This window comes from Heteronotia binoei, chromosome 2 (assembly GCF_032191835.1).
Source record: "Heteronotia binoei isolate CCM8104 ecotype False Entrance Well chromosome 2, APGP_CSIRO_Hbin_v1, whole genome shotgun sequence".
NCBI classification, from domain to species: domain Eukaryota; kingdom Metazoa; phylum Chordata; class Lepidosauria; order Squamata; family Gekkonidae; genus Heteronotia; species Heteronotia binoei.
The window spans coordinates 182,605,503-182,893,860 of NC_083224.1; the positions used below are offsets into that span (position 1 = coordinate 182,605,503).

General features: G+C 44.3%; 2 protein-coding genes across 3 annotated transcripts; one reads left to right on the forward strand and one right to left on the reverse strand.

The window, feature by feature from the left end:
• Positions 1 to 942: 942 nt before the first annotated feature.
• ACBD6 (acyl-CoA binding domain containing 6) lies at positions 943 to 171,381 on the forward strand. Of its 2 annotated transcripts, XM_060232606.1 has the most exons (8): positions 943 to 1,373; positions 29,684 to 29,748; positions 31,184 to 31,280; positions 58,347 to 58,429; positions 81,358 to 81,463; positions 101,869 to 101,958; positions 158,352 to 158,382; positions 170,291 to 171,381. In XM_060232606.1, the coding sequence occupies exons 1-8, from the start codon at positions 1,113 to 1,115 to the stop codon at positions 170,443 to 170,445; spliced, it is 888 nt and encodes a 295-aa protein (XP_060088589.1). In that variant the 5' UTR covers positions 943 to 1,112; the 3' UTR covers positions 170,446 to 171,381. The 2 variants fall into 2 exon arrangements, with proteins under 2 accessions (XP_060088589.1, XP_060088591.1); XM_060232608.1 differs by lacking the exon at positions 101,869 to 101,958 and having other exon boundaries at positions 1,030 to 1,373.
• A 20,758-nt stretch (positions 171,382 to 192,139) lies between these two features.
• Positions 192,140 to 287,578, reverse strand: LHX4 (LIM homeobox 4). Its single transcript, XM_060233386.1, has 6 exons — positions 287,455 to 287,578; positions 235,603 to 235,774; positions 204,203 to 204,405; positions 199,380 to 199,534; positions 196,473 to 196,644; positions 192,140 to 192,907 (listed from the first exon to the last, which is right to left on the reverse strand). The coding sequence occupies exons 1-6, from the start codon at positions 287,528 to 287,530 to the stop codon at positions 192,513 to 192,515; spliced, it is 1,173 nt and encodes a 390-aa protein (XP_060089369.1). The 5' UTR covers positions 287,531 to 287,578; the 3' UTR covers positions 192,140 to 192,512.
• Between the last annotated feature and the right edge of the window lie 780 nt (positions 287,579 to 288,358).

Genomic DNA, 288,358 nt, shown 5'->3' on the forward strand with positions numbered 1-288,358 from the left:
CTGAATAAAACTTTGTTGGTCTTAAAAGTGCTACTAGACTTTGTTCTACTGCTTCAGACCAACACGGATCTATCTACATGGAATACACTTTTTTAAACAGTAAGAGTAGTTCAGCAGCAGAATCGGCTGCCTAGGGAGGTGACAATCTCCCCCTCAATGGCAGTTTTCAAGCGGACCATTTTCATTTTATGTATTCTTTTTTTCTAATAGCAAACTAGAATGATGTTTATAATGGATAGAATGACGTTAAAAAGTAAATTAGGTGGACAAGAACTAGGAAACACATGTCCTTTTGTTTTACCTAGACATTCAGCAACAGCAATTAACAGGCAACTTTTATTACCATTTATTTCCATCCAGACCAAATGGTCTTCCAATTTATTTCACTATATTTTGCCATTTGATCCTTTGTATCAGTTTAACCCACCAACTGCATGTACTTCAGCCCACTGTACCCTATCCCCTCGTCTGAAGAAGTATGCCTGCATACGAAAGCTTACATTCTGAATAAAACTTTGCTGGTCTCAAAGGTGCTAGTGGACTCCGCTTTGTTCTCTGAACCAGGACTTTAAACACAGAGACAGAGATACGGAAAGATAAAGCGACAGCCCCTCTGAATCCTTAGACCATCGGCGGGTCAATCCCGGAAGCTCTGTGGCTCTCTCTATGGCGCCGCTCTTTAAACCTTAAAGCTCCACCAATAACGAGCCGGCGAGAGGAAAAAGGGTCCACCCCTTCCTCTCCCCCTTACGGAACTTCCGGCGTAATCGCTTTCCCGCGCCAATATGTAGAACCTTCTTTTACCATAGAGACTGCACGGGGTAGAGCGGCTCCATGGTGGCGGGGGGGTGGAACTGAACAGAGGAAGTTGCCGAGAGTTGTTCCTGTCTGTCTCCATGGTTCCCTGTGCTCGTTCTCCTTCCCGCCCTCTTTGCTCGCGGGTGTTGTGGGTGTCCGCGTGGGGCTGGGGGCGTGGCTTCGGCGTTGGGCGGGAGCGGCGCGCCTCCGGCTGAACCGTCTGCAGCTGAGGCGGCGATGAGGCCGTGAGGGAAGGGAGGCAGGCGGGCGGGCGGCGGCTTTTGAGGGAAGGACGGAGGGAGGGGGGCTCGGCCATGGCTTCCTCGCTCCCCCCGCAAGGGGCAGCCGCGGGGGACGGCGGAGTCGGCGAGCCCAGTTCCGGCGAGGAGAACGGAGCCGCGGCGGCCGCGCTGGGAGAGTCTCCGGGCCCCGGTTCCGATTCGGGGAGCCGCTCGTCGCCGCAGCTCCTGCTGAGCCTGGCCGAGCAGTTCGAGAGGGCGGCGCAGCGGGTGCCGGCCTTGGCCGCGGTGGCCCCCAAGGAACAGCTTCTTTACCTGTACGCCAGGTACAAGCAGGTGAGGAGCCCAAGGACTGCGGCGCTGCCAGGCTGCCTCCGGAGCTGGAGGCTCCACTGCGCTCTCTCATCTCTCTCCTGTCCATCTATCTCATCTCCCTATCCATCCTCTATCTCATCTATCTATTTTTTTTATTACCTTAGATTTTTATCCCGCCCTTTCCGCAAGCGAACTCAGGGCGGCTAACAATTAGTTCAGACATCCGCAATCATAATTTCAAACTGGGGTGTCGGACTCATTTGTTATGGGGGCTGGATCTGACATAATTGAGACCTGACTGGGCCATGTGTGTACCTATTTAAGATTAGGTAGCAGAGATATAAACTTTACAAAGGACGCAAACACAATTAAATATATTTGCTTTAAAAATTAAAACATGCTTAAAACGTTAGTACTCGTTGGTCTTAAAGGTGCTTTCTTTGTATTTCTCCCATGGGACCAAGGGAAGTGGGCAAAGGAAGCTGTGGCTCTTTCCTTCCTTCCCCAAGAGGCCGGGAAGGGGAGGAGCCTCAGCCAATAGAGGGAAGAGAGGCTTGGCTCAGTAGCTCTCCTGTGGGATTATGAGGGTGGAAAAACAAGCTCTGCCTCCCCCTCTTCCTCCCCAAGAGAGGAGCCTCAGCCAATGGGGAAAATAGAGGCTTTGCTCTGAAGCGCCTGTGTAATTGAGCAAATCTTGCAAAGCAAGCTGTGATGCAGAAGGAAGCAAGATATAGGGAGAAGGAAACTGATGACAGCCAATTGCTTGGGAACCTGTAGGAGCAGTCTGGGGGCCTGATTTGGCCCCCGGGCTGCATGTTTGACACCCCTGCTCTATGAGTTGGGGTTTCCCCTCAGAAATAGCCTGGCATGGGGAGTACCTGCCGAATGGTTTATTTATTCATTTTATTTGTATCTTGGGCTCAGGGCAGCTCAGAACACATAATAAAACAAAACTTGTAACCAACGCACCCTCTAAGCTGTGGGGCCTTGTGAGCAAAAACCCCGCTTTGTGAGCTACTGCTGTTAAAGTTGTGAGCGGCTGCATAAATTAGTTTGCTCTGGGGCCATTTTTCCGGAGCGAAGGCAAAAAATATGTGAGCCAGAGGCTAAAAAACCTGTGAGCTAGCTCACACTGATTCAGCTTAGAGGGAACACTGCTCGTAACAAATATCAATCGCTTAATCTAATGAATATTTCAATATATAAGTTAATACGTAATAGGTTTAGTTCTGCTATCCAAGAGATTTGCACTCCCCCAATCCCCTTTTCCGGATACAAAGTCCTAACATCAGTTGGCTCTTGCAACAATCTCACCGCACCTTCTTCTTCTCAGTCCTCCCCCTCTTTTTATCTTTCATCAGTGCCATAAACCACGTCACCTATGCTGCTGATTCCGGTTGATGTGCAGGGGGTGCTGTTTTTTTGGAGTTGCTAACAACAAAGCAGGTGTCTGCCTTGAGGAGCTGGCAAGAGATAAAATCAACAGCATAGAGGAAATCATTATCAGCATTATTCATTGCTTTATAATCTTCCTTTATTCCTGAGACAGAGCCAGCTTGTCAGAGGCACACATGGAGGGTGTGCGCCTGAAAGTTTTTATTTTGTCGCAGGGTTCCGTGAACTGGAACCCACCACCGCATGTGGTGAGGCCTCATTTGCAGAGTGAAGTGCCGCTTCGTGCATCTGATGAATCAGGCTCTAATCCACAAAAAAAGTTGTGCTTGCCGCTGGAATAAAATTGTGTGAGTCTTTAGGATGCTGCTGTACTGTTGGTTTTGGTGCTATGCACTAAGAAGGGTAATCCTCTGAAATCTAAAGTTTGACACTGGAGAGACTAGACAGGAGAGTAAAACAGGAAGAAGGCTTTGTATCAGTAGGGGATCGGGAATGTGGGCTTGGAAGAACACAGCTGCCAACTTCTTTAGTGATGTTCATCTCATCTGAAGCAGCAGTTATGCCCTCCCTAGCATATCTGCTGTCCATGTTATCACATCTAGTTAATTTACTATGTTTGGTGGAAAGTGCCATCAAGTCAAACTGTATAGACTAACAGCAAAGACTAAAAAAGGAGATTAACAGAGGAGGTTTATCATTGCCTGCCTCTGTGTAGCAATCCATGACTTCCTGCTGGGGGGGGTGTGTCTCATCCAAGTACTAACCAGGGCCAACCTTGCTTAGCTTCTAAGATATGATGAGATCAGGTTAGCCTGGGGCAGGGGTGGTCAAACTGTGGCTCAGGAGCCACATGTGACTCTTTCGCTGAAGCCCCCACTGTCCTGTTGGCTGGCAGCTTGGAGAATGCATTTAAACTTGCTTTTTCAATTTCCGCCTCTCCCTCCTTCCCCCATTTCCTTCCTTCCTTCCTTCCTTCCTTCCTTCCTTCCTTCCTTCCTTCCTTGATTTGAAGGTAAAAAAGTTTAAATATGAGACTGAAACTTCTGCATTGAGCATTTTGTTTAGAATTTCAGTTTAATTTTAAGTGTTAGTGTTTTCTAGTTTTGTATTCCATTATTATTGCATTGTTTTGTATTTTTATTGCACTGTTTTTAAGGTTTGTATTCTGAGTCTGGGTGAGGCGACTGTAAAGTAAATAAATAATCTTTAATTGGAAATAATAGAAAGAGCTGCAGTTAGATTAAATACTGTAGCCTCAGTGTTGTATAGAAGACAAAAATTCCTTATCTAGTGGATAGGAGAGGACACTTGTATTTTAGAAAGTGTGATTTCAGTAGGAAAGAAAAACTTTGAAAGTTGTGAATAAATCTGCTCCAATGTGGAGTCATCTCTGTGCAAATAAACAGTTGTTGCTAGATATGTCCACTTCATGAAGCAGCATCTTAGAAGGAACACAGTATATTCAGTGGTGCTCACTCTGTGGCTCGTAGATAGAGATATACCATTATCAACCAAAGGAGCATTTCTGCCTTGTGGCTTACAGCTTCCTTGTTCCTGTGGCAGTAGCTGTTTCAAGGTGGGGACCACCTACCAACCACAAGTCCCACAAGGTTATGGTCTTGCCCTCTTTAATGAAGGTGGGGCATATTGAGGAACAACGATCAGAAAAGTCACAGGTGGCATGTCAAAGCAACCGAGTATTGCTAATCAGTTGCACATTCCTTTCCTCTTGAGACCAGAGCAGAAAAGACTTGGGGTTGCAGGAAGGGGGTAAGAGACGGTCTTAGACCCTGTAAGACCAGACTGGCAGTAGCCTCTCTCCCTGCTTTTGACAACAGGATGTAATCTGTCTGCTTTACCGTCATATATCTGAGGATGCTTAAAAGTGGAGTAACTTTAAGATAGAAATGGATTGTAAGTTCTGGTTGCTAACAAGTATATACACATGGGAGAAAGGAAATTGGAGATGTCTCAGTTGAAGAAAGAACCAGTTCATTCCATTCAAACACATCATTTGATTCGAAGGTAAATGTAAATGAACTTCATTAGAAACCACGGCATGTGTTCTGACTGGGATGTTAAATCTGGGGCGGCTGATTCACATGCATAAGCTATCAGTGGGTGTTGTCATCATCAGGCGATGAACATGTATGTGGGTGCTTGGAGCAGCCTACACAGTTTCCCAGATATCCTTTTCTCTAGTTGGCTTAGAATACACAGAGAGAAAATGGATTGAGCCTCACATATTCACTCTCATGTGAGTTTTTGTGGTTTCATATGACAGCAAGAAACTTATAAAAGCATACGGACAGTCCCTGTAGCATCAGAAGTTTTCATTTCCATACTGCTAAGCTTTGGATGGTGCTGATATAGAGGTTTAATGTATAAAAAAGGTAAACCATGTGGTGTCTGATATTTCCACATGATAGCCCAAATATATAGGCTCCATTACACAGATACTATCTCATCTGTTTCATAAGCAGGCCACAATTTGAGAGTTAGCTGGTGAAAGGAAGGTCCTGTGTATGCTTGAAAACTTTTAACTGGTGCTTCTGGCTTTTTCTGCATAGTTGGTCAGTTCCAAAACACACTGTAGCTCTTGTATAATTCTTTTAATCAGAGACAATAGGGTGGTATCTCATCAATACATAACAAAGGAGGTGAAGAAGAAGATGAAATAACTGTACTGCTTGTCTCCCAGTTTTAGATAGATGCACAGTTTGTTGCTGATATGGGAAAATGCACAACTGCCTAAGATTTTTTTTCTAAAAGGTTGACAGAATTGAAAGGTACTGCTTGAGGGGGAGTGAGGGAAGATGTTTTGATGCCATTTTCACAATAAATGCAGAATGCTCCCTTCACTTTCTCTTTATAAATCCAATGGACAGTCTTTACGAAGTATTTTAAAAAAATCTTTAAAAGTTCAGAAAAGCAGGGTTGTGTTGGATAACTAACCATGAAACAAAAAACATAGTAGGCATCCATGCCATTTATACAACTGTAACCCATGCATCTGTTGTAGCAGAGAGTATTTGGGGGAAGTATACATTTTATAAGATACAAAAGTTTGTGGTTTGAGTTCTAGGAAGGCACAAGTTTCCACAGCAACAATAGAATAAAAATGTGGACTCAGTTAGAAAGTGGATTGTGCTTTGTTAGCACAATAACTCTATATCGGGCCAATATAGTTGGCATCTTTGGACACCAGGCTGGGTATTTAAGTGTCCACACCATCCACACTGTTACTGGTTTAACTGTTTTAATTTTTAATGTTTTTACTCGTTTAACTGTTTTATTGTAATTATTGGTTTTACTGTTTGATATGTTGGAATTTGTCCTGAGCCCAATTTGGGAAAGAGCGGAATATAAATCCACAGAAATAAATAAATAAAACCCAGTGGTAAAAAGTAATATATCCTGCTTCACATGTTCTTCTTTCTGCAACAAGAAGGAGAATACTCAAATGTAGGAAGCCAGTTATACTGATGGTAGGTATGGAACATAGGAATGAGTTAATTACTGCTACTGAGTCCTGCACATTGCCGGTTTGGATGGTGCTGATACAGAGACTTTATGTATGAATCTGGTAAACCACATGCATAATCCTAGTATGGTACAACCCCAGTGTAAACACTTTGTATTTTACACATCTATCTTTTAATTGTTTTATTGTAGGTTAGCTAGCATCTGTGCTTTAAGGGCAGGGGTTCTTCCTGCTGTAATGGCAGGAGTAACTTGTTCACCAGGTAACCATGCCATGGAATTTTGCTGGGTGACCTTGGGGCCAGTTACACACTCTCAGCCTAACCTGGTGAAAGGCAGGGTCTCAATTAAGTGACTGATTGACCATCTGGCTTTATGAGCATATTTGATCACTACTCTGAAGGCAGTTGTTAGATTTAGTCCTAAACAAACTTTCATCAGGTGTTGAGGGCCAGGTGCCTGAAGTAGGCATCAATGCTTAACTCTACATATTACTGGGTTGCATGGATTGTCTGGATTTTGGTGCGGGGCAGAAATAATTGTGTCGCCCTGATGATGATTTGTGTCATAAGCGAGGCAGCAGCGTGATCCTCTTGGTCCTCTGGGACCTTGTAATGGCTTTGGATACTGTAGTGCTCTTCTAGACTCTTGGTCTGTGGTTGAACTTGGGGCATCATGCTCTGGGCCTTCTGCACCTTCCTAGCAAGAAGATTCGAGAAGGTGCTATTTGGAGATGTGGCATCTGTACTATAAGATCTCTACAAGGCTGTGTTCTCTTTTTCATGGTGTTTACTGTCAATGAGAAACTACCGTAAGCAGTGTTCCCTCTAAGCTGAGTTAGTGTGAGCTAGCTCACAATTTTTTAGCCTCTAGCTCACACATTTTTGTCTTAGCTCAGGAAAAATGGCCCTAGAACAACCTAATTTATGCGGTAGCTCACAACTAGAATATTTGCTCGGAAGACTCCACAGTTTAGAGGGAGTATTGGCTGCAAGTGTTCAGAAAACGTGGAGTTTAGTGGCAGAGCACACTGCTTGTATGCAGAAGATCACAGGCTGGATTTTTGGCATCTGTTACAAAGCCACTTAGGTAGTGGATATTGGGAAAGATTTCTTTCTCTCTGAGATTGGAATGCCAGTTGGAGCAAGCAACTCTGAACTAGATGGACCAGTGGTTTGGCTCTGGGTACAGCAGCTTCATATGTTCATAATCTGCTGACAATGCCTAGCACTGCTTCTCTTTATCACTTGCATCAGAAGTAGCCGTATTTAACAGGCGCACGCAAGTAGTAATGGAGCTAAACGAGGGCGGTGATAGGAGTTTTCTGGTGCCCAAAATAGGGCATGATCTGTTTTGGTTTATTTTGACATGTACTGCGTTTAGTTAAATAAATTTTGAAAATAGTTCATGCTGATTTTATTTCCCAAATGTTGATTTAAAATCCTAATTGGGGTGGAGACACAAATAATGTTCTTTATAGCTATTTATTAAGTTGTTTCTTCTTTCTTACAACCCTGTTTACTAGTCTTCAAGCTTATTACATTTAAGTGTAAACTTATATTACATTTGTACTGTTTCCGTATCATTATTTTCATTCTGGTAAATTAATTAACAATTTTTTTTAATGCCCAAGTTAAACCATTTATATGGGAATTATTTTTGTTGGAACAATATTTCTAAAGACAATAAAGTATGTCCCTTCCTTATATTGTTTAGATCTAAAGTGGGGAAACAAAGACACTGACTACAGTTCACACACTAATTTTAGTACATCTAAAGAACTGTGTGTGAGATGCTATGGATATTGCTGTCTGTGTACCTATTTCAGCAAAATGTAACTGTTCCATGGAGGTCACTGGGGTACCTCTTCTTTCTGTGGCTTGTTAGTTCTGTTTCAGATATAGAGGGGAAAGCCACCCTCCTCAAAAAAAAGTTCTGGGAGGGGGGAAAGAACTCCTGGCTTATTTTTCCAAGGGAAGAATTGGGAAATTTTGGGGAACATTGTGTGTGTGGGGGGGAGAAATTATGTTTTTTTCTGTTTGGAACAAATGAACTAAAAGACAATATTACGTTAATTACTGGCACGTGGCAGGCTTTATTCAGCCATCTCTCTAAATACCCTCCATATCCCCAGTAGGGGTCAGTCACCAGAAGTCACCATGACTTCCAGGCGCACATACACACTTATATGCACACACACACATACAAAATACAAAAAAAAGACATTTCAGTTTGATAGGAAAGTAAATATTATATATATTTCAATTTCCTTTAAAAATGTCAGTGTTCCAGGATAAAAAGTATTTCTCCCACAGCATCAGAATTTCCAGAAGTTTTACATCTCTGGATACAAAGTCTTTCCGGTATGTGAGCGGAGACTTATAAATAAGATTTTTAGCTTTGGATTTTTATTTGAGCTGCATAAGCAGGTGGATTTATAAACTGATTTTTAAAATTTGGATTATTATATGTACTTTATGTTTTTTGTCTTTTCACCTCTGGTTTAAAAACCATTAGCACATGGACATACTCTCTCACACAGTTCCGGGAAATAATCAGGAATTGAACATTGATTGCTGCTTTGAAAATGCAAGGTTTGACTAATTTTATGTTGACAAAGGCATCCAATCACTCTTTTTTTGTGCTATGAAACTGTGAATCTTTAGGCATGGAAAGTTTTATGCAGAAACTAAAGCCGCCCCATAGAGCTGAAGCTAGAAAAGATGGCAGTGCTGTAGCTTTTGGTTCAATGGCCCAAGAGGTGCTACTCAGCCTATTTTGATTGGGGCTGCATTTCTGCTCAAGAATTAGATTTTTGGCTTGCGAGTGCTTTGGATCAGGGGTCCCCACTAATTTTGAGCCTTCATTATTTGATAACATACACACTAAATTAATTACTGAAGTCTGGCTAGAAACCCCATGTGATTCAGAACATGGCCACCAGACTGGTAACTGATGTGGGAAGATTTTCATTGGTTCATAGGTTTTTTGCCAGGTGCAGTGCAAAGTGCTGGTTTTGATTTATAGATTCTAATAAATGGCTAATGGCAGGACTGCTTTACCTTATATGAACCTGCCAGTTTTTGTTTAAAGATCAGCTGTAGGGACACTGCTCTGGGTACCACTGCATTCAGAGTTTTAGACAGGTGATGCCTGGAGTATGTCTCCAGGTTGACATCATCTTATTTGTGGAATAAACCTGAAGGTAGCTTGTGTGATGCTGACTTGATGGCTTTTTAGGTGTCAGGTAAAGATAATTCTAGTTCTGTCCAGTGGCTGAGACTGCTGAGTGATGTGTGTAACTACTGTACCTGGAGCTCTTTTGGTTAATTAACTGGATTTGTAACTTTAATATGTTATTATATGTTTTAAGATAATTGGCCTTTATGGATGCCTCTTGGCAGAACAGCAGAAAATGTTTTCAGGGAATTATTATTATTATTATCTGTTTATTTATATTCCATCCGTTTTCCATAGGGGCTCAGAGCGGAGCACAACATGAATAATAAAATCACAATAAAATCAACATAACAATAAAACAGCATAACAGTAAAACCAGTTTCAATATACAGTCCAACAGAATAGTTCAGCAGGACCAGATGGCATAACAATACGATGCAGCAAAACAGCGCAGTAGGATAGTCCAACCGATCTAATGAATAGACGCCCACCACCACACCCAAAAACCTTACGGAACAGCTCCATTTTACAGGCCCTACGAAAAGCTAGCAAGCCAGGTAGGGCCCGGATCTCAATAGGGAGCTGATTCCACCAGGTTGGAGCCAGGTCTGAGAAAGACCTGGCCCTCTTAGAGGCAAGACGGGCATCTCTTGGGCCGGGGACAGTCAGAAGATCTTGGGAGGCCGAACAAAGCAACCTCCGAGGCATATACGGGGAGACAGCCCCGCAGGTATGTTGGTCCCAGGCCGCGTAAGGCTTTAAAAGTCAGGGCTAATACCTTGAAGCTAATCTGGTACTCTATAGGCAGCCAGTGCAGACCGTGGAGCAGCACCGGCCGCGTGCTCACCTGTACAGGTGATGTAGTCAGCAGGTGAGCAGCCACATTCTGCACTTGCTGTAGTTTCCGGATCAGCTTCAAGAGCAAGCCAGCATAGAGTGAGTTACAGTAGTCTAGTCTGGAAGTGACCATTGCATGGGTCACTGTAGCCAGGTCTTGAGGGGAAAGATATGGTGCTAGCTGCCTGATCTGCCGTAGATGGAAAAAGGCAGACCCAGCAGCTGCCGTGACCTGGACCTCCATAGAAAGTGAGGCATCCAGGATCACTCCCAGACTCTTCACCTGTTGGGTCGGCACTAACACAGCGCCGTCCAAGGTTGGGAGCTGGGTGCACAACCCCGCCCCCCCCTCAATTCAGGCACAGGACCTCCATCTTAGTTGGATTTAACTTCAGTCGGCTCTGCTGCAACCATCCCGACATTGGTGCAGTAACTAAAGAGATTATGTACAATTGTAAATGAGGTGATCCATAATCATCTTTGTAGGCAGACTCAGGTGGGTAGCTGGGTTGATCTGAAGAAATAGAACAAAGTTTGAGTCCAGTGGCACCTTTAAGACCTGCAAAGTTTAATTCTGGGTATAAACTTTCTGTGTGCATGCACCCTTCTTCAGATGTTTTCATGCTAAGTCACTCAGTTCTCACTCATAACCACAATCTATTGTTAACTCATTTATTATTTCTATGCTGATTTGCTGCTAATCACTGCATTATTCCAATCTTTGCTGTACTTATACATCTTGCCTCTAATTAGCCTTCCTGGCAACTAACCTCCCTTTCCCCCCAAATGTAACGTTTGCAAAGATGTGATTCAGTGTATTTAAAGAAGTGTGTATCTACAGAGATGAATTGTGCTTTGTCTTCACAGTTCTTGCTTATTCCCAGAATTGAATTTTGTTGGTCTTGGGGGTGCCACTGGACTCAGTCTTTGTAGACAGTTCAATAAATAAAGTGAGAGGTAGGAATCTTGTTGGCATGTTTTCATTAACATCTGGATTCCTGACTCCATTGTTCATTATTTTTCAGTGTCTTCGTTCCTAGGAATACTTGTTCCATAGGGACTTTTCTATAACAGCTGGGCATAAGGACTTGTTGGTACCTTCTGATAGAATAGGTATATTGATATGATATGGAAAGTTGACCACTAGTTCATTGACATAACAAGGGCTTTTTTGAGCAAGAAAGCACAAGAACGCAGTTCTGGGTGACTTGGCATCAGTGGGGTGTGACATAATATGAAATAATACGAAAACGAGTTTCTGCTGGGCTTTTTCTACAAAAAAAAGAGCCCTGGATATAACCAAAGTGAAGGTCTCAAAACAAGGGAGAAAAGTCAAAAAGCTTGTGATTCATTTGAAGCAATAATTATTTATTATTTATTTATTACAGCAGAGAAAAGGAGGAGGGTAAAAACCACAACAGCTTATATTAAGAATAAATAAGTGTGGGTCATTGCTTCTGCGGAGCAAAATTGTAATTTCTCCCATCAAAACATCAAGTACATCAGCTTCTAGACGGTGCGGAAACCTGGATGCAAACCAGTCCGAAGCTGCCCATCATTGCACGCAAATTTATTTTCTTTGTTTCTGAGGACTGAAAACAGAATACCTTTTGGTTAGATGTCAAAGGCTTGCCATTTTGCTCGCTGCTAGTCTGCTTACTGAAAGAGTTGCCGTTAACATAGAAAGCTGATGCCTAGAGATTGTATTCTCTCCCTATTCATTCTAATTTGACTTGACTCTGTTCTTACAGCCATGTTCAGCTTATGGTAACTCCATAATTTTTGGCTGGGGAGTGAGGCACAACTACTACTCTTCAGATTGCAATGTTCATCATCCATCTTCTTGTGAAGCCCCACATTGGGACTGTGCCTGCACAGGCTGGCTGAGGACAGATCTTCAAAAGAGAGAGATGTATATTTTTTTACAATGATGGTGAACATCAATGAAGTGCACTAGAAAGCTTCCTTGCAGCCAGTTTGATGTAGTGTGTGGACTCTGGGAGAACTAGGTTTGATTCTCCACTCATCCAGATACACCTGCTGATGTGACCTTGAGTCAGTCACCAGTTCTCGCAGAGCTGTTCTTCTCAAGAGCTCTCTCAGCTTCACCTACCTCACAAGGTATCTGTTGTGGGGAGGGGAAGGAGTCTGAAGGAAGAGTGTGTGTTAGAATTTACATGTACCTACCATTAGAGCTCTTGATGCGTTGGGTGGCGAATGCTGCACAGGTGCCAACTCCAAATGGGGTGGTGTGCCCCTTTTTTGAGTTTTAAGTTAAAAAGAAAATGTCTGTGGCTAGCCTGTGCAGGTACAGTCCTCCCAGTGTATATCTGCACAGAAGACGTTGGTGAATAACAGTTATAGCTAAATGCAACTCTGTTTTATTTCACTATTTTTGTCCATTTGCCCACCTGCTGTGTCACTTGAAGTGATAATATGAATTTGCCCTTTTATTTTGTAGCTTTGAGTATTCTCTCTCATAATTTTTAAAAATGTTCTGAAGATTTGCTGTCAAGTATACCACGACTCAAATATTGTGGTCTAGAACAGCTGAAATAATGCAGTCCCTTTCCGCACATCAATCCCATTTAATGAAGCTTAGTGCGTGCTTGTCTAGTATGAAAGGGGCCCTAATATCTTGAATTGATAGTCCTGCTGATTTAAAGCAAGGCCTTACTACCTAACACAACTTTTTCCTTAATTTAATCATGTAAGTCATACAATCTGCATAAAAGGCTAATGAAATATTACTTCAGGGCCAGTAGTATCTCCATTGAACAAAAGGTGCTGACTCAGATCCATTCGCTGTTCTTAACTCAGCATTCCTATTTTTCCTCACTTCAGTATTTCTTGTCACTAAAAGCTGTGATTTAAAAGGGAACAATCCCTGTTTTTTTTTTTAAAGTTGACATAAGAGCTGAGCAGTCTGTTAAGACACTATGCTATTTATCTTGAACTACTTAAATAAACACTCTTTGTTGAGTTTTCATTGCTGTTTGTTGGAAGTCTTTTCAAGTTTTTTTTTTAACACCTTCACTTTGAATTAAAAGGCTTGGAGGAACTGAGTTTTTGAATGTTTCTATAAATATTTAAACCAGGGTTGTCAAACTTGTTTGTTATGAGGGGCTGGATCTGACATAAATGAGACCTTGTCGGGCTCGGCCATGTGTGCCATAAAATGTAATGCCAGGTAGTGGAGATACAAAATTTATAAAGTACACAGACAAATGCAATTAAAGATTTTTTAAAAACTGAAAGTAAAACATTAAAAGATTAGTGCACTCTTGCAATATTTTGTTTATTTAACAGTCTCTGATAACTTTGCTCTGAATTATTGCATCAAAATCTGGAGACAGTGTCTGTGCTGCTGCAATCTTGAGTACGCTGCACAGGTGTTGTTCATGTGTGTATCTGTAAGTTGCAAACCTACTTTTGATTTAGTGATATTGATTACAAAAATCTTACGGTCAATGCTTTGAGTCTAAGACCCAGAGGAAAATATGAAATGGATCTTCATAGCACATTATGAACATACACAGCTTTCCTTCTTCTACCCATCAAAAAAATGGGAAAAACCAAGCTCTATTTTCCACTTTGTCTGCATTTTATCTTGCAAGGAGTAAAGTTCATGTTCTTTTAATGACCTGGAAATACTATGGAAAAGTAGGCATTATGTAGAAAGACTAAGCCTGGGTGAGCAGATCAATTACTCAGCCACCTCATTTCTGCTGCTGTCTACTCAAAACTTCATGCATGCCTAACACAGATTCTAAAGATACAGAACTATGATTAATGGCATTACACTTTCATCATCCATATTTCTGCATGAGAAACACTAGTAGGGGGGAAAGCTAGTAAAATGAACTCCTAATTTTCCAGGATTAAAATAATAGTAATTGCTTGCTAGGAAGTTCCATTTTAATTATTAGCCTAGGATCAGCAGAGAGATAGTATATCAACACCTAATTTCTTTAAATGAAACTAAGTCCTTGGGGCCAGATGAACTGTGTCCAAACATACTAAAAGAACCTGTAGATGTAATTTCTGAGCCTCTGTCCATTATTTTTGAGAATTCTTAGAGAACATGTGAGGTGCCGGAAGATTGGAGGAGTTGTCCCCCATCTCCAAGAAGGGGAAAAAGGAGGATCCGGGTTACTATTGATCTGTCCGCTTGACATCTATACCTGGAAAAGTTTTAGAACAAATCATCAGTCAGTCCTGGAATATTTAGAAAGGATGGCTGTGATTACTAAGAGCCAACATGGGTTTCTCAAGAACAAGTCATGTCAGACTAACCTTATTCCTTTTTAAAGTTAATACCTTGCTAGATCAGGGGGAATGCTGTAGACATAGTTTATCTTGATTTCAGTAATGCTTCTGATAAAGTTCTACATACTATTCTTGTTGACAAGTTGGCAAAATGTGCTTTGGATCCTGTTACTGTTCGGTGGATCTGTAACTGGTTGACAGATCACACCCAAAGAGCGCTTGTGGATGGTTCCTCATCCTTTTGGAGAGGAGTGACAAGTAGCGTACTTCAAGGATCTGTCCTGGGACCTGTTTTGTTCAACATCTTTATAAATGATTTGGATGACGGAATAGAGGGAATGCTGATTAAATTTGCTGATGATACTAAATTGGGAGGGGTCGCAAATATAGTAGAAGACAGAGACAGGATCCAGAATGATCTTGACAGACTGGAAAACTGGGCCAAAACAAATAAAATGAATTTTAATGGGGATAAATGTAAAGTCCTGCATTTATGTAGGAAAAATCAAATGCATACTTATAGGATGGGGAGACTTGTCTTGGCAGTAGTATGTGTGAAAAGGATCTGGGGGTCTTATTGGACCATACACTGAACATAAGTCAGCAGTGTGGTGTGGTGGCTAAAAAGGCAAATGCAATTTTGGGTTGTATCAACAGAAGTATAGTGTCCAGATCATGTGAAGTGATGGTATCACTTTCCGTTGCTCTGGTTAGACCTCACCTAGGACTGTATTCAGTTTTGGGCTCCACAGTTTAAGGACAAACTGGAACGTGTCCAGAGGAGGGCAACAAAAATGGTGAGGGGGGTCTGGAAACCAAGTCCTATGAAGAAGCTCAGAACGTTTAGCCTGGAGAGAAGATGACTGAGACTTGATATGATCACCAACTGGCCCTCATAACAAATGAGTTTGACACCGCTGGATAGCTGCTTTGCATGGGTTGTAACACATTTTAAACAAGATGCTGAGTGAGTGCGAAGTTGCAGGCAATTGCTGTTGCCTCACCAGTGTCCCATTAATGTCACGGCTTAGAAACCTGGGTCTGATAGTTTTGAGATACGTGGGGAGGGGGCTGTACAATCTGACAGTGATGTGTAAAAACAGTTCTTCCTTAGTAGTGCTTGTATTCCACCCCCCCCCCCCACTTTCTAACTCTGGAATTGAGATTTTTTTAAAAACTGGGCTGCACAAAGATGTGGACCCTAAATTATAGAATAGCTTTTTTTTTTGCTAACATGCCATCAGTCAAAGGTCTCTTTAACAGCACATTATGACAAAGCACATATCTTGCAAATTTTGTCAGTTGCTTTAAATTACAGTATTTGATTTAGCAAGTGTTCTCCTCTATCAATAACCTCTTTCATTTTGATGCTTTGTACTTTTAAACTAAAAATAATGCAAGCTCTCCATTTCTTCAAGTAGAGATAGATTCCAGTCCTTTTAAGTAGCCTTTTAAAGGTGAGAGAGCATTAGCTGATGAAGAAATCTAATTGGCTAAATGGCCTAGAGTGTTTTCACAATAATCTGATGCATGCAGCTTAAATTTGCTTGATTAGCTGTGGGTTATTGTATGCTTTGAAGGGTTAAGAACAGATTCATATGTTCAGAAAAGGCATATGGGGTTCTCCTGGGACCAAGACTTTAGAGTACAAGTGAAGAATTGCATGGCTAAAATGTTTCTCACATTAAAATCTCTCTTTGTGTGGAAATGTAGAATAATGGGACAAGGCCAGATGAGAGCTTTTTAAGAACAGATTCCTCAACCAATCATGCTTAAGTACACCATATGTACACGAAGGCCTCCAAGGAGTTACAGACTTGGCCATGGAATGTGTTTTGCAATAGTGTACCATGGCTGAACTGTATGAATATGAATTACTTCGGATAATGTATTGTTATATACTTTTCAGGAATTTAATAAATGCTGTGAATCTCCAGATGGCAGGAAAATATGTTTCTGCTGCCTTGGATTCCAGAATGACTTTTTAATATGTTTCAAAATGGATTTTTTTTTTAAAAGGAATTTAGAAATAAATGAAATTGTGTGAATGTACTAAATGTCTATAAGGTCACAGAATTAAGCTTTCCTTGGCATAAAGGGTCACTTTTTTTCTTTGTTAGAAGACCTACTGAATATATTCCCCAAGGAAAGCAATATTGCTATTTTTTCCACTGATTTTATTTTCTGGAAAAATGTTTACTGTTCTTGTACCAGCTAGAAGTTTAACAACTTCAGCTAGTACTCCCCCCCCCCCCCCCTTCTTGATAATTTTTATGCCAAAGTGATTTTTTAAAAACAATGCTTGGTCAAAGATAACTACTCTTCTTTGTTTCTCTAGCATGTTTTATTAGATGAACATCTTGCAGCTGAGACAGGCATCTGAATCTGAAAAAATCTTTTGCTGAAACAGATAATTAAGACTTGACCTGCAATAAGAACAAAGCTGGCTACTCTGTTATTTTTTTGTATACTCCCACTTTAAATGGGGCAGTACAGAATATGGACCGTGCTTTCCATTTTAAGAACACTATCTTTGAAGGTTACATTATTTTATATATCTTAGAAGCATTTCAACAAGTACACATTAAAAACTGAGAGAGTGCTTTAAAAAAATCCCTATCAAATAATGTGGTATTTCAGATTTGTATATACCCCTTATCTGAAGTAATTCAGGGACTCTTATCTTGGAGAACTGGGTTTGATTCTCCACTCCTCCACATGGAACTGCTGGATTGACCTTGGGTCAGTCATAATTCTGTGTCGGAGGCTGTTCCTCTCGAGCAGTTTCTGTCAGAGCTCTCAGCCCCACCCATCTCATAGGGAAAAACATCAACAACCTCAGATATGCAGATGATACCACTCTAATGGCAGAAAGTGAAGAGGACCTAAAGAACCTCTTGTTGAGGGTGAAAGAGGAGAGCGCAAAAGTAGGTTTGAAACTCAGCATCAAAAAAACTGAGATCATGGCATCCGGCCCCATCACTCCTTGGCAAATAGAAGGGGAAGACATGGAAGTAGTAACAGACTTCACATTCCTGGGATCCAAGATCACTGCAGATGGTGACTGTAGCCATGAAATTAAAGACGTTTCCTCCTTGGGAGGATAGCTATGGTGAATGTAGGCAGTATAATAAAAAGTAGAGACATCACCCTGTCAACAAAAGTCCATATAGTCAAAGCGATGGTATTCCCAGTAGTAATGTATGGCCGTGAGAGTTGGACCGTAAGGAAGGCCGAGTGCAGAAGAATAGATGCTTTTGAGCTGTGGTGCTGGAGAAGAATCTTGATAGTCCTTTGGACTGCAAGAAGATCAAATCATCCTAAGGGAAATCAACCCAGACTGTTCCCTGGAAGGTCAGATGCTGAAGCTCAAATCCTTTGGCCACCATATGAGAAGGGAGCATTCACTGGAGAAGATGCTGATGCTGGGAAAGACAGAAGGCAAAAGAAGAAGGTGATAGCAAAAGACGAGATGGCTGGACAGCGTTACTGATGTAACAAACATGAATTTGAGCAGATTTGGATGATGGAAGACAGGAGGGCCTGGCGTGACTTTGTCCATGGGGTCGCAAAGAGTCGGACTCGACTGTGCAACTGAACAACAAAAGGTTTATTCCTCCTTCATTCCTTCCTCCTCCCCCTTTGGAAGATGGCACAGCAACAGTGGCCATTACAGAAACCAAGATTACATCACATAGCATGGCTAAATCATTTCTGAAAGGGCCCATGTCAAAAGAACAAGGCATATGTATCAAGTTATAGTAGTGCAACTTTAATATTTTGCTACCCAGAGCTTATTTAATGAGCTGTGAAGGTACGTCTGTTGGTAATTGATGCACGTAAACTTGTAGCAGTCATCAAGGAAAAGGGGAATCTCAAGCCAAATGGTAATTGTCCTTGACGTAAGGTCACTCCACAGTCTGCAGTTGCCACTAGGTGGAAAATTGGGGACTTAGGTTGAGATTTTTTTTTATTAAAACATTTAAAATTTCTAGGGTTGCCAGCCTCTAGGTGGTAGCTGGAGATCTCCTGGAATTACAACTGAGCTTTTGGTGACAGACTAGTTCACCTGGAGAAAATGGCTGCTTTGGAAGGTGGACTTTATAGCATCATGAGCCATTGAAGTCCCTCTCTTCATGCCATCCCTAAAAACTCCAGGTATTTCCCAGCCTGGAGCTGGCAACCCTGTTTATACCTCACCTTTCCCTTTGAATCAAGGCGACTTACAGGGAAAATATTATGGATTATAACTGCATAATTGTTTTAAAAAACCCAGCGCCTCCCTCTGCTAAAAGGTGCTTGCTGTTTATCATATCTCATCAAAAGCCGTAGTAAACAGGTGAACCTTGCAGTGCCTCCCGAGGCTCTCCTTTGAGGGGGGCTCCTCTTACCTCTTCAGAGAGCCCATTCCACAGAGTGGGAGCCACAACAGAAAAGGCCTGGGTTCTGAGCAATGCCAGGTGGGCCACCGTAAGTTAGGTGGCAGCCTGATGATCACAGGTGGAACCTAGGAATGTGTCAGTAAGTCTGGAAGAGCCCATGGCACTCCTAATTGATTCCTTTAGGATAGATAACCTTCTGCTATTTGACTGCTGCCCAGTGAAACTTCAAGCAATGCCAAGATTAAAGAATAGTTGCTCTTTATTAAAGACTAATTGCTCTTCATTATCCTTGCAGTCATGCTGAGGAGCCATTCAAGAATCAGAACTTGATTCTCTCTCTTAGCTTTCGAAGCTGGGAGAACTGCAACTTGGAACCAAATCTGAGCTTCCAGCCTGCCTGGTTCTTTTGTATAAGGATGAGTCAGCAGACATAATTATCCTGGGGAGAGCAGCCACTGGGAATGTTCTCACATGTTTTCAAAAGTATGTTCTTTGTGTTATTTTTTCCTAGCATTTGTAAGCAACTGCAGCATGCTAGTAGAATTGCAGCATTCTAGAGAGCCAGTTTGGTGTAGTGGTTAAGTGTGCAGATTCTTATCTGAGAGAACCGGGTTTGATTCCCCACTCCTCCACATGCACCAGCTGGAATGACCTTGGGCTAGCCATAGCTCTGGCAGAGGTTGTCCTTGAAAGGGCAGCTGCTGTGAGAGCATTTTGTGATGGTATACAGAGTACTCAGGCATTTAAGAAAAGATAAAATACAAGCTTGGAAATATTCAAAAAACAGTCAGTTCAAGACCCCTTCTTTACATAATCCTCACAAATTCTCCTAGCTGCCACCATAAATTTGGCACAATTAATTACGAATTGGGGGTTAAAATCTGATAACAGCATATTTCTGATTTTGAAATCAGAAAACCCGAGACATCCCTCCAACAAAGAATAAATGTACCTGGCTCGTATGCCAGGGTATAGGCCACATCCAAACAAAACATGGTCAGTCGTTTGAACTTTATCTGCACCACAAGGACAAACCCGCTCAGCCATAGGCACCTTTCTAAAGCGTCCCTCAACGACTGCTAAAGGAAAGATATTGCAACGGGCCATAGAAGGTAGGTAGGTAGGTAATTTTATTTATATCCCGCCCTCCCCGCCGTAGCAGGCTCAGGGCGGCTAACAACATCATTCAGTTATACAAAAAACAAAGTTACATTTAACATTAAAATTCTGATAAATTTAAAATTAATTAATTAATTAATAATAAAAGTGCTAATGCTGCTTGTTCTTTTTTATGATGGCGGTAATCATTAGCAACTACTTTCTTCATCAGCGAAAGCCAGTCGAAAGAGGAAAGTTTTGCAGGCCCTGTGGAATTGATCAAGGTCCCGCAGGGCCCGCATTTCCTCTGGAAGTTGGTTCCATAGGTTCGAGGCTACAGAGGAGAAGGCCCGATTGCGGGTGCATTGCAGCTTCACCTCTCTTGGTCCGGGGGTGGTCAACAAGTTTTTTCCAGCTGACCTCAGTGCTCTCTGGGGTTCATATGGGGAAAGACGGTCCCTAAGGTAGACAGGTCCTCGACCATATAGGGCTTTAAAGGTAATGACCAGCACTTTGTAACGAACCCGGAATATAACCGGCAGCCAGTGCAGCTCGCGCAGCCCAGGCCGTATGTGCTCCCATTTAGGGAGCCCCAGCAACAGTCTGGCCACTGCGTTCTGCACCAGCTGCAGCCTCCGGGTTCGGTACAGAGGCAGCCCCATGTAGAGGGCATTACAGTAATCCAGTCTCGAGGTGACCGTTGCATGAAGTACCGTTGCCAGGTCTTGGCGCTCTAGGAAGGGAGCCAACTGCCTTGCCCGCCTCAAATGGAAAAAGGCTGACTTGGCAGTGGCTGCTATCTGGGCCTCCATTGATAATGAAGGCTCCAGTAGAACTCCCAGACTCCTAACCCGGTGCGCCGCTTTCAGCGGCGCCCCGTCGAAGACTGGCAGAGGTATTTCCCCTTCCCGGGCGCCCCGACCCAGACAAAGGACTTCTGTCTTCGCTGGATTCAGTTTCAGCCCACTCTCCCTCAACCACGTTGCCATATCCTGCAAGGCCCGGTCTAAATTCTCAGGGACGCAGTCAGGCCGGCCGTCCATCAGCAGAAAAAGCCCTTCTGTGGGATGGTATTGTTAGAGTTGAGAGATAGGGGGCTGGAGCTAACATATATCTCCTTAAAGGGGGAGCTAGATAATCCGGGACCTTGGCAATATCATTCTGTCTCTCAATGTCTTGTAGTCTCTGTTTGCCTATGGCCCTGGCTTGATCCAGGGCCATTATCTGGAGAGATTCAGGTGAAAAGCCAAGCGTAGACAATTTCTGATGGATGGCTATAACCCAAGAGGAACAATAACTATCCTTTAAAATCAATGATGTGATATTCGTGGGGCAATGGCTGAGATTAAGCCAAGTGGTGATTGAAAGTAGGCTCACCCTAGCCTCTATCCTTAGCAAGCCAGTTTCCAAGCATAGTACTGCATTGGAAACACAGGTTGGAAAGTGGAAAATGGCTCTCAAGAATTTGGACTGAATTTTCTCAAGGGGATCAAAACTTGATAAGGATGGACCCAACATAGTTCCATAAGTGAGTTGGGGTATTGTTTTGGCCAAGTAGAGTTTTAATGCAACTGGTATAAAATGCCCCCCTTTCGTGAGAAAAAACCTAATGGTGGCCTGGGTCGATTTGTGACCAGAATTGGCAGCATATTTGTGGTGAGCCTTCTTTGACCCTGAGGACTGAATCATGAGCCCCAAATATTTGTATATTGTTACCTGTTGTAGACTATGGCCATTTATATTCCATCTTGGACGCTATAGCTTGGACGCTATTTAAAACTATAATCCTAGAAGCTCAGATAAAATACATACCACAAGTTAGGAAAGGCACAAACAGGCATAAGAAAAGGCCTGCGTGGTTAACAAACAAAGTAATGGAAGCTGTAAAAGGTAAGAAGGACTCCTTTAAGCGGTGGAAAACCAGTCCAAGTGAGATTAGTAAAAGGGAACACAGGCTGTGGCAAATCAAATGCAAGACTGTGATCAGGCAGGCAAAAAGGGACTATGAGGAGCATATTGCAAAAAACATAAAGACCAACAATAAAACTTTCTTCAAATATATTAGAAGTAGGAAACCAGCCAGGGAGGCAGTGGGGCCCTTGGATGACCATGGCGTAAAAGGATTACTGAAGGAGGATAGGGAAATGGCTGAGAAGCTAAATGAATTTTTTGCCTCCGTCTTCACTGTAGAAGACAAGAACTTTTTGCCCGCCCCAGAACCACTAATTTTGGAAGGGGTGTTGAAAGACCTGAGTCAGATTGAGGTGACAAATGAGGAGATCCTACAACTGATAGACAAATTAAAAACTAATAAGTCACCGGGTCCGGATGGCATACATCCGAGAGTTCTGAAGGAACTCAAAGTTGAACTTGTGGATCTTCTAACAAAAATCTGTAATCTTTCATTGAAATCTGCCTCCATTCCTGAGGACTGGAAGGTAGCAAATGTCACCCCCATCTTTAAAAAAGGTTCCAGAGGAGATCCGGGAAATTACAGGCCAGTCAGTCTGACTTCAATACCGGGAAAGTTGGTAGAAACCATTATCAAGGACAGAATGAGTAGGCACATTGATGAACACGGGTTATTGAGGAAGACTCAGCATGGGTTCTGCAAGGGAAGATCTTGCCTCACTAACCTGTTGCATTTCTTTGAGGGGGTGAACAAACATGTGGACAAAGGAGACCCGATAGATGTTGTTTACCTTGACTTCCAGAAAGCTTTTGATAAAGTTCCTCATCAAAGGCTCCTTAGAAAGCTTGAGAATCATGGAGTAAAAGGACAGGTCCTCTTGTGGATCAAAAGCTGGCTGAGTAATAGGAAGCAGAGAGTGAGTATAAATGGGCAGTCTTCGCAGTGGAGGACGGTAAGCAGTGGGGTGCCACAGGGCTCGGTACTGGGTCCCATGCTCTTTAACTTGTTCATAAATGATTTAGAGTTGGGAGTGAGCAGTGAAGTGGCCAAGTTTGCGGATGACACTAAATTGTTCAGGGTGGTGAGAACCAGAGAGGATTGTGAGGAACTCCAAAGGGATCTGTTGAGGCTGGGTGAGTGGGCGTCAACGTGGCAGATGCGGTTCAATGTGGCCAAGTGCAAAGTAATGCACATTGGGGCTAAGAATCCCAGCTACAAATACAAGTTGATGGGGTGTGAACTGGCAGAGACTGATCAAGAGAGAGATCTTGGGGTCATGATAGATAACTCACTGAAAGTGTCAAGACAGTGTGCGTTTGCAATAAAAAAGGCCAATGCCATGCTGGGAATTATTAGGAAGGGAATTGAAAACAAATCAGCCAGTATCATAATGCCCCTGTATAAATCGATGGTGCGGTCTCATTTGGAGTACTGTGTGCAGTTCTGGTCGCCGCACCTCAAAAAGGATATTATAGCTTTAGAGAAGGTGCAGAGAAGGGCAACTAGAATGATTAAAGGGCTGGAGCACTTTCCCTATGAAGAAAGGTTGAAACGCTTGGGACTCTTAAGCTTGGAGAAACGTCGACTGCGGGGTGACATGATAGAGGTTTACAAGATAATGCATGGAATGGAGAAAGTAGAGAAAGAAGTACTTTTCTCCCTTTCTCACAATACAAGAACTCGTGGGCATTCGATGAAATTGCTGAGCAGACAGGTTAAAATTGATAAAAGGAAGTACTTCTTCACCCAAAGGGTGATTAACATGTGGAATTCACTGCCACAGGAGGTGGTGGCGGCCACAAGTATAGCCACCTTCAAGAGGGGTTTAGATAAAAATATGGCTATTAGCCACAGTGTATGTGTGTATATAACATTTTTTGCCACTGTGTGACACAGAGTGTTGGACTTGATGGGCCGTTGGCCTGATCCAACATGGCTTCTCTTATGTTCTTATGTTCATCTCCTTAGCCTGGGTTTTGGGCCAAAAGCCATTACTTTTGCTTTCTGATAATTAATCTCTAAGAGGTTATGATCACAATAAAGACCAAATTGAGCTAATGCCCTTTTAAGGCCTACTGGTGTTCTAGACAGCAAGATTGTGTCATCTGCAAAGAGTAAGGCTACCAGTTGCCTATCTGCCAGGGAGGGGGGATGAGTATCAACTAGATGGAAGTTGCTGATCATATCATTAATAAAGATGGCAAAAAGGGAAGGGCCAGCATGCAGCCTTGCTTGACTCCTTTTAAAGTTGGAATAGGGTCAGTAAGGAGACCTTGCTTATTGCACCTGACCCTAATAGACGTGTTGGTATATAATGCCTGGATCAGGAATAAAAGTCTCCTGTCAATTGAGGTGGCACTTAGCTTCTCCCAGAATTTCCCTCTGGGAATGGAGTCAAAAGCAGATTTTAAGTCAATAAAAGCTGCATAAAGAGAAACCGTTCTGCTGGTTCCGTATTTTTCTATCAAATGTGATAGAATCAAATTATGTCCCAACGTGGATCGTCCTTCCCTAAACCCAGCCTGCTCATCTACCAAATACCGTTCTTGAATCAGCCAGCACTGCAATTTCTCTAGAAGATGGCTAGCGTATAGTTTGCCCAGAATACTCAAGAGGCTGATTGGCCTATAATTGGCTGGATTATCCTTCTGCCCGGACTTAAAAAAAGGAGTGATGATAGCCTCTCTCCAGGCCTCAGGTAAATCCCCTGTCAAATCTATATATGTAAACAATGGGGCCAAGAGAGAGGACCACCAGTCTATATTATCTTTCAATAGATCTGGGGGAATAAAATCAGGGCCTGGAGCTTTGCCTCTCTTGAGTTTACTGATCAAAGATCTAACTTCTCCAGCCGTCACTGGAGGCCAAGGTGACAGGTCTGAAAGGGCCTCATGAATCTGGGGAACTGCAGAATGGTGGGGATCAGAATACAGCACTTGAAAAAATGATTCCCAGTTCTTGGGGGTGACAAATGAGTCAATGGGGGAGATGTCTCTGCAGGAGTGGCTCGAGATCAATTTCCAAAACCCTGTCAAGATCTTCTCCTTGGATGACTGTATAATGCTATTCCACAGCACTTTCATGGCCTCATGCTTCTTTGTGGCAATCAGTTGTTTGTATAACTTCTTAGAGCATGAAAGATGGTATTGTGCACACAGAGAATCGAGGCCCTCAGAGTTCTTATATGCATGATACGCTGATTTTAGATCTCTTCTTGCTTGCTTGCATTCTTTATCGAACCAGGGCTTGGAGACGTTTTTGAATCTACGATGTTGAACAGAAGCATCTTGAACCAGTAATGGTTTTATGAGTTGGAGGAGATGGCCGAAGGGGATCAGAGGGTTCAAGTCACGGGGAGTATCCATAATTAATTTTCTATTGGAGCAAGCATCCTCCTTCTCCAGGGCTCCCCTCACTGTTTGTGCCAACTGATCGGACCACTTGGCGCGGCATTTCATTTGTTGGACTGGAACCAAATGTGGGCCCATCGTAATACTATGAAAAGTCTCTGGAACTAAAGGAGCTAGAGTGAGTAATAGTGGAAGATGATCGCTTTCTAGTTCGGGTAGAACTTGTAGGTGAAGAACCTTCGAAAGTAATCTTGGGCTGGCTAGAAAATAGTCGATAGTACTGCATCTAGTGCCGGCTAGAAAGGTGATCTCCCCAGGATAATCGCCTACTATGGGGCCATTCAATATGGAGAGGTCAAACCTTCTAGCCATCCTTGCTAAGCAAGCCCCTGCAAAATTTACCCTGGGGTCTTTTGAAAGGCGTCGAAGGAGAGTGGGATGGCGACTCACCTCATTGATGAAAGTAGGAAATCCAAACTTTCCAATAAGGATCTCATCATGAGGGCCTAGTCGAGCATTAAAGTCCCCTCCCATTAGGATCATATCAGCTGGAGTATCATTCAGAAGATTCTCTAAATGAGATTCGAAATCATTCCAGATTGCAAGAATGTCTGATTGTCTTTGATGGGGAGGTAAGTAGACGTTGATGAATAAAATAGTCTCTGTGTTAAAATGAAGGAGAACTGCCAATGTCCATGGGTTTGCATTATTTAAATATACACATTTACCTTTAATTGTTGAGGAGATTAGAATTTCCAATCCCCTTTTGAGCCTTCCAGTGCCTTCACCAGGGGTAGCCTTGTTAGTAAAACCATAGTAACCATCCAATAAAAGCTCCCCAGCTGTCCAGGTCTCTTGAAGAAATAAAATGTCATATGTCTTAAAGTGAGGGATGATCTAGGCTTCTCAGGCAGGCCCAGCCAGCTATGTTCCAGGAGATTATTTTAAGATGGTTTGGCTTCTCTATTTTACGCTGAATTGGCTGTCATACGTTTGAAGCTTCTACCAGGGAAACAGGGTCAGTGATTCCTTCGACTCCAGTAGGTTCATCTAAGATCGTATGCAAGACTGGGTTGTCTGGAGGGATAATCAGATTGGGGTTGTTGCCCTGCTGTGAGAGCCCTCTCAGCCCCTCACAAGGGTGTCTGTTGTGGGGGGAGAAGATATAGGAGATTGTAAGCCGCTGTGAGTCTCTGGGTCAGAGAGAAGGGTGGGGTATAAATCTGCAGTCTTCTCCTAGAATTGCGGTGTGCAAGCACCGAAATTGTTTTATTTATTAATTTGATTTATAAGCAAAGGGTTCGGTGCACGTGCAAGTAGCTGAGGTAGCTGGCAGAGCTTCCTACATATTGGTGACAGCAAAACCAAATTATTCCGCTTTTTGCTTAAAATGATGGTGAGCAGCTGATAGGAGGCAAGTAGATAGTAGAAACAGCCCCAGGTGGTAATCTGCAGCTTCTCTATCAGCAATACTTGTGGCTGTCTGTCTTTGTGAGCTTATAAAGCAGCAGACACTGCATTTTTTTAGACGTGGCAGATGCAACAAAGGATGAGTGCACTCAGTGGATATTGACACGGTAGTCTTAACTGCATCTCTGTTGGAAAAACCGGACATTGATGATCTTTGGATAGCTTTTGATGTATCCACTAATTTACGATACATGGCATCCCGCAAGGTTGCCAGCAGCCTTAGCCCTGAAAAGTTGAAGACTCTCCTTGTTTTCAACACATGCCAGGCCTTTTGACACTGTGTCCAGTTTTAATGGAAGGGGTAAAAGGATGAGTCGGAGCACTTGACGTATTTTTCCTAATGCTGCTCAGATATTTGCATTTTTGGCAGATTCCGCAACAACAGACATTACAGACAGCTTGACTGATCTAGAGTAATACACAATTCTTTTCAGTTGAATTGAAGATAGCAGCGTAAAAAAAGGTAAAAAGCAGCTGTTCACTGATTACCCCAAATAATATTGGTGGTTATCACTCAAGCAGTACTCCCTCAGCACACCTAAGGGGAAATACAACAAGCTGTACATAACTGGGGATGGTGGTGGTGGTAAGGTACTAGTTCAGTCTTTGTGCCTTGTCCAAGTTAATGGGGCTAGAACAGGCTACAACAAACTCATCTTCTTGAGCCTGAGTGGAAAATAACCTCTTTGGAAGAGGATGGGGAGCCTGCTGAATACTTTTGTCCTGCAGAAGAACCTCTTAGTGAGGAGTCTGAAACTACAGCTAACAGAGGGCACCTGCCTTTGAACCCAACTGAATATGGGGACACTGAGGCACACCCTTTAACCCATGCCTAGGCTTTGCCCTCTGTGAATGGGTGTCCTGGAATCATCCCCTGAACCCAGGAACAGGCAACTAATGGAAGCCACCTGCATATGGGCAGAGCCACTGCTTAGCAGCACAATGCCTCTTTTCCTTCAGGATAGGTTCGGAAGGTGAGATTTTGGCTTAGTTGTCCCCAGGATTAGGGGTTTTCACTGATTTACCACAATGGGTGGAGATGGTAGAAATTATGTAAAACCTAAAGAAGTTACCCGGAAGCCATTGATGCAGGTGCCCTTCAGTCATAGTCAACTTCTGGATAAGTTCTGCTGTTTCAGTGATTGATCTCTCACAGTTAGCAAAGGCTTAGGCTGTCTTCCCCAGCTAGATAGCTCCATGGCCTTGCTCATTTGCCTCTCTACTTCTGTAGTAGCAAGAGTGGTACAAATACATACAATGGTAGCAGTACCAGAAGCAGCAGTGTTCCATTTTTTAGCTGTTATGGAGAACAGCAATGGACCAAGAATGGATTGCTGTGTCCCAGGTTATATGGTAGCCGCAATAATTCTAATTAATATTGTTTTCATAGAATCATAGAGTTGGAAGAGACCTCCAGGGTCATCTAGTCCAACCCCCTGCACAATGCAGGAAACCCACAGATACATACCCCAAAATTTTTTATGACTTCATAGTGCATTCTAATATCAGAAAGACATGGGCCTGGATCCCCACTTGTTCCACGAAAGCTTTCTGGGTGGCCATGAGCCTGTCATGCTCTCTTGGCCTAATCTACACCGCAAGGTTGTTGTGAAGATAAAGTGGAGGAGAGAACGCTGTAAGCCACTGTGGGTCCCCGTTGGGGAGAAAGATGGGATACAAATGAATTGAATAAATAAATGTATTAGTATTTAGCATTGTTCATTGGCGGTTGTTGAGATGCAAAAGTGTTTAAAAGGTAACCACATGTGGAACGTTTGCTGAATGAAAATATGGTATTGTGTAGAGTGTTGCCTCAAGCGTATGGTTGAGCAATCCTGTATATTTTGGTTGTCTCCATTTCCCACAAGGACAGTAGTTCTCAGTTCTCTCTCTGAAGGGGAAGGACATTTTAGGATGGGTGATTCACATCAATCAGACACCCTCCAGAATTCTATTAACGTAGATTTAATGTAATATCCCTGCTGTTGTGTTGCTGGATTTCTGTGGCAAGACCTCTCTGGAAGATAAAAGTGCTCTCCCAAGAACCTTGGGAAAAGTCGTGTTTATTGAAATGGTTTTTGCTCTGATACTGGGGTTGCTGGATACCAGAAGGTCTGACTCTTAACATGTGTTCATTTCTTTCACTCTCAAGCTTCTTGCCTTTCTGGCCCATGTGTTGAATGTGTGCCCCACCAACGTCCTATCATTAACCCGCTACCTCTTGCCTTTTTATACTTGTCATGAGAAGAGTGTTGAAATGCGTGGGTGGTACTCCTTGTGGGGTTCTGCAGTTCCTGTAGCTTGACCTCACTATTGTGTGTGTGTGTGTGTATCCTTTCTGTGCTATTGTGTAATACCTCTCAAAGGAAGCCATAGTCTTTGTGGATGTGCTTAATTTTAGGCTTTTCTTGTTTCTTTTCTCTCGGCGTTGGCTGTAGTTGGCAATCAAAGTGTCTGTAAACAAAAATAGCTTTCTCATGCGCTTGGCATCACCATTAACAAGTGTGAGTTGAGCCTTAGTGTTCAGAGGCAGTACACTGCTGCGTGCTGAAGGCCAGGAAGATGCTTGGCCATCCATCATCATCATACGCAGCTTGATTTTCCAGAGGCATCTGGTTGGAGCTGGAGTGATGGACTGAGTGGTGTTTGATCTGATCCAGGAAGGCAATTTTTAACCTCAGGCTGCAACAAAATTAATTTGAAGAATTAATTCGAAGAGCACTGACTCACGAAAGCTCCTCCCCTGCCACAAATTTTGTGAAGTCTTTAAAGAGCTACTGGACTCTTGCTCTTTTCTACTACTGGACAAAAGCACCTACCCACCTTGACCTAAAATTAAAACCTGAAGGCACGTTTATTTCGTCAGCCAATTCAGTTCACATCAGCAAAGTTCAGAATAACGGCCTAGTTTTTCTTTGGATTTAATTTGAATGTTGTTTCCCACTTTTTCTTCAGGTAAAATGTGGCAGCTGCAACACCCCTAAGCCTGGATTTTTTGACTTTGAAGGAAAACAGAAGTGGTAAGTAGAAATGCCTAGTAACTCCTAGTTATTATTGAACCACTCCCCCCTTTAGAAGATGCTAAAATTAGTCTGTTTCTGATCCATTGCTGAAGGAATCAGGGTGAATTTATACAGCCATATCTTGCGTTTCTCCATGCCTTGACATTGTGTGTTCTGTTATGATGGATAGAAAGTAATAGTGGTCATCAAAGCATTCCAGTGTGGAACCAGCTTTTGTTTAATGCCCTGCAGGAAAACTTAAAAGTTTTAAGATGGCCTAACATACAGCAGATGCTCTAGTCATTACATTGGAATCTCTGTTACTTAAACGGTGTCAAATAGTATCATATTTCATGAAGATGGGAGTATTCTTGTATAGGTGACCATCTGTCTTTTTAATTTCATCAGGTTGTCATCTGATAGCAAGGCAAGAGTGAAGTCTACTTCCTCCTTAGCTGTGCAGGAGTTGATGGATACTGTTTTTCATTTAGAAGCAGACACCTCCTGTATTGCGCCATAAATCAGAACAGCATTTATAAAGTGATTTTTATCATTCTTTAAGTGCATGTTAACTTTAGAACTCACTTTAAACATATTTTGTAATTTCTTTGGGAGTGTGGATGGAAGCCAAATAGTAATTGTTGCATCTTGTGAATATTGTTCTCTTACATTTGCCCTTGCAATAGGGGGTTAGCCGTATATAACTGATTAGCTGATAATTTGTATACTAGCAACAATAACCTTTTTAAAAATTAGCATTAGCTGCAGTATATTCATGCTTTAGGTGTGCTGTGGTACCCATTGATTCCCTAGCATGATGCTTAGATTATCATTTTGCCACCACTGTTTCCATCCAGAGTGAGAGAAAAGCTAACTGTGTGTATCTAAAAAGGCCCAAATCAGCGGCTGAACAGGTCATACAACATTTTGCCAACATCTGAGTTATGCAGCCCATTCCCCTTCCAGAACAGGATCAGGGAGTGTATTCCACCTTATTCACAGTTTCCAAGAGGAATGGTGATTGGAGGGCCAGCTTGAATCTCAAGTTTCTCAACAAGTTTGTCAAGCTTCAGGGCTTTTACAGGAAAAGAATTATATGTGCCGCTTCTGTATTACTACCTTCTACATGATAACCCTGTATGCCCAGGGCAGTGATAAAAAGCTGGAAGTATTTAAAATACTGAAGGTATTTAAAAATAATTGTACTGTTTCTTTTTGTTTATTGGCTCTGTACCATTAGGAAACAGATTTAAACAGAACCTTTTCAAGATTTTTGCCATAAGGTGAACTGGGGCCAAATAATGATGCACAATTGTGTGTAGAAACTGATCATGGATATGGAAAGAATTATGAGAGCCCAATCAAGGATGCTGAATGAGAGGAAGGAAGTCTGGAGTTGATTGTTGAACGTCTGCTGAATGTTGGTTCCTTTTCCTTTCCTCATATGATCCAGGGAAGCTTGGAAAGCATTGGGTGACACAAGTCCTGAGCAGGCAATGCGGGAATATATTGCCACAGTGAAGAAACTGGACCCTACTTGGAATCCACAGGTACATTTAATTAGCTCCGCAGTTTCGTATTGTGGACAGTAAATGGAATGCAACCTGCCAGCCATACATCGTTGCTCATCGGGTTCAGCAGACCTCTTATTTTTGCTGCCTGCTTGGGCTTGAAAAAATGGGAGTGGTTAGTTATCTAAAAGGTTGCCATACATGGTTTCACTAGGTTTGGTGGAACATAGCTTGCATAGGCCTGGCCTAACAATTAGTGAGGATATAGCGCAGGAGTGTCAAACTCATTTTTTTTGAGGGCCGGATCTGACATAAATGAGACCTTGTCAGGCTGGACCATGTGTGACATAAAATGTAATGCCAAGTAGCAGAGATATAAACTTTATAAAGGACACAGACAAACACAAGGATTTTTTAAAAGTGAAAATAAATAATGATTACAACATTAGCACTCATTGGTCTTAAGGTGCTTTCTTTGTATCTCGTGCAATCCAGGGAACTGGGCTAAGGAAGCTCTGGTTCTTTCCTTCCTTCCCCAGGGGACCAGGAGGGGAGGAGCCTCAGCCAGTAGAAGGAAGAGAGGCTTGGCTCAGTAGCTCTGCTGTGCGATTGAGAGAGCCTGGCAAAGCAAGCTATTCCTCCCCCCTTCCTCCATTAGCCAATGGAGAAAATAGAGACTTTGCTCTGTAGCTCCTGTGCGATTGAGCAAGCCTGGCAAAGCAAGCTGTGATTGAGAAGGAAGCAGATGACAACCAGTTGCTTGGGGGCCTGATAGGAGCCCTCCAGGGATCTGATTTGGCCCCCAGGCTGCATGTTTGATACCCCAGATATAGCGAGTCAGAAGAGTCATTGCTTTGGAAGTTGGGTAGCTGGTAAGTGAAATATTAACTGGCTTGATGAATTTGGAAGAAAATGATCAGAGGTTTGATAACAAATATGAACACTTTTTGTTTTGGGTGATCATCTGTGTATTTGCACTGGTGTTCTTTGGGTCTACTTGGAGCTAGGATTTGGAAACTTGTAGAGCTAGCTTTTAGGAGAAGAGATCTCCTACTCAGGGCGACAGTTTAGACCAAGCGTGCCCAGTGCAGGAAAAGCCTCTCCTTCCTGCTCAGTTCTCTTTCATCTGCTGTGGCAACATCATCAGTTGGGAATCTTCTCCTTGAGGTTTTTCTCTTGGAGCATTATGCCCTTGACATTGGGCTACAGCTGCCTTTTTTGGCTTAGTGGTACTATGTTTTCTCTTTAACTGTAGCACTTGTGCTCGCCTCCTGGGAGGTCAGTTTGCTAATCTATATTCATCAGTGTGATACCTGGAGACCGTGAAGTAGTAAAATAGATCACTTGCTTGTAGCTATTGTACTCTGAGTGGTTGTCTCTGCATTCATACAACCCACCCACCTTCCCTGCAACAGGTGCTTTTATAATTTGCTGTAGCATACTTACACATTTTAAAAGGAACTGAGTAGGAAGGCATGGCTTCTCCCCCGCTGAGCATGCTCACTCCTAGCTACAAATCTGGGGGCAGACTTCTGCACATGACAGCTAGCTTTAGAAGTTTCCAAATGCTAGTTCTGGGCAGATCCAAGCCCATTGGTGTAAATGCTCAGGTAACCACTTGAAGAACAGGTTACAGTTAAGCAACCTGTTTTCCTTTCCCTAGTGCCCCAGATTCAAGATAATTTTTTTTTTACTTGCAAGTAATTTAAATATGCACTTTTTTAAAAAATGGGATCCTCCATTTAGCGGTTTATAAGCAGTGTTAGGCATTCTTAAAACCACAACCTTTGTCCATGTTTTTCTTTGCATATAAAACAGATTTTGAGTCCAGTGCCATCTTTAAGACCAACGTTTAGTCAAGGTATACTTGTGTACTTTGAATAAACTTTTGTTGGTCTTAAAGGTGCCACTGGACTCAAAATCTGCTTTACTGCTTCAGACCAACATGGCTGTCCCCGTGGATCTTTCTTTGCATAGGTTACTTTTCTATTTTGTATAGCTACCTGTTTACCATTTTTGTTTTTCATTGATATTTAAAACTGAATAAATGCAATGTTTTTGACAGGAACCAAGCGCATAATTTTGAATATTTGTTGTTGATGCATGTGAGCAATGCAAGTGCAGCTCTTGAGTTCTATTTTTAAAAAGTCAGTTTCTTATGGCTTTGGAGATACGCCTGAAGCTGTGCAAGCAGTGCCTTGTGCGATCGGAGAAGTCCGGGGGTGGGGGTGGGTGCTTAGACAAAAACTGTTCTTGCAACCCTGCCATCTGTAGTAGGGGATAATAACACAAACTTACTTTGCATTGAGATAATGCATGTAAAGTGCTTTAACCCTCTGCAGTGGAATATATTAATGCTTGTTAGTAGTAGTAGTTGTTCGGTTGCATGGTCAAGTCCAACTCTTCACGACCCCATGGACCACATCACACCAGGCCCTTCTATCTTCCACTGTCCTCCTAAGTTTGCTCAGATTCATGTTCATTACATCAATAACACTGTCTAACCATCTCATCCTTTGCTGTCTCCTTCTTTCACCTTCAGTCTTTCCCAGCATCAGGGTCTTCTTCAGTGAGTGCTCCTTTCTCATTTGGTGGCCAAAGTATTTGAGCTTCAGTTTCAGTATCTGACCTTCCAGGGAACAGTCAAGGTTGATTTCCTCTAGGGTTGACTGATTTGACCTGTTAGTAGTAGTAACAGTAGTAACATTATGCAGTTATGCCGTCCTTAGAACCCAAGTTGTATTTTGTACTCTTAAGACTGATAACAGCAGCTCTAGGTGGGAATTACTAGGAGGTTTGTAAACCACAGCCATGTTTTTTCTTTCTTAGTGTCTTCGTTTTTCGATGTTGTTGAGATTGACTAGTTAATCCTTGGGCCACTTGAGGGAGCTCTGATCCTAGCAGTGAGCAAAGGCCTAATGTCATAGGACTGCAGAGCTTGACGTATTAGCTCCACATTTTAATTTAGAAGCTTGTGGGGACACTGATAAGTGTCTGCAACATTGCCTGCTTTCACATTCAGATCTATAGCTAATCCAGAGAGTTCAAGTAGCCTTTGGACAAATAGAAAATTGAGGTGGGAAAAGCCACTGATCTCTCATGTTCCTCTTTGCAGCAGGAACATAGCAGTTGCCTTCCTTAATCAGACAAAGTGCCCATGTAATGTATTATTTATTACTATTTATTTATTTAAGTTATACCCCGCCCTATCCCAGGGGTGGGCTCGGGGTGGTTTACAACATAAAACCGTCAAACAACGAAACAATGAATGGCAACAACAGCTAATAGCAAAAAATGTCAGGCAGGAATAGGTACCCCAGGAAACTCCAGTGCCCAAATAGTATCCAGAGCAGTAGGGGCACTGGGAAAAGGGCCATGGATGGGGGAGACTGGAATGGTTGAACATTTGCTGCCTCAGCCAAAAACCTGGCGGAGCAGCTCTGTTTTACAGGCCCTGTAGAAATGTAGTAAGTCCCAGAGGGCCCTGATCTCAGGTGGGAGCATGTTCCACCAGGTCGGGGCAAGGTCAGGAATCTGTAGCTGCATCCCGTTTGCAATAGCAGCATCTGATGCCTCTGGAAAAGCACAAGCTGGGTATGAAGAGGGTGGCCTTTTCTCAGAATTGTAATGAAAAGTACAAGGGAGGGGGATTTTAAGTAATCAGAGGGGGGGCAGGGAGTGCAAATAACATGGAAATTCATCTATCCCCTTTCAGAATTCTGTAAACTCTCTGGGGATTGAGCAGGCCAGTTTCCTGACTCCCTTTGTTTTTCCCTCTCTTCACTGACTTGGCTGCTTTCATTGGTCTTGGTGTCCTGTGTAGTCCTAATCAGACTGTTTTGGGATGAGGTGGTCCTCCTGATTAATTTCTTAATCATATTTTTCTGTATACCCGGGAAGTCTTCAAAGTATGTCGAAATCATAACCTTGTCTCTGTGTGATCTGTGGTACTGGTCTTGTTGCAATTGGCTGTTAGCCACTAGCAGCTTCTGGGTTGCCACTGTTAGAAATGTTTACTTGTGATCCAAAGGCTGTTCTTACAGTCTACCTCTTTAAAATTTACAGCATTGATGGTTCAAAATTTCTTCAGAATCACTCACTGTTAATTCACCCCCTCTACCCATCCAGTTCCCTTGGGTTTTGAAAATCTAATGATGAACCTGGGGGGGGGGGAGCACTAACTGCTGCTCCATATCTGATTCTGTTTTTATAAAAAATTGTGAAGAGTGCTTCTAGTTTCAGAAAACAAGAATATGGCCCTGGTTTTGCATCTGGTATTAGCAATGGAGAAAACACTTAGCATAGCCAGTGTGCTCTTACAAACCAGACCGGCTTCAAGGCAAATAAAGTGGTAATGAGAACCAACCAGCTACAGGAACCGATTAGATTAGACCTAAGTGAATAGATTTCCCAATGGAAAGGCTTTTCCTGCTTTCCTGGAGAATAGCCTCCAGATGGCGCTGCTTCATAAAGTGGCCAGCCAGCCGTCGCAGCCACCTGCTCTCAAATGTCTGTCGCAGTCCAAAATGTTTAAAATTTGACAGAGAAATAATTTCTTAATTCCCAAACTTCAGCTATGATGCTGAATAGTTCATCCAGTGATAATGAAGGAAAGCCACGTCTTTATTTATAATGACTGCTTCCCCCCCGTTGATAACACTTGTAGATTGTGTTGGCTGCATAGCATCATAACTGGCAAACGTCTGGGTTGCAACTAGAAGGGATAGAGATAATTTAATTAGTGCCTCATGATGCCTTTCTAACCAGATCCCCAGATCCAAGGTATTTTAATAGCCTTATGCTGCTGCTTCTTTGCAGTTGTAAACAGCCCTCAATATAAGATAAGTGGCACCAGTCTTGTAGTTGCTGTATGGTCTGTGGATTTTGCTCCTTACTAAAATAAATTGTGTGTACTTACGATCAGTCATCTTTAACAAGTCATGCCGAATGCATTGGTCTAAGCATGTAATTGCACCCTGACTGGAACTTAAATGTGGGTTTTGTAATCCAGGCCTTGATTTAAAAAAATAAAATCAGGGGTGTTCTCTCCCCCCCCCTCCCTTTTTCAAACTGCATGCTATTTAAAACTGCATGCTAAGGAAGGAAGAGGTTCTAAGAGTTTGCCTAGCAGGCTAATCCCTAACCTTTTCCTCAACAAATGGAGGAGTTCAGAGTGAGGGCAGGCTTCTGTAAACTGAAAATAAACATATGCTGGAGAGCACTTTGTTGCAAGGAGGAATACAACACATTAGCTGAGCGGTGGTTTGCAGGCAAACCCAGACCCTCCATGTCTTCCTGTTTTGATCACGCAAACAGATGCCACCTTGTTAATCTGCCCAATGAGCCATCATTTGTAGTGAGGAGAATAGAGTGGTTTGGTCAGGATTACCAGAGGTTGGAAAGAGAACAAAGGAAAAATGTGTTGGGTCATGGCCTAATTTAATCTATGGCTTCTTTTATATCCTGCCTGGTATCTTTATTTTGCTACCACAAGAATGACTCCACTAATGATGTCTCATCTGCAAGGAAAGAAGTGCTTAGACAAATTATTGCAGAGCTTCCTTCAGGTCTCTTTCGGGTTGGTAAAGACTGTCTCTTATTAAAATCTGGGCAAAACTTGTCTTAAAATAGTTAGCTTTGCATGATGTAGATGTTTATGCACACTTTAAAACTATAATCTGGGCAGGTGTTTTAGGCTTTGATACGCTCTGAAAATCTAACAAATCTTTGTGCACTTTTTAAAGTACTGGTGTTCTTGTAGTCTTCAGATGGGTTGCCATCAATCTTGAACTTGGCTGTATAGATGCCTCTAGGGAGGAACTTGCATTTAGTAAATAAAAATTACTTGAAAAACAGCTAAAATAATATTGCAATGTTACTTTATAGGAGCGCTGTCCAGGTCAATGTTTCCCTGCTTGTTAGTTTTTTTTCTCATTATGCCAGAGACTTCATTTATTTATTCACTTTTTGTATATCCCACCGTTCTCCCCAGTAGGAACCCAAAGCAGTTTGCATCGTTCTCTCCTCCATCTTATTCTCACAACAGATTTCTGAAGTAGGTTAGGCTGAGAGCATGTGATTGACTCAAGGAGCTGATAAATGAGGGGTGGGTTGGTGAAACCCTCAAATCATTCTTTAAATGTGAAAGGACGTTGAAGACAACATATATGGCATATCAAAGCCAAGCCTGAAAGACCTGCCCAGAGTACGGTTTTATAGTGTACACAAACATATACATTATGCAAAGCTAACTATTTTAATTCAAGTTTTGCTCAGACTAATTCAGTAAGAGACAATCTTGGTGCTTAGGGGGGCAACAGCGGGAGGACTTCTAGTGTTTTGGCCCCACTGGTGGCCCTCCTGATGGCACCTGGGTTTTTGCCCACTGTGTCCGAGTGTTGGACCGGGTGGGCCATTGGCCTGATCCAACATGGCTTCTCTTATGTTCTTATGTCACCCAGCAAGTTTCTATGGCCGGGTGGGGATTCCAACTTGGGGATCCCGTATCCCGGTCCGACACTAACACTACTACACCTTGTTAGTTCTTAAGAAAGCAAAAACAAGTAGAAAGTTCCCTGTGATGAGTCTTACCCATCTTGCAAAATTTATTAAAGATTTGCTCCTCATCCTGTTTCTGTGCAGGTTATAATGAGAAATCTTTCAAAAGCAGTATAAAAGAGCAGCTGACAATTCTTCGTTCTCTTCAGTGTTCTTTCACATTTAAAGAATGATTTGATGGTTTCACTGGCCTGCCCTTCATTTATCAGCTCCTTGTTCCGTTTTGTGGGAACACATTAAGACCATGCATTATGGTATGCCATGCAACAGATTTTATTTGCCTGTGCCCTAGCTGTCTGATGGGGAATGGCAGCTGAGGTGACTAATAGAGGAATCTCTGGCAGAGCCTCCAATGCTGATCATTAAGGAGGAAATTCCAGAAGCCAGATCTTTTCCTTTTCCTTATGCGAGAAAGTACATTATAAAGATGGGGCAGGGTCTTCATTATTGAAGGCTATTCTGGAAGCCATATGGGGTATCCCCTTATCAGACGGGACTCCTGGGCTTCCAATTGTCTGTCCCTAATATTAAACTATAATTTAAAAGGTAAAGGTAGTCCCCCGGGCAAGCACCAGTCATTTCCGACTCTAGGGTGACATATGAACATATATGAGCATATGAAGCTGCCTTATACTGAATCAGACCCTCGGTCCATCAAAGTCAGTATTGTCTACTCAGACTGGCAACGGCTCTCCAGGGTCTCAAGCTAAGGTTTTTCACACCTATTTGCCTGGACCCTTTTTTAGTGGAGATGCCAGGGATTGAACCTGGGACCTTCTTACTAAGCAGATGTTCTACCACTGAGCCACCATCTCTCCGCATCACAGTGTTTTCATGGCAGACTTTTTACAGGGTGGTTTGCCATTGCCTTCCCCCAGTCATCTACACTTTACCCCCAGCAAGCTGGGTACTCAGTTTACCGACCACGGAAGGATGGAAGGCTGAGTCAATCTTGAGCTGGCTACCTGAACCCAGCTTCCGCCGGGATCAAACTCAGGTTGTGGGCAGAGCTTGGACTGCAGTACTGCAGTTTACCATTCTGCGCCACGGGGCTCTAAATTACAATTAGCACCCTGTATTACAGTTGTGTAGCATTCAGCCACTGCTGAACACACCCATTTTTCAGTTTGCAGAGCTGATGTCATCTGTGCAGTTTTGAAATTGGCCTTTGATTAATTCCTCAACACAGTCTGTCCAGGAAAAGATATGAGAAGAGTGTTGCTAAACATGTTAAGCCTTCCTTTACCCCATGGTAATATTTTTGTAAATTATTTTTATGAGTTGTATATTTTAACAAAACTTATGCCAGAAGTCAGTCTTTTCTCCAGATTACTCATGTGCCAGCATGGCTTCCTCTCCATTTTATTGGAATAGAGTAGGATATAAATCTTAGGGCTCAGAGCAGCTTAGGTACATATTTTAAATTTTCTGAAAAGGGTAGAAGCACGAAAAATGGAATTTTTGAACACATTTCCTCAGTATCTCTACCTTTCTTCCGTGTGTGTTATAGTAGTAGCTCGGAGATCAGGCAGCTTTTGTAATGGTGAAAAGGTTGCAATGACAATAGTTTGTCTTGTTTAAAATTATTGCCTGTTCCAATTTTATAAGGCACAATGGTAACATTTTACTGTAAAATAGCTCAGGGCATTATTCAGTAAACCCGTGCTAAGGAAGCAAACAGATTTGGTGCTTGCACTGTGGTGATAGGAAAGTAAAAAACTGATAATATGAGACTGAGGAGAAAAGATGTTGTGAAGAAGTTGTGCCACTGAAATGGAGAGCCATACTTGCCAAGTGATTTGCATTTACAGCGTGGGATTATCTATGTATGTATTTTCTGATCGCTAGAATGTAAATTTTTATTCTAAAGAGACTCCTATTTAACATACACTTTTCATGCCAGTGACACAGCACTAAATTTCAGGTTGATTAGTGAACAGATTTTAAATTGAAGGTGACAGAAGAATGGGTTCTCTCAATGGCTATATATAAACTGGTACCTAGCAGTTGTCCTTTGGTAAGCTGACTTTTTAAAATCGGCCTCCATTGACCTGTGGATAGTTGGGGTTCTAGCACTTAAATTGTCTCAGGAACCGTATGTCACAGGTAGTATCGGCATTCCTAAAAGTGGTTTTTTCTGGGTCCTCTCCCCCTCCATACACCCTCTTGACAAATAACAGGGATTTTTCTGCTAATGCTGCTACAATTTATAATGAGGTATCCATAAACACCAATTGCTTTACAGAAGCACATCTGAGTCTTTCTCGGGATTGACTTCAAATCACAGGACCCCATATGGTAAGAAAAGAATGAAATGCCTTTATGCAATAAATCACATCCCGAGAAAGGTTTACTTGAAAAATAACTCCTAGATATTTGAAATGTTCCACTTGCTTCCATGGATTGACCTGCTGCTGACCACTTGTACTTCTTTATCCCTCTTTTTTTTTTTTTTTACTGAAAAGAAGAACCTTTGACTTAGTAAACATAAGGAAAACTGTATATGCAGTTGGAGATTATTTTTTTTTTGGCTTGGGTTTATAGGCTGTTTGTTTCTTTTCTTTGATTTTATGCCTCTTTAAATTTATGGACTCTTAACTTTTATTTATGACATTGCAGTCTTCTTCATTCTGGCAGTTAATTGAAATAAAATACTGCTAGACCAGCTCCAGCTCCTGGAGTTTGAACTGTCTTGAAATTAAAAACAACAGCAACAAAAAAAAAGAGACTTGCTCAAATCATTTTTGTATGCAGAAGATAGTCTTGAAGTTTTCTGTTAATTACATTACAATAATCTTAGATTTTAAAATTTGCAAAGATCCCCTAAACTACCTCCCAAACCCAAGGTTCTTTCTAGCTTAAAACTCATGTTCTTGTATGGGAAAACTGGTATTATAGGAAATACCAGATTGCTACTTTTCTGAGTTCTCTTTTCTGCGTCTGCGCCGGAAGCATCCCCCTTGCCCATTGTCTGCGGTTTTACAAATGGAGTACAGCTTGATCCCCAAAGTAGAAAGATTATTTCTCTTCTTGTATCTTGTGTTATACAATAAGTCCTATGTTACCTACTGATAGAAAACAGATATTGTAACACCCATAAAATCTTGAGAGAACTCCATTCAACATGGCTCCCTTCTGTAAATAAAACTTATTTAAATGAGGCCATCTAAAACCATGAGAACTGCAGTAAGCATTAATGATTTTGTGTGGATGAGCAGTGCCATCTGTTCTTGTTTTACATTGTGCTGAGGTTTTCAATTATGGGGGGTTTATGTCAAAATAAAAGCTGTGTGGGTTCTGTCACAATCTCGTGTGACTAGCAAATGATTTTTTTTTTAATCACTCGTGACTTTGTAAAATGGTCAAAAGTAAAAACCTCAGTTTTAACACTTAATGGTGTAAACATTTCCAGCTGATGAATATATAATAAATCAGCGTATCTAATGCTGAACTTTGGACTTCAAGATGTGGATAATAAAAGTTATACAGTGCGGCTGGCTCAGCTATGGGAGATTTTTTTTTTTTTACAAACATGGGGGTTTTCCTAGGGTTTTCAGAAAAACTTAATTTTTCAAAGATTGGGGGAAATTAAAATTCCCTTTAAAGAAAAGTTAGATCCTGAAAACCATATTGCAGGATCCTCAGCTGTGATCTTGGGGGTTGCCTAGTGCAAAGCATTGGCACGTTGCCTGGGGAGGGGGCTGTCATGCTGGACAGAAAGGTTCAGCTGGGAGAAGCAAGAGTGATGTTAGTGGTGGTTGAACTGGAAGGGAACCTAGGCAGTCACAGGCATCTTCTCATTCCAAGCAGTGTTGGTACTCGGCAGCTCTCAACATCCATTGACAAAGCTGGGGAGGGGACATGGGCACTGGATGCTAGTGGTGTTTGGCAGCAGCAGAAAGGCAGAAAATAAGTTGGGCAGTGTACAAAGCTGCCAATCCTGCTGGGGAGAAAATGTGGGTAAGTGATAGTGGTCAGGAGGAGGAAATAACCTCCCTCTCTCCCCCTCCCTCCCTCCTTTCCTTCCTTCCTGAGACAGAAGGCTGGGTACATGAGTAGTCATGAAGGGGTGGTGGCAGTGGTGATATTCCCCTCTGCCCATGCTTGGCATGGATTCTTGCCTGTGAATTCTAAAATGGGCCTAGAATGCAGATCCAGAAATCTGCACAGGAAGCCCATGTACAGGTTTGGGGTTGGGGCAGGAGGAGAATTATTCTACAGGCTTAGGGAACTCCCTAGGTTTACAAAAAAATACCAAAATGAAAGCCATTGGGGTGGTTTAAACCCCATTGCAAATGGATAAGGCAAAATATAACCTTGTGAAATCTTGTAAGTTGCTTAGACACTGTCTTGACCTAGGCTTGGAACAGAAGGCCATGCTGCACACTTTCTACTCCAAGCTTTGACCAGTTGAGATGGGCTGGTCTTTGAAGTAGAAAATGTCTGTATATGCTTTTTTCTCTAAGACTCCCACCCCACCCCGGTTTGGGCAGATAGTGCATCTGCTGTGCTTTCTGTTCAAGGCCCAGTCCCCTGATCACCTGGCCAGTGGTGACAGGGAGTGGGGGTTAGAGTGGAAAGCAAGCCATGCATGCCTTCCGCTCCAAACTACTGTTTATCACAGCAAGAGAGGGGGAGAATTGGATGTCCACTTGCCTGCTTGTATTTTTTTCTAAGGCAATTTTTTTCCTCTGACTAAGGCAGATGTGAAGGTCTCATAGGTCTGGGGAAATTGTAGATATAAGTGAAGAAAAGCATTTAATAAAAAAGATACAGAATGTTTACAGGAAATGGATTCTGATAAACTACGTATGAATAAGTGGGAGCAAGGTGTATATCGTTTGGATGTCCTTGTGTTTCTGTGAAGAAAAAAAATGATGATCACTGTGTAAGCATTAACGAGAATGACTTTAAATTAATGAGAGTGATGCATCATATCCTTTATATTAAACATAATTAATGTGGAATAGGATAGATGCTGGTAGTGCTATGAGGGTAAAGGACACTTTGTACATCTGTAGTGAGACCATGCTAAAAGACAAATATTAGATCGTGAAAGCATTTCTAAGATAGGTAATGCCAATGGATTCAAACTAAGTGTGTGTATGTTGTCACAATATGGAGGTTATAAAACATGTCAGAAAAAATCTCAAGGAATGTCTAGGCAAATCATTGGAAGTTGTTTGATAATTCACATTAATAAGTTGTGTAAGATCAGCAGAGGGATGACAAACAGTCAATACACAGTGTGATATGGACTCATTCTATTCAGTCTTTCACACTGTTAGGTAAAGTAGCAATCTCTTATTTAATTTTCATCCCACCCTTTCTTCAAGGAGCTCAGGATAGTGTGTCTGACCCCTCCATCATCTCCTCCCCCAAATCCTGTGAGGAAGGTTAAGCCGCAAGATAGTTACTGACCCAAGGTCACCTCACGAGATTCATAGCAGTTTTCTTATTTATATCAGGCTTGTGGAACTTGTAATCCATCAAACTGAGTGCATCCCACCAGATATATATGGTAGCTTTCCCAGGTATTTAATGACCTTCTATTTCAGTTCCAGGTAGTCATCCAAAAACAGTTTATTGAGCTCTTGGTGAGCTACACTCCTCTTGGTGGGTCATAAGATAGGCAGGCTTGATCTGTGTCCGTATAAGAGCCTGTGTTCCTAATGTTGAGAAAGAAGAAGAAGAAGACTGCAGATTTGTACCCTGCCCTTCTCTCTGAATCAAGACTCAGAGCGGCTTCCAATTTCCTATATCTTCTCCCCCTACAACAAACACCCTGTGAGGTGGGTGGTGCTGAGAGGGCTCTTACAGCATCTGCCCTTTCAAGGACAACTCCTGCGATAGCTATGGCTAACCCAAGGCCATTCCAGCAGGTGAAAGTGGAGGAGTGGAGAATCAAACCTGGTTCTCTCAGATAAGAGTCCACACACTTAACCACTACACCAAACTGGCTCTCAGCATGGTAATTGATAGTGTCAGACAAGGAATAGGGATATTTGGATTTTAAAAAGCTCATGGGTGACCTTGGACTAATTGTTATTTATTGTAAAGATAAAGAGGTGAAGAGGGAATATGTAACTATTACATCCCCATGACCACCACTAGCTGCATTGAATGTTTCTGACCAAGCAAGAAAGGTACACAGTTGAAGCCTTACTACAGAAAAATGTACCTAACCATGGCAGCAGACTATCAAGAATGTGGCCTCTTGATTATCTTTGCCTTCAGTCACAGATAATAATCATTTAAAAAAAGTAATATTGGCCAGTTTATAAGAAATGATTGTTGCATTGTAATGTCAGCAGCCATTCTGCAATATCATTTGTTTGACAGCTGAGGCAGTCCAGTGGGCCAAAACATGTATGGTCAATTTGATTCTTGATTGAGGCTATCAGCAGGGCTAATGTCTTTTTAAAAATCTACTTTCTAAATCGGTGTGGGGGGGGGGGGATTATTTCAAGAAAATTTGACAGAGCACTGGGAGAAAGAAACCCTCCTTTGAAATTTTTTCTCTTTTTGAAGTAAGTGCTTTTAAAGACTACTGTCATGAATATGGCCAGAATATAGGGGAACAGTTGCTGGTCTTCATTCATAACCTTGCATAGTGTTTGAAGTCATAAGATAATAAGTTAGCCAAAAATGTGTGCCCTGATCAAGTGGGACAGTAGAGAATGGCCGAGGCCAGCCCATGCGAAGGGAGAGTAGGCAAAGGAGAGCTTTTGCATGTAAACTTGGGACTGACTGACAGCTGTGGTAGTGGTTCGGCCAGGCCATGCCAGGAGAAGGCAAAGAACAGTATTTGCGTTTGTGTATAAGTGTGAAACGTTGGAGGACCAGTCAGACAAGAGTTTCAGGGCCGGGCTGTGCCATGTTGGGAGAACTGCAGGGGGGGAAGGGTTGCAGAGAGTTTGGGTTACTGTCTGACCTGACCTCTACTGAAAAGAAACCTCTCCATTGATGAGTTTTCTTGTCCTGCTCATTTGGTTAGTTCATATGCACCCTTGCTCCCTACACACACTCACTGGCAGCAGGGCCTTCCAAAGAGCATCAGAAAGAAAACGATAGCTCTATAGGGGTCGCATCCGCTCAGGAGTCACAACTCATAGGTTGCAATCGAAAGATATAGTGAAAAACATGTAGGTTTGGGTTTTTTTAAGATGACTTCTCAGGCAGTGAGCATATGAACTAGCTTAATGTAGATGACCCTGAATGTAAGCCAGCCCGCCGGTATTGTACGCAAAAAGTTTTAAATTGCTGTGCATGCTTGTACTGAGTGGAAGATGGCCCCCTCACTGTATTTACTGTTTGCTGCTGCTTCTTGAAGTAAAGACTGTGTGTTCAAGGTAGCTAACATTAAAACCACAAAAACATAAAAAAAAATTGGCATTTACGTTTCATGTGCCAAGATTTTGCGGGTGGCAACTGCGGCAAAGAATCTTCATACTCAATGAACACTTCATATTTATTGCTGAAAACTGAGGGCTTAGTGAGAGACCTTCCAAAAGAACCAGTGTTCCATCATGGGCAGTACTGAACTTGAGACCTGAGCAATTGAATACCAGCCCCGTGGCACAGAGTGCTAAAGCTGCAGTACTGCAGTCAACGCTCTGCTCATGACCTGAGTTAGATTCCAGCAGAAGCTGGTTCAGGTAGCCGGCTCCAGGTTGACTCAGCTTCCATCCTTCCGAGGTCGGTAAAATGAGTACCCAGCTTGCTGGGGAGAAAGTGTAGATGACTGGGGAAGGCAATGGCAAACCACCCCGTAAAAAGTCTGCCGTGAAAACGTTGTGAAAGCAACATCACCCCAGAGTCAAAAACGACTGGTGCTTGCGCAGGGGACTACCTTTACCTTTTACCCTATTATCCATTCCCTAACCAAACCATTCAGGGGTTTTGTGGGAATAATGTGCCATGTGCTACTTCAAGCTCCTCAGAACAGGAGAAGGATTCATCTTCAATAAATGACTTAGTTTTAGATGGCAGTCTGAGAGGGAAGAACAGCTTGTTTTCATGTAGAGGCATTAATGTGGTTGTTAAACTTCAAACATGGGGGGAGTGTGTGGGAAACGTAGCAACCAGGCCATTTAAATAACTTCCCATTTTTGTTGCTGGCATGCTTTTGAGGTGTCAACTGCACAATTTAAAACTCAGCTAATATCACAGGCAGATGTAATAATACATTGAATCAGTTGCAAAGAAGTCTGCACTGCCAGAAATTTGCACTGTAAACCACAATGGTCCAAGTTGTTGTATAGTATGCATGTTGGTATTATTCTAGGAAGTACAGTGAAGTTGTTTTTACCCTGAGGTTATTCAATAATGTTCTGCCCTTTTTCTCAAGGATACTACATGGTTAATCCCACAAATGAAACTAAAGTGTAATTAGTAATTGCGAACTACATTGACTGTAATAATGAACTGAACGGAATATCATATGGATAGAAAGCAAGGGTGTTCTGAGCAAATGACCCTAAATCTTTGCAACAGAATTGTGGTATGGTGTGATGGTCCTAAATTTATCTTCAAAGAACTGAAGAAGACTACTAATTTATACCCCGCCCTTCTCTCTGAATCAGAGACTCAGAGCGGCTTACAATCTCCTATATCTTCTCCCCCCACAACGGACACCCTGTGAGGTGGGTGGGGCTAAGGACGCTCTCACAGCAGCTGCCCTTTCAAGGAAAACTCCTGTGATAGCTATGACTAACCCAAGGCTATTCCAGCAACTGCAAGCGGAGGAGTGGGGAATCAAACCGGGTTGTTCCAGATAAGAGTCCACGCGCTTAACCGCTACACCAAACTGGCTATCATTCTTGGCTCATTTTTAGGTAAAGCATTGTATCGTCCTTTGGCTAGTTTAGTTGAGAACATATTACGGGTTATGTTATGTCATGTTATGCTATGTTATGGTATGGTATAAGATGCTCATCTTTCAGTTACGTTAACCCACATACCCTCTTTATGTAGATCTTCAGAGAATTAATACTGTATGCTGTTTCCCTGAGGGTACTTTGCTAGGGCTTAAAGTGCATGTGTACCTTAGCAAACATAAGAAGAGCCCTGCTGGGTGAGACCAGTGATCCTGTCTCACACGGGGGCCAACCAGTTCATCTAGAGGGCTGCCAACAGGGCATAGAGGCCGAGGCCTTCCTGTGATCTTGCCTCCTGGCTCTGGGGGTCCTGAGGATTAGTGCCTCTGAATGTGGAGGTTCCCCTCAAGTCGCCATGGCTAGTAGCTGGTGATAAACCTGTCTTCCATGAATCTCTCTAATCCCTATAATCTCTCTAATCTAATCACTATATCCCCTGGCAGCAGATTCCACATTTTAATCACTCTCTGTGTAAGAGAGTATTTCCTTTCGTCCATCCTGAATCTACTGCCCATCAGCTTTATTGGGTGCCCCTGAGTTTTAGTATTTTGGGAGAGAGGAAAATTTAGCTTTGTCAACTCTCTCCACCCCATGTATAATTTTATTAACCTCTATCATGTAACCTCCCTTAGTCATCTCTTTTCTAAACTGAGAAGTCCCTGACTCTTCATCCTATAGTGAAGGTACTTCAAACCCCTAATAATCTTGGTTGCCCTCCTCTGTACTTTTTCCAGCTCTGCAGTGTCTCTTTTGAGATACAGTGACCAGAACTACTGTATACAGTATTCCAAGTGAGGACACACCATTGATCTATACAGGGGCATTATGTTATTGGCTGTTTTGTTTTCAGTCCTTTTCCTGATAATCCCTAACATAGAATTTGCCTTTTTCACAGCTGCAGTACACTGGGTTGACCTTGCCATTGAGCTATCCACTACAACCCCAGGATCTTTTCTCCTCTCAGTCTCGGCAAGGTCAGACCCCATCAGCCTATACCTGAAGTTGGGGTGTTTTTTTGTCCCAATGTGGATCGCCTTACACTTACCAGTATTGAACTAAATTTGCCACATTGTTGCCTGCTCACCCAGTTTGTGCAGATCCTCTTGGAAATTTTCATAGTCAGCCTTGGTTTTCACCATCCTGAATAATTTTACGTCATCTGCAAACTTGACTGCTATATTACTCACCCCAGTGCAAGATCATTTATGAATAAATTAAATAGTACTGGCCCCAGTATTGATCCTTGTAGGATCCCACTGCTTATTTCTCTCCATTGTGAGAGCTGTCCATTTATTCCTACTCATTTAACCAATTTTAACCCGTAAGAGAATCCATTCTCTTATCCCATGGTCTGTACTCACTCTTAAGCTGTGGAGTTGCATGGGAAAGAGGAAGGGGTTGTTTTGTACAACACTAAAATGTGTTGTTAAATTTTGGGTAAGTAGGTAGTGTTGGCAGAATCTTAACGTGAGCCATTGCAGTGAACAAAAGCAGGAGTACATTATGTTGCTTAAATAGTGGAAAGGACGGTTTGCTAAAATTGCATGAGCGGTCCTTTGAGAACATTCCAGGTACTGATTCTTGCCCTTACAGTTGCTGTGGCTGTTCATTGGAAGCCAAGAAGGATTGCTGAGAACAGAATATTAAAGCAGGATGTTTCTGACAGTCACTAATCGTCTTTGTGACAGAGGTACAATAGCCCGCCGCAAGAGGTGGATTCACAGAACACAGTCTCATCAGGTAGATACCGCCTGAACATATTCATTTTTATCTTGTTTGGATATAAACTGATTTCCTATTCTAGGAAGAGTCTCCAGAATTCTAAGATGTATGCACATTTGAAAAAACAGGAAACTGCTGCAGTGAACTTACTGAATGTAGGTGACTGACGCGCCCAGCACTGTTACCTACAGGTGGGAAGGATCTTTAGAATAGTGCTTGCTTTGCTCTCATTACATGCCTCATTAGGTACCCCGTCAAAGACACACCCTTGTATTGTTTCCATTGCTTCCTAATAAAGACAGCTGTGCACCCCCTTCTTTTGCTAGGCTGCAATCTCAGGCCACCTGATTTCAAAGGGTGAAGTATGCGTTCTCTCGCTTTGACTGCCCTGGCGTGGGCTTTTTAGTTTGTAAAGGAGAGGTGACAGCAATTACGGTGCACACAATTAACCAGTTTCAAATCTCCACCCTGGCGTGTAATTGTTGCTGTCAAATGCAATTAGTGTCTGACCAAGTTTGTTTCCTGGAGAGAGCCAGGGTGTGTCATCAGAGTAGAAAGGGAACTGACGAGAATCCAAAAGTTGCCTGTATATATTTTGTGTTTCTTTCTGTAAATGTGTGGCAAGGTATCTTTCTGTTTCTGATTAACATCTGGATTAATCTAAGGAATCCCTACCTGCTTGTGGGAAGGAGCTTCCTTGTCTTCTATCATAACCCTAGATACCTAGCTTTTGGACAATGGACCCAGGTCTTTTTTTCAGTTTTGTGACTCATTCCATGGCAGAGTTCTATACACATTGACCGTTTTCAGATATTACCATTGTGCAGTAGCTTTTGAGTGCATTTTATAAATAAAAATATTTGCTCTGTCAGTCTGTGGAATCAGCTTGAAGCACCCTGACCGTTCTGTAATCCTGTGGAATCATAGATGCTCAAACAGTGTCTTCAGGCTGAATACAAGTTTTATTCAATTTTAGATGAAACAGTTATTTTTGGGAATGAGAATTGTAGTGTAGACATTTGTGGCATTTCACATTGAGGGGATTGGATAAACATATGGAGCAGAGATCCATCAGTGCCTATTAGCCACACAGTATAGATGCAACTCTCTGTCTGGGACAAGTGATGCTCTGTATTCTTGGTGCTTGTGGGGGGGGGGCACAGTGGGAGGGCTTCTAGTGGCCTGGTCCCACTGATGGCACCTGGGTTTTTTGGCCACTGTGTGGCACAGATGTTGGACTGGATGGGCCATTGGCCTGATTCAGCATGGCTTCTCTTATGTACATTTGTTGCATGGAAGTGCTTTAATGGCAGCATTTGTAACCATCCACATACTGTTTTTAATCACCCTTTTCTGCTACATGGATATCAGCTTCTTGTGTGTTATAGACAGGGCCAGATCGGGGGGGGGGGGGGGCAGAGGGGGCATTTGTCCTGGGCGCTGCCAGGGGGGTGCCGAATTGGGCACCCTCCCAGAGCAGGCAGGAGGGGGGAGAAAGATTGGCAGCTTTTGCTGCCTCTTCTTTGCGGAGAGGTAACAAAAGCAGCCCCATGGCTCTGCCCCCATTTAAAGACCTCGCTGGCTGGCGAGTTCTTTAAATGGGAGGGGGAGTCAGATCGCCTGCCTTTGCTGTCTCTCTGCAAGGCAGGGAGGCAGCAAAGGCAGCCATTTGGCTCCCCCCAATTTTTGAGTGGGTGCACCATTTTTTGATTTTGCCCCTTCTCAAAAAATACGTAAATCTGGCCCTGGTTACAGAACACCTACAGAACTTTCAGTCAGCAATAAAAAAAAAATGTTTTGCTTCTTCCTCAGATCACGCTTTACTAGGAATCTAGATTACTTTCCCTTCCTGATTAAATTCTCTTCTAAAGTTAATTTTGTGTTTTTGTTCTCACAGGACCTTACAGCTCTTCTCAAGTTTCTTTTGGGCACCTGAGAAAGCTGACAAAAATGTACTCAAAGGGGCAGATATCTTTTCATTTATTTTATTTTATCTTGTTTTGCATGTAACACCTGAACAGATGAGGTCTTTTACTCAGTTTTATGCAGTGCCTCTTAGAACTGGTCTGCTAAATGCTACATATAACTGCTTTTATCTTCAAAATGAAGTTTGCATGTACATGTGTGTCCTTGGATTATGATCTTTGCTCCTGTTCTGATAAAACTTTAAATTTTTATTTATTTTTAATTCTAGCTCTATCAAGATAGCCACTGGTAGACAATCAGAAAGAAGCAGTTTTAATCTTTATAGTTTTATATATGCTATTCAGGTTCATCCTATTTTTTTTCAGCAATATTAATGAGTTATCACACGCACTATGAGTTGAGTGTTTACTCTTTCAACTCAATCTTGTTTTTGTCAGTATCCCACACTGTCATGTAATGTAGCCTGTCCGGAGGCACTATGAGTCTTCTCTCGGAGAGCCAGTTTGGTGTAGTGGTTAAGTGTGCGGACTCTTATCTGGGAGAACCGGGTTTGATTCCCCACTCCTCCACTTACACCTGCCAGCATGGCCTTGGGTCAGCCATAGCTCTGACAGAGGTTGTCCTTGAAAGGGCAGCTGCTGTGAGAGCCCTCTCAGCCCCACCCACCTCACAGGGTGTCTGTTGTGGGGGAAGAAGGTAAAGGAGATTGTGAGCCGCTCTGAGACTCTTCGGAGTGGAGGGCGGGATATAAATCCAAATATCTTCTTCTTCTTCTCTCTCAGTTTGGTGTAGTGTTTTAGTGTGTGGACTCTTATCTGGGAGAACCGGGTTTGATCCCCCATTCCTCCACATGCAGCTGCTGGATGACCTTGGTCAGCCACTGTTCTTGCAGAACTGTTCTCTCAAGAGCTGTTCTCTGAGAGCTCTTTCAGTCCCACCTACTTCACGGGGTGTTTGTTGTAGGTGGAGGAAGGGAAGGAGATTGTAAGCTGCTCCGAGTTAAGGGTGGGGTATAAATTCTCCTCCTCCTTTCCTCCTCCTCCTTTGCGATAATCCACGTGCATGCACACCCACCCACCTTAATACCTTTTATAGCTTTGGGTGTATCTCTACCAAATCAGTGTAACATTTTATGAATCTAATGAAATGGGCTCTAGCTCCTGAAAGCTCATGTCACAATAAATCGGTTAGCCTTTAAGGCTGGGTTTGCCAGATCCCAGGCACCAGGTTGCCATGGTACCTAGAAATTTCGCTGTGATGCCTGATGACTTTTTAGCAGAATTTTACTGTAATGTCTCTCAATGAGAAATACAAAGTGTATTATTTCATATCAGGAATGTGTTTTGTTGTATGGCATAAAAATAGATGTGTGCAAACATCTTGTCATTGCTTATATATGTTGACTGTACACATATTCAGTGGTGGTGGATGAATTCATTCCATAACCATTCAGTGGTGGTGGATGAATTCATTCCATAACCAGTTGCTTTCTGTTCTCGTGCCAGTATTCAATTAAAAGGAGCTTTGGCGCAGAGTGTTAAGCTGCAGTACTACAGTTCAAGCTCTGCTAACGATCTGAGTTCGATCCCAGCGGAAGCTGGGTTCAGGTAGCTGGCTCAAGTTTGACTCAGCCTTCCATCCTTCCGAGGTCGGTAAAATGAGTACCCAGCTTGCTGGGGGTAAAGCATAGATGACTGGGGAAGGCAATGGCAAATCATCCTGTAAAATCCTGCCAAGAAAACATCCTGATGTGACGCCACCCCATGGGTCAGTAATGACGTGGTGCTTGCACAGGGGACTACCTTTAGCTTTTAAAGTACTAAATGAATTATCAGAAATAGGGGAGAAATTAAGCTGGGGTTAGGGGGTAGATTTTTGTTATAGCAATGACAGCACTATCTCTAGATTTATTTTTATTTGACACTTTTTTTGTCATAGCTTTAATAAAGGAACAAGAAACTGTGAAGAGATTAGAATTAGAAAATACAGTAATTAATATACAAAACTCTAAAGACTGAGAAATGACTTTGGCTCCTAAATGTTGGGGTGACTCCTGCAGCCTAAGAAAATGTGTCATGGCCTGCTTTAATAGGGGTTCTTCCTTGTTTGGGGTGCTGCATGTTAACGTGCTGCATCTCTGTTTACATTAAAGCAGTGGTTTTTCATATTTGATTTTCCAAATGAGGAATACTTGGGTTCCCCAGAACCAACAGGAACTCATTTGCATATTAGAGCACACCCTCTGACATCACCATTTTCTCACAGGGCTTTTTCGTATAAAAAGCCCAGCAGGAACTCATTTGCATATTAGGCCACACCCCCTGATGCAAAGCCAGCTGGAACTGTGCGTTCCTGCTAAAAAAAAAAAAAAAAAGCCCTGCCCAGAACATGCGTTGAGAAACAGTTGTGCTAAAGCATCAGAAAGCAGACTTCAAGCTGAAAGATCAGAGAACCTTGCGAGGGAAGCTATTTCAGTGCTGTTATAATGAATCTTTCCTTCCTTTATGCAATGCTTTGTATGATAGAGCCATCCTTTTCAGATATTTCATTTTTCAATCACAATTCAATTTTAATATTGTTAGAGCGCATAACTGTGTTTGAGTTGCTGTCTCTTTTTAAAGGTAAGATGGAGCTAAAAATCGTCATGGAGGCATTGGACAGGGTATTTAATGTGTCTGTCATTATATGTTAACCTCTGATGTGGGACATGTGGCACCTCTTTTATGCTTGACAACAATTTAAAAGTATATATCTTGACATCGTGTATAAAAGAATAAGGAGGGGTAGAGGCAAAAGTGAATTAATGATGTTAGCAAATATGACTCCCTGTATTTCCATTCCATTTGGAATACAGCTTTCAGACTTGTAGTCCTCCGGAGCACCATTGCCAGTGACAGCTAGTCAGGATCTGATTGTACTCTGAATCCAGCTATTCTTTTATTGAAAAATACACTGCATTGAGCCAGAAATGGAAACCCTTGGCTGTTCTTGTTTTGAGTGAACCTCTGTTTCTGCTGCCCAGTTTTCTGATCAATTTTATCAGCATAATTGCTTCCAAAGGGTGCAGGAGTGGAGGGGAATTTCTCAAATCTGTGGCGTCTGCATGAGAGTTGACAATTATAGTCTAGCCATGAATGCATCTCTTTTCAAGAAGGTGGAGAAGCAAGAATTGTCCTGACAGTAACATCGCTACATAATGAATAGGGTTACGGGCTCCCAGGACCCTATAGAGCAGGGGTGGCCAAATTTCCTTAATATAAAAGCCGCATAGAATAAATGTCAGATGTTTGAGAGCCACAAGACATGAATGTCAGATGTTGGAAGGAAGAAAGGAAAGTAGATGGGGAATGAGGAGAGGTAAAAAGAAAGCACCTTTAAATGTTGACTTGGCTTGGAGCTGTTAGTTAAAGAGAGAAATGCCTTCTCCAAAGTAACTGACAGGGCGGTGGGGGCTTTGAGAGCCACTAAATGTGGCTCCCGAGCTGCAGTTTGGCCACCCCTGCTATAGAGCATGTTGTAAGTTTAGTAATTATTACCAGGGGGGAGATTTTCAGCATGTGTTGAGAGGCAAGTAAGGGATTAACTTTCTTTTCAAGGAAAGGGGCTCTAACTGTTCAATTTGAAGAACGCTTTCCTGGGAGTAAGTCCCATTGATGATCAGAGTTTAGTAGAATTCTGAGTAGAGTGGAGGCTGGTGTAGATAGAACAAGACTGGAATGATATGGGCCTGATAGACCCGCACACCCAACTATTCTTGCCACAGCATTCTGTATTAGTTGTAGTTTCCAGACATTATTCAAGGGCAGCCCCATCTGTAGAGCTCATTGCAGTAGCCTAATCTCGACGTTATTAGGACATGCACCACAGTGGCAAGATCAGGGTTTTTTTTTAAACAAGGGCAAGCCCCAGTTGCTACATCTGGGAGTAGTAATTAATTTTCTGTGGGATTTGTTGCTTGTTAAAATTTAGAAGGAAACGATAATGCTAGATGTAACTGGATATGTCTCAGGTGGTGGGGTTCAACAAATCCCTGGTGTACCAGGTTGCCATAACACCTAGAAATTTCACTGTGGCACTTGTATTTTCAGCAAATATTTTATTGTATGCATCCTAGCAGTTGTCAGTGGACATACAAAGTTTAATTTGCATCAGAATGTTTTGCATAACATAAAAATAAATGCATGAAATTCTTATCATTTCTTGCTTATACGTAAACTCAGCTTTAATCCATTCAGCGGTGACAGATGAATTCATTTCTTTACTAGTTGCTTTTTTGTAGTGGCTCTCCAATATTCCATTTCTAAGTTTTAAAAAATTAACTCCAAATCAAAGAAAGCAATGCATATGGTCTTATAGAATCATGAAAGTTTATATTCCCATGCTCTAGAAAGAAAATACAGTTTTAGACTAATTGATTAATCAATTAGTCTAAAATCACTCTTTGGCTCTACAACTAGGGATGGGCACAAACTGGCTCACGAATATACATTCATGATGAATATTGGCTGATTTGTGCTTTGCAAACTGAATTGCTGCCATGAACTTCCATGAATTTTAAAGCAGTTTTAAGCAGTTCACGAAGAACAGAAAGCAGGAGCTTGGAGACATTTAAACCCCTGATCTCTACTGCCCACCACTTTTCACAGGGATACTCCTGCTTTCTGCTCCATGTTAAAGTGGCTGGGAGCAGAACTCGTGGGCACTCCATGAAATTGCTGAGCAGTTGGGTTGGAACAGATAAAAGGAAGTACTTCTTCACCCAGAGACTGCCAAAGTACTTCACCTCACTGCCACAGGAGGTGGTGGGAGCTACAAGCATAGAGGGCTTCAAGAGGGGATTGGATAAACATGAGGCCAACCAGTGACTATCAGCCACAAGGTATAGATGCAATTCTCTATCTGGGACAAGTAATTATCTGTATTTTTGGTGCTTGGGGGGGGGGGGGGGGCAACAGTGGGAGGGCTTCTAGTGTCTTGGCCCCACTGATGAAACCTCCTGATGGCATCTGGTTTTTTTTGGCCACTGGGGGTGACACAGAGTGTTGGACTGGATGGGCCATTGGTCTGATCCATCATGGCTTCTCTTATGTTCTTATGTTAAGAAAGCAGGGGTTAGATGGCTTGGAGTCATGTAACCCCTGCTTTCTATTGCCTTTTGGCAAGGAACAGAAAGCAGACGCTTAAATGGCTCTGAGCCATTTAATCTCCCTGCTTTCTGTTTCCTACCACTTTTGGTGAGAAATAGAAAGCAGGGGTCAAAAGCTGCTACTGATTGGTTGGTTCACACACCAAAACAAACCACAAAAATTCCATTTGTGTCCATCCCTACCCACAACACTTCATATGCAGTGGTATCTCTAGTCTTTAGTAGAGTATCATTAATGGACATCTAAGAAGTATGTATTAAATTTGCTGTGAGGATTTTACAGTGCCAACAATCACATTCCCCTACCCAGCTGCCTTTAAAAAAATAAGCATTTGGGCTGATGATGAATTCTAGAGAACTCAAAACTTTTCACACATGCCCTTGTGTTGTTTTGATTGGTCTTGATAAAATTGATATGTGGCTTTTTGTTTCCAGTTGTTGCTGCTGTGCAGAATTGCTGAATAATAGCTTAATGAATACAGCTGCTTGATTCTCTTGAGTATCTGTCTGTCTATTTTCATTTCACCATCCAAGGAGCAGGAGCTAAGAACAGCATATCTCATTGTTCTCCATTTTATCCACAGAACAATTCTGTGAGGTAGGTTAGTCTGAGGGTATGAGGCATAAGGGTATAACATTATCCTATGAGCTTTATGGCAGTTTTGAACCTGAATCTCCCAGATTCCAGTTTGACATTGTAGCTATTCTACCACACTGCTTGCATTTGCCCACGATATCATACTGGGCATCTATTATAAAACAATTATGATGTTTCCTTCCCATTTCAGGAAGTTGGTTTTTAATAGGACCATTCAACACATCAAGAAAATAGCGAGCAATCTTCTAGGCCCTTCAGAACACTTTACCGAGCTGGATGTTTAGTGCAAAACAAGAACACACCAAATGGGGCAGAGGAAGAAAAGATGTACCAAAGCATTATGGAGTTTATAGTATATTAATAGGCATTCTAAAATACTTTGCAAACTACAGTTAGTTCAGTTAGCAGTTCAGTTAACTGTTTAGCCCAATTTGTTCATTCAGCTTTTACAGACGATATATCAGTTTATTGCATTCCAGTGTTTTCTGTTTGTATTCGGTCTTTCCTTATACCTGTTTTGTGGTTATTTTTAAAAATGTATGCATTTGCAGTTCCTGTGGATTCTTGGATCTAGTTTACCTTTTAAAAGTTCATCTCATCTTTCCTTTTTCCAGCTTAATTATTTGCAGTTCCGTCCCAATTGTTTTTTCGCCTCTTCTTCACAGATCAATTTCATTTATCAGTTCTTGTTCCCAGCGTGGGGAGGTTAAGCACAATTTTTCACTTTAAAGCCAGTTGGCTTCCTTTGTAGCTTCCCCTCCCCCTCCCCCACTGGCCAGCCTACATTTCTTTCTATTTCCCTGGCACCCTCTCTACCTGGGAAACCATGTCCCTGGTATGTGCTGCCAGCTTCTAGGCCAAGCCCAGTTGTGTGGCAGGGAACTCAAATGTATTTGGGAGCACCTCATTTCCTCCCTATATCCTCTTCTGTTCACTATTTTCTCTTTCTCTCCTCCTGGCAACTCCCATATCCTTTTCTTGCATCTTTCTCCCCTTCCCACCCACTCAAGCTTTTATCTGCCATCCATCTTCAACTGTATTTAGTACTGATATACTTAATTTATAGGCTGCTGTTATCTACCATGGGGCCCCCAAAGTAGAGTATATCATTCTCTCCTCCATTTTATTCTTACAACGGTCCAGTGAAGTAAGTTAAGCTAAGAATGTGTAACTAGCCTAAGGTTACCCCGTCATCTTTCATGGCAGAATAGGGATTTGAATCTGGGTCTCTTAGATCCTTGTCTAAATGCCTGACCACTACTTATGCTGGCCTTTGTGGGGTGGTAATTGTTGAATAGTAGCAAGCAGCTGGTCCTCAGTGAGTCGTGTTGCATCCAGTTCTTTAGTGGCCACTGCCAAGCCTGCTCCCAATGAGTCCTCTCGGAAAGGCTACAACAGCACTGCTGCCAATTTTTTTTAAATTTCGGAGTGTTCCGTAAACCTGTCTTTTTCAGGCTTTTAGAAAGATTTGTTTTCCTGTTTTGTTACTCCAGTCTCCGGCTTTAAGTTTCCACAGGTTGGGCCACATGGAGAGTTAGATATATTTATAGTGCTGGGTGCAAAATTGGGTTAGTGCTGGGTTTCATGAGGCATGAAAGGCTACAGGGACAGCAAGCAAACAAATAGCCCTTTTCCCTTTGAGAATATAAAAGCCAAGCAGTTAATCAGCTATCTTCCCAGGAGTAATTGGAATACACTGGTCCTTTGTAAGGCAGAGGGTATTAGAAAAATGTGGTAGTCTTTATATAAACTAAGCTGGAGATCAATTTTCACTGATGAACTAGAGGAAAAGAGTCAATAGAAGTTAACATAGGTAATATGACCCAGTGGTTGGATGACAAGCAGCCTATCCCCTGCCATAAACAAAGTCCCATTTCACAATCATACAGTATTTTCCAGAACAGACAAGTGTAGGCAGCCATCTTAGCGCATAAGAGAAATTCCAAAAACAATGCAATACCTTATTACCGCTAAGAAAAAGCATCACACATTGCAAATTCCTGAATCCCCCAGAATATGAGGTTGAATGACTGAAGGAATTTTTCCTAATTACTCACTGTATATGGAGAAAATATTCATTATCTAATTTAGTCTTCTTGAGGAACTTCATTGAATGCTTCTGTTTCTAGCCCATTAATGAAATGATGGTTCTGTCTTAATTGAATGTGGTGATAATGATAGACAATGATCCTAGAGGATTTCTCTCATGCAACAACTGTGTGGTAGTGGAAACCAAATGTGGAAAACCTATTTTTATGCCTGTGCTTCCTCCCCAGGTTGTAGAAAAGAAAGGGAAAGAAGGAAAAGCCAGCTTTGGAGGCCCAGTTGTCAGCTCGCTCTATCAGGAAGAAACCATCAGGTGAATCTCAGTAGTATTTTTATGGCTTCATTTTCATTCAGGACTTCTTTTGGATATCATGCAAACATTGTGTTGCTTTCCAGCAAGATAAAAAAACAATACGAAAGAACTTTCTAGGCTTGTAATTGTTTAAATCAATAGCTGTCTGTATTGCTGCCAGGTACTGATCTTTACTTAGAGTGGGGTGTTTGGGTAAGGTTTTGTATGCTTTTTCTATGTTCTAGTTATTCTTTTTTTTAAAAAAAAACCCCAACAACTTTGTTTAAAGCTTTTTTACCATTATCTTTCTGGAAAGTTCTGGTTTGGTACTGTAATGACTTTTAAAATATGTCTCCATTTTCCATTTATGAACTGTACTCTGCATTAAATCCTTTTACTTCTAAATGTTCAATATCTAAGACACGGTTTCTTGACAAAAGTGCTGTTTGAAGATTATGGATAAAGATGCTGCTATTAAACACTGCTGGTCAAGGAGAACAAAGGCAGCATGTTTTAAAAATTACACAGTAAAAGTAAGGTTACTAATTGAGGTCAGCTTTGGAAATAAAAGATAAAAGGAAATTAAATTGGAAAATCTATGTTGATGCAGTGTGGAAGTTACCGTTCAATGAAGGAAACCAGGAAATTGAAAGTTTAGGGTTTTTACAGAAATGTTGATGTTGCAAACACAAATGGATTGTTTTCCTGTTAGGTAACATCTGTTTTGAAATGATGAAGGCAAAATGTGAATACCCTCATTAGCCAACTCAAGGTTACAATCTTATGTGTAGTTACTAAAAGTCAGGTTCCATTTCGCTTGAATGGACTACTTTTAAGTAAACATGCTTAGAATTGCACTGGGTTAATTTTTTAGTTGGTTTATCAACTGACTTTTAACTAATGTGTCAATTAATTGACTGAAAATATTACTAAAACCTCACTGGCCTTTTTGGAGCTATGGCAGGAATTAGTAATTTTAAAATAAAAAGTGTGGTTTCTTTTTAAATCTCAGAATACTATGCCAGAACCAAAATAATCTAGTGCAGGGGTGGCCAACAGTAGCTCTCCAGATGTTTTTGCCTACAACTCCCATCAGCCCCAGTCAGCATGGCCAAAATTGGGGCTGATGGGAGTTGTAGGCAAAAAACATCTGGAGAGCTACCATTAGCCACCCCTGATCTAGGGGGGAAATCGACAATTGTTCCCAAAGATGCAAACCTTGGCCAGGGTGTGTGACAATGTGGCAGTAATAATATGAGTGAGACAGATTCTTCTGCCTATTTCTATCCACCTGGAAGAGAATGACATCCAGAATTCACTACACAAATATGATAAGCTTAGACGTCATATTTTCTTAACAAGAGAGCTAAATAACAGCACAGTAAGTGATGGGGGGGAAACTCAGAACACTAACTAAGCATCCGTGTTGTTTGAAAGAATAGGACATGGTTGTTAAGGGAAAATTTACTCATCAGTTTAAAGTTCCAAATGGCCTTGCATATATCTCAGATTTGTTATTTACTTGGATACCATTTATATGCTCTGTAGAGTCTCAAGGAGAATCGATGGATAAACCCCTTAAATTTAGATCAATATGCACTTATTGATTTAAATAAATGGAAGTGTGTGAGGAAGGATAATATTAGAAGAGGATAATGTGAGTAGTGAAGGAAAGGGTGTGATCCATAATTCTCCTTAAAAGTTCAAAGAGTTTTATGTTGTGAACGAGGCGGGTTTTGGTACATTTATGATAATTTAATATATTACTACTATTCATTATTTTTACAACTTGTATTTATTTTCCTGGAGTTGTAAGATATAATTTTGGGGGAAAGAAGCAGGGAAATATAGCTGCAGCCAAAGGAATAGATATGTCTATATTCATCCAAGTTTTGCAAGAATAGTTTAGTGCCCAGACTGAGAGTCAGGTTGAAATGGACGGATGAAAAATATAACATGGCTTATACATAATGAAAAAAAATCAGCTTGACATTATGGGAACACAAGAGAGGAACCCACAAGGACTTACAGGGGGTCCTTCACTTTCCTTTGTTCCCCCTCCTCAATTTGTTTCCTCTTTCATTCTCCCTACGGGCAACCATATTTTCTCTGCTTCCTTCTTTCCTTCCCCCACCCACCTCATCTGCTCCCTTAGCCTTCTGCTTTATTATATATTTAATTCATTTATACCCTGCCTCTCTCCCCAAAGTAACTTATGTCACCTTCCTTCCATTTTATCTTCACAACAACCGCATGAGGTAGATTATGCTGAAAGTGAGTGATGACTATCCCAGGGTCACCCATTCATGCAGAGTGGGCATTCAAACCTGGGTCACCCAGATCCTAGGCTAATACTTTTACTACTACTTTGCACTGGTTTTATTCAGTGGCTGTTGTCAAATAGTAATGAGTCACCAAGTCAAGGTGTCTTGTGCAAGTCACGTGGCAGTGAGTCACCTGGTGGTTGCTGCCAGACCTGACCCAATGAGTCCTCCCTCTAGGATGGGCTGGGGGAGAGAAGGGGTAGACTGGGATTTGAACATAGCCTTGGTAAAAGTCCTACCATCCTCCCACTGCCTTTTATTAAAAACCAAGGCTTGAAGGTTGGCAGTATTATTGTGGTTCCCTGGCAGCCCCCACAGTGCCACTAAGACGGCATTTTTTTGAAGCTTGTTATATTTTTTAAGATTTTATTTTCTTCTGCAAAATAAAAAAAAAGAAATGGTTAGTTTCCAAGCTGCTACCTCAGCTTAATCCTGTCACAACAAACCACAGTTTGTCATTACAAATCAGTTTTATCTGTGTCATACAGGAAAGCTTGGAGTCTTGCTGCAGCCACATGTTCCCATAATCCCCCCCCCCCAAAAAAAAACAACCTGGAAGACTTGAAGGCCAGGCAGTAATTAAAACAAACAAAGATGTTTTCTTGAGCAGAGGTGGCTAATAATCCCTTCTTTCAATTTTATTGTGTAGCAGTCTTTCTCTGTATCTATTAATGATCCCTCTACAAACCCACCCATTTTTACTAGAGCGCCTTTAACAAATCATGATATAAACTGCATGTAATTGCATGCACTTCAAACTAGTGGTCTACATCTGATGAATGAAGCAGGCTGAAGTAGAGCCAAACAAATGATAGGCAGCCACTCTAAACACCTTTTGATTAAATTACTGTATCCAGGTCAAACCAGAGATTGGTCTCCTGGAAAAAGTACCTGGCATGTTTGTCACAGATGTGACCCAAGTTAGCATCTGGAACTTGTGTTCGGAAAGAGTTCCTAATACATGCCTTTCAGAGTTTTTACTGTTTGATTGTCTAATGACAACAAAATTACAGAAATCCACAGCTGAATTTCAGCACATCTATTCCTTAGTGATAGTAACACATTCAGATAAGCCAATATCATAGAGCAACATATTATTATATTTTGGTGTTTAAACAAAGTAACAGCCTCACAGCTTGTTAATACTAGCAGAGGCATTGTGGTGTAAGCTATCATGAACTAGAGCCTTGCTTCATCAGATGAATGCAGCATTAACCTCATTTGGCAAACACACACGTACATAGAGGAAAACACTGCAGTCAGAACCAGGTGGGCAGCCGTATTGGACTGAGGCAATAGAACAGAGTTGGGAGTCCAGTAGCATCTTTAAGACCAACAAAGTTTTATTGTGAATGTAAGCTATCGTGTCCATTCAGAAGGCACCTATTCCTGCTGGGGCTATTCTTCCCCAATGGAAAAAGATCATAGCTTGCCAGGGCGATTACAGCCATACCCTCATTTCTCTCTTTAAATCACTTTTCCCAGCCAGCACCTACCTACCTACCTACCTACCTACCTTCCTTCCTTCCTTCCTTCCTTCCTTCCTTCCTTCCTTCCTTCCTTCCTTCCTTCCTTCCTTCCTTCCTTCCTTCCTTCCTTCCTTCCTTCCTTCCTTCCTTCCTTCCTTCCTTCCTTCCTTCCTTCCTTCCTTCCTTCCTTCCTTCCTTCCTTCCTTCCTTCCTTCCTTCCTTCCTTCCCTCCCTCCCTCCCTCCCTCCCTCCCTCCCTCCCTCCCTCCCTCCCTCCCTCCCTCCCTCCTTCCTTCCTTCCTTCCTTCCTTCCTTCCTTCCTTCCTTCCTTCCTTCCTTCCTTCCTTCCTTCCTTCCTTCCTTCCGTCTTGTGACTGACTGTTCAGTTTTACACAGTAAGTTATGTTAATTGCACTTACATTCCGCCTTTCCTCCAAAGAGTGATTTTTGTTTTTGTTGTGTTGCACATACCACCTCCATTTTATCTTCACCCTTTGAGATAAGGTAGGCTGAGAGAGAGCAACTGTCCCAGGGCCACTGAACAAGCTTCATAAGAGAGCACAAATTTGAACCCAAGTTTTGACATGTATGAAATGACAAAGGGAATACAATTTGGATATAAAAACAACCATACTGTTTAAAATTTTGAAGGTGTGGGCAGCATGACCCGGTAGAACTTTTATGTTTTGCAGGTTATTTTTTAAAAAAAGAAAATTTCAGCTTTCCTTTTCTAAATTTCTGTCTTCATAGTTGCCAGTGTGGATAGATTGTAAGTTTAAAAATGCACTCCGAAGCAGATTTACACCCTTCTAAGTCTGTTGAAGTCAGTGGATTTAGAACTGTGTAACTCTTCTTTGGATGGTGCTGCAAATCACTGCCACCCAGGATTAATCTAATAATAACAGTAAACTCTTAATATTTAGTATGGTTGACTTCAGAAAGCAAATATTTTCCTTGTAGTTATTTGGGTGTTTATGTAAGCAACAAGCCTTTAATTCAGCTCGTTTGATAGTTTTACATTTTAAAAAATTGCTTTTTGAAATGATTTTTCTGTAGTTACTAAAAAAATTAAAAATCAAAAAAAGCCAAATCTGATTTTATTTTTATCTACTCTGTGTATTTTTATCTACTCTGGTTGTAACAGTGTGTGAGCCTTGAGGTGTGACAAGCTATCAAGTGACTGGAAATCAAGAGTACATGCTTCAGAATTTTTTCAAGAGACTCCATTTGAAGTTAACAGCTTGCATGTATTTGGATCTGTAGTTTTCCTGTTAAAGGCTGTGATGTATTTTAATCATTAAGTAGTTCTGAAACCATTTTAAATAGCTTTAAAGGTCTATTAATATCACAGCAGGACGGTTTACAGTGAGGACTGAGAGCTGTGTTCTGGTTTCACTCTAGCGATGAATTTGAGAATGAAGTCCCATTGATGCTGTTGGAGGAAGAGTTGGAGGTATCTGGGTGGCATCAGGGGTCCTGACTGATGAAACAAGGAAAATGGGATACCTAGATTATTGACTTTTGGTCAGGAGGCCTTCAAATGAGCTCACCAGTAGGTTCCTACCAAAGGGACAGACCGAAGTAATTGGGAAAAGAAGATGATATTGAATTTATATCCCGCCCTAAACGTTGAATCTCAAGAGTCTCAAAGTGGTCACAATCTCCTTTACCTCCTCCCCCCCCACCACCGCAACAGACTCAGCTTAGAAGGAGCGCTGCTTGCTAGGTATTTTGCAGGTAAAATATTGGTGACCATTTGTACAAATGTGTACAAATTATAGTTGTTCAGTTCAGATTGCTTGGAGTGTGTCATCCCACATCTGACAATGGAAGCCCAGATAGCAGCCACTGCTAAATCTGCCTTTTTTCATCTTAGGCGGGCGAGGCAGTTGGCTCCCTTCCTGGAGCGTGGCGACCTGGCAACAGTGATCCATGCAACGGTCACCTCGAGGTTAGACTACTGTAATGCCCTCTACATGGGGCTGCCCCTGTGCCGAACCCGGAAACTGCAGCTAGTGCAGAACTCGGCAGCCAAGCTGTTAATGGGACTCCCTAGGTGGGAACATATACAGCCTAGGCTGTGGGAACTGCGCTGGCTGCCAATTGTGTACCGAGTTCGTTACAAGGTGCTGGTTATCACCTTTAAAGCCCTATATGGCCAAGGACCTGCCTACCTTAGTGACCGTCTCTCCCCATATGTTCCCCAGAGAGTACTGAGATCTAGCTCACAAAATCTGCTGAAAATCCCTGGGCCAGAGGAGGCCAAACTAAAAGCGATAAGGGAGCGGGCCTTCTCGATAACAGTACCCCAATGGTGGAACCAGCTACCAGAGGAGGTACGGGTCCTACGAGACCTTAGTCAGTTCTGACGGGCTTGCAAAACCGTCCTCTGTCAGCTGGCCTTTTAAGGTGGAACCATTGCATCATCACAATAAAAACTATGTTTATACGCACATCAAGACTGTAGCACCATATTATGTTATATTGTGGTTTTATATTATTAACTTAAATGTTGTTTTATATGTAACTATTTTAATTGCTAATCACTTTGAATTTTATTGTTGTATCATTGTATGATGTACTATGTCTTGTAAGCCGCCCTGAGTCTGCTTTGGCGGGGAGGGCGGGATATAAATTAAAATTTATTATTATCTATGCTTGACCCTTGTTCATCTTGCCTGATAGGTAGCTGGTTTGATCTCTGGAGCGATGCATGCTTCATTGAGGAAGGGGGTTATTAAAACATTCTTGAAAGAGGTAGTGATGAGATCCCTCTTTAAGCTATGCTTGAACTCTCAGGATCTAAACAATCATTGACTAGTGAGCAAATATCCATTTGGTGGACAAGGTGGTCAGTTAGGCATTGGCCATATAATTCCAAACTCTTTTGAAGTGGAATATCTGGATCAGTCTGAATTGGGTATGGAACAAGCAAAAAGGATCTTTGCTAACAAGTAAGGGTAATGTAGCTTTTCTGGTTCTCCTAGACCTCTTGGCAGCTTTTGACATTGATCATGGTGTCCTTCTGGAATGGTTAGCAGAAGTGGATGTCATAGGCACTATTTTGGTAGTTCCAGATCTTCTTCGTGGTCTCTGTGCATCACACTGATGGGAGTAGGCGCCAGCGCCGATCTCGATCGGTAATCTTCAAAAGCTGCGGATTTCCGCGCTGACGTCCCAGTGCGCATGCCCAGAAGCCCCACTGCGCATGCTCACTGGGACGGGAGCGGACATCCCGCCAGTTCTCTTCTAACCGCCGCGCTGATCAGTCGATCTTTTCTGCTATGGTCGGTGAACTTTGTCTTTTTGCTATTCTTGTATTATTGTTAGTTTAGATAGTTGTAGTATAGTATAGTTATAGTATAGTTGTTAGTTTAGCTGTTAGATAGATAGTTGTTAGCTGCAGGAGAGCGGGGTATATTTTCCCGCCCTTCGGGGCCCCCTCTCCCTCCTTTCGTTTTCCCGCTGCTATCTTTCCTCGTATGGAAAGACGGTGGGGTTTTTTTCGCTGCTGCTCCTCGTGCGGGAGTAAAATTGCCCCACCAGACGGGCACGCGTTGTGTTTGCTGTGCCTGGGGGAGCAGCATTGGCCTGTTTCCTGTGCCCACTGTGCCAAGTTTTCGTGGCAAACCAGGAAGAACAGGGCGGCTCGACTTGCGGCAGCGCTGATGGAGCAGGCACTGTCCCCGCGTCGGCTGTTTTTGGAACAGGCTGAACAGCCAGCTGGTCAGTCGGACCAGTCAGCATCGAAACCGGTCGATACCGACGAACCCCTTTCCGATCGCCCTCGGAAACGATCGGGCTCGGCTTTGACTTCGGAGTCCTCAGTGCCAGTGAAGCGGCATAAGGAGGACAAAGGGGCGCCTGCGGACAAGTGGAAGAAGTCCAAGAAGCAGAGACACGGCAAATCGGTACTGCAGTCAGCCCCGGCGTCTCCATCGGATCCGACGGCTCCGGTCGTTCCGCCACTCAAGCTCTTCGCTTCCCCGGTCTGCCACAGAGCACCCCGTTGGAATCGAGGTCGACCCAGCTAGTTATCTCGGACTCAGAGATCGAACTGGCCCAACGTGTCGGTGCCGATCGAAGCCCACTCGGTCGGCTCACCCCGCATGCGAGTAGCCCATCGGCTCGAGGACGAGATCGGCGTCGAGATCGTTCTTCAAGCAGCCGCTCTCCTCGCTACAGAGAAGGGGACCGCTCGCCATGCGGAGCTGCAGCCCTGATCCCATGGGACCAACGGCAGTGGCAGTACTTGTACGGGGCCTACCCCATGCAGCCACCTTTCCCTTGGCTTCCTCCGAGGCAGATGGACTGGGACCAGGCATCGGAGACCTCGTATCAGTCCTGTACGTCTTTTCGAACCCTGAAGCAGGCTCCGTCGGTGTCGAAGCCCCCGGAGGTGTGTCGGAGGGAGTCTGATCAGAGCACCCCGTCGGTGAAGGTCAAGTCCACCCCGGCCGACCCGGTGTCTCCTAAGCCGCTTCAGCAGTCTGAGCTGTCCGACTCCCCAGGAGAGTCTCCTAGGTCCTTGGAGGGTTCGTTGCCTGAAAGAGAGACCTCTTCACATGGGGAGCCGTCTCCTCCACTGAAGACTTCGGAGGAGCAGCCCATTTCGCCGTCGGAAGATCTTAAGTCTTACGGTGATCTTATAAAGAGGATGGCACAAACGCTTTCCCTTCCGATGGTGCAACCACAGCCGGTAGTCACAGACACAGTCTTTGACATTGTCCAACAGGACACCTTGACTGCCGTAGCTCTGCCACTCACTAACGTTACGTTACAGACTGCCAAGTCCTCTTGGGACAAGCCAGCGTCCATGCCTGTGTCCTCCCGCAGGCTGGACCATATGTATAGGATCCAAGAACCATCGGCTGAGTTTCTTTATGTCCATCCCAAGCTGAACTCAGTAGTGGTGTCATCGTCCTCCAAGGCGAAAAAGACCCATTCCACACCCCCGGACAAGGAGGGCAGGAAGCTGGATGCGATGGGTAGAAGGGTGTACTCCGTGGGTTCCCTGGGGGTCAAGATTGCAAATTATGTAGCCTACATGGGCAGGTATCAATACGCCCTGTGGGACCAAGTATCCACCATCATGGGTTCCCTTCCGGAGCAGAGCAGAACTGCCCTCAGGAAACTACAGAAAGAGGGCATGATATTGGCAAAGCAGCAACTTAACTCCGGCAAACATTCGGGCGATACGTGCGCCAAAGCTTTGACTACAGCCATCTCTCTACACAGACATTCCTGGCTACGGTCCACTGCTCTTCAGCAGGATACGCAGGCCTATGTGGAGGACCTTCCATTCGATGGCACGGGCCTCTTCAGCTCGAATACAGACTCGGTCCTGCAGGAGCTGGACAAAAGTATTAAAACCTCCAGGAATCTGGGAGTCTCGGGGCCCCGTACACCAGCAAAGCGTCAGTGGCTGAAGACGTGGCAAAAGAAGCCCTACTCGAAGTCACCGGAAAGACGGTGGCGTTCGAAATAGGCGACGTTTACCAGACCTCAGTTCCAGTCTAAGCCCAAATATTCCCCTCCTTCTGCCCAGACCCCTCGGCAGAAGGGCACCAAGCAGCACAAGCAGGGCCTTTGACTGCCTCCCATCTTTGGGTGGCCCTGTGGACTCAGACCTTATCCGCCTTGCCAGGTTCTTCCCTGCATGGTCCCATATCACCTCGGACCACTGGGTGTTGTCCATAATCCGGTGGGGTTATGGAATAGAATTCTGCTACCCCCCTCCCACCCCGACTTTCATCTCTACCGCTCCTTCGCAGACCCTTCGGGAGGAGGTTCACTCCCTCCTCGTCAAGCAGGCCATCGAAAGGGTCCCCACGAACCAACTGCGACGCGGGTTCTACTCCCGGTACTTTGCGGTCCCGAAAAGGGATGGGGGCCTTCGGCCCATCATGGACTTGCGAGCTCTGAACGGATTCGTAAGATGCAACAAGTTCAGGATGACCTTTCTGCCTTATATTCTTCCTCTTCTGGGGCGAGGGGATTGGATGGCCACGCTCGACCTGAAAGATGCGTATTTTCACATCTCAATCCATCCCTTCCATCGGCAGTTCCTCCGCTTCACAGTCGGCGACGACCACTTCCAATACAGGGCTCTGCCTTTTGGGTTATGCACGGCTCCGAGAGTGTTCACCAAGACTATGGTGGTGATTGCCGCCCACCTGCGGCTGCAGGGAATAACACTCTTCCCGTACATCGACGACTGGCTCCTGGTGGCAGAGACAAGAGAGTCGTTGTTGCAGCACATAGCCGTCACCCTAGCCTTGGTGGACGAGCTGGGGCTTCAGATCAATCAGAAGAAGTCCCATCTCCAACCTGCCCAGAGGGTGCAATTCATCGGGGCAGTATTGGACACACGGGAGTGCAGGGCATTTCTTCCCCCGAATCGGGCAGAAGCCATTGTCCAGATGGTCGGGGCTTTCCAGCGGAATCCCACAGTCACCGCCCGGAAGGTGCAGCGCCTTCTGGGACTTATGGCAGCTACGACTGCGGTGATTCCCTTTGCGAGACTCCGTATGAGGACTCTGCAGCTCTGGTTCTTACGGAGCTTCAAGTGCAATCTCGAACCACCTTCTCGCCTGCTGACAGTGCCGCCAGACATCTTGGCGTCTCTGGACTGGTGGGGACAGAAACAGCTTTTGATGGAGGGGGCGCCTTTCCACAGACCAGCACCCGCCCTCATGATCACGACGGACGCACCCCTGTGGGGCTGGGGAGCCCACATGGGGGGCTTGTGCGTGGGAGACCGATGGCCCGGTCAACTTGCTCAGCAACACATAAACTTTTTGGAGTTGCTGGCCATCTTCCACGCCATTCATTCTTTTCAGCCTCTCTTGGAGGACAAGTCAGTGGCGGTGATGACCGACAACACCACCGCTATGGCGTATATCAACAGGCAAGGCGGCACGGTGTCACGCAGACTTTGCCACCTAGCCATGAGGATTTGGGAGTTGTGCAGGTCGCTGGGAGTCTTCATTCAAGCAGCCCATCTCCCAGGGGAGTGGAATGTGCAGGCGGACTTCCTCAGTCGTGGGAGAGCCCTGTTCCACGAGTGGGAGCTGAACTGGGAGTTCCTGAGTCTGGTCTTCTACAAGTGGGGGACCCCAGTGCTGGACGTCTTCGCCACACGTCACAACGCAAAGTGCGAGATGTTTTGCTGCAGGGGGGGAGCGGACCCCTTGGCACTTGGGGACGGTCTCCTGGTACCCTGGACTTTCCACACAGTGTACCTCTTTCCACCCATCCCACTGCTCACCAAGGTGGTGCAGAAACTGTTGAGGGAGCGTCCACAGGGGATCCTTGTGACGCCGTGGTGGCCGAGGCAACACTGGTTTCCCTTGGTCCTGCGCCTATCCAATGGGACGTTTCATCAGCTTCCTCAGGTCCCAAATCTCCTGCTCTCCCATCAGGGTCAGGTCCTGCACCACGATGTTCCTCATCTACGGCTGACTGCTTGGCGTCTGGGGCCTCCCGGGTCTCCGAGAGGGCTCAGTTCATCATGATGAACTGCAGGAAATCCTCTACGAGGAGGTCATATGCTTCCAAGTGGGTGAAGTTTGCAGAGTTTGCAGCGAGCCGTACATCGCGGCCCGAAACGGCTGGCCTGCCCGTGATTTTCGACTTCCTGATTGCTTTGCTAGACAAAGGCCTGGCGCAGTCGTCGGTGCGTGTGTATTTGGCGGCCGTCTCCTTACAGCATGTTCAAATTGATGGCCGATCAGTCTTTACCCGGACACCAAAAGGTTCCTTAAGGGCATGGCGCGGCTGTACCCTGCGGTGCAGGCACCTGCTCCAGCATGGGACTTACCTCTGGTGCTTAAGGCGCTGATGGGGAAGCCCTTTGAACCAATGGCCTCTTGTTCTCCTCACCTTCTGGCCTGGAAGACGGCTTTCCTGGTGGCCATTACATCTGCCAGGAGGGTGGGGGAGCTGGCGGCGCTACGGTGCGACGCCCCCTACCTGATCTTCTCCACGGAGGGGGTGATGCTCCGCCCCGATGTCACGTTTCTGCCTAAGGTGATTTCGCCTTTTCATCTTAACTCGGAAATTTTCCTACCGGTGTACTTTCCTTCGCCGGTTAATGACTCGGAACATTGCCTGCATGCCCTGGATGTGAAGAGGGCACTATCCTTCTACCTTCATCGTACAAAACCCTCGCGGAAGGACTCCAGGGTGTTCGTCTCCTATGCTGCGTCCTCTCTGGGTCAGCGGATCTCCTCTCAGCGGTTGTCCAAGTGGATCACGGGGACGATCCGGTTGTGTTATCTTCTGTGCAAGACGCCTCTTCCCAGTCCGCTTCGGGCCCATTCGACGCGAGCGGTGGCAACCTCGGCTGCTTTCATGAGGGGAATTCCCCTGCAGGACATCTGCAAGGCTGCCACGTGGGCGTCAGCGCATACCTTTGTGTCACACTATGCGCTGGACCTGAGGCGTAGACAAGCTTCCTCCGTGGGCCGTGCTGTGCTGCAGTCTGTCTCCTCTTGATGGACCGTCGTACCCTCCTCCAGGTAGACCTTGAGCTTGTTAATCTCCCATGAGTGTGATGCGCAGAGACCACGAAGAAGATAAACAGGTTTCCTACCTGTAACTGATGATCTTCGAGTGGTCATCTGTGCAGTCACACTACCCGCCCTCCTTCCCCGCTGCTGACGGTCCCTCCTGAGGGGCTGATGCGGCGGTCAGAGGGAACTGGCGGGATGTCCGCTCCCGTCCCAGTGAGCATGCGCGGTGGGGCTTCTGGGCATGCGCACTGGGACGTCGGCGCAGAAATCCACAGCTTTTGAAGTTTACCGATCGAGATCGGCGCTGGGGCCTACTCCTATCAGTGTGACTGCACAGATGACCACTCGAAGATCATCAGTTACAGGTAGGAAACCTGTTTTTCCGCTTAGCTGATCAGTTGCAGAGTGTGGTGCTGAGGGACAGCAACGTGTCCCTCGCCATTTGAAATACGGTGTTCTCCTTGATTATTTTGGCTGTTCAGCATGAAACTGCTAGAGACAGGTTTCCGGAGATTTGGGCTGAGGTGCCACCTGACTGTGGATTACACACCCAGCACAACTTTTGTTGTTTAGCATATGACACTGTGTTTATCTTGAGCGAGTGTCTGACGATTGCAATGGATGAGGGCTGAAAAAACAGAAGCTGAGGTACTACTGGTTGATAACAAAGCCAGTTTTACTTTGTGGGGTCTTCCTACCGTGGATATAATTACACCCCCGCCTTTTAGGAGTAAGTATGCTGTTGGGAGGGGTTCAGTGCAGGGCAAAAGAGAGGTATGTATCTCCTCTGTGGTATATAGCATCTTAAACTAGAATTGTCTGGTTTGCCTAACTGTGGACTTTCCTTGAAGAACAGGATTTGGCCACAGTAACCCATGCTCTAATTACATCCAGGCTGAACGACTACAATGAACTGTGCCTCGACCCACCAGCAATATTTTAAAGCTAAATGGATCGACCAGAGGCAGGATTTTCTCAGTTGTCTGTGTTTGGAGTTATATTTCTACAGCCTGGTGCCAAGTTTATATTTATTTTGGGTGCAAGGTGAAACCATTTTTGTTCTCTCAAGCCCTTTAAATCCCTTGGAGTATTTTTTTTTTAAATTACGACAGCCTATTTTAATTAAGTTATAGTTTTAATTAGGCTGTGATGTTTTTTGAGTATTACGATCTTCTGCTTTTAGTCTTACGGGATTTGCTGGTTTTAATTTGTTCTTGTATGTGGTGTCTTGACTATTTTGTTAATTGTTTTAAATTAGTACAGGATACTGTAGTGTATTGAATCACAATTTCATAACAGTTCTTTCAGTGTGGGGCAGTGTTACACCAACCATGATAGAGGGTTTGCCCCCCCCCCTTTAAACAAAACAGTGCTGCTTGTTGCTTCTGCAATTTTTGTTTGACACATTAGATATTAGGAATTGGAGTAAAGTTTTGGATTCTCTTGCCTGGACACTTGAACAATTCATTTACTAGTTACAAGAAATCCAGATATTCATATTCAAAGCAGTTTCTTTAGTTAAGACAAACTTCCTGGAGGACTAGGTTGAAAAGTAAAGGATGGATTTTGTAACCGGGTTGAAAGAGGACCAAAATAACAAACGATGGGTTGTTGTCTCTTCCCCACCCCCAGTCTTGTCTAGCATGTTTGATAGTTCCCATCATATTTTGTCGTCTGATGCCATGTAATCTATCAGAATTTTATTAATCCCATTAACAGAGGCAGCCATCTGGCCCACTCTCTGAGCTAGACCAGAGTAGTACTGAACTAGAATGATTGATGGCTCTGGAATTGATTAGTTGATCTGAGAGACAAATGAACTGTTTTGGCAGAGAATACCAGAGGTCACTGCATGTGGTCAGGTGCAAAGGCCTGCAGAATTTTAAAAAGCAGCTTCTCCCAACAGTTGCAAAGTTCCACTAAAAACATCTGATTTTTTTTAAAAATCCAAGCACTTAAGAGTACATTGTACCTGTGCCTCTGGCTGATTATTAAATATGAAGATTTTCTATAAATAATATTATGTCAGGGATATAGCACTTCTTTTCTCTTGCTGTTGTGTGCAAAAGCATATGAAGGGTAGGTACTACATATATCACTCACAACGAATGTTGCGCTATAAAGAATTGAGCTGCTTGCAGCCATCCAATAGAAGGCTAGAGTAGTGTCTTAAACTGAGCAGGTATACTGATTGCCCACTATAAATTCATTGTTTAGGAATAGCAAGCTTTCATCTTCTCTAAAATGAACGACTTGAATGTTATCACGATTTATAGATTAGCAGAACTTGTACCGCCTTTTTTTTTTTTTAGAAGAACCGCAGCAGCAGCATCTTTTCACGTTGTACTGTCTGGCTTGTAGTCCTGATCCTGCAACAACAGTGTGATAACTGCTTCAGTGTTTATCAGGGCCTTTCTCCAAGGGACCTGTTGCCCCTTAAGTGAGCCAGTTTGGTGTAGTGGTTAAGTGCGCAGACTCTTATCTGGGTGAACCGAGTTTGAGTTCCCACTCCTCCACTTGCACCTGCTGGAATGGCCTTGGGTCAGCCATAGCTCTGGCAGATGTCGTCCTTGAAAGGGCAGCTGCTGTGAGAGACCTTTCAGCCCCACTCACCTCACAGGGAGGGAGGAAGATAAAGGAGATTTGGAGCTGCTCTGAGACTGAGATTTGGAGTGGAGGGTGGGATATAAATCCAATATCCTCGTCATCATCATCTCCTTTCCCTTCTCCTCCCTTCTTTCTTCTTCCTTTCTTCTTCAGCAAAAACAGAGCAGACCTCTGCTCAGTGCGGAGACTGCAGTGGAAAGGTGGAAACCATCAGCTATTTTTAATGTTCTGTGTCCATGTATCATTGTGTCATAAGAGAACAGGGAAGCCGCCCACCTTTAAAGGAACCTGTTGGCGTCAGCAGTGTCTTATGCAACATACAGTAGCTGCATAAGAACAGATCGGGCACCTTTTGAATCCCAGCAACAGTAGAGCAGAGGGGAGAATTCACTTTTAACAGTAATAGCAATTTGGGATTTAAGTACTATCTAAAATAGGCTTGCTGGGGGTCAAGTGTAGATGACTGAGGAAGGCAATGGCAAACCACCCCGTAAATGCCATGAAAATGTCATGATGCAACGTCACCCCAGAGTTGGAAACGACTGGTGCTTGCACAGGGGACTACTTTTACCTTTAAAGTAGGCTCTGCCATTAACAGTTCTGTCCCAAAGGGAAAATATCTATATGTCCTTGGCCATCAAAGGATTGGGGGTGAGGGTGGCACAGTAGTATGTCATGGAACTGATTATCTGCATGAATCGTTTGGGCTTCGCTTGCATATTCTCTTTCTTATGAGCTTAGCATTGTGTGTGTGTGTGTGCGTTTTAAAAATCAGGATAAAGTATTACCCAAGAATAGATTTCCTTGCCTTAGAAGAAAAACATGCCACATCAGAGGATGGGTTGTGTGTGTGTCGGCTGAGCTATATAGCTTTCCAAATGCATCCTTTCTTGCTAACTTAAATTTGGTGCATACTTTCGTCATGCATGGGCAATTGGCTGACACATGTCTTGTTACATCCTGGTTGCTCTCTGAGGACAGCCAGAAGTGTGCAGGCAAGTGGGCAGCATTTCCCCCCTGGGAAACCCGGCTGATCAGTATAAACTTGAGTTATGGATTTATTCAGCCTGCGAAACCTCAGCTGGTGTAAATAATTGAGAAAGCAAAGGTTTGTCTGCCATGCGTACCTCAGGGACACGTGCCTGCTTCTCTGCCTCCCGCCCTCCCTTTCTTATGAAAATGATCCCAGTTGCACTGATAGATAATAACAACACCAAGCAATTAAAAGCTATGGGTGGCTGGAGAGAGGAGAAAAGGTTCAGTTAATGAGCTTTTCCTTTTCCCCCTGCCCAGGAGAGCCTCAGAAGTGACGGGGCGATTAAACGAAGAGATAATTATAGATTATGTGAAGATGGGTCTCTTGGGGGTAAGAAGGTCTTGACATAAACAGTAACTGTTGCAAGTGTGTCTCGCCTCCCCTGTTTGCTCCTCTTTCCCCGCTTCATTGCGCTTCAGTGTGTTCGGCGGCGCAGTGCCAGGCAGACCGGCAGGGCCACCTGTTTAGAGTGCGCAAACCCTCCTGGGGAAGATAACATTCTTCATAGCTTCCTCTACCATAACAATTAGACTTATCCAGGAAGAAAAAGGGGGGGAAGAGATAGTGATGGAACCTGGCCATCTCGGCAGTTGGTGATTCAGTTTCAAAGATGACACAACAACACAAAGGTGGCAGACATGGGAGATTCTGTGCAGTGTTCCTGAAGTTGCTAAAGAGAACACTGAAAGAAGGCCTTTTAAAAAAAAAAAAATCATATGAATCTCTTATTTGTGCTTTCTGCAAGTTTCCTTGGATGACACAGGCTGCTGATACAGTGTACGAAAAGAAATAGTTTGAGAAAAATGTCTGTCTTTTCACTGAGCACAGACGTCTGCATGGGGTTGGAGAGGCGCGATTTCCCCTTCACAAACAAGACATGACTACATAAAGCAAGTTTTAAACTTACAGAATTCTTCTAAGTATGTCAGGTTTTAACAGTTTGTTGGCACTGAACAAATAACACAACTAGGGAGGTTATGCGTCTCCATTTTCTGTACTGTACTCCATTGTCACTGTTTTCTGCAGCATTCTCACTAACAATTTTTTGCTTCTGCTAAATTGCATTGCTGCTACACCAGCCTAGGAAACTAGTGATACAGTCCCTACCCACTGAGGCTTATTTATTTAATTCATTTGTACCCCACCTTTCTCCCCAGCGGGGAACCAAAAGCTCTCTGAGGACAGCCAGAAGTGTGGCTTACATCTTACATCATTTCCCCTCAATCCATTTTATCCTCATGATAGTTCTGTGCAGTGTTCCCTCTGAGAGCCAGTTTGGTGTAGTGGTCAAGTATGCGGACTCTTATCTGGGAGAACCGTGTTTGGTCCCCCACTCCTCCACACACATCTGCTGATGTGATCTTGGGTCAGCCACAAGTTCTCTCAAGGCTGTTCTGCTCAAGAGCAGTTCTGGAAGAGCTCTCCCAGCCTCACCTACCTCACAGGGTGTTTGTTGTGGGGAGGGGAAGGGAAAGGAGATTTGTAATCCTCTCAGACTCCTTCAGTTAGCAAAGGGCAGGGTATAAATCCAATCTCCTCCTCGAGTTAATGTGAGCTAGTTCACAATTTTTTAGCCTCCGGCTCATACTTTTTTGTCTTAGCTCAGGAAAAATGGCCCCAAAGCAAACTAATTTATGCAGTAGTGGGGAGGGCGGAGATATAAGTCTTTTTTTTAAATAGGAGATAAAAGTCTAATAAAATAAAATAAACAATAAATAAAATGTAATGCCAGTAGCTCACAAAGTACAATTTTTGCTCACAAGGCTCCACAGGTTAGAGGGAGTATTGGTCCTGTGATGTTGGCTGAGAGAGAGTGACTGACTCAAGGTCACCCAGGGAGTGGTATGAGTGGACGGTTAAGCTATCCACTCTGGCTTACAAGATTTATAAGTGGGTTGGTATTTTAAATGTATAGCACCTCTGTCAAGCTTTAATAGAATATTAAATGGTAGAACACATTATTTTGATGTACTACCTTAAGCGTTTGGGGATACTACAACTCTGAATAAAATGTCTTCTGTGCCCTTTATTCATGCTTGGACTAATTGGTTAGCACCAGTATACTCTTTCTCTCCTGTGTGAGCATCTAAAGCATTGGATCATCAGAGGTGTAATGGCCAAATCTTGAAAACAGCAGTGGTGCACTTTGGGTACATTCTGGCAAGTTGCTGTCTGTTGATGTGGCCTTGCCCTGCTTTTGGCCTACATGGGCCTCCTTGTCCAAAAAATGTATAGAGCATGATGCAGGCGATGAGTGATTCAAAAATGCAGCTGCCAAACATCATATATTTCAAATGCAATGATGACCTCTTTGTTCAGCAAACTTATACATAATTAACAACACTAAAGAAACAACTTGCAATTAATAGTATTGTGAAAGAGCTAAGTACCTCTTTAGGAAGTTGACATTTTACTAAATGAGCTAGACCCCCAGAGACCAAATAAAGGAATGCTTACCTGCATCTTAAAGATGTGGAGAGGATTATGAGGCACTCCAAAGGGATCTGTTGAGGCTGGGTGAGTGGGCATCAACGTGGCAGATGAGGTTCAGTGTGGCCAAGTGCAAAGTAATGCACATTGGGGCCAAGAATCCCAGCTACAAATACAAGTTGATGGGTTGTGAACTGGCAGTGACTGATCAAGAGAGGGATCTTGGGGTCGTGGTAGATAACTCACTGAAAACGTCAAGACAGTGTGCGACTGCAATAAAAAAGGCCAATGCCATGCTGGGAATTATTAGGAAGGAAATTGAAAACAAAGGGAATTGAAAACAAATCAGCCAGTTTCATAATGCCCCTATATAAATCGATGGTGCGGTCTCATTTGGAGTACTGTGTGCAATTCTGGTCACCACACCTCAAAAAGGATATTATAGCATTGGAAAAAGTGCAGAAAAGGACAACTAGAATGATTAAAGGTTTGGAACACTTTCCCTATGAAGAAAGGTTAAAACGCTTGGGGCTCTTTAGCTTGGAGAAACGTCGACTGCGGGGTGACATGATAGAGGTTTACAAGATTATGCATGGGATGGAGAAAGTAGAGAAAGAAGTCCTTTGCTCCCTTTCTCACAATACAAGAACTCGTGGGCATTCAATGAAATGGCTGAGCAGTCAGGTTAGAACGGATAAAAGGAAGTACTTCTTCACCCAAAGGGTGATTAACATGTGGAATTCACTGCCGTAGGAGGTGGCGGCGGCTACAAGCATAATCAGCTTCAAGAGGGGATTGGATAAAAAATATGGAGCAGAGGTCCATCAGTGGCTATTAGCCACTCTGTGTGTGTGTGTTTGTATTTTGGCCACTGTGTGATACAGAGTGTTGGACTGGATGGACCATTGGCCTGATCCAACATGGCTTCTCTTATGTTCTTGTGTAAACACTAACCTATAGATTTGATGTAGGCAACTATGGTGATCTCCCCCTCATCCCTCCCTCATACACAGGATTTTCCCTTTCTTCTTCTTCTTTCTTGCTGAGCAGCCCCAATATCTGTTTTATCTTATTTGTTTGCTTATAGCTGTCCCACTCACTAGCTTTAATATATAGATATAGATATTGATATTGGCCCAGTCCAAGGAACTGAGAGAAGAGACACATTCACCTTCTTACATTCAACTTCTGAAATGGCACGTGAGAGGCTTTTGAAAGTTCAAAATAAAATGTTTTATTTAACTTACAGGAGAAAAGGTCAGGTGGAATCAGGAGTAGGACATATGAGGTGAACTGATAATAAAACTGAGGAAACTTTTTGATCCTGCTAGCTCCAGATAATTTGTTGCCAACAAGTAAGTGTTTCTACTTTTCAAGAAGGTCTTTTAAAACCTTGAGAGAGGCTTTCTTTTCAGTTTCAGCTTAAACACTCAAGCATAGGTTTCTGAGTTTTACTGACTTTACTAGAAAGCAACCAAGTTCCCAGAATCACTCCTCTTTTAAGAGCTATCTCCTTTTTCACAGGGCAGGGATTACTTGTTTTAACTAGAAGGAGTTTCCCATTTCAGCTTAAATAGGGATTCTCTCTGACCCTCTCATTCCTTTTGCCTCCTTCCCAATCCACAGTCCTTAATTCTCTTCTTCAATTGTCAGTTCCCAATTGTAACTTACTTTCTCCATAGAATTCCAATTGAGCAGCCTGTCGCTTAAAGATTCTCAGACTTAGTTAGGCATTAATCTTTGACAGTCCATCACAGCAACTTTTCTGGCCAGAGTGCCGACAAAAGTACATTGTCTACCTATGATGTGCCAGCAAACAAGAATGGGAGGAGGATGTAATTTGTACTTGGGCAAATGTACTGCATTGAGTATGTATAGATCATATTTTTCTTTTCATGGGAGGTAAGGCTAGCTCAGTCTCGTCAGATCTCAGAAGCTAAGCAAGGTTGGCCCTGGCTAATATTTGGATGGGAGAACACCAGGGAATACCAGGAACATGATATGGAGTGAGGCAATGGCAAACCACCACTGAGTGTTCTGCCTTGAAAACCCCACCAGGTCACTATCGGTCAGCTGTGACTTGACTGCACTTTCCACCACAAGCCTTTGTGCCAGCCTTCCTTTCAGGCATGCAACATTTGGCCAGGAAAAAAGGATAAGGAGGCTGTCCTGTGCGAGGTGGGGGCCTCCAAGTGTTCCCTCTTGTTGGATAAGGTCTGAAAGGACCTCATCCCCTGCAGTCAAGCTGAACTGTGCCAAGTGGACAAAGGCAACGGGCCAGAAAGAGCTTGAGAGCATAAGATGCAGTAAGTGTTCTCCTGGCTTGCATTAACGTTTAAGTAGCACTAGACTCAGCCGTCACTTTGGTTGCCCAGATCTCTGTCAGGGAGGGGACAAACATTGTTAGCTTTGGCTCTTCAGAGAGGTGAAAGCATGGTGTATGCATCCAGCCCACCCTCCCATGCTTGGCTCAGTCTGCCAAAATGACTATAGGCCTGCATAGTACAGCACCAACCATTCAGGTGGCATTGCTGACATTCTGAAGGTAGGGTTAGAAGGAGCTCTGGTTGATGATGTCACTAGTGTTCTAGATCCAGCTATGTTCCTGAGCTCTTTTCTCAATGATCCTGACTCAGCTACACCTCACCTTGTATGGTAGGGTAAGAGAGCTTTCTAACTGTATGCAGTGGTCTGCTGCACTGCCATTTGGCATGCATGGGGGGAAGACTTGCCTACCCCTGCTCTAGACCAAAGGTTCTTGTGACTTTTAGATGAATTGCTAGATTCAAGTCCAGTAACACTTTAGAGATGAACAAGATTTTGGGGGGATAAGCTTTCAAGAGTCAAAACTCCCTTTGATGGTACCCTACAAAAGGGGGCATTGGCTCTCAAAACCTTATACCCTGAAAATCTCGTGGGCCTCCAGGATCCTATCAGATTCAAATCTAGTTCTACCTCAGAGCCCTCTGAAACTATCTTAAGTGAAATGCTATGCAATACAGTGAATACATTTTGTGGAATCAAGGTACGAAATTTTACTGGGCTTTACGATTGTAGCTGAAGCAATTGTGTGTTGGAGTCCTTCTGTATTTTTTGTTAATTTGCAGGGATGGCAGGATATATAAATTTAATAAAATAAATAAGATCTCCCTGCACATGCAAATGTGAACATTTCTGGAAGGAGGATTTGGTCTTGTCTGTTCCTGATGCGCTGTGTCTAGAGAGTTTTTCAGATGGGCAGGCGTTCAAACGTATGATTTGCCTGCTCCCTGAAGCTGTACACTCCAGAAATAGCTTTTAATATTTGATTGTGTGGAATGTATGATGTTAGGTGAGAGGGAAGTGCATGTGCAAAGGAGGGAATGTGTTCCATAGAGGTCCAGTTCACAGAAACTACTGAACCATGCAAGGAGTGCTAGAGCATTTTTTCTGCTGTGAGATCCCAGTGTCAGCTTATTGATTTTAAAAGTGCAGTGCTAGGAGAAATCTCTGAATTTTAGAGAATGAATCTTGAGGTATAGAAAGTTGAAAGAATGGGGGTGGGTGGGAACTGTACTCAGCACTCATTTGTTCAGTATTCAGCTCCACCATTTCAGTCCTTTATTTAGAATGCTTGGATACTGTGCCTTTCCCCTGACAGTCAGGCATCTTACATGCCTGTAGATTAAATACAAAAGAAGTGGATGAACATAAATACAGTTCAGTTAAACGTTCAGTATGAAACTGAGTAAAGCAGACAGTTAAAACAGGTAATTAAAATCTAGCGAAAATATGGAACTCAGATAATAAGATATTTTTGATTTTTCAGAACTGGGATATGTGGCATTTAAAGAACCTCTTAGGCTTTGCATTTATCTTGAGATACCTGAAAGCCACCAATTATTGAGTTGCCTTGTGTTTAAGTTGCCAGCTGTCTAATTTTAACATAGTCTTAACTTAGTCTCTCAAGTGTGTTACCATGCAATGGTGTCAGTGTTCTGTTCCCAAATAACTTCAGTTCTTCAACTGTGATCTTAGTTTCATTATAATCTGGAGCCTCATTTAGCGTTATGGTTAGGAACGCAGACTCTAATCCTGGAGAACCGGGTTTGATTCCCCACTCCTTCATATGCACCAGCTGGTATCACCTTGGGTCAGCCACAAGTTCTTAGCAGAGCTGTTCTCGCCAGAGCAGTTCCCTGAGAGCTCTGTCAGCCTCCACCTACCTCACAGGGTGTCTATTGTGGAGAGGAGAGGAGAAAGGAGATTGAGTGAAGGGTGGGGTATAAATCCAATCTCTTCCTCCTTCTCCCTCTTCCTTGTCTCATTACAATCTGGGACTTCATTTCTGGAATGTGTTGAATTCTAAGTTGTCGATATTGCCATTCTAGGATGTTTACTATTTCTGGGAATTTTGCTCTTTGTGGGTTTTGTCTAGGTACTGCGAGCAATGTTTCATGAGGAGAATAATCCCACAAGAAGAGTGCTATTTGCATGTAATATGCTGGCAAAACTGGCATCTCATGGTTATATAACATGTATGTGTAGTTCAGTAATGATGCAGAACTTTTTTTCTTATTTCTTCTTAGGGAGGAAGATAAGAACATATTTGACTACTGCAGAGAGAACAACATTGAGCATGTAACCAAAGCCATCCGATCAAAGAAAGTGGATGTGAATACAAAAGATGAGAAGGTATTGGGCCAGGAGAGAATTAATCAGTCTTGCAGGCTAATATCTTATAGTAACATCTGCATATCTTCACCCTCTTTCTTTGCAGCTGCCTTAATTCTACTAAATTTAAGCAGGCAGCTTGAAGGAGCATCATCCAGCTCTGCTACTCTTAAGCAAAAATCACCTGGTGCATAGATGGAATTTGGGTTTGACCAGAATACGTTGGTGCTGGATACAGAAAACTCATGCCCCCTCCTTTCATTCATTAACACGGAACACAAGCCAGTAGGAAGATTTCCTTCACAAACCTTGTTGTAATGAATAGCAGGGTGTGAAGAGACGAAGCAGCGCTGTTGGCTGGTTTCCATTGTTTAATTGGGATTGGTTTGTGCAGGGTTAGTTTCCTAGTAAATTGTAGCCCAGGGATTGGATTTATCAGTCTCCCACTCTACCTTCCTTATTGGCACCCCAAATTCGTTAGGGATAGCTACTCTATAGTAAGGTGATATTGAGAATGTAGTTTCACTCTGGTTCAAGGAGTTTCTGATGAAGTAATGGTGGTGCTGTTTTCTGTTGTGTATATGGAGTTCTTATTAAGGAACCCTTAAGGATTTTGCATCCTTTTGCCACCTGTTTTGTATCTGCATATTGAATTTTAAGACCTGTTTTCTGTTTAAGCCTCTTATATAGCTGATAGGGGATCACAGACCTTCACCTTGTTAGAGAAAAAACGTTTGTGATCATGGTTTTACTGTTATGGTAAAAATCAGCCTGCGCCATATGGGAGCCTCTTGATGTACACAGCTTGCCTTAGGTAGCCTTTCTGCTTGCTCTTACGTAAGGATGCCCAAATGCTTTTTGATTTTAACAGCAGCGTTGCCAGTGTGATGTACGGAATGGGTTTAGAAATGGTTTTGCACGACAGCTAATTGAATGTCACTAAAGTTTATCTTTCAGAAGTGGGACCACTACTTTATAGCTCATCTAAGGGAGTTCTGGTGAAATGAATGTCAGCTCTGATCCTTGACAACTTTTACCACAGAGCACTATTATTATTGTCTGAGAAATTGAAGTGCTACAGACTCCTATTTCTCTCTGCGTTTAGGCACTCTCCCGTGTAACTCAAGTCAGTTTTTTATTCCAAAGCGCTCTAATCTAGTATAATGCCAGAAAGGTTCCTTCTTGCTATGCATTGGCATTATTGAGATTTTGAGAAGTAAAACCTTAACAGTGACAAAATTAGAGTTCAGTGGCACCTTTAAGACCAACAAAGATTTTGTGTGCATGCTCACACTTGAATAAAACTTTGTTGGTCTTTTTTTTGCATGTGTGTGTTTCGAAGGTTGTTTTTTTTTTTTAAAGAACTCAGAGATAAAGAAAGAAAAATAATAAGAAATAACAAAACATAAATATACACGGCTATCCCCGTTCTACATTTGCAATTTCAATGCAGCTTATAGAAAACTCTTAATAGTGCATTCAGTTATAGTCATAATATTACATATCCAGTCTTCCAGCACTCTGATTTATCTTAAACTTAATAAGATAGAATTATTACCTTAGTCCCATCCAGTAAATGTTGTTATATTCATTTTCCATTTCTATCCCACCTTGTTTATAAACATAGAAATCCCCCCCTTCTACAATTATGCTTACACTTTGAATAAAACTTCATTGGTCTTAAAGGTGCCACTGGACTCCCAACTTCATTTTATTGCAACAATGACAGTTGTAGTCGTGCTTGCTAGGTTTTTTCTCTCTTTTTCCTGTCTGTGTTGAGGCTCCACTGAATATGTGGAAATTTTGTTTGTTTAAAGAAGAAACCAGTTAGGTAGAGCGAGAGAAGGGGGTATAAGGTCTGTGTCGTGTTGAGAATGGGCTTGGATACAATGTGCAATCCCTTCTTTTTTTAAAAAAATGAGAAGTTGTTGAAAAAACAAATACCTGGGGGGTATGCACATTTGTGGCCAAGCCTAGTGCAATCTGTTTGCCATGTTAGCTCCTCCTTTGCACTCTGCCTGCCTGTCCTGCTCTTGGTCCGTAACACATGTAGCCTCTCAGCACATTGTGTTTTCGTGAACAGATGAAGTGCTTACACATTCATAGACTGAGACGCCACAAATTCAGTTGGGTTCTCTTGTAGCTCTAAGCAGATTTCTGCCCTTTGAGCCATGACATTCCCGGCTGGGGTTCTGAATGCTGATGGCATGGCCTTTTATTATTAATCAGAATTCACATGAATTAATTTGTTGAAAGCAGGAGAGGGAGTTTAAATTTCAAGGCTGGAAACTTTGCATCCTAGATGAAGTGAACTGAAACATCTGTCCGCTTCTTAAGAGCGTCTGCAGTAAGGACTATCAGTGCGGTTAGGACTGTTAGGACTATCAGTGCGGTTAGAGCCCAGAGGTCATTAGCCTAATAAGATAAATTGTATAAATTGCAAGTCCAGAAATGACATAGGATCAGCTTTACGATTCTGTTGCCATTTCTAGGCTACTGCTAGAGGCATGCCAGTTTCTGGCGCAGGTGCTTCAGATAAAGCTGGGGTCATCACCAGGTAATTTCCCCCGATGCCTGATGCAAATCCAAGATGAAATATCATGTTCCATCCATAGCCCTTTGGCTTTATCACCTGTTGAGCCAGCCCCTGCTTTTAAACTGGCCTCTTAGTTCTCAGGAAGAGTACTTCAAATGGTTGCATTGTTGTAGCCTTTTGCTTCCACTGCCTCTAACAGTATCATTTAGACCTCTTCACCAGACTTGAGAAGGCACTGATTGCATATATTGACTCCTTTCTGTCTGGGAAAATAAAATATGGGGGAAACAAACTTGGGACAAGTTTGCCAGGAAGACTGGCAGCCGAAGATGTAAACAACTCCAAAAACGTTGAGGCTACCCCACTTCCCAGAAATTTGTAAGCAAAGAGTGTACTCTCATATCAGGCATAAATTAGTATGATCAAGATGGGTAGCCATGTTAGTCTGTCTGTAGCAGTAGAAAGAGCAAGAGTCTAGTACAGGGGTAGCCAAACTTGCTTAACATAAGAGCTGCATAGAATAAACTTCAGATGTCTGAAAGCCACAAGACATGAATGTCAGATATTTGAGAGCTGCAAGATGGATGGAAGGGAAGGAAGGAGGTGGAGATGGAAAGAAAGCAATTTTAACTTTAAATGCATTTTCCAAGCCACCAGCTTTAAAGAGAGAAATGCCTTCTCCAAGCCAGCAGACTGGGTGATGGGGGCTTCGTGAGCCACACAATATGTGTGAAAGAACCATATGTGGCTCCGATGCCGCAGTTTGGTCACCCTTGGTCTAGTAGCATCTTAAAGACTAACAACATTTGTGACAGGATATGAGCTTTTGTGAGTTGCTGCTCACTTCTTGGGATACCTGAAGAAGTGAGCAGTGACACACAAAAGCTGATACTCCGCCACAAATGTTGTTAGTCTTTAAGCTGATACAGGATGCTTGCTCATGAATTAGTATGCTATTTTAAGAACATGGATGTCACACTGAATTTCACCGTGTGGTGTGTTAATGAAATTTAGAAGTATAAATGCCTTTTAAAAAAAATTACCTAGCTAGGGGTAGAGCTGCAAGTTGTTGTATCCTTACGTACTCACGTATATTAGCCTGCTGGGAAAATAGTAAAATCATTGATATTCTTACTAAAATAGCACAAAATTGAGGTGGTTATTTAATAGAACAAAAAACAGGAAATAACCAATTTTTAGAGAAGTTCATAAAATAAATAACCTTCTACATAACTGAGTAGCAAATATTAGAATATTCTGTTGAATTTCTAATGTTCGGTGAGAGCTGAATTTTCAAATATTTGTCATGCTCTTTCAACTTGATGTTTAAACATGGAGTAATTCTAGGAAAGTGAGGAGCTAGTGGAGTCAGGGGCAGTGTTGAATGTGTGCAAATAACATGCTTGACAGACTCCTGGACTGCATAGCTGGACAGAGCACCTGAAAATCTGCTGCAGCATTTGAAAGTACAAATGTTTTCTGGCTTCAAGACTTGAGTGTGATCAAGGGCAGTAGCAATATATTTCTGCCTTTGAAAATCGAATCAAAGATATTTGCAATAATGTGGATTCAGCTGCAGTAAGATGCTAAAACACTGCTTTATAAAACTTCTTTACTCACCATGCTGAAAGGTAAAATATTTCATCAGATTCCCCTCCCCTCAATGAATCCCCCAAATTACATTTTAACTCATATTGGATGAGTGAAATGAAAAATCTGCCTCCCCTTGCAATCTCTCCCTGGCCTTCACATTTCTGCTGGTAGCCATAGGGAGTCCTAGACATCTTGTAGCAACACAAATCTTACCTGGACAGAAAAACCCTGATGTTGGGTTCTTTAGGATAATTGAATTCAAATCCACAGAAGCAATTTTTTTTTTTTTGAAAACGATGTAAAGAGATTTTCATTCTCGTTGCCTATCTCTTTGTTTTCTGCCTCACTTAAGATCAGTTCCTGCCTGTTTTGTCTTTCCGTGCATGTTTGAAGAAGGGCTGTTGTAGTCCTTAGCCTTTCTGCTTACTCTGTATGTGAGCAGCCCCCTGACTTGCTGCAAAGCAAAATTTATGTGCTGTTCATTTGAGAAACTGTTGCAGAGGCCGGCCTAGCTGGCAGCATGAAACCACAGTGAGGCACGGAAGATTTAATAGGCAAGGTCAGTGTCCTTGGACTAGATTTATGCATTTTTATTCCAGATATTTTGAGAGCACAAAAAACACCCTCATTCTTTTTTCTGAACAAAATGTGTTTCCGTGGGGCAATAAGTAAATAAATAAAGTGCTTGAATATCATTTTAGCCCCCATGATTCCAGGGGAGCAAAAATACCTGCAAAAATACTATGTTTGTTTATTTCATTTAACCCTTATCCCAACTTTTTCCTTCCCAATGAGCACCTCAAATTCTCTTTCAGCCCTTTCCCCTCTTCCCTTTTATCCTCACAACACCCCAGTAAGGCAAGCTAGGCTGTGACTGGTTCAAGGTCACCCACCAAGTGTCCAGGGTAGAGTTGGGTTTTGAACCTGGGACTTCCAGATACTAGTTAGAAACTCTAACCACTGTTCCCTAATGACTTGAAAGCAGAATTCAGTTTCTTGAGGTTTTTTTTAAAAAAAATTCTAGTCCTTATGGCCCCATAAATGTACAGGAAAGAATATGGACAACAGTGTTTAGGAGGGTGCAGATATGTTTGTCTAAATGTTGAACAGAGGTCTGGTAAGGGAAATCAGTAGTTTTCTCCTGGTGTCCCCTTCATGTCATAGGACGCTAGCCCTTGTTTTAGTGAAAATTGGGAGACAGGAAGCATGCAAGGAAGTTACTTAAGTGACTGAGGCAGAAGGTTCCTGAATCTGCCTGAATACATAAAGTTCAAAATTTTATCTAAATGTGCTGCAAGAAGCACTTTGACAAATATCATTGGAAACCCAAAGTCGCCACTGTGAAACTATACAAGAGTCAAAATGACCACATATAATATTCACATATGCCCAGGTTTATATAAGAACATAAGAGAAGCCATGTTAGATCAGGCCAATGGCCCATCCAGTCCAACATTCTGTGTCACACAGCGGCCAAATATATATACACACACACACACACTAGCCACTGATGGACCTCTGCTCCATATTTTTATCTAACCCCCTCTTGAAGGTGGCCATGCTTGTGGCTGCCACCACCTCCTGTGGCAGTGAATTCCACATGTTAATCACCCTTTGGGTGAAGAAGTACTTCCTTTTATCCGTTTTAACCTGTCTGCTCAGCAATTTCATCAAATGCCCACGAGTTCTTGTGAGAAAGGGAGAAAAGTACTTCTTTCTCTACTTTCTCCATCCCATGCATTATCTTGTAAACCTCTATCATGTCACCCCTCAGTCGACGTTTCTCCAAGCTAAAGAGCCCTAAGCGTTTCAACCTTTCTTCATAGGGAAGGTGTTCCAGCCCTTTAATCATTCTAGTTGCCCTTTTCTGAACTTTCTCCAATGCTATAATATCCTTTTTGAGGTGCGGCGACCAGAACTGCACACAGTACTCCAAATGAGACCGCACCATTGATTTATACAGGGGCATTATGATACTGGCTGATTTGTTTTCAATTCCCTTCCTAATAATTCCCAGCATGGCGTTGGCCTTTTTTATTGCAAACGCACACTGTCTTGACATTTTCAGTGAATTATCTACCACGACCCCAAGATCTCTCTCATGGTCAGTCTCTGCCAGTTCACACCCCATCAACTTGTATTTGTAGCTGGGATTCTTGGCCCCAATGTGCATTACTTTGCACTTGGCCACATTGAACCGCATCTGCCACGTTGACGCCCACTCACCCAGCCTCAACAGATCCCTTTGGAGTTCCTCACAATCTTCTCTGGTTTTCACCACCCTGAACAATTTAGTGTCATCTGCAAATTTGGCCACTTCACTGCTCACTCCCAACTCTAAATCATTTATGAACAAGTTAAAGAGCATGGGACCCAGTACCGAGCCCTGCGGCACCCCACTGCTTACCGTCCCCAACTGCGAAGACTGCCCATTTATACTCACTCTCTGCTTCCTATTACTCAGCCAGTTTTTGATCCACAAGAGGACCTGTCCTTTTACTCCATGACTCTCAAGCTTTCTAAGGAGCCTTTGATGAGGAACTTTACGAAATTAATTCCTCTTTCTGTAGTTTCACTTTCTGCTGTGTACAGTTCCCATATGCAAAAATATCAGGTGACTGGGAGCAAATGTTAACTGCACAAGAAGTCCCTGACCCTTGTCAAGCCTACCTTGGCTCTGGCTCTTGCTGGCCGCCATTTTGGCAAGTAATTGCAGTGGTAATGAGAAGCAGAGCTTTATAGCTACTGCTCCTAAACTCTGGACCCTCTTTTCCAGAGTTGGTTTGCAAAGCCCCATCATGTTTCCAGAAGGGATACAAAATATTCCTCTCCCCAGCAGGCATTTGGCTAACTTAAGGGTCTGTTGGTGGTTTTGTATTTTTGGTAGTAGTTTGCTGATTTGAACTTTGGTGTTTCAATTACGGTTTTAGAAACTTCTTTTAAAATGGATTAACTTCTTTGAGCTTCTGGAAACAGTACAGAATGTTTTAAATAGACAAAAGACATGTTTTGAAAGCTTTTATTTTTGACAGTTTTTAATCATCCTGTTGCAGAATTGCAGTTTTTTTTCTTATGGAATAGACACACTGCTGGTTTTGGAAATGTTTTGCATGCTATGGTTGACTAATTTTAAATAACTGACCAAAGAAATCAAAGGGATACATTCTTTCTATACAAGAAATCTAAGTGAATTCTTTGAGTTCTTTGAATTTGTGAGCCGCCTTGAGCCACCTGGATATAAATCGAATAGAATGAAATGAAATGAAATTAGTTGGAATGAATTATTTTGGGGGGTGGGGTGGGGTGGAACTTTTAGAATCTTAATGTATGGCTTGGAAATGCAATGTATGGTACAGCCATCCTTGGAATTAACAGCAACTGTTGTACAACATAGATTTTAGGCCAAGGATGGACAAGCTGTTCAGCTCATGAAACATTTCCAATTTGGCCTTGGAGCTGGAGCACTGCAGCTGATTTGCATACATTGTTTATAGTTAATCAGTGCAGTTTGCATGGATGTGCAAGATGCCAGATTAATATGGCCCATAATGGATTTCTCTCCCCCCCCCCCCCCCCCCATTTGTGACATTGCTGGCATTAAGACTGCAAATGGGGAACCTCATCCAGTGGTTAAATGTGTCACCAAGTAGTTTGCGCTTAAGAATGAGAAATGAGAAAACATACTATTAGAGAGGTTGATTTCAGTAAACAGCTCTCTCCGTGTTAACAAGAAAATGTGATGCGTCTGCTTCTAGTCACCCATAGAAAATAACGCACTTTCACTTTGAGGCTTTTCTCATTAAAACTGAAGTTTCATACTCAAAGCATAGCTCTTGTTAAATGAAAACTTATTAGTTTTGCAGCAACTGTCTCCAGGTTAATTTAGTTGTTGTGCTTTTTAAAACTGACCTTGCACCTGAGCCTTCAGTTGAAGCATTCAAATTTAGCAAGTGTATTTTTCTGACCCTTGTTTGCCTGCCATCCTTTTTGTTGCAAGTTAATATAGACTTTAACATAGACTCTTTTGGAGGGAGGGGGAGTGACATCCTCAAATTGCATGAAATTGAGCAGAAGGCTATGGCTCATCATCCCCTTTTGACAAGGGGAGGGGATTTTCGTGACATCTGTAGATCTTCTTCGTGGTCTCTGTGCTTCACACTCATGGGATGAAGCACCAGCGCCGATCTCCGATTGGTAAAACCAAAGTACAGGATTTTTCGCCGCCCAACCCCGGTGGGCATGCGCGACAGCCCCACTGCGCATGCTCACCCGGTGGGCGCAAACATCCCGCCAGTTCCTTCTTTACCGTCGCGTCGGATAGACACGTTCGTAGTTGCTCCAGTTGGTAGTTCACTTACCTTTTTTTCTCTTCAGGTTTCTCCTTGTTCTTGTTCTATAAAAGAAGAAGAAGAAGAGACTGTTTATTGTTGCTACCCTTTGGGGGTTTTCTTCCCCCTCCCCTCTTGCCATCCCCTGTCTATGGAAAAGCGTTGGGGGGTTTTCAAGCGGTGTCTTAAGTGTGAGAGCAAGATTCCTCCTCCCGACGGACATTTCCTCTGTTTATTGTGTCTTGGGGAAGGTCATCGAGTGGAATCCTGCCATAATTGCTCTAAGTTTTCTAAGCAGACCAGGAAAAACTGAGTGCCAAGACTATTGGCGGCACTGTTGAAATCGGCTCTCGCACCGCAGATGTCGACATCAGCATCGACCAGCATTTCGATGGCCACTCTGGCATCGGTATCGGTTCAGGTCTTGCTGTCGAGCCAACTGACTCAGCCACTCCAGGAAGCCAACTGGCTTCACAAGCGCACAGGCTCAGTATCCCAGTCCAAACCCTTGACTCCTGCCAAGAAGGCCAAAGGGAATCAGGACTCTCGCTCCGCTGAGTCCAAGAAGCATAGGAAGGAGAAGCGGCGCCAAGATCTGCAGACCCCTTATCCACCACAGAAGGACCCGACAATCGTTTGGGAGAGCCTCTGGTAAAGATCCTTGCCTCACCAATTCGACTGAAAAGCCCCTTGGGTCTGACGGATGTTCAACACTCCTCTCTATCTGGCTCTGATCTGGAGATTGATCTTACACAGCGGTCGGCATGCTCGAAGAAAGGCGGCGATCCGTGTTCGGTGTCGGACCTCAAAGTTTCTCAGCCGAAGGACCGCTTGACACCGAAACTGCCACTGATACCTCAGCCTGATTGGTTTGGTGAGACTCCAGGCCCCTTGTGGCAGTCGCATCCTTTGCCCAACTGGGACCCACGCCCGTGGGCATATCCATTTGAGGGCTATCCCTTTCATGCTCCATACCCTTGGTACCCCCCTCAGAACCCAGACTGGGACCAGCGTTCTGAAGCTTCGCATCGCTCCAGAGTCTTGGCGCACTCTCTACCTTGTCGACAGGACTCATCGATGCCGACTTCGACACCGAAGTTAGTCAGGAAGCAGACACTTCCCAGCGTCCCTGACTTCGAGCAGACTCCCTCTACTAGGATTATGGTAGACACACCAGACTTACCATCTGAAGACAGTGCCCCATCCTCTCCATCGACCTTGGATGATGAGGCGGAGGACAACTCGGGTCAGCAGCAGGAAGGGTCCTCACCGGAATCCAGGATAGCTGAAGATCTCCCAGTCTCTCCTTCTGAAGACTTAAAATCATATGGGGAGTTGATTAAAAGGATGGCGAGCTCTTTGTCTCTGCCAGTGGTCCAGCCTCAACTGGTCATCGATGATACGTTTTTTGATATTATGCAGAATAGCTGTAGCCCTTCTTATCACGAAGGTGATCCTGCAGGCCATTAAAGACTCTTGGTCTAAGCCCGCTTCAACCCCAATTTCCTCCAAATGTATGGACCACATGTATAGAATCCAGGAACAGGGCGCAGAATTTCTTTTTAACCACCCACGTCCCAACTCTGTGGTGGTATCGTCCTCTTCCAAGGCTAAGAAAACCCACTCCTCGCCTCCAGAAAAGGAAGGGAAGAGAATTGATACTTTCGGCAGGTGGTTCTGTTCTGCGGGTACACTCAGAATAAAGATTTCCAACTACTCTGCGTGTATGGCGGGATATCAATATTCCCTCTGGGAGCAGCTTTCACCTCTTTTGGCTGCTCTGCCTGAGGATAAACGTATCCTGGCCAAGAAGGCACAGAGGGAGGGGATGCTACTAGCAAAACAACAACTCCAGGCCTCTAAGCACATGGTGGAGCTAAAATGCTTACCTCTGCCATCACCCTGCATCGTCGCTCTTGGCTTCGTGGCACCGCCCTCCAATTAGACACTAGATCCTGGGTTGAGAACCTCCCCTTTGAAGGAGAGGGTCTCTTCAGTTCCACTACTGACTCAGTCCTACAAGAAATGGATGAGCATTAAGATGTCGCGTAACCTGGGTGTACCTGCTTCTTCCTTACGCTCTAGCAAGCCTCGTCCCTGGTCCAAGCAATGGCCTAAGAAGTCCTATCAGACCAAATCCCCTGAGAGATCTTGGAAGCCATGTGTGGGACAGCATGATGCCAAGAGCTCTTTCACCGCAGGAGGCAAAGCCAAGTTTTCTTCCTTCTTCTCTCTCATGGGAAAGTCTAAGAATACTAGGAATCCCAAGCAGGGACTTGACTTTGGCATTCCCCCTTCTCCACCCCCGTCTCCACAGATTTTTGCAAGCATGGCAGCGGATTACCACCCACAAGTGGGTCTTGTCCATCATAGAGGAGGGCTATGCGATAGAATTTGTTCAGCCCCCTTCTCATCCCAGATTGGTAATCACACATCCAACAGCTGTTCTACTGGAGGAAGTTCAAAATCTTCTCAGCAAGCAAGCAATAGAACCCGCCCCCAACCGTCACAGGGGTCAGGGTTTTTATTCCAGATACTTCACGGTCCCCAAGTGGGACGGAGGACTTCGTCCGATTATGGATATGAGGGGACTGAACAAATTAATCGCTTATCAAAAGTTCAGAATGCTGACTCTACAGAGTGTTCTTCCACTCATCAACAAAGGAGATTGGATGGCTACCCTGGACCTGAAGGATGCCTATTTTCACATCAGCATCCTCCCCAGTCACAGGAGATTTCTTTGTTTTGCAATTGGGACGAACCATTTCCAATACTGGGTGCTCCCCTTTGGACTCTCTACTGGCCCCGGGGTTTTCACGAAGACCATAGTGGTCGTGGTAGCTTACCTTCGTCTCCAGGATATCATCCTTTTTCCTTATATAGACAATTGGTTGATGGTTGCAGTGTCCGAAGCATCTCTACAGGCTCATCTGCAAGTGATTCTCAACCTCCTGGGTGAACTAGGGCTTCTGGTGAACAAGAAGAAGTCTCACCTGGTTCCAGCGAGAAGAGTTCAGTTTATAGGAGCGGTTCTGGACACTGCTTGGCATCTGGCGTTCCTACCAGAGTCGTGGGTGCTGGATATCATCTCCCTGGTTCAGCTCCTGCAAACGGTGAGATGTGCTTCTGTTCTGCAGATCCAACGTCTCTTGGGCTTCATGGGGGCTACTACCAGTGTCTTGAGGTTCGCAAGATTGCAGATGAGAATCCTCCAGCTTTGGTTTATCAGGATGTACAACCCTGTGAGGGATCTCTCATCCAAGGTTCTTCAAATCCCGTCGGCGGTGCTCCGCTCTCTGGACTGGTGGAAGGTGAAGTCCAATCTCTGTGAAGGGGTACCGTTTCATGTTCTGCTCCCTTCAGTCAAGGTGACTATGGATGCCTCGCTGTGGGGATGGGGGGCGCGCTTAGATGATCTCAGCATAGGCGGCCCATGGCCCCTGTCAACGCACATCATCACGTCAATTTCTTGGAACTCATGGCAGTTCACTTAGCCCTAAGATCATTCCTACCCCTGATCAGCGGTCAGACTGTGGATGTGATGTCCGATAACATGACAGCTGTAAGCTATATAAATCATCAAGGGGGAACTGTGTCCAGGAAGCTATGTGCGCTGGTGATGCAGCTTTGGGAAGCCTGCATAGCTGCTCAGACCTTGGTTGTGGCCACCCATCTGCCGGGGGAGCTAAATGTGCAATCGGACTCCTTGAGCAGGGGGGAGGTTTCCCATCACGAATGGGAGGTAAACTGGATTTATCCAGAACCTCTTTTCCTGAACTGGAGTCATCCTAGGATAGATGTGTTTGCCACGGCAAGCCGTTGGAAATGCGAGCTATTCTGTTCCAGATGGGGAATGGACCCAGGGTCCCTGGGGGATGGTCTTCTACTCTCATGGGCAAACAAGTTCCTCTACCTGTTTCCGCCCATGTCTCTTCTCACCAGAGTGATTCACAAACTGGCCCAAGAGCGTCTGGAGTGCATCTTGATTACTCCGTGGTGGCAGAGACAGAACTGGTTCCCTATCCTCCTGGCCATGGCGGAAGGGTGTCAACACAAGTTTCCTTCGGAGCCAGACCTCCTATTGGCTCACGGAGGCCACCTGTTTCACTACAACATCCCTCATTTCAAACTGACTGCTTGGAGGGTCAGCTTTCAGAATTCTCAGACCGAATGAAGCATGTCATGTTGAACAGTAGAAAGCTATCAACTTGCCGCTCCTATGAGGGAAAGTGGTCTAAGTTCCTTGCATTTCTGGGGGACAAGGGCATCAGTGCCCGTAATACTAGTCTGGAGCCTGAGTTTGAGTTCATACTGACTCTCGTGGATGCTGGGCTTAATCACTCCTCGATTCGAGTGTATCTAGCGGCAATCTCGGCGCATCACGATCCCGTGGATGGCATATCAGTTTTCACACATCCTCATACAAAGCGCTTCCTGAAAGGTCTTCTGCGGCTTCACCTGCCGTCAAAGAGTCCTCCTTCTGCTTGGGATCTGCAGTTGGTCCTAGAATGGCTATTGAGGCAGACCTTTGAACCCTTGGCTACCTGCCCACTGCATCTTCTCACCTGGAAGACTGCCTTTTTAGTAGCCATCCATACGGCCAGGAGGGTAAGTGAACTGGTGGCTCTGCGGTGTGATGCTCCATACAGCTCATTCCATGTTGATGGAGTTTCTTTGGCTCCGGACATCTTGTTCCTCCCTAAAGTGGGGTCTAGTTTCCACCTTAATCTAGAGGTGTGTTTACCTACATTTTATCCTTCTCCTCTGCAGAAGAGAGATGTTTGCATGCCCTAGATGTTAAGAGGGCGTTGTTGTTTTTCGTGCATCGCATTAAGCCATTTAGAAAGGATCCCAATCTATTTGTCTCCTATGCAGCCCCTAGGTTGGGTTTCAAGATCTCTGCACAGAGACTTTCTAAGTGGATCACGGAGGCCATTAGACTCTGTTACCTGTTGGCAAAGCGTACCTTGCGAGGGCCACTCTGTGAGCATTCCACTAGAGCTATGGCTACATCTACAGCATTCCTGAAGGGTGCTTCCTTGGTGGACATCTGTTTGGCTGCAACCTGGGCATCTCCTCATGTCTTCATGTGACATTATGCCTTGGATGTCCGGAAGCGCTGCAGAGCACAGCTAGGTACCCTGGTCCTTCAAGCCGCTACTTCTGCATAACCGCCAGCTCCCGCCACCAGGTAAGCCTAGCTTGCTAATCTCCCATGAGTGTGAAGCACAGAGACCACGAAGAAGATAAACAGGTTTCCTACCTGTAACTGATGATCTTTGAGTGGTCATCTGTGCATTCACACTGCCCGCCCTCCTTCCCCTCTGCTGCTGGTCATGGGTACTTTAGATAGGTGGCGGTGGGAAGGAACTGGCAGGATGTTCGCGCCCACCGGGTGAGCATGCGCAATGGGGCTGTCGGGCGGCGAAAAATCCCAGACTTTGGTATTACCGATCGGGGATTGGTGCTGGCACTTCATCCCATGAGTGTGAATGCACAGATGAACACTTGAAGATCATCAATTACAGGTAGGAAACCTGTTTTTCTAGAAATCAGTATATGAATGCACAGGTGACCACCAGTAGAACAACAGTTACAGATAAGCAGCCTGTTTTTCCTTTTCATCTATTGCAGCATCAGCATACCTACAGGGCAAGTTTTTTTGCTCTTTAAAGAAGATATTGGATTTATATCCCGCCCTCTACTCCAAAGAGTCTCAGAGCGGCTCACAATCTCCTTTACCTTCCTCCCCCACAACAGACACCCTGTGAGGTGGGTGGGGCTGGAGAGGGCTCTCACAGCAGCTGCCCTTCAAGGACAACCTCTGCCAGAGCTATGGTTGACTCAAGGCCATGCCAGCAGGTGCAAGTGGAGGAGTGGGGAATCAAACCCGGTTCTCCAAGATAAGAGTCCGCACACTTAACCACTACACCAAACTGGCTCTTTAGATCTTGTCTATCTAGATTTATTAGTTTTTTTATTTACTATATAGTCTGCTTTTCTCATTGAGACTCAGGGTGGATTACATAGTATAAAACAGCATAATCAACTAGCATGAAAGATCTCGTGAGGAATACTATAGGACTAGGATTACAAATACAAGAAACAGTGCAAAAATATATCAGGCATGATATTTCAAGAGCTGCAGAAAATGGAATTATAGAAGAAGAAGGGAATGCAGTAAGAACAAGATAATAGCTACAACAAATAGATAATATGCATTGTAGACTGTAGTCCTATCTTCTTTATAAAAGCACCTTCCTGAAGCATTCTATTATAGTACAGCCGCATTCGCTTTATGAAATTGCCCTCCTGAACAACTCTGTTTTACATAGATTGCAGAATGACAGAAGCGTGTGAGAGAGTTGCTTTTTGCCTGTTTCTATCTGTATATAGTTCTCCTTAGTGTATATAGTTTAGCGGTATACAATTTTTGCCATATTCTGAAGCCTCTTCCTGGAACCCGCAGCTCATTCCACTAGAGCTGTTGCCATATCCTTTACCTTCAGCATAGAGATTCCTATTATGCACTGCACAATTGCTGTCATAGCTACACCAGATACATCCTTCCAAAGGGCAACACTCATCTTTCCTCTCCCCCCCCCCATCTGCCTGTATCCACCTCTAGGTATGTCAGCTTGCACATCTGTACTCATCAGTGTGATGCACACAGACCATGAAGAAGTAACAGCTGGTTGCTGTAGCTTTTGTTCTTCAGGCGTTTTTATTTATTTATTTAGGAAGTTTTTATGTGGAGGTCTCCAGATTCCTGTTCAAGTCATCTGTGCATTTGCACAGCCTCCACACCTTATCTTCAGCAGATGTCTAACTTATTGTGTCATCTTGGTCATTTTTTAAAGGGACTGAGTGCGAAAGCATGACTCCACCCCACCCCTGGGGATGCGCAGCCTGAGCTGTGTTCCACAAATCTGTGATCCAAGTGCACTGGCCAATGGAAACATTCAGTGAAGCCCCACAGCTGTGTTTGAGGGGAAAATTTCTTCATGCCTAAAAACTGGCTCTGGAAGTTTCCGAATCCTGGGCATAAATCTCAGCAGTACCCCAGGGCACAGATGACAACTCATTGAATATCAGTTACAGGGAAGCAACCTGGTTTTCTTATCATCTTATGTAAAGCAAAGTTTATACTATTTAAGAAGGAGTTTCATATGCATGTTCTATCTTGGTCCTTCATGTTTTTTTCCTTAGCTTGTTGCTGTGGAGGATGGCTTGCAAAAATTCAGTTCCCCATACTAGCTCTGGCCACATGACCCCAAAGTAAATTTGTTCTGGGTTCTTAGTGCAGAAACTGCATCTAAGGTGGATCCGTGCTGGTGACAGTGCAGCAACCATGCAGATTTTAGTATTGTCATTCAAGTGCAGTGCAAGGAATGCTGCAGTATCATGCCTTTTAATGTTCTAGTGTCAACACTGGAATGTGAGCAGTAGTGGAGGTGGTCCCAGTGGGATGAGACTGGAGCTCAGACAAAAATACTATGGCAAAACTTACAGAGAGAGAAAGAGAGACTGGCAAAGTGATCATTAGGCAAGAGGAAGCAGGCATGTAGTATTTAGAAAGCTTGTACAAATACAGCCAGTATTTGGTTGTTGGCTGTGCAAAGATCCAAGTCTGACTTGAATGCATTGATGGCCAACCTTGACAAGATGGGTTGATCTGTACTCAGACCAGGGAGAATAAAACAGTTGTTTCTAACCCTGAATACCGTGCCACAAGGATAAGTATACTCCTCAGTTCTAGTTTCTGACAATTCAGTTGGTAGGAAGAAATGTGTCTTTCTCATCTATTGCAAAACATTCATCAGAGAATTCATTTAAATCATTTTGGGAATTTGAGGTAAGTTCTGTGCTCTCCTTCTCGGTTGTGTGCCATGTAGCGGAGTGCTGTAAGATTCAATAATTTACATACTAGCAATGTGAGTTGTTATAAAGAGTCATTGCCAAAACCCATTCTAATTCAGGGTTAATTAGTGTACCATTAAAATAATGTGATACAGAATTAATTACCAGTTGGGTCAAAAAGTGAGTTGAAAAGCTTAATGCATGATGTCTGAGATGGCATTTTCCTGCTCAAAATAATAATCCACATCTGCTGCGTTTCAGAATAGCATTTGGAACACCAAGTTGAATTGTATCAATCCTTCCCTCCCCGGCTTCAAAATAAAATTCCGCTTGGTAGAAAAAGCAAAATAAACTTGTGATGTGCAGCCTTAAAAACCAGTAAGGTTTAATCCCAGCATAAGCTTTCATGAACTAGAGCCCACTTTGACTGCTGTGTGTTACTTACCTGAAGGAGTGGGCCCGTATCCATGAAAGATCCTTAAGTTTCTGTGTGTCACATGCCCTTCCAAATTCATGAACATTAAAGGAACTCGTTTTCCTATATGATCCATGCATGGTGATAGTCTCGCGGGGTGATAGTCTCTTCCTATAACTGGTGCTGTTGGATGGAAATTGTGGATGTAATTTAGAGAAGGATGTCAGATGTTGGATCTCAGATTTTAGATTAGAGTTTTCCTTTAAACCCTAGATGTGACTTTTGGAACATCAGAATGAAAACTAGATATCACAGAGATACCCAGATCAGTCTTTAAGCCAATAAAGTTCTTTGCAACTACATTAGTTTTAAGGAAAGTATTTCTTAATATGATACTCCCTGTCATTATCCACATGAGGAAACTTAAAAGAAATGAACTTCAGTGACTTCCCATTGACAACAGCATGACCTGTCAAGTTTGTGTCATCTACAGATGTTTACTACTTTGACTGAATTAGAAGAATTGCAGTGCTTTCTTGTTTAAGGATAATATCCTCCTATAGAGCATGGTTATGCAAGGTCAAACCACATAAGAACATAAGAGAAGCCATGTTGGATCAGGCCAATGGCCCATCCAGTCCAATACTCTGTGTCACATACCGTGTTTCCCTGAAAATAAGACACTGTCTTATATTTCTTTTTTCTCAAGAAGACACACTAGGGCTTATTTTCAGGGGATGTCTTATTTTTTATTAAGTATGATACAACAATCTACATTTATTCAAATACAGTTGTAGCAGATAAAAGGTATTTCAGTCTTCCTTACCACTCCGCTCCGAAATGCATGGCATGGCTATGCAGATATGCGGCATAGCCACGCCCATCACTAGGTCTTATTATCGGGGTAGGGTTTATATTTAACAAATGCATAGAAATCCTGCTAGGGCTTATTTTTTGGGTGGGTCTTATTTTCAGGGAAACAGGGTAGTGGCCAAAAAAGAAAGGTTCACAAGTGGGGCTAGAAGCCCTTCCACTTTGCCGCCCCGCCCCCCCCCCCCCCCCAAGCACTAAGAATACAGACTATCACTGCCTCAGACATTTCCAATAATATGCTGTGGCTAATAGCCACTGATGGACCTCTGCTCCATATTTTTATCCAAACCCCTCTTGAAGCTGGCTATGCTTGTAGCCGCCACCACCTCCTATGGCAGTGAATTCCATATGTTTATCACCCTTTGGGTGAAGTACTTCCTTTTATCCATTCTAACCCGACTGCTCAGCGATTTCATTGAATGCCCACGAGTTCTTGTGAGAAAGGGAGAAAAGTACTTCTTTCTCTACTTTCTCCATCCCATGCATAATCTTGTAAACCTCTATCATGTCACTCCGCAGTCAACATTTCTCCGAGCTAAAGAGCCCCAAGTGTTTTAACCTTTCTTCATAGGGAAAGTGTTCCAAACCTTTGATCATTGTAGTTGCTCTTTTCTGGACTTTTTCCAATACTATAATATAACACCATATAATGTCATATCATATCATATATGGTTATGCAAGGTCACAGAATAACCAATACAGCATGTTCTGGTATATCAAAACTATTGCAGTGAAATTATGATAGCAAGGAACTGTGTGTTATTTCTTAAATAAAATGCATCTGCAAATGTGGAGATTCATTTAGCCTTTCATTTTTATGAGTACCTTAGTGTTATAAATTGATCTCTCTGCTGATCTAGAATAAGGTTCTCTGTGTGGGGATATGTATTTTTTTTGTGGTGGAAAGAAGAATTTTTCCCAAGTTGTATCCTGGATCAGTTCCAGTTGATGGGTGTGTTGCAAAGAAATCACAGCATTTTTCTCTTGCTTGGTAAGATACTATTTGAGATAGAAAACTATGTTTTGGATGTTTGTCTTGTGACAGTGATATTGGCAAGGAGAGAAATTTGCTGGAAAGAACTTTCTGTAGCTCCATGCAATAGTTGTAGCCAACGTTATACTTGAGCAAGATATCTGTGACTTACCCTACTTCTTGGAACTATAGCATTTGAACACGGGAAAATCATAAGTCAGAGGCAACTTGATGGCTTGTTTCACACATACACATTAATCATGTGGATTACAACCTTAGCATTCTTTAGAACACCCCTCCCACCTTCTGATTGTGATGAAAAAAAGAGATTTCCACTCCTTCTCTTGTCTGATGAAGGGAGCTTTAACTCTTCAAAGCTTATACCTCAACACTCAAATTTTCTAAGGTGCTACTGGATCTAATCGTTGATCTTTGTATCTTCTGTGCAGTCTCACATATGGGACTGCCTCAGTGCAGGAGCTGCTATGGAAGGAGAGAATTCCACAAGCTTCTAGAAAGCTCTCCCTCCTCTCCATCAGAGCCAGAAATCTTTCCTCACCCATTTGGTCACATGATGGAGGGAGGGGGCACACTCTTCTTTCCATACTTTTTCTGCTGCCTTGGAGAGAGAACACACTGCAAGCTTCTTCTAGAGAAAAATTGCTTCAGCAGTTTTTCTTGTGGTTCTCATGGGTAGATCTCAGTCTTGGTGGCCCTTTTAAAAAAGCACCAAGGCCGTGGCACAAAATAATAAGCACTCCAAGAGCTTCATGTGTTTGGAGAAAGGGCACAACACCAGCACCTGCTAGACTTGCTGCCTCTTCACACCAAAACTAAGCCAAGAACGACCTCAGTGCCTAGAAGTGGCCCTGTGGGGAAAAAATAGTTGGGTGTTCTGCTGAAATTTTTGGCACCCTCCTGAAAGAGATCTCCCACTTGCAAGGGCTTTTGGAATCCCTTTTTAAATCTGAAAGGGAGGTGCCTCTAAATTCTGTATTGTCTTCCTTACCATAGTACTATGTGATTACTGTAGTATGTTCTTATGGTAGTACTATGTGATTACTTGCCTGGGTAGTATGCTGGTTCTGTCAAGGTTTAAATGTACATGATTTAAGTGTCAGCCACTGATACAGAAACAACAAGGAACTGGGCTCAAGGCGACTGACTGATGCTCTGGATTATGTTGCTAAAAGAGCCCTTATGCATGTAGGTTGCCTTCTTTTTTCCCTTTAAACTACGGTGACTTTTGCTGATGCCACTCCAAACAGCCCCTTGATTTTTGGAGGGCAGTAGTTTGAAGCTGAATGTTTGTGATGTCAGACATGCGAGCCACTGTGACTGGACAGGTAATTCTTTATGGGATGTTTCAAGTATCTTTTGAATATATTAGAGAATTCCTGTTAAGAATGTGTCATACTCTAATCCTCAGTCCACTCCGTTGTACAGGGTAGACAAATGGAAGTACTTAACAGAACACTCAATTTACTTATGGAATTCACTACCACAAGATTGATGATGGCCACTAGCTTTGATAGCTCTTTAAAAAAATGTGACAAATTCAGGGAGACGAGTTCTGTCAGTGGCTGCTAGCTGTGGCAGCCAGATGGAACAGTGTGCTCAGAAGAAATGGGATGGCCATCACCTTCATGTACTGTGTAGGAACTCCAAAGGCATTTGGCTGGCTACCACTGGAAACACATAACCCTGGCCTAGATGAAAAGTTAACTTCTTACAATGCTAGCCCAAGAGATACGAATGCATCTGGTGAAATGCTTCGAAGATCACAGACTGTGGTCTGTTTTACCACAAGAGTTTCATCTAACGTCATTCTTTGCTTGAAATTTTTAGGGCAGAGCTCTCCTCCATTGGGCATGTGACAGAGGACACAAGGAGCTGGTCTCCGTACTGCTGCAACATACAGCTGATGTTAACAGCCAGGTAAAGACTGAGAGAGTAGCGCTGTGGTATATTCAGTGCATTCCAAAGAGAAGCAAATACAGCGGAATACATTCAAACTTTCCAGGTTGCTTTATGCTGAGCATTTGACTTCGATGTGTTTGCACATTTTAAAGGCATCCCTTTAGTGCTGTAATACTTAACATTTTATGTCACACCGGCTAGAGACTGTGTATAGACCAAAGAAGTGGAAAAATTCTTTCTTCAAGATTTGCAGTCTGTCAGACGAGGCAGCTGAAAAAGCATCATAGAAGTAAGAGAGGAAAAGCAGAGGGCCAAATCAGATGATGTCCCAGTTGTGAGTGTAATTGAGAAGTCCGTGTGACATCAGTTGGCAGTTTGGGTGGCGGAATGGCAGGATGAGATGTTGCTTAACACTGTCCTCTTGTCATAAGTGTACTTGAAATCATCCTTCTCAGCTGCTTTGCTGAAGAAAGATATGGGGTCCTGTGGGTAGAAAAGAAGCTTGAGGTGAGTGATTTTATGTGGCCAAATGATGGCAGAGAGAGCTGAAGAGCCCCCTGACCTGCCACTCCTCCATTCAGTTGGCAGCATCCTTTGGCCATTTTTCCGTTTAAGAAAAGAAGAAGGGTTGGTAGACTTTCTTGTTTACAGCATACTACCTAGCTTGGCCACAACAGGAAAAGCTCCAGCAGAACTGGCTAGGGAAGTTCCAAAGTGGTTTGGCTGAAGTAGATTTCAAGTAATAATTTTAAGGGAGGAAAGATGAATGGCTTTTCTGCTTAACAGTGTCCAAGGGAGAAGGAAGTGAAGGGACCCAGAACAGCTGTGTTTGAGCTTAGAAAGAAGGTAGAAGTGAGATATAGTTGGTAGCAGAGTACATTACATGGTAAGAACCCAAAACCAACGCAGACTTAGAACTAGCATGTTGCCTTAAAGAGGAGGTGTGGTTGTGGAAGGAAAAGAGGATTTCTAACTGGCTTGAAATTGCAACAAGCAGTGCCAGATTAAAACCTGTAGAGGCCATAGGCAGTCAAAATCTCAGGGGCCCCCTTGAAAATTATCTCAGAGTTGGAGCACTTGGCCCGCCATTGTGGCTCCCACTGCAGCCTGCAGGCGCTTTCCCAAAAGCCTCTTTGACAAAACTGCGGGGGAGAGGCAGACTTGGCACCACTGCTGCCAGCAACAGCTGCACCAGGCAAGTTGGGCAAAGACCAGCTCAGTTGCTGGCTGCCTGTGCAGGCTGGGAGGGCTGCAAGCAGGGGGGAAACCGGGAAGGGGGGGAACCAGGCTGGGGCCCCTAAAGGCGTCCGGGCCCATAGGCCAGTTCCTACTTGGCCTAATTGTTAATCTGGCCCTGGCAGCAAAAGAGACAGTACTAGAACACGGATGAGGGTTCAAGTCTTGAATGTTCTTTCCTGACTTAAAAAAATTAATTGGCTTTGTGCCTCATTGGCCCTGGCTTCTTGAGGAAGGGGCAGCTTTTCTAGACCTAATTTCTTCAGCATTGTATCTATATATTTTGTTTTATTAGCACATTTATTGGCATGCCTGCTATGTTGTATATTTTGTGGAAAAGGAAATACAAAAAAAACACCTTTCTGAATGTGAAACTTTCATCTAAATAGATTTTAGATGAGGTCCTGCACTCTCAGCATTTCTTCCCCACTCCCCTTTTAGGGAAGGAGCTTTCCCAGGTTTTCTCCAATCACTATACTCCTCTGTTATAACAACAAACTTACCCACCCAGTATGTAAACGTCTGTGGTTCAAGGGATTGCAGGGTGGGGTGGGGAGGAATGGCAGAGAGATTCAGGGAGAGGGCAAGGCCATCATTTAAAAGCATCAGTATTGCTTTTAGACTAAGATGGAAGCTTCATTGTATCATATTTTAAGATGTTGAATTTTTAAAGGATTTTTTGTTGTTGTTGACTGTCTTGAGTATTTCTTGAAGGACAGAATAGAAACCTTGAAACATAGCTGTGTGCTATGAGGTGGAAATTGAGGTTCTAATAACCTGTAAGGGAGATCGTAGAATGTGTGGCATAACAGTGCCTCTAAGCATGTTCTGAATGCTAAATGCATATTTGGTGGCAACAGGGAATGGGGTGTGCACAAGGTTTTGTTTTTTTTTAGCAGGAACGCACAGGAATGCAGTTCCAGCTGACTTGGCATTAGGGGGTGTGGCCTAATTTGTAAATGATGCCCTGCTGGGAATTTTTTTTTTACAAAAAAAAGCTTTGTGTGAAACGATGGTCAGAGGTGTGGCCTAATATGCAAATGTATTCCTGCTGGGATTGTTCTACAAAAAAAGCCTTGGGTGTGCAAAAAGGCTTATCAAGGGGTTTTATTTTGCATTGTAGATTTTATAGTTTTAATGATGCATATGCAGTTTGCTGTTCTCATGCGTGATCACTTGTGAAGCTAAAGCTGTTCTGGCGGTAAAAGCAAAGAACTGACGTAAACCTGAATAGTCAAAAACCTGAACCCCACCCTCCAAGCAAGTTTAGAGAAGTATTTTGATCTGAACTCAAACTGAATATAAACCTGAAATCTCTTGTCTACTCAAGTTGAATCTGACTTGAACCCCTAAACGAACAAGTCCTAATAGGCTTGAATTAAGTGGCTCAATAATCAAGCACTCTGGAGACTCTTTTGAGGTATACTGAAGGTTCCACCTTTACTTGGAGAAACTATATTTCCCAGTAAATCATCCAGAGAAAGGGAGAGGAACAGAAGACATTGGGATGGATCTAGCAGAGGGCTTCCATAGGCAGAAGGGAGAGGCAGTTTTCACTGATTTTACTCTCCCAGGGCAGACTTCCAACTCCTCTATCATGCTTTTGGTGGGTATGTCCTGTTATGTATTGAGTGTTGTTAATAGTGTTATGTATCACTGTTGTTTGAGCTTGAGGCAGGCAGCCATTACTCCTCAGGATCCTGATGCCTACATTCTGATTGGCTGTTCTCTTGGAACTGACCAATGGAGACGCGAAGCATTTCTCAAGGAAATGCAAATGAAGGATCCTGAAGAGCAAAATGGGATTGGCTGGTGACTGCCAAGGGGGCGTGTTTGCAACATTCCAAACTATATATGGTTCACTATGTTGCCTCTGTTTCTTTGTGACTGTTCTTGCTAATAAACAAATTGTGTTGAGGAGAGAACTGTTTGGACTCACTATTTAACATGCCCTGTCTTTCATCCTCCTTTCCATTGCTAAAAAAGATACTGTCATGGTAAATCCAGTGTTTTCTTTTTAATATAATGCTTGTTTATACAAGCTTGAGTCTTGTGGATCCGTTGAAACCATTCTGTAATCTAAAATTGAGCCAGTTAATAGTTTGACAGAATTGCAGATTCAGTTTCTGTAGGTCATCTGACCAAGTGTTTTGTCTTTTGAAATATATATATATATATATTTAGAATGGGACTGTTAATATGAGACATGTATTTCTCCTTCAGAAATCTAACATGGAGCAAAGTTTTCCCCACCCAGAAATGCAGCTTGTCCTTCTGTACCCCCACATCAGATTTTCCTAGTGCTGCTACCAAACAGGAACTCCTGCCTATTTATTCACTCTGGAAAACTGGGAAACAGGATGTTATAGGTATCTCATGCACAATGGAAATGAAGTAAGAACGAAAATTCCCCTACCCCCAGACACACACACATAGTTCATGGTAATTTGTAGACAGAACAACTTGTGCCAATTATTGCGACAGTGGCCTCCAAAAAAGAATATTTAATTGCTTCTAACAGTAGGGAAAAGTGTTCCGCATTTTCAAAATAGCCAGAGATGCTTGTCTGCTATTCAGTAAATGCAGCAGAGGAATATAATGGATAAATCAGGATAACAAAGCAACTTCGAGACCTGTGGCAGGCGGGCAGGTGCTCACTTGAACCTGTCCAAATCATATATGTTCCTAGTGCAGGTTCAGAACATATAGCCACCCACTAGGAAATGGCCTGTGGCTGAGGATTTAGATAATTAAGACTACAAAAATGACCCTTTTCAACACAAAGGAAGGCTTCCCCCATCTCCCCAAAACAGTTTTTTTTCCTTACTTCTCCCTACTCTTGGAGCAATCATTACCTCTTTTCAAATGTACAATTAAAAGTAATTATCAACATTCAAAGAGCAGGACTGTGTCTTCTCCATTATTTGGAGAGGGGGGAAAACTCAATTAACTGCAGTTCAGTAGTGTGGAATTTTAAACTCTTCTTCCCCCCCCCCCCCTGCAAAAAAAACCCCTTGTGACTAACTCTTTCTTGTTAATCATGCCACAGCAACAAGTAATCTTTTCCAGTGGCTGCAGAGGAGATGACCAACTCCTGCTCTTCTTGAATAAGTCTTGTGCTCTGGACCCTTTTTAGTCTGGTTTCGAGCTGAGTTATGGGACAGGGGAGGCATGGCTTCAGTTGATGGTCTGGGTCTGAATGTAGACAAAAGGTTGCTGCTCCTATTGGATTTAGCTACTGTCTTAAATACAGTAGACCCTGCTGTCTTACTGAAACTTTTGGAGGCAGAAGTAGGCATCAGGGGATGTGTTTTGGATTGGATTAAATTATCCCATATGAACAGGACTCGAAGGGTTTTCATTGGGGACCAGTAAACAGTATAGGATTTATCCTGTGGGATTCCTGAGTGCATTCTTATCTCCCAGTGCTATTCAATCTTTATGTAAAAACCTTAGGGAAAAAATCATTCATAGTTGTTGTTTTTTTAATTGGATGCTATCAATGTGCCAAGAGTATCCAGCTCTCTGTCGAAATCTCCAGGCAAGGCGTTAAAGGTTTAGAGCCGCTGCCTTACTGCCATGGTTAAATAGCTAAAAGGGAACAAATGATTTTCCATTTTCATTTTCGAGCCCTGTAAAAATAGAGGTAGTGCTGCCTGGGAAGCCTGAGGTCTTGAAAGATGAGGCTTAGCTGACCCTTGCTGGCTCAGTTAAGAGCATAAGGGTTATATAGAACCCAGCATTATTGACAGAGAATCAAACTAATGTATCCGCAAAAAAAAAAATGCTTTCTTCCAACTTAGCTTAGCCCAGAAGATGGCCCCCTACTTTGACTCATCTGATATGGCTACATGGATCCATGCCATGGTAACACTGAGACTAGATGACTGTGTTATATTCTCCCCTTAAAGTCAGCTCAGAAACTTCAGTTGGTGTAGAATGCTGCAGCATGATAATTAGGCGTAGGCAGAGTATGCGTATCACACCCATTCTGCAGTCATTCCATTGGTTTCCCATCCGCTCCCAGGCTCAATTCAAGGTACTGGCCATCACATATAAAGCCCTCATGGCCTTGACAACTCATTCCTGAAGGAGTGCCTCTCTTTCTATGCTCTACCAAGACAACTTCATTCATCTCGGCAGGTACTGCCCTGCAAATGGGCATGAGCAACAGAGGCTGATCCTTGTGCCTTCTCTGTAGTGGCCCCTACTTTGTGGAATGCCCAGCCTGAGGAGGTCAGGAAGGCTCCCATACTCCTGGCATTCTGTAAATTATGCCAAACAGAATTGTTCAGGCGTTTTAATAAAGGTGATAAGTTGTACTGCAAAGGAATAATTCAGGAGATGTTTCAAGGAAGGGAACAGGTCTGCGGACTGTACGACTGTATGACATTTGTTATCTTTTGCTGTATGCATTATCTTGTTCTCATTGTATTTCTACTTATGTAATACTCATTTTTTTGTTCAGGCGTGTTTCACAGAAGTGCACACACAAAGTTGTGTTATACAGAATCAATCTATCCAGGTCAGCATTGTCTACTCAGAGTGGCAGCAGATCTCCAGGGTCTCAGGTAGATGTCTTTCCCACGACCTGCTGTCTGATCCTTTTAAACTGGAGATGCCAGGGATTGAGCCAGGGACCTTCTGCATGCAAAGAAGATTCTCTTCCACTGAGCCACAGTCTCTCCTCATTTCTGCAGTCTCAGTCCTGTCTCATTGCTTATTAGACATTCATCCTGTTGATTTCGTTGACTTAGTGTGCACTGCACCTTGAGTTTCAGTGTGCAAGGCAGAAAATAAATGATGTAAATAAAATAAAAAAGGGTTACTCTTAATCTGAGAGCAACTGATAGAAGCAAATCCTATAGCATAGAAACCTTTTTCTTATAACTAAATACTCTAGTGTTGCTCAGTACGTCTTGTAACAAAGGGGTCTCTCTTTTGCCTTCCTCTCCATAATGAGAAAATCACATACACTAAAAGTCGCTACAGTTTAAGCACTCATGAAGATATATGGCAAGCATGTTTACAAAGCTGTTTGTAAACCAGCTTATAAACCAGGTAACCCAAGGTGGGGGGAGTGTCGAATAATAACATTTTTAAAAGTGTTTATAATTGATAGTAGCCATTTTGCGACTGGCCCAAAATAATCTCTTTAGTAAACTGTAGTATATCAAAAGGAAGGCAAGTGGAGAAACAAAGTGAAGAATTCCCCATCATGATTTGGATCTATCCAACCAGTTTTTCTGCTGGTAAAAGAGGAGGAGGGAATCCCCATTGAACACCAAAGAAAACTGTGCTGAGGGCCACAGGACTTGAATGAGCAAAAGGAAGGAAGAGAAGCAAAACTGAGTGGAAAAGCTTACTGGATCCAACCTGAGTGACTTCTCAAGTAAAAAAAAAAAGGTAGCTTTCAAAAGCAACTTGGGTTCATATTCTGATAGTCCAGGATGAACACATATCTTGAGGACCAATGAAAAAGGGACATACAAAGTGGTTTATACTTCTGCTGTCATAGTCAGAGACCAGTTGTTCACCAGCAAGATATCGCTATACTCTTTTAAGCTAGAGCTGTCTAGAATTGTAGATCACATATTTCAATTTTGCAGGCATTCAGACTATAACAGTACCTCATCTCAGATCCATGGTCGGACAGTTGTTTTTGAAAGATGACTACCCCTTCAGTGCCAATTTGCAGGGAACAAGGGAGTCCTTGTTGCCTTTTAAAAAAAAACAGATGCCAACATGCTTGTGTTTCTGAAAGACCAAGATGCAAAATAGCTGTTCCCTGTATGTATTTATGGGGGGAAAAAACTCTTTTCAAATGGAGACAATACAAACATAATAAATGGAAGGGAAGGTTCATCTCCCTCATGATTCAATCCTTCTCAAACGACATTATTATTGACTGGCCCATTGGTTGCCAAAAAGAAAAATCAATTTTAGAAGTACTTGCTTGGCCACAGATCATGGTAGTAACCGAGCAAAGAGAGGCTGATTTTATCAACTATCTGAAGACTAATTTCCACCATTAGCCAGAAATGAAGTAGAAATTATGGATATGTCAAAGGCTGCTTGAGATTTCTTTCAATTTTCTTCCTCCTATTTCTGTGCCTCTAAAATCCTTTTATGTCTCTCTCCATTCTGTCATCTTCCAATGTGATGCAGTTACTCCATATAGTTCAAAACCTGCAGTCAATTAGCGTTGTCTGATGTTCCTCAAAACACACCCGCATGCACACACACACCTCTTCTCCCAGCTCTATCAGCCACTATTTTTGTATAGATACACTTGTAAGAAAACTTCAGTATTAAGTCCATGTGTCTCCTAGGATAGCCTCCTTGATGATGGGGATGAAACGGAATTTGGGTAAAAGAACGCCTCATCCGTTTGTTTTTCAAATGTTTCCTCTTATTCGTTTAGCAAAAGGAACACTCAAGGTGGACCAAATCAAAATGCAGTTGGTCTCAAAAATGGAGGGATCTTGCTGTGTCATTTTATTTCTCCTCCTGCCAGCTGCAAACTCTCATATGCATCAGGCGAGCGTTAGGGGATAAATTTATTTATTTATTTATTTACTTTGAATGTATATCCCGCCCTCTCTGCAAGCGGACTCAGTGGGGCTAACAAGCCTTCCAGGTCAGAACAGGCGTGATTTGGGAGAGCCGGTGGATAAACCGAAAATGAATGCCTCTGAGACTGTGCAGAACATCTTTCTTTCACCACTCCTTAGAAGTAATCACAGATGCCCTCCCTACCTCCTCTCCACCTGTCATTCAAGCAGTTTCAAAGTTGAGCTGTGTAAGTGAGCTGCACAGATGTGTGGGCCACTCCTTGCAGTATCCTGACTACTCATTTGTTTTCTGTGGAATCTCATTGCATTGTGGAATAATTGCTTCTGTTGACTGCTGTCTACAAGGCCTGACCTGGATAACCTAGACTAGCCTGATCTCATCAAATCTTGGATGATGAGCAGGTTTAGCCTTGGCTGCTATTGGATGGAAGACCTCCAAGGAATACCAGGGTCATGACGTGGAGGCAGGCAATGGCAAACCACCCCTGAATGTTTCTTGCCCTGAAAAAACTACGGAGCCAGCATAAGTCAGCGGTGACTTGATGGCAAAAAAAAAAGTCTACTAAAGAAATATATTGGGAATCAAGGTTGCTTGCAGGATTTTCTTATAAGGAAAACCTCACCCTGTCTATCCTTTCCCTTTATGCAAAAAACACTGTCAATGAAGCTGTAGTTAGTGAATTTTATTCTGGCAAGCTGTTATCAAAGACACATGGCTTCTTCATTCAAAAGTCTGGTGGCATGGATGAGAATTGATAAACCGTTCCTTGAAGCTCTTGTTCACCTCTTTGGCTTGCCTTTCTGTATATTTGTGTTTGAACCTTAGACGGGATCAGATTGTAGAAAAATAGGTGGTGGAGCTCATCCAGGGATTGTTATTCAGCTGCGCCTACTGTTCAATGGACAAGGTGGGGAGGAGGAGGGGGAACCCTCAGAAAGGTTCAGGAACTGTGCTCCTGTGAGCTCCTGCTGAATCCTAAGCCTGGAAGGGATGTAGCTGTACCAGAATTGTGCAAAGATCGCCTACCGTTTTAGTTCAATCCATAAAACCGCATTTGTAATGGTAAATGGTAATTGAAGACATTGATCATGTATATGATATGCTGTCAGCAATTTACTTGGATTAATCTCAGGGGTTCACCCAAAAAAGTTGTCCACAGACCTAACTTCACATACTGCCAATTGCTGTAACATTCTGCATAAACAACAGCTGGGTTTTTGGGGGTATTTTGCCAATTTATATCTAACATTCTCAGCAGTGCTGGGTGAATGAATACTGTTGGTAATGAAATTGCAAACATGCCTGTATCTTCAAAAAAGTAACTTTTTTTGTGGGGGGGGGGGCCTTAGTTAAAAACTAGGTTAGTCCTGTCTTGTCAGATCTTGGAAGCTAAGCAGGGTCAGCCCTGGTTAGTATTTGGATGGGAGACCACCAAGTAAGGTCAGGGTTGCTATGCAGAGGCAGACTTTGGCAAAGCACCTCTGCTCCTCTCTTGCCTGGAATGCCCTGTGGATGGAGTCGCCATGAACTGGCTGAGACTCGATGGCACTTCCCATGTCTGTTTTTTAAAATATATATATTTATATATTCTTACAGCATTTTTTACACCATGTTAGAAACAGTTACAAAATGCTTTGAAATAATTAAAACAAGTAAGGGCTTGTCTCCTACAATGTGTTAATGGAAGTTGCATGCAGTTTTCTTGCACTGCTCTTTCACTGCGGTCCCATCATAGTCTGGAAAAGATTATTCCTGGTATTGCAGGACAGTCATTTGGTGAACAGTGCAGTACTGATGCAGGAGGGAAGAAGGGCAGCTTCACATCTTTACTGCAGCCCCTTGCCTTGCTGTTCATCCACTCTTGGCCCATGACCCCAGGAATAATTTGAAGAGGTTTGCGAGGAAAATCAGGTTTCCATTTGTGCTTCATTGGATAGACCGGGGGGTGGCCAAAGTTGCTTAACGTAAGAGCCACATCAAATAAACATCAGATGTTTGAGAGCCGCAAGACGTGAATGTCAGATGTTTGAGAGCTGCAAGACAGGAAGGAAGGAAAGCAAATAGATGGGGAAAGGCGCAAAGAAAGCAACGTTAAATGCATTCTCCAAGCTGCTGGTTGGCTTGACTTGGAGAAGTGATTTAAAGAGAGAAATGCCTTCTCCAAGTTGGCCAATGGGGTGGTGGGGGCTTTGAGAGCCACACAATATGTGTGAAAGTGCCACATGTGGTTCCCGAGCTGCAATTTGGCCATCCCTGCGATAGATGCTAAGAGCTTGGGAGAAGCTCTCCCTCAGCACCTTGCACAGTAGGAAAGCTAGTTCTCTGCATGCATAACTTGTCACCTTGTGAGGTGTTCTTTACAGTTCCTGGAGAGGTGAGTTTAAAAAAACTTGAACACAGTATAGCTTTTCTGATGAAAGTTTGTTGATGGCATCTGACTCCTTTCGGAAAAGCAAAAAAACTGCAAGTACTAAGTGCAAAGTTTGTGAGGTAGAAAAGGCAGATCTTTTCCTCACATGGTACATAATGTAAATGGGGAACAGATTATTGGAAATGAGTGGTAAAAATTACATCAATTATTGGATTGAAGTGACAGATTCCCTATAAAATGATGTCTCAAAATCTTCAAGCCAGAATGGTCTTTGCTACAAATTGGAAGGGGGAAAAACCTTCATGACTGGCTGATGAAAGCAAAAGGGACTTACGCATTGGCGCAACTAATGGCTTTCCAGCAAAGTAGAGATTATTCCAGATTAGACTCATTATGGTTGAGTGTTATGCAGAGAATGGACCTTGCAGCAATGTATGAAAAATAATTCTTTATTTCAGAGGGTTTTTATTGTTTGAGTGGACATGTTGACCTTTTATGTATATTTTTTAATAATTACATATATCTGTTAATTTTCAAATAAATATTTAATAATTAAAAAGTATATTTTTTTGTTCATGTTTGGCTGTCGCTTGGCAGAAGACAAACATTTGATCCCCCTGCAATCAAGTTTGTTCCTGCTTCTAAGAAAAATGGCTTACTGCAGTTATTGTGAGCTAGCTCACAGTTTTTTAGCCTCCATCTCACACATTCTTGTCTTAGCTCAGGAAAAATGGCCCCAGAGCAAACTAAATTACACAGTAGCTCACAACTTTAATCCCAGTGGCTCTTGAAGTAGGCTTTTTGCTCACAAGACACCACAGCTTAGAAAGAACATTGCTTACTACAAAAATATGGTATCAGTGGGACAAAAGCAATGAGGATAAGGAAGGTGATGAAGGTCTTAGCCCCTTCAGGGATTTTCAAGTCTCTTTCCCTTAATTTAGCTCTCTCTTCTGTTCTCTTTTCATTAAATTTGATCTTGTGTTTACAGACAGTAAATCAAAATGTTTTTTTCCCCCCCTTCCCAGCAAAGTTCAAGGGCTGTTACCTGCAGGACGTTGCAGAATGCAAGCACAAGTTGCTCCCTTTCTCCATTTTGCCGTTCCAGGCAGCTCTCCGTTGACTGTAAGCATATAGGCCCATATTCTTGGCAGGGCTGCCAGTGGCTGTGAAATCCATTAGCCAAAGAAAGGAAGGATCTGCTTAGTGACAGAGGGTAGCTTTCTGCATTAAAGCATTGATTTGGTGCCAGTCACACAGTTATTACAAGTGGCACAGCTCCACGTTTCCTCTTGCAGGTCTCTCTCTGAGGAATGCAGGTTGGCAGCAGGTTGAATGCTAAATGGTCAGTACTCAGCAGCTGCTGTTTATGTCTACTGGGGAGAAAAGGGCTTTTCTCCATAAATATTGTTCAAAGGTCTCATAAGGTTCTGCTAGAACTTTGGTAATCTTTTTTTTTTTTTTTTGAAACTTCAGGGATTTTATCTTTGTCTTCTAGCTGTGAGAGAGTGGGTCTGTAGATTTCTTTGAGCAGAAGGTGGTATCTTTCTTTCCAAAACACACTGTATTTGATGCACTGTAATTTGGCAAGATACCTTTATTTCTTCTTGAATCCCGTGAATCATTGAAAAGCTGTTCCGTAACTAGCACATGCATGGGGTACAGGGTCACTAAAAATGAAAATTGTCAAAATAAAAGCTCTATGGGTTTCGAAAACGCACAGGGTCTTGTTTCTTGTTGTGGTCCAGCCAATATATGGAGTTAACCCTTAAAAAAACACACAATGTCTGGCAGTTTAGGTGCATTGCTGTCTGCTGAGGGCCTGAAAACTTTTAGCTTATTTTCAAAGTTAAATATCACAAGACTTGCTTCTGAAACAAGCTGCTCTGTGAAAAGGTGAAGTATATGTCTACCATTCATAAACACACCACTTCGTGTGAACAGACTTTCCTTACAGTTAACAGACATCATAATTTAAACATGTCTAGATCGAAATGCTGATAACAGGGAGCTAGTGTCCCTCAGATAAATATATCAAGGAGTTTACCCAAAGGGTTGGGGAAATCCCAGGAACTTTTCCATTCGTGTTTGTTGATGATACTGTGAGGTATACATCCCTGAAAGCATACCATTTTGATAGATACAGTATTTTAAAACAATGCAGAATGTTTATTGGTGGTCTTCCTTTTTAATTATCCTCATCTTTTTACTGCCTACTTATTTGGTCATCTAAGTAAGCATGTGCCTAATATGCTAAATTGCCTATATAATTTTGGGAATTGTTGTCCAAAAATCCCTAAGCCCTCTTTGGACTACTGGGTGGGGGTGGGGAGTCAGGTGCAAAAAAAGAGCAAGCTGCTGTTGTTCAAGAACAAAGCAGAATTCCTCTGGCAGCTGAGTTGGTTTTCCAGGTGAGTGCATCACCACACAGGGCCTCTAGCCTCAAATTGCTTCCTTTAATCCCGGGCTTCATCTTGAAGCAAGGAAAAACATGCCTGCCTGCTTTCTTTACTTACCAGTGACAAATCCTTTCTTTTCAACCTGGCGTCAATCATATTCACACCCTGTCACTCTACAGAGCCGCCTCTGACAAAAGAATTTATTTGGAGTTTAAAGGAAATTCTTCATTCGTGTCTCTGTTTATAGACTTCCACTACTGGCTGCGTTTAATGAGCATGTGGTGCTTACCCAGAATTTAGGGTAAACTAACTTGCTGCATTAACCTGAGGCAAGACTGTCTTCTGTCTTAAGGCTGAATTCACAGGCCATTTCAGCAATCCTGTTTACTTCTAGATTAAGTTGAAGGACTGTTGTGGTTCTGATGTTAGCATGTTGCTCGGGTCTGAGAAGCAGTGAGCACGAAGAGAGAATTTTTGAGAAGCACGAAATTGCTGATTGCAGTTCTGTTGGTTCATCATTCCAGTGCTAAAGGATCATAAGTTGTGTACCAAGCATGGATCCAGTGGTCTGAATGGGGAAGCTCTTCAAGCCCTGGGGTCAACATTACACTTACTCTTGTTCGTTGCATCTGGAAAATTTCTAAACATTTAGTTGTCCACGTTTCTAAAAATTTGAAAGAATTTGGGAGTATTCCTGTGTTCATAGATCACTTCTCTGTTCTCCGTTTCTGCTTGGATGTGACAAGTGATCATTGACTCTTGAAAGGTTATACCATGAAACTCTCATTGGTCTCTAAGGTACTACTGGACTCGAATCTAACTGTTCTACAGCAGACGAGCACACCTACCTTCTGATACTATCGTCTCTATTCTTGCCATTCCTATGCACAGATAATTTAAGCATTGTGATGCTGAAACTTGGGACAGTTCTAAGACATTTCTGAATTGCGTGATGAGTTCACGTACGTAACAAAATTAAATTAGATCCAGTTTATGGATTTTAATAGATGTCAGGAGTTTTTTTGTTGCAGGAACTCCCTTTGCATATTAGGCCACACATCCTTGAAGTAGCCAATCCTCCAAGAGCTTCCAGGCCTCTTAGTACAGGGTCTGCTGTAAGCTCCAGGAGGATTGGCTGCATCAGGGGTATGTGCCCTAATATGCAAAGCAGTTCCTGCTACAAAAAAAAGCCCTGGATGTTGCCTTTATCAGAAAATATTTTAGTGCCAAAAATTAGACATTGAATATTAGATTTAGAAATGACAGATTATCTACAGGTACTCAAATCTAAAAGGTACAAGCACAACATTAAGTTTAAGTAAGTTAATTGAGAGATGACCGGAAGTAAGACTATGTGTAGAACAGATACTGTATGAAGAGTATATAGTATATGTATAGTAATATAGTACTGTAAGAAGAACTATAGTAATATAATGTATGAAGAACTATAGTAGAGTTAATAAAAGCAGGGAAGCCACAAAACTCACAGGGAGGGAACTACATCCCTTCCCCCCTAATTTCTTTGTTCTTTCTTGCCATGTCACCTCGTTCTCCACTCCCAGCCCCTTGCCTCTAATTTCTCCTTGTCACTGCTTTCTCAACACCCTCACCTCTGTTGCCATTTCTTTTCCCTGTCTCTTCCCCAAGCGGCCAATCAGCATATCCTCGGCTCTTTGGCTGATTTTAGGAGTATTTTTCATGGTGGTTCAGTTACCAGGCAACCCCCCAGTGCTAGCTGTGGTTTGATGAGTCGCCATTTGGGAAGGTTTAACCCTCCCCAGTTCTTAAAAATATTCAGAGATTTTTCTGCAAACCTGGGGATTCTTCCATGTCCCCAGAAACTTTTCTTCTGTCTAGCCGTAGCTCAGTCTTGCAAAGTAGTTTGGTAAACTTTCTTGAGCAGCATTCAAAGTTGGATATAAAGATGCAATTCAGGATTTTGTAAAACAAAGTAGATGTAAAATAAGATATTTTTACCGTTGCAAAGAAGTTTATGGATAAATAATATCTAGCCATTTATTCAATAAGAGGTTTTAAGCATCAGTGTACTAAATCACCCAAACATAATAAGTATGTGTCTTTAAAAAAACAGGTTTATTTTCAGTTGGCTCATTTTAAATAAATGCATAGATTAAATGAATGTACATTTTGTTATTGGCTTTTAAAAAAAATAAATGACACACTGGGGAGGGGAAGTAAAATTGTTGTCTTTTCTATGCATCCTCTTTAAAGGAACAACTAGGTGCATCTTGTTTCCTGGGAGTCACTAATTCCTAGAAGTCAGGAGTCCAAAGACAAGTCCCAGGGCCTCTGCTAGAATTATGGTCTCCAAGTGCATCTCATGTTAGCAGGGACCAGACCGGAAATAGCACAACACAGTCTAAAGCAGCACAGTTCCTCCTAGAGTGAGTTAAGAGAGATCTCTTGAAGGCCGCTTGTTGGTAAACTCATGGCTTAGAATGTGTATGTAACCCTTATCCCTTTTTTGGGTTTAGGGTAATGGTGTTTGTGATAACGAAACACCTTTATTGACCTAAACCCTAAAGGATTTGTGACCTCACAAATTAATTGGCTGAGCTGGGCACATATCTCACTAAGTCAACAGAGTTTAAAATTGATTTCTCATCAGGAGCTTGATGGAAAGAGAAGAATTCAAGCGATTGTTAATCAAACTTAGAAGCATAGCCATGTTAGGCAAGATCTATATTAACCTATAGCCTACATGCAGCTGCCACCAAAAGCAGCAGCCCTGGATCTCCTCCTTCATTCATTGCCTCAGTTAATGTCAAGCCCTGCTCTTTTAGAAGGTCATATACATGATATGTGTTCTGTGCTCCATAAGAAAGTGGTAGTCTGAGAGCAGAGGAGTTACATATAACTCCTTTCTAGTGTACAAGTTTTTGCTGAGTTGGTTTTTGAGATTCTTAGAACCAGCATAGCTCCAAACTTAGAGGCTGAATAAAATGCTGTGGGAATGAAACCAGCTTGGTGCCTTTCTTGATAACACCAGACTGCTGATGCAAGAGAATACATCCCTCCTGACTCTCATGGACTCCTCAGCAGCTTTTGATGATTACACTTTCCCCCATCTACACATCTACACTTTCCCCCAGCAAGCTGGGTACTCAATTTACCGACCTTGGAAAGATGGAAGGCTGAGTCAACCTGGAGCCAGTTACCTGAACCAGCTTCTGCTGGGATCAAACTCAGGTCATGAGCAGAGGGCTCTGACTGCAGTACTGCAGCGTTACCACTCTGCGCCACGGGGCTCTCTACCTGAAGGACAACCTCCACCCATATGCACCTGCTTGGTACATGAATTCAGCTAGTGAGGAGGACCTATTGTGTCCTGACACAATCAGAAATAAGACTGGCATACCATGAAAGAGTCAGTTTCTAGCTGTGGACTTTCTTTTAGAGATATATTAATCCACATATTGGTTGGCCTTCCGGTAATAGAAATTGTGTAATGTGATGTCATTACTTTGCATATTTCCCAGCTTCAAGCACTGGTCAATAGAGCAAGTTATGGAAATGCTCATCATAATGGTATCGCATTGCCTGTTTTCTCTTATTCAATGTTATGGAAGAGCAGTGGAGAAGACATCAGGCATAATGTGTACTTCCAGCTGAAGTTTGTAACAAATAACAAGGAGTTGTTGGATTTGTTAAAGTCTAATGCAATCATTATACCAGAACTATTGTAATTTAGAGCCTACTTTGTTGGATGAATAACATAACCCTTATATATAGTACATTGCAAAGTCTGCCAAGCTGAAAGAGAAACAAAATGAAAGAGAAAATGCATAATTTCATCACAACCAGAAACATCATTTTGCCTTCTCACTATATGCTATCATTCAAGAAATGCAATATTTTCTTGGTGCATTTTAAATGTATCGCTCATACAGTGGGGACTTTTTATTTTCAAACAAAAGCAGAGTTTCTTAAATGAAAGCTGAAAGTGCCAAGTGTCTGATTATGTTTGCAGTGAACTACCTTTAAGGATGCCAAGAGGCCTGGAGAAAAATGTTCTGTCCCTTTAATAGAGGCTTAAAGTGTAAAGAAGGGCAGTTGAAGCTTTTCATGGCACGGAGATATGTCTCATCAGACAATTAACATCCTATTAAGCCTCTGTTTAAGAGACGGGGCATTCCTCTCCAGGTCTGTTGGCAACTCTAACTACCTTGAGTTCTTGAAACACAATTGTCACAGTTAGAGATGCAAATACAGTTGTGCTGTGCAGCCAGCTGCTATGAAAACCAATCACCTTCCTCGTGTGCTACAGGAGCTGTTGTTGCCAAGCCCCATTATAATTGATAGCTCTTCCCTGTAAATTTCCACCGCCCTTCCACCGTGTTGATAGCATAAAACTTTATTCTGTCAGATGTTAGAACAAAAACAATTTAATCAACCCTCGGTGTTTAAAAAAAAAACCACAAGCAGAACTATGTAGCACATTCAGCTAGCCTCCTTGAATGCTGACATGTAGGTAAAAATGCAGCCACCATAAAAAATCTCTCCCTGCATCTCTTGGTCCAGTGGGGTTTTTTTCCTCCATAGTAAACTCAACCGTAATTATACTTTGTACTTGTCAGTCTGTTGCAGATGTCTGAGAAGCTGCGGAAGCTGTCTTTTTAAATTTTTTTTCAGAGCTTTCAGATAAAAGTTTATCAGGAGCACTATTAAATAAATGAGCAGTGGTTTTCCAAACTGAGCTCCTCTGCTACCTGGCCAGAGTTGCCCAGTTTAAATTTTACAGGTGGTCGGCTTTGAGCACATTATTCAATTTACTGCTTAAGATATTTCCATTGCAGTGTTAACCTATGTAATTTTTAAATAAAGACACTGTAGTATTAGTCTTATCAAACAGGGTTTTCAGCCCTTGGAGTGCTATCAAAATGATATAAAGCTCATTTTATGGTGATTCCACAAGCATTATTGTAGAACAGAATAGGAGTCAAATAGCACCTTTAAGGTGTTAAATATACAAAATAAAATTATTCACTATTCTAAGACAGAACTTTAATTTTACAGAGGTTGGTAATTTTTAAGAATCTTCCAGTCTGTGACTGTATTACTCAAACTCAAGGGTAGGTTTTTCCCATTAAAAAAGGTTACTTATGTCCAGACTATATCTATCTGTCTGTCTGTGTGTCTGTCTGTGTGTGTGTGTGTGTGTGTCTGTCTGTCTGTCTCTCTGTCTCTGTCTCTCTCTCTCTGTCTCTCTCTCTGTCTCTCTCTCTCTCTCTCTCTCTCTCTCTCTCCCTCTCTCTCTATATATATATATATATTTTTTGTGGGTGTCATCTTACATTCTGGGTTGTCTTCCTTTCAAGTAACTACGGTAACTAACTATATGCAAAGTCTATATCAGATGCTTTATAATTACCACTCAGGGCTGTGTGCAAGGTTGCTCTAGCATTTTTCCATTACCTCTTCCTGAGGTACGTGTCTTCTCAAAACCCCTTTTAGTTCAGTAAGTGCTTAATGACTATTGTATTGTTGCCGCTTGCATTTCTGATGCACCACTGTAATAACATTTTGAACCTACAGCTAGGCAGCATTATCCGAAAGCAAGTGCCAACGTGATTGTCTTTATGGGGAGGGGAGAATTTTGAAGCTGGGATAATGTCAGGGAGGACTTGGTTCTAATAGAAATAAAAAGCAGCAAATGAGGTAATCAAATTCAGATAAATTAGTATTGGCAGATTCTGAATGATGTCCTTGCATGAGCAATCTTTCAAAATTCGTTCTTGTATACTGCTGCCATCTCTTTATTTATTATTATAATAATGTGATCCATGAGGCATCTGAGGGTGGCCTAGCTAATACTAATTAATCCAGTCAGGGAGAACAGCAGGGTAAGTGGAACAGTCTATCGGATTGAAATTCATAACTTAATTGAGGTCAAAGTCCTGGGATGGGAGAACAAAAGTCTTTCTCTAGGATCAGGCCGATCAATAGTAATAAATATCTGGCTTGGATACAAGTACTTTATAGTGACAGATTATTTGACACTGGCCAGAGGGCTTTGGTCTTGTTAAGGGCAGTGTCCTGTACAGTATTCCACAAGTTACGTTCCTAGTCTTTGCATGACCATAGTTGGTTAGAAGGGGGAGGCCTGTGATATATTATTGGCTCTCATGAGGCAATGGAAAGATGCAATTTAGAGAACTTCCATAGAAATGGTTAATTGTTGAGTGTAGCTTTATTGATGTGACTCTCTTCAGTAATGTGAGAATGTTGGTCATTAGCAGCGACTGAGGTCAAAAGAATTTGGTGATGGCTTGTAGACATCTGCAGACTGACCCTAAAGCTCTACTAGAGTAGGGACCAGTAAATAAGAGGCCATACACATTTGTGTAGGTGAAAATCCCACTTCCTTCCCGTTGCTATGTGTGGGTAACATAGCTACTGAAAGACAGCAATGTTTGACTGTAATGTGTGTGTTAAAATACAGGACAGAAAAGATGTCTTGGTGTTCCTGTAAAATGTTTGGCCTTTGATGCTGTAAGTGGAAGGTGAAGATTTTGTGAGTGTGAGATGGCCACAGCACCCTCGTTCTATATACTTGGCCACATCTGTCCTAGGTACGTCTTTGAGGTGGAGCGATGTGGAGATTTATAATGTATATTTGGTACAAATTGCTGGTTTAGAGGAGCTATTTATAAACAACAGATTATTTTATGGATGATATGTTTGGCAGATGAAAAACTGGCAAAGGGACACTAAATAAAAGGTTAGTGTTTGTTAAAGCTAATTTTACCAGTATTGCATTGAAAAGAATATCTCTCCTAGAGCTGTTGTTCAGGGCTGCAATGGCAACTCTTGGTCGACCTCTTCTGTGTTTATCTTTCATTGCACCACACGGGATTATATGACAGTGCAGGCAGTTTTCTGGCAGTTGTTCCATTTCAGTGTTTTGGTTTCTGGGTTCTGAAAACTGAATGTGAAAACTGAATGTGAAAAGTCGTCCACTTTTAAACAGAATCTTGGGATCTTTGTGTAGTCAGACATGTGTGTTCTGTGCTGATGCAAGGAGAGCTTCTGGAATTGTAAAGCTCTAGCCAAAGAAGCCCAAAACCTCCTCCCCAAGTCAAGAAATTGTTCTTCTTCCTGCACTTCAAGGAGAGGGGCAAGTGTCTTCTATATCAGTTATCTTCTGACCCTCACACAGTAAGCAGCTCTGTGATAGTCCTCCAGAGAATTTCCTCTTTCCTTAGGATTTTCTTGAGCTTTTAGCCACTAAAGATTCTATTCTTCACTTCACCCATCTTTTTTGAAGCCATTATATCTTAAAAAAGAAGTACAGAGACCTGTATGTCCTCAAATATGACCCACAACCCACCGTATCCAGTATTCTCACAACATAAAGTAGTGTTGCATTCTGACATCACCTTTCCACCAAAGGTGATTTCTGCTTTCCACCTCTTATAGGATATTGTATTAGCAAATTTCTTCCTGTTCTACCTGTTCTATTCTAGAAATCGAATAAAATAAAAATAAATAAATAAATATCCTTGGGATGGAGGGGGGTAAATAAACACTTCATACTGTAGGATTTTTTTTCTTCATTATGCTGAAGATTTCAGGAATGGTCATTTATTTCATTTATACAGTGTCTTTCTCCCCAGTGGGGAGTCAAAGTGGTGTACTTTGTTGCTGTCGTCTCTTGTGAGGTAAGTTAGGCTGACAGGTGGGCCCAAGGACACCCAGCAAGCTTCCATAGCACAGTGGGGATTCCAACTTGAGACTCCCAGTTTAGTTTGACACTAACCACTATGCCTTCCTGTCCTGAAAAAGATTCCAAGGTATCCAGTCACACACTGCCCAAGAGGAAAACCCTCACGGTTATGTTAATCTCAATCAACTAACACATCAGCCTCTTCTTACATCGAAGCCCCACTTTAGAAGGTCATTTTTTTAAAGGAATGCATCTTCATAATGGCTGTACAGCTGCAACTTGGTCAGCTAGTTCTACATTAATCTCTCATTGTGCCACTTACGTTCTACCCCATTATGATTGCACCCTTTGACAAGGCTGTACTGTGCTTCATCTTCTTATGAAGTTGACGCCAGTAGCCATCATCAGATAAGTAAATGTGCTGATGTGTGTGACTGCCCAGATAAAAGGAGGAGGAAAAACAGGTTGCATACCTGTAACTGATGTTCAAGTGGCCATTTGTGCAGTCTTGCAACCTGCCCTCCTTCCCTGCTGCTGCTGAACCTTATACTTCATTAGAACTACTTGAGGTACAAAGAAACTGAGCAGAAAGGCACTCTCCTTTCCTCATGAAAACACTTCCATATATCATCATAATAGTGCTGCAAAGACTTCATATTTATTACCTGTTGCTCTGCCTCTCTAGTGCATTTTTATGCCACCATTCATCCACAGCACAGGAGGTATTTAAACTTGGGTTTTCCCAGCTTCTAGTTGGATACTCTAACCACTAGACCACTGTGCTACAAAAGTGAGCATGCACACAGCTGCTGAGATGAAATTCAATATTATTTCCATCTGGAGCAAAAACAAAACTTGAGCATCCTGTCATTTTCTCTTTTGAAGTATTCCATTGCATCTTGTACTTAATGTGGGAAATAATTCTGACTCTCCTGTATAGATAAATTGACATTTCTCAGCTATTCCTTTGGTGGGATGTGAGACTTTATGCAGTCGTATAGCTTGCACTCTCTGCAGCTTGTCTTTGGTACTTCTCAGCTCATTTCATCTTGACCCCTGGAAGCTTCCTTAAAAAAAAATGTTGTCATGGCTCCACTTATATGGATGGGATGGATCATTTCCAAGGTCCTTCCCTTCAAAGACCATACAAATCACCCTTTGTTACATTATAGCCATAATGGGAGCTTGCAATTACTGATGGTTTCCCTACAGTACAGGTTGCATAAACCACACTGTCTCCTCCTTGTCCCCCTCTTCGCTGCCAGTTTCACTAGATGGGGCATATCCTTGATCCTTCCCTCCTCGCCTTTATATATCCCTTGTTTGCAACTATTCTCTCAGTGCCACTATCCTATGAGGACCCAGCTTGCTGGGGGTAAAGTGTAGATCGGGGTCCCTAACCCCCGGTCCATGGACCAGTACCAGTCCATGGCCTGATAGCAACCAGGCCATAAGTTGTATAATTATTTCATTATATATTACAAAGTAGTAGTAATAAGACATTGGATTTATATCTTTCCCTCTGCTCGAATTTCAGAATCTCAGAGCAGCACACAATCTCCTTTTCCTTCCTCCGCCACAGCAGACACCCTGTGAGGCAGGTGGTGCTGACAGCTCTCTCCCAGAAGCTGCCCTTTCAAGGACAGCTCGGAGAGAGCTATGGCTGACCCAAGGCCATTCCAGCAGCTGCAAGTGCAGGAGTGGGGAATCAGGCCCGGTTCTCTCTAATAAGAGTCCACACAGTTAACCACCACAGCAAACACTTTAGAAATAAAGTGCACAATTGTATTACCCCAAAACCATCGCCCTGCCTCTGGTCTGTGAAAAAATTGACTTCCACCAAACCGGTCCCTGGTGCCAAAAAGGTTGGGGACCGCTGATGTAGATGAATGGGGAAGGCAATGGCAGGCCTCAGATTCAGTGAACCTTTCTGAGAATTCCACCTCCTCCTTTTGAGAGTTCCACCTCCTTGTCCATTGAATAGTATTGCAGCTGCATAACAATCCCTGGATGAGCTCCACCGCCTATTTTTCTACAAAACAACCCCTGGGCAGTGGCAAACCATCCCTTAAAAAGTCTGCCGTGAAGATGTCGTGATGCAACGTCACCCCAGAGATGGAAACAACTGGTGTTTGCACAGGGGACTATCTTTACCCTTTTAACCCATGTTTGTAGGCTGTTTTAATTCTGCTTCTGTTGGTTTTTAACATCAGTTTTTACATTATTTTAGTTTATCTTCAATATCTCTTGGTGGACTTTTTCCAGAATGTACATTTCTTTAAATGCAAATGTGTAAGGTTCTGGGGTGTTTCAGTTTCACAATTCTATTCAGGCATATTGTTATATTTTTTAGGAACTGTAATAAGAACTGCATAGGCCATCTCGTATGTCCGTGTGGAACAGTGCTGTAGGTTAAAGCCATCTCTGCCACACCGAGTGTTCTTCACAGTGTGGTGATCTGGAGAGTGAGGTTTGATTCCTCACACTTCCACATGAAGCCTGCTGGGTGATCTTGGGTCTGTCACAGTTCTCTCAGAGCTCTCTCAGCCCCACCTACCTCCCAAGGTGTCTGTTGTGGAGAGAGTAAGGGAAGTTGATTGTAGGACCCTCTGAGACTCCTTCGGGTAATGAAAAGAGGGGTATAAGAACCAACTCTTCTTCAGTTATACTAGTTCTCAATAGCTATTACTGTATTCTTTATTATACTTGGTAGGGGTTTTTAAGGATCTATTTTTAAGCACCTATACAAAGGAACCTATCGAAAGATTTGTTTTAACATTGATGGGTTGTTCCATGCTAGTGTCACATTGTCGTCAAACAAGTATAATCAAACAAGGCACAATCGGGCCGAAGGGAGGCATTTCTGTTTGGCGTTGATCTCCTTGTGATAGCGAAAGACCTACTTACGTCCCCACTGAAATGAATAGAATTTATCATTGTTTTCTTTGAGCTGTATTATATTCCACTTTGTATTCTGAATCTTGTGTAATTAGTACCAAACGATGGAATGGATTGAAAAGTTCCCACCCCACTAGGAGTGAAAGTCTGCCGGGAAAAGACCACTCCTGACAATGGAAGGCTCTCGCATTGCAGGAAGGCCCAAATGTTAATGGAACAGAACCTGTGGATCCAACCCAGTAATATTGTTTCATTCTGCACATAAAGGATGCAGGTTTATCGAATAGTTTTTTAGTGTTCTTTGTTTTATAAATGTAAAATGACCTTAAGAGATGTTTTTTATCTTACGTTGGTCTTTGACCATAGTGAATACTAGCTGACTGACGGAGGCAGGTTGAAATTACTAAACGGTTGTTATACTCTCCAATTCCACTATTTTAGTAGAGGCTTTTTTTCTCCTGTGGCAAGAACCTTCATTTGTCACAAGTTGCTCTTTTGGGTGACTCGCATAACAGAAGGCTTCTTCTGCTTTAGGAGAGTGCCCCTGCTAGCAGAAGTGATCTGCTGGATTCAGTTGAATGATTAAAAATGAATCAAAATGTAAAAAAAAAAAATGCTAATTATTGTTCATTACAGTTTTTGTATATCTAATGAATTCAAAGATGGAAAGCTACAAAAATTATTAATTAAAATTGAATCAAAATAATACAAAAACTTGCACATGTCTGATTTGTTTGCAATACCTCATCTTTGTAACCTTGGGCACCATAGGCCATTCTGTTCTGTTAAACTGACTGGGAAAGGAGGTGGTGATCTTAAGGCATGGCACACTGATGTCTTCAATCTTTTCTGCCTGACAGAACATAGGTAGTTATTGTTGGATGTGCAGTTTCAGTTGCTTGCTCCCTAAATTGTGGTGTACCTCAGTGTCCCATCCCGTCACCTGTGTTGTTACCCATTTCCATTAGGCTATGAAACAAGATCTTCAGTGGTGTTGTATTTCATCAGTATACTGATGACACCCAGCTCCATATTTCAGGGACTAAGCGTTCTCTGTTCTAAATCAGTGCATGGATGCAGCAATCAGGTAGATGTGGAGAAGAAGCTGAAACTGAATCCAGACTGCATGGAGGTGATGTTGATAGAGCTGAAGTTCTGCAAGGCATTGACCTTCCCAAGCTGAATGGCAAAAAAATGTTTTCATTGGATCATATTGAACGTGTTTTTGGAGCTTCTGTTCCTTTTGGAAAAACAGTTGCAGGCATTGATTAGGGTCAGTTGTTTCAGAAACACCCTTCAGTTCTCTGAGTAGGACGAACAGATCAAACCCTGTACCAGAGGATAAATGGACACAAATCTGACACCAAGAATCACAAGACTAAGAAACCTGAGAACAGGGGTGGCCAAACTGTGACTTGGGAGCCTCATGGGACTCTTTCACACACATTGTGTGAGTCTTGAAGCCCCCATAACCTGGTTTACCAATTTGGAGAAGGCATTTGTCTCATTTGTCTCTTTAAATCACTTCGCCAAGCAAAGTCAGCTGGCAGCTTGGAAAATGCATTTAAAGTTTCTTTCCACCTCTCGCTCCCACATCTTTCTGATCTTTCACATCAGTGCCTGCCTGCCTTCCTTCCTTCCTTCCTGCCTCCCTCCCTCAAACATCTGACGTTTATTCTATGTGGCTCTTATGTTAAGCAAGTTTGGCCACCCCTGCTATAGAACACTTCAGCTTTCCAGGACACTCAATGGGTGACCTCAGGGTAGCTGTTTTATTGGAAAGGAATTTCAGAAAGAAACAGGAATGAGAGATTGCTGAATTACAACACTTAAAACAGTGGAACCCCCAGGACTCAACAGAAATATTGGCTTCTTATCTCACTGCATATGCCAAGTTATTCAGTTTTCACTTATACCCAAATCAAATTTCGTTGGTCTTAAAGGTGCCACTGGACTCAAGCAAGTCAACAGGGCAGTGGGGGCTTTAACGGCCACACAGTATGCGTGAAAGAGCCACATGTGGCTCTTAAGTTGCAGTTTGGCCACCCCTGTTTTAGAGTGCTTGAAAAGAATGTCATTATCTCTCAACATTGCATCATCAGTGTGGATGATGTACTACCTTCTAGATGACCCGGTATTCTTTTTTTTCTTCTTCACTTTCCCTTTTTTGTCTTTTGCTTCTGTTTGTTCCTGCTTGCCACCTCTCTTGTTGGCAGTTACAGACTTATTAAGATGTCAGGCCCTGTGTTATACCTGCACTTTGATCAGCTGCCTAGAAAAAAGACCTATGGTTCCATACCTCCACCACTAGGCAACTCTAATAACATGCAGGGCCTCATTTTGAAGCCAATAACTGAATGCTTTAGGGCAGGGATGTCGAACTCATTTGTCATGAGGGTCAGCTCTATAAATGAGACCTTGTCAGGCCAGGTCATGTTGGGCTGGGCCATATGTGTACCTGTTTAAGATTAGATAGAGATATAAATTTTATAAAGGACACAAACACAATTAAAGATTTTTTTTTAACTTAAAACATTCTTAAAACATTAGCACTCATTGGTCTTAAAGGTGCTTTCTTTGTATTTCTCCCATGGGATCCAGGGAACTGGGCAAAGAAAGCTCTGGCTCTTTCCTTCCTTCCTCAGGGGACAATGAGGGGGAGGAGCCTCAGCCAGTAGAAGGAAGATAGGGTTGACTCAGTAGCTCAGCTGAGTGATTGAAAAAGCCTGGCAAAGCAAGCTCTCCCTCTTCCCGTCCTCCCCAAGGGAGGAGCCTCAGCCAATGGAGAAAATAGAGGTTTTGCTCTGTAGCTCCTGTGCAATTGAGCAAGCCTGGCAAAGCAAACTTTATAGAAGATGAAGAAGAAGATATTGGATTTATATCCCGCCCTCCACTCCAAAGAGTCTCAGAGCGGCTCACAATCTCCTTTACCTTCCTCCCCCACAACAGACACCTTGTGAGGTGGGTGGGGCTGGAGAGGGCTCTCACAGCAGCTGCCCTTTCAAGGACAACCTCTGCCAGAGCTATGGGTGACCCAAGGCCATGCTAGCAGGTGCAAGTGGAGGAGTGGGGAATCAAACCCAGTTCTCCCAGATAAGAGTCCGCACACTTAACCACTACACCAAACTGGCTCTCTTATAAAGGACACAAACACAATTAAAGATTTTTTTTAACTTAAAACATTCTTAAAACATTAGCACTCATTGGTCTTAAAGGTGCTTTCTTTGTATTTCTCCCATGGGATCCAGGGAACTGGGCAAAGGAAGCTCTAGCTCTTTCCTTCCTTCCTCAGGGGACCATGAGGGGGAGGAGCCTCAGCCAGTAGAAGGAAGAGAGGGTTGACTCAGTAGCTGTGCTGTGTGATTGTGATAGCCTGGCAAAGCAAGCTCTTCCTCCCCCCACCTTCCTCCCCAATGGAGAAATAGAGGTTTTGTTCTGTAGCTCCTGTGCGATTGATCAAGCCTTGCAAAACAAGCTGTTACACAGAAGAAAGCAAGAGAGAGAGAGAAGGAAGCAGATGATAGCCAGTTTCTCAAGGACCTGATAGGAGTCCTCTGGGGGCCTAATTTGGCCCCCAGGCCAGATGTTTGACACCCCTGCTTTAGGGCCAATGGGAGAACTTTAATTCTCCTTTTTACTGAGCATGGTCTTCCAGCTTTGGGTCAACTCAGAAAGCTCTGGAATACGTTAACTCCAAGGATTTTTAGAAGATGCTTTGTGGATTACAGAGTAGTTAAGTAGCCTCATAGCGTTTTTGGTGGAAGAAACCAGCAACATTTGGTGGTTTATATAATTCAGGAAGGTAAATCTCTACCTATAGGTTCGTCCAAATGTTTTATCTTGGAGAACGAGAGTTTTACCCTTTTCCTGATAGTATACAGTTGGATTTCTAAATCATGTTTAAAGAATACATCAGTACCTGTGTAGATCTTCTCTCACCTACACTCCATATCTTCTCTCACCTACACTCCATATAACCACAGTGCTAAGGAAACAACATTGCCCTTGCTATAGAAATATAGTCCTAGGATGGAATGAAAACAGTATGCAACAAATGAGGAACAATAGGATTTCTCTACACAGTAAAATGCAAATGCAAAAAGGCTCTTTTGTCATTCTTGATAAAGCTCAAACAGCTTTTTCACTTAAAAGTCTTGTTGTGTCACAGTTTTTATTAACCCCTAGCTATAGCTTAATTCAATTTAAATGGGAATGACACTTGAGTTTAGGAAAGGACCGTCCCTGCTGTATTTGTGCGTCTAATTGAATCATGAGAATCTCAATGTTCTGTCTCAATTACAATAAATAATTTCTTCCTAATAGTCTCGTGTCTAAGTTCCTCAATACTAATGTGGACTTTGGATGTTGTTGGTTTGCTGCTCACTGTGGTAGGAATGACTGAAAATGAAAAGGGCAAAGTTTACTCTCTGGATGAGTTTCACCCTTCTGTAAAATGATCTTGAGTGTTTCAGCGGCACTAACTATGCTGTGATCTTTGTTGCCATTAAGCTGATTATGCCCACCCCAGGATTCCTGCAACTGATCCTGCAGTATTGCAACTAGTAGCTTTTCCTTTTAACACAATTTAAAAAAGAAAGCCATGCCATCTGACTTCACTGGTTTATTTTGCAAACTGCACTATATTATAGGGATCGTTTTGTAAAATATTTATTTGCTTAATGCCGCCAGATAATGAATGTGTTGCAAAAGAGACGCTTCTTGGTCCATTAGTTATGTGCACTGTGGAATTTGAACTGCACTGTCCTCTCCTTAAAAGTATATTTTGTTCCCACATAATTTTTTTCCCCTGACTTAATGTTGTAGGCAGCATCTTTGGCCTGTCTTAAGTATCTCCAACCAAACATTTTAATTGTATGATACAACTGGAAAAGGAGCTTACACACCTGTTGGTATTGGTGTCCATGGGACTGGATCCTGACTCCACTTTGTAAAGCTAACGGCTGGTTTGTAAGACCTGGTTCTGGATATCTTCTTTCTGTACTGCATTGGTATGTTTGCACTGAAGAGTGATGTAGAATGGGTCAGTTGTAAGCTTATTAAAACCTTCCTCAGTGCTTTCATTACACATTTGTCTAACGGTATACCTAATAAAGCCTTTCCATTTGTAAAACAACCTAAACCAGAGGTAAACCAAAGAGCAAATATTGATAAATAGAAATGAATAAACTATTTTAAAGTAATTTTGGTTATTGTATACAGACACTGTTGAAAAGTCATAGTTTGGAATCTGCATTTCTGTTCTGAGCATCCTTGACAACTTAATGTCAATATATATCAATTGTTAACCTAGTTCATTCATATTTTCTCGATAGGCATGTTTTCATGTTGAAGCAGCCCAACCGCATTGTAATAATAGTTTTTATTATTGTATGGCAGTGTGTGTAGTATAGCCTGAAGATCCTAAGATTGTCTGGCAGCCAGAAGTTCTTGCTCTTTTAGTGTTATGCACCACTTAGTGGGAGGCTAGAGTTATTTTAAGGCAAGAGATGTTTCAGAGTTGGCTTGCCATTGCCTGCCTCTCTTGCCACACCCCTGGTATTCCTTGGAGGTCTCCATCCAAATACTAGCCAGGGCTGACCTGCTTGCTTCCTAGATCTGATGTGATTGTGCTAGCAAGTCTGAACTGGGATTCCAGTTGTTAATGGGTGGGGATTTCTGTTTGGATGTCTTTGCAAACTGGAACTTGAGCAGATGAGCACATTTTCAATCAAGCTCAACCCCACTAGAAGAAGTAGGTAGGAAGAGTAAGGAGATCATGTGAGCACCATGAGCACAATTCATGCACAATGCTGAGACCTCAGCTTGAATATCTAAAGATATGAAGCTGCCTTATACTGAGCTTGGTCCATCCAAGGCAGTATTGTCTGTTCAGACCAGCAGCGGCTCTCCAGGGGTCTCAGGCTGAGATCTTTCACATTCAATCTGATCCTTTTAACTGGAGATTGAACCTAGGACCTTCTGCATGCAAAGCAGACTCTCATGCAGTGAGCCGCAGTCCTTCCCTAAAGCTTAGAGTTTGTTGTGGTGTCTGAACAAAGCCCTGAATCTGCCCTGACTAGGCAGATAGTGAAAAGCATGCAACATTTGGAAGCTTTTGTTTTTGAACATTACACACAAACACAAGGTGGGAGTCACTTCAGGTCAGGAAAGTGAAAGCCTTTTTTGTGGGCTCCATTTTGCCTAATATATGGCACTATTCAAGGCCTAAAGATAATCCCTTTAGATCATGCATAACAGTGCTTAGTGAATAGTACTCATTTTGAAGTTACCACGTTGCCTCTTAAACTATTTCTGTGGGTTTGCAAGGTATCTTTCAGTCTGTCTGCCAGAGCTCTGGCACTTGCATTTGTTAGGATTCCCCCCTCCCCGCTTTTTTATTTTCCAAGTTACTGCAGCCTTAATCCCACGAGCTCACCTTTTAATAACAGAAAAGTGTATGAGCTTTTTTACCGTGCTCACTGCCACTTGAGGGTAACTCATTCTTGAGGAGCACTCGTAATGGAATTCAGGGCTGCTTTTTTTTTATCTTCCTAAGGGTGCTCGTAGTACAGCTTTTGCAGGTTGCTTTGAAGCATGCCATGTGGGTTCAAGGACACACTCCCGGTTTAATGTGCACAGGCATGCTCCTGCTTGCACTCTGATTGGCAAGGTTAACTCCGAGAGGCGCTGAGAGGCTGCAGCTTTTTAAACTGATTTGATTAGAACCACTATTTTATCCCCTTCACTCCCCCTCCTCTAACTACTACCTCCTGATCCTTTTAACATTGGTCCAATAACCGTTCACTCTGTCCATTTCTCCACCCTACCCCCCCCCCCCCAAGCTCCCATTCTGTTTTCATGCTGAATTTTGACATTTTGTAAAATAGATTAAGAAGCTCTGGAGAAAAGATTAGGCGCTAATATCTGTCTCATGGGTGCATTGTTTTCTGAGACAGATGAAAGTGTGATTTTCGGACTTGCCTCCATAGTAGTTTTCTTGTGCTACTGTCAGCATGTAAATTTCAAGTTATTAGACCTCTCTTGATCTGCCGTTTTTTGCAAAGCCTCTTTCTGTGATAAAAATCCTCGCAAAAGGTGAGGCAAAGGCATTAGCTGGTTTACTTTTCCTTCCTGCCCAATCATGCTGTGCTTTCTCATTTAAACTGCAGAAACTTCATTCAAACAAATTCTGTTTTTATTATTTTGACAGGTACAGAAAACAGAGTTGCTCATGTTTTTCATGATTTGCTTACTTTGTGGTGGCCTGAGAAAATTATTTTGATTATCTCATACACTCTTGGAATGGCTAAAGAAATACATTTCAGATGTATGCTCAGTTCTTGCATTTAAATATCAGAAACACAGAATAATTATTTATGAATCCCCAGCATTCCCTATATAACCCCATTCCTTGACAGTGTCTGAAATAATTCTGAAACTTCCCACAGCAGCTGAATCTGAGATCAGGTCTGGAAAGGGTAACTTCTAGAAGTAACTCAGTAAGTCTTGTTGAGAGCAAATGAGGTATGCTTGCAAAATTTTGACTTACACACTGGAAATGTTATCAACTTTCTCAGTGTTACAGCATTGCAAATAAGTGTTGAAAGTGTTTCTGGCAAGACAGTATAAATCACGCATGATGAAAACGGCTTTTTGTCAATTATACTTATGAGAGGTACTTAGAAGAAGAAGAGTTGGATCTTCATCATGGTCTCTGTGCAGTCCCACACGTGGGTCTTGCCTTCGGCAACGGATCCATACCTCGGAGACTCCAATAGCTCACTAGGAGCGTCTTTCTTGATGCGACTTCCATTTTGCTCTGGGGAGCAGGCTTTGACTGCACATGCCTGAAGCGACTGGAAGACGCACCTCCCACTCAGTTTCTTCCTAACCGCCACCCGGACAACACCTACCTCGCGTTCCTCTCCTTGGCTCGTTGCTCCTTTGTTTTGTGTGGTATCGTATTTCTACATTTTTCTCTGCATGTGTCTTTCTTCCTTTTCACCTTCCTTCGTCCCTTAAAAAAAAAAGAGAGAGAGACCCTGTTACTGCGCTTTCTTACCCCTCACTGCCCCCCTTCCCCTCCTCCCTTGTCCGGAGCGTATGGAAAGGAAAACGACTTTTAAAAAGTGCCGGAGGTGCGGGACTAAAATCCCCATGACCGACAGACATTCCCACTGCTTATTTTGCCTGGGAGAAGCTCATAGAGACTTTGAACCCGTGCCGCACCGAACCTGAGAATTCGAAACCGTACCGCCTCAAATCCGAGAGCATCAGCAGGATCTCTATCCACAGCACAGGCGCACAGTTCCTACTACTATGGCCACGGCTTCTACTGCAGCCCTGCTGCCTTCCAGATCCCCCCTCCAGGTCTCACTGGTTCCAACTCATCCAACAGCAGAGACAGAGGCGGACCCCTCCAATCCTCGCACCCCCCCTTGGAACCCAGATGACTCCGACTCTGATGAGGCACGCCCTTCATGCTCGGGCTCGCCAGGTTCAGACACCACCAAACCAAGCCGTCTCTCTCCTTCAGACGGTTCCAAGGCGTACCTCAACCTAGTCACAACCATGGCGGAGGCTCTTAATGTCATGCTTCCATCTGACTCTCCGAAGATTTCGGACATAGTTCATGACCTGGTCCAGTCAGACTTCCCAGCAGGGTCACTCTTCCCCATGCTTCCGGTGCACCTAGAAGTGCTGCAAGAAGCTTGGGATAAGCCTGCCTCCGTGCCACCGACTTCGAAACGCTTTGACTCCCTATACAGGGTCCATGCTCCAGAGGCAAAGTTCCTCGCATCCCATCCAGCACCGAGTTCTATAATTGTGCACTCGGCATCAAAAGCAAAACCTTCCAGACATCCTACCCCTCCGGATCGCAAAGGCCACAAACTAGATATGGTGGCGCACAAGATCTACGCCACCAACTCCAAGATAAACAACTACCTGGCCTATTTCTCCGCGCACACCTACAACTTAGCCAATCAGTTTACACCACTGATCCAGGCCCTACCTGATGCTTCCCAACGAGTGACTTCAAACCTTGTGGCTGAGCTTTCAAGAGTCAGCAAGCAACAGATAAACTGCATTCGGCATGCTGTATCTTGCTCTTCTAGAGTAATAGCCTCTTTCGTCGCCCTAAAATGCCATGCTTGGCTTTGGTCAACAAACTTGCAGTCAGACATCAAGCAGAAAATTGAGGACCTCCCTTTTGCTGGCCAGGGCCTGTTCCACGCATCTACGGATGAGGTGCTCACTTCCGTGGACAACGGTTGGAAGTGGGCTAAGCGTTTGGGCGTCACTCAACCACTCGCACAAGCCAGTTGACCCAGAACCTGGAGACCCTCCTACCTAAAGCAACAGTGGTCTCTGAAACAAGAATACTGGAAAAGGAGGGCCCCCCAGTCCAAGCAGCCTTTTCATCCAAAGTCTCGGACCCAACCATCAAAAAAGCCGACACCTCCCTCCAAGCAGTCTCTTTGACTTCCCCCCCACTCCCAACAAACACGCCCAACCTACAAAACTGCACCCCTTATTAAGAACGTGGCAAAACATCACCACAGACTCCTGGATGCTCACTATAATTCGAATCAGCTACGCCATAGAGTTCACTTTGCCCCCCCCACTTCGTCACCACCCCTCCATCCCCACAGCTACACCAGGAGATTCAGGATCTTCTTATCAAGGGTGCGATAGAGCCTGTCCTGCCTTACCATCAGGGGATGGGGTTTTACTCACGGTATTTCCTAGTTCCAAAACAGGATGGAGGCAAGTGCCCTATTCTAGATCTGAGAAGATTAAACAAACGAATAACCTACAAAAAATTCAGAATGATCTCCATTCAGTCGATTCTTCCTCTAATACTCCAGGGCACCTGGATGGCATCCCTGGACCTTCAGGATGCCTACTTCCACCTATCAGACCTTAGCATCGGCGTTTCCTGTGGTTCACCATAGGTCACCTGCATTTCCAATATCGGCCCTTCCTTTTGGCCTATCAACAGCTCCATTATTCTCGAAATGCATGGCAGTGGTGGCAGTGGCTCTTCGCCTCTGCAACATCTCCGTCTTCCCATACATAGACGATTGGCGCATAATCGCCACTTTCCCCCACCAACTAGAGAAAGACCTCTGCACTACTCATGCCTTGCTGGACTCCCTAGGTTTATGTGTAAATCTCGCCAAGTCCCATCTTACTCCTATACAGGACATTCAATTTATAGGTGCTCGCCTGTGCATGAGCCCCCACTTGGTCTTCCTCCTTCAGGACTGTTCCCTGATGATTCAGTCCCTCGCGACCTCACTCTTACACAATCCGACACAACCTGCATTCATATTTCAGCGCCTCTTAGGCCTCATGGCTGCAACTACCTCCGTGCTTCACTTCGTGAGGCTTCGAATGTGATCACTTCAACTCTGGTTTGTACACGCCTTTTGTCCTCACATACAATCACAATCCACCACGCTGATTGCACCCCAAGGAGTCCTTCTATCTCTCCTGTGGTGGAATAACCTGAGCAATCTGCTGCAGGGGACGCCCTTCATATTGCTGTCTCCCTCAGCCGTGGTGACAATGGATGCCTCGACGTGGGGTTGGGGAGCCCACCTGGAGAACAAGACCGTCAGAGACCTGTGGACCCCGGCAGAAAGCATTTCCACATCAACTGCCTAGAACTCATTGCTGTGCACAGATCTCTCCAGTCCTTCCTCCCTGCGCTCACTGGCAGGCATGTACAGATCACCACAGACAACATGGCCATGGTTTTCTATGTGAACAAACAAGGAGGGACCAGATCCGCCAGACTCTGCCATCTGGCTATGACCCTTTGGGAATGGTTCTTCAAGAACAATATCCACTTGATGACCATTCACCTCTCCAGGGTGGAGAACACCCTGGCAGACTCTCTCAACAGATTGCGCTTGGACGACCACGAATGGTCCCTCAATCCACTCTACCTTCAGCTCATTTTCTGTGTCTTTGGGACAGCTCAAGTAGATGTCTTTGCTTCCCAGACCAATGCGAAGTGCGACCATTTTTACTCCAGGGGCACCAATGATGCGTTCCTTCACATATGGGCAGAACCCCTTCATTACATCTTCCCCTCAATCCCTCTGATATCCTGAACCATTCTCAAGCTCGTTTGGGATGGGACGGACTGCATCTTGATAACGCCCTGGTGGCCTCGTCATCCATGGTTCACGAACCTCCTTCAGCTATCACATCACTCTTACCGACACTTACCTCTAGCAGCCGATCTCCTATCACAACATCAGGCTCAGGTGTGGCATCACAATCCTCAACTCCTACGACTCACAGCATGAAGGATTCACTGTTAAACCTGCCACCTGAAGTCGAGCATGTTATCTTAAATGCAAGGAAACCCTCAAGTAGACGTTCTTATTCCCTTAAATGGAAATTATTCTTATTCCCTAAGAAATTTACCATCTGTTTTAATAGCACCTAATTTTATTAATTTTAGAATTTTAATTAAATTGTTAAATTGTTAGATTAGTTATTGTTTTGAATCATTGTACTTAATGTATTGATTTAATGTTGTTAGCCGCCCTGAGCCTGCTTCGGCGGGGAGGGCAGGATACAAATAAAATGATGTATGTATGTAAATGGTACTGTACTTATGTAAGGTTCCTCCAGCTTGACCCTAAGACTGCACTGCTCCCATTGGTCCTACAGTACCTATTATCCTTGCAGGCCTCGAGCCTCAGCTACGCTTCCCTCAAGGTTCATATGCTGACTATCTCTGCCTTCCATGTGCCTGTCAAGGGACAGACGTTTTTCTCACACCGTCTTATCGAAATCCTTCTTTAAGGGGATGCTTCACCTACACCCCCCAGTAAAACCTATCATACCAGCATGGAGTCTATCGTTGGTTCTCTCCCAACTGATGAGGCTACCCTTCGAGCCTTTGGCATCTGCAGCCTTGCACCTTGTCTCCTGGAAGACGGCTCTCCTCGTTGCACTCACGTCTGGCAAACAAGCCAGAGATCTCAATGCCTTCCACTCCGATCTGCCTTACACGGTATTCCACAACAATAAGGTGGTCCTTAGAGCGAATCCAGCTTTTCTACCCAAGGTGGTGTCCACCTTCCATCTTTCAGACTGTACCTCACTACCAACTTTTTTTCCTGGCCCCAAGGACTCAGGCCAAAGGGTGCTACACACACTGGACGTTAAGCGTGCCCTAGCATTCTATATCTCGCGTACACAACCTTTCCATGAGGTCTCAAACCTATTCGTGGCCTATGGCAACCCGCAAAAGGGGTCTAAAATATGTACCCAGAGACTGTCCAAGTGGGTAGTCAACGCCATTCGCCTGTGTTACAAGACTGCCAAACAACCTCTACTTGCAGGTCTTAGAGCTCACTCAACCAGAGCCATCTCAACCTTATCAGCGTTCCTTGAGGGCGTCCCCCTGGAGAACATCTGTGCTACTGCATCCTGGTCCTCCCCGTCTACGTTTGTCTCCCAGTACAACCTGGACATTCGTGCTAGGCCGGACGCCTCTTTTGGCCAAGCTTTCCTCAAATCCATCTTCCGCTGATACAGCCTCAGGTGAGTGCTTGCGGAAACTGTGAGTATGCAAATGTGCCAGCACCCACCGCCTTTTTTCTTCATTTCACCCATCTGTGGGACTGCACAGAGACCACAATGAAGATAAACAGGTTGCTTACCTGTAACTGATGGTCTTCAAGTGGTCATCTGTGCAGTCACACCCACCCAGCCTTCCCGTCTGCTGGCTCTTCCCAGTCACATGCTTTTTGTTTTTTGCCAGTAGCGGCTGAAAGAAACTGAGTGGGAGGTGCGTCTTCAAGACGCTCCAGGCATGCGCAGTCAATGCCTGTTCCCCAGAACGAAACGGAAGTTGCACCAAGAAAGACGCTCCTAGTGAGCAATTGGAGTCTCCGGGGTATGGATTCATTGCCGAAGGCAAGACCCATGTGTGTGACTGCACAGATGACCACTCGAAGATCATCAGTTACAGGTAAGCAACCTGCTTTTTTTATACCCTGCTCTTTACTACCCAAAGGAATCTCAGAGAGGCTTACAGTCACCTTCCCTTCCTCTCCCCACAACAGACACCCTGTGAAATAGGCAGGGCTGAAAGAGCTCTGAAAGAACTGTGGCTGTTCCAGGATCACTCAGCTGGTTTCATGTGGAGGAGTGGGGAGTCAAACCCGGTTCTCCAGATTAGAATCCACTGCTCTTAACCACTACACCATATTGGCTATCTAGGCTAGGCTGAACTGTTCCACCTTGATAAGGTTAAGCCAATACACTATACCTCTTAATTTATACATCATTCCATAGCATGTGGAATGCCATGTTTAGCTTGGCTAATTCTAATGGTTGACTATATACATAAAGAGTTTTAGCAGCCCCTTGCAAGAAAGAAGTTGGTAGCAGTGTATTTCAAAAGGCTCTAAAATGAAGAAGAGGTGTTGGAATGGGAAAACCATCCTTATTTCAACCAAACTCTGCAGAATCTCTTTACCTTACCCTGATTGAATCCAGTGTTTTATTAATGAATCTGTAGTTTCCCTGCTGTGAGAACCCTTCTCTAACCATGGAGGACAGCTAAGCTTGAAAAACTACTGCCGGTTGAAATAGCACACACAGCGTAGCATAAACACCATCCCCTACCCAATTTATTAAATCCTGACATGCTGCATTGCTTAAGAGTTCTCAGGGAGAATTAAAGTCTTCTGACTGGGTTTTTGCATTGCAGGGAAATTTTTAAATGTAGTGACATTTAAAAGGTTTCTCTTGTGTTCCTTTAATGGGCTATATAAAAAGGCTTGTTTTAGGCCAGCAAATGGGAGGACAATCCAATTTCCCCTGATTCCATCAAGACACTCTCCGAGCATTAGCTTGTGCAGTTACATTTTAAAAAAACAAAACAAAAACCTGCATGGTTGACCCCTTTGCACCTGACAACGTGCAAAAAAAAAAAAGAGAGAGTGTCTTGTGTAGTTATTTACTCAACACTGTAGACGTAGTTATACATTGCAGAACACTGTGATGGTGTGGAAGCATCCTGGCAAACTGGAAGTGTTATCAATCCATGAAATAGACTCCAGTTTCCATGTTGTCATTTGGTACTGAAAATAAAATTCCAAACTACTTGCATGCGATTATGTTGATCATAGGAAAGATCAGAGGCATACTGTTGATGAAGAGATCTGGAGCTGGAAGTAACATGGAAGACTGCCTTTGTAACCTGGTTGTGTCCTGGTGTGTCTAACCGTTTCAGGGCACAAACATGCTGGAACGTCAGTGGGGCCAGTTGAATGAAATGGCTAATGGCTTTTCAGGACTTTTTTTGTAGCAGGTACTCCTTTACATATTAGGCCACACACCCCTGATGTAGCCAGTCCTCCTGGAGCTTACAGAAAGCCCTGTACTAAGAGCCCTGTAAGCTCTTGGAGGATCAGGGGTGTGTGGCCTAATATGCAAAGGAGTTCCTGCTACAAAAAAAGCCCTGGCTTTTACACAGACAGTTCATTTGCAGAAGCAGGCCTCTTCATTATGACAAGCTGGGGAAGGAGAAAAGAAGGTGCTGAGACATTATACCACCTGCTCTGTGGGAGGGTTGGCACCTTTTGGTTGAAAAATTCCTAGAAATTTTTGGGGTAGAGCCTGGGGAGAGGGGTTTAGGGGGGGAGGGAGGACCTCAGTAGGATATAATGTGATAGAATTCATCCTTCAAAGCATCCATTTTCTCCAGGGGAACTGATCTCTGTTGTCTGGAGAGCAGTTGTAATTCTGGAGGATCTCCAGGCCCCACCTATAGCCTTATTTATAGGCCCAAACCTACCATTAGGCAGGGGTAGGTAGCCTGCATCAGGTGGCAGATTTGAGGCAGCACATATTGAGTTGTCTGATTTAAGAAGAAGATGATGATGATATTGGATTTATATCCCGCCCTCCACTCCAAATCTCAAGAGTCTCAGAGCGGCTCACTATCTCCTTTATCTTCCTCCCCCACAACAGACACCTTGTGAGGTGGGTGGGGCTGAGAGGACTCTCACAGCAGCTGCCCTTTCAAGGACAACCTCTGCCAGAGCTATGGCTGACCCAAGGCCATTCCAGCAGCTGCAAGTGGAGGCGTGGGGAATCAAACCCGGTTCTCCCAGATAAGAGTCTGCACACTTAACCACTACACCAAACTGGCTCTTTAACTTTTTCCTGGTTGGGTAGTGCTGTGTATGTACATACAACATGGCAGGAGATGTGCCAGTTGAATTTTCTGTATACCTAAGAAGTCCTTAACTATATAGGCATATCTGCCTTGCTTGTAGGTGGCCTGGTTTTATTATTAATAATGATTGGCACAGGACCTAGTCTCTTTACTATTGAGCATGGCAGTACTATAGAATTTATCTGAAGCAAAATAGCTCAGCTATCATCACATGAAACTATTGGTGTATTTTCAAGAAATGTATGTTTAAAATTATAGAAAACAGCGTCGATGGCTATCATGTTTAGAAACTAATACATCCCTTCTCGTGGAAGATAATGGCTGCGGGTGGCTCTGGAACAGACTGGGTTTATGTGAGCAGAGGTTTAGTAGCATGAGCTCTACAAGCTAGTGCTTATAACAGTGGTTAATAGAATCTTTCAGTATTCCCATCCTAGATACATGGATCTGTGCAGTCATCAAATTATAGTAGGGGGCAGAAACAGAAAAGCAATGAAGGAGGTAGATGATTTCAAAGCTGTTTGAAGAATCCCCAAGATTCTGTCAGAAATTGCTGGTCCTTCCTCTTGAATCAAGTTTTCTTGCAATCTGACAAAGTTCCTATTTTTATTTTTTTAAAGGCACCTGCCCTTTTAGCATATGGAACAGATGACCACAAATATGTCAACATTTTTGCACAAACCTGTTTCTGTAGCATGATGCACACTTCTCATTTTGTTTCTTTTTGGGTCAACTGAATAGCCACAGCAGTGTATCCAAACAAAGTAGTGAGCCAGAACTGAACAGGGAAAAACTAAACCTCACACCTAACTTTTTACCTCTTTGAAGAGCATATGCAAACCAAAGGATCTATATTCCATTGTTTTATAATAACCCTGATAGTGATAGAAAACAGTGAAGATCCTGCCTGATTTAAGGTATCAAAAATGAGATCAAAAAGTGTCCTGATGGATGGTCTCTCAGGTACAGGCAGGATTTCAACATTAGGAATCAAAGGGAAAGTAACAACTAATGGAAATGGCCCAGGACTCAAATTTAGGAAGTAATTAGTGAAATGGTAATGCAGTAAACCATTACTGCACTGTTAGCATTATTGCATTTCACAGTCAAATATGAAGCACCATGGCATTCATCCTTGTTGCTGAGATGCAGAATATCAGGAATGATTAAGCAAAACCAGAGCAGGCCAGGCCTTGTGCTGTTAACTTGGTGGCTTTTTAGGTCTTTGTATAACCAGGTTAAGTATGGGTGCTTGGCCACTGCAGCCCTGATACCAGCAGACTGCAGGTTTTATAAATACATACAGAAATAATTAAAATCTAAGGGGTTTAGAAGGCGTAATCTCCTTTCAATAATCTCTGCCACAAAGCCTGTAAAGTCACTGTTGGCAGAGAGCCCCCATCAGACCGGCTGTTGCGTATCTGGACAGCACGTGTGGCTTGGAGTGGGAAGAGATTAAATGAAATCTCTGGCCTGTCAGATATTAGGCCGTAGAATATGGTCTTCTCTCCTCACTGGTTCAGGTAAAACCCAAGTAGGACATCATTCCAGGATCAAACACCAGGTCAACATATGGCAGTTTTTAGGGATAAAAAGGTGAAGTGTGACTTGGAAGATAGTAAGGAACCCTGAAGTGAGTGAATATAGGAGTGGTTCTGTTCTATGAAAACATACATTTCCAACATTTGTGTCCTGTTCTCCTAGTGTAAAGCATCATACAAAAAAATAATAATGATGATAATACAAAATCCATACTGAAAACTATAAAAACTCAATGGCTAAGTTATTTAAAACCATTATAGATCAAAAATGACGGCATAGGGGCATGCTATAATATCCATGGAGGAACAATATGAACGGGAATGGCAAAGGATCAGTCATACATCCAACAAAAGAAAATCAACAGCTAAAGGACTCTGCTAACAAAATTGTCTTGACTGACAGGTCCCAAGTAGATGCCAGTGAGGAGTTCAGAAGGTGGGGAGCCACACAGCAGCTGGCTTCAGCTGACAGGTAGGTAGGTCAGTTTGGGAGAAAATGGCTCCAGGTAATTTGGGACATAGATAACCAATATTGTGAATTTTTCCTGGAAGTAAATCAGCAGCCATTGTAGATATTTGGGAACTTGTACATTATATTTACACCGGTAAGCAACCTAGCTGGAGCATTTATACTAACTGAAGATTCTGTACGGAGCATTATAGTAATCCAGCCAGGACTGATCAAAGCAAGGATGACTGTGGCCAGATCATGCCTCTCAAGGAAAGGCGGGGTGTACCAACCAAAGTTGGCTAGAAGTGTGTCACACTGCCAGCTCTTCCATCTGCAAACAAACCTAATAGCACCCCTAAACTGCCAGTCTATTCTTTTAAGGCAGTTACCAAGCTGTCCAAAACAGGCTGATTCTTCACTCCTTGATGGGCCACATTGTTGCCTTAATAGTGTCGGAGTCTTATCTGGATTGAGCTTTTGTTTGTTGCCCCATATCCAGCCCATTGCTGTCACTTCAAGTGTATGGTTTTTAAATAACCCTTTATTTTAAGTCTAGTTTATAATAGGAACAGCAATAACAACAACAAAAACAACAAATAAAAATTCAACAGCAGTAGGTTAAACATACTAGTACAGTCAAGCTATGTTCCAATACTTGGTCTATTGTACATTAATGCTTTTTACAGAGAACATACTGTTTGCTATATTCACTTAGCAATATTTAATAAATGCAAATCATATGACAGTTTCGTGGGCAGCATTTACTTTATGGTGGCCCCTTTTCCATGTTTTTTAAAGGCAGCCATCTATTTTAAAAGTTTGTAGAGCAAGATATTTGATACTAGCAGCAAAATTTCTGATAGCCTCCTGCTGGAGAAAAGCTAAGATAATTTCCATTGGAAAATGGTATGAGACGATGTGAAATTTTTTTATTTTAGGTATATCAGATTTTGCTGCTAGTAGCAGTATCGAAATTTTGTTGCTAGTAGCAGTATCGAAATCAGTTCTCTTTTTAGGACAGAGGGGTTTTGCATACCAAAGTTTTCTAAAACAATTAAGGTGTCATAAGGGACTTTGTACTGTGTGATTAATCCTGCCTCTCTCAAGATCTTGGCCCAAAGTAAACTGATTTTCAGGCATGTCCACCAGCAGTGCAGAAAACTAGCTGGGGTTACCACATCCTTTCCAGCGTAGACCTGAGTGCCCAAGTGTGATAGGTTGAAGACGAGAAGGCATGAGATACCACTGGCTCATAATTTTATAAGCTAGTTCTTTAATATTAGTAGAAGCTGATTTAAGTAGGTACGTGTTCCAAATAGATGTCCAGTCATGCTTGGAGATACTAGATTTGATTTCTCTCTGCCAATATATGAGGGAGCCAAAAGAGATTTATCTTTAAAAGTTTTGTATAAAATTGAAATAATGCCTTTACAGTAAGTTTGTTCAAATGTGGGTTTTCTTCCCATGGAGAAAGCAAGATATATATATGTGTGTGTGTGTGTGTGTGTGTGTGTGTGTGTGTGTGTGTGTGTGTGTATTTAAATCACCTCCAGGCACTCAGTCAGGACATCCATTGACTTATCTGGCTCTAACAAGGAGAAACAGAGTTAAGTGATTATGGCAGTCTAAATCTCCAACAGCTTCTCCCAGCTGTTTCATGGGAATGTCAGAACATATAGAGCAGTGGTTCCCAACCTTTTTGGAACCAGGGACCAGTTTTGTGGAAGACAATTTTTCTACAGACCATGTGTGTATGTGATGGTTTCGTGATGATACAATTGTGCACTTTATTTCTATTAGTTTGGTGTAGTGGTTAAGTGTACAGACTCTTATCTGGGAGAACCGGGTCTGGTTCCCAACTCCTCCACTTGCACCTGCTGGAATGGCCTTGGGTCAGCCATACCTCTTGTAGGAGTTGTCTTTGAAAGGGCAACTTCTGGGAGAGCTCTCTCAGTCCCACCCACCTCATAGGGTGTCTGTTGTGGGGGAGGAAGGTAAAGGAGATTGTGAGCCACTCTGATACTCTGAGTGGAGGGCAGGATATAAATCCAATGTTGTCTTCTTATTATGACTACATTGTAATATATAATGAAATAATTATACAACTCACAGCCTGGTTGCTAACAGGCCATGGACCGGTACCGGTGTACGACCCGGGGGTTGAGGACTCCTGGTATAGAGACCAGGATAGAACCTGTAGTACAAGTGTTACAGTGTGGGATAGGAATCACCAGAATATGGGGTCCCTGTGTTCATCTTGACCAAACTGCCCAGAAGGGTACCCCTGTATGATGATAATAGAAGCCTCTGAGGTTTCTTCAAAAATAAATAGGAAGCCCCCCCCCCCCAATCTCTCTCTTATAACAGGTCATCCATCAGAATGAGTACTTCAGTCTTGAATCCAGCATAAACCAGGTTAGAAGCCAGGTGTAAATGGGTGCAGATAATCCATCTCATCCAATGCCTGCTTTAGAGCTCTTGTTTCAATTCAAAATTAAACACAAATAAGAGGCAATGTGACAGGTATTGTCCCCGTACCAGATAAAACTGTTTCCCACATGTTGTACATTTAACTGAAGCATGCCTGGCCAAGACATAATCTTGATCTCTGTGTTTATGTTTTTCATTTTGTGTGTTTATATTTTGTAATCCACCTTGGGCATTGTGGAAAGGCAGGATATAAGACCGAACTGTTCAAACTTGCTTTTAATGGTTAAGGGGAGGTGGCTATTATTCCACAGCACTGACAATCTCACTGAACTAACATCACTGAAACAAGAAACATCAGAATAACTAGAACAGGGGTGGAGAACAGTGGCTCTCCAGATGTTTTTTGCCTACAACTCCCATCAGCCCCAGCCATTGGCCATGCTGGCTGGGGCTGATGGGAGTTGTAGGCAAAAAAACATCTGGAGAGCCACTGTTTCCCACCCCTGAACTAGAACATCAACGTGTATCTTGGACTTTTAATGACTATATAACGGAAATGATTTTATTGTATATTTTGGCTTTAATATTTTATGTTGTTTTTATTTGTTGTTAGCCACTCTGAGCCCATCAGGGGAGGGTGGGATAGAAATCTGATTTATTAAATAAATAAATATTTAAAATGAATAAATCCCCGATGGCGGTGTCTGTCTAGTTTTGCCAACTTGATGCTTTTGCAGATCTCTGCTTGAAAATGTAAGCACTTACAGAGAAATAGTATATATTATAGTTTATTCCCGGCATAACTGTGTTGGTGATTCTCAGGCATGCAAAAGCTGAGAGACACTTTTTTGGAGTTGGAGAAGACACACTTCAATCCTAACACCCCAAAAGGTTTATTTTTCGAATATGTGAAAACACCTGGCTTTCAGAGAGGTTTATTTTCTGTGTTTCTGCATGTCACTGGCCTGTGATTGCCTCCTGTGAAGAGCAGTGACTCATGCAGAAATACAGCTGGCAGTCTTAGGTCATTCTGTAGTGTTTGCTCACCAGCAGTGGCTGAAAGGTGCACAGATGGATCAGAATTATTCATCCGTAAAGTTTATGGACTTCTTAACCATTAAGAATTATCCTTACTTTAGTCTCATAACTAGCATAATTCCAGAAAAGCCACAAACACAGCAAACGTGTAAAACAAAACAAGGTTCTCGGTACTGATGTATGAAAACAAAATACATCCAAGAGGGTTATATTCATACATCGTTAGTCTTGCTGTCTAATCCAGATGTGTGGAGGAAGAAGGAGCAGAAGGAACAGTTAGCTAAGACATGGCTGCGCAGGTTGGGATGCACAATCCTGAAAGAAAGAAGAAGAAGAATTGCAGATTTATACCCCGCCCTTCTCTCTGAATCAGAGACTCAGAGCGGCTTACAATCTCCTAGATCTTCTCCCCACACAACAGACACCCTTTGAGGTGGGTGGGGCTGAGAGGGCTCTCAAAGCAGCTGCCCTTTCAAGGACAACCTCTGTCAGAGCTATGGCTGACCCAAGGCCATTCCAACAGGTGCAAGTGGAGGAATGGGGAATCAAACCCGGTTCTCCCAGATAAGAGTCCGCGCACTTAACCACTACACCAAACTGGCTCTACACCACTACACCAAACCAACATGGAGTTAAGAAAACAGGACTTGCCTTGACCTGGATAGCCCAGACAGCCCCAATCATGTCAGATCTCAGAAGCTACACAGGGTCAACTCTGGTAAGGACTTGGATGGGAGACCTCCTTGAAATATCAGTAGTTGGGAGGACAGGGGCAGGCTTTATTCAGCCACCTCTCAGAATATCCTCCAGGCCCTCAGTAAGGCTTAGTCACCAGAGGTCTCCATGACTTCCAGGTGCACACACACACACAAATACAAAAATACCAAACTAAAAAGAAAATAGGACTTGAACTTGAAAGTTTATAGAGGCCACAGGTTGGATTCAGCCTTGAATGCCTGGGCGCTTTTCCTCTTGGATCTTAAAAGCAGCAGGGAACGGGTGTGCAATATCAGTCTTTACAAATGTAATCTCATTGGTCACGCGTGGTACATATATTACAAAATCTACTTTTTCCCTTTGCCTGGCTGGAGGCTTAAAGGGGCAAAAAAAAATATCACTCATTCTTATAATAAGCTGGTAGAAAGAGGAAAGGCCAGAGAAATGGTAGACTATCTGTTGCATGTGGGTGACTGTTTTGAATTAAAGCTTCCTTAAATCGGTTTTATTTTTTTGTGTGCCACAATACACTAATTTGTATTTACTATTCCACTCAGCCAAAGGAGCCTTCCATGGCAGAAAGGCTCCTTGGGCCAAAGGAAGGTTTTAAACTTGACTGAGCAAAGTGGTATAAGGTTTAGGAAGTACTGACCTAAATAGAGATTCTGTGTATTTTATACTTAAGGAAATGTTATATATTCTCTATTTTAATGATACAGTTTTTGCTTGTAATGTTGAGCCATTGTATGCAGCTTAAAGGGGTTTTTTGGGGTGGGGGGGTGGGAGGGAAACTAGTGTAGAAAGTTAGTAAGTTAAACTGTTTTCACTTTGGCTACAGAGGATTATACTAGTGAAGATTCTATATATTTATCTTTCCATATTGGACAATCTAAATAGATGAGCATGGCTTCCATTTGAATTCCAGATGTCCTTCTGAATTCCAATTTTTTTCCTGCTTTTAAAACAGCATCCACAAGCTTGGAGCCACTTTTGATATTTTACTGTAATTCACTATAAATGATCTGTAACTTAGGTAAGAACTACTAAGGCTCGTGCACGGAGTTATGCGGTTAGAACATCACCACTGTTTGTGTTTGGTTTAAGAAAAGCTTATATATGAAGACAGCTGAAAGAAGCAAAGCCCCTGACAGTGTCTGGTTCATTTTACTTCTCCTCAAATGGTTCTGATGCTGACTTCAGAAACGCAGAACACCCAGTTTCAGGCCCATCCTGCTTTGCTAGGGGAGTTAAAGGGTTAAGTTTCCAAGCTGTAGAAGCAGATTGTGTTTTCCTCCTATGATCTGGGCTGACAAGACATCAGTATTCTATTCATCTGTTGGGAATTAGGCTGTTAATCCAATCAATGACTCTTGAGTGAGCTGCGGCCTGCCTCCCCACTGGGGAACAATCGGATCAGACGGCAGATTGTTTAAGAGCACAACGCTGTCCCAGTGTCAGGTGGAATTCTTGAGCGTTCCCTGGTGAATTGGGGCTGGGGGAAACTGTCTCAGCCCATTTATCCTGCTCTTTAAATAACCAGGTACCTGCCTCATCTATACTAAAGCGATAAGCAACTGGAGAAGCCAGAAGGGTCTGAAATGTTGGGGAAAGGGAGGCAGAAAGGGAAGCATCCTAAGATGCAGGGCTTTTGGCTGTAAGCCTTGCTGCTGATTAAGTGTGTTTCTCTGAATTTTTGCATAGTAAATGTTTACATAGTCTTGTGTCTTCAGTGTAACACAGATGTCATCCACTTTGTATGTTTTATGTTCTGAGGAATTTAATTTCTTTTAATAGTATGGGGAGCATAAAATGCACCACCATGGTACCTACTGGTAAAAGGTCGATGTATGGAATCTCGATTGAGAGAGGTTGATTAATCATCTGCCTTCTGTATGCTGGCAGGTCTGGGTGGGAGAATTGAGCCTACAGAAGGGCAGACTTGAGTTTGACTGGCCCGGAGCACCTGGTCTGGGACATAGGACGTTTCTGCTAATGAAGCTGGCCTCCAGGCTTGACAAGATATGGGAGATTTCATGAGTGGATCTCTTGCCTCTTTGTAGGGTTGTAGGGCCCTTGAGTTGGATTGGATCCAATTCCATTCTGGTCCCCACAGCTTACTATATGCAGGCACTCATGGATCTTCATTGTCTCATCTAGCGAAGTCCTACTCAGGCCAGCCCTACAAGGTTTCCTGCCTAGTTGACTTTTTGGGAACCACAGGCAAGCCTCTCAAAGCTCTTCAGTGGACGAGCCATGTAGAAATGTCATATACTCTCAGACCCAACAGGCTCTACTCTACCACTTTTAATGGTAACGTGGCTTTGCTTCTGCGTTTTCTGTTTGAGTTTGCCTTTCTCTAATTCCCAGGAGCGCCTGCCATCTGGACAGGTTGCTTTTCTTTTCCTTCAGTTGCATTTTGGAATTCCTGGACTAATCTAGAGAGATTTAAGATAGATATGGGGCTATGCAGATGAAGCAGGTAGTAGGCATGCAGAATCAACAAACATGATGGCAAAGTCCAACACGGATCAACTTCAAGAATTGCCATACTTTTCAAACCGTTTTCATGTGCGAGTCTGTTAAAAACTATGGGAAGTAATTTTTTTTTCTTTCTCTTTCCTTGTACAGCTGTGAGCAAAGTGATTTGCAAAGATTAATACTTAACAGTGGTCAATTTGTACAGTCTTCAGTAACCTTCTAAAAATATACTGTACTTGCTATCTGACAAGCCCATCTCTGTAAATTCAGTTCTGTCCCAGTTGTTTACAGACTAGGGGCTGAGGTCCCAGGTAAAAAAAAAAAACCTTAATTGAGCTTTCTCCTCATCCTTGCTTATCTTTCTGTATCCCTCCCCATGTTAGTTTTTACATATATAAGCAAACATAAAAACAAACATCTGTCAAGAAGACATTGTGATGTGACATCACTCATGGGTCGGTAATGACTCGGTGCTTGCACAGGCGACTACCTTTACCTTTTTTATATATAAAACTTGGCAGGTTTTTCCTATACTAAGTCCAGAAGGAATTATCCAGTGTCACTGGGATTAAAGACCCCAGCCACCCACCCCAGCACTACAAATGAAAAACAGAAGCAGCAAAATAAAAAGACAATAATAAAGCCAAATGAGGCCAAACGAGAGAAAAATAAAGCTTCCATATAGCAGTAGAAACACTACAAAGTGAATCCTTAATTGGCACCTGAATGGAATTATTGTAAATCTGTCATAAATCCGTGGATTTTCTCTCAGAGGGATATCACCACTAAAAAGGGGATCCTTTTGGTCTCATAATGGGGCGAGGGGCTAGAGAAGGGCCTCTACTCCAGATTGAAAGTAGTGACAGACTCAAAGCAGTCCTTCAAGTACCAATATCCCTAAGCAGTTTGGGATTTCAGAAGCCAGCCACCTGCTGGAATGGCCTTGGGTCAGCCATAGCTCTGGCAGACGTTGTCCTTGAAAGAGCAGCTGCTGTGAGAGTCCTCTCAGCCCCACCCATCTCACAGGGTGTTTGTTGTGGGGGAGGAAGATAAAGGAGATTGTGAGCCGCTCTGAGTGGAGGGCGGAATATAAATCCAATGTCGTCGTCTTATATCCAGAATGATACTGGCAGTCAGGGCAGATCTTTCAGCACTAGGAGAATATGTTGACTTATTCCAGTTAATAATATGACTTCCATATTTTGAATCAGTTGACGTTTCCTACGGGGGAAACCTTTGCATATTTCTACCCCCTGTGTGACCCTGGCTGGGGGAGAAGGGATGGGGAAATGAGCCAGAGGCACACAGAAGGTTCACTTATCCTGCTCACATACCCATTTTCTTCTTTAGATTGCCCTTTGTCATGCTTTATAGATTATTGTTGGGGATGGGGGGAGACTTGCACATAGAGAGATGTCAGTTACCATCATATCTCTGTTCCTAAGCCAGTATTCCTAGTTGAAATGTTGGGGTCCAGCTACCTTGTTAGCAAAGCAGTCTCAAGGCATGCATTTTCCAAATTTCTCAGCAGCCCTCCTAATAACAGCTTTGCCCTTTAAAAAATTGCAAAGGTCGCATCCATCTTTCAGTATACACGCTTAAGCTATGCATGGTCAGAGCTGTTATTAAAGATATGCTTGCAATAACACATGGAATCAAGACTTCCACTGTAGTAAATTGCTGCGCCCTCGGCAGCGTCTGGGTACTTCTGGTGAGACAGGATACCTTGGCTGCATTTGAAAGTTACCTTTAAATTACTCTTGAAGCACAACTCTTCAGAATGCCTCATTTTGATCATCCTTGTGTGGCAAAATTCCCCCCACCCTTCCTGTTAGGCTAACGTGTTCTGTGACCATATGCATAGAATGTGATCCCTACTTACTGTGGCAAGTATGTGAAAACAAATGTGTAAACTGACATAGTAACAGTGTGTTGAAGGCTGGGGCACAATACCTAAACATCTTTGTGTTTCAGTACAAATATTATTCAGAGTATTAGCATTTTCTCAGGGATGCTACTAGAAACTGGCCATGAGAGACTCTGTGTGTTTATGGGCTTCCCTGTCTTTTCCCAGCATTTGCCCCTTCACCTATCTCTGTTGTCAACATCTGGGTGCAGCATCCGTCATTGTGGGAGAAGAAAGTATTGGACCCCCACAAGAAGTAGAGCCCCAGGAATTTCCCATGTCCTTCCTGCTGTTTTGCCGTTTTAGTTTTAAAATGATAAGAGCAGTGCTTACAAATATTAGCCATGATTCCTAGAATCTCTTTTTTGCTTCCATTTGTACGGTCCTATTCTCTACCTTGTTTTTCATAAACAGAAGTGGTATAAAGACCAAAAGTCCTCAAAGGTGTGTTAGCATTTCTCTGAATAATTTCTCCCCATTTGTAGTTGTCCATGAGACTGTCACCTTCTCACCATGCTGGTACTTGCACTCCTTGCAAAACAGCAAACAAGCTCAGTGTCCATTTTAATAGCTTTAATTTAATGTTGTATTATTGGCACTAGAGTCTAGGAAGTGTAAAATTGCTAGCTAACTTCAAAAACAGCTAGCCAGTTGAAAACTGATATAAACAACTTACCAGATTCACTCCTAAGTGAGTGCAAGAACTCACTCAGGATGGACTTAATAACCTCCCAGTCAAAAGAAATGTACAATATAAAATCATGATCCATTAACCATTTCACCCATATTTCAGTATTGCTTAGTTCTTGTTGATAGGTACAGCTCCAAATGAGCTACATTTAGACAGTAATTCATCCTGGAACAGAGCAGAATATAAATAACTGTGGCAAATATTCCCTGTTCTTGCTTAGTAACTCAAAATGAAACTTAATTATCTTGCTCAGTTTCCAAGGGGGAAAAAAACCAAACCGTTGTCACTCAGTTCCATTTGCTTATTTATAGTTGTGTTTTTATGGTGGGACTAGATCTCCCATAATACTTGCTGAGACACACTTTATCATGTTTCCACATAAAAAGCCATGTTGTACCTTTCCTCATTATTTTAGTATTAAAAGACTTAAGTTGAAAGATCCCAATAGCTTGAGGCACCTTTGGAAATCCTTTCCAACTTGTGGTGGTAAAATATTCCTGTGTATGATTTTCAGGGTTCTTGGTGTTTTGTGAAGGGCTGATAGAAGTGGGTGACAATTGTATTGTTTCCACTTCAGCGGCGGAACTTATTCTTTGTGCTTCCCATCTCATAATGAGTTTTCATGCTGGATTTTTTTTCAGGGCAAAGCAACGGATTTTTATTTTTATTTTATTTTTTTGCCTAGCGCATTAGCTGGACACCACAGTGTATCTCATTAGAAACATCACTTCAGACACTAAACCTCAATTCAGACACTCAACCCTGTCCAGGCACTTGACAATACTTAATGGATATCTACACGTTGTTGTTTTTAGATTCTCTGGGTTAAAAAAATTAATCACGCGGAACACATAAGTCATAAATCGAGAAAACACTTCTGAAACCCACCAGTATCTTGAATAGCATTCGACTTCATAGGAACTCCAAAGTGTAATCTAGCGTTGGTTTTTTTTATTTCCAAACAATCTCTTAAAACCTTGCTTCAGTTAAACAATTCGGTGTTTCAAAGAATCTTCTGTGGGAATGGTGAAGGGCTGATCCAATGATAGAGTTGGAAGGGGCCATACAGGACGTCCAGTCCAAACCCCTGCTCAGGGCAGGATCAGTCTTAAACCTTCCCTACAAGAGACTCCTGGCAAGAAATGTTTTTTGTGCGGCAGTGGGCTTGCTTCAGGGCTGCACTATTTTAAAGCTCTTTGTCATGTTGGTTATGTAAAAGACCAGCAATGCCCACTGCTGGACAGAGACTTCTTTGTACGACGGGGGGGGGGGGAGGGGGGAACAATACAGATGGTGAATACTTCTCAAGTGTTAAGGTCCCTGTGTAGAGCCTCTTCCCATGACAGTTAACATTTCAATCACCCCTTCAGAATCAGCATGTGTGTTGGTGTTCAGACTTCAACCTCAGATTCAGAGAAAGTGCTCTGGATGTTCGTCCAGAGCTTTTGTTTTCTATACATGCAGGCCTTTGCCTTTCTAATTAGGGAGGCGGGGAGGAACTTTCATCAGCATTTCCCCTCCCTCTTAGATTCTGACATCATGATCAGTCTCTTAATGGGAACACCAGCAGCTGATCTCGGTTCATGGGCAAGGTAATATGCTACAGTGGAGGCTGTTGAGAACCCTGGTATTAGTCAGTACAGTGTCAGCAATCAGCACCTTGAATTAGGCGTTGAAACAAATTGGCAGCAAGCATCCCTGTTGCAACTCTGGTACTGTCTGCTTCCTCACGGCTGCATTCTGTGAAGATATTTTTTTGGATTTATATCCCGCCCTCCACTCCGAAGAGTCTCAGAGCGGTTCACAATCTCCTTTACCTTCCTCCTCCACAACAGACACCCTGTGAGGTGGGTGGGGCCGGAGAGGGCTCTCTCAGCAGCTGCCCTTTCAAGGACAACCTCTGCCAGAGCTATGGCTGACCCAAGGCCATTCCAGCAGCTGCAAGTGGAGGAGTAGGGAATCAAACCCGGTTCTCTCAGATAAGAGTCGGCACACTTAACCACTACACCAAACTGGCTCTCCATGGTTGAAGCTTCTGGACATTCTTCAAGGTCAGCCCTATGTTGAACGTATCGCAGTAGTCCAATCTGGATGTTACTTACTGGTCAGATCTGCTCTATTTGGGAATGGCCACATTTAGCAAACTTTTCTATGCTGTTCAAAAGCACTCCAGGACCCATCTGCAACCTGTGTATTCAGTAAGAGTGATTGAACCAGGACCATCCCTGGCTGACCTTTAGAAAGTAATGCAGCTGCATAGTACACTTAATTTCAAATCACCTTTATTCCTGACCAAGATGGGTAGCCATGTTAGTCTGTCTGTAGCAACAGAAAAGAGTAAAGACTCCAGGAGCACCTTAAAGACTAACAAAACTTGTGGTAGGGATGAGTCACTGCTCACTTCTTCAGGTTCAGCAGTAATGCTTCATTCTTGCCTGGATGACATTTGCAATGTTTGCCCACATTTAGCCCTTCACTACTTTTATTTATTTATTCAACTGATTGGTTGATATTGCACCCTCCCCTGCAAGGGAGCTCAGGTCAGGTCACAACACATCAATTGAATACATAAAATACATTGAATTAAAAAATCAAAAACAATATTAATACAAATTAACAACTGTAAATTACTAATCAGATGGCAGCTATTCTGGGATGTCAGTGCCTGCTAAGGAAGCTGTTCTGTTGCCTGGTAATGCTTTGCAGATCTCGTAAGCAGGGCCGGTCAGCATGGGCACTGTAGTACTGCAGCAGTATAGACCGTGCAGGCAGGGAGGCGGTGATGAATTGGACGTCTGCCGCCTCAACCAAAGGCCTGGTGGAACAGCTTCATTTTACAGGCCCTGCAGAACTGTAGTAAGTCCTTCAGGGTTTCCAATGGGAGCATGTTCCATCAGGCCAAGGCCAGGACAGAAAAGGTCCTGGCCCTAGTTGAAGCTAAACAGATATATTTCAGGCTAGAAACTACCAGAAGGTGTTGTTCAGCTGAGCAAAAAACCCTTCAGGGCAAGTTGGTCCCATAGGTATGTTGGTCCCTGGCCACAAAGGGCTTTAAAGACCATAACCTTGAACCAGATCCAGTACTCAACTGGCAGCCAGCGCACTGGATGAATGTGCCACTGCATTTTGCACTAGCTGCGCTCCATGTCAGATTCAAGGGCAGCCCTACATAGAGTGAATTACAGTAATTCAACCCGGAAGTGACCATTGCATGGATCACTGTAGCCAGGTCACAGTAAGCAAAATGGGGAGTCAGTTACCTGTTCAGCTTCAGATGATAAAAAGTTGATATGACAATAGGGGTGACTTAGGTATCCATGGAAAGCAAGGCATCCAGGATCACCCCAAGCCCCTCACCCTCAGCGCTGGTGTTCGCATGCCCCACCAAGGATTGGGAGATGAATTCCCGATCCCAGACTCCTGTGGATTAGTAATAAACCTTTGTCTTCATTGGATCTCTTTTCACTTGGTTCTGTTGTAGCCAATGAGCCATGGCTTCCAAAACCCTGTCCAAAATATCCGGAATGGAGTCCAAGTGGCTGTCCATCAGCAGATAGATATGAGTATTAACGTACTGATGACAACCCTTCCCGAATCCTCAGTTCTCTGGGGTCTGGTTGAAAAGAGAAAGAGTAGAATTTGACAGTGCCTGTACTCCACATCTCCAGATGACCATCCAGAGCAGTTTCATGTAGATGTTAAATAGTGTATGAGACAAGATAGAATCCTGAACACCCATAAGGCAATGAACAAGGGGTAGAGCAGGGGTCCTCAAACTACGGCCCGCGGGCCAGATGCGGCCCGCTGAGGACGTTTATGCGGCCCGCCGAGTTATGGCAAAATCAGACCGGAAGTGACGTTCGACCTAAACTCGCGTTAGCAACGCACACTTCCGGCACTGGGCTGAGGCGGCGGAGACAAAGTGTGAGGTGATACTGAGGTGAGGTGAGTTCCCAGGACGGGGTGTGTGGTGTGGGGAAGGGAGAGAGATGAAGAAGACAGAGAACTGACAGCCCGCGGCCTTGTACAATAACAGCAGTCCGGCCCTCCAACAGTCTGAGGGACAGTGAACTGGCCCCCTATTTAAAAAGTTTGAGGACCCCTGGGGTAGAGTAATGTTTGCCTAGCTCCACATTCTGAGACCTGTACACAGGGAACAACTGGAATCTTCTACAAAATACTCCCAAGTTGCTTAGGCAGTCTAGGAATATGCCATGATTGAGGGAGCACTAGATTTGGACATGGACAAAACTGGCTTCTGTGTTGTAATTTAGAAGCTTTATTATAGTGTTAACTGGGCTTTTTTCAGTACAATACAGTCATTAAAACAAATTGTAATATTGGTATGTGTTTGGTTAACAGAATTCTTTCAGCTTCCAGGATCTAGTTTCAGTGACCTTTTAGAATTATTTTCAAGATAGCCACTCTTTCAGTAACTAGCTTTCCTGATGAATAGCCTGGTGACTTCTATATTAATGTCCTCTGATTTGAGAGAGAAATTTTTATAGCATTCAGTATCAGTAGCGCTTGACACCTTATAGGCGTGGTAGAATTTATATTAATGCTGGAGACTTTTATTGGTGTCGTGGCTGCAGTCATGCAGATCTTTTGCATGTGTTTTGGTTCGGTCCACAGATGAGGCCTTTGGGAAAAGACATTTCCTTGGAGATATAATTGTCAGTGTTCTGCCTGCCAACCTGAAAGTGATCCGTTTGGGAATTTTGAGAGATGCCCTTAATAAATCTGAGTTTAAATTGATTAAGCAGCAGCAGAAGACTTCTTCACACCAATTTCGGAATAGTACAGAAGGATCAAGGCAATTGTTCTGATTCTAAAATCTGACGTTATTCAGATAGCTAAGTTTATTGAGAAAAGTTATTAATGTGTGTAGTGACAAGTGTCAAGTGAACATTCAACCACACATGTTTTGATTTCTGAGTTAGTCTAGGGTCTGTAATTCCTTTAAATTTTGGAATTCTAAATATGGCATTAATTTTCTACTTTTCAATTGAGGGATTTAAAAAAACCTATACTATGGTTGATGGCAAAAAGGTAATTTTCCTTCACGTGGTTGCTGGCTATATGATCCATGTTCTGCTTAAACAAAGCTTTTTCACAAGCCAAATAACAATCTTAGTATTTGAAAAATACCTCTTCAAGTATCACTTTTACATGTCCATTTCTTTAGACATTCTTTTCAAGAGATGGCTCTTTGTGGTTTGGAAACTATTTCTGAGTGGATTGGTTCCTAAAAAAATAATGCCTAACGTTCTCTTGTACACAGACCCAGAATAGGGGGAGAACTGCTATCTAATTTTTAGTAAACGATATAACCTTTGCCTCTTCATTCACAATGTCAAGGATTGAGCAGCTGTGAGCAGCCGTGAAACAGCTGTTTCTTGTTGTTTAGTTGAGGTACTACATCATGAAATGCATCTGCCACTCTTCTGTGCAGGCTGAACATGCACAGCTATAAGTGTGCAGTCCTTCCATCCTTCTGAGGTCAGTAAAATGAGTACCCAGCTTGCTGGGGGGAAAGTCTGCTATGAAAAAGTCATGATGCAACGTCACCCCAGAGTCAGAAACGACTGGTGCTTGCACAGGGGATGAGCTGTTACTGATGATTTTGGGCTTGGAAGATTCTGTAAACTTTTTGCTTTACTGAAGTGGTCAGTTTTGTTCCCTCTGGAATGGAGAAACTGATGCTTTTATATAACATACTTATTGCAGAAACTAAAGGGGATGCTTCTTCACTGTGTCTAGTTCTACTTGCCTTGTATGTGAACAAGGCTGAAAACACGAAGGTATATCTAGAATGCCATTTCTTTGTTTTCATGCTTTGTTGTTCAGCCACTGGCCCTTTGTGTTCATAAAACTGCTTTTGCTTTATGGGATGTTCTCTGGAAGATCTCAAAGTGTATCCTACAGAAGAGGTGAACAGTAGTCTGGGGGAAAAATCTAATTGTGTGTAAAAATCACAAAAGTGAAACAGATTCTCTGGTAGCATGGTCATCTTCTGTGGGCTGTGCTAACGTAAACAGTTGGATTTGTTGCAGGGGTTAATGGTGGTGTAAGGGCTTCGCTCTAGCTGTGCCCACAAGGCCTAATAATAGTTCTGGCATGGAAGCAGTGGGGCCTTTTTGGCTCTTAACAGCCATAGATGCTGGTTGCAATGATGTAAAAATACAGCCAAACATAAGTGCAGGAGAGTGGGGAGTTCATCTTGCCAAGAAAAAGGACTGCATTGGGCTGCTGATGTGGTTACAGTGTGTTGTTTATTGTTACCACCCATCTTGAATTCTTTTTTTCTCATTCAAGGCAACTGTGTGCAGTTATCCTGCTCTCTGCTAAGAGTACATTGCATACTAGCACAACTGAAGCTGGGAGCTGTATTTCAACAATGCAGCTTGGATAGTGGAACCTGCTACAGGGCTTAAAGGTGCCATTGCAGTGTTCTGACTAGGGTTTGGGCTCCAAGCGCAGGCAATGGGATTAGAAGCGCTGACAGTTGTGGAAAGCCGGTCACTGAGATACAGCTTGCAGTTCTTTTAAATTAAATATAAGTATTTTTTTTTAGCCTTCTGAGCAGTGAAAAAACAGAAATTAAGGTTTATTAAAAGTCACTAGATGCTATTCATCTTGGATGAGAGTTGTGTGTGTCTCATCGAATAACTTGTGGCTCAAATGGGGATGCACATCAAAAGGGATTTACGGTACCTTTTAAAGCTTGTGTTGTGGGGATGCCACTAAATTTGGTTCCCTTCTTTCTTTTCAGGATGATGAAGGCCAAACAGCATTGCATTATGGTAAGTACTGGCTGGGCATGTTTGCATGTTGTCATGTAAACTGCATAAACCATAGCTGGAACTCGACCACACGCAAAAGCCTTTTATTCAAAATGGTCAAGTTTAGTTCTACAAGCAAAAAAACCCAGAAGGCCTTTAAAGCTGCTACAGCGTGTGTCTTGAAATAAATATTACTTCCTTACTGAGATGTCCTTGGATTTTATGGGATTTTATTTCAGTTGATTTTGGTTCAAGATGACCACTGATAGACAGACCTGGCAACTTAAACTTCAGTATCGCTCTTTTTAAAAATGAAGTTATACTTGTATCAGGCCAAGGAAAGGAGATTTAACTCTTCCCTTGCATTGTTTTTCTGACAAGACACCCCATGAAGTGTGCTCTTTCCCCCCCCCCCCCTGCACTGGTTCTTGTATGTTTCTTGGAGGGGGGGAGGACTGAGGTCAGGAAAACATAGCACACAGGTGAAGAGTTCAGTGCTTTTCTTACTATTCCTTAAATCCAGTATAAATCTGACAACACATGCACAGAGCTTTTTTTAAAGATTGCTCATTAGTTTAATTTTTTTTCTAGATCCACACAATAAATTTCTGAAAAAAGAATATGCCAAGGCAGAAAGAACCTCTGTCTTCTACCTATCCTAGTAATAATAGTGGGGCCAGAAGGGTGCTTTCACACAAAGTGGGTTAAATTGATCATGCCATGTGTCACCGAATTCCATTATAAGCAAGTTTATTGTTCAAAAATACTTTGATAGAAAAATGGGCGAGCTAAGAATTCCTTTGTCAGGAGCGCCTTTTGTTATTTCACACAAACTGTTCTCTTACTTCCTTTTGTAAATCTCTGTAACAAATTACAATGCAGTTAATACACACAAAGGAGGGGGGGTATACGTTGTTTGGATATAACTAATTCAGACTACGAGCCTTATAATTCCAGAGCAGGCTCTGTTAGCTCTGCATCGTGTTTTCTCTGTTACTGCATCGGCCTGGAGGAAACCACCTCTAGTAGCACCAATCAAACCTTGCTCGGAGCTTGACAATATCTTGTTAGTTTAATTAATCACTGTGATTTGCTCAGACCTGCAATCTCCTGAAAATCCTTACGTATTTATTACTCAAGTCTGTATAATAAAGCCATTAATTTAAACAGACCTGACTGTAGGCACAATCCTCTTCTCCATGAATAGCCTTCCCTTCTTTGTTGCAGCTGCATAACAAACCAATGAGTTAACCAAATACCTGCGTGGTGGGGATGGAGAAGTGGGAGCTGAGCTTATCTTTCTTTTTATGAGGGTGTTTGGCCTGACAGCTGTCCTTGCCTTGGCAGCACCGGTGATTACAGCAAGTGTCAAACCGCATCCTTAGATAGGTCATAAATCCTGGTTCGTTCTGATTAAACATGGGTCAGAGCCATTCGGAGGTTAAGCGAAGGACAGCTCCTCGGTATGTCCCCCTCAAATGGGCGGCATGTTATGAAAAGCCCAAAGTGTACTGCCCCCCCCCTTTCTCGGTTCAATATCTTCTGGTTATGGGTGCCCCTGTCATTTTGTGGTCAGCGGTAGAGTCCTGTCTTTGAAAAGCTCAGGATGTGTGTGGTCTTCCTCATGAATGGCCTGTTAGCCTTATAATCCCTGCCCGCCTCCGCCCCCCCACCGCGCCACTCGTTCCCCCACAGGGAATGCTCAAATGATTGCCTCTCCATCTCCCAGAGGAAATCAAGGTTTCTCCTTGCACTTGAAGTCACATGGCTTTAGAGTGGGGCTGGCTCCCTGTATCCTCCTGGGCTCGCTCTTCCTTGTCGGAACGCCATCTGCTCCGCACCGTGGCAAGGCAGTGGGAGGGGATGCCAGAGTGGAAATAAATAATAAAAAGAGAGAAATCTATCATGAAAACCCTGAGGATTAATGGACTTGGAAGGCAAACTATGCTGAATGGAAATTCATCTTCACCTGTGCCTGTGTCAGGGTTGCCTCTCTGGCGCTTGACAGATAGAGGTTCCCAGGGCGGGCCATAAATTCTGCAGCTGTTCTAATCTCCAGGGGCAACTTTGCACTCTTTAGAGGTGGGCTGATGTCCTCTTGGGTTTCTTGGCGCAGTGGTAAAATGCACTGTCTCGCTTAGGCACAATGTGCTCTTCAAAGCTTTCTCTGCAAAAATGCCGGATATCTGTCCATATGGCTAGTCCTAAGCATCAGACCCTCTGTCTGTAAAGGACCCCTCATAGTATTACTGCAGAAGTAAGCAGGCGACTTTCAAGTAACGCGGCATCTGCCCCTACTGTGCTTAAGAAGTACAATGAGAGAGGTCATTCTGTAAGACTAACAACATAAACCCAAAGGGTTCCTTTGACCCAAATTACAACATCAACATCAGTAATAATGCATTTATTACAAGAAGGACAGGCAAAAACTACAATCCTCAATATATAGCCACTGAAACTCATTCCAATAATAAAACACTCAGTTCATAGTAATCACTTAGATTCCAGTAGAGTCAATGTATGCAGTCATATTCCAGAGTCATAAAATCCCATGAAAAAATGTGTGCGACTGGACAGTTGGCATTCTACTTCCTGTTTCATAAATTTCCTCAGGCACGGGATTATAATTTTATTTCATAACATCAATGAAGACATAATTTCAGTGCATGAGTTTATGAAGGACGAATTGTCTCCTGGCTTCCTTTCTTACAGGCCAAATGCTCAGATGGCTCAAGGCTTAATTCAGGTCTTTTTTGGAATGCCTGTAGTCAAGATGGTGGACTGAATTCATTCCTGCCTTCTTTTTTTTTGTTTATTTCCAGATAGAATTTGGCTACCCCACCCCTGCCACATGATCTTCCCTGCCTCCTCACCTTGGGTTTAGTCATTTTTAAGGCTGTCAGCTGACTATTTTACTTTTCTTTTAATTGATTAAGTTTAAATCCAGTGGCCATTTAATAAAGTTTCCATGGAAGTGTCCTTTTAAACTACTGATGAGGACTTTAAGATAATTTACTCCTTTGTTTATTGAAGCTGTCAGTCACAATTAGAACAAAATGCAGTGTTTAATGTTTCTTCCCCCCCATCCCCTATCTTAAGGGCAAAATTCAGCCCAGTGTGCCACTAATTTACCAATCTGTTGATTTAAAAGAGAGCCCTGTGGCAGAGTGGTAAAGCTGCAGTACTGCAGTCTGAGCTCTGTGCTCACGACTCAAGTTCGATCCCGGCGGAAGCTGGGTTCAGGTAGCCGGCTCAAGGTTGACTCAGCCTTCCATCCTTCCGAGGTTGGTAAAATGAGTACCCAGCTTGCTGGGGGGAAAGTGTAGATGACTGGGGAAGGCAATGGCAAACCATCCCATAAAAAGTCTGCTGTGAAAACATCATGATGCGACATCACCTCAGAGTCGGAAATGACTGGTGCTTGCACCTTTACCTTTTTTTTTTTTTAATTTAAAATGTACCCCTACTTTGCCACCTACCAAGGCAATTCTGTGTGCACATATTACAGAGCAAGCCTCATTGAACGTTACAGGAAGGATTCGCCTCCAGGGACCAAAACCTGAGCTAGAAAGGCTTAGGGTGGCAACCGAGTCTCAGTTCTGTCATATGTCAGAGATTCATTACTACATCTCTGTGCTCATGTAACCGTGCATAACTGCTAGCAAATGGGTGTGGCTAGAAACATACGTTAGAGGAGTAGTGGGATCTGGTCAGCATCCTAAATATTTTAATCCTGTTCTAGTGCTGGCAGAGCAGCTACACAAGAAGACACAGGTCTGATGACTGAGAGGTGATACGATCACCATCTTCAAGTACTTGAAGGGCTGTCATATAGAGGATGGTGCAGAGTTGTTTTCTGTAGCTCCAGGTCGGATCAGAACCCACACATTGAAATTAAATCAAAAGAGTTTTCCGCTAAACATTAGGAAGAACTTGCTGATAGTTAAGAGCAGTTCCTCAGTGGAACAGGCTTCCTTGAAAGGTGGAGGGCTCTCCTTCCTTGGAGGTTTTAAAGCAGAAGCTATAGATGGCCATTTGACAGCAATGCTGATTCTGTGAACTTAGGGGAAGGCATTTGTGAATTTCCTGCGTTGTGCTGAGGGTTGGACAAGATGATCCTGGAGGTCTCTTCCAACTCTATAATTCTATTATTCTAAATATTGCAGTTGGACTCAATGGAAGGGAAAACCAGTGCCCACCTCCAGCTTTACCTATGCACCCATGGCAGAACTTGGGGCTCCTGAGGAGGAATTTGAAGGAAGCGAACATCCCCCAGTACTGTCTGTGGTTAGCTGCAGAGCTCACCAAAACCACATCTGACAAGGAGTATATGGCATCTGAATCTCAGATGACAGGGCCTACCTCTCTGCTCTCACGTTGAGGACACTGCTGCTGCTGGCAGGCTGAATACATTGTCCAGGGCTCCAGAATTTTCTGTGCAGCAGATATGTCTCAACTTTTTTTACAAGGAGAAAGCTGATAAGCAAATGTCTCTTAACTGCTGAAAAGGTTCCAGTTTAACCCCAGGTAAAAATCCAAAATAAATAATAATTGCAATAATTTGCAAGCTGAGTGCCATGAGAAGGAAAATTTAGTCTCTTGTGAACCTATGGAGTCCAAACTCAGAGGCAGCTGCCTGTTATGATTTTATGGAATTCACCTGCCTTCTTCCAGTTAGCTGCTTCTAGGGGGCAGATGATTCTGCCATGTCTCTTCTTTGGTTGGAAATAAATGATCCAATCAGTTGCAGTCCTGTTGTGCAGTGGAATCACCTATGCAGGGGTAGAGTAGGAGAATTACGCCTGACCTCTAAGTTCCATGGTTTTGAGGCATTCAGGACCAGAGCCAGTTTGGTGTAGTGGTTAAGTGTGCGGATTCTTATCTGGGAGAACTGGGTTTGAGTCCCCACTCCTCCACTTGTAGCTGCTGAAATGGCCTTGGGTTAGCCACAGCTCTTGCAGAGTTGTCCTTGAAAGGGCAGCTTCTGGGAGAGCTCTCTCAGCCCCACCCACCTCACAGGGTGTCTGTTGTTGGGGAGGAAGATAAAGGAGATTGTGAGCCGCTCTGAGACTCTGAGATTTAGAGTGGAAGGTGGAATATAAATCCAAGATTTTCTTCATATTTTGTTTATGGGGTCCCAGCAGGACTAACAGAAGCCATGGCCTGAAAGACTGCAGAGAGGGGAGAATGGAGTTGTGGTTAACAGTGCCAGGCCACATGGATAGTCGGCGTTATTGAATATAGCGGCATCCAAAAATCTTGCAGTCCCCTCCACTTTGTTCCTTTAAATAACCTCCAGCTATACTGCTGTCCTCCTTTAATTAAACTTTTGCTTTTTCACTCCTCTTGTGTGAGCAGAAGACAACAAAAACATTCAAGATGCTTTGTAATTACTACACCTAATTGCAGAAAGGAGTACATGGCTAATGTGTTGGTGTCTGAAATATAATTAAAACAGTAATTAGTGTTTAACAAAGAGGCTTCTTGAAAGTATAGATCCCCTTGGAAATTTCAGTTACTGAGTAGCTTTAGGGCAAACCTCCTGGCCAGATCTTGTGCCTTTACTGGTGAAATCCACTGAAACCCTGAATTAGTTTGAATGTATTTTATATTTGTATCAGTATTCTAAACCAGCCCTTTGTTGAGAAGTTCTTCTTTCAGACCATACATAGAAAAAGTATACCATGCGTATATTTGTGTGTGTGTGTGTGTTTTAAGGGGACTGAAGCTTACATCATATAAATAAATCCAGATTCTAGAAAACAAGGGCTAAAGTGAAGATAGCAGGGTGAGTGTATTCCATCTGCAGAGAGATCTTGAAGCCAGGCTAATAGTGGATTCTCACCTGATCTGTGCAACATTATCCTCTCGATATTCTGAGTCATAGCTCCACCAAGTTAGAACAGAAACCTAGTATGCACCGAGGTCTTCGGTTCAGTCTCTGGCATCTCCAAGTTGAAAAGGACTTGGGCAACAAGATCGGGAAAAAAGTGTTCATGAGACATTGGAGAGCTGCTGCTAACCAGAATAGGTAGTACTGGGCTAAAATGGGGCAGTGGTTTGACTCAATATCGGGATTGCTTTTATGTATAGGAAGAAGTAGACCATATATAATTTTCTACTATAATCCATTGAAGATCTAACAATAGTATCAGTGTTCCCTGCTGTTAAATGGGGGAGCAAAGAACAGTGTGAGCCACTTTTGGTCCCCATTGGGGAGAAAGGCAACGCATAAATGAAGTAAATAAATACACTTCAGAGGAGCATACTTTTAACTTGTCCTTAAAGTGGGAGAAATGGACGTTTTTCCTTCAATTTTCCATTGGCTGACAGGTGCACTCAACAAACCATTGGCCCATCATGCATCAGTCACCACCTCTGGGTTCCCATTGACTGGCCCTCCTGTCCCCCATCTACTGCAGGCCTGGGACCACTGAACAAACCACCAAAACAGTGTTACCTCAGAGACAGACACATCTCTGACGCTTCCCTATGTCCTCTGCATCAACCAGCCTCAGAAAGGGCTGCCGCTCTACTGTGGCCTCATGAAGCATTTCCTCATAGGCCATGGCTGCTGTCACTCCCTCCTTCCTCTCTTCAGCCTTGCCCCAGGACAGATGAGGATTGGATCACTGGGGAACTTGCTAGCCAGAGGCTGTTGCTAGGCAGCCAGTAAAGGAAGAGACCTCAGCTGAATATAATTGCATAGAGTCCACCCTCCAAACCAGTTATTTTCTCCAAGGGGGGAAAGATCTGTTGTCTGGAGTGATACCAGGAGATCTTCAGACTTCACCTGGAGGTTGGCTACCATAGGCCTGGCAGCACCCTCTGGGTGACTTGATGCCACCTGACTGGCATGACTTAACTAGGCCTGGCTGCTTGCTCCTATTTAGTAGCAGCCCCCCTAGGACAGCTAATGTGACTTAGCAGTTGCCAACTCCATGTTGGGAAATTCCTGGAAAATTGAGGGGTGGAGCCTGGAGAGGGTGGGACCTCAGACAGGTACAGTGCCATAGACTCCACCCTCCACATTTCCTTCTGGGGAACCATTATTGCCAATCTCCAGGTGAGGGCTGGAGATCACTCAGAATTAAAACTGCTCTCCAGATGGCAGAGAGCAGCTCCCCTTGAGGTGTGGGGGAGTGAATGCCTTCACTTGGGTGGGTGGGAAGACAATGAGGGTGGGGGGGCACTCACAGAGCCTCTTTCTAGAGCCAGTTGTATTTTTCTTCACAACGGGCCTTATTCCTAGTGCATTTATATATATTTTACAAGTCATGTCATGGTACAGAAATGCTTTTGCAATCCTAACCTGGCACGAAAATGATAGGGGGAGAGGGGTAGTTGCTGCTTCACTTTGTGTTTGAATGTGGATAACTAGATAGTGAATTCCTGTATTCAAATGTACAGTAGTACTCATACTCCTCCCTTCATCTCACATCCTGCCCTCTCACAAAAGCTCCACCTCTCTGAACATATGAAGCTGCCTTATACTGAATCAGACCCTTGGTCCATCAAAGTCAGTATTGTCTTCTCAGACTGGCAGCGGCTCTCCAGGGTCTCAAGCTGAGGTTTTCCACACCTATTTGCCTGGACCCTTTTTTGGAGATGCCAGGGATTGAACCTGGGACCTTCTGCTTCCCAAGCAGATTCTCTGCTACTGAGCCACCATCCCTCTCTTCCCTCTTACAGTCTTATTCTGATACAAGAACTGTACTGGCTCATACAGTCCCACCCCGTAAAGAGAAATGGCAATGCTGGGCTTTTCCACAAATGTTTCTCCCACCGTTTCCACTTTGTGACTCCCCTCAAGTGTAAATCTCATATTTATTTTTACAGATGGGGAAATGAAGCAGGAAATAAAATTAAGCCACCCAACTTTCACAATTTAAGCCTGCCCTCTCCGACCTTCATGCGTTTGCCCTCACTGCGCTTCGGAGATGTGGGTCATCACAGCATGTATTAATAAGACTAAACAAATGTTTCTTGTCCAGGGCAAAAGAGCGTGGCTTTGTGGTTTTGGATTATTCTGGTTTATTCGCTGTTCTAAAGAGAGCATGAAGAGAACTGCAAAATGGCAACCCGGTCTATTGCATTTCACTTAATATTCTGGCTCGAATGTATTTATGTCTTCCTGCCGTTAAGACCACGTTAGGATTTCCAAATTAATTGCGTTGGGCAACTGCTACCATAAGCAGCCAGTGAAGCAAATTCTGATCTATAATATTTCTGCATCTCATTACTTTGGCAAGCAGAGGCTACTGTTCTCTCTTCAGTGGGGTACTTAACTACATAACTATTTTAAGAACAGAATGTGAAGAGAACCGCAGTCATCAACTTTCCTTTTAAAAGTGTAGTCTCCTCAAACTTAGTTTAAAAATCGTTGCTCTCCTAATTGCCTGAATTGCTGTGACAGATGAAGTTAGAGCCGGTTCTTGTAGTGCAGTGGTGTGGTAGGTTCTTCAGGGTCTCTGTGCAGGAAGTTTTATGGGCTTTGTCCCTGACCAGAGGCAAGTTTGGGAAACCTTTAGAGCTTATTTTTAGGTGCCAGCTCCACCCTTCCCACACAAGGCGCATGCCTGTTCTCTGTTGAAGCAAAAACATTTGCCTCTTTTTCTTCATAGTACTGAGATCTAGCAGACTTTCCCTCTTTTTCCCAACCGTTTTGTTTCTATAGTTTCCCTACTTTTCTGTCCTTTAGGTATATTTTTCCAACACTCCTGTCCTGTGGTCCACTTGTCTGTGTCACAGTGGACAACCCTTTAAAAATGTTTGGACATCTGTGGAGAGACAATAGTTATTCGTTTTGCCTTGGGAAGTAACATGGACTCTTATTCCCCCTGTCAAAATTCACTAAGCAAGCAAACTGAAATCAATCCATCCATCTCTGGACAAGTTTCTGGGATCAGCATTATGAGTATGCTAGATCTGCTCTGAATTAGCATCTCCAGTATCCTTACTGACATCTGGTGCTCAAGTCTCGGCAGCTTGCAGCTATAAAGTACCTTCAAGGCCCAGGATTCTAGCTCCTTGAAGCTGAAATGTCAATCTTAGTCCCCTTTAGTGCTTAGAAAGAAGAGCATGCACATCAGTCTGAGGAGCTCTTAAGAGTGAGTGTCCACAGAGGTGCCTCCATTAACACTTGCTTAACCTAAGAGCCGCATAGACTAATAGTCAATGTTTGAGAGCTGCAAGATATGAATGTCAGATGTTTGAGAGAGGGAAGGAGGGAAGGAAGGAAGGAAGGAAAATAGATGGGAGAAGAAGAATGGAGGAAGAGTTGGAAAGAAAGCAACTAACTTTAAATGCATTCTTCAAGCTGCCGGCTGGCTTGGCTTGGAAAAGTGATTTAAAGAAAGAAATGCCTTCTCCAAGCTAGCTGACTGGGTGGTAGGGGTTTTGAGAGCCACACAATATGTGTGAAAAAGCCACATGTGGCTCCTGAACCACAGTTTGGCCACTCCTGCTCTAAGTAAAGGAAACCTTTGAGTTCTGTGAGGCAGGGCTCAACTGCACAGTTATCTGCTGGGTGTCTCAAGCCACCTCTGAAAGTAGCTATGAAAAGGATTCAGTGCCTTGTTCCAGTAGCAACAGTACTTCTTCCTGCCACAGGTGTGCAGGGACCTCTGCGATATTTTTAGGAAGGTGCAGCTTCACCTTTATAGGCATGTATCCTGCTTGGACAGGGCGGTGTTGGCATCTAAACACTCAAATTCTAGAAGTGTCTGAATTGCACAGGTGCAATGGCTGTAAAGTGACTGCACTCAAAGAATGTCGGTTATAGATAAGTGACCCTGTTCGCGCAACTACATGAGTCCACTGCATGCTGTTCCAGTAACACCACAGTGAGAGGGATCTGCAGTGCAGTTAGTTTGTATGCAAGCAAACCTGTAGCCCATCATTATTTCAGTCTCGTCTAAAATTAGTCTCAAATCTATCCATCCACATTCTGTACCTAGGCCAAAGGCAGATGCTGAATAGAGAATGAGAATATAAAACTTCCACATGAATGAGAGAGGATTTAAGTACAGTCAGTGATATGCTGTGCTTCCTTACTATGTATGACAGGGGTCTCCAGCATGCTGCCATGACACCCACTAATACCTTTCCTAGCGCCTACCAATTGTTTTTAGAAAGTATGTGGGACTCAGTGGGGCCTTTGCCCAAGAAGGCTTCTGATTGGCCATTGGAGATTTGATTGGCCATTCAAACTTTCAAAAACATTGCTTTGACAGCAGCTGCCACCACAAGGATCTTCACTGAGTGACTGAAAGTAAGCTGCAGCAGCCATTTTGTAGCTGGTTCCGCCTCCTGTGGTAGCCATTTTGTGGCTGCACCCACCATGCAGTGTCAGAATTCCAAAGGTACCCAAGGGCTCAAAGAAGTTGGATACCCCTGATGTATGATCATGCTCAATAGCCCCTAAATTTACTGAACTAATCACCACCCTTAAGAACTCTAGTAGGTGGCCCAAGGGTGTCCACACAAAAAAAAATCAGTAGGATTTGGGTATATTGGACCCCAAAAATATTGGCATTCCCAGTATTCCTGAATTCTGTCTCATCGATCTCATGCCCAAGATTCTCTGGTGGGAGAGTTCAGTTGAGTGCTACTGTGTGACTGCAGTCATCCTGTACCACAAGCCAACTCGGCATAGCAGTTACCATGACAAGTTGGAAACACCCCTCAGAGTTTTAAAGTTTGGTGTAGTGATTAAGTGTGCGGACTCTTATCTGGGAGAACTGGGTCTGATTCCCCACTCCTCCACTTGCAGCTGCTGGAATGACCTTGGGTCAGCCATAGCTCTCACAAGAGCTGTCCTTGAAAGAGCATCTTCTGGGAGAGCTCTCTCAGCCCCACCCACCTTACAGGGTGTCTGTTGTGGGGGAGGAAGATAAAGGAGGTTGTAAGCCATTCTGAGATTTGGAGTGGAGGGTGGGCTATAAATCCAGTATCATCATCATCATCATCATTTCTTCATCTTTATTCCCATTGGCTCTATGGGCCTTCATGAGTACACCAGGCAGTAAAATCAGCAGTTTTGACTACCACTCACTGTAATCTGTTTATTTGTGAACTGTGTGCTGTTGCATCATGAACAAGCAACTACTGTGGGGAAACCAGTGGTGGCGGCAGCACTGAACCAAAGGCAGCATATAAATTTTTTGCAAAATAAAACTGAAATTGATGATAAATCTTAGCAGTACCTGGTACAGGATTCCGTGTCCGTGTTCTACCTAGAAATACTCTCACGTCCTGAAATGTCTTCCCTACAATTTGTCTTTTCATGAGGATGAAAGAAAATTTGTGTTAATGGTTTGGCAAAATAATTCCATTTTTAAGATTGCCTAAAAGTCACAAAATGCCAGAGTCAAGGTTACAGGCCCTTTCATGTTTTCTCTGAAAGGTTATGATTTAAATTTAATATCTTGCACCTCTTCCTTTCCCCCTTCATTTCAGCAGGCTGTGCTTTCCTAGCCACCTCTAAACTAATTCTGCCTCAGTATCTGTCAATAAAAGCAAAAGGCTGCATACCATCGTCTCCAAGACAGGGCTCTGCTGGGAGACGCTTGCTCCAAGATTCAGACTTTTTATCCTTTTCCTCCGTAGGTACATAATTGGTCCTTGCTAAATACTGTTGAAACATGTTCCAGTATAAATTGCAGGGAACTGAAATGCGGTTCTTAGTGTCTCGAGCGAATCTGTAATATCAGTTGAGCAGAATTTCCCTCTGCTATCCCTGCCACCAAGCTTTGCTTGGTTTTTTAAGCTATTTCCCTTTGTGTCAAAATAGTTCAATTTCTAAGACTGCCTAGCAGTTTCGAAATGCCAGAATCGACGTACTCCCATGTTTTCTCTGTTTTCGTGTTTTCTCGTATCAGCTGCTGCTGAATGGTAACCTGTGTTCACTTTGCCCTTTCCTCTCTAGCTTCAACCTGTGAGTTTTCTGACATCGTGGAGTTGCTGCTGAAGTTTGGAGCTGACCCTACCATTCGGGACACAGAGGGCTACCTTCCCGAGGAGGTGACGGACTGTAGAACGATCACCTTCATGCTTCAGAAGCACTGTGCTGGCAAAGCTTAGCCCGGAAGGCCAAGGAAGTGCGGATAGCCCCAACCCAGGACTCTCTAAAACAGACACACATTGCAATAAGTCCCATCCTTCTCCCAAATAATCTTCTTTGGCATGCATGATGTATGGAGATGGGGACCTAGTATATTATTCTGGGAGAGGAAAGGGGCAGCGGGACATGTGTAACACAGGCCTATATATCTTGTGGCCCATCGGTTCAAACGCAGCTTTTCAGCCATATATTATATCCTGCCTTGTGCTTGAGGAACACTTCCCACCGCCACCACAGGTCCAGGGGTGCAGCAGAAATAGGAGGTTTTCTTTTCTTTTTTTGTTTGAGCTTCTAGTAGTTCCCCAGGCACACCTGACAGACTGCTCAGTTAAATGGACCACAAGTTTCTATAGGCCTGATGCTGCACGAGGACCCGCGTTGCATGCTGTGGCGTTTCGATTGTGATCCTGGAAGTTGAGGGGAGGAGCAGCTGCCTCAAGACTGCATTCTGTGTGCCTACTCAGGAGCAAGCCCCCACATAATTTGCTTTTCCAAGTAAATGTGCTTTTAAAAAAAAATAAAATAACATAAGTTACCTGGAGGGAGGGGGTAATGTAGCTGTTGTCGGGGAGGGGGGCAGATCAAGTGGGCAGCAGGGCATTCTTCAGACGCTGTACAAATGATCTCTTCCTCTAACAAAAACCATGAAGCAGTAGAAGAAAGTACTGTAACACTCCTCATCACCTCCCCTCTCTTGTGTAATGGAATTATGGGTGTTTTTCTAAGATGTAAAGGCCAAAAGCTTTTCTCTTGCCACTTGAGGGTGGAAGTGGCAAAACAGGGAAGCTAAGGGTATGTTAAACTCAGTCGCTGTGAGAATAGATGGGAATTTCTGTTGTGTGTGTCCCTCTTTCTCTGTTGTAAAGTACCGTCTTGCATGATAAAACACATTGAAGGATTTTTTTCCCGCAGTTGTTCCTTTGTTTCTCCTAGTGTGAAATCGGACTAGTTGTACAGAGAGCAATATGTTCTCGCTCTAGACGTTGAAATATGACTTCAAGTGTTCCCACTAGTTCTTGCTTTACTTTCAGAAGTATGTAAACTTTTTGAGAATCATAAGCAGGTCTCATTTTGGGCAGGAGCTCACAGGAGCGGAGCTCTGGAACCTCTACATTTTATTGTGCTCTTTCTTTCTTACCCCCCTCCCCACTTGCTTCTGGGCTCCATTGTTCAAATCCCCTGTGAGAATTTTGCTGAACTCTAGATTTGACAAGCTTTCTAATATTTCCCCCCCACAAAAAAAACGGGGGAAAAACAAAACATATAAATCAGACAGATGGAAATCTTTGTGCCACTGTGGCCTCATAGAAGAAAGTAATTTTAAAAGTATGATGGAAGTAAGGTTTTATTATGACCATTCTAATTCAAGAAACATATTAAGGTAGATGCTGAGCTGACATAATTTAGTACCCCTTCCGCTGATGTCAGGGGTGTGTGGCATATGCAAATGAGCTGTGCTAATGAGCTTCGGCACCTCTTTTTCTACAAAATGACCGCTGGCTATAAGGACAACCTGCATAGTCTGAAACATCTTTGGGAGGTGAAAATGAGTTGTTAACAATAGAGGATACAGAAAAGGGTGGATAAAGAGTTACTGGTTTACCACTTGGGTTTATTTGCTTTGGACTGTCATTATAGCTTGAGGAGTTCTGCAGTGTCAGAATTAAAATCTGTTAAATAGAATGAGGTGGCTCTGCAGAGAAGGGAAGCAGAAGAAAGTAGAATTTCTCAAAAAGTGGGTAAGTGTACTTCAGCTTTGAAGTAGCCAGGAGGTTGTCTGCATACACAACAGATAAAAGGTCCTGATCTCAAGGGTGTACTACGAGTATACATCTCCAGTCACTGTCAGAATAAGCTACATCTCCTGTCACTGTCAGAATAAATCCCAGAGCCATGATTCTTCAACAGTGTATCGTATACCTCTTTAAAATGTCTAAACATGTAAGTCTGCGAAGCTATGAAAAGCAGCTGGATCAACACGGACCAAAACAGACTTCTGAATTAATCTCTCTCCAGCCTTCACAGCGTCCTTGCCATGTCTCATGCTATTGTACGTGTTACCTCTGTCCATTCTCCCTGTCCAAAGATAACAGAGTAGACTGCTTAGCCAGGGTTTCTGTTTTTGCATCTCTTGGTTTTTAATGTTCCTAAGGCATGTTATGCAGTTGCGATACATCTCTGCATTTTTTTCTGGAGCTGTGCAGAAGATGAGAGCGACAAGCATAAATGGGTGTCAGTCTCTGAAGAACAAACCTCTTTTCAGCTCTCTTCACCATGCACATTGTGGAACAAAAAATTCTGACTGAAAATATATGCTGACGTGGCCTGAGCTGAGACCAAGGTTGAAAGAGATCTTAGGGTTGCTGTGGATGCATCTCGATTAAAATGTCGACCAAGTCTGCAGCAACAGCTGTGAAAAAGGCAAACTACGTGCTAGGGATTCTTAGGAAGGGGGCTGAGAATAAAACAGCCAGTGCTGTAATGACTTTGTCTAGGGCTAGCTATGGCGTGACTTCATTTGAAATGTTGTGTACAATTCTGGTCACCGTATTTCAAAAAGGATATTACAGAAAAGGTACTACAGACCTTGAAAAAGTACAGAAGAGGGCAAGCAAGATATTAAGGGTTTGAGCCACCTTCCTTATGAAAAAAGGCTGAAGAATCTGGAGACCTTTCTGTTTAGGAAAAAAGATGACCGCTGGGAAATATTGATGTTTATAAAATTATAAATGGGGTGGAGAAAGCAGATCGACAGATTTTTCTTCTTTTATAATACTAGCACTCGGGCACCAATGAAGTAGATGGGCATTAGGTTAAGGGCAGACAAAAGAAAATGCTTCTTTACTCAACAAGTAATTGGATTGTGGAATTCATGGCCAGTGAGCCTAGTGCAGCACCGGCCCGACCCCCCCCCCCACCAGATGATGATGCTGTCTCCTCCCCACTTCCTGGATGGGAAGTAAGTGGGGAGGAGGCAGCGGCGGTGGCACCTTTTCAGGACACGGTTCCTTCATGCTGCTGGCCTACCTTGGTGCTGAGTGAGCACGCAGCGTGGTTTTACCCACCAATCAGCTGATCAGCGGGGGGTGCCTTTTGATAGACCAGGAGTGGCGCTCGATCGCCCTTCTGGGCATTGAAATAGACCTGGGCTGTGGAAGGAAGGGAGGAGGAGGCTGGGGAGGGGGCAAACTAGGTGTTTGCCTAGGAGGGAGGGGGGAAGGCCGAATTTGGCGCCCCCACCCTGCCCGGCGCCCTAGGCAACCACCTATTTTGCCTACTGGGCGAGCTGTTCCTGGCCTAGTGATGGCCACAAGTGTAGATAACTTTAAAAAGCGAGGAAGGGAAGTAGACAGATTCACAGGATAGGTCCATCAGTGGCTGTCGGCTGTGGTGAGTAAAGGGAACTTTCATATGCAGAGGCAGAAAAACAGGGCAAGGAGGCAACAACAGGGGAGGCTTCGCCCTCTGGGTCCTGTTTGTCAGCCCTCCTGGTCAAGCGGTTGGCCACTGTGTGAAACAGGATGCTGATCTAGACAGATTACTGGCGCGATCCATCAGGGCTTCCTATGTTCACATCTGCACTGCAGCCGATTGTAATACAGGCATGCTGTTTGGTCTCCTGTTCTCCCCATCCCTTTTTTTAAAAATGGAATACTTGTCACACGACACTAAATCCAAACTTAAAAAAAAAAATATGGAGTACTTCTACAACTAAAGTTTTGTGATTTGACTCCTGGTGCTTAGTGCCTTGAGAAGAGCATGGATCATTGCTGCACAGTTGGCAGCCATGCTGTCTCTTTGTGCTGAGATCTTGAAGTCAGCCATCGGTTTTGGAGCTGTGCTGTGAAGGGATTGGCAGAAGTTAAAGAACAGAGCGGTCACCTTTCCGTGTTTGCTTAGCTTACAGCAGCCACCTTGCCCAGAAGCCAGGATTTATTTATTCTTTTGTGTTGGAGGTTATCTTTCTCTCTCATTTTTTTTTTGACATTTTAATGGTTTTTTTTAAAAAAGTTCTTTTTAACAGACATCTTGTGTACTAAAAGGCTCTCTCAAAATAACACAACGCCTGCTGTGTGCCCAGATGCAAAGTGCCCGCTCGCTTTTATAAAGTACATTTGAAAAGCACACAGCTTAGGCCTGGATATGTTTATAGCACTTTAGGACTATTTGTGAGTTTGGAGCACATCCAAATGAAGAGGGGGGGAGGAAAGGAAGGCATATATTATTGTTCATAATCTGCTTTATTCAGCCAAACCTTTTCCCCCAACAACCCTCTGGATTGCCATTTAAATCCTTCGGTGCCTTTAACTACCGATACTGAAAGTGGTTAATGCATATTCAAACTAAGCCTGGCATCTACTCCAGGAAATCACTTTAATTGAGAAGCATTAAATGTTAAAATGATTAAAATATATAAAGCCAGCATGGCGGGGTGTATAAAGATCCCAGATCCACAGCTTCAGAGTGCACTTTTGCCCAAAAGCTTTGAAAACTGGTGAAGCGAGGAATTCCTTAAATAGAAGACCAGTTCATTCCCTTGGCTGATAGTATTGGATGCCATATAGAGGTTGGCGAGTAGCTTTTTGTTGCTGGAAGTGGTCTACCATGGGGGTCCCCAACCTGTGGCCCATGGGTCAGATGTGCCCCCTGAGCTTTTTCTCTGCAGCCCCCAATCCTACTTAAGTCAACATATGAAGCTGCCTTATACTGAATCAGACCTTTGGTCCATCAAAGTCAGTATTGTCTTCTCAGACTGGCAGCGGCTCTCCAGGGTCCCAAGCTGAGGTTTTTTCACACCTATTTGCCTGGACCCTTTTTTGGAGATGCCAGGGATTGAACCTGGGACCTTCTGCTTCCCAAGCAGATGCTCTGCCACTGAGCCACCGTCCCTCCCCAAGTGCTGCTATCACCCTCAAGGCACTTCTTGCCTCAAGAGGCACCATCTCCTGCTGTTCTTCCTGCCCTCTTCTTGGTCTTATGCTCCATACTGTAGAGGTGGGGAACCTTTTTTCTGCCATTTGAATATTTATAACATCATTCGCGGGCCGTACAAAATGATCAACTTTAAAAAGTGCTCAGCCAAGGAAGAATGGTTCAGGTTGGGAAAATTAATGCAAATAATTGTTTTTCTATTTGAAGTCGTGGGGAGAGCCTAATTTGGCACACACCCCGACCCAGCTGGGCCCCATGATCCTTGCCAGCCAGCTGGGCCCCAGGGAGGCTGCCATGTGGCTCAACTCTGCCCAGCAATCCCCAAGGGCCAGACCAAGTGATCTTGAGGGCCATAAACGGCCCTCAGACTGGACATTCCTCACCCCTGCCATACGGTTGGGCAGTTCTGGGTAGTTTGAGTTTTGCATACTGAACATGTCTAGAGGCTCCACCCATCAAGGCTCCTCCAAGAGGCTTCCAAGGTTACTGAGGAGGTTGCTGCTGCAGGCAAAAGCATTCTTCCTTCTGCAACAAGAGCTGGTTGCTCTGACTTCTTGCCTGCCTTGCTTCTGCCTCTCCCCCCGCCCCCCTCACTCCAGGTAGGCTTGTGCATCTGTGACTGTAGGAGCTGGTGAGCGGCCCCTTAGTTTGCGAGGGAAGGTGTACCCTCTTAGCAGGGAAACTTATGGGATTCCTCTTCCCACATCTTCCTCCAGCAGTTCCCCTCCCACTGACTGCCGTTTTGCTTCTCATGATTGAGGCTTGGCTGACAGGCAGTGATGCCTATGTGCACTCTGCCTATGATTTGGAGCCAACTTCATGGCATATGCTCTGCTCCAGGTGGAAGACTACCCTTCCATTCGCACATTCTCTCTTACCTGCCCTTTTTTGGAGGGCCCCAGTTTTTAAAGTATTAGTATGTGCAGATTTAAACCTCAAGGAAGTATGTTTATTAAGAAAAAAAATCTCATAGTATTCAATGTACTTAGCATCGCAACTCTGCCATCTGTTAAGTCAGATCCATAATCCATTTTTAAAACATTCTTCCTAGCCTGTGTATATGGCCCAATGCTCCTGAGAACTGTAGAGGCAGGAGTCTCTTCTGTTCTTTCCCAAGGTTGAAATGGAAATCCCCAGCTAATAGCAGCTAGAGTGGAGTGGAGTTGATGGGAAAGGGAACAGTTAGATCCCCAAAACCAGGGATGGCCAAACCTGTTTAACGTAAGAGTCACGTAAAATGAAAATGGTTTTTAAGGTTTTAATTGCTTAAATACTTAATTGTTTTTATACTTAAAATTGTTTAATTTTCATGTTTGATCAATTTTGGAAGCCGCCCTGAGCCACTTGTGGGAAGGGCGGGATATAAATCTCGAATAAATAAATAAATAAAAATGAATGTCAGGTGTTTGAGAGATGCAAGACATGAACGTCACATGTTTGAGGCCCAGAAGGAAGGGAGGCAAATAGATGGGGGAGGGAGTGGTGGAAAGAAAGCAACTTTAACTTTAAATGCATTCTGCCACCAGCCTTGACTTGGAGAAGTGGTTTAGAGAGAAAATACCTTCTGCATGCCAGCTGACAAGATGGTGGGGGCTTCGTGAGCCATACAATATATGTGGAAGAGCCGCGTGTTGCTCCCGAGCTGCAGTTTGGCCACCCCTGCCCAAAACTATATTATTTATTCAAAAATAATCTTGAAACTTCAACTACTGCTGTGCTAAAAATTCTGTAAGAAGATGTCTGCAAAAGAAAGTGCTGTTTCAAAGAAATTAAAAATTGCAGATGAGCATCGTGTCTTTAATGACAAATGGACTACAGATTACTTCGTTTTAAACAAGGATAAAGCAGCTCACCTGATAGGTCTTGAAACTCTCCCAGTATAAAGGAATACGATGTCAAAAGGCACTTTGAGTCCTGTTACAAGAACTACTCAATACATCAAGGAGAGGTGCAAGTGAACGAGATAAATTCTCTTTTTAAAAAATCAGTGTTTTTGCAGCAAAATTGTTTTAGAAAGCATGTTGAGGAGCTCCTGTCTACCGGGAGGGCCAACTATTATGTTGCTAAATGTATTGCCCAGAGTGGTTTTGCTGATGGTTAATTTGTTAAAAAGTGCATAGTTAAAGTAATGGAGGAACTGTGTCCTGATAAGGTGTCTTGTGTTAGTTGTGTCAGTTTTTCCGCATCTACAATCTCCAGGCGTGCTGAAGAACTATGAGAAGAGCTATTCCACCCCCACCCCGCCCTTTGTCATTAGGCGAGACCAATGACATTATAGGTCCTGCTCAACTACTAATATCTTATCAGGGGAATAGATTCCAACTTCAGAATTACAGAAGAGTTGTGTGCACTGCAGAGTTTGAAAGGCACTACAGCTGCAGAAAATATTCTTGAAGGTGCGTGATTCAGTAGAAAATCTTGGTCTGACAGGGTAAATCGAAAACGAGGTGCAAGAAATACAGTGGGAAGTAAAACTGTGTGGTTGCAAGAATCAGTGAAGAGATATTGAAATTAAATGATACACCTCCCATGCAATTTCATTACATTATTCATCAACAAGATTCTTCCCTGGGAGAGTGTGATGCGTTTTGTTGTATCTAGCATTAATTACATCAATTTCAAAATTTTCTCTCAGAGGTAGATGCAGAATATGGAGATGTATTGTACCATGCAGAAGTCTGGTGGTGTAGCAGAGGCCAAGTCTTCATCTTGAAGTTGATGTCTTTCTCAAGGAGAATGGGAAAGGGTCAAGAAGTATTTTCTGACCCTGGATGGATTTTTGACTCGGCTTTCTTAACTGGTATCTCAGAGCATCTGAACACATTGAATCTAAGCTTGCAGGGGAAAGGAAAGTTTGTGTGTGACATGTATTCTGAACTGAAAGCTTCTGAAACAAAACTAAACATTTTTGTGAAGCAAGTTAGTGAAAGTAACTTTTCAAACTTCTCATGCTGCAATGAACTAAAATTTGAGAAGTTGAGAATTAAATGTTGAAACATCAAAGAACTGAACCTATTGCAGGTGGAATTCCAGAACAGATAAACTGATTGCCAAGCATAGAAAGGAAATAAGAATGTTTCAAATTGCATTTGAACTGGCACCAGAAGATGCAAGTAACTTTTTTCAGATGGAACTAATTGAATTTGCAAGCCAGGGATCATCTCAGAGACATTTACAGAAAAAATAGTCCATTAGATTTCTATTGTGGCCTACCTGATAATTTATCAACCTAAAGGAATTTGGTGCAAACTTTGGTACCACATATATCTGTGAACAAACATAACATTTTCTAAGATGAAAATCATGAAATTCAAGTGTAGGTCAAGACTTAACAGATGAATATTTACATGATATTTTAAGGCTGTCTGTCACAAACTTTGACTTGGACATTAATGCCTTGGCTAACAGAAAACAGCCACAAAAATCGCACTGAATAGGTTAAGTGTGTGTAGCCAGATAAAAGAATTTGACAGTAAAATATTGTTCCAAAATGGATTGCATCCAAGTTGACATTCCTTCATTGACCGCTGAACATTTACTTTTGATCTAAAAAGGTAGGTTAATTATTTTGTTACATTTTGATTTAAGTTGTGGCCCGCTTTTTCTGTTGGGCATTCTAATGCCCCCCCCATGTGCCGAGAGGTTGGGGACGCCTGGTCTACCACAAGTGTTGACAGTGTACACAGTGTACTAACTATACATCATTCCGTTTCTCCAGTGTTGGGAGTATTGTGACCAAAATGGTTTGTCCTTCAGTAGGAATGGGAGCAGGGCGAGGAAAACGTTCCTGTGACGCACCTTTTGGTTTTCACAGCTACAAAGTGGGGATTGAAGGGATAAAAGGGGGACCTGGTAGATTTGAAAGGATTTGGCCCTAATGCGTGTAGTGTTCACGTCCATAATAACCAGCTTGCCCAAGTGGTACTTTTCTAAAGACAGCTGATGCACAGTTGGAGCTGAATTTTCTAGCAGCACCCCAAGAACAGTAAGGAATTCTGCATTCAAATCCCCATACCTTGCCATGGAAGTCCCACTGGCTGTCCTTGGGCCAGTCATACATTCTCAGCCTAACCTACCTCACACAGTTCTTGTGAGAGTAAAATGGAAGAAAGGAGAACAACATAAGCTGCCTTGGGGCACCAGTGGGGAGAGAGGTAGAGCATAAATGAAGTAAATTAAAATAAAGCCTTGTTCCCCTGTAAATAATGGCTGTGTTGCATTTGTGTGATTCACCAGATCACTGCATGGAGATAACTACGACTTTTGTGATAAACTAAACATACTACTACTTTAGTCTTGGGCAGGGCATTTTTTTTTTAGCAGGAATGCACAGGAATGGAGTTTTGGCTGGCTTGGCATCAGGGTGTGTGGCCTAATATGCAAATGAGTCCCTGCTGGGCTTTTTCTACAAAAAGGCCCTGCATAAAACAATGGTGATGTCAGAAGGTGTGACCTAATATGCAAATGAGTTTTTGCCAGACTTTTTCTACAAAAGAAGCTCTGGTCGTGGGTATCTGAAAAGAAATAGCTGATTTCTGCCTACCTTCCTAATCCAATGAGAGTGTTAATGACTGTAGTCTGTGCTTCCAAAGAATGCATATAATGGCAGCAAAATTTTGTCGGAACACATTTGATAAACTAAACTGTCGGTCCTCTTTGCTCACCTTCTGAATCCCACGCTCACAACAACTGGGAATAACTGAAGCACAATTGTATAACCTAGCTGACTATATTTGTGCTCGAATCTGGTTCATGCAGAGCGATGGACATGCATGAGAGCGAGGACAGCTTGGCCCACTCACAAGTAGACCTCTGTTCAGTCAGCTCCTTGATACCCTCCATAGAAATATCAGACCAAGGTTCCATCATCTTCAACATCCTGTTTTCCACAACGACCAATAAGGCGCTTCAGAAAGCCCACTTGGCAAGCCGCACTGTCATATCCTGATCTGGATGTCCAAAGATTCAGAGAAGCCTTACTTTTGATCATATTGGTTGTCTCTCACTGTAGTATGTGAATTGTTTATTCTTGTTGGAGTCCAGTAGCACCTTTAAAACCAACCAAGTTCTATTGAGAATGTAAGCTGATTAAGTGTGCTTCTAGCACAGGAAAACTTACATTCTCAATAAAACTTCGTTGGTCTTAAAGGTGCTACTGGACTCCAACTTTGTTCTATTGCTTCAAACCAACACGGCTGCCCACCTGGATCTATTTATCCTTGTGTGACTTTTGAGCTAACGGACGGGGTAGTTGGAGCTGATACGTACTGGGTGATGAAACTCTAGTCATATAACTTGGTTTTCCCAGAGGAGTGCAGGGCTGGGGCCACATCATCACTGCCAAACTACACGGGTGGCATATTCAATGGTGCTTAGCAGGGCTTTTTTTGTAGCAGGAACTCCTTTGCATATTAGGCCATACACCCCTGATGTAGCCAATCTGCCTGGAGCTTATCGTAGGTCTTGTACTAAGAGCTACATCAGGGGTGTGTCCTAATATGCAAAGGAGTTCCTGCTACGAAAAAGCCCTGGTGCTCAGCATCATTCTCCACAAACCTTATTTGACTACAAGTTGGCAACACCAGGGTTGGCTAGTTGGAGATCATGTCTGGCCTAGACACATGAGGGATAATCATTGCTGATCTCTGCTCTAAAAATACAGTGGCCGTTTTCCCACTGACCTTACTCCGGAGCGACGTCCCTCTTCACCGCGCAGCGTCTGCGCGGATTTCCCACCAACTGCTGCGCACAACCAGGAAGTGCCGCGGCTTTTGCGTCGCAGATGTAAACTGGTTTTTAGCGGTGCAAAAGCCGCGGCACTTCCTGGTTGTGCGCAGCAGTTGGTGGGAAATCCGCGCAGACGCTGCGCGGTGAAGAGGGACGTCGCTCTGGAGTAAGGTCAGTGGGAAAACGGCCAGTGTTTCACACACCATGGTTCAGTTTTGCAGTGAATGTGATGTGTTTGCAAGTTCCTTGGAGGGAATTCGCCAGTGCTGTTGGAGAAGCCTTTCCCTGGAATCTCTGCTCTGATTTTAATTCCTGACAAGAGACAGAAAAAGGAACACAAATCCTAAAGAACTTTTCATATTTATTTTACATAGAACTTTTTTGTTGTTGTTTTTTACATACATCTCATGCCAACACACAGGAGGCATAGACCAAGAAAACTTGCCAGGTTCTGGTTTGGTTTTTTTTTTACCCCAAAAGACACATGGCAATAAATATGGGGTGTGGTTGTTGTTTTTTTAAATTCTTCATTTCTCTTCAACAAACGAGACTTCACTTTAGAACTGTACAAAATTTATAACCGCAAGGAGGTGGTTCTGGGGAGGAGAAGAGCAAACTGGGAGCAGAAATGTGTAAGGGTTTACACCAGCCTTTGCTCCGTCACGTCTCTTGCTCGAAACTGCAGTGGAAAACAAAAGGCAAAACAGCTTCAGGTTTACAGAGTCCAAGATGCTGAGTTGGGTCTTGGTCTCATCACCAATGGGAGCAGAGAACTGTGCTTGCGTGTTGCGCAGTGAAGCAATTGGACAGAATGCTTGATGAGCGCTCGGCCCCCTGATGTGCACAGTCTGCATCCTATAAATAGAAAGGAAACCATCCCGTTCCAACAGCAGTAGCTCCAAGTGTCACCAATGTGCTTTGGGGTCTTGTATTTTACCAAGTTACATGGCTCATAGGTATTGCTTGATTTCTGCATTTGCAGTTATTTGCTTCATCGGTGCTTTCGGAGCAACTCCTGCAAAAAAAAAAAAAAAATAGACAACGGCCAAACTCAAGAAAGAGAAAAAAGCATGCCAGTGGTGTGCTTATTTAGGTTTTCTTCCTAAGTTTAGCTTCAGCCGCAGCCAGAGCTCTGCAGGAGCAAGTCATCAAACACAACTTGTTTCCACCAATTCAGATTTACTTTCATAGTGCCACTTCCAAGTTTTAAAGTGCAGTGTTTTCAAATGGGCTGGGGGGGGGGCATTCAAGCCTTTCTACAAAACTGTAGATTTACGGGTCAAAGCTAAAGTCGTAGAAGAGGACTCCTCCATCAGACTGAAAGGCTACAAAACTCAACAGGAGACCATACATAAGGCCAGTAGGCTGCAAAGATCAAGGAAAACTTCAAGCCGAGCTCTTCCAGAGTTCCTTCAGGAGACGCGAGTGGTAAACAACGTGCAGCAATCAACTCAATTTCCCTTGGAGGCTGAGGGAGAAGGATTGGTTGTTCTCGAGCTTTGATTCTTTCTCCATCAGAACAATTTCAGGCAGACGACATTGCCTGCGTTAAGCTGAAACGATGTTCTTAAATCCTCCCGAAAGTGTCACACTTTATTAGACTCTTCATGGCAAAGCGTTATAATTTATGCTTAATCTCGGGTGCGCAAAGCAAGCCTCGTTTATATGCAGGTAAATTCCAGCCAGGGATGTCTATATCATTCCTGGAGTGCCTAAAACGTATAGTTGAAGCAAGAGAATCTGATGAGTGCTAGTTACTGTGGGGAGGGGGAGGGGGAGGTGGAAATTGCTCATTGGTTTTTTATGGGAAAGTCCTGCAGAACGCAGTAAAGTGGGATAACCTTATGCATACATAAAAGCTTTAAAAGCCCACCCTACAGCACATACCAGTGAATTATACCCTCTGCTTAACAAGACAAGATTATTGGGGTGCAAATTGCCATCTAAACAAATGTTTCAAGAGCAAACATCTCGCACGTCATGTCATGATAAAAAAAAATGCCCATTGGCATACAGCTCTTTCAAAAGAGGAGCTATGTTGGCATCTCTAATTGGCATGGTAGAGTCATGGCAGGAATGCTCATTATACCCAACTATATAAATTCACTCTACCCTTCTGACTATTAACCTCGGGTGGGGTGGAGGGGAATTAAGGGCCATCAAGTAGCTTCTAACTCAGGGCAACCTCCAATAATTTGTCTTAACTAGCTGATGTTGGCACGTGCAAATCATTTCTATATGAAAGATTTCAGGTTTTCACGGCTGGCATCATCATTAGGGTTTGTAGAATCTTTCAGGCTCAAGTGCCGTGTTCTACTGGAGAAAGTTTTTCTTCCAGACGTTTCGTTCTCAGCTGCGGAGAACATCCTCAGTGGCGTTGCAGCCGGAGCAGGCGCTCTGACCTTCTTGGCTGCTGTGCATTGAGTGGGCCCAGGGCTGCTGGAGAGCTGCTATTTATAGGCTGGAGGGGCTGTGATGAAAGGGCAATTGGTTTGTGGATGTGCCCTTATCACTACCCTTCCAGAAAGCCCCACCAAACAATGGGCACATCCACAAACCAATTGCCCTTTCATCACAGCCCCTCCAGCCTATAAATAGCAGCTCTCCAGCAGCCCTGGCCTCACTCAATGCACAGCAGCCAAGAAGGTCAGAGCACCTGCTCCGGCTGCAATGCCACTGAGGATGTTCTCCGCAGCTGAGAACGAAACGTCTGGAAGAAAAACTTTCTCCAGTAGAACACGGCACTTGAGCCCGAAAGATTCTACAAACCCTAATCATTTCTATATGCACAGCCCTACAGGAGGAAAGAGGTATGTGCAATTCAGTCTCTGAATCAACAAGCCCCACATAACTCCTTTTGGACCGGTTTGTAGCCATAAATTGAAAATAAGGCATTTGCAGGAGTAAACTGGTGATTTCATGTACATGTTCACAAACCCACTCCCATGCTTGACTAGAGAGAGGATGCTGTATTGGAGCGTGGCAGGGTGAATATTTGGGGTCACAGTCTGGTAGTCTGTGTTTAGGGGAGAAGAATCTACGACCGATTCCACATTAGTCTTTATCCCAGTCTCATTCTCGGCTCTCAAGTTTGCACAAGGCAGGGAGCAAGCAGGGAACATGGAGCCCCGCTCCAGAGATGCCAATGCAGAATCCGAGAAAAAGAGCTCCCTTGAGGAGCCCCTCACAGAAGGGAGGCGAGTGCGAAGTGTGGAATCGGTCTACCTGTTTGCCACTAGCTTCTGCATGGGTGCTCTCTGAGCTAATCTTTTTTTTTTTTTTTTGCACTTTTTAAATTTCTTATTTTACTGCCCCATACTTTCATTTTCTGTATTGTTTGTCATGCATTGAAAGGATTTGAGTCCAGTAGCACTTTAAAGACCAACGAGAGTATCAGGGTGCAAACAGGGCCAGCTTCAGGGCTCTGGCGAGGCCCCGCCCCACCGCCTGCGCCCTTCCTCCTCCCACCTTCACCCCCAGCGAGGGTGAGCACCACAGCGGCAGCATGGTTCCTGCGCCTCAGAGTGCACGCACCACCTGATCACTGTCCCTCAGCCTCCCCTGTCCTTCTGGCAGGTCAGATGCTGAAGGTGAGCAACAGCAGCCGCGTGGCGCGTGCACTCTGAGGCGCTCTCTCACCTCCTTGGGTGGACGGGAGGGCCCTACTCGTAATCCCCACTCAGGCCATGCCCTAGGCAGCCGCCTAGGACTGCCTAACAGATGGGCCAACCCTGGCTTTGACTCTCGAAAGCTTACACTCTGAATCTCTTGTGTCTCTTAAGGTGCTTCAGGGCTCAGTTCTGTTCAACGGTAGATCAATACAGCTACTGTCAGAAACCGTCTTTGTTTAATGCTTGCCTCAAAGCTCAGGCAATTTTTCTCCCAATCTTACTTTTGCTTCAGCATTCACAATTCCTCATTCGCGATGGCTCAGTTTGCAAATAGTTCTTGCCAAAAAGAAAAGAAAAAGCCATGGTAATAATAACATTGTCACGGTAATGCTTTATAGACCAGGCCCAGTGGCTGGATGCAGTGAAGGAGAAGCACTTTTTTAACTTGAGTCCAGTGGCACCTTTAAGACCAACGAGAGTTTCAGGGGAGAAGCCTTTCAAAGTCAAAGCTCCCTTTGCCAGACATGGGTCTGCGGTCCGAGCTGCGGGTGTGCAGCCTCTCTGACTGCAGTAGCAGAGCAAGATTCAAGTCCAGTGGCACCTTAAAGACCAACAAGGTTTGCAGGATGCAAGCTTTTGAGAGTCAGAGCTTCCTTCACTGGGTTCCCTGGAGAGCAGAAATACACCCTTTGAAATCCATTGGGCTTAGAAGGATGTGATTTGGTGTCCGTTGACATCGTCAAGCACAAAAGGTTAATACGCAATTAAAGGGCCAAACATTAAAAACAAACTAAAATAAATCATAAACTAACATACATGTATTTATTGTAGAAAGCTAAAACTATCTGAGGGCCCATCATAAGCCTAAGCACAACCCATCATTAAGAAGAAGAATTGCAGATTTATACCCCGCCCTTCTCTCTGAATCAGAGACTCAGAGCTGCTTACAATCTCCTTTATCTTCCTCCCCCACAACGGACACCCTGTGAGGTGGGTGGGGCTGAGAGGGCTCTCACAGCAGCTGCCCTTTCAAGGACAACCTCTGCCAGAGCTATGGCTGACCCAAGGTCATTGCAGCAGGTGCAAGTGGAGGAGTGGGGAATCAAACCCAGTTTTCCCAGGAAAGAGTCCGCACACTTAACCACTACACCAAAATGGCTCATCATCATCCTATGTACAACCATAAAAGCACAATGGGAACCCACTCAACTGGACCTGCTGCATTTCAACCTAGACTGGTCGTCTTCAGAGGTCAGAAAGGTGAGTACACATATTGGCTTGTAGTACAGAATACAATAGAACAATGCTAAACTACAAGGAAATGCCCTTGTAGGACATAAGGCTGTAGAACAAGAGACCTCAAGAATATTTTTAAGCCTTTGTTACTTCATTAAATTTCCTTGTGGTCCAGAACTGGGTCAAGTTAAGTAGGTTCCCATTGTGGTTTTTTGATTGTGCATAGGATAGAGGGTTATGATGGGCCCTTAAATGGTTTTAGCTTTCTGCAATAAATACATGTATGTTGATTTATGATTTATTTTACAGTTTGTTTTTTACATGTTTGGCCCTTTAATTGCATATTAACCTTTCAGGTTTCTTACTCCAGTTTTTGGGTTAAGTTTCTTTCCCTTCTTTGTTTTTCCATCGTCAAGCACAACCTTAACATCTCTTTCATTATAAACAATAAGACAGGAAAGTATTTTATTTTGCACAGAACTATAGCGCATATTTGCAAACTTCAACCATTGGTCTATAAAAAAAAAAACCACCCTAAACTTGCACCACTATATGTATGTTCATTTTTGCTCTGCCTTGGAAAGAAAGCTTGAAATACAAATTCTGCATTCTCTAGAGAACCCTTTGTGCTCAGAATGACCAGCACCTTACCTTCCCTGAATGTATCTGCTTATTGTATTTTTGTACTGATCGTACCTAACCAAAAAGGCAGCCCTGTATAATGGGAGTGCTTGCAAAAAAAATCTGTAAAGGCCAGGCACACAGATATTGTTACCTATTTTTTATATTCTTCAGCATGTGATCCCAATATGGATATAATGGTGCAGCAGTGGCAATTTTGAAATAATTGCTTTCTCTTTTGGAGCGAAAAGATACGAGCGGCTCAGTAATAAAGCTGCATTAGTCTTGGTACTATAAAAAGTCATGGTAATAAATGTCATCGAAGAATGGTTACATATTTGTGATATCGTCAAATAACATACTGGAAATGGGGATATATTTAGAAAAGCGGCCGAGACAGTGTTCAGCTGTGGCACGGGTCTTGAAGTGCAATTGTCTCGAGAAGGCGTTGCAGGAATACAGCCGAATTGTTTGAACTCTCGATTTGATCCGCCTAGAGCAGGGAGCCACGTTTCTCGAACGCTCACATTGTTTTAACCCTCCATAAATGTACAGCGTATAAATCACAAGACTGGTCCTAAACCGGCTGGAATGGTTCTGGATTTTGATTGAAAGTGAACGAGCGCAGCTCAGAAGGAGCACGAGAGCCCATTTTGAATGGGATCAATACCCATTGTAGGTACGTATGATGAACACTTCTTGGCTAACTACACAGCCGTTTTTAAAATAGCGAGACACTTATAACTGTCCAAATTATTTTCAGCTCGCTAAATCAGAAAGCAGCCTTAGATTCCCTAACCACCAATGATAAGTTTCCGGGAAGGGAAAAGGCTTGAGCAGTAAAAAGGGTTTTTTTTCCAACAGAATGTCTTTTTTTTGTGCGTCTGAATTTTAAGTCATGTTTTCTCAGCTTTTTCACCGCATTTTCCTCCACCTGATTTTATTTTGATGTTAGCGCGGTGGCCACAGATGACAAAGAAGGGCAATGGCTCACTAGCCCTCCATATGATACCCTGGATGTCTGAACAAATAGCACAAGCTCTTGGGCAGGAACAATGGCCATTTATGTTGAAAAGCACACACGATGGGAAGCCGTGACTTGCTAGAAATAATTACCACGGAGGGGATGTTCTTCCACACTGAAGCGCAGCATGCATGTTTATTTTGTATATGGGAGGATATTACAATATTTGTTCTGTTTTTACTGTTTGTAAAAGACTCGAGAGTCCCTTGGACTTCAAGATCAAATCAGTCAGTCCTAAGGGAAATCAACCCTGACTGTTCCCTAGAAGGTCAGATGCTGAAGCTGAACCTCAAATACTTTGGCCACCAAATGAGAGGGGAGCGCTCCCTGGAGAAGACCCTGATGCTGGAAAAGACAGAAGACCAAAGAAGAAGGGGACAACAAAAGATGAGATGACTGGACAGTATTACTGATGTAACTAACGTGAATTGGAATGGACTTTGGAGGGTGGCGGAAGACCAGAGGGCCTAGCGTGACTTGCTCCATGGGGTTGCGAAGAGTTGAACTCGGCTGTGCGACTGAACAACAACAACAAATTCCATTTCCATATACCTTTTTAAAAAACTGCTCTTGTACCCAAAAAGGTGTTTTGTACAAACTTCCTTTTAGCCTCTGACATTTAGCTTGGGAAATGAATCTCAGAGACCACAGAGCAGTTCAACCATACGTATATACTGGCACATGTGAAAAGATTACACTGGTTGAAGGGATGGTGTATATTGCTTCTAGTGTTTTATTTACTTAATTGACGACATGCCTTTCTACCCCATGGAGACCTAAAGGAGTTTAACATCATTTTCTTCCATGTTGTCCTCACAACAACCCCGTGAGGAGACTGCACATTTACAGATACAAAACACTACCTAGTGAATGAACAAATGTCTACCTGCCAGCCTATCTTTCACCTCGTTTTCTGTCTGATGTCACTCCCACTAAGAACCTCGTTGAGGTTGGAAGTTCTGACCTCGTTCAGGAAGAAAGGAAGTATTGGTCCTCCCTATGCTGTGTGTGTCCACCAACTGTGCTTGTTAAATGCTGTCAAGTTGCTTGTTCAAGTCTTGCAAACTGAGAATTGCGGCTTCCTTGACGATCCATCTCACATTGGATCATCTCTTTTCCTCCTCTTTCACCTTTTCCTAGCATTATTGCCTTTTCCAGTAACTTCAGCTAGTGCCTACAGAACCATAAAATCACTCTCTCTCTTTTAGGGTAGTGGTCCCCAACCTTTTTGGCACCAGGGACCAGTTTTGTGGAAGACAATTTTTTCCACGTGGAGGGAGGGGCAATGATTTCAGGATGATACAATTGTGTACTTTATTTTGGTGTGGTGGTTAAGTGCACGGACTCCTATCTGGGAGAACCAGGTTTGAGTCCCCACTCCTCCACTTGCAGCTGCTGGAATGGCCTGGGGTCAGCCATAGCTCTGGCAGAGGTTGTCCTTGAAAGGGCAGCTGCTGTGAGAGCCCTCTCCAGCCCCACCCACCTCACAGGGTGTCTGTTGTGGAGGAGGAAGATAAAGGAGATGGTGAGCTGCTCTGAGATTCGGAGTGGGCAGGATATAAATCCAATGTCATCTCATTATTATTATTATTACTACATTGTAATATATAATGAAATAATCATACAACTCACAGCCCGGTTGCTAACAGGCCATGGATCAGTACTGGTCTATAGCCCAGGGGTTGGGGACCCCTGTTTTAGGGGGCCTGGAGGCTCATTAGCAAGTACTTCCGTGCTGGAAAACAAAAGCCAAGCACGGCCAAAAATAATTCTTCCAACATACGGTTTTATGAGTCTGGACTCACTTCATCACATACCCTGAAGTAAGCTCTGACTTGCAAAACCTTCTGCTGGAATAAACGTTCATATTTTAGGTGCCACGGAACTACTCTTCTGTATTGCTCCAACAGACTGATGGGGCTACTTTTCTGGACCTATTTTGTGCTGGAGGCCCATAAACTTTAGCACTTTTCTCTTGGAGGGGGAATGTTACCAGCTGCCCAGCAGCTGTCGAAAAACCAAATTCTATTAGCAGGACTGCTTCTGGTTTTGTTTTAAGTATTGCCTTCAGCTCTCTGCTGAGTTGCTCTGTAACCCCCCCCCCCCTCCCGACACACACGCACACCTTGGCCCATCAATCATCTTGCTAACGATGTCTTGCTTTGCATGATTGTCATGATATTCTTCCAGCTTGTGGGTTGGATCCAGACTAAATTGTCTGTTCCCCTGGACTTTCCCCTTTCATACTGCAGAGCCTTCTTCCTGCAGAAGCAGCATTTCATGGGCTTCAGCAGGACGGCAGAAAGCGTTTTCTTCTGCTGGTGGAAAATTTAGTCTGGATCCAGCCCGTTGTAAGTTCTGAAACACTATCCTAAAATGCTGTCCTTGGCAGGTGACCTTTGAGCAAAAGAGGCCTAAAGAAGGAACACGGAGCGACTACTGCATCTCTTTCCTCAGAAGCCACGTTGAGGCAACAGGCCTACTGCGGACACAGTTTACAGCAGTGTAACGATGACTTCGTTGAGGTGAATACTCTGCATCACGTAGACTGGTGCCATATTATGAAAACTGCAGAAACTGTGAGTGTGTGCCATGGAGTAGAATGCCACACTAGATTACCCACAATGCCTGTGTCACATAAGCCATTGCATCCTCTCAATTTTTAAACTGGAAGAACGCAGGACTGTCACTGCCTTGTGCTTGAATGGTATGCAGGTCTTAGGCTGGTGGGCTCTCGGGTGTGGCTTGGGGAGGTTGAGGATGAATGCTTATAGGCTACCCTCAGTAGCCTATGATACATCCAGCATGGTCCCAGAGGTTATAGGGACTGCAGCAAGGCACATACATGTTGACAGGGCTTTTCTTGTAGCAGGAATACATCTGCCTGTTAGGCCACACACCCCTGATGTAGCCAATCCTCCTGGCACTTACAGTAGGCCCTGTACCGAGAGCCCTGGAAGCTCTTGGAGGATTGGCTAAATAAGACGGGTGTGGTCTAATAAGCAAAGACGTTCCTGCTACCAAAAAAAAAGCCCCGCATGTTGAATAATGTGGACTTGAGGAAGGGAAAGACTGCCCCAAGAAGTGAGAGCTGTTTTTTTCTAGGACCAATAGCTAGTTCGGTACCCAACTGGGAGTACAGATTGCTGTCACGTAGCTGTAGAATATCCAGTCTTCTGCACAAGATTAGGGTGTTTGTTTCGTTCTGCTGCAGCAGAATGTCTGATTTAAATGTGCTGCTACTTTCCACATAGCCAATAGCAGCAGTGGCTTATTGGTATTCAGAGGGGGCTAGAATCCCAGGGACCACAAATGTGCCTACCTTGCTTTGGCTACTGCCCATTAGGATAGGGGTGGGATGAAGCAAGAAGCGAAGAAAAGCAACAGTGGTATGGTTGAGGAAGAACTGCCATCAGTTTTACAGGGGATTCCTGGGGCATCTGCTTTGCATGCAGATGGACTGCCAGTTAAAAGGCTCTCAGAGAGGAGATGATGTGAAAGACCTCCACCTTGAGACCCCGCAGCAGGTGTTGTCAAAATCATTTGTTACGGCCAGATCTGACATAAATGAGACCAGGCCATATGTGTCATAAAATGTAATACCAGGAAACAGAGATATAAACTTTATAAAGGACACAGACAAACACAAAGATTTTTTTAAAAGCTTAAAATAAAACATTAGTACTCGATCTTAAAGGTGCTTTCTTTGTATTTCTCCCATGGGATCCAGGGAACTAGGCAAAGGAAGCTCTGGCTCTTTCCTTCCTTCCCACAGGGATCAGGATGGGGAGAAGCCTCAGCCAATAGAAGGAAGAGAGGCTTGGCTCAGTAGCTCTGCTGCGAGATTGAGAGAGACTGGCAAAGCATGCTATTCCTCCCCCCTTCCTCCCCAAGGGAGGAGCCTCAGCCAATGGAGCAAATAGAGGCTTTGCTCTTTAACTTCTATGCAATTGAGCAAGTCTGGCAAAGCAAGCTGTGATGCAGAAGGAAGCAAGATAGAGGGAGAAAGAAGCAGACAACAGCCAGTTCCTCAAGGGGCTGACAGGAGCCCTCTGGGGACCTAATTCAGCCCCCGGGCTGCATGTTTGACACATACACCTCGAAAGCCGCTGCCAATCAGACAGTGCTGACCTTAATGAACCAAGGGGTCTGACTCATGTGCTCACTCAGAAGCTGCAATAGTGCTGTCTGTGGCTTCCCCACCACTCCTCCTACATAAGGGAAAGATGCACCCCTCCCTTCATGAACCATCCAAGTAAATGTAGAGTGAGGAGAGGAGGAAGTGTGGAAAGGACAAGCCCATCAACTCCCCCTATGTGTCCATCACTTCAGTAGTAATCACTGACGCCTGGCTATAAAAACATTGCATCGTCATTGCTTGTGCGCCGAGACTCGAGCAAATGGTGGCCAAGAACCATACCAGGTGAGAGCTGATACACAGGCAAATGTCAGGTTCACCATATGCAAACATTACACCCAACAGCAGAGATCCTTGGCCAGGGAAAGAAATCAGTGGATCTGTGTTTCGCTACAGCCTGAACCTCTAAAATTATACAAACATACTGTCCATGCCAATGTGCTGTGTTCAGAAGCGGCTCCTCCTAATGTCCCAGTCTTTCCAACAGAAAGCAAATATATATATATATATATATATATGTATATTTATAATATAACATCTTTGAAGCTCTACAGGAAAAAGAGAATGGGTTCCCATTCTAAAATAATAGGAACTTTAGTGCGACGGCACACCTGTGATCCTTGAAGTCTGCTTGCTGTCTCTCTCCCTCTCTCTCTTTTTAGGTTGAGTATGCTTTCAGGCCAAAAGAACAAGTGAGAATATGGCAAACAAAAAAAAAAAATGAAGGGCAACTGGTACTTAAAAAGGAGGATGATCCATTTCGTCAAGCCAAGAAGCCGGGCTTGTTGGAAAGTCCGGATAGCCCACGCTGCTTCCAGTAGAAATATCAGAGGTTGGGCCCCCAGCCATAGCTCTGAGTGTCTGGCTCACTCCCTGCCCTCCATGTGCTACGATTCCTATATTATTGTCCATTGTGTAATCCAGACCATTCAGCAAAGGAGTGTGTGACGGGAGGGACGATATGGAGGCCGGGGACTGCGGGATTCCGTAGGGGCTTCCATCTCTCAAGTCCTGATAGGATTGTCCTGACCCATCTATGGCGAAGGTGCCATTCATGAGTGGTCCGCCAGCCACCTCACTTGCGTTGCTGTAAATTCTATTGTTGTGGCCGAGCTCTGACAGTATTTGGTCTTCTGTAAAGGAAGCACAGAAGACAAGACTTTAGCAACAATGGTACTAAGGACCTTTTCATGCATTTGCTATGCAAGGAAAAATATCACATTTTATCAGTCATTAAGTGCAGGTTGAGTCCATTGTCTCCTCAAAAGTAAGTGCCCCTACATCCATTAAAAGGTGACAATGAACATTTACCCATATGTTGGATTATGGTTTCAGTATGCAAGGCTGCCAAGAAGAAATAATTGGGTGGACAAAATTCCATGGTCCTGATCGTGGCGGGTGGAGCTGGGTACGTTATGTGATTCACTTTCATAGGATGTTTGGGGTAGTTCTGGGGAGGTTGTTAAGGGGACTTTGAGGGGGCTGTGATAGTTCTGTTGCTCTTTGCTTGGGATTGCTGTTGCATCTATATATTCCAAAAGAGTAATTCCTTATCATTAGTTTCTGTTTGTAACCACATTCTTATTAAGCGTTCATACAATACCATTCCCATGACTGCTGTTTCACCCTAACCAGCGGAGAATTCAAAGATACAGAAGTAAAGACAATGTAGCTGTGTGGATTCTAACTGGAAATTGAGCTTAAAATCTCCCTCTGTAGACCAAAGCTGTACTCCTTGTACAGTATGGAAAACAAGACGGCAGCTTTAGCTTACCAGATGTTTTCTGGAGTACAAGTTGAACTGTTAAGTGTCTTAACTCGGCTCCTTAAAGAACTTTTTTTTTTTTTAAATTTAAGAATGAAAGGGGAGGGGAATCACAAGACTTCTGTGGGGTAGGTAGCTGTTTTTTTCTTGCCTTTCTGCCAGAGTTGGAACATCAGAGCAGATTGCCTCGCTTTCAAAAAAAGACAAATGTGCTGACTGGCTGCAAGTGATTCATGGCAGCCTCATCCACACGGCATTTACAGGCAAGACATAAGCAAAAGTGTTTTGCCCTTGCCTTCTTCCACATAGCAACCCCAGTCTTCCTTGGTGGTCTCCTATTCAAGCACTAATCAACTTATGGCGACCGCAGCAAGGGGCTTCCAAGGCAAATGAGAAGCAGAGGTGGTTGGCCATTGCCTTCCTCTGCAGAGTCTTCCTTGGTGGGCTCCCATCCAAGTACTGGCCCTGCTTTACTCTCTGAGATCTGACAATATCCAGCTATACTGTGCTGCTTTCCCTCCCTCCGCTATGCGATAACAGAACGAAAAGGGGAAATGAATACTTTTGATAAATGTATTGGTACCTCTGCCCCAACACCCTTTTGTCTAGATTTTAACTCTGCGTCTGTATTCACCTGGGCTGCAGCCACCCACATTCATTTACATAATATGGAAAAGAGTGACTTCACTGACCTGCATGCGCTGCCTTTCCATTCTTATTTTTTTAAATGATATTTTGAAACTTGCAGCTTTGGTGAATATTCATTGCATATTAGTAAACCGGTTAGGCCAAGGCCCAGAAAATTTGTGAATTTTAACAAAACATGAATTTGATGTAATGTGCAAACACACACACACACACACCCCACACACACACACACTGGTAACGAACTTTAAAATCTTCCCGGCAATTGAAACATCTATCACTTGGCCATTTTATATCAATTTTTTCCTGACGTTTGAGCTGATCACGCCACTCTCCCAGTAGATTCTCTGTGCTGCGTCGAAGACTAATGGGGCAAGTTGTCGATTTCATGATAAGCTGAATTCTCGAGCATTATAATAGTGTGCTAAAAAAAAATTAGCATGCCTTATCTGTGTAACTGAATTTGTAGATATGCAAATAAATAAGTCCGCTATTCCAAATCATAATTGCCTCAACCTAGCTCCCGGATGCATGGAACTTTTCCCTACAAGCATAAACAAATACGGTCTATACAGTTCTCTTCAGAGCTTCAACAGCTGAGGCTGGGGCTCAAGAGGGGCCCCCTTCTCAAAAGAGTAACATGTGCGTGGATTCTGCCCCCACTTTGTATTCTTCACCAAATATTCAGTGGTAGGATTTTTTACTTTGATGGAAGCATTGATATCATCCTGGCTGCTTCATTCATACTGCACTGAAGCAGGCCAATTGACTTTCATAAAAAAACAGATCACACTAAATTCAGTCAGATTCCTGCATGAATGCATTTAAGATCAGGCTGTAAATTAGTTCTCCAGATATGTCTCGTTAAACCTTGAACAACTAAAGGTGTCGTTTTTGAGACACATTAAGCTCAAACATTCAGACAATACAGAAAGCTATAGTCCGTTTAAAATTCAGTCAATTCAGTATATGAGGAGAGAAAGGACAGATGATAGCAGTTTCCCCATTGGCAATGTAGGTGATGAGAGGTGCCAAATGCCAGGAATCAACTACGTACATTGCTGAAGTCCTCATGGTTTTTCATGAAGCCAGTGTGGCATACTGGTTAGAATGCTGGTCACCCAGTTCAAATCCACTGAACGTCACTGGGTAACCTTAGGACAGTCACATTTGTTGTGAGGATAAAATAGAAGGAAAAGAAGCTATGTATACCGCCCAGAGTTCCTTGGGGAAAGGCAGGATAGAAATTGGTCAATAAAACTGGGAAATGGAGAGCACAGAGAGCATCCCGGTTGTCACTTGAATGGCAAAGAGACCATCCATTAACCCTCACTTATTCATCATCCTCATTAATTATCTATTTGTACTAAACAAAAAAATTATGCATCGGGACTGGACTGGGGCTATCTATGGGTTGACTTAAGAACATAAGAGAAGCCATGTTGGATCAGGCCAATGGCCCATCCAGTCCAACACTCTGTGTCAAATGGTGGCCAAAAAAAAACAGGTGCCATCAGGAGGTCCATCAGCAGCGCCAGGACACTAGAAGCTCTCCCACTGTGCCCCCCCAAGCACCAAGAATACAGAGCATCACTGCCCCAGACAGAGAGTTCCATCAACACCCCATGGCTAATAGCCACTGATGGACCTCTGCTCCATATGTTTATCCATGACTTACAAAGCCATTTAGCACACAGCTGCATTTTCCTGTAGCAACAATGATCAGAATGGTCAAAGCCACAAAGAGCAATTCCATGACATATTCAGAGAACTTGATTTTTCCCTGTGCATGGGGCAGTCTAGTAGATACACACAGGGGGCAGGAAAGCAAATCTCTGGATTTCTCCTCCCATCACTGCATTCGCAAATCACTGAGATCTGGGGCATCCGCATTTGTGTGCATTTATATTGCCCTATCCACACAAATCTTTCTACCTATCCTTATCAGTGAAGGATTCTGTTTCAATGGCCGGAAAGATTTTAGAGTTTGTAACCAAGTTTTTTGGGGGGTGGGGGAGAGGTTTGTGCGTTTTTGCACATTACATCAAGTTTATGTTTTGTTAAAATTCACAAATTTTGTGCACAATGTCACATTCCACACTCAACATGGGAAACAAGCACAGGCCCAAACCTTATTTTGCACATACGATGTACAGAATGAGAGGACATCATAAGCATAGCCTATGACATTTGCAGACGCAGATATCTGAGCCTTCAAAAAACAAGTGCGCATTGAAGGAAAAACGGAAGGTCTAGCATTTTCCCTTCCTGTCCCCACTCCAGCCTACCTCGGAAGCTCAGCTCACTATCACTAACCCCACAGTCCTCTGCCGAACTCTCTTTTTCATGCTTGCTGCTTCCTCGGTTTCTCTTTACGCTCTTGTAGAACTGCCCCCAGCGGTGCCGCCCAGCGTCTTTCTTCAGACGTTTCTCTTTGGCCCTTCTGTTTTGAAACCAGACCTGTAGCCAAAAGGAGAATTTGTAAAAATATTTTGAAACCAAAATGTTTTTGAAATGCTTTGAAACCAGACCTGTAGCTAAAAGGAGAATTTTCAAAAAGGGTTATGGGAGTACAGCCAATGCGGAGTCAGAAAATTTTAATGTGGTTCATGAAACAGACAGCAGAGATCCAAGAGGCCTAGATTCCAAGTCCTGCTTTGATTATGGACAGATTGTATGGCACAGAACTCGACATTCAAACAGAACTTCTGTGGCAGCTTTTCAGCAAAAGCTTTTGTGAGTCAAGAGCTCTTTTTATCAGGTGCCTAGAGCATACATCCATAGCCTATGGACCATAGGAACTGTATTTATACTTAGAAGCAACATAGGTGCCACTGGACTTCCCTTCGGCTTCACTGTAACAGACTAGCATAGCTACCAGTGATGAACAGGACAGTATTGGTGTGTTTGAAAATCAAATAACAAAGATGAATGATATAGAAATAACTAAGCAAAATATATAAATAGCAGTTTGTGGTATTTTAAAGTATATATTTGTATATATTTCCTGATTTCAGAAAAGGGAATAATAGCAACTTCCCTAAGTTACTAGTTGGTAGTAATGAGACTGTAGAACCCAGAAGGAATTTTAACCCATCGCATAGATTAAACCAACTAGCTATCAAAGACGAACCTGAATATTAACTCGCAAAGGACCACAATGTTCTATTTTAGATTTAGATTTAGATATTGGATTTATATCCCGCCCTCCACTCCGAAGAGTCTCAGAGCGGCTCACAATCTCCTTTACCTTCCTCCCCCACAACAGACACCCTGTGAGGTGGGTGGGGCTGGAGAGGACTCTCCCAGCAGCTGCCCTTTCAAGGACAACCTCTGCCAGAGCTATGGCTGACCCAAGGCCATTCCAGCAGGTGCAAGTGGAGGAGTGGGGAATCAAACCCGGTTCTCCCAGATAAGAGTCCGCACACTTAACCACTACACCAAACTGGCTCTATGACACATTTCATACCTTCCCTGAGGAGTTCAGTGAAACTCAAAAAGCTTCTATATTCTTAAAGAATTTTACCTGATAATTACTATAACAAGTCCTGCAGGGAAAAAAAAATGATTACACAGATGAGCAGAGACTAGGGGGGATAGGAAATCTTGGCGTTTCTTTTAAATCTTAAAAGATTCTTTCAGGATTCTTCATTATACACAGCCATTAGAGATACACCTAAACCATCATGAATTCTGTCTCTAGAATTCTTCATGATTTAGGAACTTTGTAAGACATTTATCTTTCTTCTGATGCCACCTTTTTGAATAGATGAACAGGAGTCTTAAAAGGTTCATGACTGTATAGTACATGGAATGGACCACGTTTCTGATCCCTACAAGACAAGCTGCATTCCTGTTGATGGCAAAGGAGTCCTGACCAACTTTACGTTTGGTTTTTCTCGCATCATGGATCTATACTGGCTTCTGTTACACCGCAGTGCATTTCCTGATGTCTCTCAGCCCTATGACATGTAGCATTTTGGGGTTTGGATGTGTAAGAAAAAAAAGGTTCTTTTTAGGATCCCTCTTCAACTTGACTTCAGCCAGTACTGGGTCAAAAGAGAGAGGCGGTCTCCACTCTTACATACCTCCTTTGTATTGAACTAAAAAATTGGCCCGACAAGGCAAGCACTATCTACTCTGGGAGTGGCTCTCCAGGTGCTCAGGGGAAAGTCTTTCACCACTTATTGCCTGATCCTTTTACTGGGAACTAAACTTAAGACTTTCTACATGCAAAACAGATGGTTTATTACTGATCCATGGCCCACCCTTTCCACCAAATCTAGCCAGACATCTTATACATAAGGATTTGTAAGTACATAACTGCCATCAAGTCACAACCAATGTACGGCGACCCCAGCAAGGGGCTTTTAAGGCAAGTAAGAAGCAAAGGTGATTTGCCGTTGCCTTCCTTTTCAGTTTTTTCCTTGGTGATCTCCCATCCAAGTACCAACCCAGCTTAGCTTCTAAGATCCCACGAGATCAGACTATGCCATGCCACCTTCCCTTTCAAAATCCATTCCCTATCCAAAGTTTAAGCCAGGGTGGCCAAACTGCGGCTTGGGGGCCGCATGTGGCTCTTTCACACACATTGTCTGGCTCTAAAAGCCCCCACCACCCCGTTGGCCAGCTGGGAGAAGGCATTTGTCCCTTTGAATCACTTCTCCAAGCCAAGCCAGCTGACAGCTTGGAGAATGCATTTAAATTAAAGTTTCTTTCTTTTCACTTCTCCTCCCTCCCTCATCTTCTTTCTTTCTTTCTTTCTTTCTTTCTTTCTTTCTTTCTTTCTTTCTTTCTTTCTTTCTTTCTTTCTTTCTTTCTTTCTTTCCTTTCTTTCCTTTCTTTCCTTTCTTTCCTTTCTTTCCTTTCTTTCCTTTCTTTCCTTTCTTTCCTTTCTTTCCTTCCTTCCTTCCTTCCTTCCTTCCTTCCTTCCTTCCTTCCTTCCTGTGGCTCTCAAACATGTGATGTTCATGTCCTGCATCTCTCAAACATTTGATTTGTGACTCATACATTAAGCATGTTTGGCCACCCCTGGTTTAAGCCATTGTTGTAACCATTTCCCTCTCCCCCATTTTTTTTAAACCATACTGAATATTTTATCTACCATCTCGAGCAGATTTCAGGGGCACAAGTAAGGAATGCTATAAATCAATAATCTGTTTCAGCATAGTCAATATTGGGCACAACCAGCTCACCTGCACGACCCGCATGTCCAGTCCAGTCTCAGAGGACAGCTGCTCCCGCACATGCCTGGCTGGTTTGGGGGAGTTTTTGTAGGCATTTTTCAATGTTTCCAACTGCTTGGCTGTAATGGTGGTTCGGGGCCTCTTCGCTCCTGCTTCTGAATCATCTGTAATGCAAATTTTGCCATTATTTTGGAACACAGGGCATGCAACAAGCATGCAGGAAGGAGAGCATGTGCATGCAGAGTGTTTTGACAGCATGCAAGGATGACAAGAAAGGAGAATTAACCCCTAGTACCATGGAGATGGGGGGCTTTGTTGTTTGCACTGTTAAAGGCCACTGGGCATACATGGTTCTGAAAGTGACACAGAGACATCACAGCAACTGCATAGGTATCCTCAGCAGGATGTCCCAGGTAGCAAAACATTGGGTGTGTGCATCCAGATTTGCCTCTGAAGTGTCTGTCTATAGCCTTTAAGTCAAGGGTGGCCAAAATGTGGCTCTGGAGCCACATGTGGCTCTTTCATACATATTGTGTGGCTCTTGAAGCCCCCACTGTCCAATTGGCTGGCTTAGAGAAGGCATTTGTCTCTGTAAATCACTTCTCCGAGCCTTCTGGACTAAAGAATATCCAGTCCCCCTTTCCTGCTATTCTACAGATTCTTTATACCCCAAATGCCCACACTCAAATAAAAAGGGAGACACAAAGGGGGAACTACCTGGATCTAGAAACCTGCTAGTGACAGCTGTATTTATATGTGAGATAAACAGAGAGCCCTGTTTCTTAGATTTTTTACTCGACTGACAAGACACAGGTGGAGATGGACAACAAAAGTTTATTAAGCAGAAAATAAAGTGTTTAATGTGACTATGATGTGTGGATAACTTAAATATAAAAAGTAAAGTTGGTTCTCAAATAGAGTAAATAAGCCCTGAGGGGAAATTTGATTCCCCTTTCTTCGGACTTGGTACCTCAGCAGGCGCAAGGCTGCTCTTTTCTCTCACAGAGCCCATTACCTCAGAATTTACAAACACCAGTTAAGAATGATGGGCCCATAACAGGAAGCTTAGGGCATTGGCTTTCTGGGGGCGCTGAATTGGATGCCTCCCATGTGACTTGGTGATATTAGCAGTGTGAGGGGGGGGGGCAGAAGTTAGCCTTGCCAGACAGTCTAGGGCTGGCCCTGTTATCTGTCAAACAAAAATAAGTTTTGTTCCCCAAGCCAAGGCCCGAACCCTAACTTTAAAAAGGTCAAATAAAAGCCTGACTAAGCAGACACTCCTTTCCAAAGTCATGGAATCCTTATCCAAAAGTGTTTTTTTTAAAGGTTTCTTTGCCCTTTTTCAGCTGAGGCTGGCTCAGCCCCCTCCCATCCAGTGGAGTTTCATGAGTTCTGATGGACTGACAACCACTTGGATTTACATGAGGTCTAAATCGCAAGAATTGGTTTAGCATCCAAGAGAAGAGGTGGGACTTTACAGCAGGATTACCACAACTGCTAGGGTGAGTAAAATAAGGACCTTAACCAACCCATTTGGTCTTTGTGTTCATTTGCTTTAAATATTAGTTTTATGGGTATGCGGTCCAGCAAATACACACACTGACTTGGATCTAGACAACGTTTTCTAATATCAGAAAGCCTCTGCCTGCCCCTTCCTACTGCAGCCCACTAACCTTTATGAAAGGCTACTCCTGGAGGGCTTAGGACCCTGAGGAATCGTACGGGGGGGGCGTCTACAACAGGAAGGGGGAATCAGGGGGAACTGACAATTTAGACTGGGTCCAACCCAATGGCTCTCTCAGTCCAACAGAAGCATGAAGAAAGATCTCCAGACACAACTTTGAGAGACGCTGTTTAGTTGGCAACATATTTATGAACATTTGGGTTGAGAGACTATCACATCTCCCCCATTCCAGTTCCACTGCTGATTTTATTTGCACAGCAATTTCTGCACACATTCACGTTCACGCTAAACCTGCGCGTACTATTCTGCTGCAATCTGATACTTCCCAGAGGAAAGAGGGGTTGAAAAACGAATAAAGGTACATACATGCGGTATGCTTGAGACATACAAAAAAATGTTGTGGTTATGTCTCTTATTCCTTTGTTACTGATAAAGGAGTATAGAGAAGGCTGTTTGTGGGACAGGCATTTTGCTAATTTCTGCTTTGGAAGACAAACTCAGAAGCCTAACTATCGGCACTCTCCCTTTAATGGTAGTTTCCTGGCTTGGGGGTATCCATCAGTAATTTGGAGCCAGATTGCACAAGTGAACACATGAGTCCTTGTGTAAAAAAAACGCCGAGCACATCCTTGCACTTCTGCTTTGCCGCAACTAAATGACTATTTGAAGTGAGCTTTTTTCTCCGCATGTTAATTCTGCAAGTCTTTTGGATAACAGTAGTTCATCTGCTCCCTTGCTGTTCAGTCAAAACATGCACCCTACCTTCAAATCCAATTTAATTGTCAATCACTACAGCTGAAGGATTCACAAACTTCCAATGAGAGCGGCAACAGTTTTATCATCAGATAGGGCTGAAGTTGCCAGGATGGGATCTTTATTTCCCTACTAATTCATAAAATTGGGAGCAGGCTTAGCAGCCCTTCTAAGCACTGGTTTGTTTCACTGTGGGCTTTTGAACTGGCCAGATTTCACCTTTTGACTACACAGGAGGAAAACAGTATTAATAATAGAGGCACAAATGCCACAATTACAAACAGATCTCCTCTGTGTATAGGTTTGATCCCAGTTTCCACTAAGGGAAGACAATTCTGCCAACAGAGTGGCGTTTCCTGCATTCCATCTCTTGCTTTTTCCCATTGATCACCCTGAAATGGTGTTGGTGGTGGGAACAGGGCCTTCGGGAACAATAAGGGGCAGATCAGGGAGCTACAGCAGTGCCCCATTGCCAAAAATGCAGGGCTTTTTTGGTAATACGAAGTCCTTTGTATATTAGGCCACACCCCTCTGATATAGCCAGTCCTCCAGGAGCTTACAGAAGGCCCTGTACTAAGCTCCAGGAGGATTGGCTACATCTGGGGTGTGTGGCCTAATATGCAAAGGAGTTCCTGGTACAAAAAAAGCCCTGAAAAAATGTAATTGAGATCCTTCCCACTGTTCATTGCCTTGCTAACAAAATAGCTTGCTGCAGAAGTACAATTTCCTCCTCCACCCAATCTGTAGACAGAAGCACTTCTCCCTGTGCTCCAGAATGCCAAGCTCTTTCTGCACAGTTTGGTAGTCTGCAAACCTTTGCAACACCAAAGCTATCGATAGCGCTGAGTCAATAACAGAAATTAAGCAATATTCAATCTGCGATCTCCCAGCCTCGCTTCCCACCCCCCCAGCCCGTCGATCCCCCCCCCCCTCACAAATAGGCATTGCATCACCCTAGCCAAATTGATTAGGTCAAAATAGAGTCCTTAATTAATGAGAAGTCAGGGCTTGTCAACATGAAATCCATTAAAGACCAGTTCAGTTTTAATTTCAGTCAGGCACCGTTTGGCAGTCTCTGTGGATTCATTAGCGTTTGGTGATCTATAGCCTCTTTCTGTCTCACTTCTCTCAACCCACCCCCAATTCTGGGTTTTTCACCTCCAGTAAATATTGGCATTTTAGACCTCAAGATGAAAAATGGGAGACTCTTTGGGTTAAGGGCCAGATTAAGCTGATGTGCAAGAGGCGACTCGGTTGCCGCTGGTGGAGCCGAGCCTAGAGTTGCTTTTGGCTCCTGATGTTTCTTCATCCCCAGCAACTTAAACTGGAGAAAGATGACAAGGAGCCTTTGCAGCTCACTGCCGGTTCCCTGGGAATACTTGAGACACATTCAAGAGGAAAACTGCTGAGAATCTGACGGAGGTTCTAGGCGTCTGCAGAATCAGTTAGATGTCCAGGCCTTGAGAAAAGGAGTGCACCCCAAGACAAGTCCTTCTGTCAAATAGCACGCTGCCTAGACCTTGTGTAGCTTTCACTGTTTGCACACTGAGGCAACCCACAGACAAGGTAAAGGTCACACTCCAAATATGCAGTAAAAATTTCTGTGAATTGTGTATCAAGTGTGCCATCAAAACAAGCATTTCCCGTCCCAGAGCTTGCAAACCTACTTGGAGTGCGTGGAGTTTGCAGCGGTGCATCTAACCAACTGGCCGTGTAGAGTTGAGTTAGGAACTCATCCCCAGAGAACTGTTTCCCTGCCTCACAAATATGTTCTCCCAAAGTGACTCGCTCACAAAAACACTTCCTCAGCCTGCCTGCACGCACAGACCTCCATCAGCAATTTCGGAAAGAGAGAGCCAGTTGTCATTTAGTGAACAAAAATCCTTTCCTTCTGGAGACAGTTCTGACTAATCACAGGCAAACCAGAGTCACAAACCTGCACAATCTAATTGCTTGAAAAATACATTTGGACTCTCCCCCCACAAACACGAGTCTGCCTCGGCCCAAGTCGGACCCTTGGTCTATCATGGTCAGTATTGTCTACTCTGACTGGGAGGAGATCTTTCACATCACATGATCTATTTTTTTCCCCACTGGACATGCCAGGGATCAAACCTAGAACCTTCTTCATGCAAAACAGGCACTCCACCACTGAGCCGTGCCTCTCTCTTGCAACTAGGGAAATGGGGATCACCCGGAATTACAGTTCATCTCCAGACTGCAGAGATCAGTTCCCCCAGAGAAAATGCGGCATTGTGACCTATCCTGTCCTCTCCAGGCTCCATCCCCAAATCTCCAGGAGTTTGCCAACCTGCATCTGGCAACCCTACGTGCAACTGGTACATTTTCTATACATGTTGAGCTTGGAGCTGGTATCTTTTCACTCAGCACCTACCATTCTGCTTGGCTGTTTCATAATCCTCTTTGCAGACCAGGCGCCCGTCTTCCATGAGGTAGAACTCGTCACCTGTGGCCAGCTGGCGGTTGCAAATGATGCAAGCGAAGCAGTGTAGATGATAGACAAAGTCCTGGGCTTTCCTGACGACCTGCGTAGGCGGGATCCCTTGCTGGCAAGCTGTACATTTTGTACCAAACCGCCTGTTTAAAAGCAAGAGTAAAAAAGACAGAGCTGGGTAGCTGCTGCAAGGAAAAGACTATTGGGTGCAAAGTTCAGCTGCTGAGAATTTCAGCCATTTATAACAAAAAAGCAAGATTGTAGCTATAAAGATAAGCTTGGAAGTGTGTGGCCTCTTGAAACGTCAGAAGTCAGGGAAGTGCTGACCTGGATAGCCCACCAATCCTGATCTCGTCAGATCTCAGAAGCTAAGCAGGGTTGACTGTGGTTAAGAACATAAGAGAAGCCATGTTGGATCAGGCCAGTGGCCCATCCAGTCCAACACTCTGTGTCACAAGGTAGCCAAAAAAACCAGGTGCCATCAGGAGGTCCATCAGTGGGGCCAGGACACTAGAAGACCTCCCACTACCCCTCCCCCCAAGTACCAAGTTAGTAGTTGGGTGGGAGACGTCCTTGAAATACTAAGTCAAAAGGATAGGGGCAGGCTCTATTCAGCCACCTCTTGGAATATCCTCCATGCCGCCAGCAGGGGTCAGTCATCAGAGATCAACATGATTTCCAGGTGCAGGCAAACACACACACATGCAAATATACAAGAATTTTTTTTTAAAGGGTCAGGGAAGTTCCTACTAACAACTTTCTGGGGTTGAAGGTAGGGTTGCCAACCTCCAGGTGTGGCCTAATGTTCTCCCAGAATGACAACAGATTTCCAAATGACAAAGATCAGTTCCCCTGGAGAAAATGGCAGCTTCAGTGAGCAAACTCTGCAGTTTACCATAGATCCTAGGGGAAATCCATCCCCAAATTCACCTCCTAGAGGTTCCAAACCCACATCTACAGGAATTTCCCAGGCTGAAGTTGACAACCCTAGATAAAGGTGAGGTTTCTGTTCCTTCAAGCCTTCCCAAAGATCAGCAGAAGCAGAATAAATGACATTTTTAAATAAAAGAAAACATGCAAAATAAGCAAATTTGGAAGACCTATGCAGGATGCAAACTAGGGATGGGCACGAAACATGAAAATAGTGGTTCGTTTCATGGTTGGTTGGTTTGCCCAATTCAGCATTTTGGTTCGGTTCACATTTTTTATTTTATGAATGAACTGTGGTTCGTTGGTTCAGGAGGGCTAGAAAGCGCCGGCCAGGAAGATTTGATGGGGCAAGGCACCTGGCATGGTAGCGTCACTTCCGGGTGACATCGTCACATCGCAGCACATGAGAAGGATTCCCCTGGCAATAATGACACCGACAAAACACCAGAAAACAAGCCGCTTTGTTTCGCGAGTTGTGTGTAGTGCAAGTGCCCAAACCGATTTGGAACGAATCATGAATAGGCTTGTTTTAGGCATGCATCTCAATCCCTGCCCTTATTCCTGCCTGTCCCTAACGCAGACATCGGCATTTCCTGGATTGCCTGGAAGCAGAATTTTAATTCGGGAGGGGTGTGAAGTGCCGCTGCCTGCAGCCAAACAACAGTTAAGGAATGATTCACCATCATTAGCGAGAGAGGCCAGAAGAGTTTTTAGAGGCGACCAGCCCTCAAAACTGAGAGAAAGAGCCATGGAGGAAAGGGGCAGAGTTTAAAACAGCAATCAACCCAATTATGCATGACATTTCACACTGCAGGGCTTTATCTTCTTCAGTGGAAAGAGGCTAGCTTAATGCATCCAAGGGAGCTTTGGGTTTTAATGGACCTTTTAACTCCAGTCGGCTGAGCCCAAACAAACTGTTGGTATTTAGTTATATTTGTAATCCCCACTTTCCAGTCCTCCCCCCCCCAAAAAAAGCCTTTCAAAGAAGCTCATATCAATTAAAATTCTGTAGACAATACTGCTGGCAGGTGCTGCATATAAACATGCGTTCGATGCTAGGCCTAGTCGTCCAGCCTACAAACAATGTGGCTGAACGCACAAGGGAAGGGAAGAGGGAAATCAGATTTTAAGGTTGCCAGACTCCAGCTGGGGCCTGGAGATCTCCCATTTTTACAGCTGATCTCCAGCTGCCGGGGGGAGCCACAGGGGGGAAACCCTGCCTGAAGGTCCCTTCCAACTCTATGATTCTATGAATCTATGATTCTAAGTGAGTTGTTAGTAGGTATTTCAGTTCTGTTGAGGTCACGCTGATCTTTCCATCCTAGTCATATTCCTGGTGTGCACGCGCTCCGGATTTCATACTGATGAATACTGTAATTATATGTAACAACCATAATATTGATCTGGATGGACTAGGCTAGCCTAGTCTCATCAAAACTCAGAAACTAAGCAGGGTCAGCCCTGGTTAGTGTTTGAATAAGAGATCTCCAAGGAAGTCCAGGGTTGCTACATAGAGGTAGGCAACGGCACACCACCTCTGTTCGTCCTTTGCCTTGAAAACCCCAGTCACCGTAAACCAGCTACAACTTGTCAGAACTTCCTACCACCAATACTGCAATTTAGTTGTGGCCACTGATTGGATTATGCATGCCAGATTAAGGAATGAGGATCCTCCCCTCCGGCATACAATAACAACAATACCCGGCACCCATGCAACTAGTATGTGAGTGTCCCTGCAAACATGCTCAAGAAAGAACATGTGCTCTCAAGTATTTTTCAGGAATGCCTGTGAGTCCCTTTGTAAGGGGACTGGACTTCTGTGTGGTATAGTAATTAAGATCGGTGGACTCTAATCTAGAAAAACGGCTTTGATTCTCCCCTTCTCCACATGCAGCCTGCTGGGTGACCTTGTGTCCGTCACAATTCTCTCAGAACTCTCTCAGCCCCACCTGACTCACAAGGTGCCTCTTGTAGGGAGAGGAAGGGAAGGCAACTGTAAGATGCTTTGAGACTTCTTTGAGTAGAGAAAAGCGGGTTTTAAAAACCAACTCTTCTTTGTTTTGCTGTTGCAGACTAACACAGCTACCCATCTGGAATTATCCCTAATTGTTCTTTCCTTCATAGAATCATAGAATTGGAAGGGACCTCTAGGGTCATCTAGTCCAACCCCCTGCACAATGCAGGAAACTCACAAATACCTCCCTTTAAATTCACAGGATCTTCATTGCTGTCAGATGGCCATCTAGCCTCTGTTTAAAAACCTCCAAGGAAGGAGAGCCCACCACCTCCTGAGGAAGTCTGTTCCACTGAGGAATCGCTCTAACAGTCAGGAAGTTCTTCTTAATGTTGAGGCGGAAACTCTTTTGATTTAATTTCAACCCATTGGTTCTGGTCCTACCTTCTGAGGCCACAGAAAACAATTCCACACCATCCTCTAGTCTAGATGACAGCCCTTCAAGTACTTGAAGATAGTGATCATATTGCCTCTCAGCCACCTCCTCTTCAGGCTAAACATACCCAGCTCCTCCAACCTTTCTTCATAGGGCTTGGTCTCCAGATCCCGCACCCCTTAGTGCAAGTGAATATTAAGTATCAGTGCCAAAGCCAGCTGGCTTCGGTATCAAGCACAGCAACCAATACACCACCATAGAGTACTGCCGGGGGGGGGGTGTGTGCTGTGGCCATGCAGCACATCAGCACTGTGGCTATGCAGCAAATCACCTGAGTTTTAATGTCTCCAGTGCAGGAAGTGACTGCATATAGCAAAGGGTTGTCAGCTCTAGGCTGGAAACTCCTGGAGATTTGGGAGCAGAGTGTGGGGAGGGACCTTAGTAGGGTATGATGCCACACAGTCCACCCTCGAAAGCTGCCATTTTCTTCAGAGGAACTGATTTCTGTAGTCTGGAGATCAGTTGTAATTCCAGAAGGTCACCAGGCCCCACTTGGATGTTGGCAGCCTTATTGTGGCTTGAAGGGGCCACTAGTAGCTTCCCAGCCTGCCGCTGCTTCTGCTCTTTTTGGAATATAGCAATGGATTTGTGTACAGAGAAGAAGAGGATTCTGTAGGGAGCAGCAAGCTGCAGCTACTTTCAGGAAAGTACCTTCTTTCTTAAGGGGCTTTTCCTTGTCAGCAGAATGCTACTCTTAGGTTTTATCTTCTACAACAATCTAGACCAGAGGTGTCCAGACTGCAGCTCGGGAGCCACATATGGCTCTTTCACACATATTGTGTGGCTCTCAAAGTCCCCACCACCCTGTCCGCTGGCTTGGAGAAAGCATTTCTCTCATTAAATCACTTCGCCAAGCCAGCTGGTGGCTTGGAGAATGCATTTAAAGTTAAAGTTGCTTTCTTTCCACCTCTCCCCCTCTTCCTTCCTTCCTTCCTTCCTTCCTTCCTTCCTTCCTTCCTTCCTTCCTTCCTTCCTTCCTTCCTTCCTTCCTTCCCTCCCTCCTTCCCTCCTTCCTTTTTTCCATATTTTTTTTATTATTTCTTAATTAAAATATACAATTTTTCATTGCCTCATTGTTCCAATATACATTTTTCATCCCCATCCCTTCCCCCTCAGTCTAATCATCTTCTGTCATCCAGGGGCATAGGGCTTGAAGCTTCCACCAAACGTCTTCCTTCCTTCCTTCCTTCCTTCCTTCCTTCCTTCCTTCCTTCCTTCCTTCCTTCCTTCCTTCCTTCCTTCCTTCCTTCCTTCCTTCCTTCCTTCCTTCCTTTCGTCTTGTGGCTCTCAAACATCTGACATTCACGTCTTGTAGCTCTCAAGCATCTGATGTTTATACGATATGGCTCTTCCATTAAGCAAGTTTGGCCACCCTGAACTGGACCTTCTCTCTCTCCCTCCCTCTCTCCATCCAGTTTGTTAGTTCCTAAACCTTTCTTTCCCCGTAATCAGTACAGTGTCTTGACTGCTGCACGAGCACTCTGCTGACATGCTCCGCCCCTGCTGAGGTTTCCAGCACTGCAGAGAATGCCACATGGACAAAAGGTGGCCACACACCTTGCTGCGGGTCTCAAGAATGCCCTGTGGCCTCCACCACCTGACTGTATTGCCTCAGACTCACAGCTATAAACTACAAATGCCCACCAGCTTCCTAATAACTCTGGGAGTTATTGGTATGCTTTGCCCCCCTTCATTTGTCAAAGGTACATAAAAAGGTACCAAATGTACACCTTTAACAAAATTTTAAAAATAAGCGCATGAATCAGTCTTGAAAGCTGCCTCCCGTGCCAACGCACCCTTAGACAAGCTGGTGCGCATGATTTCCGGCTGGCACACAACCTGCAGCGTCCTTCTCTTTTCCCATCAGAGATAGACTTTGTTGCTACATTCTGGGACTGTGTATAACCATAAAGCCACGTTAATGCTACATTAAGGAGTCACATCTATTTTAAGCGCCGGAAAAAGCAGTGTCAGAATGCTATAATTCAGCCGCGCTGCACCTTGATTTTTATGTCCTGCCCTCCCAAACCTAAACTGTAGATAATTAAGCTGCAAAGACAGGAAAAGAGAACATAAAAGCAAAGGGGGCAAATTCTTCTCTCAGTTACTTATTGCCGTTAACATGCCAATGCTGACATTACTGCTAGCATCGCGGCGCAGGAAGGATTTGTGGGTGTGTATAAAGACAGCGGCCAATGGCTTCCACCATGCCGTGACTTTCAAAATTGCCCTGGGGTGAGATCCACAGAGCACACAGTCCTGTGAAATGATGCGACGTGTGTATTTTGGGGCAGCCCTGTCCTAACACCCCAGCGTCAGTAGGGTTTGCTAGTGGCATATCTCCAGATACACCAGCATAGTTTCAGGATATGGCAGCGTAGCTCGAGGTAGGTTTTCAAGGGGGGGGGCGGTTTGTAGAAAAATTCCAGCAGGAACTCATTTGCATATTAGGCCACACCCCTGGCATCACCATTGTTCCCCGCAGGGGTTTTTTGTAGGAAAAGCCCAGCACAAACTCATGTGCCTATTAGGCCACACCCCCAACACCAAGCCAGCTGGAACTGCGTTTCTGTGTGTTCCTGCTCAAAAAACCTTTGGTTATGCTGAGAGTGTGTGCCTGGCCCAAGGAAACCAGGCAAGTTTCCATGGCAGAGTGGGGGTTCAAACCTGGATTTCCCATATCCTAGTCTGACGTGCTCATTGCTACACCACATTGACTCTCTTTGAATACCTGCTAATACAATGTTTTGTCTGTTCAAGAAGCATTTCTGGGCAAGTGGAGGCCGGTACATTATTGTAGTGGCTGGTACATTGCTTTGACTGCTGTTTAATTTGATCTTATGTTAGGTTTGAGGTAGGTGGTTTTATTATTTTATATCCCAGCGCTTTTAAGGGTTGATAAACTACAGCTGTCTCTTGGCAGGGGGCGTGTGGATTATTTAGCATTTTGTTTTGTTGGCTTTAAATTATGACATTTTTAGTGATGACTGGTAAGCTATCTTGCCACAGGGAAAGGCGGGATGATGAAGAAGAGTTAGTTTTATGCCCCACTTTTCTGTACTCTAAGGACTCTCAAAGCGGCTTACAACTGCCTTTCCCTTCCCTTACAACAGCCACCTTGTGAGGTGGGTGGGGCCGAGAGAACTGTGACTAGTCCAAGGTCACCCAGCAGGCTTCCTGTGGAGGAGGAGTGGGGAATCAAACCCGGTTCTCCAGGTCAGCGTCTGCTGCTTTTTATCACTACACCACAGAGGACACAAATGCATTAATTCATAAATAAAATAGATTACGTAACCATTATGTATCCTCTGCTTTGATACCGGCCTTGAGTACTGTGTGCACAATAGAAAGGTGATGGGATGGTATAATAAGTAGGGCTCTTTTTGTAGCAGGAACTCCTTTGCATATTAGGCCACACCTCCCTGATGTAGCCAATCCTCCAATAGCCTACAGGGCTCTTAGTACAGGGCCTACTGTAAGCTCCAGGAGGACTGGCTACATCAGGGGGGCATTGCCTAAAATGCAAAGGAGTTCCTGCTACAAAAAAGCCCTGATAATAAGCAGGGGTCATTTCGTAGCAGGAGCTCATTTGCATATTAGGCCACACACCCCTGAGGTAGCCAATCTTCCAGGAGCTTACAGGGCTCTTTTTTGTAAACTCTTGGAGGATTGGCTACATCAGGGAGGTGTGGCCTAATATGCAAAGGAATTCCTGCTACAAAATAAGCCCTGATAATAGGCATTCTCAAATAAATATGGACACAAGGATTGCCTGGGTAGATCACACACAAGGCTCCATCTCGTCCAAAATTTGCTTTCCTAGAGCAGTCGGCCACATGTCTCTGGCAACGTCACAAGGTAATGGCTAATTCCCTCTTGTTGATCCCCAGCACTCTGCTAATCAAAGGAACTCTACACCACCTCCCTACCTGCAAGTTCCATTTTCATGGTTAATCACTGTCATTAGACTTCGCCGCAGCGAACACACTCGTCTCCCCAGCTACCACACAAAACAGTGGCTAAAAAAAGGAACTCTAAGCACCTGGTGGCTGGAAAACCTTAGCAGGTGCTGGAGTCTCTTGTTACAGAATGAAAACACAAATTGTCCCATGTGACCAGCCAAGGTAGTCATGCTAACCGGTCTTTAGCTTTTCAGAGGGGAAGGTCTTGCCTTACACGATTGGCTGCCCTTAGGAAACAAGCCCTTCATAATTTCAGCCCTGTTTATACCATCAAAGGGTTTGCAAGTGGCTGAAGAGGGATTAATGCAAAATAGATGAGCTTCTGAGTAACTGAGAGGCCTGGGCTACGTATCACCTCTAGCAACCCTGCAAAGCAGGGGTGTCAAACATGTGGCTTGGGGGGCCAAATCAGGTCCCTGGAGGGCTCCTGTCAGTCCCCCAAGCAACTGGCTGTCATCTGCTTCTTTCTCCCTCTCTCTTGCTTCCTTCTGCATCACAGCTTGCTTTACCAGGCTTGCTCAATCGCACAGGAACTACAGAGCAAAACCTCTATTTTCTCCATTGGCTGAGGCTGCTCCCTTGGGGAGGAAGGGAGGAGGGAGAGCTTGCTTTGCCAGGCTTTCTCAATCACTCAGCCGAGCTACTGAGCCAAGCCTCTCTTCCTTCTATGGGCTGAAGATCCTCCCCCTCCTGGCCCCCTGGGAAGGAAGGAAAGAGCCAGAGATTCCTTTGCCCAGTTCCCTGGATCCCAGGGGAGAAATACAAAGAAAGCACCTTTAAGACCAATGAGTGCTAATGTTTTAAGCATGTTTTATGTTAAGGGTTTTTAACAAAATCTTTAATTGTGTTTGTGTAATGTACTGAGAACCGAGACGGTTTGAAGGCAACATAGTTTATTCAGTAGCACATCACAAGAGAGAGAGCACGCGGGCCGGGCCCCGCTTATATACATTGCCCGGAACTGCCCCCTCATCTGACCAGGCCAATCCTGGTCAGTCAAGCTTCCCACCATATATCTTGATGGGCGGGGCATATGGCGAGCTACATCCGGGGACCCAGGGGTCGCCTTCAGTCGCGATCGCCATGCTGCATAACCTCTAATGTTCAATACATAACAGTTTGTCTGTGTCCTTTTATAAAGTTTATATCTCTGCTGCCTAATCTTAAATAGATACATGGTCCAGCTCAACATGGCCCGGCCCAACATATGTCATATCCAGCCCTCATGAGTTCGACACCCCTGCTGCAAAGATTCATTTTCCACTGAGAGGTGGATGCTAGAGAGGGGAGAGCTAAGTCCATCCTTTCCTTTCAAATTGCTAGATGAAGATATTGGATTAATATCCTGCCCTCCACTCTGAATCTCAGAAATTACTACATGCATGCATAAGTGCCATCAGGGCTTTTTTTTAGCAGGAACGCACAGGAACACAGTTCTGGCTGGCTTGGCATCAGGGGGTGTGGCCTAACATGCAAATAAGTCCCTGCTGGGCTTTTTCTACTACAAAGCCCTATGTGAAACAATGGTGACATCAGGGGGTGTGGCCAAACATGCAAATGAGTCCCTGCTGGGCTTTTTCTACAACAAAGCCCTATGTGAAACAATGGTGACATCAGGGGTGTGGCCAAACATGCAAATGAGTCCCTGCTGGGCTTTTTCTACTACAAAGCCCTATGTGAAGCAATGGTGACATCAGGGGTGTGGCCAAACATGCAAATGAGTCCCTGCTGGGCTTTTTCTACAACAAAGCCCTATGTGGAACAATGGTGACATCAGGGGGTGTGGCCAAACATGTAAGTGAGTTCCTGCTGGGCTTTTTCTACTACAAAGCCCTATGTGGAACAATGGTGACATCAGGGGGTGTGGCCAAACATGTAAGTGAGTTCCTGCTGGGCTTTTTCTACTACAAAGCCCTATGTGGAACAATGGTGACATCAGGGGGTGTGGCCAAACATGCAAATGAGTCCCTGCTGGGCCTTTTCTACTACAAAGCCCTATGTGGAACAATGGTGACATCAGGGGTGTGGCCAAACATGCAAATGAGTTCCTGCTGGGCTTTTTCTATCCAAAAAGCCCTGAGTGCCATCAAGTCACAACTGACTTCTGGCAACCCCCCGGGAAGGACAAGCGAGAAGCAGAGGTGGTCGGCCAACACCTTCCTCTTCAGAGTCTTCTTTGGTGGCATCCCATCCAAGTACTGCCCCAGCTTAGCTTACGAGATCTAATGAGATCAGGCTATCGTATAAACCAACAAATCACTCACAAATCATATCAGTCCTAAGCGAATGCTGCGTTTAAATAAAATCCTGCCCGTTGGAGTTTGTCTGAGTAATCCCTACTGATGCCAATGGCTGTTGATTGGTTTGAATTGGCAGCGTCTTTGCACATGCACACTTTGGCAAAAAAAGAAAATCACCCTTGATGTAACAAAATTGTTTAGCAGACATTCACACAGCTGTTCAAGCACAACTGTTTGGCTTGCATCTGGCCAGCACCTTTGAACACAGGAAATTCAATTGTCGAACGCGTTCATGCCAAAATTCACGGGATCCCTGTTACGAATCTGAAAAGGGCTCTGAACACAGCACAGCTTCAAGTAGATCACTAAACTAAATCCCAGCCTCTGGCTTCAGCCATGAACTTTCCTGCTTCAGAGATCATCTTTTCCCAGGACCTTTTTTTGGGCAAGAATGCACAGGAACGCAGTTCCAGCTGGCTTGGTGTCAGGGGGGGTGGCCTAATACGCCAATGAGTTCTTGCTGGGCTTTTTCCTACAAAAAAAGCCATGATCTTTTCAGTTCTGAACATATTGACTCCCTCTGTATGGATGAGAGGTGGCAAAACTATGTCTCAGGAGCCACATGTGGCTCTTTCACATATATTGTGTGGCTCTTGAAGCCCCCACTGCCCTGTCTGCTGACTTGGAGAAGGCATTTGTCTCTTTAAATTACTTCTTCAAGCCAAGCCAGCCAGCAGCTTGGAGAATACAGTTTAAGTTAAAAGTTACTTACTTTCCACCTCTCTCCCCCTCTTCCCATCTATTTGCATTCCTTCCTTCCTACATTGATGTTCATGTCTTGTGGTTCTCAAACATCTGATGTTTATTCTGTGTGGCTCTTATGTTGAGCAAGTTTGGCCACCCCTGATATGGATTCTGCCGGCTAGCTTTCCTATCTCTTTTCTAGCCTACTTTCTTGACCAAGTATGAACATCCTAGTCTCCAAGACTGTTTCCCAAACCTTTTCCCCAGACTCAAACCCTACACGCTCCCCCAAATGGTCGCCAACCAACCTTCTACCAGAATCCTTCAAGCGCCGTGATTACCCTTTAATAATCTTTCCCCCCCCCCCGCCCCCGCTCATGAAAAATGTTCTGCTCTTGTAAAAAATAAAAAGCCCATGTTCTTTAATGGCATCTGTCAAGAGACTAGTGACCATCAGGAAATGTGACTAAGTAAACACGCCATTTGTTACTACGGGCAGCTGCAGCAATTGCTGGACAACAGATCAATCAGTTTTTAAAAGGCATATTAATAAAAGGGTATGTGGCAGCATCAACACATTAACATGGAAAATGAATTCCCTTCCTCCTGTAACAAATGCCCCTATGAGTAAAATAGCAGCTGCTAAGGAGAATTGCCGGCTTCAGGCCCGAATCCTGCAGCATTTGGCAACTTCAGAATTTGCAGGGAATTGTGGTTTAGCCAGAGAATTGTGTGCATCAAAAGGGCCTCACTGCATGTTGCATTTAAAAAAAAAAACTGAATCAGTAAGGTGAGAACACAGTATGCACATGTTTGCAAATATGTGTCTCTTGAGAAACCAGGATGGGCGTTTGCTTAGTGTCCACAGAAAGCTCAGCCACAAAGCCAGATTTGCCCTGCACAGTATGTGAAGCCATAACCTTTGGGTTATAGTTGTTTAAAGCCTATTTGGAGGCTTTTTTTAAAAAAAAATGTGCAAGCAGGCACAACACATACAGTTCCAGGAAACGGGCAAATGTGCCATTCCAGAGAGCATCTGTGCCGTTCCAAAATCTGAGTCATGCATTATTACAATGTCCAGAGTGACTGATAACAATGTGAAAAGCAAACTGCCAGGGCTCATCTATAACCTCAGACATACCCATTTCTGTTTATTTATACCCTGCCCTGACTGGGATGGCCAAAGCCATCTCCATCTTGTCAGATCTTGGAAGCAAAGCAGTGTTGGCCTTGGCCAGGATTGGACGGGAGACCTCCGAGGAAGTCCAGGGTTGCTACGCAGAATGCCTCTGCTCCGCTCTTGCCTTGAAAACCCTACACAGTTGCCAACGTCAGCTGAGACTTGATGGCACTTTCCACCACCACCATTTATACCCTGCTTTTCTCCCTGATGGGGACCCAAAGTGGCATACAGCATCACTCTCTCCTCCTCCACTTCATGCTGACAACAGAATTGTGAGGTGGGTTAGACTGAGAGAGATAACAGCTCACCCAAAATCATCTGATGCCCATTCAGACCTGATTCTCCCTAATCCTAGGTCACACACAAACCACTGCACTATACTGTCATTCTCTTCTCCCCCGGCCCACAAGCTCCATGGGTAGACCTATTACAATTGGATCTCCCTGTTCAGTTCCAAATTTTCCTCTAGGGAAACACAGCCTTGGCCTAAGAGAGCCAGTTTGGTGTAGTGGTAAAGTGTGTGGACACTTATCTGGGAGAATCGGATTTGAGAAGAAGAAGAAGAAGACCGCAGATTTATACCGCACCCTTCTCTCCGAATCAGTCTCAGAGTGGCTTACAATCTCCTTTATCTTCTTTTTCCACAACAGACACCCTGTGAGATAGGTGGGTCTGAGAGAGCTTTTCAAGAAGCTGCCCTTTCAAGGACAACTCTTGCGAGAGCTATGGCTGACTCAAGGCCATTCCAGCAGCTGCAAGTGGAGGAGTGGGGAATCAAACTCTGTTCTCTCAGATTAAGAATCCACACACTTAACCACTGCACCAAACTGGCTCTCATTGATTCCTCACTCCTCCGCTTTCAGCTGCTGGAATGGTCTTGGGTCAACCATAGCTCTTGCAGAGCTGTCCTTGAAAGGAAGCTTCTGTGAGAGCTCTCTCGGCCCCACCTGTCTCACAGCCTGTCAAAGGGTGTCTGTTGTGAGGGGAGGCAAAGGAGATTGTGTGAGCCGCTCTGAGATTCAGAGTGAAGGGTGGGGTATAATTCCAATATCATCGTCGTCGTCGTCTTCTTTGTCAAATAGCACCTCTCAGGTGAACTTATTTTAATAATAAAAAGAAGGAGGAGGAGACTGGATTTAGTCTTTAAGCAAGAGTCCTTTGTGGCAGGGGATGAGCTTTTGTGAGTCACTGCTCACTTCTTCAGATAGATCAAGATGGGTAGCCATGTCAGTCTGTCTGTAGCAGTAGAAAGAGTAAGAGTCCAGTAGCTCCTTAAAGACTAACATATGAATATATGAAGCTGCCTTATACTGAATCAGACCCTTGGTCCATCAAAGTATTGCCTACTCAGACTGGCAGTGGCTCTCCAGGGTCTCAAGCTGAGGTTTTTCACACCTGCTTACATGGACCCTTTTTAGTTGGAGATGCCAGGGATTGAACCTGGGACCTTCTGCTTACCAAGCAGATGCTCTACCACTGAGCCACCATCCCTCCCCTAATTTTGTGGCAGGGAAGGAACTTGTGTGAGTCACTGCTTCAGGTATCTTCAGGCAGAGGTCGCTCCCTAAAAGAGAGGGACAGAAAATTTGCTACCTGGGACTAGATTGGGGCTGTGAGCCAATATAAGGCAGCTTCATACAATCCATACGTGCTCATAATAAATCATAGCTCTAGGGTTGCCGCCAGGTCTTCCTGCCCATAGGCAGGGTGGGGGAACGGGTTGCCAACTCCAGGTTGGTAAATTTCTAGAGATTTGGGAATGGAGTCTGGGGAGGACAGGGGCCTCGGTGGAGGGCAAGGCTATAGAGTCCACCCTTCAAAGCGTCCATGTTCTCCAGGAGAATGTATCTCTGTAGTCTGGAGATGAGCTGTCATTCCAAAAAATCCCCAGGTCTCGCCTGGAGACTGGCACCCTTAGCATAGCTCCTCCACACCCTGATTCTGTTGGCGGTTTTTTTATTTTTACCAGACACACGACACAACATCCCTTGAAAACCATTGCTTTAGCAGCATCCAGAAAAATAAAACCCAGAGCCTTCCCTCACCAGCCTTCTTTCTCTACCGGCCAGGATTGTTTGTTGGCAGTGGCCTTGTGTGCCTTGCCACATCAGCTAGCATTGAAGCCTATGAGGCACTTTCTCTGATTCACCCCCTCCGCATGACTCATTGCTAAAGGTGACAGCGGCCTGACTGGGAGATGAAAGAGCCAGGAAGTGACTTTAGCATTCTGGTCGTTTTAAGACAAACGCATCGATCACAAAGGCCTGGAAGGATATGCCTAGTCATAATGCCTTAATAGCTCAATTTAGCATAAGTGACTTCTGCCTTGTGCATTGGAGAGAAAGAGGGGAAAGGAGTGAAATCATATCCTATACTGCAGCACAACTAGGTTTGAGTCCAGTAGCGCTTTGGAGACCAACTAAGCTTCCGACTCCGAGAGTCAAAGCTCCCCCAAAACTTGCTTTTCTCTAAAGTGCCAGTGGCAGGGCTTTTTTTGGAGCAGGGATTCCTTTGCATATTGAGCCACTCACCCCTGATGTAGCCAATCCTCTAAGAGCTTACAGGACAAAGAAACCCCCCCCCCCCAAAGGTAAGAGATAAGAAAGTGTTTCAATTCTGATCCACCAAATGTTGCCCAGAGTTCAGTGTGTCTACATAAGATTATAAAGAGTTCAGTGTGTCTACATAAGATTTGGCAGCTACACCAAAAGCATTAATCCAGTTGCTTATCCCTCTACAAAAAAAAAGAAAAAGAAGAAGAAGCAACAGAACCAATCCCTGCAAAGCTCCCAAGGCAACAGTTTCCTCTCTGGTCATTGGTTAGATCATAGGGGGTTTTTTAATTAAGCCCACAAATGCTTTTAAAATAGGCTGCTTCCCCCTCCCCCCACCCCACTCCCCATATACGCTTGAATATAATCAACAGCAGACCTTTGAACCTGGCTATATATCTCCCCCACCTCCTCCCCTCCTGAGCTCCCGGATGAATGCGCAAAACACCAGCAGCAATGATCGTACATGGAGTCTGATCTGTTAAAGAACTTTATATAATTTTAATACAGTCTAAATCTATCCCTGCTACTTATAACTTTTTAAAGAATTTCATCTGGAGTTTCCAGCTGATATCAGACAACCTAGAATCATAGAGTTGGAAGGGACCTCCAGAGTCATCTAGTCCAACCTCCTGCAGAATGCAGGAAACCCACAAATACCTCCCCCTAAATTCACAGGATTTTCATTGCTGTCAGATGGCCATCTAGCCTCTGTTTAAAAACCTCGAAGGAAGGAGAGCCCACCACCTCCTGAGGAAGCCTGTTCCACTGAGGAATCACTCTGTCAGGAAGTTCTTCCTATTGTTGAGCCGGAAACTCTTTTAATTTAATTTCAACCCATTGGTTCTGGTCCGACCTTCTGGGGCCACAGAAAACAATTCCAATACCTGTAAAGAAGGATCTACCTGCAGGGCAAGGAGAGGGAGCCCAGTTTCAAAGAGCACCCCCCCACACACCGCTGCCACCACGAAAGCCCTTTAGTTTGTTAAAATAATGCACACCCTTTCCGTCACTGCATGCTCACAAGCTGACTTAGATTTCAAACAGAGTACTTTAAGCAAAATTTAAAGTTCGAATTTCCCAGGGAAGTCAAGAATATGCTACTAGGAATACTGCCTAATAATTTGCCAAAAATTTTGCAAGAGGCATTCAAATACATGGTGACAGCAGCTAGAATTATTTTAACAGCAAAAATGAAAGTAGACTGGGCAGAACTGTAATCTACAGTGGATCACACTTACAAGAATGGGAAAATAAACTTGCTGAATATGTAGTGATGGCAAAATTAACAACTTATTTGAGAAACAGATCAGTCACAAAATTTGAGGAGAGATGGAGTGTTTACTATTCAAATAGAGTCAAATTTAGAATGAGTAGTCTAAAATACTGTATACAATTGTATTGCAATGAAGAAGCAGAATGAAAATAATTTCTAAATCTAACATGTTGAATATAAATATGTATAAGGAAGTGGGTTGTGATGAGAAACATTTTTTATTTTCTACTATAATATATATGGTACAATAGTGCTCCCTTCTGTATTTTTGTTGTTACCTATTTGCCAAAATGGCAAAAATATGCAGTATTTTTACTACATATTTTACAGTTTACAGAAACAGTGAAATTAATAATCCAGCTGAAAAACAAATTCAAAATGTAAAATGTTGAATATAAATGCATCCCATCAGAAGTAAGTTTTATAGTTATTTTGTAAACAGTTTTCAATGTAATGAAGGGGTGCTGGGGAGAAATATTTTCTATTTCATACATTTTTTATATATATAATCACATATGCACACACACGCAATTATGATACTTAATAATTTTTCCTTTTCTGTATTTCTTTTTATTATTTCTATGTTTTGCAAAACTAAAAAATAATATATTAAACAAACAAGCTGTGTGTCATAAACAGACAGAATGAACATGGGAACTGTGCCAGATGGATTTGGAAAGGACTGTTTAAAAAACTTATATATCCATGTTCTCACAATGATCTTCAACATATTTTAAACAATAGTACAGAACAAGGTAAGAATAATATCCGTGTTAATCATGACGGCTCCTAACAGGCCCCCAAGCAATTGACTGACTTCTGCTTCCTTCTCCCTCTCTTGCTTCCTTTTGCATCACAGCTTGCTTTGTCAGGCTTGCTCAATCACACAGGAACTACAGAGCAAAACTTCAATTTTCTCCATTGGCTGGGGCTCCTCCCTTAGGGAGGAAGGAGGGGTGAGGCAGATCTTGCTTTGCCAAGCTCTCTCAATCACACAGCAGAGCTACTGAGCCAAGCCTCTCTTCCTTCTATTGACTAAGACTCCTCCCCTCCTGGTCCCCTGGGGAAGGAAGGAAAGACAGAGCTTCCTTTGCCCAATTCCTTGGATCCCATTGGAGAAATATAAAGAAAGCACCTTTAAGACCAATGAATGCTAATGTTTTAAGTTTTTTTAAAAAAAAAATCTTTAATTGTGTTTGTGTCCTTTATAAAGTTTATATCTCTGCTCCCTAATCTTAAATAGGTACACACATGGCCTGGTCCAATATGAAATGGCCTGGCCCAACAAGGCCATTTATGTCAGATCTGGCCCTCATGACAAATGAGTTTGACACCCCTGAGCTAGAGGGTCTACACTCTACATCAAGCTCAGCTCCTAGAACATCAACAAAGCAAAACCTAATTCCAGGAGGCAATGCCAAAGCCTGAACAAGAGGCTTTTTCTGGCTGAGCCTTAACATGGGACTGTTTTCAGCCTGTTGCCACCAAAATGGCTTCTCTGCTGAGTCAAGCTTATTACCTTGAAGGTTCCTGTTTGGCAAAAATTTGGTGACAATGCATGAAATCATGGCCTATATTAGAGCCCCTAAAAGCCACGGCATCCACCAGACTGCCTTCTGATGATCCCTCATGTTGCTTCCCCAAAGCAAAAGGCCAATCTTGGCTTTTCTCTGGTTCATCAGAAGAGGACATACTGCAGAAGACCTCAAGAAGCCCCACCTGGGTCTTTTTAGGCAACACTTGTTTGGAAATAGCTGCCTTCAATGAAGAAGGAGGCTTGAAACCTTCTAACATTTTCTGAAATCTCCTGATGTTTTGTTGTTGGACACAGCCCTCGCCTCAGCCATTCTGTTGTGGCACCCACTTCCTGTCCTCAGCATGCCAAAAAAGTCCACAGATTCAACAGGAGTTTGGGACTTTTCAGTTTAGAAAAGAAATATCTAAGAAGGGACACAATAGAGACTGATAAAATTATGCATAGAGTGGAGAAAGTTGACAAAGAGAAATTTTACTTCATCTCCCTAAATACTAGAACTCAAGGTCAATCCCGTAGCCAGAAAATTTTGGGTGGAGGGGCCAGGAAGCTAAAAAGTTTGGTGGGGGGGTTGTGGGGCTTGGCTGCTTCTTCCCTCCAGCGGCCAGCCTGCCTGGCCCCAACTCTCTCTTGCACTCTCTCTCTGGCTGTTGGTCTCTCGCTCTCCCTTGTCGCTGTCGCTCTCCCGCTGTCTCACTGCCACTCTCTCACTGTTCCCCTCTTGTATGCACTGCCGTTCTCTTTCTTGCTACCACTCTCTCACTGTCCCCCTCTCTCTCACGCGCTGCTGTTCTCTATCGCCCGTGCTGCCATTCTCTCACAGTCCCTCTCTCCCCCTCCTCTTTGCCACTCTCCCACTCATTGCCCCCTTCTCTTTGCCATTCTCCCTGTCAGGCTCTGTAACTCTATCATATTAAAATTATAGAATACTAACCAAATGGATTTTTCATACTAACCCCAAAGCCTTTTGTTGTACTGTAGCTAGCATGCATATCAAAGGGGGGACATTTGAAGTGTTAACTTTGTTTAGGTTGTAAAAGGAGCAAAGAAATGCGACCGTTAGTAGATACCGCGGTCGACCAGCATCTTCCCAGAGGCAAAGAGATAAGAGGAAGCTCTCGTGTGAAAGTTTGCACCTTCACTCCCTGTTGTTTTGAGAATAGTGGCTTTGTTTAGATATTGCTTTGAAGTAGATTCCTTAAGACTAAGAAACACCCAGTCCCAGGTATTAGTCTCAACTTTTGTATCCAGCTATGCGTTTCCAATAAAGTATACATTGTTCCAATGAATACTGCCTTGAGTCTCCATCGCCTGACACTCCCATTCTCTCTCTCACCACCCCCCTCTGTCTCTCACTGGTCCTAATGGCCCTCCAACGGAGGGGCCCGACATAGGGAAACGGTAAAGGTAGTCCCCTGTGCAAGCACCAGTTGTTTCCGACTCCGGGGTGACGTTGCTTTCACAACATTTTCACGGCAGACTTTTTATAGGGTGGTTTGCCATTGCCTTCCCCAGTCATCTACACTTCCCCCCCCAGCAAGCTGGGTACTCATTTTACCAACCTCGGAAGGATGGAAGGCTGAGTCAACTTGGAGCTGGCAACCTGAACCAGCTTCTGCTGGGATCAAACTCAGGTCGTGAGCAGAGGGCTTGGACTGCAGTACTGCAGCTTTACCACTCTGCGCCACGGGGCTCTTGTCCTACATAGGGAAGGGCAGGTTTCATAGAGCAGCCTGGCCCCCTGGGGTTCCCCCGTATCCACGAGCCTGCTCAAAGGCGTCCAATGAAGGTGATGGGCAGTAGATTCAGGACGGACAAAAGGAAATACTTCTTTACACAGCAAGTTATTAAAGTGTGAAATTCGCTGCCAGAGAATGTAATGATGGCCACAGAAATAAACAGTTTTAAAGGGGGGTGGTTTAGATAGATTTGTGGAGGACAGGCTACTCGGAAACCTCCACATTCAGAGGCACTAAACCTCTGAATCTCAGTGCCAGGAGGCAATATCAGGGGAAGGTCTTGGCCTCTATGCCCTGTTACTGGCCCTTCGAAGGAATTGGTTGGCCACTGTGTGAGACAGGATGCTGGACTAGATGGACCACTGGTATGATCTAGCAGGGTTCTTCTTGTGTTCTTTTATTTGGGCATCGCTGACCTCTGAGCTAGCATATTTCCACAGTGGAGATGTCTCAAAATTTAAAATCCATTTGCAAGAATGTTCCACAAACCTGGGGGGGGGGAGGGATTTCATTTTTGTCTGCTCCCATTCCCAGTTCTTCCCTGCAGTTTTCTTCTGGATTCTATATTCCTATATAATAGATTCCACTCCTTCTGTGGAATTCTCTCCCATGGAGTATGGCAGGGGGATAAAACTGTGGAATTGGCTCTTACCCTGCAAGACCGATGCTCACACGAGAGTCATTACTTCCTTTTTAAACCTGCTTATGTAATGCCATTAGAGAGGTTTTAAATAAAAGCAAACACACATTTCAGCAGGTTAGATCAAACAGCCATTTCCCTCTACTTCTATCCCTCCTCTCCAGAGAGATCCAAACAGCTGGCAAAATGAGAAGGATATTAACTGCTAGATTAAAACGCTCATTAATGCCAGCAAAGGGGCACTGGGGAGTGGTCCGCAGAGAGAACATATTATCTATGGCAATTCTCAGAGCACTGCTCTGCTGGGAGTTGTAAAAACAGCATAAGTTGTGAAGCTCCAGCCACTGCATGCCCTTCAGGTGCTTAGGAAATGAGATATGCACACAAACAGGAATTCTTCAAGTTTGCCTTTATTGTGGGCTTTCCTACATCAAGGCCATAACTCAGGGGTGTCAAACATGCAGCCTGTGGGACTGATTAGGCCCCCAGAGGGCTTCTATTAGGCCCGTAAGCAACTCACTGATCTGCTTCCTTCTCCCTCTCTTGTTTCCTTCAGCATCACATTTTGCTTGCCAGGCTTGCTCAATTAAGCTACAGAGCAAAGCCTCTATTTTCTCCATTGGCTGACCAGCACATGAAGCAACTATGTACAAAAGTTTGCAATACCCCGCTGTTTCATGTTTTCCCCCTGGGTCTTAGGCTCAAAGCATTGACCTTGAGATTTCTGAAAGGAATCTCAATAAATCAAAAATAGGTTTGCAGCTCACAGACACACCCCTGAACAACATCTGAACAGCATACTCAAGATTGCCACAGCACAGACATTGTTTCCAGATTTTGATGCTGTGATTCAGAGCAAGAGGCATCAGTTATCAGAGACTGTTAAATAAACAAAATATTGCTAATCTTTTAAGAATGTTTTACTTTAAGTTTTTTTTTAAATCTCTAATTGTGTTTGTGTCCTTTATAAAGTTTATATCTCCACTACCAGGAATTACATTTTATGACACACATGGCCCAGCCCGACAAGGTCTCATTGATATCAGATCTGACCCTCATAACAAATGATGCAATAACTGTTTGAGCTTTCTCTGGGGTTACATCTCTGAGGGTCAATTCCCATGCTATTTCGTGATACAGTTACATTGGGAGGGGAAATCGCTCCTTTTCAGTCATTTCTTTTCTTAGAGGTGGTATGCTGTAATTTTGTCCATACATAAGTCTGTGAAATTGACACAGTAATTTACACATACACTCCTCAAAAGAATAAGATGAGAATTAACCCTTTTCAGGAAGACACAGATAACTGAACGTAATTCTGCTGCTGTCTAAACAAACACTCATTGTTGTTTCTTTCAGGGAGAGTTCTAAAATAACAATATTCCTGACTGATTCTCCAGATTTTCAGAACAAAATGGGGAGGAGGCACCTATTGGCTAGTGCCTGTTCCATAATATCCTGTAATCCCCAGATCAATTTTTAAAATGGGTATCTTTTTGTAAGGCAAAAGACAAATGCACACATATATAAATGTATATGTGCTTCTTTTAAAACAAGTGGAAAACCTGCTTGAATCAAAGAATAGGGCAGAACTGAGGGCTGAGCCACAACTAGGCGACATACAAACGTGAGAAATTAAATTTGCAGTGCAAGTGGCAACATGAGACTCCTGTCACAGTTGACAAGCCCATTCTTTATTTTTCTTTAGACTATTTCTATGCCGCCTTTCCACCCAGCTTAAGATTCCCAAGGTGGCGAACAATCAAAACCATTCGATCAGCTTTTAGAAATACATTTTATAACACCAATTAAAAACAATTAAACAAAATATACTCACTCATTTCGTAGCAGAAACTCCTTTGCATATTAGGCCACACACCCCTGATACAGCCAATCCTCCAAGAACTTACAGGGCTCTTTTTTGTAAGCTCTTGGAGGATTGGCTACATCAGGGGGTGTGGCCTAATATGCAAAGGAGCTCCTGCTATGAAATCACCCCTGCACTCACTGATAAACTACATTAACTGGAAGGAGGATCAGCGATGGGCCACCCAATTAAACAGATATTTACCCTCCAGCGGGAAGCAATGATCAATAGGGATGATGAATTAGTCTGGGGAGGGAATTCCATAATTTTGTTGCTGCTACAACTGAGAATGCCTTTTCTTGAGTTGCCATTCATCAGTTGGCGAGGGCACCCGAAGAAGAGCCCTTGAAGATGCCCACAGTGATCGGGCAGGTTCATACGGAGTAGGCAGTCCTTCAAATGCTACCTCTGCCCTCATAGCTAGAGAGTTTGCTCCTTGTCACCCTGGGCCTGCAAAAAAGGCCAGGCACGGTGGTCACACGGCTTAGACACCAAGGAAAAACAAAAAGCCATACCAAAAGAAGAGGGCAAGCATTGCCCCATTTAATGCTAGCACTGACAACACAAGAGGCAGGGCAAGCCACTCCTGTATCTCCCCGATCAGAAGGAGTCAGCTATGAATAGCCACCCTTCCAGTCGAGGCTTCTGAGGTTGTGAAGGGATCGTGGAGGAATTTCTCCTGGCAACTGCGCATCCTCTGTACAGGCATTTGTCCTGCTTGGAGAACCATTGCCCAAATACATGCCCATCACTCAGTTACATTAGGTCACTGTAGGAGAAGCAGGGCTGGATTAGCAATTAGGCAAAGTAGGCACTGGCCTACGGGCCCCCACGCCTTTAGGGGTCCCGGGCCAGCTTTGCCCCTTGTTTTCCCCCCTGCTTGCAGCCTTCCCAGCCTTCACTACAGCCAGCAACTGAGCCACTCTTTGCCCGACTTCCCTGGTGTAGCTGCTGCTGGTGTCATTGCCAAGTTTGCCTCTCTTTGCCTCTCCCTTGCAGCTTTGTCAAAGGGGCTTTTGAGAAGGTGCCTGCAGTTGGGGCTGCAGGTGGTGGGGTGGGTTCTCTGATTCTGAGATAATTTGTGAGGAGGGCCTCGAGATTTTGACTGCCTAGGGGCCTCCATAGGGTTTAATCCGGCACTAAGAAGACAGCAGGCCCAGCACCAAGGCTTGTTCTGTACATCTTACTCAAGGTTTCTAGGTCTCCTACCAGCGGCTGCCACCTTCCACCACTGCCTGGTGGGGTGGGGGTGGGGAATAAAGCAAAAAGTGCTGTCACATCGACAGTATGATGTCATTTCCAGGGCAAGTGATGTCATGTCACTCTATGATTCAAGATCTTAGAGCACCTTGATGTCACTTGCCCCGGAAATGATATCACGCCATTAACAAGATGGTGCCCTCATGTCCATGCCCCCAGTCTCCCACCAGGTGCCAGCCATGAGGTGGCAATTGATTTTACTGCCTTAATTAAAGAATTTCTGTCCCATGAACATAGGAAAGTGCCTTATCCTGAGTCAAACTCTTGCTCTATCAAGATCAGTATTTTTGGCTCAGACTGGCAGAGCCTCCCCAGTCTTGGGTGGAGGTCTTTCTCATCTCCTACTACCTATCTCATACTTTTAAATGGACCTCCTTTCCTTTCCTTTCCTTTCCTTTCCTTTCCTTTCCTTTCCTTTCCTTTCCTTTCCTTTCCTTTCCTTTCCTTTCCTTTCCTTTCCTTTCCTTTCCTTTCCTTTCCTTTCCTTTCCTTTCCTTTCCTTTCCTTTCCTTTCCTTTCCTCTTCTTCTAAAAGGACTGAGACAAATTAGCAGTTGTTAGAGTAAACTTAGACAGCCCCGTGGCACAGAGTGGTAAAGCTGCAGTACTGCAGTCCAAACTCTCTCCTCACAACCTGAGTTCAATCCCGGCAGAAGCTGGGTTCAGGTAGCCGGCTCAAGGTTGACTCAGCCTTCCTTCCTTCCAAAGTCAGGAAAATGAGTACCCAGCTTGCTGGGGGGAAAGCATGGATGACTGGGGAAGGCAATGGCAAATCACCCCGTTAAAAAGTCTGCCATGAAAACATTGTGAAAGCAACGTCACCAAAGAGTCGGAAACGAATGATGCTTGCACAGGGGGCTACCTTTACCTTTTTTACAGGAGCATCATGGGACTGAGTCCAAATCTTGCCCTCCTAACTTCTTCTTGGCTTTCTTTACAGCATCGCTGAGGCATGGGCAGGGGTTACTAGGTGCAGGGAATAAAAGGGGAGGGCCTTGGTTTGTTTCCTTTTAAGGTCTTCAGATGTGGATTACTTCGAGTGAAAATAGGAGCTGTGTGTCTGTTTGAATTCTTAGCTGACTGATTTGCAAAAGATAGCCTTCCCATTGTACCCTTTTCATCAGTGCTAGTCTATACACTGGGCCATCCTGGTAGGAGAAACTGCATGTTCCCCCCTTTAAAACAACAAAACAAAACAACCAGGGCTTTTTTATAGCAGGAACTCCTTTGCATATTAGGACACACCCCTGATGCTGCCAATCCTCCAAGAGCTTTTTTGTAAGCTCTTGGAGGATTGGGTACATCAGGGATATATGGCCTAATATGCAAAGGAGCTCCTGCAAGAATTCCACCCCTGAGTATTGGCATAGTGCTTCTGTGCAGAAACTGGTACTGGTTTGCCCACAGGCAAAAGTTGATGTTTCATAACAAACATATGTTGGATGATGGGCCAAAATCTAAGGAATCAACACATCTCAGAAAAACTGCAGGGCAATCAACGGTAGGCATTAATGTGGTTCCTTCTGCCCTCTGGCCTGGATCAGAACAGATGTGCTTTGATGCAGGCCGGGGAGATTAGATGGAACAAAGCTATAGTCCAATTTGGGTTTAAAAACTCCACAAGGGGAGAGGGAGTGTGTATTAGAGAGATTTGAGTCTCTTAAGTAGGTTTAAATGCCCACAAATAGCATTCATCCTGTGGGAACTCTAAAGCAACAGAATTCCCTTTATTTAAACCCTTGGCTTTCCTAGTGGACAATCTTAGGCTTTTAAAAAAAATAATAGTAATCTGAGAGAATTTCTCAGTATTTTCCACAAAACAGTTTAGGGAGGAAACTGTAGGAGGAAATTAAGCCCTAGGAACAAAGGAACTATAGTTTGCAGAAGTTCTTTGGAAGAAAGAATGATGATTAACTCAACCTTAGCCCAAAAGAGATAGACCATGGATAAAGCACTTAAAGGGCATCCGCCTCACAGGTCAATAATCTAATTAGTAAAATTCATGTAAAGCAGGAGTGTCGAACTAATTTGTTATGAGGGCCAGATCTGACATAAATGAGGATTGACTGCATCAGGGGGGGTGGCCTAATATGCAAAGGAGCTCCTGCTAGAATTTTACCCCTGCCAATAACCAATGCCAGGCAAATGCTGCCTGCTGCACTGAGACGAGGAATGGATGGGTGGAGAGACAGGGATCGATTTCGCACTAGGCTCGTTCCGATTGGAGAGCCCTTTTACTCCTACTGCTTCTCTCCATTTTCGCACAAGCTGCCACGGAACTGCGAGTTGGCGTGCCGCTCTCCCACAACAAACAAGATTCTCTTCAAAGTGGCTTCTGCTTGCCACAGCAGAGTGGCACGCCAACTTGCAGCTCCACAGAGAGAAGCACCAGGGCAAAAAAGCTCTCCACCCAGAGCAAGTCCTAGTGCAAAATCAGTATCAGCTTCACCACAGCCTGTTAGGCAAATAATGGTTTTCAAATGGGAACAGGAAGTAAGCACTCTGTGTCATTAGTATTGTCCATGGATGAAATAGTGTGCACACTCAGGGCCTTTTTTGAGGAGGAACGCAGTTCTGGGTGGCTTGGTGTTAGGGGTGCAGCCTAATATGCAGATGAGTTCCTGCTGGGTTGTTTCCACCCAAAAAGCTCTGTGTGAAGCAGTGGTGGTGTCAGGGGGTGTGGCCTAATTTACAAATGAGTTCCTGCTGGGTTTTTACACCAAAAAGCCCTGCATGAAGCAAGGGTGATGCCAGGGGTGTGGCCTAATATGCAAATGAGTTCCTGTTGGGCTTTTTCTACAAAAGAAGGGTATTGTAGTGTGAGTAAAGGGATGGAGGTGTTTTCATTTTTTTGAAGTTCCCAACGCATGCCAGCTCTGTTCTGGGAAGCACCTGGAGATTTGGGAGGTTGAGCTGCGGAGGGCAGGGTTTGTGAAGGGGTGGAACCTCAGCAGGCTATGCTACCGTAGACTCCTCCCTCCAAAGCAGCCATTTCCCCCAGGGGAACCAGTCTTGCTCATCTGGAGATCAACTGTAATAGTGGGAGACCAACTACCACCTGGAGGTTGGCAATCCTAAGAAGAGACCCTTTCCAGTGAAAAACACAACCTGGAGCCTGAGAAGCAGCTTACTTCTTCAGCTGGGCAATCGCGTGCCATGGAAATGTCAATGAGACTGACGGCTATGCGCCCAGTTCTCCTCCATCATTAGCTGTAGCTTAATTCGGCCACAACTATAAAGGCCGAAAGGAGTTGTTTGCATTAGAGAGCCATTCAAGCATGCTGTCATGTGGTGGGCCGCAAAGAAAAACAGCGCCAGAAGGATGATCCTCAGCCCTGCACGGCTTAAGAACTGCAAAGGCTTCATCTACCCACTACGAAGCCGTCGTGTTCGTTGGGCGGTAATACCACCACTTTGCAGCACACATTCTGGTGACCCAAAGCAGGCAAGAAGGGGCAGATTTAGCCTCTCCCCACTGTTCTTGTCTCCGGAAACCTTCTCTGGAGCTGCTAGTGCGAAACATACAAGTAATAAAATAAGTAACCTCAGGGCTTTTTTTGTAGAAAAAGCCCAGCAGGAACTCATTTGTATATTAGGCCACCCCCCCCCCCCGACATCACCATTGTTTCACATGGCGCTTTTTGTAGGAAAAGCTCAGCAGGACCTCATTTGCATATTAGGCCACACCCCTTGGCACCAAGCCAGCTGGAAATGCATTCCTGTGAGTTCCTGCTCCAAAAAAAGCCCTGAGTAACCTAATTTCCACAAGGAGTCAATAGTGGTTTTATAGGTTGGGTTGCTAGCCCCTAGGTCCCAATGGGGCTTTGCCTGCTTTGGAGAGTTTCAATCCACCATTGGCCAGTGGGGAAAGCCTCACCCCCAAAGAGGGAAATTGCTGGATGACCTCACCTCTGGGTGATGCCATCGTGCAGGGGACTTGGCATGGGGACACTCTGGTATTTGGCCAAGGTGAAATAAAAGTAGAATTTCACTCCAAATACCAGAGCATCCCTCTGCAACATCCCCAATGCAATGGCATCACTTCCAGGTGACAGCATGTCGGGGAAGCCGCACGATGTCCCTGCCCACCCCTGGAATGCCTTCCTCCAATCCCCCCCCCCCCAATGGACAGGCTAGGGGACCTGGCAACCCTACTCATAGGGAGCCTCTATTCAGTCCACTTTATATATCAAGGTCAGAACTATCTACCTGGACTAGCAGCAGTGGGTCTTCAGAGTCTCAGGCAATCACCTACTGCCTAATCCTTTAAAGTGGAGATGCGGGAGACTGAATCTAGGGGACCTTCTGCATGCCAAACTGAAGCTCTACCACTGACACATCACCAGTGAATGTATCTGAAGAGCAGTGTGTGCAGGGGTGGAATTCTAGCAGGAGCTCCTTTGCACATTAGGCTGCACACCCCTGACGTAGCCAATCCTCCAAGAACTCACAAGGCTCTTTTTTTGTAAGCTCTTAGAGGATTGGCTACAGCAGAGGGGTGTGGCTTAATATGCAAAGGAGCTCCTGCTAGCATTCCACCTCTCTGTGTGTGTAATGTGCTGCCAAGTTGCAGCTAACTTACAGCAACCCCAGCAAGGGGCTTTCAAGGCACTTGAGAAGCAGATGGAGGTTGCCATTGCCTTCCTCTGCAGAGTCTTCCTTGGTCGTCTCCCTTCCAAGTCCCAACCCTGCTTGGCTTCTGAGTTCTGAGGAGATCAGGCTATACCAGGGGTGGGCACACTGCGGCTCGGGAGCCACATGCAGCTCTTTCACACATATTGCGTGGCTCTCAAAGCCCCCACCATCCTGTCAGCCAGCTTGGAGAAGGCATTTCTATCTTTAAATCACTTCTCCAAACCGAGCCAGCCAGAGAATGCATTTAAAGTTAAAGTTGTTTTCTTTCTACCTCTTCCTCTCCCCCAATCCATTTTCCTTCCTCCCTCCCTCCCGCATCTGATGTTCATGTCTTGCAGCTCTCAAACATCTAATGTTTATTCTATGTGGATCTTATGTTAAGCATGTTTGACCACCCCTGGGCTATACCATTCCACCCCTCCGGCATACATATGCAGGTGCCAGCAAGTCACAACTGACTTATAGCAACCCCAGCAAGTGGCTTTCAAGGCTAGTGAGAAGCAGTGGTGGTTGACCGTTGCTTTCCTCTACACTACAGAGTCGTCTTTGGTGGTCTCCTTTCCAAGTATTGACCAGGCTTAACTTCCAAGGTCTGTCCAGGCTATGCCATGCTGCCTTTCCTCCTTTGAAGAGCTAAGCGTTTTCATAATGAAGTGACTGTTCTTCAAGGGCATCTCTTCAGCATATAACTGTGAGGACCATGTCCCACCGCACCACACGTTCTGCTTGATGAACACTGTGTCATTCAGAAGCTTCCATCCTGACCAACAGAAGTGGGTCCTCATGAAACAAACATCCCAGTTCCCGTTTTGTGCTCTTTATTCCCTGGGCCTGACTGGGCATAGGCTGTTTACCAAGCTAACTGGGTCACTGCGTTACTTGGAGATGATCCCGGAGAGGCCGTGCCCTTGTTCTCTACAACCTGTGCCATGCCTGGATTCCCTGCCCCCTCCCCGCCCCGGCACTGAGTCAAAGCAGCTGCAAGGAGCAGATCAGGTTTTGATTAGGAAAAAAAAAATATTCCGTCAAAAGGGATTTGTTTCTAATGCAGAACAGCTTGCAGGGATTGCTGGTTGCAGGAGGGGGCCTTAGGTTAAGCTGCAGCGCAGGCTCTTGGGGGGGCGGGGAGAGCGGTGTTTGCACTAGCCATTTGGCCCCCACTTTGATTTCTGGAACCGTTGCTTGCCAATTGCCCTTCCACTGTGGGATATGTACTTGCAGAGGGCTAAGTGGATATAGTCAGAAGGGAGCCTTTAAGAGCTTGGCTCGCTTGGACAACTTCCTGTATCTTTTCCTACATTTCCTGTTTAGCCCAAGAGCTCAGTGCAGGGTCTGTCTAACTCCTAACCTTATCCTCACAACAACAACCCTGGGAGAATCAGGTTTGATTCCCCACTCCTCCATTTTCCGCTGCTGGAATGGCCTTGGGTCAGCCATAGCTATCGCAGGAGTTGTCCTTGAAAGGGCAGCTGCTGTGAGAGCCCTCTCAGCCCCACCCACTTCACAGGGTGTCTGTTGTGAGGGAGAGAAGATACAGGAGATTGTAAGCCGCTGAGTCTCTGATTCAGAGAGAAGGACGGGATATAAATCTGCAATCGTCTTCTTCTTCTATAAGGTAGATCAGGCTTTGAGACAATAGCTGGCCCAAGAGTTCCACACAAACTCATCAAGGGTTGCCAGCCTCCAGGTGGTACCTGGAGGTTTCCTGTTCTTACAACTGATCTCCAGACAACCAAGATCAGTTCACCTGGAGAAAATGGCTGCTTTGGAGAGTAGACTCTATGGCATTATACAGGGCTTTTGTTTGTAGAAAAAGCCCAACATGAACCCATTTGCATATTGGGCCACACCCACTGACATCACCATTGTTCTGCACCAGGCTAGTTGTAGAAAAAGCCCAGCAGGAACTAATTTGCATATTAGGCCACACCCCATGACACCAAGTCAGCCAGGACTTTTTTTTGTGCGTTCCTGCTAAAAAAAGAAGCTCTGGCATTATACATTACTGAGGTCTCTCTCCAGGTTCCATCCCCAAACTCTCCAGGTATTTCCCAACCTGTATCTGGCAACCCTAAATTCATTAATTGCTACACCACATGGGTTCTCCTCTCAACATTCTTTTTTTAATCAAGAAGTAAATCTGTAATCATTTGTGAGTAAATACGTAATTCAAGCAGGATTCTACCCAGTTACTCACCACCAGTGAGTTCAACCTTTTCATGGCTTTCTGTGTTCTGACCAGTAACTGCATTGGCCCTGAGATGGTTGCCCAGCAATGGGGGCCGTTCCTTCCTGCTTCATGTTGGCTGTGATCACAAACACTGAATAATGCGCTTTCAATCCACTTTCAATGCACTGTCTAACTGGACTTGACTGTGTGAACTGGTAGAATCCAGTTGGAAAGTGCATTGAAGTGGATTGAAAGTGCATTGTTTAGTGTGTGTGATCGCACCCTTTGTTTTATGTATGCATTGATCAACAAAGGAAGGGCACATAAGACTTTTATCATTGCCGCCTGTTTCAACTGTATTAAAAATGAAATTATGAAATGAATTCAATAACTTCAATTTGGATATGTTAGGGTTCTAGGACTCTGAACAGCAGGAAATGTTGGCTCCAGGGTCCTTGCCAAATACATCCTCCACTGAGAGTAGCATTTGAGCATATACAGAAGCTCATTTTGCATTATGAATAAATGTAGACCTCTCTTTTAAAAGCATCCCGCCCCCCGAGCATACTTCAGTGATGCTCATAATTACTAACATGGTAACTCCCAACTGAGTGAAAGCCAGGTTGTCTGCTGTTTGAAATTATGTCACTAGGGAACAAACCAAGAGTAAAGTTTAAGTGGAATTTACTGCAGAATGAAAGTTGAAATTAATAATGAAAATACTCCGTATTTTTGAACATTCAAAGCATTTTGCATCTGTCATCCTATAAGGCAAGGTCATCTTATCACCATAGATAGAAGCAAGCTGGTGTGTTGGATCCAGGCCTCAGATTCAGTGGGAGCTCACAGGAGCACGGCTCCTGAACCTTTCTGAGAGTTCCTCCTCCTCCTTCTGAAAGTCCCACCTCCTTGTCCATTGAACAGTATGTGCAGCTGCATAACAATCCCTGGGTAAGCTCCACCACCTGTTTTTCTACAAAATGACCCCTGGTTGGATCACTCATTCAACAGTGGCACTTGCACTGAGAAAGATTCCTTGCAGGGTAGAACTTTACCACTAGTCAGGGTTGCCAACAGCCTGGAGGGGGGGAACTGTAATAGTGGCAGAAATGGGGAGGTAATGGTTTTCATGTTGTGGAAGTAAATAACATCACCTGGTAAACAATAGCCCATTGAGCCTGTTAATGTAGGCTTCCCAAGCTCCTGCTTGGGGCAGGGGTTCCCCTGGTTCCAGGGCCCCCAACCTGCCAGCACCAAGCGGACCACCAGGGGTATCCCCACCCTCAAAGAGTTCTGTCATGTGTGGGGTGTGTGACATGGTGATGTCACCTGGAAGTGACATCATCGCACCAGGCATGTCACACGGGGACACTCTAGCAATCCGGGGGAAAATTCTATGATTTCACATGGGGACACTCTAGCAATTGGGGGGGGGACTCTATGGTGCCACAGAGTTCCCCCCGCCAAAAATTTGACATTTTCGCACTAGACCTTTAATCCTGATTTAGCCCTGTCCCCAAACTGACATTCTACACTAAAATCATAGAATCAGATAAACCAACTCTATGACTCTGATTCTATGATTTTAGTGTAGAATGTCAGGATTAAATGGCTAGTGTGAAATTGGTCTTTTTTGTTTTTCTACAGGTTGCTCTCAACTCTATTGCTAGTAGAACCAATCCATAATGTCATATTTGAGCTAATGTTTGAACTTTCTCTCTTTTTTGGAATTTTTAATTTTTTTATGCGCGTTTGTGTGTGCCTGTGTGCATGCATGTTTGTGTGTATGAACCTGAAAGTCATGGCAACCTCTGGTGACTGACCCCTACTGGGAGCATGGAGGATATTCAGAGAGGTGGCTGAATAAAGCCTGCCCATGCCTCCCGACTGCTGGTATTCCAAGGAGGTCTCCCATCCAAGGACTTGCCGGAGTTGACCCTGCTTAGCTTCCAAGACTGGACTTGCTTGGGCTGTCCAGGTCAGGGCAATATATTTGAAATTTTTACTTCCCAGCTTATATCTTTAGCCTCTGGCTGGGCAGCTCAGTTAGCCTGAGAGAAGAGTGGTCCCTCTTCCAAGGAGGTGAATGTGGGGGGACACTTTGGAGCTTCCCGGAGACCCTCTCCCACACCCTCCAAGGAGGCCTTTCTGGCACCTACTTGAAGAAGTCTTCCTTGCAATAGACGCTTCCGGCTCTGGAGAAGCAGCGGTCGGCCAGCTGCATTTGGCAGTCGGCACACTTGAGGCAGGAGCTGTGCCAGTGGCGGTCGAGGACTTTCAGGATGAACTTATCCAAGATGTGCTGGTTGCAGCCGGCGCATTGGGGGATCTCTGGCAGAGGAAGAGAAAGAACAACACTGTCAGCAAAAGAACGAAACAAAACCCCCTCTGCAGAACAAGAAAAGGCTGCAAGGAGCAAGCAAACGGAAACCAGCATTGCAACCTCCTGCTGCAAGTTTGGAATTTTCCAAGGAATGTTAAATCCAATGGACTGGGAACAGCAGCATCCCAGAGAAAGAAGGTGTTGCCTTGTTTTGGGGATTATGCAACGCTGCCTGCATTGACCCTGTGATCTTGCCCACTCGCCACTTGAATTAGCACACAGCGGGAGAGCTGCCATACAGCTTGCAGCAGCCAATCGTTGAGGTCAGCTCTGGCACAGAACCCTCTCTCTGGGTTGAGCATGGGAATCAGATCCCATGACCTCAAGGAATCTACATCTTCTTACACTGCCTCCAAGTTCTCAGAAGACCCAGTTCCAATCAAGAAGTAAAGCATTTCCCAGATTGTACCCTTGTAAGCTGCAGGTTGGAGGTCGTGGGTTTAAACATCTTTTTTTAAAGAAAGCCTAGATATCAAGAAGATTTTTTTTTCCTTAGCAGGAAGTCCTTTGCATATTTGGCCACACACCCCTGATGTAGCCAGTCCTCCTGGAGCTTACAGTAGGCCCTATACGAAGCGCTCCTGGAGGACTGGCTACACAAGAGGGGGGTGACCTAATATGCAAAGGAGTTCCTGCTACACAAAAAGCCCTGCAATGTGGGTATGCTGAGGAAGGCAGAAGCTGCCCTCTTGCATCCTGCTTATTTTGTATAATTCAGAGGTCTAGTCTCTAGTTTTTTATTATTTTTTATTTTTATTCAGAATAGGAAGAGTTACAATCAAAAGCAAACTATTCTGATCAGATAGCAAAAACTCACCCAATAAGCAAATTAAGAGAACATATCTTCATAAAGCAATAAATAGCAAATAAGGAATGACGTGCCATTTATAAACAAATGCAGATGTAGGAGGTGAGTGCAGGATATAAAACACTAAACATCTGTACTTTAAAAACAAAATTAAAAAGGTAAAGCCATCCATGCAAACCCAACGAGCAGAAGAATTCCAGGCATATAGAGAGTAAGCTGCTAAAGATATTTAGCTGGGAATGGATTCCATTTAAAAGTAAACCAAATCATGATAAAAAATGATTTCTGAAGGATATCGTTTTTAGTGAGGTATTCTACTATACAGAACCAAAAAGTCTGAATTTTTTCTCAAGAAGTGACAGATATACTGAAGGCATTAGAGAGGGAGTCTAGTCTCTAGTAGAGACCGTGGCGCAAAGTGTTAAAGCTGCAGTACTGCAGTCCTAAGCTCTGCTCACGACCTGAGTTCAATCCCCGGTGGAAGCTGGGTTTTCAGGTAGCCGGCTCCAGGTTGACCCAGCCTTCCATCCTTCCGAGGTCAGTAAAATGAGTACCCAGCTTGCTGCGGGGGGGGGGGGGGAGGGGGAAGTGTAGATGACTCAGGAAGGTAATGGCAAACCACCCCATAAAAAGTCTGCCATGAAAGCATTGTGAAAGCAACCTCACCCCAGAGTCAAAAACGACTGGTGCTTGCACAGGGGACCTTTCCTTTCCTAGTCTCTAGTTGACCAGGTTACTTGTAACTGACAGTATTCTAAAAATCCTACTTCAAATGCAGGCCATAAAAATATGCAATGTAGCATATATATTGGCTTCCCAATCCTACTGTGCGCAGCCATAGGAGGAGGAAACCCTTTTCCCCAGTCCCGACAGTCACACTTTCCTCCGTCCTCTATTGAATTCAAAAACCCCAGGCAGTTTGAAATTCTGTAATCAACTTATACATCCAGTGCCAACTTCTCAAGTAAAGAATTAGTGAGGGGGAAATGGCTGAGACTTTAATGTGATTGAAAGGAAATCTAGTATGCTGCAACTAGAAAGAATAATTGTTCCGATTCAAATTTTGATTTAAAAACTTGAGTTTTGCAGTCTAAGCTAGCAATTTAAATAGGAACTATGCGGGTAACACAGCTGGTCAATGATACAAGCATGTCAGGAAAAGGCAGGGAGGGGAGATGCGAAACCAAATGACAGAGAATGGCTATAGGCGTGCATTGATTTCCCAAAAGGCTATTGGAAAGGGATAAACCAAAGAGAATTTGATAAATTGGAAGAGTCACTGAGACACTTGGAATTCTTCAAAAGCAAGGATATAGCTAGCTCAGTTCTTCATGCTCAACAACTGCCTCTGAATATGAAGATTTCCCTCAGACACCATGGCTAGTAGCCATTGGTAAACATATCCTCTATGAATCTATCTAAATCCCCCTTTAAAGCTGTCTATTCCTGTGGCCATCACTACATCCTCCAGCAGTGAATTCCACATCTTAAACACTCTCTGTGTGAAGAATAATTTCCTTTTGTCTGTCCTGAATCTACTGCCCATTAATTTCACTGGATGCCCTTTCTGGTATTTTGGGAGACAAATTTCTCATTGTCAGCTGTTTCTACCCTGTGCATAATTTGATATCATGTTCTCCCCTTAGCCATCTCAGAAGATGACATGATTGTTCATTTATGTGGGGAAGTACCCTAAGTGACAAAATATAAAGGTTGAAATTACTTTTGAACTGCTTCCCCGTCAGCGATCTCTTTCACATAAAAGGCCTTTTTCCTCACAGCATTAGGTTTACAGGACTGACACATGCTCATTTTATATGGAAATTTTAATTACTATCTACAGGACAAACACGGATGTGACTTCAGTTGGACCTCACCGCAAATCAGATGCCCCCATATCTAATACATTCAGTTTGCCTTACACGCTTAAACAATACCATTTTGTGCGCCGGTACATTTTGTGTAGCACATTAAACAGACCATCAGACATGATTCCACATATACATTCTTCAAATAAAACTCCCTTGTTCAAGTAACCACAAAACCCTCTCAATAATATCTGAGGAAATATGCTGCCCAATATTAGAAGCCTTTATTAATTGAAGAAGGCCTCTGCTTTTTTGCTGTTTGTGTCATTTCAAAGGAAATATCTATCACATTTTTTATCTGTCTAAAATAGATTTGGCAAACATTTTAAACTTTTTACTGTAATAGTGGAATATACAGATGAGGTAACCCTAAGCAAGTTTTATTCCCTGAAGATCCCAATGCATTATTCAGGTATACTTCACATTAAAATAAGCTAAGAGAGCCACCAAAATGGGTTCTTAGTTTGTCATGCTGAACACACATCAAATTCATGACACGTCTTCATAGAACCATGAAACTGATGCATTATTCCTAAAGTTACCTGTCTACTGATCACAGTCTTCAACTTCCTTAGTGTAATTTTCACTTCTTTTGGTGTAAAAAAGAGAATATTCTCAAGCAATGATAGGGTTTTGCTCTTTTGCAACCACAAGGGAAATAATTTGCACCTATTAGTTCCCATTCATTGCGGTGGAAGGAAGAGGATTGGACAGATGTATGGTTTATCAGTGGCTGGTTAACCATGGTGATTAAAGGGAACCTCCACATTCAGAGTCAGCCAACCTCTGAATCCCAGAGCCTGGAGGTTACATCATGGGAAGGTTAGGCCTCTATGTCCTATTGGTGGCCCTACAGAGGTAGGGTTGCCAATTCCCTGGTGGGGGCAGGAGATTCCCCGGTTTGGAGGGCCTCCCCCCACTTCAGGGTCATCAGAAAGCGGGGGGGAGGGAAATGTCTGCTGGGCACTCCATTCTTCCCTATGGAGACCAATTTCCATAGGATATAATGGAGAATTCATCCATGGGTATCTGGAGCTCTAGGGGGGCTGGGGTTTTTTTTGAGATAGAGGCACCAAATTTTCAATATAGAATTCAGTGCCTCTCTTCAAAACTTCTCCAATTTTCAAAACGATTGGACCAGGGGGTACAATTCTATGAGCCTCAGAATAAGGTGCCCCTATCCTTCATTATTTCCGAACGGAGGAAAGGTATTTAAAAGGCGTGCGATCCCTTTAAATGTGATGGCCAGAACTCCCTTCCGAGTTCAATCATGCTTGTCACACCCTGGCTCCTGGCTCCACCCCTAAAGTCTCCTGGCTCCACCCCCAAAGTCCCCAGATATTTCTTGAATTGGACTTGGCAACCCTATCCAGAGGAACTGGTTGGCTGCTGTGTGAGACAGGATGCTGGACCACTGATGTGATGCAGGAGCGCTCTTCTTGTGTTCTTTTGGGAACTGGTGGAAGGCTGCCTTGATCCAGAAACACACAGTTTAAATTTGTGCATTCAATCTTGCACTGTATAATGGCAAAGAACGGCCTATGATTGCTGCCATGGGACAATCTCATTTAGATATGTAAATTTCTAAGAATATTAGCAAGCTTCAATATTAGCAAGCATCAAAGCATCACCGGTATTGCCATCATACAATCATTCACAGATACCACATAGACCAGACAAATCTGCTGATGTGATTCTTCTGGCCTTACACCCAAAGAACAAAAAGCTTTCTCGGCCTTTTCGTGCCTTTCAAAGGTGGCAAAATGGCTTCACCTTTGCTCTTTGAAAGAAAGCGGCAATATAACCACATCCAGTAAATTCATGAAAAGCAAGAATGACTTTGCCCAGTGATGAGTCCATTACTTTTAACGATTTCAGTTGTTAAATACAGAGATGGAAACTAGGTCATTGATGGACATTCTATAGCCATGACGGCCACAGTCCTAAGAATACTATTCTGGGTATAAGCCCAACTGAACAAAATTGGATTTTTTTTTCTGGAATAGGCCTGCTTAGGATGGCCTCCTTTATCCCTTTTTCCCACCTGGCACAGGAGTTTCAGCTTTCACAGGAAGAATGGTCACACTTAAATGTATTTATTTATAGTTGTGTGGATGTGTCAATCTCCTTGCCATCTATTAACAATGCAGCCCACCTTATGTTCATTTGTGCAAAAGGATTCTAGCATTTCAAGATGTGATGGGGCTATTCATTCAGGGTATGTGTGTGTGTGCGTACTGGAAAATTATGGCAACCTCAGGGGGGATATTTAGAGAGGTGGCTGTGGAGAATATATGGAGGATATTCAGAGAGGCGGCTGAATAAAACCTACCCCTGCCTCCCATCTCTGGTATTCCAAGGAGGTCTCCCATCCAAGTACTTGCCAGAGTTAACACTGCTTAGCTTCTGAGATCTGATGAGACCAGGCATGCCTGGACTATCCAGTTCAGGGCTGGGACTTTTCTTTCTTGATAAATATTTTTGGAAGCTCTTTGCTAGTAACCCTTTGCAGCACCCCAGACAGTTTTCTCTTGTCCACAGTTTTGCTTCAACAGACAATTTGGTATCTCCATCCTCCTAACTCCATGCATACTAGATGTGCTATCATTACAGAGCACCCAATAGATGATATCTCTGGGCACAGTATGTACAATCTCTTGAATTGCTGGGGGGCGGAGAGAAGTGTGAGTGTGCCATGGCTCTATATATTGGGGGTGAAAGTAGCTTACATTGCTTACCAGTACTATCACTCTTGGGCAGATTAAACCAGAAGATGGGAGGTCTTATCCAGGGCTTTAAAAAAAAAAAATTCTTAGCAGGAACGCACAGGAACACAATTCCGGCTGACTTGGTGTCAGGCGGTGTGGCCTAATATGCAAATGAGTTCCCGCGGGGCTTTTTAAAACAAAAAAATGATGGGAGTAAGGTTTTCTTATGACAATTCTAATTCCAGAAGCATTTTAAGGTAGGTACTGAGCTTATATAATTTAGTACACCTGGGGGTGCAATACTGGCAGGAGCTCCTTTGCATATTAGGCCACACCCTACTGATGTAGCCAATCTTCCAAGAGCTTACAAAAAAGAGCCTTGAAAGCCTTGAAAGCTCTTGGAAGATTGGCCTAATAGGCAAAGGAGCTCCTGCTAAAATTCCACCCCTTATTACACCTTCCAGTGATGTCAAGCAGGGGTGTGGCAGGGGTGTGTGGCATATGCAAATGAGTTGTGCTAATGAGCTCTGGCACCTCTTTTCTACAAAATGGTCCCTGGAGGTATCAAACCTGGAAAAACTAAGGCAGACCTTGGCTGCTGGGTGAAAAGCTGGTTGCTAGATCCCAGCCTAAAAATCTCCTGGAATTACAACTGATCTTCAGACGACAGAGATCTGTTTCCCTGGATAAAATGGTTGCTTTGGAGCGTGGACTTGAAGGCATTCTATCATGCTGAAGACCAGAGGTGGCTAAACTGCAGCTCAGAAGCCACATGTGGTTCTTTCACACATGTTGTGTGGCTCTAGAAACTCCCACCACCCCATTGGCCAGCTTGGAGACAGCATTTCTCTCTTTAAAATCACTTTGCCAAGCCAAGCCAGCCAGTGGCTTGAAGAATGCATTTAAAGTTAAAGTTGCTTTCTTTCCACCTCTCTCCTCCCCCATCTGTTTGATTTCCTCCCTCCCTCCCTCCCTCAAACATCTGATGTTCATGTCTTGCAGCTCTCAGACATCTGATGTTTATTCTATGTGGCTCTTATGCTAAGCAAGTTTGGTCACCCCTGCTGAAGACCCTCCCCTCCCTAAACCCCACCCTCCCCAGCCTCCACCCCCAAACTCTATAGGATTTCCCCAAACTGGAATCAGCAACGCTAGCCCAGACAAAACCTGTTCGACAAGGTAGAGCCGGCATCGAATCTGGTGAATTATCAGTAGATGGCAGAAAAATCAACTGTGCAAGATACTAAATACAAAAACTATGTAATGTTCTATTTGAAATAAAATACATATACATGATATTGTGTTACAATTCTTACATTACAAGAGGTTCATACAGTGATTCAACAGGTAAAGCACACTAATACTCTTTGTACACTGTATCCTTCCCTTCAGTATATGAAAATGCCCAGAGATTCCCCTGTGTTCTATAGAATCTCTATTGAAATAGTCAATATTCAATACAGAGAATCTCACAGTGAATTCCAATCAAAAAGCTGTGTTCAAGCAGACCACTCCTGCAAGCTGTAGCAAACAACCGCTTTGCAAGAAAACAGCTCTACACTTCCTCTAGCTTTTGGTAGTATTTCACAGGATGGGCTTCCTCAGGAGGATTGGAATTCACTGTGAGATTCTGTTTTGAATACTGAATATTGACTATTTCAATAGAGACTCTATAGAACACCGTGGAATCTCTGGACATTTTCATCTACTGAAGGAACGGATACAGCGTCCAAAGAGTATTAGTGTGCTTTACCTGTTGGACACAATAACATGTATATATATTTTATTTCAAATAGAGCATTACATAGTTTTCATATTTAGTATCTTGCACAGTTGATTTTTCTGCTGTTTACCTCACTGTGTTCCATTTGTAGACACAAATTATCAGTAGATCCTGGCAGAATTCGGCCAGTCGTCAGGACTGTGGCAGAATCTGGTATTTCCTGGCTTTCCAGACATGGTAGTAGCAGGGCTTTTTTTCCTGGGGGAACGTGGTGGAACAGAATTCTGAAACCTCTTTGTGGAAACAAAATCCTCAAAAAACTGTTTAAAAGTTCATGAAGGGCACCTATGTGTTCCTCCTTCATTTCCCTCTTGAGAGTTCCAGCAGCTCTTTTTCCAGAAAAAAAAGGCCTGCATGGCAAAACATATTTATACCGGCCAGGCCAGTACAATCCTGGTTGGTTGGTTATTGACTATCTAAGCTGTCTGACTGTAGACAGAATAGGTTATACAGATGGCAACAGCTGAGTGTTCATCTCTATTTCTGCCTATAGTTCCCTATAATGAAAGGTGCAGTAAAAGTCTGCCAGGGTAGGGGGTGGGGAGATTACCCAGTAAAAGCAATGCCCATAAATCCTTATATACATGCCTGGGAAAGATTGATTGCTGAAGAAGCAAGCCCACCGAGCAGGTATGGAGTAATCTCCCAGGCAATGTTTATGCATCACAGCCGTCTTTATTCCCTCTCCTCTGGGTCTCTCTGTGCTAGGAGAAGATGGACGAACCGTAAACAGCGAGGATTTGTTGCCTTTTTTATGCCACCACAAATCCTCAGGATGTCCGAGGAAGGTTTCTCGGAAACAAGAGCAATGGGATCTATTGTATCCAAATCCAAATGAAATGGCCAAGCTGATTGGCTTATTTATTGGAAAGATTTCTACTGCAGTAGGCAGAACAATGGTTTTTCAGGAGACCAGAAGACGACGTGGAAGATATACAGTTGCTGGTGCTGTGCATGCTTGGGCCACGCTGGCCTCGGATCGCGGGTTTTGCAGTGCTTCAGAAACCTGCAAAAGCTGTTTCTGTTCAACGTGCAAGCAGGATAAAGGAAAGGAACGAGCAACCAATGAAGAAGACAAACACAACTGGATCAAAACAATGGTTCATCTAGTCCTGTGTCCTGCTTTCCACTGTGGGAAACCTGATGCTCCTGGAACACCTAAACAGGCCAAAGTGTCACTTTGTTATTGCCTCACAACACCTGACATTGAAAGGTAAACTGCCTCCAAATGTGGAGGTCCCACAATGGCCAATACTCCCTCTAAGCCAGGGATGGCCAAACTTGCTTAACATAAGAGCCACATAGAATAAACCTCAGATGTTTGAGAGCCACAGGAAGGAAGGAAGGAAGGAAGGAAGGAAGGAAGGAAGGAAGGAAGGAAGGAAGGAAGGAAGGAAGGAAGGAAGGAAGGAAGGAAGGAAGGAAGGAAGGAAAACAGATGGGGAAATAAGGAGGGAGGGAGAGGTGGAAAGAAAGCAACTTGAGCTTTAAATTAATTCTCTAAGCCACTGGTTGGCTTGGCTTGGAGAAGTGATATAAAGAGAGAAATGCCTTCTTCAAGCCAGCCAACAGGGCAGTGGGGGCTTCAAGAGCTACACAACATGTGTGAAAGAGCCATATATGGCTCCCGAGCCACAGTTTGGTCACCCCTGCTCTAAGCCATGGAGTCTTGTGAGCAAAAATTCTACTCCATGAGCTGCTGCCATTAAAATTGTGAGTACTGCATTAATTTGTTTGCTCTGTGGCCATGGATCCTGAGCTAAGACAAAGATGTGAGAGCCAGAGCCTAAAAAAACCCTTAGAGGAAACACTGCAAAGGATCATAGGAAACCACCTACTATCAAGTTAATCTAGCGCCATATCGTTATCGAGTTCATCTAGCTCCACGTTGTTTCCCCTGACTGCTAGGGGACTGCTCTCCAGGATCACAAGCCTAGAAAGTCTTCCCCAAGATGTGTCAAACAAAAAAATGTCCAGGACTGAACCTTCCTTCCTTCCTTCCTTCCTTCCTTCCTTCCTTCCTTCCTTCCTTCCTTCCTTCCTTCCTTCCTTCCTTCCTTCCTTCCTTCCTTCCTTCCTGTGGCAAGGCAGATGTTTCAGCACTGTGCCACAGCAGCCCAGAAGCTGCCACACAATGACAACAGCACACCCGATTCCTCATTGTAGCTGAGAAGATGTGCACAACAGCCTTGTTGAATTTGAACAAGCAAAGCACACCAAGAACAGGGAACATGGTCTTGTGCAGCACAAAGACAGCTGGAAAACCAGACTGTGACAAAAAAGACTAATCCTCTAGAAGCAAGACAACATTTATCAAGTAGAATAAACATCCACAGTTACAACATATATAGTGAATGCTTAATGCATACACATGGGAATATTACACAATGCAGCAACACTTCACCATCCTACCGGTAGAGAGAAATGGTCTCAAAAAATAAGTCCCAACTAGTCCCAACTCCAAAACAATATTATAATCCAGTGTCCCTCTATTATTATGTGCTTGCTGACTTCGCTGGACCTGGAGATTCTTTCCCCAAAACTGGGGTGCAGAAACCTTGAGCTTGACAATCATTTCATCTCTTTGTCGAGAGCCCTGGTTTACGTTGCTATACAGCCTCCTAAAAAATGTTGACATTCATTTCAAAATGGAGCAAGATAAAGCTTTCACTATTTTCAAATACACTCTTCTAACTGGCTTCTTGACTTTGAGATTGTTGAATTTTAATTCAGTCTACTCTGTGGTTTTTTTTATATTGTATATATTGTCAGAGCTTTTTTTTTTAAGCAGGAACTCCTTTGCATACTAGACTACACCCCCCTGATGCAGCCAATCCTCCATGAGCTTACAGGGCTCTTCTTATAGAAGTTGCAAAGGAGTTCCTGCTACAAAAAAAGCCCTCTATATTGCATATATAAGAATGTTACAGTTTTTAATGTACAGTACATTCATTCAGCCTTGTTGGAAATATGAAGGAAAGGGCAAAGCACTGTGCCCCCATCTAGAGAGGCTGAATGCTTGAATGGGAGCATTTGGATAAGTGCACATAGGGAAATCTTCATCAGACCATTTTTTTTAAAACGGGACGTAGTCCGTAAGTCACATGCTGCCCTTCATAGTGGGTTAGCCACTGACAAGGAATGAAGATTAATGGGGTAATCTAAATCTCCTGGAAACACTGATCACTCCCTGCATGTGGGGGAGAAGGCTGAAGAAAGAAGGAATTCTATTTTGAATGCAACTGGGAAAAGAGAAGAAAGAATATCGGGAGACATTTCCCCCACCACCACCTGTGGGGCTCAAATGTGAAAAGAAGAAAATTGCAGATTTATACCCTGCCCTTTTCTCCCCACCCTGTGCCAGAATGTGAGTTGTGGGCAGGGCTTTTTTTTTTTTTGCAGAAAAAGCCCAGCAGGAACTCATTTGCATATTAGGCCACTCACCCTGACATCACCATTATTTCACACAGGGCTTTTTTTGTAGAAAAGGTCCAACAGGAATTCATTTGCATATCAGGCCACACCCCCTGACACCAAGCCTGGAGCTGTGCTTCTGTGCATTCCTGCTCAAAAAAGCGCCCTGGTTGTGGGTTCTCCTCAATTCTTGCACATGCAGTGCCCAATTTAGAGCAGGAAAAGGGCTTCAGCCTTCCCACTGTGCTGCTTTCCCAACCTGAAATAGTCTCTGGAGAGCTGTTTTTGGGAAGCCACATGTGACTTTTGGCTTTTTTTGCCTTCAAGCTGCAGCCAGTTTGCCCTATGGTGACCCCATAGGGTTTTCAAGGCAAGACACACCCAGAGGCGGTTCACCGTCGTTCGCTGTTGCATAGCAACTACTGACTTCCTTGGTGATCTCCCATCCAACTACTAACCAGGGCTAACCCAGGCTTAGCTTCTGACATCTGACAAGATTGGGCTCACCTGGGCTATCCAACGCAGGGCAATAATTGTATGCTAGTATTGTCATCATCATTGAACAGCAATGTGTCTAGTATAGCCAGGAGATCTTAAGATTGTCTGGCAGCCGGAAGTTCTAGCTCTTTTAGGATTCTGCTCCACTAGGTGGTGAGCTAGGCTTGTTTTTTGGGCTGAGAGAGCTCTGAGAGAGCTGTGACTGACCCAAGGTCACCCAGATGGCTTTCTGTGGAGGAGTGAGGAATCAAACCCGATTCTCCAAATTAGAGTCCACCGCTCTTAACCTCTACACCAGGGGTGGGGAACCGTTTTTCTGCCAAGGGCCATTTGGATATTTATAACATCATTTGTGGGCCATACAAAATTATCAACCTAAAAAACAGTGTTCTGCTGAGGGAGAACAATTCAGGTCGGCAAAATTAATGCAAATAATTATTTTTCTATTTGAAGTCATGTGGGGATAGCCTAATTTGGCACACACACACGACCTGCCACCCTAGGCAAATGCCTAGGTCCAGGGCTTTTTTTTTTAGAAAAAACCCAGCAGGAATCTGAGGAGGCTGCTGCACAGCGTAGCTGGGCCCCACAATCCTTGCTGGCCGGCCAGGCCCCAGGGAGGCTGCCACACAGCTCGGCTCAGCCCAGCAATCCCCGAGGGCCAGACCAAGTGATCTCAAGGGCCATAAATGGCCCTCGGGCCAGACGTTCCCCACCTGTGCTCTACACCATGCTGGGGCTCACATCAGCCCTGATTAGAACATGGAACTGAGATCTGCATGGAAGTTCAGGGTTGCTATGCAGCGGTAGGCAATGGCAAACTACCTCTGTTCATCTCTTGCCTTGAAAACCCTCCAGGATCACCTTAAGCCAGCTATGACTTGTTGGCACTTTCCACCACCCCAGCTGAATAGCAAAAGACTAAAAAGGAGACTGCAGATTTATACCCTGCCCTTCTCTCTGAATCAGAGACTCAGAGCGGCTGACAATCTCCTATATCTTCTCCCCCCACAACAGACACCCTGTGATGTGGGTGGGGCTGAGAGGGCTCTCACAGCACCTGCCCTTTCAAGGACAACTCCTGCGAGAGCTATGGCTGACCCAAGGCCATTCCAGCAGCTGCAAGTGGAGGAGTGGGGGATCAAACCCAGTTCTCCCAGATAAGAGTCCACGCACTTAACCACTACACCAAACTGGCGCTCCAACTAAGAGTCCTTTAAAACTGACTCTCTTAAAAAAAAGGACTCAGTGCAAAATCGCTTTGTCTCTTTAAATAGAAATGTCTTTCACCCGGGACTGCTGATGGGGCTGCTCACCCGTTTGCCATCCCATGTCTGGCAAAACAGCTTTTGTTTATCTAATTTATTTTAATAAAATTATTTAGTATAACACAAGTCCTCGTTAATGGAATTATATAGTTTGACCAGATTACAGTGGAGCGCTTTAAAACAAGAAATGTCTCCACTTCACCTCTGTGCTTACAATATTCTATCCGTTTCTTTAATACAACCATGTGCATCCTTTGGGTTTGTCTTTCAGCAGGGGACGGTTATCCAGCACAATACGGAATTCAATTAGGGCTGCTGCTTAATTGACTGGCTAAGGATTTGTCCCTTAGGTTGTTCTCCAGTCCCTTCCTGCCTTTCCTAGAGTCCTCGAGGGTCAGAGAATGCATGACACAACAGGAAGAGAAGGAATGGATCGTGTTGACTTGCCTCAGGCAGCCAATGATCTGCTAAACTTGGGGAGAATAAGACATACATCCTCCCGGATTTTTTCAAGCCTGTACCAATGACCTCTGACAGGGTGGTGTAGTAGTTAGAAGAACTAGCAAGGTGTTGTAGTGAAGAGCGGTGGACTCAGGGCTTTTTTTGTAGCAGGAACTTTTTTGCATATTAGGCCACACCCCCTGATGTAGCCAATCTTCCTGGAGCTTACAGGGCTCTTATTCCAGGGCCTACCGTAAGCTTCTGGAGCATTGGCTATATCAGGGGGTGTGGTCTAATATGCAAAGGATTCCTGTTACAAAAAAAGCCCTGGGTGGACTCAAATCTGGAGAAGCCACATGAAGCCTGCCAGGTGACCTTGGGTTAGTCACGGTTGTCTCAGAACTCTCTCAGCCCCACCTACCCCACAAGGTGTCCATTGTGGGGAGAGGAAGGGAAATGCAATTGTAAGCTGCTTGGAGACTCCCTAGGGTAGAGAAAAGCGACTCCTAAAAACCTACTCTTCTTCTTTCTCCTCCTCCTCTGCTAAAACAGGGCTAACTTTGGTTCTGCAAGTGCACTGAATTAAAAAGGATTTTGATCAGATCAGCAATACTTTTTGGGGGGCGGGGTAGGGTTGTCAGTTTTGAACTGAACAGCAGATTTCCCTGAAAGGAGATTTGGGAAAGCATTTGTAGGAATTTCAAAAGGCAAAAGAAGTCTGGAAAGACTTACAAAACTTCCCCATTGGAGCTTTGCATAGTCTCACAGGCTTATAGGTTTATATGGTTTCCATTTGTTCTGCTGCTTCAGATCAGCAAATAGAGGGAGAATGCAGGGAGAGGTGGAAAGAAAGCAATGTTAACTTTAAATGTATCCTCCAGGCTACTGGCTGGCTTGGATTAAGTGATTGAAAGAGACAAATGCCTTCTCCAAGCTGTCCAGTGGGGCCTTTGAGAGCCACATACTATGTATGAAAGAGATATGTGGCTCCTGAGCCACAGTTTGGCTACCCTGGCAGATATTGTGTTTTTTTCTGACATTGAGACTGTATGTCTCAGGACAGAAGACAGTATCGTAAAAAGTTACAGAGGATGATATCGAAAAGAAAGGATTAAATGTTGGAGGGCAGGCCGTCTGCATTTGATGTTGTCTGGAAGAAGAGGCAGAATTGGTGTTATTAAGATGGCTGCAGGAGTTGCTGCAAGGGTTGCCAACCTCTAGGCAGTGGCTGGTGATCTCCTGCTTTTACAACTGAACCCCAGTGACAGAGATCAGTTCACCTGGAGGAAACGGTTGCTGTGGAAGGCAAACTGAGATACCCTACTGAAGTCTTTTCCTTCTCCAAACCCTATTCTCCTCAAGCTTCCTACCCAAATCTCCAGGTATTTCCCAACCGAGAGCTGGTAGCCCTAGTTGCTGCAGTTAGGGCCTCTGAGCCCAACTTGTATATATGTACACAAACTCAGGGCTTTTTTAATAGCAGGGACGCCTTTGCATATTAGGCCACACACCCCTGATGTAGCCAATCCTCCAGGAACTTACAGGGCTCTTTGTACAGGGCCTATTGTAAACTCCTGGAGGATTGGCTACATCAGGGGTATGTGGCCTAATATTCAAAAGAATTCCTGCTACAAAAAAAGTCCTGCATAAACCTGTTCAGTTCCTTAACAAGCACCAGAGATTAGTTCTTTGCTGAACTTGGGAGGATCATCCATTGTTTCCGTTATAACAGCTGGCAAGCAGACTTCTCCTAATATATGCAGTCACCGAGCTGTCTGAGCGGAAGCAGGGCATGTATTTTGCATGTGCATGTAATGCCGATACGCATGAACGAGAACCCTAGAAAATGCAGTAGTTAGCATGTACTGAAGCTGTATGTGCACGTAGACATGTGTGGCACGCCCCTTTTCAAATAGCAACATGATTACATATACTGAGAGAAGTGTACTCCCAATGTACATGGTCAGCAGCCTAGGGCTACCGAACACCCCAGTGGGATGGGGGATGCCCCTGCTCGCAGAGTGGCTGCAGGACAACAATTTAAAAATGGCTGCCAGCCCAAAGTCATGACGTCCCTTTCAAGTAAAAAAAGGAAGTGACACCTGTCCTTTCTAGGAATTACTGGAAATGCAATGTTTTACCATAGAGTTACTGGCAATTTCTAGAGAAGACTGCTGTCACTTCTCTTGGAGCTCAATGGGAACTTTGTTTGAACAAAAAGAAAAACAGTCGTCAGTGCAATGAGAACAGAAAAGGAACCAGCTATTTTGCCATGTTCAGTGAGTTCTGGAGGGACTGTCCTTCCAGCAGAGTTAGCTTCTCACATCTTTGCAAGACATTGACTTGGGGGTTAAAGGAGTAGGTCCATTAGCTTGTAATCTAATCAGATCTGTGGTCGCTGAAAGCAAATTCAGCTACCGGTGTAGCAGTAAATGTCTTTCTGCTTGTATAAGTACGAAAGAGTAAGAGGAGAGAGAGACAGAGCACTCACAGGTTGAGGAAAATGGTCAGACAGTCAGTTCACAATTGTGAAGTCGGGGTGGGGGAGCGGGGGAGTTCCCTTATCGGATATATATAGAAAAACATACATTGACTCCAGAATTTCAGGTTTGTGTATAGGAAGCTGCTGATATTTCTAAACCAAGAGGATAAGATGCATTTGAAAAGATCGCTTATGTCAGCTAATTTAATGGTGCATTCACACAACACTAAATAATGTGTTTTACATCTAGATTTTTGCTGTTCTTACACAGTAAAAATCTAAATGTAAAATGCAGTATTTAGTGTAGTGTGAATGGACCGTAAGTCTAGGCAAGCTTTTGAGTTATCCAGCACTCTGCATAAGGCATCGATCCTGAAATTCTCAGAGTTATGAAAAATGAGTATACTTTTACATGCAGAAGTTGGTTCAGTAAAGTAAAATTTACTTGTTTTGCATTTCAAACCAACCTGGCTGCCCACCTGAATGTATTTCAGAATTTCACTGAATTGCATTTAAAGAAATCAGTGACGACTGGAGCTCACCTACATAACACAGTGTCCTTGCCCTCCCTCATACCCTGTCTGCCGTCACATCCCAATCTGAACGGAATATGAAATCTGAATTAATTCTAGGCTTGCCAACCTCCTGCTGGCATCTGGAGATCTCCCACTGTTACAGTAAATCCCCAGACGACCAAGATCAGTTCTTCTGGAGCAAAAGGTTGCTACGAAGGATGAACTCGGTGGCACTGTACCTTACTGAGGTCCCTGCCCTCCCCAAACCCCGCCCTCCCCAGTCTCCATCCCCCAAATCTCCAGGTATTTCCCAACCCAGACCCGGCAATCCTAATTAATTTCCATGTGCTTTGGAATTATATTCTGGTCATGGAATTCTCAGCAACAGATCAACAGGACTGGATCAGATAGGTGGGGAAACAGGTTAGGCTTTTATAGTGTTGACAAAATAGAAAAGCCCTCCCGCCTTCCCCATCTATCTTCCTTCCTTCCTTCCTTCCTTCCTTCCTTCCTTCCTTCCTTCCTTCCTTCCTTCCTTCCTACCTACCTACCTACCTACCTACCTACATCTGACATTCATGTCTTGCAGCTCTTAAACATCTGATGTTTATTCTGTGTGGCTCTTACGTTAAGCAGTTTTGGCCACCCCCGTAATATCTTGTGAAGGCAGGTAAAGACATCAAGTTGCATTCCAAGTTCCAAGCACTCCAACCCTGTGGGTGCCGGTCAGGATTCTGCACTAGAGTATACACACTGTGCCAACACTGCAAGGTCAGCTTTGAAATGATGCGTGCTTGAACAAGAGCCTCTAGCCAGGGCTAGAATATCTCAAAAGCAAAAACCCCTCTTTGGAGAATCCACATTGCCCATCGAGCCAAGCTGTCTGTCAATCGGACTCCATTCCGTCGGCTTGGTATATAAGCTGCAAAGGCAATGCAATCATTTGCATCTGCCCAGCCATTGCTGTGGCCCAGCTGCAAACAGGGATGTCCTTTTGCACCTACACAAGACAGGGAGACCCGCTGGGTTTGATGCTGGCAGCTTGCAGCAACTCCAACTTACTAGGTCTCCAATGATCCATTCTAGGGTTGCCATATCCCCCCCCCTCAGCCACTGGCAGGGGATGGGGGGGAGGATAGGGTTGCCGGATCCAAGTTGGGAAACTGCTGGAGATTTGGGGATGGAGCCTGGGGAGGACAGGGACCTCAGTGGGGTACAAGGCTACAGAGTCCCCCCCCCCCCCTCCAAAGCATCCATTTTCTCCAGGGGAACTGATCTCTGTAGTCTGGAGATGAGCTGTAATTCCAGGGGATCCCCAGCCCAGGGCTTTTTTCTGGGAAAAGAGGTGCCAGAACTCTCAAGAGGGAAGTGAAGGAGAAGCAGATGAAGGTAAGGTAGTCCCCTGTGCAAGCACCAGTCGTTTCCGACTCTGGGGTGACGTTGCTTTCACAGCGTTTTCACAGCAGACTTTTTTTACAGGGTGGTTTGCCATTGCCTTCCCCAGTCATCTACACTTTCCCCCCAGCATGCTGGGTACTCATTTTACCAACCTCGGAAGGATGGAAGGCTGAGTCTACCTGGAGCCAGCTACTTGAACCAGCTTCTGCTGGGATCGAACTCAGGTTGTGAGCAGAGGGCTCCAACTGCAGTCATGCAGCTTTACCACTCTGCACCATGAGGAGATGCAGATAGGTGCCCCTCATTCACTTTTAAACATTTTGTGAGAATTTTATTTGCACAAAGAGGTTCCAGAGCTCCGTTCCACTGTGTTCCCCCAGGGAGAAAGCCCTGCTCAGGTCCCACCTGGAGGCTGGCATCCCTAAAATTCCCAGGCAGCTGCCTTTCCAGCTCAGCTACTAACACAAGTCATGGGGTAGAATACGGAGAGTCCCTTCATCTGGCTTGGGACTTGAGTTGCCATAAATATGCCAAATAGTTAGCGCCTAAAATTGTACAAAGTTATAAGAAATGCACTCTGTGATGCAAATGTAAAATAACAGGTTCAGCAGAAAAGGAAATATTGCATATATATCACATTTCTTCAAAATTTCCGCTCTTTTTATTCAGGAGGCACCCTGTTCCCCCCCCACACACACACACACACACTTCAACATTTCCAGAATTTTCACATTACTAGTTATAATTGTTCTCAGTGCTGTGCTCAGCAGAGTGACACCCTTCTCAGCCTACCAGTGGGGTGTAACTAGGGTGGCCAGCTCGGATAGTGAAATTCCTGGAGGTTTGGGGGTGGAACTTGGGGAGGGTGGAATCTGGGGAGGATGGAGAGAGACCTCAGCAGGGTACAGTGCCATAGAGACCACCTTCCAAAGCAGCCCTTTTCTGCAGAACTGATCTTTTTTACCTGTAGACAAGCCGCAATTCCAGGGGATCTCACATCAATACCTGGAGACTGGCAACTCTAGGTGTAACTCTGCTTTGAACTGCCCTACTTGCCCTGCAGTTCAGCAGCAGACTGATGCATGGAGGCAGCAAGGGGCTTGTAAATCTGGCAGTCCAAAAACAGACAGCTGTGGCCAGATGTTCCTCCACACATCCCCAGCTGCTGGATGCAAGAATCCCCCTTCCACATGGGCTGATGACTTCCAGCGCCATCCTAGGTAAAACCAGGGCTCTTTCTTTCTTTTTTGAGCAGGAACGCACAGGAACACAGTTCCGGCTGGCTTGGTGTCAGGGGGTGTGGCCTAACATGCAAATAAGTTCCTGCTGGGCTTTTTCTACAAGAAAAGTTGTGTGGTACAATGGTGATGTCAGGGGGTGTGACCTAATATGCAAATAAGTTCCTGCCAAGCCTTTTCTACAAAAAAAAGCCCTTAGTAGAACTTCACTCCTCTGTGCCCACTGATGGCCAATTTACTGCCTGGTGAAAATGGCCGCCTTAGGATGTGTGGTCTGCCTGCATGAATTCAGTGCGGTTGCACAGAACGCACGGGCGCTGTTAGAGTAAGGTCCTGCTGCTTTGCAGAAACACCAAATGGCCAAGCCACACTGTTTTATGTGATCATGTGATCAGTTAGTTTGCCCTCTTAATCAACAAACGGCTTGTATTTCAGCTCACAATACCTGATCCCCTTGTCTGATGAAGTGTGCTTAAGAGAGCACATGAAAGCTTACGTTCTGAATAAAAATTGGTTGGTCTTAAAGGTGCGACTTGATTCCTGCTTTGTTCAACTGCTTCAGACCAACACGGGTGCCCACTTGGATCGTCCTGCTGCTTGTTCCTGAAAGCTCCTATAAACACAAAATATATGGCTCCCCATTAAGTGACCCACTGCCATAAACCGGGAGAAAAAGAGAGAGAGAACTCCACTCTAAGCCATCCTTGGCAGGGGGCACAGTAAGATGACTGATGCACAGCACAGACTTGGTTTGCCCCCAGGTGCCAATGGGGCAGGAGGAACTGGAAGTGATTGGCATGCGTTGTTCATGGAGGCATAATACCTTGAGCTCCCCCTGCCATTGAGAGCTTTGACATCAGGGGGCCTTATTCCCCCCCCCCCCCAAAAAAGCGTCTGTGTATTTCAGGGGGGAACGTGTGCACTGTAATTAATGCAGGCTTGGGCCCAATAAACATTTTATGGCCCGCCTTAGTCGAGGCAGCCGCAGCCCCTGCGGTGTCAGTGAGTTATGCAGCTTTTCCCAATAAGTGGCAATGAAAACTTTATAGCGTCCCTGCCTTTGCGGATTTTGTTTATGCCACTGGTTTTAAGTCCTTTTTTTAAAAAAAAAAGAAGAGAAGGAAACCTCTGCTCTGTTTTCTCCTTGAAGTGCATTAGTTGCTATGGAAACCCTGATGTCAGTCAAGCGGGCAGGGCTTCGGAACACCCAAAAGCGCTGACTGAAGCAAGGACGGGAGGGTGCGCCTGAGCTACGGTTGCGGGATCTGAGTCGGCTGGGCTGCAGGAAGTTGTCAGGGGCACGGCAGGAAATGACGCACAAAGAAAACACATTGACAGCAATGTGTGAGTTATGCCCTAGGATATGAAAGTGGTACGTTGGAAACATTAGGACCTCTGGGTTTCATCAGCCAATTAAATTATAGTTAAATTGATTAGTCTGGCCCCCCCATTATAATACCACCAGTGTCACCCATCTAAAATTGCCAACAGCCGGGGGTGGGGGGGAGACATCCTGTCCCTGAACAATGTGTAGAAACATGCAGTTTTAACTAGAACTTTTTTTGTAGAAAAAGCCCAGCAGGAACTCATTTGCATATTACACCACACACCCCTAATGGCATAATTGTTTCTCACAGGACTTTTTTGTAGGAAAAGGCCGGCAGAAACTTAGTTGAGGAAGAAGAAGAAGATGATATTGGATTTATATCCCGCCCTCCACTCCGAAGAGTCTCAGAGCGGCTCACAATCTCCTTTACCTTCCTCCCCCACAACAGACACCCTGTGAGGTGGGTGGGGCTGGAGAGGGCTCTCACAGCAGCTGCCCTTTCAAGGACAACTCTGCCAGAGCTATGGCGGACCCAAGGCCATTCCAGCCGGTGCAAGTGGAGGAGTGGGGAATCAAACTCGGTTCTCCCAGATAAGAGTCCGCACACTTAACCACTACACCAAACTGGTGCCTGCCTTGGGGAGGGCGGGGTATAAATCAAATTTAACATAAACATTTGCATATTAGGCCTCACCCCCTGACACCAAGCCAGCCAGAACTGTGTTCCTGTGCGTTCCTGCTCAAAAAAAGCTCTGCTTTAAAGGTTTTTAATGACATGGAGGTGAGCAATATCATTTGCTCCGTAACGTCCCATAGAGCCTCTGTTAAGGGATAGGACATTTTTTATCCTTTATGTTGTTGGTAGCCCTACTCATTTTTAAAAAAAAAAATGTAGAGACAGGAGACACTAAAATCTAGAGCATGCAGGAAGCCGGGCTGGTAGGGTTGCTGATAGGCAGGGCTTTTTTTGTAGAAAAAGCCCAGCAGGAACTCATTTGGATATTAGGCCACACCGCCTGATGTTACCATTGTTTCACCCTGGAGAAATGGCTGCTTTGAAGGGTGGACTTCATTGCAGAATGCTGAGGCCCCTCCCCTCCCCAAACTCTGCCCTCTCCTGGCTCCACCCTCAAATTCTCCAGATATTTTCCAACACAGACCTGGTGACCTTATTTCAGTCATGGATACCCTGTGGACATCTGTAAGACCAGACCTAATTGCACCCTAAACGGCAAACCTAATGTTTTCATACCCTGACTAGAATAGGCTGAATAGCTATTCTCTGATCTAATTTGCCAACAGCGCCTCTCCCTTATCTGGATTGAGCTTTAGTTTACAAACCCACATCCAGCCTATTACTGACACTAGGCATCAGTTAAAATATCCAGTAGATGGAAAGGAGGAAAAGAGTGGGTTACATCTGCCTACTGACAGTTCCTCTAGTCCCACTGGAATAGGACCTTCACTCAAGGAGACCAGCTGAACCTAGCCAGTGTTTCCTCACACAGCTAGTATTATTAGCCAAAATGAGCAAGGGTTTGAGATTGAGAATACAGGTGGTAGGACTGCTCCTCTTCAAGCACCCCATCAATATCCTCAAGGCTGCAATAACAAGATCTCATGTCAATTCAGTGAGATGAGAGAGGGAGAGAGGGAAGGGGCTGTGACTCAGTGGAAGAGCACCTGTTTGACAAACAGAAGGTCCCAGCATCTCCCCAGCATCTCCAGTCAAAGGATCCAAAAGTAGGTGATGTGAAAAACCTCTGTTTGAGACTCTGGAGGCTGCTACCAGTCTGAGTAGACAATACTGACCTTGTGGGACCAAGGATCTGATTTAGTATAAGGCAGCTTAGCATGCAGAAATATTGTGGACCTGTGTTACAACCGGGGCTTTTTTCCTTGAGGGAACACGGTGGAATGGAGTTCCAGAACCTCCTTGTGGAAACAAAAAAAAAAATGTTTTACAGTTCACGAGGGGCACCCACATGTTTCTCCTTCGTTCCCGTCTTGAGAGTTCCAGCACCTCTTTTTCCAGAAAAAAAAGCCCTGGTTGCAATCAACGTGGTCTCCAAGCCATAATGGATGTAAACCGTTTTCCAAATAAGTCACCATGGGGAACCCAGAGCTCCAGTAAATCCAGAGAGCAGATGCAGATGAATAACTCTGCTAGAAGACATTGCATGAAAGAGACCTGACCCCCATCACTACTATGGAGTAGGCTTATACTTTGCTTATCTATAAATAGGGTTGCCAATCCCCAGGTGGGAGCAGGGGATCCCCCCATTTGGAGGTCTTCCCCCCACTTCAGGGTCATCAGAAAGTGGGTGGGGGGGAATGTCTGCAGAACACTCCATTATTCTCTATGGAGACCAATTTCCATAGGATGGAGAATTGATCTGCAGGTATCTAGGGCTCTAGTAGGGGCTGTTTTTTGAGGTAGAGGCACCAAATTTCCTGCATAGCATCCAGTGCCTCTCTGCAAAATACCGTTCAAGTTTTAAAAAGATTGGACTAGGGGGTCCAATTCTATAAGCCCCAAAAGATGGTGCTCCTATCCTTAATTATTTCCAGAACTCCCTTTGGAGGTCAATTATGCTTGTCACAACCTTGCTCCTGGCTCCACCCCCAAAGTCTCCTGGCTCCATCCCGCCCCCCCACCCCAAAGTCACCAGCTATTTCTTGATTTGGACCAGGCAACCCTACTGCTAGATAGTAGGCAGGGCATTTTTTTTAGCAGGAACTCTTTTGCATATTAGGCCACACACCCCTGATGTAGCCAATCCTCCAAGAGCTTACGGGACTCTTAGTACAAGGCCTACTGTAAGCTCCTGGAAGATTGGCTACATCAGGGGGGTGTGGCCTTATATGCAAAGGAGTTCCTGCTACAAAAAAAGCCCTGGCAGTAGGCCTTAAAATGAACTGGACTAAAGAACAAGAACTATACTTAGCTCATCTACCAAATTAAAAGTTTTATTGAATTTCAAATATAGGAAAGAGGAAAGGAAAGATTCTACGGGGAAATATAGGAAAATCAGGTTTGGAGGAGGAGAACAAATGTCTCTCTTGCCTACATTTTCTTTCTTATTACAAATATATCTAGTTCAATCACATTTCAATCTATATATCATTTACAATGAGTATATTCAATTTTGTCTCTTATAACATTCTGTCTCTTTATAACTCTTACTTTGGCTTACAAATACACATTTCTTATAATTGCACCATCTTATTCCATATATTATACAGTACACACTCTTTCTCTTATATTCTTATCTACAAATATGTTGTCACTTAATTGTCTCAAATTCCAACCTTATACTGCACCCAACCAATCATACAGTGGCTGCCAAATCTTCTTATTGTCTTGTATATTTCCTTCTCGTAATATTACAGAAAGCAAGTCCATTTCCGCTGTCTCTAAGAGCTTCTGAACAAAGTCCTCTTGCCTAGGTATTTTTTGTATTTTCCACTGTTTTGTGTATATTATTCTTGCTGCAGTTACTGCATGGATCAGAAATTTGATTATTGGTTTGGGAAGTGAATCTTGGCAAATATTCAGTAAATACATCTCAGGTTTATGCTGTAAATTAATCTTTAAAATTTTCTGAAGGCAATTGTGAATTTGTTTCCAACAACTTTTCACTAAGTCATAGTGCCACCACATATGGTAAAATGATCCTTTTGATTGTTGACACTTCCTACATTTATTTGAAACATTTGAGTGCATCTTCGCCAATCTGTCTGGTGTAATGTACCACCGATAAAACACCTTATAAAAATTTTCTTTGAACGTAACTGATCTTGTAATCTTAATATTTTCTTTCCATACCCTTTCCCAGATAGCTAGATCAATATTATAGGTAATATTTTGCACCCATTTCACCATATTGTCTTTTACTATTTCACCCTGCGTTTTCATAGTCAATAATTATAAATTTAAAAATATAATTTTTAAAATATATATATATATTTTTACTTTCCTTATCTACGAGGGGGTGGACGGACAGTCACTTGGGAGAAACCAGTCACTCTCCAAGCAATTAAACAGAACTCCTAGCTCCTCCTCCCATGCTACTCAAATAGCTTTTCTTATCCTTCCCTTTAAAGCTCCTGCAGAAGCGTCTCTCCTCTTTCTCTGACATGTGAAGGAAGTGGCACATGCATACATGCAGTCTGGCTTTGGAAAAGAAAAAGGCACATGCTAATGAGTCCTTCCTCCTGCATCAAAGCATCTATTCGCCTCTTCCAGGGAAAACATTGTCAGACAAAGTGTGCATGCACACAAAAGCTTACATTCTCAATAAAATTTTGGTGGTTTTAAAGGTGCTACTTCCCTGACATAATGGTATGCTTCAGTGCCCAAACTACTTCATGGTTACAATTCGCACAAGGGACAGAGTCAGAGTGTAGCACGAGGTGGTCCTCCATTCATCACTGCAATTTCAGCCATGCCACTCGAGTTCAAAGTCTGTCAGCGCTTCCATTATGGAGAGCTTCATAATTCAGCCCTAAAAATGTCACCTTTGGCTGAAGATCAAAGGACAGGAGCAATTAAAAGAAGGCTGGATTTAAATCAGATTGGTTGGGTGGGGGGGAGCTTTTTTAAAGAAAAAAAATTCAAATCCTTTAAAAACAATTCCTTGCATTATTTCTTGAAGTTTCAAATGAAAGACATAAGTAACAAATAGAAAAATCTCCGTTCTTTAAATGATATTTAAATGATAGGCATCAAAAGAATACCAGGAAAAAGTGCAAGATAAAAATCCATACTAGTAGTACCAGAAAGAAGCTATACAATTCTGAGCAGTAAGTTACACCTTTCTAAGTCCATTGAAGTCAAATGTTGTAACTGTGCTTTGGATGGCACTTTAGGCCTATCAATAGGTTTTAGCTGAAATGAACCTCCATGTACAGAAGCAGTACACCTTTGAATATCATCTCCCAGAGGTAAACAGCAAGGGTGCGTTATGGGCTTCATACCATGCTTGCAGGTTTCAAGAGGCATCTAAATGGCCAGATTCACAAATACACCTTTGAATTCCATGGACTTTCTACACTAATTGCAATTCTTAGATTTTCACCTGTGATGGGAGGGAAATTCACAAGCAGAATAATAACTCCCCCTTCCTTCTCTGATTTAAAAAAAAACCCCTCAATGTAGGAACTTGCTTGATTCCAGACATAAGAACATAGGAGAAGTCATGTTGGATCAGGCCAATGGCCCATCCAATCCAACATTCTGCACCACACAGTGGCCAAAAAAACCAGGTGCCATGTTGTTATTACTAACATCCCAGTTATTATTACTAACAGTTATTATTACAGTTATTATTTTTTTTTAAAAAAACAGTTGTTAATAGAAAATGTGTGTGTGTGTGTATATATATATATATATATATATATATATATATATATATATATATAGCCTGTGGTTATAGACAACACGCATCTGATGAAGTGAGCTCTGGAATAAATGTTGTTGTTCTCTATGGTGCTCTGTTTAATTTTGCTACTATAAACTAAACACAGCTACCCTTCTGGAATTATTATCCAGCAAAGACTCTTTCTGAAATTTCTAAAACTGCATTCTTGGCCATTGTCTATTTCCAGGGCTGGATTAACAATTAGGCTAAGTAGGCACCGGTCCATGGGTCCTCACACCTTTAGGGGCCCCAGGCTGGCTTCCTCCCCCTACCCAGTTTCCCCCCTGCTCGCAGCCCTCCCAGCCTGCACATGCAGCCAGCAACTGAGCCGCTCTTTGCCCAACTTGCCTGGTGTGGCTGCTGCTGGCATCATTGCCAAGTTTGCCTCTCTCTGCCTCTTCCCCACAGCTTTGTCAAAGGGGCTTTTGAGAAGGTGCCTGCAGTGGAGGCTGTGAGTGGCAGGGCGGGCACTCCAACTTGCAAAGGGGGCCCCCGAGATTTTGACTGCCTAGGGGCCTCCACAGGGTTTAATCCTACACTGTCTATTTCTACTCCTCCAGTTGCATCGCTTTTAGATTTTGTAATGCATCCTGAGTCTCGGGAAGAAGGCGGACTGAAAATGAAACCAATCCATCAAACCAAACCACACTGTTCCCCCTACAAAACCCCTCCCCTTGTCTGAGAGCCGCAGGCCTTTTGTGCTGCATCTTTTCACCTGCCGCTTCCCCCGCACAGTCACCTTCACTTTAAAATGCTCCTGCCCAGATTCCCATTGATTCCAAACGAAGTCTTGTTTATTTGCATCAGAATGATGCCATAATTCACCCAGCAGCCGGCCTGCCTGCCGATGCTGCCTTCGCGACATTGCATTTGCCTTTGAGACGAGGCACAGAAAGCCCTCAACAATGATCCTGCCTGCTGATCAGCCGGCATATTAACTGCTCGGCTTCCGCCTCATATAGGATCTCATCAAATGCAGGAGGACACAGCAGGCCTCCTCGCCTGACGTTCCCCAGCCTGTAGCAGGGCCGGCTCATCCACTAGGCAAATGAGGCAATTGCCTAGGGCGCTGGGAAGGGAGGGTGCCAAATTGGGCTCTCCCCCCCTCCCCATACCCTAGGCAAATGCCTAGTTTGCCCTCCTACCCCGCCTCCTTTTCCCTCCCCCCCTTCCCTTCTGTGCCACCAGGAAGGGGCAGTGGAGTGCTGTTTCCCGGCCTCTTTAAAGCCCCACCCCCGTCGGAAGTGAGAGCGCTGAGAAGCCTGGGCTGAGTTTAATGATATGGAAGATTTTCTGAGTGCTGTTGAGTTGTTTGTTTATAAAATGTTTCTATTGTATTTTATTGTTTTATCATATGTTGTACTCCGCCCTGAGCCGAGGAATGGGCGGAATAGAAATATACTAAAGGAAATAAAATAAGAGTAGGGCCGATTCTAGCCGTGCTCCTCTTAGCACGCAGGGGAATCCTGCAGAGCATGGTGCTGCAGAAGGGGAGGGAAGGGAGGGAGAGTAGCATGGTGTGGCGAGTGGCAACTTTGCCTGGGGCACCATGTCCAATAGGGCCAGCCCTGCCTGTGAGCCAATAGCAACGGCTCTAGAGGCAGCCTAGAACCTTCAGGGCTCAGCTCACAGTGTTAGGTGATGTGGATTGTCCTCTGGGTTTGGGGTTTTCCTTTTAGGTCCAGTACTGCTGACAGCAACTTTGACCCACAAAGACAGGGCTGTTTGTCTTAGACTCAACACCTCACGAGGAGACCACGGCCAGAAATAGTGCCAAACATCAAATGGACAGCAGTTGGAAATTACAGGCAAAATACTTAAAGATTTTCAAACCTGTTGTGTGCATTTTTTTAAAATCAAAGCAGTGTAAATACAAAAATCTCAAAGCATTTCAAACATTGGGCATCACACTGGTTGATGGCAAAAACAAAACTTGACTCAGAGGGTAACCCTGAATAGAGGGTAACACTTTTTCAAACAGAGCCACTGTCTCAAAAATGTCTGTACGACCCACAGGAGATTAAAAGTTCATTCAAAGGTTCTCTCTCTTTATACAGGCTCCTGTGGACCAATAAACTAGAACAGCCAATTCACAAATTCGTTGCTTCTTCAGGCTCTGGGACTCAATCATATCAAAACACTCCTTTCACAAAAATCACACTCCATCGAGTCAAGAAAATGCTGGCCTCTGACTTGACCACTGTCCATTTGGCATTTGGCACTATGTCTTAGAATAGGAGCCCCATAGCGCAGAGTAGTAAGCTGCAGTACTGCAGTCCAAGCTCTGTTCATGACCTGAGTTCGATCCCAGTGGAAGCTGGATTCAGGTAGCCAGCTCAAGGTTGACTCAGCCTTCCATCCTTCCAAGGTCAGCAAAATTAGTACCCAGCTTGCTGGAGGTAAAGTGTAGGTAATTGGGGGAAGGCAATGGCAAACCACCCATGAAAACCTTGTGAAGCGACGTCGCCCCAGAGTTGGAAATGACTGGTGCTTGCACAGGGGACTACCTTTACCTTTTTACCTTTACTATGTCTTAGACTTAGGGTCAAGGCATACAGATTTTCTCCACTATAGAGCACAAGATGGAGCACCCAACAAAGATTCCCCAAATATTCACCTTGAAATTTACCTTATCCTGGCTGTTTATCATGCTCATAGTGTTCTTGGCTATTTTAGTGTTCGTAGCAATAACGTCAGTATTTTAAATAAATAGTAAACAAATAAAAATAAAACAAATGATTAAATTAAATCACCAATTAGAAGTCATCTTGGGTATTTATCTGTCTTTTGTCAATGCTACCTTTTAAAGCCACATGTACCCTAACCACCCCAAATGCTTCTTTGTTTTATTATATTTTGTTGATTTTAAAAACATTGATATCCCACCTTAGCTCCTTAGATTCAAGGTGGCCAAAAAAGAACCGGCAAGTCACAAATGTGTAAAAATAACCTCACAATGATCTAGCGAGAGAAATGAGCACCCAGAATATAAACCACAGCCAGATCTGCCCAAACAGTTTAGTCTCCATTACATGCCCTCTGGAATAAGAACATCTTGCATGCCTTCTTGAATGCTACGAGTGAAGGCGCCCTCAGCAGCTGCTCTGTTAGCACATTCCAGAGGACTGAATCTGCCACAGGAAAAGCCCATGATGAGTTCACTGTTGCCAAACAGGCAACCATAATATACAGATATAAAGGCTGACCAAGCCTGGGTTGCAGAGAGTCAGAGGAAAGGCGAAGAAGAAGAAGAACGTAGATTTATACGTTCTGAATCAGTCTCAGAGTGATATGAACTATAGTCTCAGAGTGATATAGTCTAGCGTGATATAAACTATAGTCTCAGAGTGATATAAATCTTGAAAGCCGCACACCTTCTTCTGTGACCATACATGTCCCTTTCTTAGCATTCATCCATTCCTTGCCAGGGCAAGGCTGTATCCTGCACTGACTCTGATAATGGAGTCTATAATGAAGTGTGCAAATGGCATGACTTTACGCAAAGTAATTTACATCAATGTGACCCCCTCAAAATGAAGACATTTCTTTACTGTGCAGGACTGCATTCTTATCAAGGGATTAGCATTGTAGTATAATGGAACAGTTCACTTGCATAAGAAAACAGGCCTGTGGCCTATTGCTATCTTTATCATAAAAGGAGCTTTTTTAAAAAGAAAAGGCCTAGCAGGAACTCATTTGCATATTAGGCCACACCGCCTGATGCCAAGCCAGCTGGAACTGCATTCCTACACATTCTGTCTTTTTATGGCCTTGCTTTTATGGCACTGTCTTCTGCCTACATAATCCACTGTCTACATTATGGTACGCTATGCTATGCCTTAGACAGGGTTTTTTGCTTTGCTTTGTTTTTAGTGCATTATTTTGCAATTTACATCATCAACAACAATTTATTACAGTCAATTGACCAGCACAATATACAAAACCTCATAGTCACAGACCATAATTTCTGACTACGTAAAAACATTCTCATATTCAAATTCCACCAATTTTAAACCTTAAAAATTGCATTATTAACCATCTCTGTTAAAAACTTCTACTTATTTATGGCTAAAAAACAATATTTTGCTACTGCCTGGGTTACAGACTTCTTAGTATCTTCCAATAAATATTTCAATAGCACTACATCTGCAAATTTCAGATAATTTGCAATTTACATCAACATGACCCCCTAAAAAGGAAGATTTTTTTTTTTACTGAGCAGGATTAGCATTGGAGTATAATGGAACAGCTCACTTTCATAAGAAAACAGGTCTGTGCTCTATTGCTATGTTTATCGTAAATAGAGCTTTCTTGGTAGAAAAAGCCCAGCAGGAATATGTTTGCATATTAGGCCACACCCCCTGTCATCACCATTGTTTCACATGGGGCTTTTTATAGAAAAAGCCCAGGAGGAACTCATTTGCATATTAGGCCACACCCCCTGGTGGCAAGCCAGCCGGAACTACATTCGCGCTAAAAAAAAGAAGCCCTGATTGTAAATATGGCCTTGCTTTTATGGCACTGTCTTCTGCCTACATACCCCACTGTCTGCATTAAGGCAGAAGTGGAATTCTAGCAGGAGCTCTGCATATTAGGCCACACACACCCTGCTGTAGCCAATTCCCAAGAGTTTATAAGGCTCTTTTTTGTAAGCTCTTGGAGGATTGGTTACATCAAAGGGGGTGTGGCCTAATATGGAGAGGATGCTAGCATTCTACCCCTGCATTATGGTATACCATGCCGTAGGCAGCTTTTGTATGTGTGTGCATTGTTTGCATTTCTGTAATCCTAGTCCTGGTATAGTTTGATCTCAGAAGTTTGGCAGGTTCAGTATTTGGAAGGGAGACCTCCAAGGAAGGCTCTGCAGGGGAAGCCAACCACTTCTGCTTCTCAGTTGCCTTGAAAGTCCCTTGCTAGGGTCACCGTAAATTGGCTGCAATTTAACGGCACTTTACACACGCGCACACAATCTGTTGGGATGTATGTAAGTTGCTTACGCTTACAGTCCTTATAGCGTTAACAGTTGCTGTTGGTAAGCAGGAAATTACATAGCCGATCTGTAACTAATTAAGATGGACTTTAGTTAGATTGGGGGAAATTTGTAGGAGGTATTAGTAAAATGAAGTGGTCTGTAACCTTTCTATTGGCCAATCAATATGGTGCTTGAAGAAACGTTTTGATTTCTATGCAGTTGTTTGCATGTTTTACAATCCTTTGTTTGTGAGCAAGAAGCAGCAGCCATGCAACTCAATGCAGTCCTACTCCTAATGCATTGTTCAATGGCTATCGCTGCCTGGTTACATTTTTAATATGTTGCAAGTCACCTTGCCTCTCCACCAGAAAGACAGGCTATAAACAAATGAATTTAAAAAAACCTGTTTTCTGAATTCATATCTGATTTCCATTACAACAGCCTACAATGCCAGCATGGTGCATGTTGAACAAGGATCAGGGAGACCCAGGGCCGGCCCTGCCCGAAGGCAAACTAGGCCATTGTCTAGGGCGCTGGCCTTCTGGGGGTGCCAAATTGGGCACTCCCCATGTGACTCAGTGAAGGAGGTCTCCTGTCCAAATACTTGCCAAAGTTGGCCCTGCTCAGTTTCTGAGATGTGGGCTATCCAGGTCAGGGAGCAAATCCCTCATTGCCATGGATCTGACTGAGTCACCTTGGGCCAGCTGTTCTCTCTCCACCTAACCTACCTCACAGGGTTCTTGGGAGGATAAAATGGAGGTGGGAAGAACTGGGTATACCACCTTTGGAAGAGTAAGATAAAACAAGTGCCATCTGTGCACGCAAACATCAGTCATCAGCTACATGAATGAAACAGTGCAAGCTCAGGGGTACACCAAAATATTTGGTATATCCCTTGCCCCGATTTTTCTTATTGCTTGGGATTATTCTTTAGGAACACCCAGGCCTTTAAAAAAAATACAAAGCCCATCAGGAGCTTATTTGTGTATTAGGCCACACAGGGCTTTCTTTGTAGAAGCCCAGTAGGAACTCATTTGCATATTAGGCCACACCCTAACATTGCCATTTTTTCACATAGGGCTTTTTGTAGAAAAAGCTCAGCAGGACCTCATTTACATATTAGGCCACACCCCTGACACCAAGCCAGCCAGAACTGCGTTCCTGTGCGTTCCTGCTCAAAAACAAAGCCCTGATGTCACCATTGTTTCACACATGACTTTTTGTAGGGAAAGCCCAGCAGGGGTTCATTTGCATACTAGGCCACACCCCCTGACATCACCATTGTCTCACACAGGGCTTTTTTTGTAGAGAAAGCCCGTCAGGGACTTATTTGCATATTAGGCCACATCCCTGATGACACGCCAGCCGGAACTGCATTCCTGTGTGTTCCTGCTCAAAAAAAGCTCCGGGAACACCTATCTTTCTAGTAGGCGAGTTATTTTTAACAAATCAAATTGGGAAGCTGGTTACGAATAATATGAATCAGATTCTTTAATATTGGAATTAAAATCAGTTGCAATCAAGCTGATTCTTATTTCAGTCAGAAAAAGTAACACATTTTCACCTGTCAACTCCCCCTCCCCACCCAGCCAGGATGACATTTCCCCCCTGCACTCAAGGTATTATGCTACCCAAATATCAGAGCAATAGGATAGGAGAAAACATTACCCTTTTATAGGCAATTCATATTCCCAGCTGCTGGGCTTTGAGTGATCTTCCAGTGTGTGTATGTGTGTGTGAGGGGTGGGATTTGCGTGGTTGCAAGCAAGAATGGAGTATACAGACAAGGGGGGCTGCATCTCCCACCCCCCAAGCCTGGCTCTAATACATAAAGTTAGCCAGTGGGGGTGGGGGACCATGTTTCAAGCGCAAGGACAAAACACAGAATGAGGGCGAGATTTAGTTTCCATTTCCTCTGTGCTCTGTCCTTTAACTAAAACAGAAACCCCACCCATTCCAACTTTCAATCCACAAGACCAGGAAGTGTTGCCTTGCCTGTCTTTCCTCCTACTGGGGTTAACGGAAGATGGAGGGAGAATTTGTATCAGGTGACCCGTGTGGCTGTGTAATGCTTTTACATGAAATTACAGACATCAAGAGACCCCAGAGCCTGAATCGGCACTTCTGTCTTTATGCCCTTCACAGATGTTCAAATCAGGGCAATCAGGAACCAGGCCTCTTTCGGGGCAGGAGTGGAGCTCCAGAATCTCTCAATTTTATTGCGCTTTCTTTCTTACCCCCTCCCCAAAAAAATACTTGCTTCTGGGCTCCATTATTCAAATCCCCTGTGAGAATTTTGCTGAACTCTAAGATCTGACAGACTTTCTAATATTTTTCCCCACACACAAAAAAAATGACAAAAATAACCTAAACATCTAAAGCAGATAGATGGAAATTTTGCTCATGCCACTATGGCTACATGGGAGAAATTAATTTTTAAAAGTATGATGGGAGTAAGGTTTTATTATGACAATTATCATTCAAGAAGCATTTTAAGGTAGAGGCAGAGCTGATATCGTTTAGGACACCTTCTAGAGATGTCAGGGGTGTGTGGCGTATGCAAATGAGTTAATCAAACGAGTTGTGCGAATGAGCTCTGGCACATCTTTTTCTATAAAATGACCCCTGTGATTGGAGGTATGCGCTATCTTCAACCCTCTTGAAATGTGTGGTTGCCATGTTATTTAAATGTATTTATTTAGTTCCATTTATATCCCACCCTTCCCACCAAAGCGGGCTCAGGGCGACTGACCTAAACATCTAAAAGGGACAACACGTAGATTTTGCATTGGTGTTCAGCTTCGCTGTACATGCTACATAAAGTCATGATTTTTCAGGGTTCTGGTTCACCTGTACCAAAGGTGGAAATCCTTTCAGACAACAAGGTCTGAAAGGAAATCCTTTCAGACAACAACCTCCAGGCCTTTTTTGTAGCAGGAACTCATTTGCATATTAGGCCACGCCCCTCCCGATGTAGTCAATCCTCCTGGAGCTTACAATAGGCCCTGAGCCCTGTAATCTCTTGGAGGATTGGCTACATCAGGGGGCATGGCCTAATATGCAAAAAGAGTTCCTGCTACAAAAAAAGCCACCGAACACATGAGGAGGAACTATGGATGGTTGCCAGTCTCCCCATTTGCATGGACAACAATGTCTGAAAAGGGCTAGAGAGTCACTCTGATCCTTCTCATTAATGCAACTCTCATCTGGTCAGGCACACGTGTATTCACTGTTGGGGAGGATGCAGGAAGCCACCTTCATGCCTCCTTCAATCTGCTAGTAGGGCAGACAGGCTGCCTATCACCATGGGGTGGAAGCAGTTGCAAAGCCTTGACTTGACCATCTGATTCTATTCCTCTTCCCCACCTCTGCAGCCCTGCCTGCCTGTCCACCAGCTGGTACAAACAATCCCAGATCACAGTTTATATTACAGGAAATGCAAACAGACATGCTTAGTAAAATCTATTGTCACATTATAGAGAAGTACAGTCTTATAATATTACAAAGAGGATTAGAGAATCATAGAGTTGGAAGGGACCCCCAGGGTCATCTAGAGCCAGTTTGGTGTAGTGGTTAAGTGTGCGGACTCTTATCTGGGAGAACCGGGTTCGATTCCCCACTCCTCCACTTGCACCTGCTGGAATGGCCTTGGGTCAGCCATAGCTCTGGCAGAGGTTGTCCTTGAAAGGGCAGCTGCTGTGAGAGCTCTCTCCAGCCCCACCCACCTCACAGGGTGTCTGTTGTGGGGGAGGAAGGTAAAGGAGATTGTGAGCCGCTCTGAGACTCTTCGGAGTGGAGGGCAGGATATAAATCCAACACCTACCTTCCAGTCCAACCCCCTGCACAGTGCAGGAAATGTACAAATACCTCCCCCCACACCCTCAGTGACCCCTGTTCCATGACCAGAAGATGACAAAAAACCTCCAGGATCCCTGGCCAAACTGGCCTGGAGAAAAATTGCTTCCTGACCCCAAAGTGGCAATCAGCATTTCTTTGGGCATGCAAGAAAAGGCCACAAGAACTAAACACTGATGCAACCCTTCCTGCCCTTCGTCTCATGATCTGCCTAACTTCCCAGAATCAGTATTGCTCCAAAGATGGAGAGCCCACGACCTCCCGGGGAAGCCTGTTCCACTGAGGAACTGCTCTAACCATCAGGAAGTTCTTCCTAATGTTTAGCGGGAAATTCTTTTGATTTAACTTCAACCCATTGGTTCTGGTCCTACCTTCTGGGGCCACAGAAAACAATTCCACACCCTCCTCTATATGACAGCTCTTCAAGTACTTGAAGATGGTGATCGTATCACCTCTCAGTCATCTCCTCTCCAGGATAAACTTATTCAGCCCCTTCAACCTTTCCTCATAGGACTTGGTCTCCAGACCCCTCATCATCTTTGTGGCCCTCCTCTGGACACATTCTGGAGCTCACCCTCATGATATTACCCATCCTGGTGATGCTACGTTGAGCATCCAGATGTAAGTTCATTTTGTCAAAACCTCTCTCACAGGAGCAGGGCTTTTTTAAAAAAACAGGGACTCACAGGAACACAGTTCCGACTGGCCTGGTGGTGAGGTGTGGCCTAATATGAAAATGAGTTCCTGCTGGACTTTGTCTACAAAAAAAGCCCTGTGCAAAACAATGGTGATGTCAGGGGTGTAGCAGGAGTTCCTGCTACAAAAAAAAGCCCTGGGAGTAGTCAGGGCTTTTGTTGAGCAGGAACTCACAGGAATGCATAAGAACATAAGAGAAGCCATGTTGGATCAGGCCAATGTCCCATCCAGTCCAACACTCTATGTCAGACAGTGGCCAAAAAAAAAAGGAGGTTCACAAGTGGGGCTAGAAGCCCTTCCACTTTGCCCCCCCCCAAGCACCAAGAATACAGAGCATCACTGCCCCAGACAGTTCCAATAATGTGATGTGGCTAATAGCCACTGATGGACCTCTGCTCCATATTTTTATCCAAACCTCTCTTGAAGCATGCCGTTCCAGCTGGCTTAGTGTCAGGGGTCTGTGGCCTAATATGCAAATGAGTTCCCGCTGGGCTTTTCTTACCAAAAAAGCCCTGGAAGTAGTTATTCTGGTGCCTTGCAGCCTGGTTTTGATTTCCAGAGCATTCAGAGGTGGGAGGGGCAGGATCAATGAAGGGAAAGAGGGAATGCGCAGATATGTGAGGGACTGTGATACTGGAGTTTTCTTGTGGAGTTTTTCTGTTCAGTCTCCCCTTTCCACCAAACACTGTACCATCTCAGTGGCTTTAGGAAGCCATTTGGATCCCATAACCTGTAAGAAGAGCCCTGTAAACTGCAGGAGGATTGGCTACATCAGCAATGTGTGGCCTAATATGCAAATGAGTTTCTGCTACAACCCCCCCCCCCCCCCCCGACTACTCCTGAATTAAGAGACAGTGTCATTCTGATTCAGAGCATATTCAGTTGGCTTGAATCTTGTTTTGTAAATGTCCAGCTGCACATTTCTAATCCCCAGATGCTCCAAAAGAAACCACAACATGCTGCCTTTGGACCATTTTACCTTGCAATTAATCTCTTCCACACATAAGCGTGGAAACCCCCTTCTTCCCTTTCCCCATCACTGAAACCCAAGATGCCGCCTCCAGCCATCGAACGGCAGCAGAGTGGGAGACACCCAAGGCCAATCCTTGAAGCTCCGTTTACGATGGAGTCCTGTGCAAAAGCCCATCGAGTGCTCCATGCCTGCACAAAGAGGGCTGCTGCATCACCAGTCGCTTGCACAACTCCCATTCATTTTAATAAGGACCAGGGCTTTTATAGGAAAAGCCCAGCAGGAACTCATCTGCATATTAGGCCACACCAAGCCAGCCAGAACTGTGTCCCTGTGCATTCCTGCTCCCAAAAAGCCCCTGATAAGGACTTTGCAGGAGAAGGCCGTGGTGGATTGTGTCCATATGAATTACCGTCATGGGAATTTGCCATATCAGTTTTTCACCTTGTCAAAACGTCCGGGGCGAGCTTGGAACAAATGTCCAAAAGGCCCTTTTCAAACAGATTAACAGGGCAGAAACATTTAAATTCTATTTATCATCACCAGATGTGATTTAAAGGCCTTAGTTTTAAAATAATGGCAAGCAACTGACAATCCTTCAGCAGAATGAAAATTGAGTGAATTTTTTGTTTGTTTATCTATTTTGGGGCTTTTTAAAAGGCATAACCAAAATACTCATCTCCAAACCCTTGAGTTGCCAGCAGGGCTTTTTTTGTAGCAGGAATCCCTTTGCATATTAGGCCACACACCCCTGATGTAGCCAATCCTTCAAGAGTTTACAGGGCACTTAGTACATGGCCTACTGTAAGCTCCAGGAGGATTGGCTACATCAGGGGTGTGTGGCCTAATATGCAAAGGAGTTCCTGCTACAAAAAAGGCCTGCTTGCCGGAGTGTGTGGTTCATTGTTAAGGGGTAGCAGTGTTAGTCAGTTGTAGGAACCAAATCAAACAAAGGTCCAGATCTCTGAGGAAGTGAGCCAAGCCGCAAGCCTCTGACTCACGAAAGCTCATATCAAAAGAAATCTGAGTCTTCAAGGTTCCGCTGGACTTTTGTGTGGATAATTAACAACCAGGACAGGCATTTAACTAGTTGCACAGCCAGAAATGTTCTGCTAATGATAAAAAGAATTTGGGCTATCCTAATTTAATGTGGAACAACCCCACCCCCTTTCCCCAGTTTTGCTGATGCAGCAAAGTGTAAATATTTTCCATAAATCATTTCCAGAACAACAGTGTTCACTGCAGGCCGTTTGAGACACAAGCAAAAGCCGCTGTGCATATTTTTAAATAAAATTATTTTCCATGCTAATAACGTACTAAAAATAAGCGCCAAGCGTGGGTCAGAGATCTGAGAGGAAGCCAGAAACATGGTTTACATATTACCGAGAACAAAACACAACCTGCAGTAAATCTCCCCTCCCCGTCTTCCATGTCTGTGAACAATAAGGGCTTTTAATTTTTTTTTTTTAATTAAACTTCAGGGAGAGGGTCTAGAATAGCAGTGAAAGAAGCTCTGTTTCACCACACCTTCCTCTCCCCGTTGCAAGAGGTGTGCCAGTGACCAGTCAACTCGAAGAAGGTCTCATCAGAGAATCAGATAAGCAACATGGCTACAGTAGCATACATTTGAAGACAATTCCAGATATATCACTGGGTTGGTCAATTCCAGCAAAATGAAACAGGAATTCAGTCCCCCTTCCCCCTCAAAGTCTAACAGAATTTATTCCATCAGAAGCTTCCATGTTGGGTCCTTCTAATCTGGGGAAGGCCGCTCTACAAAAGCTCACTCCGGAATAAATGTTGTGAGTCTTTAAGGCACCAGCATCTAGTCTCCTGTTTTATCTGAAGACCTTTCTAGAAGTGACTCACGTTGCAGGTGAGATTTACTCATAGGGCAAAGTGAAACGTATGCACCCGATAGTAAAAAAAAAAAAATCAGGCCCAAGGCGGATAAAATAAAATAAAAATAGATTCTGTTGATTGAATAAAATTCCCCAAATTCCCGACATGTCTCGCCAACAAAGTTTTAAAGGGGAATGTACAACCCGGGATTCAGCATCTAACACAAGGCTTATTTATTTGTATATTTGTAACTAAAGAATTGTTATTTATGAGAACTCAGTCATTTGATGTTTAACTCATTTATTTATGCATACTTTAACTAAATAATTGTTATTTAGGAGACCTTAGTCATTTGGCCTTTAACGCAATGCTTGATCTATTTACATAATTTTAACTAAATGATAATGATGTGAACTCGTTATAATGTGATTGTGTATTGTGTATTACTGATTCCCTCCAAGAAGCCTGTTGGTGAAACACTTAGGGAATTAGAGGAATTTTAACTGAGTAATAAGAGAATTAGTTATGGATGCGGGGAGTGGAGAGAGGGCTCCTTCCAGCAAGAAAATGAAGGGAGGGGATAAAGGATCCCCAAAGGTTAGCCATTCCCTGTCAATCAGTGCCCAGGCAGCCAAATCATACACAATTTAAAAACTGACTGTAAGAAATACAATGGAACTGCAAATAATATAGTTCTGCCCTCAGAGCTGCCCCAAGTGTGAAAAGGAAGTAAAATGTAATTTTGAGCCAGGGAGAGAATCTTGTAAAGCCAGGGAAATAAAGGAAATTCCAAATCTGGCACAGTGTTTCCACCTCCAAAACTATATAAATTAGGGGTGCCAAACTTGCTTAACGTAAGGGACACACTGAATACAGTCAAATGTTTGAGAGCCATAAGGGGAGGGAGGGAGGAAGGAAGGAAGGAAGGAAGGAAGGAAGGAAGGAAGGAAGGAAGGAAGGAAGGAAGGAAGGAAGGAAGGAAGGAAGGAAGGAAGGAAGGAAGGACATAGGAGAGGGAGAAGTGGAAAGAAAGCAACTTTAACTTTAAGTGGATTCTCCAAGCCACCTGCTGGCTTGGTTTAGATAAGTGATTTAAAGAGACAAATTCCTTCTCCAAGCCAGCTGATATGATGGTGGGGACTTCAAGAGCCACACAGTATGTACAAAAGAGCCACCTATGGCTCCCGAGCCACAAATTGGCCAGTCCAAATATAATCTAACGAAGAAGCTTTGACTTTTGAAAACGGATGGCCCCAAAATCTTGTTGGTCTCAAGGTACTACTGGACTCAAATCTAGTTGACATCAGTAGCAGATGTCAGACTGTCCCCTCAACTGTTCCCTGCCTTTATTTCACTACCTTTTGGGGTCACGTTTTTTACCACAATCCTTAACTTGTCAAAGTTTGGTAATAGTGGGTTTGTTTTTTTTTGCATTTATCCTTTGTGAGAGACATGGGATGCTTGTGTTAGGAAGATGACCCACAGCTTCTGGATCCCTTGAAAAGTGACATATCCCAAGTTTCTTGGAAAGAGAGAGAGACCATGATGGTTGGCATGCATTTCTGAGCACAGAGATAAGAAGGTGCTATTCATTATGTGATCAAGTGTGGTTCATTATCAGTAGGCTCACGCTGGGAAGGACACAGATTCAGCTCCCGTCTCTAACATAGGTTGCTGTCATGGGCAGTGTTCCCTCTAAGCTGAGTTAGTGTGAGCTAGCTCACCGGTTTTTAGCCTCTGGCTCACGCATTTGTGTCTTAGCCCAGGAAAAATGGCTCCAGAGCAAACTAATTTATGCAATAGCTCACAACTTTAATGCCAGTAGCTCACAAAGTAGAATTTTTGCTCACAATGCTTAGAGGAAGCATTGGTCATCATGGGGTTGATGAAGAGTCATGGAAAACTAAAAAGTTTCTGTACTATGTTGTGTTACTTTGTTTGGTCTGAATTGAAGGTTTTGGATGATGCTTTAAGGAGATTTTTTCATGGACCAATATGGCTACCCATTTCTAGTTGTTTGTTGTTGTTATTGTTGTTAGTGCACTGGCAATTCTCCTGGGTAAAAATGGCCAAAAAAAAAAAAAAAGTCTACATGGAACTGTTGTAAGGATTAAGGGAAGAAGGGAGAATTCTAGAGATATCATTAATTTAAATGGATGGTGCTTTGGGGAGATTTTTTCATGGACCAATATGGCTCCCACTTTCTATTGTTTGTTGTTGTTAGTGGACTGGCAGTTCTCCTGGGTAAAAATGGCCAAAAAAAAAAAAAAGTTGACATGGAACTGTTGTAAGGATTAAGGGAAGAAGGGAGAATTCTAGATACAGAATTAATTTTTAAAAACTAAAAGAAGACTGCAGGAATTGGGAGGTTGAGTTTGAGAAACTGAAGATCTTAGATAATGTTTTGTCTGAATTATTAGGATTATCTTCCAAAGGAACATATCAATATCGTTCTCAAACTTAATAATTTTCGGGGGACCATGAAGCAAATTTATTGGCTTGAATTAAAGGAATTGGGAATGTGGATTATATAACGCATTTACCAGCATTTGATGGGATTGTTTTAAAAAGTCTTGATAAGTTACTTGGTTTCTTTTGCAGGACCAAATTTGTGTGGGCTGGCTGCACCCTAAATTTCCAAAATGCGCTCAGTTTTAAGCCTGCATGGTGAAATTTCGCCTAACTGAAAACTGAGTTCAGCGAAAAGATTTTCTCTTTGTCTTTTTTTCCATCTCCCCTTCTCTGCGGCTTGGAACAAAAGGAACTGCAGCAAGTACCGAATAAGCGGATAGACATAATTTTGCTTTGCTTATTCATGACGGTGGATTGTTCCATCAGGGTCAGATTGTTTGGGAGTAGATGGGAAGGAGGAAAATCTTACAGGGCGCAGGGAAGGACGCCGGTTACTCTGCACTTATTAAAATAATCAAGGAACCGTTTTCTTTTTTTAAAAAAAATGCAAACAATGAAAAGGTGTGGATTTCGTAGAGATGTAAGCAAGCGTGGCAGGAGAGAAAAAATCGAACTCCAAAAAAAGAGGATTAGCAACTCAGACGACCAACCCGCTCAATTTTAGCAAAACTTGCAAGCGCTACAAATAACAATGTGGGGCCCCGATCCAGCCATGCCCTTTTGAAGTCGCATAGATTTCGGGGTTTCACAGCTCAGCACGTGCCTAGATCCCTCCACGATAGGACTAAAAGTGCTTAACTTCGGCTCAAACACGTCCCGGATTCAAAGAGAGTGGCGCATACCTCTTCAGAGAGGCGCTTTCTGAAATTATCTTATATACTGTAGGTTGGTTTGGTTTTTCAAAAAACACACACACACACACACACACACAAAACCCTGTTGATTACGACCATATTTTTTCGTCATTTCTGCTTACCCCGTTTTGTATTGTTACTGCTGTTTAAAGGAAGCGATCGCTTGCTTTCGCAAGGGCAATATTCTGTTGCCACTGTAATTTTGCTAATTTTTGGACACATTCGATTCGGGGACTGGTAGTGGGAGATGAAGCCTACCAAAATTTTGGAAAAAATACTCCTCCTTCCCTAGAAGTCCTGATATCTCTTCCTGTCTACCCACCACCACCACCACCTAGCTGTTTTCTTGTTCTCTCACCACCTCCAAAAATGTATTTTTTGTTCTTACGCGTGGAATAGAAGGAGAACTGGAGGAGGGGGAAATTGGAGCTGGACAGAGACTCGTTTGAGAATTTTTGCTGCTTTCCTCATTGACCGAATTGAATGAGGAAAGGCAATAGAGAAGGGAAGGCGGGCAATAGAGTCGAGGGATTCTGCCCCGGTTTGTACCGTTTGTCTAAGAAGGTTGGCGAGTTCGGGAAGGTTTAACCCGCTCTTGGTAGCTCCAGGGCAATCAGATGCCAAGCGAAGCCGGCTGATCGTTCTGGGCTCGTTGAAATGGAACGGGCAGACTTCTGAGTGGCACAGAAATCTTGGAGTTCTTGGCCTGTTCTTCCGTTCGGTCGAGGCTGGCCTCCTAGCTGTATTTATTTGGGACCGGTCTATTCAACGGCGCCTTGGGCTGCAAACATCGCTCTGCCTAACTCCAAAATATTAAATTGTATTTAATAGGCAGGGAGAGACTGCTTTTTCGGGGCTTCTGGACAACGCTATGCGCTGCGGTCTCCGAGGACCCCTAAAGCCGTGCCGGGAACGGGCAGCGGTCTCCCGTTCGCTTGTTAAGCTTCAGGATTCCGGAGGCCACGAAGTTTTGCCCGGTCGGTTTCCCTCTTGCAGTTCAGGGCGGGAGGAAGACTGGGAAGCCTGCTGCGGCCCCGATCCCTGACAGTTCCGACGGTTTGCTGTGCTGCCCAGGGCAATAGATCCCATGTATACCAAACCCAGCATCCCCAAAATGCAGCCAGGGGCGCATGCAAAGGATGCAGAAATAGGGCGCACTGCAGAGAGCAGAAAGGGGGAGAGAGAGGGAGGGGGGGTGGGAGAGAGAGAGGTTGTCCTTTCCTTCCTCGGATGTAATGGAATTAGAGGCAAGCCGAGTGGATCCCTAAGGAAATCTCCGGAGAAAGGGAGGCGCGGATTCCCCAGGAGAGATTAATCCGGGAGAGACCACCAGACTCCAAGATCAGCCTCCAAGCTCGCCGGAAAAGACAACAGGCGAAAGCCCCACCCCCGACCCCGGCCATTTCCACACACACACACACACACACACACACACACACCCGGGACCCCAACCCAGCAGGATTCGTTGCTTTGCGTCAAAAGGCGAAAGGTTTCGCTCTGCGCTCTGCTCGGTTTGGTTGGGAGGTGGGAAGGAGGAAAGGACCGGGAGTGAACTCAGCGGGGAAAGGCCTTTACACGCCAGCTTCTATCAGAACCGACCACAACAAAGCAGCCCGTGTGGCTTATTGGTTTCTTCTTTTAAAATATATATTATTTATGCTTCAAACCTTAGACCTCCCGAAGGAGAAAAGAAGTCGCTCTTTTTTGCGCGCCGGGGTCTCCGTTAGAGCTTTCACGGGGTGCAGGTTGGGCAAAGGGTTTCCGAAAGACCTTGAAGATCAAACCAGTGCAGGGCAAAACGGAGAGAAACCAGCCGGAGCTCCGAAAGGCGGCTTTGGTTTCGCGGCCGGCCTCCCCTGGGCTAACCCGGGCGCCGGCTCTGGAGAGGACGGCGAGTTTTGTTCGGGCTTGTCTCTGGCAACCCCCGGAGCTGTGGATGCCGGATAAACGAGGGGCGGCTTTCCCGAGAGAGACCTTGAATCCTGATCCAGCCCTGTCCCCCGAACGGATTTTCCCCACTAGAATCATAGCATCATCGACTCCTAGACTCGGTTTCTTTCTGGGATTCCCTGATTCAAGCGCAGCAGGTCAGTTTGGAGACAGGGCTGAACCAGGATTGAAGGTCTAGCGCGGAATACAGTATTGAGAACCGGGAACCGTCCCCAGAGACCCTCGGCTCAAAAGAGCTCATTCTCGAAGCAGAAACGGAGCTGCATATGCACCCACACGCAGAGCGTGGCGCGCGTCCTAGGAGAATAGCGCTCTCATGCAACGGGATCGCCTTGTCCGGCTCTGAAGGAGAGCTATAGCGCAACCTGCAACCTCAAGGCGGGTCAAAAGGGGCAGATCTCACCTCATCCGACCCCCCCCTCCCCAACTACTCTCTCTCAGCTTTGCCAAAAGGCGCACAGTTGTGGCCAAGCCAACCCAAACCAATCGCCCCCCTCCACGCGCGCGCACCCTGTTTCAGGCTACAAGCCTCAGGCTCTCTACCTAGCCTTGGGAAGCCGCCTTTTACCCCGCACTTGATCCGGCTGCGAATTCTTCAGCGGGAGCGCCTTTGCGAAAAAGGAGTTCCCTTGCAAGGGGGGTAAAAAACCCGCTTGGTAAGAGCCTGCGATTCAAATCAAGCACACGTGAGGGACGTGACTACCCCCCCCCACACACACACAGACTTTTTAACCCGTCTTCTAGTTATTTCTTGGCTGTGAGCACACATGCTAAATAATGCCATTTCAATCCACGCGCAATGCACTCATCCAGCCGGATTTTACGGTATGACTCGGCAAACCCCAGTATGAAAATGCATTTCGGGTGAATTGAACCCGCATTCTTTCGCACGTGTGATCACAGCCCCTGGTTGCCCTTTCTGTTTTCGCTTCTAATATTGCCCCGGGCTTAGCACAACAGGGTGAAAAGGCGACGCGGCCAAGTCTTTGAGGTCTAGAGCAGCAGACAGAAACGGGCACCGGAATTCGCCTTTTAAGGGTAACCGAAGTGAACCCGAATTTATACCAGCGTCACCTCTGGCAGACTAGAACCCGCTTCGTCAGAGGCAACGGATCAGGACCCGCCTGCGGCTCCGAATCGCCGGATCTGGACCGCAGGCCGTTCCCACGGGCCCGCTCAGTCAGAGGACTAAGATCCGAATCTGCGATCAGCGCCGCATATACATGAGTAGGAAAACCAAGTTTAGGGGAAACTCCCGACGCCGGATACAGAAGCGGATTAGAAGAGCGCCGGTTGCAGCTGAATCAGAAAAGGTTTTCTAAACCGGGCTTAGAAAAGTCACATTAAAAAAAAAATTAAGGTAAATCGAACAGGCGAGGCTGGGAAAAGAAGAAAGAAAGACGGGCTGTGCTTGGTCGCGGAGGAGGCTTCGAGAAGGCCCTGGGGATTGTGCCCAGCCCAGCCTGTCCTCCCAGCCCGGCGCTTGCCACGAACCCGGCGCAGGAGCGAAGGAAAGGAACGAAACAGGGAGTTGGGAAGGGGCAAAGCCAAGCGGGGAGCCGCCTGGGAGGGGCTTTAGGGGCGGGGGGGGGGGTGTTAGAAGGGCTGCGGGCGCTGGTTTGTACAAGAGAGGACTCGGTTCCGATGGGCAAAGCCAGCTCCGGCCTAGAGGCTTCGTGGCTCTGTCCAAAAGAGAGCCGAAGGGACCCAGGGAGATCCGCAGAGCCTGGCGCGGTGCGATCCTAAACATGCTCACAAAAGAGAATCCCATGGCGGGCAGTGCCGCTTCCTCCCTCCATAGATTTGCAGCCCCAGATCTGGTAATTCCGCACCCGGGGGGAGGAACTTGCAGGGACCCGGAGAAGGCTGTGCCGGAGAGGCATGGAAGGAGCCGGGGCTGGGATTCCCCACACACGTGGTGTCAGAAGGCTTTGGTGACCCCAGCAGCCAGAAAGGAGTTGAGTTATTATATTTTTTTGATTTGGCGGGTTTATATTCAGCCCTTTCCCATGTGGGCTCAGGGCGGATTACAGCCATAAGAAAACAGTTCAAATACAACAATTGACCCTCGGGAAGGGAAGGGAAGGGAGCCCCTCCGGAAAATCCGACCCGCCGGCCTTCCACCTCCTCCGCATCTCTGGTTACTCTGCGGCTCGGAGATCTAAGGTGAAGGAGAGCGAGGTTTGCTAAAGAGATGCGCAAGAGAATCCGCAACTGCGCGGCGGGGAAACCGGCCAAACAGGCGCTTGGAGCAGGACGCGCGCCCAAGCGCCTCTTCCCTTTGCGCGATTCTTTCTCCACTAAAGTCGGCAACCGCAGAGGGGAAACCAGAGTTGTGTCTGCTTTGGTGGAGATGCGGGATCCGAAAGAGAAGCCGGAAGCGTGAGGGGGGAGGCGCACCAGCAAGGGCCTCTCGGAGAACTCGAAGGGACGTAGATAGAATTCGGTTTTACGGCTGTTGGGTTGGGGAACTCGCAGGTTCGTTTTTAACCGGCGGTGGTCCACGTTAGGGGTAAAGGAACCGAGCGCTCCAAGGAAGGAAGAAAGTAAGGAGGGAAGGAGAGAGGGAAGGAGGGAAGGAAGGAAGGAAGGAAGGAAGGAAGGAAGGAAGGAAGGAAGGAAGGAAGGAAGGAAGGAAGGAAGGAAGGAAGGAAGGAAGGAGGGAAGGAGGGAAGGAGGGAGGGAAGGAAGGAAGGAAGGAAGGAAGGAAGGAAGGAAGGAAGAAGGAAGGAAGAAGGGAGGGAGGGAGAAGGAAGGAAGGAAGGAAGAAGGGAGGGAGGGAGAAGAAGGAAGGAAGGAAGGAAGGAAGGAAGGAAGGAAGGAAGGAAGGAAGGAAGGAAGGAAGGAAGGAAGGAAGGAAGGAAGGAAGGAAGGCTTCTGAGCCTGACCCCAAATCCTTCAGTTTCAGGTCAAACTGGGCCAAGGAGAGCTGCCCGTTGTCTCCCCCGGCCTCGGCCCCCCTTTGCCTTTGGCGGAGGAGGAAACGGCTGTTTCTTCAGCCAAAACTCCTTGCTGGCAGCAAAGGTACCACAGTGACGTACCCTAAAGCCCTTTTTGGCACAGAGGCTACAAGCCAAGAATCAAACAAAACAAGGATGGCGCTTGAGATTATAAAGAGGGACCCTTACAAAAGCGTTTATTTTTGCCCTCCCCGAATCTTGCGCGGGAGGCAGACGTCGCTTAGGGAGTCGGTCGGGGATGCTGCCAACATCTGGGAACATCCAAGGCCCGTCGATTGTCCGACTCCAAAAAGCGGCGTCTACCCAACAAGAGCCTGCCTCGTTTTAAAATCCAGAAGAGTGCCCGAATCTAATACGGGATCAAACGGAGACCTCCCCCTCCCCATTTCACAAGGCAAAAGGGCCCAGACCAGCCGCTGGTCCAGTCTCAATTCCCGCTAGGGCATTTTGGACTGCGGGGCTTTTGAAAGGGGAAGAACTGACGCTTCACAGGGCCAGGGCGACAGGAAATAAGAATGGAGAAAGAGAGGGGGGGGAGGGAGGGAGAAAGGAGAGAGAGAGGGAGGGAGGGAGGGAGGAGGGAAGGGAGAGATAGAGAAAGAAAAAGAAGGAAGAAACCTCTAGCTGCATCCTGGGTACAAGGAGGGGGGGGGTGCTGCTGCTTCTACTCAACACAAAAGATTCCAGCCCCCAAATTCAGAGGCTGAAATTCAGCGCAGGCTTGCCAAAACGGAAGAGCGAGCGGAATCTGTGCCGCTGCAGACCAGAAGGCTGGGGCGCCCTTCTCTGCCTGGGATCGTGGCCCTGGGGGCGTCGCTGCTTCCCCACTCCGTATTCCAGGCAGGGGCTCCTTCGGGTGGGCGGGCGGGACGGGACCCCCCAGGGCAGAAGCCGGGAGCGGCCAGGAGTCCTTTGGGCGAAGAGGCAGATCTCAATATGCAAATCTGCTCGTCTTGGATGCGGGCGAGGCGAGGCGAGGCGAGGGGGGGAAATGTGGGAATGGGCGCACCCGCCGGCGGCTGCGATAATTGGAATTTAACGGACTTTCTGAGTTATATTCTAGGCCTAATTGAATTAAACCAATTGACTCTCCATTATAAATACTCCAGCGGTGACCCGGGCTATAAATTTGGGGCAGGCGGCTCGCGGCGAGTTTGCCTGATCTGCGTTTGCCGCAGGCAAGCCCGTCGGCCCGTCCTTCTGGACCTGGCCAAACCCGGTTGGCAGAAAAGCCGGCGGGAGGGAGGGAAAGGGGGGGGGAGCAAGTGGGATCTCCAAGGAGGCTTCGGGCCCCCTCGGAGAGAGAAAGGGGACTCGGGTGGGAGGGGAAAAGACCCTGGCAGAGGTTCGGAGGAGGGGGACTTCTTGGCTTCAGGTCTAGCGGCAAACACGGGTTCTCATCCGCTGGGCCTTCAGCAGGGAGCTCTCGGTCCCCGATTCTAAGCTGCGCGGCGGCGGCCGCATTCTCACGTTGCCCTTTGTAGGCGTGTCCACTGGATTAAAACGCCTAGAACGTGGCAGGTGTGGAGACGTCCAAGGGGAGGCGAAGAGCGCCCCTTTCGTGTCTGTCTGCCTGCGACGCCGAAGGGGGTCGGGCCCTGCGCCAAATGCCATGCCCAACCGGATCTAGAGTCCACCGCCAGAACCCCACGAATCTAGACGGATCTCAGGAGGCCCTGCCTGTGAGAAGCGTTTGGATCTCCCGGGGACTGGATCTCGACTAAAGCCGCCGGAACCCAGCCTGTCGGGATCCAGTCCCTGGCCGCCCGATCCTGCGCGTGTTACCTGGGAGGCAAGCCGGGCCTCTCTAGCCGGGCGGAGGCAGCTCCAGGGGTTTGAGGATCAGAGTGCGACGCGCTTCTCTGGTTTGAACTCGGAACGTTCCGGGTCTGAAGGGGACCCTGGTGGCCTTTCCCCCGACGGAACGACTTTAGCTAGAATCCGGATCTTGACCCTTCGGGGGTGTTTTCACACATGCTAAAGAATGCAGCTTCAATCCACTTCAGTGACCATTTGCAAGTGGATCGATGCCGTTTCACATAGTCAAATCCAAAGTGCATTGAAAGTGGATTGAAAGTGGCGCTTGCAAGCCTGACCTGAACTCGGTGGCGCTTGCAAGCCTGATCTAGGCGCCTTTGCCCCCCCATTGGTTCCAGTCGCCCTCTCGTCTGAATCGGCCTGGTTTAAGCTTGGGGGAGCGCACGGATGTGGGGGAAGTGGGGGAGAGAACCAGGCGATTGAGAACAGCAGACAGGGTGAATGCATCCTTTTTTGCTTTCCCTGGGAATTCCGCCTTCCTCCCAGGGTCGCTCCCAAATGGATCTATTCTGCCTGCGTTTAAACTTGAGGCGTGGCTAGGAGGCCCGAAACCAGTCCCGGAGCTGACTCCAGTTTCAATTAGGAGCTCTCCGGCCTTCCCTGGATTTGGGGACCGGCGCTGGGATTTCCTCCCTGGATCGGGGAGTCTCCGGGACGCTTCCTCGCGAGTAAGCAGCATGGGAACCCAAAAGTCGACCCCCCCCCCTCCCCAATGCATTCCGGCCCAGTCAAAACAGCCCGAGGGCTGTGCTCCGGACGGGAACGAGCAGTGAAATCCTGGGATTAAGGCTCTCGTGAACGCAATGGGCCTTAATTCGGAGTAACAGGCGCAGCCAGGTCGCAGTGCTGACTCTCTGTTTGTACGCCTTTCCCAAATCCAGAGCAGGCCGCGAGATTCTCCTATCGACCCAATAGGGCCCAGTGGGGCAACAGCAGGCGATCGGGAGCTTTTGGATGCTTTCTGGGGGGACGAAAGGGACGACGAGGGCCATGGCAGCACACAAAGGAGCATTTGCGAAGCAGGAAGAGGTGGAGAAGGCAGCGCATTCCCGACCGCAAGTCCGAGCTAAAGCCTGAAAGATATAGGGCCACCATGAAGCGTTCACACCTGCCCTGCGCCTCACGTGTGCGGAAGCAGCGTTGGTGCATCCAGAGAGAAATGCCAGGCCCTCTTCACTCTCTTGGTCTGGAGACCAAGTCCTGTGAAGAAAGTCCTGCAAAGAAAAATTGAAGGAGCTGGACATGTTTAGCCTGGAGAAGAGGCGGCTGAGAGGTGATATGATCACCATCTTCAAGTACATGAAGGACTGTCATCTAGAGGATGTTGTGGGATTGTTTTCTGTGGCCCCAGAAGGCTGGACCAGAACCAGTGGGTTGAAATTAAATCAAAAGAGTTTCCGACTCAACATTAGGAAGAACTTCCTGACCGTTAGAGCGGTTCCTCAGTGGAACAGGCTTCCTCGGGAGGTGGTGGGCTCTCCTTCCTTGGAAGTTTTTCAACAGAGGCTAGATGGCCATCTGACAGCAATGAAGATCCAGTGAATTTAGGGGGAGGTCTTTGTGAGTTTCCTGCATTGTGCAGGAGGTTGGGCTAGATGACCCTGGAGGTCCCTTCCAACTCTATGATTCATCCTCCCGCTCACATTGTTCTCCTAGAAAGGGTGTCACCAGCACCGTGTGCGCCATACACACCCGCGCGCCTTCTCTTCTATGTGGGGCCCTGCGGGTACCTGGCACATCTCCCTGCCTTCTTGGGTCAGTCACCTGTTGGCTGGGGTGACCCCCGTCCGTTGCCTTCATACAAGGTAGCCAAAGTGTGTGGGGAGGGGATATTCTTAGCAGGGGCACGATCCCACCACATCAAGCGCTCGCAAGCTCCGCGGAAGGGAGCGAAGCGCATTCCCTTTCCCTCCATTGGAAAGAACAGTGCTTAAAAAAAAAAAAAAATCGCATAGGCCGGCTCTTGGGCTGATTTTGACGGCACCCATCTTTTCCTCTCTGGCACCCACTGACTGCGATCACGCATACTGAATACTGCACTTTCAATCCACTTTCCAACTGGATTTTACTGTGTGGATTTGCAAATCCACACAGCCAAATCCAGTCGTAAAGTGCATTGGAAGTGGACTGAAAGTACATTATTCAGTGTGCGTGATCCCAGCCTCTGGCTGCAGTCTGACACGCGAAACAATGCACTTTGCAACCGATTTTTTGCCAGTTCACACAGCAAAATCCAGTTGCAAAGTGCACTGAAAGTGGATTGAATGTGCATTCTTTGATGTGTGTGCTCGCAGCCTCTTTCTCCCAGACGCATCGATTCGCCAGACAAGGGGTGCATTCACACGACGCCAAATAATGCGTTTTGCGGCTGGGTTTTTACAGGAGGGCCCATGGAACGGGACTCTCGCACAGGAGCGGGAGACCCCAGAGTCTTTGGCTCCCCTAGAAATAATCGCTGTCTTTAATAGGCGCCCACCGCTCTTCTTGCACGTCTCCATGCGCTCCTGTGTACACACAGTAAACGCGAGGGGTGGGGAATCATCCGCCCGCGCCTCGCCCGGGTTAGACGCGCCCATCGGTGCCCAACCGACAGTCCTATGAACATATATATGAACATCTGAAGCTGCCTTATACTGAACCAGACCCTCAGTCCATCAAAGTCAGTATTGTCTACTCAGACGGGCAGCGGCTCTCCAGGGGCTCAAGCTGAGGTTTTTTTACGCCTACTTGCCTGGGCCCTTTTTCAGTTGGAGATGGCGGGGGTTGAGCCTGGGACCTTCTGCTTCCCAAGCAGGTGCTCTACCACTGAGCCACCGTCCCTCCCCCGAGCGAAGGGCCCCGAAGAGTGCGCCCCCCCCCGCAACCCGCCCGCCTGTCCCTTTGGTTTAATGCCGGGTAGGGAAAACGTACCACTCCCACCCCATCCTTTGCCCCTTCCGTTGGGCTTGGACTGACTCCCGAGGAAGCCCAACGAGAAAACGAGGTCTCAAGCCGCTTCCTACTTCCCCGGGAAGCCGGCCCCGTTGAACTCGGTGGCGCTTGCAAGCCTGATCTAGGCGCTTTTGACCCCCATTGGTTCCAGTCGCCCTCTCGTCTGAATCTGCCTGGCTTAAGTTTGGGGGAGCGCACGGCTATGGGGGACGTGGGGGAGAGAACCAGGCGATTGAGAACAGCAGACAGACCCTTTGCCAATGTACAGGGACAGCGGGAGAGATTCAGACCGGCGACGAAATCTTCGGCTAGGCAGAGACTCGGCTCTCCAAGGCGCCTCGCAATCTCCCGCCACCCCCGCCCGATTCTGACCGCCCTGCACGTCTGAAAGCGCTCCAAAGAGCCCGGCGCGGTTTCTCTGCATAGGAAGAACACGCTGTCCGCCTTAGACCACCACCGCCACGCACATCTTCCTAGATCCGCATCATTCCCCACGCGCACACCGGTAAGGACGCCTTGCTTAGGGCCGTGCGCGCCCAACAGCACGCATTCAGCAGAAACGGCGAAGTACCTGCAACCTTTAGAGCCAGCTGCCGGGCTAGAAAGGCCACAAGGGTGGGGGCACCGCGCAGGGCTGCCCCAAACCCAGCGCCCCCCCGGGCACGCGGAATCAAGCCATACATCAGAAACAGACAACAAAACCGCAGCAGGGGCAAGGGGGGGGGGGAGGCATCAGACATAGAATAGCGGCAATACACGGGATCCTGACGCAGGAACCCGGTTCCCCGGTTCCCTGGGAGAGGAAAGGCGGTCTAGAAGCTGCAGAGACTTCTCGCAAGTCGCGGGCGTGTGCCCCGAGCCTTCTGTCTCCCCAGGAATCAGAGCCTTTTACAGTTTTCCTCCAAGTGTTTTTTTTTTTGTAATGCTATGGCAGCGAAAGAGACAGAGCCTGCGATGCGCTTCCACGCAACAGGGCAACAGGAAAAAAAAAAAGGCAACCTGTTCGTCTGTTTACAGTCTTGACCTATCGGCTGCCTCACACTCACGCAACGCACGCAACAAACACACAACAAACACACACACACACACTTCTATCCCACTTCTTGCTGCCTGGACCCTGCAAAGCGCCCCGAGACCGCGCGTTTTGCCTTTATGATTAAATCAATGCGAAAGAGAGAGAGAGAGAAAATGCCTTACGTTGCATTGGCACGCCAAGGATTTCTGGAAGCCCCTTGACAGACCCTTCGGTGGCGAGTGCTGAGCTTTGCATCATTTTATTTCAAGAGGCCGAGGAGAGGCGAGAGATGGGGAGGGAAAGGGGGGGGGGAGAAAAGACCCCCGGGACCAGCTTGGCTTGGAAGGAGGGGAAATGAAATAAAAAAATCAAATCTTGAGCGCTCAAGCAGGACGGCCCCCCAAACGAAAGAGACGGCAAGGGGTTCCCCCTCCAAAAGTCTGCCCGGGGGCCTGGCTGCGGCAGGAGGGAGGCCTGCTCCGGGTCCCCCCCCGCCCCGGCCCGGGTCTGGCTCGCCTGGCTCCCGGGGTGCGAAGTGCTGCGGCGCGAGCAGCCTGGCTGGCCGATGGAACGCTGGCCCGGGCACGGCAGCCTTTGATTCATTCACACTGCAGGGAGAGGGCGTGACGTCACTTTTCCGCAGGGAGGCCACGCCCCCTCCGGCCAATCCTGGGAGGTAGGGGGAGCGGGGGGGGGCGGGGCGGAGGGGGATGACTGGGGGGGGATCCGGGGTCTGGGGGGTTCTGCGTCTCCGGGGGGAGGGGGTGAGAGAGGGACTTCCCCCAAAACTTTCCTGCCTTCTTCTTTTCCCTGCTGAGGGGCGTGGCCTTTCCCGCAGAGCTCCGCGCTATGCTTCAGAGGTGCAGATGGCTCGAAAGCCTTTCTCGGGGACTCCCAGGCGTGGGACGCGTGCATCTCGGTTGAGAGCCAGTTGGGTGCAGTGGTTAAGTGCGCTGACTCTTATCTGGGAGAACCGAGTTTGAGTCCCCACTCCTCCACTTGCAGCTGCTGGAATGGCCTTGGGTCAGCCATAGCTCTCGCAGGAGTTGTCCTTGAAAGGGCAGCTGCTGTGAGAGTTCTCTCAGT

Bases quoted from the DNA above. Each gene is read 5' to 3' on its own strand.
- ACBD6 (XM_060232606.1), top strand. From the start codon at position 1,113: ATGGCTTCCTCGCTCCCCCCGCAAGGGGCAGCCGCGGGGGACGGCGGA. The intron at 1,374-29,683 runs GTGAGGAGCCCA...CTTTTTCTTCAG, and splicing joins TGTACGCCAGGTACAAGCAG to GTAAAATGTGGCAGCTGCAA. The intron at 31,281-58,346 runs GTACATTTAATT...CTTCCTCCCCAG, and splicing joins ACCCTACTTGGAATCCACAG to GTTGTAGAAAAGAAAGGGAA.
- LHX4 (XM_060233386.1), bottom strand. From the start codon at position 287,530: ATGATGCAAAGCTCAGCACTCGCCACCGAAGGGTCTGTCAAGGGGCTT. The intron at 204,406-235,602 runs GTAGGTGCCAGA...GCTTTTAAACAG, and splicing joins TGCAAGGAAGACTTCTTCAA to GCGGTTTGGTACAAAATGTA. The intron at 192,908-196,472 runs GTAGGCTGGAGT...CTTCCTTTACAG, and splicing joins TAGTGAGCTGAGCTTCCGAG to AAGACCAAATACTGTCAGAG.